The 288,358-nt window shown below is 34.3% G+C and overlaps 1 protein-coding gene across 3 annotated transcripts; it reads left to right on the forward strand.

Annotated features, from left to right (window-relative positions):
• The first annotated feature begins 14,453 nt into the window (after positions 1–14,453).
• LOC149531532 (serine/threonine-protein kinase ATG1c-like) lies at positions 14,454–138,890 on the forward strand. Of its 3 annotated transcripts, XM_089811624.1 has the most exons (14): positions 14,546–15,005; positions 22,764–22,881; positions 23,090–23,148; positions 43,153–43,217; positions 65,550–65,643; positions 65,740–65,820; positions 65,950–66,061; positions 113,055–113,109; positions 113,337–113,740; positions 113,849–114,204; positions 127,709–128,003; positions 128,215–128,285; positions 129,516–129,587; positions 138,298–138,890. In XM_089811624.1, exons 1-13 carry the CDS (start codon positions 14,754–14,756, stop codon positions 129,540–129,542), a joined length of 1,989 nt encoding a protein of 662 aa, XP_089667750.1. In that variant the 5' UTR covers positions 14,546–14,753; the 3' UTR covers positions 129,543–129,587; positions 138,298–138,890. The 3 variants fall into 3 exon arrangements, with proteins under 3 accessions (XP_089667749.1, XP_089667750.1, XP_089667751.1); XM_089811623.1 differs by lacking the exon at positions 129,516–129,587 and having other exon boundaries at positions 14,454–15,005; XM_089811625.1 differs by lacking the exons at positions 129,516–129,587; positions 138,298–138,890 and adding an exon at positions 136,194–136,332.
• The last annotated feature ends 149,468 nt before the right edge of the window (positions 138,891–288,358 follow it).

The following is a 288,358-nucleotide window of genomic DNA, read 5'->3' on the forward strand; positions in this document are numbered from 1 at the left end:
CAAAGAAACCTCCAATCTATCATATCGTAAGCTTTATGTATGTCCAATTTCATAAACATACAAGCTTCTTTATTCTTAATAGCTAAATGAATAGCTTCTTGTATAATTATAATGCCATCCAAAATGGATCTTCTTGGTATGAAGCTTGTTTGTTCTTCTGATATAATTTTAGGCAGGACATGCTTAAGTCTATTTGCTAGGATCTTAGAATATATTTTATAGATCATATTGCATAGTGCGATCAATCTGAAATCACTGGGATTTTTAGGCTCTGATTTTTTAGATATTAAAGTGATAAATGAGTGATTAATTTTTGACAAAAGGGAACCACCCTTCCTCGAAGCTTCTATTGCCTCCCATAGATCTTTTCCAAGAATTTCCCAACATTTTTGGTAGAAGAAAACCTGAAAACCATCTAGTCCTGGCGACTTTTCTGGATTCAGGCTAAAATCCACTCTTCTAACTCTTCAAGTGTTATAGGTTGGTTTAAATCTTTGTTATCTTCTAGGGTTATTAGTTTGGGAATTACTTTTAGCATATTATCTTGCTCTATTTTATTAGATCCCTCCAAATTATTTAGGAGTTGCTGAAAATGATTTACAAGAGTATCAGCTATTTTGGGAGGTTTATTGGTTAATCGACCTCTCTTCCCTCTAATCCTAGTTATTGTATTCTTTGTTCTGTTATATATAGTTGAGTTATGAAAATGCTTAGTGTTTCGATCTCCTTCTTCCAACCACCTTTCTCTACATTTTTGTTTCCAGCAGACTTCTTCCTTAGACAGTATGTGTTCTTGTTTTGGTAGTAGTTCCTTTTCTAATTCATAACTTTCGTTATTCATTCCATGTTTGATTACTTCTATATTTAATTCTTTTAATTTCTCTTCTATTTCTATTTTTTCTTTAAAGATGTTCTTAAAGTGGTCTTTATTCCATCTTAGTATGTTTTCTTTAAGCATCTTCATTTTGGACACAAAAACAAACATTTTTGAACCCTCAAAGTCACCTTGAGCCCACCATACTTTAATGTTTTCTAGAAAACAAGCATCCATAAACCACATTTTTTCACATTTAAACGCACTCCTAATGGGTTTTTGAGGTTTGATCAATTCCAATCTAACCAGAAAATGATCAAAACTTGCAAAAGGTAGTATCCCAGTTTGTATGTTCAGATTGTTGATATCAAGATCTCCTTTAATAAAAAACCTATCTAGTTTCTCCACTATGTATGAAAAATCCTTCCTCCTATTGTTCCATGTGAAAATTCCATTACAACAAGGGATATCAATTAGATTATTGTTTAAGCACCATTCTTGAAAGTCCTTCATAGGCTGAGAGATTCGTGCAGTACCACCCATTTTTTCATTTAGATTTAGAATAGTGTTAAAATCTCCTCCTATGATTATTGGAATATTTTGAAAATTTTCCATATAGGAACTAATCTCTGTCCAAACTATTTTTTTTCGCTGTATTAAATGGACCATGAATGTTAAACAAAATAAACTTAATGTGAAATTTAACACTACTTATCATTCCACAAATCCAATTATTATTAGACATCAAGATTTCTACAGAATTTTTCTTGTGATTCCAAATAAACCCTAAACCCCCTGAAGCTCCTGAAGATTCATGCAAGCTACTGCTCCAGAAGCCTAATTTTTTACCTAAGTTAATACCTTCTATTTTATTTAGTTTAGTTTCTTGTAATAGAATAATGTCAGATTCAAATTTTTTAAGGTTTTGTTTTAATATTCTTTTTTTGTTAGGGGCATCTAATCCCCTGATGTTCCATGTTGTGATATTCATGGCTCCATGGGAAGGCTCTTCCCCTTCCCTATATTAAATAGTTGACTAATTTTTTGCTGTTCTCGAGCTTTACCATTTGCTTCTCTAAGCTCTTTGAGCAATTTCCTGCCTCTTTTTGCTGCTATCTTTCCACAGTTAGGGAATTTATTCCCATCTAGGTTCTTTGAGATACCTAGCTGTTCCATATTTTCTTGTGCACATTTGACTATGTCCTTTTTTGTACTTTCTTTCTTTTCTATGATAGCCTCTAAATCCAATTCTTATAACCATTGTTCAATTAGTTATTTTGGCATGCGATATCTATATCCTCAATTTCTTCCAGTATATTTTCCATTTCTGCCTGATTGGCCCTTTTATCCTCCTGATCAAACACCTGCAAATCCCTTTTAAGATTTGTAAATGTATAATTTTCTCCTCCTAGCTGTAATACCTTCTTCAAGAGTTCCTCTTTTTGTGTCATATTGTCCTGATCTTCATTATCAGAGTCAAAAAATCTACTTAGTTCTTCTGATAGTTGTTCTATATAATCATACTCCTCCATATTTAGCCAATCTATATCCATTTCTTTCCTCTTGTCCTCTTTTTGATTCAGAAACTTTTGGAAATCTTTATAGGAATGTATTCTGGTGATTCTTCTGCTGCCACTTTCCAACCGTCTGAAAGATCCTTCTTTGGAGATGGGGTTTGCCAAAATTTGGTCAACCTTTTGATAGGAGCCATATTAGTAGAGTCCTTTACTTGGGGAGATACAATCCTTTGGCTTACCAGAGTGTGTTCTCTTAATTCTTTGCCTTGCTCTATTGCAACTGCAAATAATAATTCTTGTTCCTTAGCCTCTAAACTTCTTGGCGATACTGCTAACTCCTTGTATTCCTTTTTGTTACTTTCTTTCTAGAATTCTTCTTTGCTAATAATGCCTTTGTTTACCCTATTCTTTTTTAGCTTCCTTTCATCCACTATCATTCTCTGTAGCCTTGGTCTATTTGAATCTTCAGGATACTTTTTTTTAGGATTTAACAAATCCTGTTGATCTATCTAATCCAAGGAAAGATCCTTGGATTTATGTTCTATTTCCAAATAACTATTGTCCTTCTTTGAAGACCCCTCTTTGTTTGTAGTTGGAGTAGAGCCCTGGCCCTATGAATTTGCCTTATTACAATTTCTTGCCTTCTGGATTTGTTTACCATGCTTATCCTCTCTGTTAGTTATCCTCAATTTTGTAGAGTCATGTATAGTAGTGGATATCCTAGGTTTTCTTGGCTTCTGCTTGTCCTATTCCCAATTATGTAGCCTTTCTCCAACCTTAACCAGATAATCTTCTAGGTTGGTAGTTCTTGGAAGAAATTTGAATGATGAGCTTCTATCATCATCCAATCTAATGATTTTTGAAATTCTACCTTCATACCTCTGAAATTTTAGATTATATATCGATATGTTTGTGATTAACTTTACTTGTTTGGGGTTTGCAATATTAATTTTCTAATTTAATAAGAAGTTTTAAATAGTTGCAACTTTCCAAAGTAGCATCCAATCCGATTAGTTCTCCCACTATTCTACCTATTCTTCTAATTATTTCTATGACATTTAGTTCTAGAGGAAAAGACTTAATCTCTAATCATGTAGGAATAATTAGATCTAGGTCATCTTCTCTACAATTAGGAATCCAATCAAAGAAACTCAATGCATGTCCCTTGAACAAACAATAAAAAATCTTCAAAAATTCTTCTTTAACTTCTACATTTTTGCAAAGCAGAAACAATAATCTATCTGAATATAGAGAAATACTTACCTTGGAGCCACATAGGTCCTCCAACCAGTTCATCAATTGTCGAAGATCTGCTTTGAGGCCATTCCAGTAGGCGAAGAGACTAAAATCTTGACAATAATGCCAACATTCCTCACTTTCCTAATTACTGATGATCAAAATATTTCTTCACAATCTTCATATTGGAATCGATGATTCTTAGGGGGGTTTGTATTTCTTGAGCTATAGAATGCTCTCTGTGGTGTGGCGGGATATAAAAAGGAGATGAATTCTTTTTGGTTGTAGCTTGTTGATGCGGAGGGGTTACTATAGGTATATGAAAATTGAAATCCTTTTAGCTTAGATAAAAGGGGTTTAAGTTTAGCTTTGCATATTTGGTAGCATTGAAAACAAAAATTTTCCTATCTAAGCTTTCTATGGTATGGATGCTTGAATTTGACTTTATTTGAAGCTCCACTAGTTGACTAGGAAGAAGCTTCTTAGGTTTGTGATTAGCAAACCTATTGGGAGCCCCGTCTTTTAAGCTTGCCAGTGGTGCAAAGGAATTTTCCAATTCATCCCTAAGATGCCCTCCATTAATTGTACCTATTTTGCGATTTTGTCTTAGAGGACTGCTCACATTATACCAGGGATTCAATCTAGCAAACCCTAGCTTCTGCCTTTCAATAACCTTTTGGTTAATTACCTACCTGTATAATTCGAATTTGCACATTTTGCAAGTTTTGAATTTTTTGATCTGCCTACCATTTTATTATTGTTAATGCTTCTAACAACAACTATATTAAAAAAAAAATTATTCTTCTCATTAAAAATAAATATAATAATCTATGTCATCCCAAAATTTTATTAATAAAATATATTTTTAAGCCAATAAGCTTATATATGGGAGCTTTAGTTCCGATTTTTGTAAATTATCGCCAAAAATTTGTCAGCCCTTCTTGTTTTTAATATTTTTCTGATATGTTTGCTCATAATAAAACTTACTATTTTGTTTCCACTTTTTAAATTTCACACTATACTCTATATTTCTAATTTTATTTCCAGTTTCTTTTTTTCTCCTAGTTTCATGGATTTTAATTAGCTTTTATTTATAAAAAAATAAATTGTTTCCTTCAAAAAATTGTGCTTTCCCCAAGAGTTAGGTTTGACATTTGTTGTAAGTATTTTACAAATTTTTCTCAATTTAACTTCTTCTTCTTTTAAATTGGTAAACGATCGTAGCCTTCTATTATATTATATTAATAAAATTAAAGGAATACAAGAGTTTCTCTGTTTTGACAGGCACTGGTAGGAAAGAATGAAGTAAGAATAGGGTCCTCAATAATTCCTCTCCATCTTAGTAGGAAGTGAATGCTTGCTTCCATCCTCGCCCACTCTCTGAAGAATTGAATGTTGTCTCTGACTACTAGACACGGGCACCTTGGGCTTCTAGCTAGCTCTGGACTATCCAATTCATATTCCATATACACTTTAGGAAGGGGATACATAGCCTATCATCAATATTTGCTACCACTATCTCAAGCCCTAGCAACCAACAAGGGTCGAAAAAGGTTGTAGCTTAGCCTAAAAATGTCCCATTTCTCAACCCCTGCCCTAGCAAAGCAAGCTACCCATTGCCCTATAATATCACTATTTGTCCTCCATGAATACTCGTAGTTGGATGCCCCTTCTCCCAATGCTCTACTTACTGCAATTCAACTCATGTCATCTATCGACTAGAAGATCCTATTCCATCTTTCTTTCTTAATAGGACCACAAAAGGCCATTGTGCGATTTTTGAAAGCATGATACAAGTAGATATTTGTATCCATGGAGAAACGAAATCACAAATTAAAAGGCTACAGTGAGAATTAACACTTCTAAGCCTGATCTGCTAGTTATAGATTTTAGGAGGAAAAATCTAGAACCCGAAATGATGGCAAGGACACCCTAAAGGGTTCGAAAATGTCACTCAAAATCATAATTAGGCAAATTTTCATACACGAATGATAGATATGCATCATAATCTGGCACGAGCCTGATTTAATTATAATTAAAACTAGATACGTAAGAAGATGGGAGGGAAATAAATCTCCCTAAATTGAAGATTATCCTATTACACTTTGGTTAAATATTAATAAGCTTTCTCCATCAGTGCCCTTATTAGCTAAGCTGTCAACTTCCATGTTACCTTCTCTGTAGGTATGCGAGAATCTAACTTCTTCAAATTTTTCTAATAATTTGAGGGTTGTTTCTACTCTGGAATTTAAGATCCAGTTAAGTGTTCCCCCTTTCCTAAGAGCATTTAATATGATATGAGAATCCCCTTCAATAATAATCTTTTTAATGCTAAGGCTATTACAAATTTTTATGCCTTCTTCTACCGCTTCTAGTTTTGCTACATTATTGGTTGTTGTTTCCAGTGGTTTAGATCTCTCTGCTAACTAGTTTCCTGATTCATCCCTAACAATACATCCTATACCTGCCTTACTTGGATTGCCTCTAGAGGCCCCATTGAAATTCAGTTTCTTCCATCTTGACGATGGTGGTTCCTATTTACACGCTTTTCTTGATAGATTGTTTTTCTTTTTATAATAGAAAGAAGAATTAATTATGAGAGGCCATAATTTTTTAATCTTTGCATCTGAATCTGTGAATGATCCTTCTTCTCTTGGTCTCTTCCTGAGGTCACTATTCATAACTTTCGTAATAGCTATTTCAATTTTTGTGAGAAGAGCTTGTAAGTTAAGATCTTGATTTTGAAAAATATGCCTATTTCTTTCTTTCTAGATCTCCCAAGATAGGATTGTTGGGGCTATGTTCCACAACTTCCCATATACTTTATTAAAAGAGTCTTTAGGCTAACCCATTAGGTGATCTAGCCATTTACCTACAAGAGGAGCTGTCCAATTAAGTTTGTATTGGAACCACCTCCATCACTCCTGAGTATATTTACATAGATATAGGAGGTGTTCTACAGTTTCTTCACTTTCTTTGCATAGTATGCATTTTGATGGTTCCTTGAGACCCATTTTTCAAATTCCATCTGTTGTTAGTATTCTCATTTGCATGGTTGCCCAAAGAAATATACCTACTTCAGGGAGCCCTACTAGATCCCAACATAGGTTTATTGGGAGGGTACTAGCCTCCCAGCTTTGGGAATTTGTGATCAATCTATACCCTTCTTTGACTTTATAAGTTCCATCCTTAGAGGCTGCCCATATAAGTTTGTTCTCCCTATTTTTGATTGAAATTGGTTGATTTTTAAGGATGATTTCGAGTCTCTCTTGATCTACCTAGTTGAGTCCACTGTTAGAGAGGGATTTCCATTTCCACGTCTTTCCTAATTTAGAGTAATGTTCTTATATATAATCTTTCACTTTTGACCCCCATATAGTCTTGAGGTGGGTAATAGCTTTTGGGGTAATGCCTAATAAATTTAAGGGTGGATGTCCATTCCATGAGTCCTCCCAGAACAAAGCTTCATCTCCTTTGCCTATATCCCAAGTGAGGTATTTGGATATCAAATGTCAATAATTCATAATGAAGTTCCATCTCGTAGAACCTTTAGGGGGTTCTCTAATTCCAAATAAAGAAGTGCTATCTTATGGGTTAAGATATTTGTTAAAGAGGATTCTGGCCCATTTCTTATCTTATTCTTGGTATAGTCTCCATACTTGTTTAGCTCCTAATGATTCATTTTGCCATTCAATATTTTTGATTCCTAGACCCCCAACTTCTTTGGGCTTGCAAATATTACCCCAATTGATAAGAGTTGCCTTCTTTTTATCCTCTAATCCATTCCAAAAGAAGTCTTGTAGTTTCTTTTCAATTTTTAGGTTTATGTTTTTAGGTAGTTGCATATAAGAGAGCCGATAGGTGGGAATTGCTGATAATACTGCTTTAATTTTAGTCATTCTCCTAGCTTTGGTCAACCATCTACCTTTCCAGGATTCTATTTGGTTATCTATTTTCCCTAGTATATGCTCCCATCTTGGGTTGGATTTGCCACCTCTGTCTAGGAATATTCCTAGATATTTAAAAGGTTAAGAGCTCTTTTTGAATCTTAATTTGTTGCATATCTGGTCTTCTCTTTCCTCGAGTGTATTTAGGAAGAAGATTTATGATTTCTCAACATTAATTCTTTGGCCTAAGGCTTTAATGTACATCTCTAAAATATGTTGCATGTGTTTTTCCTCATTTAGAGTGTTAATTCCAACTAGAATTGTGTCATCGACAAACTGGTGATGGGTCATATTTTCTATGTCATTTGTTACTTTAACTCCTTTAATTTTGTTTTCTGCTTGCACAAATTTGAATGCTCTCCCAAATGATTCTACCATGATGATAAGCAGAAATGGGGATATTAGGTTTCCTCGTCGGATTCCCCCTAGAGGTGTTAAAGAATCCTTCTAGAGTGTCGTTAATAAGAGGGGATATTTTTGGGGTAGATATACATTGATAGATGGTGTTTATCCACTATTTAGAGAAGCCAAAAGCTTCAAGAGTTTTACAAAGGAATCTCTAGTCTACTTTATCATAAGCTTTTTAAATGTTTAATTTTAATAGCATACATGCTTCATTGTTTTTAATTGCAGAGTGGATAGTTTCTTGTATGATAGAAATCCCATCTAAGATGGATCTACTAGGGACAAAACTAGTCTGTTCTTTCGAAATAAGTTTAGGGAGGAAGTTTTTGAGATGATTGGCTAAAACTTTTGAGAATACTTTATAAATGGTGTTACAAAGAGCAATTGGTCTAAAGTTCAGTGGTTTTTCACATACATTTTTTTTGGGAACAAGGGTGAGGAAAGTATGATTGGTTTTTGTTAAGAGGGATCCTCCATTCCTAGATGCTTCCAGAGATTTCCATAGATCTTCTCCTAGTATATCCCAACATTGTTGGAAGAAGAATGCTTGAAAACCATCTGCACTTGGGGATTTATCTGGATTGATATTGAAGAGTGCGATTTTGACTTCCTCTAAAGGGTTTATTGAGGAATCTATTATCTTCATCTTTGATAAAATTGGGAATAGATTTTAACATTTCCTCTTGATCTATTCTATTAGAAGAGTCATAATTATTAAGGGTATCTTTAAAGTAGTCGATAAAGATTTTTGCTATTTCTTCTGGATTTTCAGTTTGCTCACCTTGTGGATTCTAAGAATTTTGTGTTACAATCTCCTTCTAAGAACCACTTTTCTCTGGATTTTTGCTTCCAAAATATCTCTTCTTTTGCTAATATTTCTTCTTGTTTTAAAATGTACTCTTTCTCTAGTTGATATGATTCATTATTCATCCCCTTAGATATTATTTCTTTGTTTAATTTACTTATTTTTTTTCTTTTATGTCTAGTTTTTCTTCAAAGATGTTTTTAAGTTGCGTTTTATTCCATGTTAAGATTTTCTCTTTAATTCTTTTTAATTTTGAGACTAAGCAAAACATTTTTGAACCCTGAAATTATTCTTACTGCCACCATCCTTTTATCTGATCCATGAAAGATTTGTCCATAAACCACATCTTTTCACATTTGAAGGGGTTTTTACTAGGTTTAATTTGCTCTTTGATTTCCAATTTTACTGGGAAGTGATCCAAACCTGCCATTGGTAGTATTTGAGCATTGATTACTTTATCCAATATGCTAGACTCGCTTTTCAGAAGAAATCTATCCAGACATTCTGCAATATAACAAAAGCCTTTCCTTTTGTTGTTCCACGTATATAAACCATTTGTGGTGGTTATATCAATGAGAGAGTCCTTCTGTATCCAGTTTCTGAAGTCTTCCATGGCTCTGGTAATTGTGTTGTTTCCTCCATACTTTTCCTTTTTTTTCAAAATAGCATTGAAGTCTCCTTCTATGATAATGGCCTAAATTGGTTTTGTATTGATAAATGTATTGATTTCCTTCTAGATAGCTAATTTCTCTGATGATTGAATGGGCCCATAAACATTTATTACAATCAATTTTATCTTTGATTTTGTGCTGATGGCTCTACTTCCCATCCAATTAGTGTGGGAAGTTATTTCTTCTATATTAACTTGTCGAGAATTCCATATAATTCCTAGTCCACCTAAGGCTCCCTGTGACTGTTTAAATTCCGATTTCCACTTTCCTAGTTTCTGACTTAACTTTGTTCCTTCTTCCTTGTTTAATTTTGTCTCTTGAATTAGTGTAATGTTTGAATAAACTAAGGTCAGGTTATGCTTTAATAAGCGTTTCTTGCTAGGGACATTTAGACCCCTAGCGTTCCAGGTGGTGATTCTCATTGATCCTTGGGAATGCTCTTCCCCTTCCCACCTTGTAGAATATCGAAAATCTTAGTTTGATCCTTTACATGTCTTGCTACTTCCCTAAGTTATTTTAGTGATTTTCTTCCTCTGTTTCTGCTTTTTTTTCCCACAATTTGGTGTCTTCATTCCTTCCTGATTTACTGAGATGCCTATCTTTTCCAAATTCTATTCTTTTTGCACTTTTTTCGCTATCTCCTAGACTTCTTCTTCTTGGAAGTCTTTAGTAAGAATTTCTTTGATAATCATCTTATTAATTTGATAATCTTTATATTCTGAGATTTGGTCTTTCCCTGTTAATTTTAACTCATTGCTTCTTGTGTCTTTGCTAGGGTTGTCCCCTAAGTCATTCCATATGGTTTGCTCTGGAGTTGTTATCCTTATTCCTGATGTTGATTCTGTCACTTCTCTGACTGGGGCAAATATGTCGTTGCCATTGCTAGGTGTTTGGCAAGAATTTATAACTCTTCTTTTTTGCTTTCTTTCTAATTGCGATGTTGCTCCATTGGGCCGAATCTGTTGGAGGGATGGTTACTCCTTGTTTTGAGGTCCTTAATTGATTTGCTTTATCTTGAGTACCATCTTTTGCAGGATCTTCTCCTTTATTGCTCTGTTGTTCTAACTGATCAATTTCTAGTTTTTCAACTAAGACTTTTGATAGTTCTTTTCCTCTAACTTTAGTCTGGTTGCTTCTAGTTTTTGATGTTTCCTCTGTTTCTAATATTTGTATCCTTTTGTCTTTGTGTTCTTTGTGAATAGCTTCTGCCAGTATGCTTTGATCAGTCAAATCATTTTGTAGTAGAAGGATCTCATGAAATATCATGTTTACTTTTTAAATATTTAATTCCATTTCTTCTATTGCCTCTCTTTCCATTTGATAGTCCTTGCATCTTTTAAATTTATCTAGTGAGTGCTGGTAGTTTATATTTGTCATCCATTCTTTTTCTTCCATTCCTTCTATTTCTTGATTCTCTTGTAAGTATTCTTCTTTTTTCTCTCGATTTCTTTTATTTGGGCTTTTAACCTTTTTTTGCTGCTCTTTGATTTCCTTTGTTATCCTTTTCTATTGCCACTTCTTTTGTATTCCTTTCTTTTCCCATGCCTGCACTTTCCCCCTTTTTTTTATGATGTCTTTAAGGTTGTTCTTGATATGCATTTTAGTTAGGTTTGGATCCTTAATCTTAGCTATTTCTCCTAAATATTCTCTGAATGATAAATAATAAATGGATATGTTGGTTATGATTTTCCTACTTACTCTATTGCTTAGATTTGATTTTACTAGAACCCTATTTTTATTGGTTTTAATTTTGCTATCTTCAAATCTTATGAAGGATCCCAAGGATTCACCTATTCTCTTAATGATATTATCTTCCATTAGTTCCAATGGTATATCTAAGCATTCCATCCATTTGACTACTTTTATATTTTTAATGTAATTTTTGTTGAAATTAGGTTTCCTTGTTGTAAAATTAATTTGATGTCCCTTATAGAAGTAATAATTAGAACTTAAGATTTCATCTTTAATCTTTGAATTCTAACACAAAATAAACCAATGTTTGTCTGCAAAGGAGATTATGTTACTTACCTTGTTGCCCCATTTCTTGGATATTATATGTACCAACTTGTTTCTATATTTTGGTGGTCCATTCTAGTACATATAGATGCCCTTTGCTACACATTCCATCCATCTTCCTTCACTATGTGAATTGCTCATGATAATTTCGTCGTTGCTTTTGTTCCTATTTGCTGACCTTAGATTAGGGTTTTTCGCCTCTTTTTGATTAATTGCTACTTGAAATTTCTTCCTGTGCAGTGGAATATAAGCCTCCTTTACTAAGGGGAATGTTTCCTTCTGTGGGTTGTTTTTGCAGTTGCTTATTTATGAGTTATGTGTTTCAGATGGCTTCTGAAATCTTATCGAAGTAGGGCCTAGAGGTATTTTATTGGCCTCCAAGATTTCTTTAGGCTGATTTGCATGCCTGGTCTGGAATTGCTTCCTAGGCCTAGGGTTTTGATTTGTCGGGGTAGCATATTTTGTTTTGCTAAAAAAATCTTTTTGGCTTTGCATTCATGATGCTATGCCATCTTTTCTCTGCTGTAACCCTCTTTGATTCCATTTTTTTCCTATTCTGCGCTATTTGCCATCCTTCCTTGCCTCTATTGTTTTGGCTCTCGATAATTGCTGCATTTCATTTTTCATGCTAATGGATTAGGTTTTCAAAACTGTCCGTGCTTGTTGTGGCTTTGACCTATCAGTTGCCATTTTTGATTAGATAGAGCTTCGAATTTGTTACTAGTGGTTATTGGTTTGAATTCCTTCTTTTGATTCTGATACGCGTAGTAGGATAGAGTGAAAGATTTGGGGTTTTTTCTGCAAATTTGTCTTTTTCGCCATTTTTTTTCTCAATTTAACTTTTACCATGGAAATTAAAGAGATAAATAAATATTGCAAACACATAAATCATTTTCACGGGAATTATTTTAGGATAATTGAAAAATATAAATAATATTTTGATATGGGAACATATATATTTATTCTCATTATTATTTTGATTAGTTTCTATATTGAACAATCTAATGAATTAATTAAGGAGATAAGAAATATTGTTTTTCATAAATTAAAATTTATTATAAATAAAATTTCTATCTAAATTAAAATATATTAATATGCTTATTTTTCTTCTATTATACAAAATTTTAACAAAAAATTACATCTATATTTATTTCTTAGAAAGTAATAGAATTTATTACCAAAACTTGAGTAGAACATAAAATAGAACAAAATTTGAATATATAAAAAATACTTACAATTATACTCTTTTTTCTAATCTTAATTTTCATTTCTAATATATTTACTAAACCTCTAATTCATAAAAATAAATTTGAAAAAAAAAAAATAGTAAGCAAATGAACGTTTTCATCTTAGATGGTTGAAAATTCAACTCTTAAATTACAACCAACATATCTATATAAATTATATTGTGTTCTATTTGAAGGGTGTTCTGTTTGAAAACATGTATCACAATGTTATAATAACATAATCATTTGAGATCCAGGTTTAAGAATAGTGCAAAAATAAAATAAAAATATTTTGTTAGGAAACATATATAGTTATTCATATTATTATTTTAATTATTTTCAAAAGTAAACAATATAAATGAATTAATTGATGAGGCAAGAAAAATTGCATTAACATATTCATAGATTAAAATTTTATATAAATTAAATTTCTATCTAAATTAAATTATACAATATATGCATTCATTATTTTTCTTCTATTATAAGAAAAATTTAACAACATATTTTATACATATTTATTTCCTAAAAAAATAATAGAACTTATTACCAAAACTTTAGTAGAACTTTAATAGAACATAAGGTTGGATAAAGAATCGATTATAAACAAAATATTTAAATAAATAAAAACCACTTTTTTTTATCTCTAATATATTTATTAAACCTCTAATTCTAATAAAAACATATTTTTAAAAAATGTATATAATAAGTAATATACAACAAATGAATTTTTTTTTCTTAGATGATCCAATTTCAATTCTTAAATTACAACCAACCAACATATTTATATAAGCTATATTGAAGTCTACCTAATTTTTTAAAATGTTAATAATTTTATTACTATTTTAGTTAAACATTTATGCGAAAAAAATAAAATAAAATATTATTCTTAATAGAAAATAGTTATTAATAACAAATCATAGAATTTTATGTTTAACTTATTAATAGTCTATTTATTATTTAATAATTTTTAAGGTGTGACATGTATATATTTCGATCGACTTATTGTTGCATGTACACAAACATGCAACTGCTAGTTAAATTTATTCATTATTGAGTTGAATTGCATGGAGTTAAAAAACACTATTTCAGTCAAGTTTACAAGCTTATCCTTTGTCAAGTTTATATTACATCTTGATACTATTGTAATAAATAGATTGATTTTGATTTTATTTTTTGGTATCTACCTTTAAAGATTTATATAGTCATTATGTTTTGTTGCATTTGTCATAAGAAATAAATAGTAAATGTTATGAAGGATATTTAAATTTCTTTATTATTAGGTTGAATTTCAATACTCAAAACTTCAATCAAATTCACAAGCTTATCATTTGTCAAGTTTATATTACATCTTGTGCTGTTGTGATAAATACATAGATTTTGATTTAATTATTTGGTATAATTTTTCAAAGATTTATATAGTTCTTATGTTTTATTCCATTAATCATAAGAATGAATATTTTTTGTGTTAGAAAAATTATAAGAAATCTAATAAGGTTTGATTAGACATATTATCTTGACATATATGAAGTTGGATCTACTATTTTTCAAAATCAAAACTCTTATCGACTTATTTTCGCATGTACAAAAACATGCAAGTGCTAGTTTAAATGTTAGATACATAAACCCTTGGAAATTTCCTTAGAAGAAAAGCAATCCCATCTCCCACGGAAAAAATGCTTACCTTGTCCACATCTATTTAAAATATTTTTATTATTTATAGAATTTTATTTTATAATATTTAAAATTTTGCTTTCCAAGCGTGTGTTTCAAGTCAGCGAGCTAAAGTGATTAAAGTGATTAAATGAAATTGCTTTGGGACGATCGAATGGCTGAAATTTTCTGCCCCATCGGATGAACGACGAATTCTCCTAAAATTTACTTCCAAATATCTGACCACCTTAAATTCCTATATCGATTTTTACCCTGCACCCTGCAAAATTTCCACGTAATCTCTAAATAGATTCATCCATTCAATTGCTTCTTCCTGGAGAACAGTTACGCAAGTAGCTTTGTATTTAACATATATCCGGTTGCAGTGTGCTGGAAGAGCTGCTTGTTTGACTGGGCTTTTCTGAGGGGAAGAATTGATTGAATTAGAGCGGAGAAAATTTAAAAAATGGCAGAGAGAGAAGGGAATCGGGGCAGGGTAATAGGGGACTACGTGCTTGAGAAGCAGATTGGATCAGGCTCCTTTGCTGTTGTGTGGCGCTCGAGGCACATACACGATGGTTATGAAGTTGCCATCAAAGAAATCGCCACTGAAAAGCTCAGTAGAAAGCTGAAGGATAATCTATTTTCGGAGATTTATATTCTCAAGCAAATAAACCATCCTAATATCATCCGTCTACATGACATTGTCAATGACAAGGTCAGTGGTCTGTTTTTAATTTTCTTCATAGAATATTTGTTTTCACAATTTAGTAAATTTCTCGTTTCAGGAGAACTTTTGCTTTAGCTGGCTTAACCTGGGGATTACTTGTTGGGTCAAAAAAGCTTAGCCCAATCTTCGTCAAATAGTTCTAACCCAATAAGTGGGATGCAAAATTTTATCTAATTTAATTTGTTATCCCGTCTTCTAGAATCTGAACCAGGGGCTCGATTACAAACGCTTCAGTATTGTTATGAAATTTAATGGGTTATCGTGTCTAATAGAATTTTAAGGTGACGCTTCACTTAAAACTTCATTTCTTGTTTCACTCCTGCTTACCAGGCGGGGTACCAAAACCCCATTATATCGTCACTTATATATATTTTTATTTTGTTATTTGGCAGTGTAACCTTCACCTTGATTCCAATGAGGCATTTCTCGGGAAAATATGGCATACTGATAGCTAGATGCAGTCTTTAGCTAATTATAACACTTCAAGGTTTTCAAGGGATTCGAATCTGGAGCTCAGCTAAGCAAGCTCCAAGAATTTACACTTAATCTCATTGTATTTGACAATTCACGTATGTGTTAGTCTTTAATTGGGGATAATTGGGAATATTAAGAAACTAAAAGAACTGAGAGCCTTCTTCTTTCTTAAACACTAGTTGCCACAGTTTCCCTTCATTTGCATGCTCCACTACTTTGCAGGTCCTTTTTTCCTTTCAAAGTTTTAATTGGTAGTTAGTTACTCCAATTACATGTCGACTTTTTGTAGCTTGGACTGGTAGTTTTGTATAGATGTGGTGTCTGCGCATTTGGAAGTTGTCCAATTACTTTTCCATGCACTCAATTCATGTAAAAATGAAGAATTTGTAATGTTTAGGGAAAAAACACATTAATTATATTTTCAGTTAATGTTGGCTTATTTTATCTCTGAGGTCCAATTTTAGTAGAGATAAATTCAATGGAAGCAAAAACAAAAGGAACCAGCACCAGCAAGAGATAGATAATAAAATTCTTCTAATTGATTTATCAAATGAACAGTATATACACTTGCTCCCCTACAGATTTCTTCTCCCCGTGACTTCGTATCCAAAAACTTGACCTAAACCTAAACCTAAAAATTCTATTTATACTTGCTAGGATGGTCTACAGAACATTCTAGATTATTACAAAAAAGGAAAACCAACCCAAAGAGACTTCCCACCAATACGGCTTACAGAAAATTCTACATCAATATAGAATAGGGAAGACTGACCCCAGAATGGTCTGAACAAATCCCAAGAAAAGATCTTATCCTAATGACGAGATTGGGATAAATTCCTCAAGTCGGCTCGTGCAGAAATCACATCCAAAATAATTTTATGTGGGTGCTCCTGCACCAGTTTAGGGAAAAAGCACATTAATTATAATTTTAGTTAATGTTGGCTTATTTTATCTCTGAGGTCCAATTTTAGCTTGGAGCTAGTTTTAGTGTGAAACTAGTTTCAGTGTTGAGCTAATTTTAGTGTGATGCTGATTTAAGCTTGGAGCTAATTTTAGAGTGGAGCTAAATTTAGGTTGGAGATCTTGGGTCACTGGATGTTATAAATTGGAGTGTGGAGAAAACATTAGATACAAGTGTAAGGAAGAGATTTCTTGGAGACAGTGTATTAGATGCAAATGGATTTACAAAGTAGAAGGCTTGTGTCATTGGCAAAGACTTCTCTTAGTGTGAAGGGATCGATTATGAGGCGACCTTTGCTTTGACAAAAAGATGAGCACTATTAGATTATTCTTAGCCATGATAGCTCAGTATAACTGGGAGGTCCATCAAATGGACGTCAAAAGTGCTTTTCTAAACAATAATTTATAGCAAGAGGTTTACATGACACTACCTCCTGGATTCAAGGTTGCCGGTAAAGAACACCAAGTACTCAAACTGTGGAAACACTCTATGGTCTCAAACAGGTTCCTTGGGCATAGTATATGAAAATTGATCAGTACCTCGCAGATCATGGTTTCTAGAGGAGTCCTTCTGATTCAAATCTGTATGTCAAGACTATTGGCAGTGACATCATCCTTCTAGTTATTTATGTTGATGATCTGATCATTGTTGGCAGTTGGACATCTTTGGTTCGAGAAATCGAACAAAATTTATGCTAGTCTTTTGACATGACTGACCTTGGACTTCTGCACTACTTCCTAGGTGTTGTGGTTTGGTACCAATCACATGGAATCTTTATCTTACAGGCTCTGCTTGACAAATTCAGAACACAGGACGACAAACCTGCATCTACACTTAGGGACTTTGGTCTGAAGTTGTTGGGCAAATCTGGCTTTTCTAGTTGAGAATGAATCTGCATTTAGGCAACTGGTGGGCAGTTTGATCTATCTCACCACCGCTAGACCCGATCTTAGCTTTGCCTGAATTACATATCCCACTTCATGATAACGTCACCTTTAGATCATTGGGCTGCAGCGAAGTGCATCCTGTACTATGTCGAGGGCGCTTCAGACTTTGGTATCCTTTATGGATGAACCAAAGATCTCAGACTCATCAGTCACACAGATTTGGATTGGGGAGGCTCTGTTGATGACAAAAAGTCCATTTCTGGTTATGCCTTCAGTTTGGATAGGTTGTATCACTTGGACCAGTAAGAAGCAACAAGCTGTTTCTCTTTCTTCAATAGAAACTGAATATTGGGGAACAGTCAAAGCAGGTTGTGAGGTAGTATGGCTTCGAAAGATGCTTTCCGACATCCATATGTCTCAAGCAGGTCTGTCACCCCTCTTTTTCGACACTCAAGGGGTGCTTAAACTTGCCAAAAATCCAGTCTTTTATGAGTGAACCAAGCATATTGACATCCATTGTCAGTTCATCTGACAATTGGGTTGAAGATGGATTTGTCGTTCCTTACAGCAGACGAGACTGCTGATATTCACTTCAAGTCCCTCCTTCTAGATAAATTTGTTCAGTTTAGGGGGTTCCTTGGTGTAGTTGATAGATTGACCATTTAGTGTGGGTATAAGAATAATATTTCTGAATATCTTATTTATTATTCTTTTAATGGTCAATATCGTGTACCTTATAAATATTCGTGTACCTTATAAATATTAGAATGTTCCTAATATTCTTTATTCTTTTGTTATTAAAATGTTTTTTTAATTATAACGGTTGTTTTGTAATAGATATATTGTCTTTGTAAAGTATACATAATCATCTTGCTCATTCATTAATCTATCCAATAATTTACCGAATTAGCTGTGTAATACTTATGCTTGTTCTCTTTTTGGCAGACCTAATTAAGTCCTTTGATGAAGAAGTTGATATAAATTGAGGATCATTTCAGTGTATTGAAGTGCGTTGAAGCTATTTGCGAAGATTAGTTTGGATTGTGTGCTTTCACGATCATATCAATTTGTATATTAGTATTGAGACAACAAATGTATGTGTGGTGTTTGTCATTCAAGGATGACTATTTGCTTGAAGAATTGGTGGAGGTGATATGTTGAAGGTTTGTTCATTTCGTTTCATAATATTCATGTATCCTGCTAGAAGATAGTGAGTCCTTCTTGGTAGTTTTGTATCGTGCCTTGAAGCAATGCATTTTAGTTTGCATGTCCTTTGTAACTCGCCCTAAGGCAATTCTCCTTAGCCTGCAAGTCCAGAGCAGTGAGTTTCCTTTGCAGTGAGCTTTAAACATTCATTGTAAACTGTTTTTCATATAGTGTGAGTGTGATCTCACCGTGGTTTTCCCCTTCCTGGGTTTTCCACGTAAGTTTGGTGTTCTCATATGTATGATGTTTGTTGCTTTATCTTTACCTATTGCGAATTTGGTTAATTAATTGATGTGGAAATTTGACTGAAAAAGTTTAGAGTATGTGATCAAGACTGAATCAACTCCTCTCTTCCCCTACTCATAGTCTTGGGGCTGTTCAATAACTCAGACAGGAAAAGTGTATTAGCAGATGGCTTTGCTGAAATTGTTGTCGAATTTCACTAGGAAGTTAGGATAAATTGGAAGAATAATATAAAATATAAGGAGCATGCTGATCAAAGAAAAAGGGCCCATCTCAAGCAGGATCTCGTGTTAGCCCATGTAAGGAGAGAGAGGTTTCCCCATGGAACCTATAATAAACTAAAGTGGAAAAAGACTGGACCACACTAGTCCTTAAGGAAGATTACAAATTTCCAACAAATGCCTATGAGGTAGAGTTACCTGATGGTATTGGTATTTCATCAATTTTTTACATTACTGAATTACATCATGATTATTGAGATTAAAATTTTGAAGAACAAGGTATAGCTCTAGAATAATATAAGGTTGGGTACAAAAATTACCTTAGAAGATAAAGGATGAGGTAGAAGCTGTCATAGATCTTTGAAGAGTCAAGAAGAAAAGAGAAAAGGAATGATCAAGTATTTAGTTAAATGGAAAAATAAGCCAGTTGAAAAGGTAACTTGATGCTCTCATCCAAAGTGGCTGAACAAGGGATAACAGTTCCAGAATCTTTATAAATTTTTCCCGAGTTTCAGAGACACAGAACACTTTTCATCTACTCATTTTTCTTTTATTATGACGCAGGAGCATTTCCTTTTATTTTGAAATTGGAGTTAACCTTGCATTATTTTGTTGATTATCTTGGTGAGTTGTGGCTGGTTGTTTTTATTCTTATACTGGATTGATTCCTATTTCTGGCTGTGAACCATTTCCTGGCAATTGTAGAGCTGGCAGTGGTTATGTTCTATTTTTAGTTCTTTTTTATTATGGCAGCTAGGAATCCTGACAACTGCGGGTCTAGCAGCAGTTTTGAACTGTTTGTCCATTTAAAAAAAATGTGATTTTCCTGGACACCTGGCTACTCGATTGACAACAGCAGCCCTCTCTGATGCTGGTCCTATTTAATGGCATTTTGGGGAGGAGGTTTTGGAGAGATTTTGGGGTGACCTGTGAAGGTGAGTTAGTTTTTGGGTAGGTTAATTTTGCTGTGTGTATTTCATGGTGGATGGAGGAGCTTGTGAAGCCTTTAGGAAGGCATATCTTGTAGGTCACAATTGTGGACAAGTTGGTAAATAATGAGAAGTTGTTTAAATGGTTTTGTGATTGCAGTCATCTTAATGTTCAGGTTTTGGAAACATTATTTGTGGCGGTTAAGCCAATTGTTTGTAATATCATCTGAATTATAATTAACTGTTCATTGGCTTTTTTTATTTTGAACATCTGTCTGCCTGAATCATTCACATGAAAAGGTTTTCAGTTCAGGACTGCATCACTAAATACACTAAATAGGAGAGGAAAGGGAAAAGAAGCTGATGAGGGGTTACAAGGTTAGTTGGCAAGTTGTATAGAATGAGGGTGGAGGTGGTGAGTTAGCTTTGGAGCAAGATAGTGAAGTTTGAGAAACAAGAATACTGATACCTCGGTTTTTATAGAAGGGGGGGGGGGAGGGGGAGGGGTGGTGTTCTCCCAGCATGGGGCCACACTGAAACTAGAATTCCCTCTGCACCAGCCCGGTTTGTTTACAATTAATGGCGCTTGCTAGAATAGGAGCCTAAAATTTTATGGATCAGCGCAGGCCCCCCCCAATAATAATTGTAGATTAGTTGGAAGCTACTTTAGCCCTACCATTCTATAGGCGAGTGGGAGGAATAGCTCGCCCGGGTGGGCCAGGCAGATTATTGCCTATTATTCTATTATTGCAAGGACCGGAACCTCTACCCTGATGATTCTATACGTAACATGCCCACAGGGCAGCAGGGTGGCCCTACTATCTATTCGCGGGCTAAAGGGGCGGGCAGGCTATAGTTGAGTAGGGCCGGGGGCAACCAACCAGCCCCTATGATAACTTATAATCTTTTTTCTTCCATGATATACTGCTGTTTAATAATAAATGTTGAGCAGTTGAATTGTTTTGATCATTCCACTCATAAAGGGCATAATTTTAGTACTGTTTTTAGTATGACTATTAGTGTAATCTGATTCTAAGTTGGATGTTTCTTTATTGGTTCAGTGGCTACATTAGCCAAAGCACTAAGCCAGACTTTGGTTCGCAGTTTGATCTGAAATACGTGTACAATCAAATGCAATGTTGTGAACAATTTTAATAATTTCCTATGTTTCCAGTTGTTTATTTTACCATTTTCTCTCAGAAGTATTGGTCAATTTCCCAAAGTTGAAAACAATAAACTGTACCATTATCTAATCTACGGTCAAAAATAAACTAGAGACAGGTAAGCTAGTAACGTACCCTTTCTCTTATTTGTGGAAGTGAACTGCTTCTTGCAGATGCTTATGATTTCCATTCATTATTGCATATGCGTGCTTAAAATTTCAATATTGCATTTCCTTTTAGTCTTCATTGTCAATGCAATCCCTTTTTCATAATCCGTGCTAGTCAAAGCTTTCACATTTGTTAGATCATTAATCTTGTGTTATTGGGTCCTTCAAAAGGAACCAATATATCCATGTGGTTCTGGTTTGGGTTCAGATCCTTTATGGGCTTGCCCATTGGTACACCCACAGTATCACCTAGATGCCTCATGCCCTCTGTTGGCTTTTGTAGTGATTGGAGATAGAAAATTGGCCCTTTGAGAGAGAAATCTTCATTGTTGTAAGGCTTTTCTGCCATGGCTGATGAAATCTTCACCGATGATGGGCTTTAGCAGATCCCAGTTGGACTACATTGACGGACTTTAGCTGGTTCTAGGTTGACTCCGCTAATGCGCTTTCCCCCTGATGAATTGCAATGTCTGTTGAAGTGTTTATGCTGTAACAAAATTTGTACACAACCTGCCACTCCCACACTTACACTTGGAAAGGGTTATACACCATGCTTGAAATGTCATTGTGGACAACATGCAAAGTGTTTCACTATCAAACACAAGTTAGGCTTTTTTTGCAATCCTTTAATTTTAGAGACTTGTTTGGCCTCTAGAGTTTAAATATATTTGGTACTGAAAGTGGGTACACAAGTGACATGACCGTAGAGCCCGCATTTTGTGAGAACTTCACTTTTCCATTTGTGTGAAACGTACAGGGCATACAAGATATTGACAATTCAGGTGCACAAAGAAAGGACTGGGCACTCAGTACACTTCTGATGTTCTCCCAATTTTGAAAACAGTATGCTTGCAATTGAGCAGAATTTGTATATTTTGGTACGTGTACCCACACCCTCCGGATACTCAGTGGAGAGCTTCATAGCTAAGGACCTTGATTAGGATTTCTGATTTGCTTTTGGTTTTTTGTTTGCGTATCAATACGTAATCAGTTTGAAACTTTGATACAATACTGATTAACCATAAACTTTATCAATGTTCAAATCAAAAGTTGATGATTTGTAATATGTCAATGTTATATGATTAATCATTTGTAATATGTCACTGTTATGCATCTGATCATTTATCATGCATTATTATTACGAACATATAGAAAATCTGAAACTGAAAACAACACATAACATTTTTGAACTTTATCATTGTTCTTGTTTTGGAAAACAATTGACATCACTCATAATTTCAGATTTTCTGTAAATATTAAACTATAATAATAAAGAAGTTTGACATACCCAAGTACGTCCCCTATTTTGAAAAATAGCTGTACCCGTACCCTAAGTACCCAAGTGCCCAAGTACCCCCATCCCCATGTAACCTTGCCACAAACAGATACAAAACAGGTCAAGTCTGGATTCTGTGGGATATGTATTTTATTCTGGTTGTGTAATGGTTTGAAACTGAAAGTTGTAATTTGCTTTTACATTTTACCAATGTAACAGGCCACAGGCAGGATTTATATTGTGTTGGAGTATTGCACTGGTGGTGATTTGGCTGCATACATCCAATATCACAGAAGGTCTTCAGAAGTTGTTGCAAGACATTTAATGAGGCAACTTGGTAAACTCCATACCTATACCTGGATTTGACAAGTTTTTAGCCTTGTACAATGAAATTATTTTAAAGAAAGAATGGTCATCTTTAAAGGCTAATTAATTAATTTTGTTTTCTACTGCATTTTTTTGGGTGATTTTACAAGTATATTTGTTTCTTCAATTGATATTTTTGCGTTCTCAAAACACTCACATTTACTTCGTTTTCTTCTCAGCTGATGGCTTACAGGTTCTCCATGAAAACAACCTTATACACAGGGATTTGAAACCACAGGTGAAAATATTGATATTTTGGGGATATTGGGAGTGAGAGGTGCATTGGCATGCAGAAAATTAATTATTGACGTTTCTTTAAAATGGCTATACTTGCTTCATTATTTTTCCTCCATTCCAACTCTCTCTCTCTGATCCAGAGAAGCAAATTTATTTCTAGAAAATTTACTGCATCATTCAAAGATTTTAAATTGATTTTGATGACATGCAGCTAATTAAAATTTACAAAATATGTTTTTACAGCAGAATTGAGAATTATATGGGAGATGCTAATTAGGGGTTTAATCAATCGTTTATTGGTTTCTTGCTTTAGAATGTCTTTAATCATCCAGAAAATAAGAATGTGCTTTGCTCAGAATGTCTTTTTGCTGCAGGATAAGACTTATCCCAAGTTAGCCTCCTTTCAAGTACCCAAATCTATTTTTGCGCATAGAAACAAATGCTCAATCAAATTCATGTTGGTCTCACAGTTCAAAATAGTACAGAAAAAAAATTCAATCAAAACAACCAAATATTATCATAATCCTGCCCCTGTAGGTGAAATATTCTTTGCCAAACAGAAATAAACAAAATCTCTATTCTTGGCACAATAATAATAATTTTTACCGATTTTCAGGTTTGGTCTGAAATTAAATTAAAATCAGAATAGTCTTAAAATGAAATATATGTTCCAAAAAAAACTATTTTACTTCAATTCAAACTCAGACTGATTTTCCTCTACAATATTTGAGCATAATAGAATACCTGGATACTGGTGATAGACGTAAGAAATCTCCTTGAATGTCTGAGAAATGGTGGCCTCTTTGAATCCAGAGATGAAATTGTTCAACCTGCAGATTGGCACCCAAAGATTAAATATTAAGAAGTTACTGTTGCCGAACTTCAACAAGAACCAGTGCTGTTCTATGCCTTCGACCATTCATGTAGCTTTGGAGGATCATCCAAGCCGAGATTCCATGGGGTTATCATCCTAGAGAGAGAGAGAGAGAGAGAGAGAGAGAGAGAGAGAGAGAATGCCACCTTGCTGAGCGACTTGTTAAAGTCAAAGAACCCTAAAATTCACTTTACTATCAATCCCTACATATCAGGTGATTTCCTTAAATAAATAGACGATGACATTACTTACTGAGCCATTAAACTAAATCATCGATGTAATCTTCAGCGCCCCACTTCATTAAGTCTTAGGATAAGATAAGATAAAATTATTAATGTCCAACAAAAGACCACAAAAGGTCTATGGGACTGGGAGTTTACAAACAGACAGCTGACAACAACAGGAGCACCAAATGGTGTCTGAAGCAAACAACAAGAAGCAAGAAGAGACAAATAGGAACCACTTAAGTGACAAAGGGCCCACATAATCATCTCCTTTTATTTCATAAAATTGGCTATGTTTGGAAGATGCACAACAAGCATCGAACTTAGCAAAGTATTTATCAAAAGCTTATTTAAGATGGGACATTGCAGTAGGGTTCAGTAGTGATACTTTTGGTTTATATTAATATAATATTAATAATCAAAATCAAATTCACATCGGTTTGTGCTGTTTGAAGTATTTAAGAAAAAGAAATGAAATATGTCAACCTCTATTTACCTAACCCTTTTTCTGTGAGATTCACTAGTGCTACTTCTGGTTTGTATTAGTTGCAAAGGTGAACATGATGACTTAGTTTGGTCAAAATCTCTCGTGACCATGTCTTGTCACATCGTCAAGAAAATATATTGAAATATATTGCTATATGGAAAGAAACTTCTTATGGTATTTTTTAGATTCACTAATATTAATCCAGTTACATTTTCGTAAAATAGTTTCTTATCTCCACTGAATCTATTGGCTTGAGTTTATATTGTTTCTATTTTTGCTGGTGCCATGTACCCCATCTGAAACCCTAATGCAGTGTCCCCATCAAAGTCAGCAAACATAATGCTCAAGAGATGTCAGTAGGTGATTGATTAATAATTCAAGGAATGGTTTAAGAAGAGTCACGATTAAGATGGTAGTGAATCAGTGATGATATAAAGCAGCTGCAAGTACCATGTGGAAACTAAGATTGTGATATCCGACCCATAAATTGTAGCCAACATTTATATAATATGGAGTTATCTTAGTTAAAAACAATGACACAAAAGGGACCTAACCCTCAATATGTAGAGCGTTTGAGCTTCCTTCGGACGTTACCTATTCCTGTGAATGTTGGCAAGTGAATATCAGGAGCTTAACATATCCTATTACGGCAACTATGGCTTGGCTGGAACCTTAATGGAAGAGCATGTATATTTTAGTTGTTATTGATTAATATTATATGGACAATAACAATTGCTGATTTTAATCAGGAAATTGTTTGCATTGCTGAGAAAGTCGGTAAGCATGTATATGTATTATTATCTAAGTTGCCAATTTGGGTTTGGGGACGGATTCGGGTTCGGGGTTCGGGTTTGTGGATTCAGGCAAATTTTTTTTCCTCATTTGGGTTCATGAGTATAGATATATATGTATATATATGCACAAAAAAAAAGAAACTTGCATAGCTGTAAAACTAACTTACTAAGTCATTTCATAGTATGAATATATCAATGTTACTTGATTATTGATCAATGCCAAATGCCAAAGATAAACATTAAATACTCATTAATCTATGTTAATGTTGTAAATAAAATCATACATTGAATTACGAAAATGCAAAATGGAATTTCAAAACATAGACTACTTCATCAGATTGATAGACAATAAATTATAATTTAATAAAGTTTGAAACATGGTGATAGATCATAAATGAGTCAATGACAAATGTTTAAACATAGTTTATCGATGATCATAGACTCATAGTATCAAAGATGCAAATGCCCTTCAAGGGTAAAATGGGTCATCAACATATGAGGGATCAATGGCTTCATCCTCATCTATATCATTTTCCTCATCATTGGAACCCAAACCGGTTCCACTAGCTTCAGATGCAACTACATCCTCCTCCTCGTCCTCCTCAACATTTAGCAAGGTAATTCTAGATATATCCTGGATAGTCATATCCAAGTCAGAAGTCTCAAGTAGTACATCCCATAACTTCTCTGGTTCCTTCTTATATCCTGGATCCTTGTGTGATAGGAGGTGTCAGTTGTTGTGAATAAATACCAGGTCCTCTGCTTTCTTTGAACTCAACCGCTTACATTTCACTGAGTGGATAAAGGAGTATGTACTCCAATTCCGCTCAGCAGTAAAAGAGCTCGCAACTGAGAGAGACAACCAACATACAATTAAAAAAAATTAGAAATTGTAATTTTACAATATAATGGGAATTTAAGAGTGCTAATTCACAAGCTAAGTGGGCATAAGAAAAGGAAAAAAAAACTTAAATACATACTTGTGACAAGAGCTTAATGGCAAGAGGTTGAAGGTATATGTAACTTTGCCCATGTAAGTACCACCATCCAAACACATCCATTCTACTTTGGTCATTGATTGCATCAGGGTCTGCATTTTTGCCTGAGACAAAATCTACAAACTCCCTCCTAATATTCAATGCCACATCGGATCACTAAAGAGCCTGCTAACTGCCCTCTTATACCCAGTAGCAACTTTAGGATCTTTGTATGGTGCCACTCTACCAGGAATAGAAAGTATCTCACCGCTATAATATCTGGGAGAAAGTGCATATTCCAGGAGGTGTAAAGGTGGAGTCATCTTGTTCTAGCAATGTAGAACAATTTTCTTCACCTTATTGTACAAGGTATTCTCAGGATCCTGCTCTCTCCTCTGAATGACCTGGGATGTCAGATGATGTACATATAAGTTATCTTGATGTAGTGTTAATAACTTAATTAAAATAAAAAATCAAAATCTCTCAATAAACAAGGATAAAGTATTGTATAAAAATTTAAACTTACTGATTTCATTCTTTCTAGCATGGAGTCCATTGCATCATATATGTCCCCCAAACAAGGCTCATCAGTGTCGGCATACCGAAGCATAGACATGATTGGCTTGGTGAGTCCTAATGCATATTCCACCCTATACTAAAAATCATCACTCAAGATCATATCCTCTACAGTTTTAGCCCTTTCTGTATCGGTTTCCTTCCATCCACCCCATTTGCTGCTAATAACCATTTGACACAATGCTTCTTTCACCCTCACAAGTCATCTAAGGACGATTGTGTTTGAAGCAAACCTTGTTTCAGCAACCTATTACTATGTTAATTCAAATTGTAAGTTAATATAATAACACATTTCAAATATCAAATATGTAAACAACACAAAAATTAAAAATATGTATTCAATTATGTAAAGTATGACACAAAAATTAAAATGAGAAATGAAGTTAAATAAAGTTTAAAATTTACCTTCAATAATTCCAAGCAGGAGAAAGTTCTGAAAATTGCTTGTGACATATGGTGGTTTGTCACAAACATTTGAATCTGCTCACCCTTCTCATACATTTTTTTCACCCATTCAATTTGGGTGTCAATTGCTTTCATCACCAAGTTCAAGGAGTGGACTGTGCATGGTGTCCAAGAGATATGCTCATATTGTGCTTCTACCAAAGCACTTGTAGCCTTACTAACTTTAGAATTGTCCATTATTACTTGGACAACATTGTCAATTCCCACGGACTCTATGGATTCAATGAGAAGTTCGGCAATAAAATTTGCATCCTTTACCTGCCCTTTACAATCAACCACCCTCAAAAACATTGCCCCCTTGGGGCAGACATTAATCACATTTATTAATGGATGGTTTTTGCAATCTTTCCATCCATCAGAGACAATGCTCAACCCCATTTGGATCCAATAATCTCTTATTGGTTTGAGGAGGTTTTCTACATTCTTTCTCTCATTATGCAATACCGTTCTCAACTTTTCATATTTAGGGGCTCGGTAACCACAAGGTGCTTCATTTATTGCTTGCACCATCGCTCTCCAATAAGGTGATCTCACTAGATTGAATGAAACACCATTCGTAATGAGGCAACACCCAATCTTTATGTCAACAATTTCTCTCTTTTCATTTTCAAATGCCTTATCTAATGGGCCTCTCTTGTGGGATGGGGGTGTTTATATTTCATCTTCATCCGTAGATGGGGTAGGCAGGAAGGGATGTGGTCTAGTGGTTGTTTGAGAGGGTGGTGTTGGTGGTTTTTGCTTTGATTTAACTTTTTTCGCCTTTGATACTAACCTATCAGCCTCTTGTTGTTCTTTTAACAAGCCTATTATTTGAGAAGCCGACAACCTCTTTTTACCTCCCTCTAGGGGCCCCTCACACATGCTAATCCCTTGACCTGGTGGGCCTATCAAATGATGTTTAACCCGGTAATATGAGCTTCTATATTGTTTTTGACAAAAATGGCATTTCCATATATACCCTCCCCCACCAACACATTGCTCAATTCTTGTTGTATAATTCCACAAAGGAGATCTTTTATCAATTTTAAATCTTTGAGATCCCACCCCACCCACTGAACTTTGATTCCTCATTCTATGATTCTTGCAATCTATAAAAAAAATAAAATAAAAAAAATTTCAGAACTTATACAAAACTTGATAAAAAATTAGAACAATAAAAAAACTAAAAAAAAATTATGAAAGAAGCAAAAGGAAGGATCAAATGCCTACCTAGAACACTCAACACTGATTATTTGAAGGATTTGAGACTCCACAAACAATCTCTACAACCTTCTCTTCAAACTTGCAAAATGGCCACACCAAAATGAGAGAGCAAAATGTGAAAGCAAATGAGAGATTAGATGAATGAAAAGTATCTAATATGCCTTCCTTTAGGGTTTGAAAAAAAAACAATAAAAAAATTGTTTTTATGACCACTTTATGGCCCCACATGTTGCTGGTCCTCTTGGATTCGCTTGAGTTCGCTGCGGGTCAGGGCAGGGTCCGTGTTTGGGCTTGTGGGTCAAGTGCGGGTCCGTGCTTGACCCACAGGCCCAAACACGGACCCTGCCCGGACTTTCCTGGGGACTCGGGCTCGAATCCGAACCCGGACCCAAGCTACAGGGTCCGAACCCAACAACCTAGATTATTATTGCTGGTAAGCATCGCATAATAGAAAAATGGTTTTCTGTGACTTATGTATTATCATTAATTTATCAAATATTATACATGAATGCTAAATGGACCAATGTATGGTCTAGTGCGTATGCTGTACATAAAGTATACATACATACATACATATTCCTAATTATTCATAATTCATTTGGAGTTAGTTTATTCACAGCCTATTCCTTAATCACTTGCAATTTTAGTTTATTAGCAGCCTATTTCTTAATCATTTGCAATAGGCCCTTAAGAGGATAGGTTAGCGTTGTGCATGGAGAGGCAGATTAAAACCTCACAAGGTAGGTGATTCCCAAGGTAAGGATGTGGTTCTGAAGCCTTGACGGAGCATACTTGAAGTTTGGTGTCAAGAGGCCTACAAGAAGTAAATCCCCAACCTCCTTAGGCTTGGGTTCAAAGGAGAAGTAAGGAAGTCGGTTTAAATATGTTAACTACCAAATGTATTATGAATTATTCATTGTTTTTTTAATTGAATTGATTTGGATGCTCAGTAATGTATGCGGACTATTGATAGCCTCCTAGTTGGGGACATTACAATTGGTATCAGAGTATTAATTCTACATGGAAGTTAAGTTAATCCAATATAGCTAAATGACACAAATATCATTAGAAAAGTAAAGAAGGAAACTGGTAACAAATTTGAACTCCATTTTGAACAATAATATAGGGGAATCCAGGGAAAATGATTTAGAACATTCATGAGATGACAACCAAAGCATTAATGGACCAAAACAAATGAACAACCTAAGTAATCCAAGCCTTACAAAATATCCCTAAAAAATATGAGCACTTTTATTAGTAATTCTAAGACTAATTCTCCAAATAGAAGAAACATAAGATTTAATCATTTAGAAAATAATAATGAAACCTCTACATTTGTGATACCAAAAATCACTTCCTACCTAGAGATGATATACTGAGGGAGGAAGAAGAAATAGATCCACTCACCAATAGTACCGAGGATATGGCCACAACGTAATGAGATTTATATCCCAAGGTGAGAAGGACTATATCATGAAGGGAATATTGAGGGAATTTTGTGAAGCGAAAAGACATGAAACAACTAGAAGAGGAAGGCGTCATCCAAATAAGGACTTAAAACACAAAGTGAATAAGATAATTCTTCCAAACATCAATGGGTCTTGTAAAATAGCAGCCCATGCATGGTTACAAAAGGTAAATAATTATTTCACCTCATCCTGATGGCAAAAAGAGGATGCCATGCAATTTTTTATCTTACATTAGAGGGATTCGTCCATGAATGGGGGGCATCATGAAATCCATAGGCAAGGGCACCAAAGTGTAATTTTTAATGAGGAATTCTCAAAAAAATTAATCAAAAGATTTAATTGAAAGCACCCTTAGAAAGATTTTAAAGACGAATGCAGTTAAAGTAAAAAAGAACATTGGAAGGTTACATAATAGATTTCCAAAAAATTGCAATTAGAGTTTCAGGGGTTGATGACGTTTTTGTGGTGCTCATTTAACCACGAGCATTGATTTTCCCTCTCAACTATAGACAATATCCGATTGTCTCCCTTGAGCACTGTTGCTTCTGGATATATCAGATTGTGTGCATACATTGATTTCATTTCCAAGAGGAATATTTTATCTTCCTTTATATATGTTGGTGGTGCCCCTTCACCAATAGTCACCACTCTATGCTCAAATTAATTAATTTAAATATTAATATAGTGTTATTATATTGTAATAATAATAATTTTTTAAAATAAATTATATTATATAAATAATAATGTCACAGTACGATTATAATATAATTATATTATCTCAATGATAATATAATAATTATATTATCAATATAAATATTATATCATAGTAATTATATTATCACAACCTTTATGTAATCTATGTCGGCCTAAGGAATACGATCATAACTACATTAGCATCAACAATTCCTCTTAACTAGGGGGGAATCCTTCTTGACAACTTTTGGCTTTTCCCTCACCCTAACATCAACACTTCTCTTAGCTAGGGAGGATCTTCTTGATAACTTCTGGTTTGTCATCTTGATGCTAACATCAACACTTTCTCTTAGCTAGGGAGGATCTTCTCAAATATTTGAGTTATAGAATTATGTCCAGTATGGCTACTCCTAGAGGGTGGCTCCAACATGGCTGCTCTCATGAATGAAAAATGCAAACACACACAAGTGTTACTCACGTAATGTTGTCATCTCACGATGATGGTTACCATAGCTGCTCCTAGAGAGTGACTCAACACAGGTGCTGGGTAATGAAATCACTCACATGATCTCCACCATGACTTCTCTTAGATGGTGGGTCCATCATGGCGACTCCCATGAATGGAAATGCAAGCAAACACAAGTGTTCATCATGGAATCACTCACATGATGTTGTCATCTCATAATGATGATCACCATAGCTACTCCCAAAGGGTGACTCAAGTGTCTAATCGTGGAATCACTCACATGACCTCCACCATGGCTACTCCCAAAGAGTGGGTCCATTGTGGCTACTCCCACAAATGGAAATGCAAGAAAACACAAGTGTCCATCATGGAATCACTTACATGATGTCATCATCTCACGATGATAGTCACCATAGCTATTCCCAGAGGGTGACTCAACGCAAGTGTTTAGTCGTGGAATCACTCACAAGAGCTCCACCATGGCTACTCCTAGAGGGTAAAAGAAAGGCTTTCACCTTGAACTTCTCTTAACAAAGAATAATGCATTGACAATGACTTGCACCTCAAACTTCTCCCTCATAGAGAATAATCCATTTGACAAAGGTTGGCACCTCAAAATTTTCCCTTACAAAGAAGGATGCATTAACCTAAAGGTAGAATTATGGCATTTTTATTTCTCTATTGAATTATGAACTATATATATATATTCATTCGAAGTTAGTTTATTCATAGCCTATTCCTTAATCATTCTCGATAACCCCTTAAGAGGATAGATTGGTGTTGTGTATAGAGAGGCATAGTAAAATCTCACTAAGGTGAGTCCTACGATGGGATAAGGACGACTCTTGAAGCCTTTAGGGGGTCTAATTGTAGATTGGTATCAAGTGCCCTATGAAAAGTAAAAGACCATCCTCCTTAGGGTTGAGTTTAGGAGAGAAGTAAGGAAGTGGGTTTAAATATTTTAACAACCAAATGTACTATAAATTATTTGTTGTTTTCTTAAATTGAATTGATTTGGATGCATAGTAGTGTATGTAAAACATTGGAAATTGACAGCCTCTTAGTTGGGGACATTAGAGGTGGTGAATTAGCATTGAAGTTTTTGTTGACGTGTCGCCAAGATATAGTCTTACCCCTTTAAATCTTGAAATCATTCGTATGAAAGTGAGTGTGTCCAAGTGTGATGTCTAAGTGTCCTTTAGATCACTTAATTCTCATCTTTCCCGAAGTACTCTACTTTTTTTGTTTTTCGGGTTTCCCTTGCATTACCTTTACCCATATCTAAGCGGGTATCCTGTTTTCCCAATGCGTGCGGGATCTAGGTGATCTAGGCATGGTTGGGATGGGTTCTGGTGTCATCCCGATGAGAAGTAAGCTTTTCTGCATTTCATTCTCTGCTATCTTGCCCTAACATTCCATATTGCGCAGATTCTGAGCTTTCGAGCTGTTTATCCTTTTGAGCAAACTCTATCAAGTGCATATCCGAAGGATGAAGCCGAAACAGTGATTAACAAGCTGAGAGTATGATTATGTCGTGTTGGGAGGGCTTACTAAGTTGTGGATTGAAAGCCAGAATGAATCTCATTCGAATTTGTTGAGATAAGATCAAGTGCTACATGTCATGCCCAAAATACAAGGGCAAAACACACGTAATTTTTTAATTTTATTTTTAAAAGTGATAATAGGATTGAATGTAATACATAAGTATCCAAATAGAATTACTTAACTTCTTCATACTAATGTATAATTACGAAATTTAAGTACAAATCAAATGCGAATTTTCTTAACATATTTTAAACTTAAATTGCATAACTTAATATATATCACAATGTTATCTAATTAACCTCAGTTAAATGAATATGATTTCGAAACATAAGAATGTCGCAGGAAGGTGAAACATCATTTTATCCATTTCACATAAATCTTGTAAACATATGCAAAAATTGACATACAAAAATATCATATGCAAGAATATTTCTCAATTTTTTTTCTTTTTCTATTGAACCACCTGATTCAAAGGCTCTGTTGGGAGAGAACCAAGAAGAAAACCCGACATTGTTGCCATTTCAACAATGAGTTTAAATATAACATTTTTACATAGGAATATTATCCCGAGGAGAAATCTCCCAACATATTTGGAGTTCAACAAGGAAACCATTATGAAGTTTGCAACACATCAAGACGATCATGGAGAGAACAAAAATTGACTGGGAGACAACCGATCATGACATGAAGACAAAATCAAACATTCACTTCTATCCCGGTTTGCACAACAGGTTCGACATTGAACTAGACTAGGGAGAAGGTGGATTTTTCTAACAGGAGATGTCGGCCACAATACCAAAATAGGTTGCCTTTCGGGGCTATAAACTCAAGAACTTCTGTTTTTCCATATCTTAATTTCCAAAACTCAAACACATGGTTTGTGCTGACGAGTAGGGGCCCATAACACCCTACTCTCTTTCCTTTTTCTCGTCCTGAGAAGAGACTCTACACTATTAGAGTCCAACTAAAGCCCTCCTCCCATACATGGCCACTTCTGCCCTATCCGAGGGTGAGTAATGCCAATACAATCCATACAATCCCTTCAAAAATAAAAGCAAAAATGCGAAGAAAAACATTAAAAAAAAATCCATTTCAATCCCTCCCAAACATATTCAACAACCACACGAACATACATATGCAAACAAAACTACTTAAAAATGAACCCAACATGAACAACATGAGCTGAGGGATTCCTATCTTCAAAATTGGGTTATGGCAATTGAACAATTTGAGATGAGCACTCCCATCCTTCTCCTTCTCCTTCAATCTTGAATTGCACTCTAAAACTAGAGGTTGGGTGAGCACACAAACCCTCTCAAATTTTCCTCTAAATAAGATCCTAAACTCAACCAACTTCAAAATGTAATAACCCCCCCACTTGCCTAAAAGTTCTAGAGTCTTCTAACTCATCTAGTCATAAGGCTAACCTCAAGGTGGAGTTAAAGCAAGGTTGCATGGGTACGGGAACGGGTACGGGTACGCATATTTTTCAAAATAGGGGACGGGGGTATGTGTGAATGCCTAATTTTTTCTATATAATTAATATTTTATAGAAAATATAAAAATCAAAATATCTGTCATGAGTCATGACATTGAGCATTCAAAACAAGAAATTTGAAAATATAAGCCATAAGTCAAATTATAATATATATATGTGTGTGTGTGTGTGTGTGTGCTATTGTCGAATGTTTAAACTTAAAGACTGAAGTTAAATTGTGGAAGTTAGATGCTTAACAGAGAAGAAAAACTTTAAATATGAACAATAAGATCATAAATCATATAATGACATATTGATATTGCAAATGATAAGCTTCTGGTTCTAACTTGAACAGTGAAAATCTGAAAAAGTATATACTATAATAATATACTATATAGTTTTTTGTTAATCAGTATTGTACCAAAGTTTTAAACTGATTACATGTCGAATTAAGCTTGATAAACAGCAAGCTGATATGCAAATGAAAAACAGAAACAAAAATCAGGCATCTCAATCTGTTGTCTAGTCTTCTATCTCTATGCCTTGATCATCCATATCAAGGTCATTAGATATGATGCTGTCCAAATAGTCATCACTCTCGAGCTCAGATTCCTTTGTTGGTAGAATAATAGCAGGCAAGTCAATAAGGCCATCTACTTCAATCTCTCCATCCACGAGGGCAGCAAGTTCTCCATTAGGTGGGATTTGATCCCATTTTGATGAAGGACCCTCATTGTATCCAAGATCTAGGCGAGAGAGGAGACGGAGTGAGCTATGAATGTACACCAATTTCTCTGCTTTCTTAGACCCTAAACGGTTCCTCAGTAGTGAATGAATGAACCCGTAAGTGCTCCAATTTCTCTCACAAGATGAAGAGCTTGCTACTTGTGAGAGCAATCTAATTGCAAATGATTGCAATTCAGGAGCTTCACCTCCATGGTTCCACCACCACTCTATAGGGTCTATCTTTAACTTCATATCATATAAAGCTTCCACAGAACCAAACTTGCCTTGCCCACGTGAAAACTTATTCCATTGACTTCTCACAATTGCAGCATCCTCACCTCGGCCATAAATCTTTTTTATTGCAGCCCAAAATCCTTTCATTACCTCTATATCCTGATGTGGAGCCCTCTTCTTAGTCACCTGTATATCATGCCATTTAGGATTAAGAGCATATGCAGCACAATGAAGAGGTGTGTTAAGCTTATTCCATCTTCCATGTAACTTCTCCTCTATCGAAGGATATAGAGAAGGATCTTTTGAATCAATTATTATCTTGACTTTTTCACACATGGAATCTATTGCTTCATAGATTTCTCCCAAACATGCCTTATCTGAATCTGCAAATCTGATCAGCTCACATATGGGCTTAATAAACTCCACAACAAATTTTACATCAGCCCAAAAATGCTCATCAAGAATCATACCTCTCACCTCAATTGCAGTATCTGATGTAGATTGTCTCCAAGTTGCCCATGCATCACTAACAACTGTAGAACACAAAGCTCCTTTGACTTCACAAAGGCGGTCAAGAAGAATGAAGTAAGAAGCAAAACGTGTATCAGCGGGTTTGAGTAGCTCCACCTTGGCAAATTTACGATAGATGGCTTGTGTGTGGTGGTGATTGCATATAAACATTTGTATTTTCCTCCCCTTCTCAATGAGATCTGTAATCCATTGAAACTTGCCAATGTCTTTGAGTGCATTATTCAAGGAATGCACACAACAGGGCGTCCAAAATATATGCTTGTACTTGTTTTGCACCAACATACCTGCAGCTTTACAAACAGGGGCAGCATCAGTAACAACTTGGACCACATGTGTAGCCCCCACTTCCTCAATGCCCTGACATAGCTGTGTATGTAGAAATTCAGCATTCTTTTCTTGCCCCGAACAATCTATTGCCTTCAAAAAATAAGGCCCTTTGCTGCATGTTACCATGATATTAAGTAGTGGACGATTTCTAGCATCTGTCCACCCATCCATCACAATACTACAACCCTCTGTAGCCCACACTCTTTTCATTGGTGTAGTTTGTTCATCTAATCGAGTTTTTTCTTTATCAAGTAAAGTAGTGCGAAGCTTTTCATATCCAGGTGGTTTATACCCTGCTGGTGCATTATGGATAGCTTGGACCATCTCAGTGTAGAAAGGGGAGCGAGCAACATTAAATGCTATTCCATTTGCATAAAAGAATTGTGCAATTGCTGCATCAACATCATCTCGACCGTGTACATCAAACAATCTTCCAATGGGGTTTGAGCTGCCAATGTGTGGTCTCTTGTGAACATGTTTTGCTGTTACATCTATCGATGAGATATCCACATCTGAATCTCTATGATGACTTTGTGTAGGCTCTGTTGATGAAGCGTGAGAGCTCTTATTAGCAACTTTCCTCTCAGCGCTTTCTTGCTCCCTTATAATATCGTACCTTTCCACCTCATTTGTACAAGGATCAACACCTACCCCAGCTATGTGAAGGAAGTGAGCCTTCACTCTTGTGTAAGAACCCTTCCATTTCAAAGGACAAAGCTTGCATTGGACGTTAGCTGATCCACCTGAACCCTTCGGCCCTGCAACACGATCAACATACTTCCACAAAGGATACAACGCTTGCTTTCCTCCTGACATTCTACACAGAAATAAAAAAATAAAAAATATTAGTTTGTTAGTATCAAATTAATAAACATTTTCATCGTCTTAAGTTTAAAAATTAAATAAAAATACATTTATTAGCTTCAGATTCTCTGTCAAATTTTAATTATTAAAAAAATAAAATTGAATTTATTTAACTATTTATCTTTTAATAATTTTAAGTTTTTAATATTTATTAATTTATATTTCAGTTTCTATTGTTTAATGTTTAGTTTAGATTTTACTGTTTTAGTTTCTTTAACTTTATAAATTAATTTAAATATAAACTTTTATTATTAAATAATAAAATAATATAAATTAATAATAGTCATTTATATTTTAAACTTTAACTGGTAACAGTAAACATACTAAACAATAATTTATAGATCAGATAATGAAAATTAATTAAAAATTCAAATGTTAATGAGTTCATTTAAATGATAAATCTTTAAAGTTTTAAACTTTTAATATATAAATAATAAATATTAAGGTTTTACAGGCATCGGCAAGTCTATTTTAAAATTTATTAAACTCTAAAGTTTGAACTATACAACTATGCTGTTAAAATAAATATAACGCTTACCTCTGCTCGTGGATGTAGGATGCCGGAAATGTTGTTGTTGATGCCGTTCGTCTTGCAAAAACAATGCCGTTTGAAGACATCTGAATCGATGCAGTTAGAAATGAGTGCCGTCTAAAACAATCTGGGTCGATGCTGCTTAAAACGGTCTGGAATGATGTCGTCGATAGCTGAATATTAGAGGAAACATATCGTTTTTGGTTTAGCTGTTGATCAAATGAATACGCAAGTATTAGGTCTTGCGTTTTTCGACTTTAAAGCAACCGCATTAGGTTTACCGTTTCTCATTAGATAAATATCGGCTTTTAAAGTTTTAGTATTGCGTTTTCCCTTGTAAAGTCGTCGCGTCCGGTAATATATTTTTATCTTGCGTCCGGTTTCAGTATTTTCCCTTGTCCACATTGTTGACTTTTCCAGCTGTTACTGCGTCAAACCTTTTTGCTACATTTTCTACCAATGTGGCAGTCGCTGTCAACTTTTAGCAAAGAAAAATTTGACGGGAGTTTGAGATGGTGTTTCTAACCGTAGGAAACGTACCTAGACAAGTATCGGGTACGAGAGACGTGTACCAGTACCCGGTACGTGTACCAGGGGTCTGGGTACGAGTACCCGTGCAACCTTGAGTTAAAGTTATCCAACTCATGATGAAAACATTCAATTTTCGCAATAAAGAAAAAATGAGATTTTTGGGTGACCATAAAAGTCAACAAAAGGGGCTAGGGGGTGGAAAACGCTCCCAACCCATACCCATACCCCTTAGGTACTTAGTTTTCATGATTTTTGACCTTTAAGACTAATAAGGGACCTATCAAAACGCTAGAAAATTTTAGGACTTCCTAACAACCCTTAAAATTGCAAATTAATCACTAATCCTGATTAGGGTAATTAATCTCGATTACTAACTGATTAGCAAAATGTCACTAACCTAGTCTAACTTAGATCTTTAGGTTACTCGGTTAACCCTAACTATCATGCTAGAATGCATATACAATTCACGAGTGTCAAGCGACATTGAAAAATCACCGTTACAAAACATTAACACTTAATGATTACAAGATGATACATTCATTCAATCCATGATACAAATAAAATACGAATAATGGGGTTTGCATCTTTTGTTAGACTGAACCTTGGTTTCCACAACGATACATAGGGTTCAGTTTCGTTTCTTCGTTAGATGTTCCGGCTAAAATATCTTGCACACTCATTGCACACATCAGTAGCTCAAGAAAATCACATGCATATATATAAAACTTATTTGGATAGTCGCGTAAATCAAAACATAAATCTTTCATTTAAATAACCCTTTCTAATTTCGGCACACATTTAGTCATTAGTACTTACAAAATCAATATAACATAACTTTATTCATTAATTCAAATTAAAATACTAGAATAATCATCATTAGGCATGCATATAATTAAACATCATAAACATCATCAATAGGGCAGACTGAACTATCTGAAAGCATAAAACCCAATCATCAAGGTGCCAAAATCAACACCCTCATCATTAGGTGAAAATGTCTTGTATCATTGTTAGTGAAATTTTAATGTTTAAACAGTCGAGATAATGTAGTAGTTCTCAAATCACTGAGTATTAGGACATGGATGTATCAACTAATCTTTATTTCGTTAGGACATTCACATCATAAAACATTACTTCATATCTGTTCTAATCTTCTACAACAGATTTAATAGAGAAATTCATATTTAATAAGTACATGCGAGGAGGGACCTTACACTACGAAGGAACACAGGTGTATGGGTTTTCTGCTGCATACTCATGGAAGCAAAGTTGTTTTGTTCTGCTTCCAATGCTGTATAAACGTGAGCCAGATCTCAGTCCCAATGATCAAATAGTGTGAACACGAGGTTAAATGAAGCATTTATGGGCTCATAATCAATAAGGCATGCTCGAGATCTAGCTTCAAGACCATCAGATTAAAGTAAAGGAATAAAGTGCTGTTTGCTGTGCTTCAGTCTGGGAAATGTTGATGAGAAAGGAGTTTTCCGCCCCAAGGCAATGAAAATAACTACTTCTCCGGGGGCTTTGAAAATAGAAAGTCAAGTTACTCTATAGTGCGAATATTCCTTGAAGATGCTCAAAAGATACTTCTTGAAAGGTTAGTGATGGAAATGCGACCCCGATATAAAGGAGATGAAGTGTCAAAAGCTTGAGGCGAAAAGTGAAAGAATGAAGTGCGCAAGCTAGCAAAAGGATTACTCCCCGTGCTGCGATCCTAGATAAAAGGAAAATGGGATTGTGGAAAAGCTAAGTGTCTCTTTCTCTCCCGCATGTGTTAATATTATCAAGTATATCTGCATTTTGGATTCTAAAGCAAAGTAAGACACTTCCCGAAAAGCTAAAGCATTTGTGTTGTTAAGTGATTCTTAGTCATATCACTTTAAGTAAAGTAATAGAGATTTTGAGAATTTAAGATTTTACATGCAAATGAATGGAAAGTTTAAATAGCCGTTACTCATGGAATCAAATGCAACCCCTGCCATTATAATCGTTGGCTGAACTTAATTTCGTTTGTGTGGCACCAACATTCTAATTCCTAAAGCTATTGCATCAGAATTGCATGCAATTGATTTCTTCAAGTATATTTAAAGGACTATTTATTGAGAACTGCATCTTGTGCAATCATAGCGAATGACAATCAAAGCTGCTGGTTACAATAAGATAATTGGCCTAGAGAGTGAGTTAAAAGAGCTTACAGACACATCTTTCAAATTCTATGATTTGGGTGATCTTTATAGGAGACATAATTCTCAACCCATTCATCCAATCACTTAGAAACTTAAAGAGAGCAGACTGGTTGAAGTAGGCGGTTTTCCAATGGCAGTTCATGCACTTGAGTTAGTAGAGGAATGCATAGAGAGATACAACCTGAAAACAAAGCAGATTTTTTTTCTTGACTAGTCTATTCTCATATCAATCAACAAGGCATTGATGCAGTCTGCATTTGGCATCCCCGTGAAGGAGTAGTATTGTGATGTCAATTTTAGGTCTTCGGCATCCATGTTCAAGGAGAAGAAGACCCTCAGATGGGAAGACATGTAGAGGACATGGTTCCAGTCTGCTCGCTCAAAGAAGAGCAAAATGCCAAAGACCCTTTTTGGCACAAATCTGAAATGAGAGATTGTGGATATCCTCACGCTCCTCCTAAGACTCAAAGGAGAAGAGGAGATTTTGGAGTTCATCGAGCACCATTTCTTCCTAGTGCAAGCAATTTGTGCTAAAGATATGCAGATTGACTGGGCACAAATCATCTGTGATGAGCTCGCCTCGTGGTTGAATTCGGCTAGAGGATTCAAGCAATTCTACATGTGCTCTTATTTGATCTATGCTTTGGCAACTCACCACTTGTGGCCCAGCCTCCCTAGCATCCCAAATTATGATGAGTGCACCAAAGTTTATGAATTTTACCCACATCTGCAGCTGCAAAGAAGCTATGAGGAGTACGTAGCTGTCAATGAGGGTTTCAAATGAGACTATGCTGAGAATTGCAAAGATGCCTTGAAAGGAGATTCTCACCAGAGGCAATTTCGGCCATAAGCTAGTTCGGATGCTCATTCATCTAGTTTTCGAGTTTCTCCTATTTGCAAATAGGAGCCTATGATGGATTTCCTAAGAGGTTTCCAAAATATCCGGAGGACAAGGTGTTTCTAGTCGAATTGTGTCGACAAATCCTTGAAGTGAATACCCTGTGCTCTAATGTGAAGAAGATAGCTGGGATTCCCTTCCCCATAGTGGTTGGCCCATATTCATGTGCCTCCAGATCAGATGTTCGGAATTTGATAAAGAGCTTTGAGAGCAAATTAAGTTGTTAGATTATGAGGTACTCAGGCCTCAATATGATCCTGTTAACTTTGTAAGGGATCATTTGAAGTTGGGATATGCCTACAGGCATGTCCTAGATATTGAAGACTTTTGGTTCGGGTGTCTCAACGAGTACCAAACTCGGGAGAGATTTTGGTCACGGCTAACCATTGATGAGATAAGATTATATAACGATTCTGTTGATGTTTCTGACCTTGCAGATGATGGAATTTCCAGCCACTTCTTCACACATTGACTGATTTTCCTCAGGCTCAATCACTGTACTGGACAGCAGAACTGTCCAGATTATATACACTTCCACACATTCATATTTACTATTAGTTAGTTTTCAACCATTATTTTGGACAGACATTGGGCTATTGAAACAAGGATCATACCCGAATAGTAAACACTTGTCACAGTACGTTGATTATTTCCTCCTAACAGTTGAATCCTCAAAGATGAAACTTAAATGTTTTTCAAGGAAAAACATTTCATACTTTGTGGATGTAATTGGTTTTTTAATTCTAAGAAGAGAATCACCGCATAAAGGGATTGTTCTCAGTGCTGCAAAAGTTCTTTTGATGCTTCAATATTTGATTATGATGTCTGTCAAGTGATCATTAAACTAATTACTCTGGATGCCAATTTATGTTTTATTCAAGTATTTGACGAGTAATTTAAATTTAGAATATGAACTTTTGATAACTTTGAACATCATTCTGTGAATTTTTGATATCTGTTTATTGGCACAGTTGTATATTTTCTTTTGGTTTGTTATCTAATCACAAAAGTTTTGAGTTATATCTTTTTGGTTTTTTCAACTGCCATATATCTGGTATATCTCTTACCTTTTTAGTTATGAAAAGTCACAGTTGCAGGTTTTGTTCTAGTTTCATGCACACTTTTAGGAGAGCATCACGTGTCTTTGCTTGTTTTGGTGGCCCTCTTTATCATACCAACAAGGCAATTGAGAAACAATATAACCATTTGAGTGGTTGTACATTTGCACCAGGAATTGTTTCAAATTACAACTAATCTGTGCTTGGTCAGCGAGTGGAGTTTTAATGTAAAACCAGTTAAAATGATTTATTAAAAGAAAATTGTGATTTTTTGGTCAAAAAATATAGATTTTTGGTTTCTTTTCTTGATAGTGTAGAAATTTTTCTATTGCTTCCTTAATCTATCCAAACCAATCTGATCTTTGCCTGAGGTTGTCTTACATGTGTAGTGTGCTGGCAAATTTTTGCCAAATTGGTCTGTTGAAGTGCAAATGAGAGAGGGATTGAGGAGTAAATGATGCAAAATGTGTTTTAGGATACAATTAAAATGAAGCAAAAGTGCCAAACGAAGAAGATAAAGATAGAAAACACTTTTTGATGTAAAATTTAGAGGAAAAGAATTGGTTTGAAAATCGTCAGTTATGCTCATCTACTTTATGTCATTTAAGTTTGTATGGTAACTATCTACAATTTAGAGAACTGAATATCTGACTTTGGTTTTGAACTGAAGGATATCTAGCTGCACCTCCTGTTACTTGCTAGTATCTCTGCAGGTGTAAATCAGTCTAATGAAATCTTGTTTAGAATTCATGGCTACATATATGAGTTTCTGCTTCAATATCACCCTACTACATTTCTTAGAGATGTAATTAAGTATTTGAGGTTTTAAATGTTTGTGATTTGACATCATTTTTTTGAAGTGATGCAGAACCTTCTACTCTCAACAAGTGACAGGAATGCAGTGCTGAAAATTGCAGACTTTGGTTTTGCCAGGTGGGATCACTATTGGTTATTAACACTCAAGAGTTATCAGTCTCAATTTTTTTTTTGAAAACTTACAGACAGTAACATTTATCAATTCAATGACAATGCATAAAATTGTATGTGGAGCAGTACTTTCCAGTTCTTCTTTTGGAGTATTTTGCAAGTCTATGGCTGAGTGCATTGTAATATCAACTGTCCTAAAAATTTGGATGATATCCATAGAGATAAGAGGACTCCTGTCTATGAAGCATGCCTTTTAGCAACACTAGAACAAAAAAGGTGGCTTAGGTCACTGTGATGTACCCTACTAGGTTTAGGCCCGTTTTAACCCAAATTTAATATATATGTTCAATGCTGAGTTGACAAAGATACAATGATTCAGTTTAAGACATTTCAAGTAAAGAGCATTGTTCATTCATCTTGTTAGATTAAGTTATTTGTATATATTATTAACATCCATATCAACCTTATTACCATTTCAACTCAGTGAAGGATTAGGCATGTAACCAAGGTGCCTATTGTTGTCCTGCATTTTGTCACCACAAAATGTAGGTAACAGTACGAAACTTTTTCAAGTTTAGTTTTGCATTTCTCTGAGTTTAGTTCGTTATTTAATTGGTTAGTATTGATCAACCAATCAGTATGAATTGATATAATGAATCATTTTATTGAAGGCCTTCGTCAAGTCTTTTTCATTTTGCTTTCTGTCGAGCCTTTGCTTGATTTTTGAAGCCTTCACAGTCCGTTCTTTGCTTTTGAGTTTGCGTTTGCTTGTTTTTAGTCTTTTGGTTTTGCTCATGTCATGCCTTTCAATTTTCCCTTCGATTCAGTCTAACCTAGAGGTCAATTGGAGTTGTCAATCAAGAGTTATGCCTGTTTTAGTGCCTAAAAAGTGAACATTTTAGGTGCAACAGCACGAATTAAAAAAATGATGTTATATTTTCATTTTGACATTAACTTTTTAAAAAATATAACATTTTACTTACTTTTTGTTATGTTTTAAAGTTACTTTTACTTTTAAATTATAACTTAAAATGACTATAGTGCACTTTATGTTATAATTTTAAGTTGAGTTACTTTTTAACTTTTCACTTAAGGTGACTATAAAACTATATAGTTATATTTTAAATTTTTGATTTTAAAATCAAATACTTATCTAAATGTCACTTTAAAATAATGTTTATGTGTTATATTAAATAATATGATGCATAAATAGTATTTTTGACTCATAGTGATGACATTTTTATAAATTTAAGTGAAATACATGACTTAAAGGCCCGAAAGTGGACTTTTTATATGCAAATGCATGTAAAAAACTATGAAAAGTGAAAATTTTTCATGTTATTACATATAAAAACTCACCTTTGAGGATACTTTTCATGCCATTACATCAAAAGCTTATGAAAGTGGACTTTTTTGATGCAATGACACGAAAAGTAGAGTTTTTGTGCTTAAGCATCAAAAAGGTGAGACATGTTTTAAAACATGTAAGTGGCCTCAAAAGGTCTGATTTTGTCTATCAACACATTTTAAAACATGCAATGCACTCCAAAAAGTGCGATTTTGCATAAAGACATTTTAAAACATGTAGTTGACCTCAAAAGGTCCAATTTTACATGAAGACATGTTTTAAAATATGCAATGGCCATTAAAATGTCTGATTTTGAGAAGGAAATGTGCTCTTGCTCCCCAAGAATCCGATTTTGGCCATAACTCAAGATTTTCTTCATAGATTTGAACGAAATCTTTTGCATTTAAGACGTTTTTGCTTGGTGATCATTTTGCTTCCATCAAAGATGAGTTTAATGTGCTGAAAACCATTTTTGGGAGTTCATATCTAGGGCATGTTTTTGTAAAAAACTCCAAATTCCTTCATTTTTGCTCATAACTTGAGTTTTGCTCAATGGATTTGCATGGGATTTGTTCCATTTGAAACGTTTTTGCATGGCAATGAGTTTCCTTGCTTTTAAAATGGATTCATTTGCCTCAAAAACGTTTTTGAAACTTTCATGATGAATCACATTTTTGCTTAAAATGCCTGGAAAATTGGGGTTTAAATCCACTTTTATGCTTTTTGAAGCCACTTTTTTGCATTTTGATCCATGTATATGCATTTGGGGAAGTCTTTTTTGCATTCACAAGTCAAAAATGACTCAAAAACATGCATTTTTTTGTCACGTTTTTGCAAAAACGGCCCAGATTTTTGCATAAAAAAGTCATGTTTTTGTTCAAAAAACTCAAAAAGATGCATTTCCAGCCCACACCTTTGATCAAGAGGGATTGTTTTTGAGTTTTAAATGCATGATATTGTCTTTAGAGACTAGATTTTTGGCCTTTTCATGTCAAATTCAACCATTGAATGCTTATTACATGCAAGTGCAGAAAAAGTCAAAAGGTTGTTTGAAAATCCGGATTTAAGGGAGAATTGGTCTTAAGTCTATAAAACTTGCTATTTTGGCTCTTTCTCCTTCATTTTTGGCATTTAATCTTCATGTAAGTGAAATCTTTTTAACTTGCTCATCAATTCATGCTTATCTTGCTATTTCCATGCATATTATTGCTTGATGATTGCCATTTGTCCATATATATGCCATGAAAAGTGCATTTTGCCTTTAAAAATGATGAAAACTCTCATTTTCACACTTTTGGAATTTCTCCAAACTCCAAATTCGAAATTACATGTTGAAGTGCATTGCATCTTGACATGTTTGATTCTTTTGCCAAAGGCATGTGCTTGTTTTTGTGTCTTGCTTGTTTGCATTTCGGTTTTCTCTCCATTTTGGAAGAAATTGCAAGTTCTTTCCCAAGAACTTGAGTACGTTTCACTTCACTTTCCATTTCATGCAAAAGCATCATCACATTCCACTTTCATTTTCCATGCGATAACATTTCATCTCTCACTCAATGAAATGTGATTACATGTTTTTCATCCCATTCGCCATTCGCATATGTATGTAATCCCATTTTCCACTTCCGTTTTCACCCATCTCACTTTCCTCTTCCATTCGCACGACATGATTACACGAAATGTCTTACATGTAATTGCATCTAAAAGATCCGATTTTGATTAAAAGTCACTTTTTGAAAAGTCAAAAAGATGTCATCTGCAGGTTTTCCCATGTAATTTGACCTTACTTTTCCTCAAAGGCGTCTATAAAGTTAATTTTCGCCTCTCCATATGCATTTGCGCCCCCATGAGCAAATACATGCTTTCCCATGTTTTCGCATCTTTCCATGCTTTCCATCTCATCCTTTATCCCTTGTTACATGTTGCATTTACATGTAATCCATTTTCCATGCAATGACATCTTGAAAGCGCAAGTCACATTTTAGAAATCAGCAATCTCCATTTGTACGCATTCCCATGCGTCAAACACTTTAAGGCAAAAAAAGAAAGAAAGGTTAAAGATGTTGATGGAAAGTTATTTTGAGTTTACATCTGGACATCGTCAAAAAGTTTTCAAAGTGTCAGAGAATCCAGAATGTGCCAATCTACAAAAGAGAATTCATGACAAGTTGAACGAGAAACGCTAGAGCATATCAAGTTTCTACATGACAATGGACAATTCATCACAGTCAGAGGTTATCAAAAGATGTAGCACCATGGTTATCAATGTGAATGCAACAGTACAAGGTACAGGAACTCCCAATCCTGTTATCATCTGGGATTGCATCGTCAAGTACAAGGCCCTTTAGAATTGTTCCCTTCTCTTCTGTCTTCTTTCTCCTTTCATGTTTGGAGAAGATGCATTACATGAAAAAGTGTAATTACATGTAATGCGAGTTACATGTATGTAAAAAGATGTAATGTGAGTTGCATGTAACCCTTTATTTTCTGTAGTTAGACTAGGTCAAAGTTGGTTGAGTTGCTCCCACTTTTTCCTTCACTTTTTTCTCAACTTCTTTGCCTATATAAAGGAGTGCCCCCTCATTGTAAAATTATCATTATCTTTATGCAAGAGAGCTCTGGAGAAATTGTGCTAGTAGAACTTTGTTTGTGTGAGCATTATTTTGAAAGTGAATACAAAGGAGCATTTGAGACTTAACTTTAATTAAGTGAAATTGTCATTTGTATGAATTGTAAGCTTTGTCTATAATTCATTCAAGTTATCTTTGATTCATACTATCTTTTGTTATTGATATTGTATCTTGTGAATTGATAGAAAAGAGTTAAGAAACAATTGAAGCCCGAGCTTTGACCAAGAACAATTGTGAAAATCCATAGCTATAAGCTTTGTCTGTAGCTTGTATATTCGTCTTAATTCGCAAAATAGTTAGATTGTTCTTACTTTTAGGAGTCTTTGTGCCCTAATTGTAAAGCTTTTATCATATAGAAGTACGATCGGACTTAGAGCCAAACTGGTATGTTTTGGCTAGCTTTCGAGTTAGTTAAAATTTATCGGTATCACTGTTTCTAGCTCTCAATTGAAGTGTAATTAGAGATTCACCTTGTCCGTTATTCGCTTTATGAATAAGTGGATCCTTTCTTGAAAGTTAAGAAGAAAGGATAATAGTAACACCCTGTTTATAAATCTCTCAATTTCTTGCTTACCTTGAGTTGATCCAAGGAACGGTGAGAAGGGGGAGCCTTCCCTTTAAGGTAGGAGAGACTCTGTCTCACACGCTGTGGCTGGTCATCCTATTTTGCGACTGAATTTTTACCCAAAACTGTTGGTTGCAAAATATCCACCCAACACCTAGAGATGAATAACAATAGGTTCCCTTGAAGTTTACAGGTCTAAGCCCACATTCTATCTTGGGACTTGCTCTTAAGGCTTTTGGAATGCTGGCCCTTACCCTGTCTTGGGACTGAAACTATTGATTGGATCTAGACAAGCTCCTCCTTGGAAACACTTTAGTTCCTTTCTTCTCAGGCTGAAATAGTAATAAGTTCTGACATATATATTCTTCTTAATCTATCTGTGGCTATTCTTCCTCGAGTGATTATGGATTAAGTTACAATTATATTACTAACTTATATATATATAAGTTAGTAATGTATATATAAAATCATATTTCAAATAATTCTGATTTCATCCATTTTAATGTATATTATATAGATGTATATTCACATCTGAAATATAACATAAATATATGTAATAATTCTTATTCCAATATTATTATCAAATATACATACATACATATCTCTATATATATCTATATTTATATGATCTTATAATAGTTCTTTATTCTTAAGAAGATTCAAATATAATAGCCTGTGAATCAGTATCTAACTCAGAGATACATTACAGCATAATTCGCTGCCACACAATGCTTACCAACAAATTAATGATTCACTTCCTTTCTCGTCTCTTCCTTGAAGAGTAATAACTATATTTTATATTTTCTGATTCTTATCCTTTTCTATATAATGTCTCTTTCCTATATAATCCTTTTTGATAAGCACAAATATTATGTATAATGTATTCCTTAATGAATACCAGAATTTAAATAATTTTTTTTCCTTCTCCTTTTCTTGTCTCCCTTACTTACACTTCCATCACTGCTTTGTATCATTCCTCATGTCCTTTCACGAGGAGTCATAACTCTTCGTAATGAAAAGACCGCCATTAACTCTTTAATTGCACCCTTTCTTATTTCTATTGCTATGTCTTATCAGTAACAAGGTTAATATGTCTTTTGATTTAGTAATGCTTAGATATTATTGCCAGCTTGTATTCAACAATGTTAATTGAAACAATGTTAGCTGCTGATGAATATATCAAACCATTTTAAATCTCAATGGACCGGGGAATAAATATATTTTATTAATTGATATTATATAATAATAATTTTTTAAATTATTATTTGTTTATTTAATTATTATTAATTCATCAAATCTTATTGAAAAGAGGGACATGATAGAAACATGATTGAGGAATCATGGCTTGTGTTCACTAGAGGAAACTTTAAGACTCAATAGTGATAGGTGTTGATGTTCCAACTATGTGTATACGGTTCATTCTTCTTCATTACCAAGAGGAAGATTTAATCTTACTTTATATATATTGCTGGTGTCCCTTCACCAAGGGTCACCATTCTTGGATCAATTAATTTAATATTTATATTATATTATTATAGTAATTATATCATAAGAATATTACAATATGATTATATTATCTTAATAATATAATAATTACATTATCAATATAAATATATTATAATAATTATAGTATTGCAACCTTTACGTTATCTATGTCAGCCTAAGGAATCCGACCATAGCTACGATAACATCAACACTCTCTCTTAACTAGGGAGGAATCCTACTCAATAACTTTTGGTTCATCCTCTTGATGCTAACATCAACACTCCCTCTTAGCTAGGGAGGATCTTCTTAGATATTTGAGTTATAGAGTAATGCTCACCATGGCAAATCCTAAAGGGTGGCTTCATCATGGCTGCTCCCATGAATAAAAATGCAAACAAACACAAGTGTTCATCACGGAATCACTCACATGATGTCATCATCTCATGATAACGGTCACCATAGATACTCCCAAAGGGTGACACAACACAGTTGTTGGGTCATGGAATCACTCACATGACCTCCATCATGGCTATACTCTTAGAGGGTGGGTCCATCATGGATACTCCCATCAATGGAAATGCAAGAAAACACGTGTTTATCATGGAATCACTCACGTGATGTGATCTCATAATAACGATCACCATAACTACTCCTAGAGGTTGACTTAACACAAGTGTTTTAGGCATGGAGTCACTCGACCTCTACTATAGCTACTCCTAGAGGGTGGAAAGAACAAGTGCACAAGTGCCCATCACAGAATCACTCTGTGATGTCACCATCTTATCATGATGTTCACCATAGCTACCTCCAAATGGTCACCTCAAACTTCTCTCTCATTGAGAAGAATGCATTAGAAGGGCTGATAGCTCAAATAAAAATACTACAAGGTATTGCATCTTAAATTTCTCTCTCACAGAGAAGAATTCATTAAAAAACATCTCAAGAAATCACTGAATCCAAGACTCCCTCTCAGCAAGGGCTTCATTCTCCACAACTCCAAGTTTGTCTAAAAAATGTACAAGCTTCACTTTGGCAGGAAGGTTAGTGAGAATATCAGCCGTCTATTCTCAAGTGCTAATTTATCTCAATAAATAGCATTTCTTTGCAGCATATTATAGTGATATTTGATCTTTACATGCTTTGACCTGTCATGAAATACGAGGTTGGAGTTTGCATCATTCTTGGTGAATCCTAAGTTCACCAAGTATTCATTTGTCTGGAATGTCATGATCTAGGTGTTAGCATAAAGGCCTTCCAGCCTACATACATGGGACCCTGCCCCATGAATCATAGTCCTCTGCTACAATCTTCAGATCACTAGAGAAGCCATCTTGACATGGTCTACTCCCTCTGAACCAATATGAACAAGATCCTCAGAAATCAAATGAAGTTAATCCTCTAGTTGCTCCCTCTGAAACTCAAGTTCCTACATCAACCTCCAGACCTCTTTGTCCAAGATAACCTCTATTGGATTGTTAGACTCCCTCTAAATGATTCCTTCTCCTCGAAAAAAATGATCACAATCTGTATAGACTCTTCCTCTTTGAGAGATGTCTCAACTAGGTTCTTAGGGACAATGTGGGCAGGCCCCTTACTATCCAATTTGAAGACAATCATCCTACTGTCTCTTCCCTCAGTGTGACTTGCACCTTCGCCAACACCGCCTCTTTCCTCAGCCACAACTTGTGCCACCACTGCTCACACATCCCTCCCACACATTCCTATAGTGTACTGTTCTGTTTTGTCAGGGTTTAGCTTTCTCCTGCAAGTATTCTAACACTGACAAAGAAGTTCTGAAGACATCCAGCTGCATATTATCCATATGGCTATTTCACAACAGTTACATGCCGAGAGACAAAAACAGTCTTCTTGATTAGTTCAAAACTCCCATTAATTCAAGAATATTTTGTTTGTTCCTCAAAGCACCAAGAATTAAAAGGCCACAGCTGTGTGAAGAGCTCACACTGGAAGAATGAATATGCCAGATTGGAAGCGGCCAATATTGTCAATGTTGGCACCTATCCCTCTCTCACAACCTCTGATTTGTTTCTACAAGTAAAAACTATCTGCTCGAACTTAATCTGCAGAGGATATATGCATTCCCCTTTTTATTTGCAACTAAGAGATGTCTCTTGTCTGCTTTTCTCATCAACTGTAATATTCTTCTCTATTTTTATCCTTGTCTCTACTTCCATAATTCTGCCCTTACTTGTAAAAGGTGATTCCCTTTCGTAACTCCTAGTCTGATATATTTTTCACAGAGTAGAGTATACTCAAATGTAACATCACAATTTTGTGACTAGAATAAGCACACTTTAGTCTCCTGCCTGTATTTAACATCATACAATTTTTATTAAATAACTCATGGACTTTGTCAATGTCTCAACATCTTGTATGTGTCCTTTACAGTTGATGTGAACTCAAAGATTAAGGGCTTCACTGCTAAATCACTCATCATGCATCATGCACATCCTGCATGCAATTTTCCTCCAACAAGTTGTTTTACTGAAGGATTCTGTCAAACAGTTTTGATGCATTTCTCGTGACTCCATATTTTGCAGGAAGGAATGTCCAGACTATGTGTCATGGCTTCCAGCATTATACAGGCACATTGAACTTTGATAAATGTTGGAACGGATTTATACAAGATGATTACACTGTTTGAGTGTTTCTATAACATTTTCAGTGAAGTTATTTTGTTCAATCCTACCTAACTTTGCACCCATGCATCTGTACTTCCATTTTGTAGACATACCTAACAGAGCATTTTCCACAAAATTATTTGTGCAGCATCTGTAATCATTAGAATCCATGAGACCACATTTCTTTGAGGCATGATGCCTAAACGGTTTGGTGCCATGTCATACTTTCACAACTATATTTCATATCTAGCAGGGCAATTTCGATCATTATATCTGATAAAAATCTCCACATAAAGCCGTGACGTAAACTCATGCTTTGTTCTTCACTCCTGAATCATTGTATGGACAGAACAAATGCTGGTGATGGATGTGCGAAAGGGCTTTCACTGCCATTTTTTGTTCAATCAACAAATTCTGAGCATAAGATATTTAATGATTTTTTGTTTCAAAATCTGGATTTATTGGAATCATTGCATTCTATGAGATGACATATCTTTTATGCATTTGCACAGTTTACATGCTTTCCCTAGGTTCCATTGCTCCCTGCATATATGTCTGGGTATTTTTTAAAGCTTTGGCATCTGATAAAATTTGTTTTACATTTTGCATACTTTAACATGTGCATGTATTGTCTGGTTTACTCAATTGCTCATGTAGAATATCATCAATGATAGTCTCTTGGTAAATGTGTTCTTTCTTGGCCAAGATTTTCTTCACGAACAATAACATCTAGGCCTAAAAGTGCTTTACATCTGTAGTCCAGCAATCATGCTCAAATGACTTACATGGTCTTTGGCATCTTCATAAAGCATGCTTCCATGGATCACCCTAACCAACTGGGTTATCACCTTCTCAAGCTTATCTAACACATTGTGACTAATGTACTCAACAACATTAGGGTACTTGGTGTACTATTGATTTCCCCTACTAAAATCATGTTTGCATATTCATTGTAGATGGGTATTTAGATTACCCTTTCTGCCATGTTAGGTGTGTTATCGAGCACCACTTCCGGTGATGTCCAAATAGATTCATTTGATCCTAGTCATCATGATTGGCTCTAGGAAATGCCAAGTTTGAAGATTGTAGAGCTACTAGAATTAGCTAATATTGTAGTCTATGGAATTCTATTATTGTCATCCTTCATTCTTTTTAGGAACTCCATATCTTTGTGCACTAATTTTGTATCAGTTATCTCAATGTTAGATGTGTTGGGTGGATATTTTGCAACCTACAGTTTGTGTAAAATTCAATTGCAAAATAGGAAGACCAGACACAGCGTATGAGACAAAGTCTCTCCTACCTTTAAGGGAAGTCTCCCCCTTCTCACCTTTCCTTGGATCAACTCAAGGTAAGCAAGAAGTTGAGAGATTTTGAAAGGTTGTTACTAATATTTTTTCCTCTCAACTTTCAAGAAAGAATCCACTTACTTGCAGAATGAGTAATGGGCAAGATGAAATCTCTAACTAAACTGATATCTTTAGCTGGAAACGGTGATACCAAAAGCCAACACCAACTCAAAGGCTGATTGAAAGCGTATTGGTTTGGCTCTAAAGTTTGTTTTAATCTATTCTATAAGAATAACCTCTACCATTAGGGCACAAAGATTGCCAGAATCAGGGAATTCTAACTTTTTTTGTGAATTGAGAGGGTGATAAAGCTACAGTTAAAGTTTTTAATCTATGTATCGCCGCAATTGCTCTTAGTCAAAGCTTAGGCTCTGATTGCTTCTTAAATCTTTATTCTCAATTATTTAAATACACAACGATAACATGAATCAAAGATAACAAATGCAAAATATAGTCAAAGCTTCCAATTTGCACAATCACAATTACACTCAATCAAAGTTTTAGCTCCAATTGCTTCTTTGTATTCGCTTTTCATCAAAATAGTACTACACAATCAAAGTTATGCTTGCACAATTCTTAAGAGCTTTCTTGCATATAATAAAAGATGGTTTTTACAATGAGGGGGGCACTTCTTATATAGAAGAAGAAGTGAGAAAAAGGAGGAAAAAGTGGTAGCAACTCAACCACTTTGACCTAGTAAAACTAGATGAGAAGAATTATGGATTACATGTCACGAGGACATGCAATCAAATTACATTTAATTGCATCGCATGCAATTCATCTTCTCCATCTACAAACATGAAAAATTAAAAACTAAAAGAAGAAGATGAAAAAGGTTGAATCAATCCTAAGATTGTTCTAAAAAGGCTTATATTTGGCAATACAATCATGAACCATAGGAAGATTTGGAATCTCCACTGTCTTTGAAATAGCTTCAATTTTGATTGCATTCTCATGTGCTGATTTTACAACTTTGTAGTTTTTTGTAAGAGAATCCCACAAGTGTTTTGCTATAGATTTGTACATAGCGAAATTGTTCATGTGTGTTCCGAATTCCTCATAATCAAGATCAGTATTGACTTTTTCAATATATTCTGAGGTCAATTCTTATTCTATGAATAGATTGTCATGTTCAATAAGGACATTGCATCCCATTTTGCTCCAGATCGCACATGATCTCTGTTTCCGCTATTTGACAACCTTCTAATGCTCCCTATAACTTTGTCAGAAGTTTTCCAAGTACCTCCTCCTTATGAACCACGAGTCCCTAATATCTGTAGAACATATCAGAAGATGGGATGATGTCACATGCAATCAAGGTATCTAGGTCAATGGTTGCCCTTTGATTCTAAACACCCAAAATCTCTTCCAAGGTATTAGTTTCTTGATTTAAAGAGGCAATCATGTCATGTAGTATCTCCTCAACACCTTTGACATGTTCAAGATCTTTGACCGCATCCTTGATGGTTTGAGTGCTTTTAGAGATCACTTCTTCGAACCAAGCCTTTATTGCTTCGACTCTTCGATTCTCCTGAGCTGTCTGAGGTGTGATGGTTGCAGGCTGTGAAGACTGTTGATAGATGACCTCATTAAGACAGGCAACCTCTTTCTTCAATTGATTCTTCTTCTCCCAAAACTCGTGATTGCTCTTTGACAAATTGTTTAGTGCATCTTGGGCCTTGTAAACACCACAGCCATGATTATTTACCGAGTTCAATTTTGTTGAACCTGTAATTTGAGTGGTTGAGCTCCTTAGCTGGTTTGTCTACCAAAGGCTCTCCAACCTCGGCATATTTGGCCTTTTCAGAATCAACAACAATCCTTGAGATGACCTTGCCTTTCGAAGATTTAGACTTAGTCACTTCGATAGGAAAATTGTCTAGAGGTACTACAACCTTCATTCTCTTCATAGTGATTTTTCTCAACTACACGGGCAAGTTGAAACCTTCATTTGCTGGAATAGGGTCAAGGGCAACAACAAACATTGATCCTTATTGTATTTCTGTTGTGACTATGCATGCTTCAATTTGCGTGGCCGGAACCATGGGTGTCCTATGAGATGACTCTGTCATGAACATCTCGAACCTTGTAACAGAGGTATCAAGCTGGGAAACTTGATCTTCTGTGAGAGTTGGAAAATATTGAAACACATTTCCCAAGTTCTTACAATGCTCTGCTGTGAGGATAGGAGCTGTTGAAGCAATGGGAAGTGCAGACATGTTCACTTCCAAGATGAAATTGATAGGTAAAAAAACGTGAAGAATGAGTCCACATCGTTGTCTTTAGTATCCAAGAAGGGCCTTTCTTGAATGGATGGATCCTGACTTCTTGTTGGCCATGGGGGAGATATAATCGTTATCTCTCCCTCTTCTCCTTCATCTTCTTCATAAGAATCTTCCTTTGATCCTTGGGCCTGTATGGGTGCTTGAGAAGATTCTAGAGATGGTTTTGATCCTTTTCCGCCTTTAAGCTTGAATTTGAGATTTTTGGCCGTCAACGAAGAGGATGAACCAAAGTAACGAGACTCGGACCTGGCTTATTCTCGGCAAGGGTAACTCGATTCATGACTGGGCTCGGACTTGATAGTGACTCGACAAAGTGATAAAACCGTTGAAATTTAGATATTTTTTGGATTTAAATTAATTCCATGCACCCATTATTGAATAAAGATTAAAGGCACAATAACGTCATAAAATGGAAGGTAATTTGATGACATATATAACATACATCGATTATGTAACTACAAAGGCAAAAAAATTAAAAATCAGCCGAGTCAGATGAGTCAGGCGAGTCAGCCTAGTTGACCTACCGAGGTAGGGTCATTGGTCATTTTGACCCAATTGAGGTTACTTGACTCACTGACTTGGACGACTCGCCTAACTCGTGACGAGTCTCGTTACTATGGGATGAACCATCGTTGATTGTTATTTCCACTCGAGACATTCATCCAATAAGTCCAAATAATTGCAATCTAACCTGAGTTTTGGATGTATTATTTTGAGGCCTTGGATTTTCAGCCACTTATTGGTATTTACTAAGATAGATTAGAATCTATCAAAATATGGAATTGGCTTTGTTCTGTTGCCACTGAATAGGAAATGGACAATGTTTGTTAAAGCTAGCCTTGTGATATTCTGGATCTAGGATGACACCATCATCTTCACCACCGGTTAGATCGTCGGTACTATCATAATATGGACTTCACTACTAAAACATGCTACCATCATAAGCATAAGGAAATCTAACATGCTAGTGGAAAGCATAAGATAATCCTACAAAGTAGATAACATCACCTATCACATGCTAATCATCAATGTAAGGAAATACGTCAGTAAATAACATCATCAAAACATAATAAACAAGCATCCCAATGAAAGCATAAATCACAAAAAGGCATACTCTAGAACTAGAAGTACCAAGTGAAGACATCCAACCACAGTCGCACTAGAACAATAGATTGTCTCTGTACACCGGTCCCTAGCAGTGGTGAAGGTAGCTATGCCTCCCAACCACATGGCACCCGTAGGTCCATGCCCGCCGCGCTGATGGAGATAATGATCCAACCACAAACACATGCAAAACGACATCCATGGCTAACACACACGCCAAGCAGTATGATGACTAAATCCAAGACATAAACAATGCATAAACTACAGGTGCTGGTCAGACATCTCAATGGGCTACTACATAGGGGCTGACATCATGAAAAGTCGCTTGGCATCAACAAGCCCAAGCTAGTATTGGTAGCATCAACTTCCCAACAGACGATGCACAATTCCAGGCAACATCAACTTCCCAACGAAAGGCGCACAATTCCCATTTTTAATTATCTTATATTTTATTTCCACCCAAATGTTTTAATTTAGTTATCATTGATATAAAACTTTTTCTGCCAACCAATGGAAAATAGTCACTAGGTTGCAGGATAAAAGCCCCTCCATATGCTACCCTACCCTACCCATGCCCATCCAACGATGAGTGCCCGTAGGCATGCAAACTCCCAACCCTAATGATCATGACTTCCGGAAATACCACGGAAGATCGGGCCCCGCAGGTCACCTAACACATGTACACGTACGTACTCGTGTGTGTCGCACCACTATCATGAAGATCAACACAAGGACTGGATGAGAACACAAACATAAAGTCACTCAATCGAAACAGACTCGGGGGGACGGATGCAACATGCATCCCAATGCAACATAAAGTATAATAGTTGTATGACGGATATCCAAACGGATCATCCAGGTCCATGACCCACATTGTGCCAAAAAAACCCAAGAAAATAGGGCGACACGCAAAACGAGGCAAAAACCCCAAATTTTGAAAAAATTCCATAATTAAAACCCATTTGGACTTTGGGTGCAAAGATCCCAAAAATTCAAAAATAAATGAAATCGGACACCGTATGCAAAAATGGCCAGCATAACGGCTCAAAATCCCAAACCCCCATTTCAAAATCAGGGAAAACGTTCATGCTCAACCAACCGGGTAGTACTAGCATATAGAAATGGAGGGGAACACTAGTTTTCAACCTCCTAACATACTGCTACAAGAAACGGAAGCTGAAACGGAGTAAAAACATTAAAATGAGAAAGCCGTACTTGATAGCAAAAAGGGCAGAAACTGAAACTCGCACAATAAAATAAATAGCCCTCCGAATCTGCTGAAAATCACGGCAAAACATAGTTTACTTGAGCCGAATCCAACGAGAACAACCTCGCGAAGATCCCACGCTCACAGCTCCCAGAACGAACAAAAGTCCAATTCTTCAGAAGAGAATTTTTAAAAAGCTCTCCAATTTCTAAAATCCAAATTAAAAAAAGTGAGGAATTAAATTCCTTTTTCAACACATTCACTTTTTGAGTGAATAGTTGATTAGGGCAAATAGCCAACTATAGCAGCTAGGCTCCGAATTGACCCAAACGAAAACACGTTGTTCTTTGTAATAGAAATTCACCTAAGGCAAAGCTACTAGAAATTAAATCCGAAAGATTTAAAGCTCGGAAAACCCAAAAATCACGGAAAAACACTTAACACTTTTGCGACAAAGCGAACTTCTAAATGCACAGACATGCTCATTGGTCTAATCACATAATGCAGATGAGTTCGGATTTACTAATCACCAAAAGGTTTTAATTAAAACAATTAAAATAAGGATACGTCGACCATACAAGGACGACATTGGTAAAATATGAACAGCTGAATCACTAACTCCATGTGCCACTGTCAGGGATATTATTCTTGCACACTAAAATACACGATCAAGTGCAATTGCATATAATATCATAGCCGAAGCAACATGTATTAAAATACCTATTGAATCCATTTACATCACTCACATGTGCAAAAAAGCGTAAAGATACAAGAATGAAGTAAATAACCATGGCATAAAATTCATCTCATAACATAATCAACAAATATGTCCAATAAACCATAAAACCATATATCATCATAGATCTATTGTCATCTCAAAATAGCATCAACATGCAAATATGATAAACTGAACAATATAACAGTAAAGCATCTATGGTACTAAATCCAAGTATAACATCTGACCCTCGGGTCATCACAAAATGCATATAATAAGAGTATCAAGTATCTCTCGAATCAAAATAGACAAGGTACAGATTGCAAACACGAGAGGCACTACACTTTTCCATGGTTGCAACAGTGTATACCAAGTACGAATTCATGTAGAAAGCTACTGATGTTCCCACATTAAACAACTGCTCACATAGCGCTTTGTTTATAAGTTCTCCCTAGTAGATTGGTTCCTTGTTATGAAAGATCTAAAGAATAAAATTATACATACATGGGTCAAAATCACAAGATTCGTTGAGGCCACCAAATTTTTTGAGAAGAGTTATCAAATTCTTAACTTCTAGTTTGAAGCCAGATCTATGTATTGTTTTGGGCCACCTAGAGAAATTAGTTCTCTTATTATCCAACCAATATGTATTTATGTGGCTTTGATAATCCAATTTGGTTTGATTCCATAGTTGTAAAGACATCACTTAACTCAAATCTACACATTCTAAATCTTGAGGAACTTTGAAGATTTTCTCAATGACGCCTGGATCTAGGCTAATGATGACCTTGTCATTTGCATTCTTGATTTTTTTTGTCTTAAGGCTGAAATGTCGAGCACATCCCAAGACAATCTCAGGTTTTAGGGCAGCCATGAGAAAAGTAGACACTAGATGAATATTGCTTCTTTTGACATGTTTCATCTCTCTATTAGCAGGGGCTTCAATCCTTTGTAAGAAATCAATTATGTCTACATGCCCAATCTTTGTATTTAATACTTGATGCAGAGGAGATGAGACAAGTGATGTGGTTGCATGAGCTAGCTCCTTATCAAACTGGTATTTCAGTTCCCTTTGGATTTTGTTGGCACAAACATATCTTGTGCTGCAACATGGAAATTCCACAGAGTAAATACATCATTTGAAGGGATTGGCTCCATGAAGATGTTAGTCTTTGATTGGAAAAGGCAGATCTATGAAGAACAAGTTGTTCAAAGTATTGATTAGATACTCATGGAACACATGTGATGGCTGGAAATGATCCGGATAGAATATGTATTTGGACAAAATGGGACTTAGAAGGATGGATTGCATGTGGGTAGGGGTGAGTTTTCATTTGTATGGCCAAGAATGCAAGCTAGGTGGATAGGGATGTGTGCAAATAACGACTGTGATATTTAAAAGAGTGACCTTTCTACCAAAATCGGGTTCTCTAGAGGTAATTACATGTAGTAATTATTTGAGGTACATATGTAATTGGTTTTGGAGGATGTATTTGCACATGTAGGAAAATGGATGAAATATGCATTGACATGAAAATATGGAAGGTGAAAGGATGTAGATGCATTTGCATTCTTGGGTAGGAATTCACAACTTTCTTCCAAAAAAGGAAACCAAAACAAGCAAACAAACAAACAAGAAAACTAAGCACAAAACAAAAGCATACCTCTTGTTATTGACTTGGACACGACAAACTTCAAGATGTCCTACATGCAATTTCGTTTTTGGAGTTTGGAGGATTTTCAAGCATTTGAAATGAGAAGATTTCATCTTATTTGAAGAAAAATGCAAAAGATATGACATGCCTTTGAACAAATGGACAAAGATGAGCCAAGCAATGCAACATAATAGCAAAGTAAGCAAGATTTGAAAGCAAAGTTGAGATCCTCTACTAACTTGGAGCTTAACGAACCAAATGTAGAGGGAAGAGAAGTTGAAATGAAAGAGTCTTCCCCAAATTGGAACTGTCCAAGTGTATTTGCATGCAAAAACTCAATAGCTTTTGACCATTTCAAAGTTGAAAATGCAAATCTCCATGCTCAAATACTTGGACATTTTTGCATGTAATGATGAAATGCAAGTTACGAAACCTTTGAAATGCAAACTGTTTTTGCATAGAACATGTGTTGAGGTGTTTATGATAAATATGCCCTCCAAATGCCAAAACATGGGTTGTTTTTGAAGAGAAAGGGCAAAAATGTGATTTTTAAATGCCAAAACAAGTTAACAAATGCAAAAATGTGCCCTTGTTGATAGATTGTTTGAGCTGGAAATGCAGATTTCTTGGCTTTTTTAACAAAAATGTGCCCATTTAGTGCCAATACATGAGGCATTTTTGCCTTAGGAGTGCAAAAACGTGTTTACCAATACATTTGCATGTGTTGTAATGCAAAATTGGACCCCATGGATGCATTTACATGAGTCATTTTGCCTTTGAAGACCCACGTTTTTACTTGGAAAGCAAAATTGGGTTCTAGAAATAATTAACATGTTTAAAATACATTCATATGTTGGTTGGAAGTGCAAATCCCACTCTCATGGAGACATTACATGTATCATTGTGTTTCAAAAATGCATGTAATGGTGCAACTCACACTCTATATGGGTCATTGCATATTTAAAATATGGAATGCATGTAATAACTTAGGTGTTTTTAACCTTGGAAAGCCTAAAATGTGTTCTTGGGCCTTATTTATGTGCATTTTAGTGCACAATTGCACTCTATTGGGTTCATTACATATTACATGTTGGCCGGGAAAGCCATTTACATGCAAATTGTGGTCTTGGAGGTCCATTGCATGTTTAAAAATATACCTTTTAATTGCCTAAGTCCACAAATTGCTCTCCTAGTGCAAATCGAACTTGTAAAGTACTATTACATGTAAAGTTGTCTGCATGTAGAAGGAAGTCTTCATGGAAATGGACTCTTAGAAGTCCATTACATATTTAACATATGCATTTTCAGGCCGAAATTGGAATCTCCATATGCATTTGCATGTAAACATATTAAAAGGCATGTTATTGAGTTTGCATAACTTAAGTGACCTAAGCAGATGTCTTTTAAATTTTTGAGTTAATATCATAGTGTTTATATTTTTCTGTAAATTTTATTCAAAAAGTAATATTTAACTTAGATGTCTTAAAATAAAACTTAAAGTAAAACTCAAAAATAAAAAATAGAACTATATAGCGATAAAGTCACTTAAGTGAAAAATTAAAAAGCATCTCAACATGAAAATATAACATAAAGTCCACTATACTCACATAACATAAGTCATAAATTGAAGTGATAAAGTAACCAAAAAAAAAGCATAAAGTGAATTTATGTTATAGTTTTTAAAAAGTGAAACTCAACTATGAAATATAACATGCATATTTTAAATATGAGATTGCGCCTGAAGAGTCCACTTTTTGGGCACATGATCATATCTTTTGATTGCCAAGTTCGATTAAGCCCTAACATATACTGGTAACTGAATCAAAGAGAAAACCAAATGCAAGAGATTGGATGAAACAAAAAGATAAAAATAAACTAAACACACAAAAACGCAAGAAAGGACATTGAAGGCTTCAAAAATCAAGTATAGGCTTAATAAAAAGAAAAATGAAAAGGACTTGACGAAAGCCTTCAGTAAAAGGATTTATTATGCGAATTGGGGTTGATTGGTTGATCAATGTTGGCCATTTAAATAATAAATTATCTCAGAGAAAAGAAAAACCAAGTTGAAAAAGTTTTGTACTGTAACCTACATTTTGTGGTGACAAAATGCACAACAAGAGGATGACACCAACTTTGATGGTAGAATGTAGCCCTTGAATCGACATCTCTTTCTCTCTCCATTATCTCTTCTACAGAGTCAATGAGCTATATCACATACGCAAAGCAGTTTGTTCTATCATTACCAGTTAACAAAGATCATTAGTTCAAATAATTAGCCATTGTTAGATAATCTAAAAATAAGCAAAAATGCAATTATAACAAGTGAACCTTTCATCTTTGTATTCTTTTGACAAACAATGAACATAGCTTTTGTTGGGGTTGGGAATCAAGAATGCTGAGTTCAATCTTACTTTATGTTATAGGTAATGAGGTAGTCTACGTCTGAAACACAAAGTTTGATATATGCTATCTACAAAATGTTTGAAGGACATGTTGAGGTTGGACTTCGAGCTTACACTTGTCATTCTATTTTGCAATATTAATGTTGAGCTTCCGAAACCTGAAATATGAAGTCTAGTAGGAAAATAGTAATCTTGTTGGATGTCAGGAACAAGAATTGTGAATTTTCATTGCGAGTTACCAAATTTTAGTTTTAAACAGAAATAGTAAAGTAGACATTCAATGTCCGATATGTGTCTTTTTGATATGTATCTTTTGGTCAAAACTTCTTTATTGGGAATCGAGGATCCGGTCTTGGGGTTGGCGACAGTCATGCTAGTTTTCTTGAAGGTTTGGTAAAGATGGAAGTGCTATCCTGAGTGCTCGATATGTGATAACTTTTTCTTTATTAATCACTCTCACTAGGTATTGGGGATTGAGAATTCTCAATTAAAATTTCCAAAACTCAACGATGAAAGATGAAGTATAGCCCCGTTGCCTAATGTTTATTAATGTGTTTATGTTGACTTCCTCTTCAGGATTGGGGATCAAGGTAGTGAGTTCAATTATCATCAAATTTATTGGTTAAGGGAAATGATTGCCCCTTAAGCTTGGACACATTGATTTTGTTTTTAAACTCTTATCTTGTTTACTAGGATCCGATCAGGTTTTAAAGGGTCATTTTGTAAACTATAGCTAGATTTTAGAAACCCTAATCCTCACTTCTAAGGTATTTTAGGAGTCTAGCTTTTTCTTCTTATTTTCTAGGTTTGAAACCCTAATATATCATGAAAGGGACATTTAAATTTTATTTTACTTATAAGGGTTTTAAACAAAACTGTAAGGGGTGTCTCGTGATGTGACATGGGACATGCTTGGGGTCAAAATAGTAGTTGGAAGGAATAATAATCAACATCTAGTCTCCAGGAAGATGAGGTTTGAGTTCAGGGTATGCACCATAATTAAGGGAAACAAGCCCAAAGGGGCAAAACACAACCATGATACTAAAACCGCAAAACACAACCATGATACTAAAAACCATGAGACCAAATCCAAAACAAACAACAAACCACCAAAATGAGTAAGGAAACAAAATAAGAGACGAAAACCAACTTGCCAATTGTGAAAGATTATCTTTGAGTACTAGAGGTGAAGTTTTTCAACAACTATCATGTTGGCTTTGCGACCTAAGTGTAATTGCAGCTAGGCCAAAAAGTGGTGGTAATAGTTGATTGCATAGTGCTTAGATGATCTCCTATCGCACTTAGATTAGTGAAAAAGGTGGCATTTTGTAGTTAGGGCTATATGTTACAACATGCCACCCATCGTCAATAATGCAATGTACTTGGGTTGAAGTTGAGGATTGCAGGTGGGTTGGACAGAGAACACATTAGAGTTTGAGAGTCGGGCTCCCACTGTAGGACTTTAATTAATTGAACAAGGAATCATTGACATATGGTCCCCAAAGGAGGAAAATGAAAGACAATGGTTTGGGCATTAAGGTTTAGGTGATCCATTTTTTGAAAGTGAAATAGGTAATCCCCTATGCTTGATCGAGAACATAAGATAAGACAAGGGAGAAAAAAAGTGGGGATTGGGCATCCACTATTCCTAAAGCAAAAGAAGAAGAATGAAAGTTTGAGGTGTGACCTTTGATAGTCACAAAAAAACAAAAGATAAAACAAACAAAGGGAAAATACAAAGGACACTAGGAGGGACAGAATCCCTTGGTGAACTAAATAAAATGTGGGGGGGGGGGAGGGGGGGTTCCCTGTCCATGTGGCAAAAGGGGGTGTGAGTGCAAGGCGTAACAGTGATATAATATCAAAATAACAAGCTTACAATATTCAAGGAGTTCCACTCGTACTCAAACAATTTCTTCACCTTGTCAAAGCTGACTACATGCCCCTTTAAAGATGTTGTCTTCAATGGAACTTGCACTCTCAAATAATTGCTTCTCAAGGGACTATGAGTGGCTCTCCTTGTGATCAATCCAACAAACATTCAGAAATCTACTGGAGCACCATGTAATCATGCATCTATTGTCATGTTTTCTGAGGATTTTGTCTCAATAATATGTAACCTATAATCTCAATATTTGTTTTTAAAATGCCACAACCTTGCATTTATAGGCACAAAGCTAATAAGAAACCAACAAGTGGTTTAAGAATACAATGGGCACACAACCGTTGACTATGGTCTCGTCATATTTCATACATAACCATGTGCTACATGTGACCATGGGCTTCCCACATTTAAATTTAAATGCTTATGTGTGACACTTTTTATACCCATGATTCTCTTAACATTCCAGGGCACATGTAGTTTTCCTTTTCACGTGACCTCATCTTCCCATGCTTTGTCAAACTGTGTAATTGCTTGTCTATGTTTGCAATTCTAGTGTCTCATAATCCAATAAATTTGGAGAGATAAACCTAACAAGCAAGTGTGGTGATCCATATCATGAGGACCACAATTTGCCAATGCACAAGGTGTACAACACACCTTTCTGATAACATTATGCAAGGTGTATGATACACTTTTTCCAACATGTCATGCAGGCAGTGGTGATGGAGTAGATAACGGTTAATATATGTAATACAGAAAGACTTTGTCAAATTCTGAAGGCCTTTGGTTGCCCTTAGTTTAGTAGAACATAAGTCTTGTTTATTTGGTTTGAAAGGAGAAACATGAGTGCTATTTATCCTGCATTCAGCCCTTTTGAAGAAGGAAGCAATATATGATATATTCAAAAAAAAAATCAAATGACAAATTTTTTCTTCAGGCTTAGTGATTTTGACATTTTTTTTTTCAGACCTAATGACACGGATAATTTTTTTAATCCTTTTATGTGGCTAAGCTATCAAGTCCAAAATTACAACTGATCCTTTTGGTGTCCATGCTGTTTGTGCAGATCCTTACAACCACACGGGTTAGCAGAAACTCTTTGTGGTTCCCCTTTGTACATGGCTCCAGAGATCATGCAATTTCAAAAGTATAATGCAAAGGTGGTTTATTCTGAAACTGGTTAATTTTTAAAAAGTTTTTCAGGCATCCACCATAGCCAAGATGCATTATGTTCATCTTTGTGTTTGCACATGCAGGCGGATTTATGGAGTGTGGGTGCTATTCTCTTTCAACTTGTGACAGGGGTTCCACCATATTCTGGCAATAGTCAACTTCAGGTTTGAATACACATGTAACCTAATTGTGTGCTTTCCATCTAGATTTTATTGTTTGATATTTAAATTATGTCCATTCCAAGGTGAAATCTATATTGGTTAATGATGATACATTTTCCATACTTTTTCCAGCTACTACAAAATATTTTAAAATCAAATGATCTATACTTTCCACCTGATGTTGTTGGAGGTCTCCATCCAGATTGCATTGACTTATGTCGCAGATTGTTGCGTAAAAATCCAGGTTTGTTTTCTTCGTCAGGTCATATTCAGTTCAATAAATCATCTTTGTTTGTTTTATCAAAAACCATTAGAATTATGTTTTGGGGAATTTCGTCCATTCTTCAAATTTGTAATACATATTTACTATTTAGTTTTTTGAGCCTTGTTTGTAAATGGCAGTTTCTATTGGGCCTTTCATTCATAGATTTAATAAGCAAATATAGAGTAACTAAAACAAAAGGAGGTGAATACACAAGTCAAAAATATAAAAGATTCTACTCCAGAAGTATGAGAGTGACACGCTAGCATGTTATGAGCTTATTGAACTGAAGTTACTGAATTACAGAAAAGAACAAAGCCAAAGGAGCCCACAAACACAACCCAAACATAGAATAATATAGAAGTGTTGTAAAATTATAGAAGGTTGTGAGGCACCACAAATTTAGTTTGGGTCTTTTCTAAACCCATTTATCTGTTATATTCCACTTGAATAGCTATACAACACCTCTAATATAACTAAATAAGCTATAATAGTTGTAAAATATCATAAAGGAAATGATAAATTTGTGAGAATAAGATAATTAAGTGTTATAATAAAAAGAAATGATGGAAAGACATTTTGAAAAGAATAGTAGCAAAAAATGTTTGGAGATAAAATTTGAAACCAATATTTTTTTTGAAAAAAGAAGGAAACAATCGGATTAATAAACATAAACAATTGTAGAAAAAGATGCCAAAACTATGTTTTTGAAACTCAAGGTTATTTCCATAATATAGAGATATTGAGTGCAAATAAAATAAAGCACCCAAGAATTGTAGAAAATAGACTTTTGTTTATGTTCATCTCGCTCATTACACTACATTGCACAAGCATACTTCACAGTGCATAAATAATAACTAGATGGTGACTGCTGTCCTCAATTTTGACATCACAAAATTGAGACAACCCTATGCAATTTTCTCATGAATTCATAGGTTTAGCCTCTTTGTTTTAATGTATTGATAAGGTGTCATTAAGGCAATTCGTTATCCCCGAATTATACTCTACGTAGCTTTGTTAATGCGTTTGTGTTTGGAAGTTACCATCAAGTTTAATCCCCAATGTTTGCAAAAAGGAGTTTTTCTTCTCTGATTAAAGGTGCTTGATTTTTGCTATACTTTCACGTCCTTTGTTTCTTTTTCTCCTTGTTGTAAATAGTTTTGTTCTTGCTTTTGCCTTATGTTAATAGCCCTAGCAAAACCACTCATTTCGAGCTAACTTGGGCCTCAAATGAAATTGTCTAGCTCAAGTTATGAAGGAAAAGGTGGGATTTTAAGGTGAAAAGCATGTCATGATTAAAAAGCCTCCAAAAGTGGATTTTTTATTGGCAAAAGCATAAAATAAAATTTTAGTTAATATTTAAAGTGGATTTTGGCATCCATTTTCAAATTTCAACTCATTTTGAGTTGATTTAACCATAGTTTTAATGTTTTATGAAAATTAGCATTTTTTACTCTAGTTTCATATTACTTTATTAAAAACTATAGCCATTTGATTAAATTTAACTACATGAGATTTTAAAAATGCATAAAGGTGGGGTTTCTATCACTCAAAGCATATATCAACATGCTAAACACTTATTGAAACCCCACTGCCAATAATTTAAGTCTTAAATGCATATAAGTGGACTTTTTAAACACAATAACATGTTATTTAGTTATTTAAATCACTAAAGGTGGGGAATTTGAATCCAAAAGCATGTGTTATTGTGTTTTTAAAGTTTATTAATGTGTTTATCAACTTGATTTAGTAGTAAAAAGCACATAGATGAGGTATTTCAACCCAAAAACACATGTAATTGCCAAAATATGTGTTTTCCTTCCTCAAAAGCACATCTTTACTTCTTTATGAGGGGTTTTGAAATGTGTTTTTGCATATGGTGGGCTTTTAAAACTCCAAAACATGTGCTTTTCAATTCAAAAAATGCGTCATTACTCATGCTAGTGTTAAAATGCACAAGAGTGGAGATTTTTATGCCAAAAGTACATGGTTTTGCCATTCTGAAGCACATGCTTTTGGCTTTGAAAAGTGTGTCTTTAATGAAAAATACAAGGCTTTAGGTAAATTGGCGATTTTTGGTCCAAAAACACATGCTTTTGGAACCAAAAAGTGTGTCTTTACTTCATAATATGAGCCTTTTGGATCAAATACCTTGAAGTGGCAACTTTTAGAGCAAAAACACATGTTTTTGGCTCTCAAAATTCCATTTTCTTGGGCATTTTTTATCAAGACGGGTTTTCCAGCCTTCAAATGATCATATCTTGAGCATTACTTGGTCATTTTTGATGATCTGTAGGTCATTTTAGCCTAATATCTTTTAGCATGAATGCTAATGGTATTCCTACGAGGTAGTATCCTAGCAGTGGCAGAGACATGATTTAGAGGTTGTGTGTTGCATTCATGACAGAGTTTGTCATTGATGTCAAGTTGTCAACATGTTGGTTATTCTTTGAAGATTGTAAGGCAACAAATAGAGTTTGGCTTTGCGTAGTTCGAGGATTGAAGATCAGCTTATGTGCACTTGGGATAATGTTCTAGAGTATGTCTAGATGCTAAAATTAAGAGCGTGTATGGAAATTTGAAGATTGGACAGAGTTATGATGGATTTGGTGAAGGCAACGTTTAGCCAAAGTTTTTGGATAGTGGGTACTGTTGTTTGGATTGTATCTCCTAACAAAGATGAAATCTGGTCACGCGAACTTGGATAGAGGTAGATGACATGTTGAAGATGCCATGGTCAATCACGCACATTTATATGATCAACAAGGAAAGAGTTATGAAGATTGTGAGCCAAAAGATTGCCTATAATTTTGAAAGTGATGTAATATTGTAATGTAACGTGTAAATGTAACATCTTAAGATGGTCCTATAATATTATTGTAATTTAGGCCTCAAGGCCGACTCAATTACCTATTCTAGGACTTGGTATAAAGGAAGGATGATTTCCTTTGTTGTAATCATCCAATGTAGATATTGTATTGTGCGAACTTACATGCAAATATCTTTTGGATCAGAGAAGTGGTTGGTGCAATTGAGGCACGGTGAACTTACAAGGAACTGTATTTGGCAAAGAAGTTGTTGTTGGACAGTTGTTGATGTATATTTGTATTATTCCGAGAGGATAGTATTGAAGCTGTTTGGATAGTGGGTCTATTTGTCTTTCTATCAACTCCTAATAGGGTTGGAATCGCCTAATATGTATTGAATGTATTTCATTGAGTCCTAACAGGGTCCATCCTTTCATAAGGAACTTTTACATTAGTACATCATTTGTGGGTACCATTCCCATTGGGGTTTTCCCTCTGATCAAGGGTTCCCTAGTTAACAGATCTGAGATTATTGTGTATGGTTATTTTTCTATGGTTGCTGCATCTATTGTTTACATGTTTCAGGATAAATAAGGATATTGAGAGTTGTTTTAATTGGATAATTGATTCACCCCCCTCAGTTATCTTGGTGGACTTTACTTTCTAACAATTGTTATCAGAGCATCAGGTCCTTGAAGGAAAATCTTAATAGCTTAAGGAGATCTATGGCACATTTAAGGAAAGAAAGTCCAAAATTTGATGAAGTTAACTATGACAATTGGAAAGAAAAGATGAAGTTATATGGAAGATATTGAAAACTTTGACACCTGCATATAGACAGACAACACAAATGATAGAACAAGTTATTTCCTTATAATCAATTTTAAAGAGAGACTCTTCTTGGGAGACTACAGTCAATAGAAATGTGGATGAGATAGAGTGGAGAATTGCCTAGAGTTGAAATTGTTTTCAGTGCATTAAGTGTTCAGCCCATATTGGCAAGGAGTGCAAGTACAAATGGAGATTACTAGTAGCAACTGAACAAAAGCTGAAGAAGACAAGAAGATTGAGGAAGGTCTTGCCCTGCTCATGAAAAGAGAACCTAAAGGTAACGAAATCTGTAAGTGTTGGACTTGTAATGAACTTGGTCATTATTCTTCTAAATGTCCTAAGAGAGTAAATAAGTATAAGAAGTCCTATAAATCAAGAATGCCTAAGGACTGTCTTTTTGCAAATGATGAGGAATGTCATGCTAGACTAGAAGAATTCTTGAGTGAAAATGATGATGAGAATGATGAGATAGGATTTGTTGCTATTAAGGAAGAAAGCCCTAAAAAAGAAATTAAAGAAGAAAAAGAATTAGTATCATAAGTTCAAAAAAAGAAATCTGATTGGATTATTGATAGTGGTTGTTCCCATCACTTGACTAGAGATATGAATAAGTTTGTTGAATTCAATAGCAATGATGGAGGAATTGTTAGAGTTGGAAATAATGCACCCTGTCATATAAAGGGAAAATGATCTATTACACTTGATGATAACACTGATGATGCTTATTTTGTGGATGGTCTGAAACATAATCTTTTGAGTGTTGGACAACTAGTAGACAAGGTATATCAATCGTAGTTTACAAAGAAGACTTGCATTATCAAAGACAAAGATGGTTCATTGATTGGTACTTGTACAAGAACAAGAGGTGATGTATTTAAGTTGAATCCTACTGAGATGACATGTTTAGTTGCTAAGGTTGATGATGGTTGTGGCATAAGAGGTTCTACCATATCAATTTTGATAACATTGTGAAGGTTAGTATTACATTTGCAATAAGAGATTTTCCTAAGATTGTAAAACCTACTAATGTGATGTGTAAGGAATTTGTAATGGAAAAATAGAAGAGAAGTTTATTTCCAAGCAAGAAGTTCATTACATTATCGAAGTTGGAGATTGTGCACATAGATTTGAGTGGTCCTACAGAGACGAGCATTTTATGGTGAAAGGTATTTTATGATTCTTGTTGATGATTTCACTAGAGTGACATGGGTAGCATTTCTTAGAGAAAAATCTAAAGTTTTTGAGAAATTCAAGATATTTAAGAGTAGAGCATGAATCTGGTTTGAAGATAAGATGTTTGAGATCTGATAGAGGAGAGTTTACTTTAAACGATTTTAACAATTTTTGTGAAGATAATGGTATAAAGAAACAACTTTCAACCCCTAAATTACCTGAACAAAACAGGATAGCAAAAAGAAGAAACAAAACAATGACAAAGGCTTAAGAGCAATGATGTTTGACAACAATGTATCTAAGATCTTTTGGGGAGAAGCGGTGAATACAACAGTATACACTATGAACATAGTACAAATCATACAAGACATTGGTAAGACACCTTATGAACTTTGGTTTGGACATACCCCTTCTGTTAAATAATTCAAAATCTTTGGAAGTAAGTGTTACGTTAAGAGAGATGATGATATTGGAAAGTTTGATTCAAGAAGTGATGAAGGTATGTTTCTTGGGTATTCATTGAAAAGTAAGGCATATAAATGTTTTAATTAGAGAACTAAGACTATTGTTGGGAGTGCAAATGTGAGTTAATGAAAAGTTTAGAATTCAAGAAAGAACACTTGATTATAATTTTGATGAAGAGACTAATCCAAGGCCTAACATAGAAAATGTTGAACAAGAATTATTTTATGAGAGTGACACTGATTTGCAGAATGAAATTCAAAGAGAAGTACAAAGAGAAGAACAAAGAGAAGGGCCTAGATTTGAATCTAGAATTGAAGTTAGAGTTGCAGCAGTGACACCTAATAGAAACTTGATAAATAATCACCCTGTTGAATAGATCAGTGGAAGCAAAGACAAAGGAGTTATGACAAGAAACAAGGTACAAGAAGAACTATGTTTAATTTCTCAAGTTGAACCCAAAAATGTTGATGAATCTAGTAAAGATGACTATATGATTAAAGCTATCAAAGAAGAACTAGATCAGATTGAGAAAAACAATACACAGGAGTTGGTTCCTAGACCTAAGGATAAGACTGTTATTGGAACTAAATGGGTATTCAGAAACAAGATTAATGAACAATGTGAAGTTGTAAGAAACAAAGCAAGATTAGTTTCTTGGCTAAGCAAGATAAGATAAGATAATGATATTAATGTCCAACAAAAGACCAAGAAGAGGCCTATGGGACTGAAAGATTACAACAGTGGGGCTGAAACCAGTAGGAGCACACAAAGGTGTCCGAAGAAAAGCAACAACCAACAAAGAAATAGTAACAAACAGCAGGAACTGGGAAAGCACTAGGAGGCTTTCCTGGGCGAAAAGAAATCAGTCACAAAATGATACACATGCCGATGCGTAGAGGTACTGCACTGTCTCCGTCCAGTCATAGAGGAGTGACGCTGGTGTAAATAAGCAGAACGGGATTTGACGCATCTGAAAAGCACACTAGGCCGAATAGAGCTAGAGGGCCTTTTCACACCATGCAAGGGTGATAATGGTGTAAAAAAGGCAGTAATGAGCTGAGTAGACGAGTGCCGGTGTGGGAGCAATGTCTGGATCGTGCTATCACGGAGCATAATGGTCTCACGAAGATACAGTGCAAGGCATCTTTGATCATAATAGTTGAAGAAATCATAGAGAGAGAAGCACTCCTTGAACAAACAAAAGAACCTCCCTCTTATCTCATAATAAATAGGGCATCGAAAAAGAAAGTGAGTCTCATTCTCCACCTCCCCTAAAGTATAGAGCATATAGGTCTGCTCCTCCCTGTCAATATGATGATCAGATTGAGCCCGAAGATGGTGAGAACCAACTCTGAAAGAACCTAAAGAGATTCGTAGGGCATGAGACCAACGCTGTGAGAGATAGCTAGGCTGGGCAATAATCCCATCAGAGATCTCCAAAAAGCGTGTCGTATAAAAAGACATCCGTGGGCGTAACCCACTAGGAGGGTTAACCCAGGTGGCAATAATGTAACGTCTATAAATATCAAGACGAACATGCTCATTTAACTCCTGTCGAGAAGGGAGAAGATGAGCAAGGGCATTTTCAAAGAAAACTAAAAAGGGGGGAGACGATCAATATCAATCCCAATTGAACTCAGCAAAGAAGAAACTTGTGCATACCAACATCGAGCCCGAGCACCAAATTCAGTAGCCGCAGTGGAAATAGAAGAGCAATAAGCTAAATAGGAGAAGCGATCACGGTCCCCAGCCATATCCGCAAACCCACGAAGGTGATGAAGGAACCAAACCAAGTCAAAAATGGCCGTGAGTCTGAAGGGATGAGCATCGAACTCAACAAGAATGATACTTTGAGGAGTAGACCTATGACATTTGATAATGCACTACAAGAACAAAGTCTGAACCCGCCCAATTGAGGCCCAATCAGAGCTAAGAAGAGAAGGGCCCCAAACCACAGAACCATAAAGAACAGTTGGTCGAACAAGAGCATCTAAGAGAGATAGGTTAGATGAGGTATCCTGAAAGTGATGTCTGAAGCACTGTTTCTCAAGCAAAGCAAGAGAACCCATACCCTTATTAACTCTGGGCTGAATAGCAGGTGTCATACTAAACCGTGGACCAAAAAACATGACCCCCAGATACATGTAGGATAGGATGAAGTAATCTCAATCTCCTGGCCCTGAAATATGAAGTGAAGATGAGAGGTCTTTAAACAATTAAAGACCATGACCCGAGTCTTACCCAAGTTAACCACTAGCTATCTCTAATCACAAAATAAAGCCAAGCTATCAAGAAGTCTCTGTAACTTGTCAGGAGAGGAAGCAAGGAGAACAACAAAAGCAGAGTTTATTTCATAGAGTACGACAAAAGCAGAGTATGTAGCTGCAACAAACAATTGTATTTAGAGTATTTGGATGAAACAAATGTTGAAAGACATTGGGATTGAGTTTATAGATCTTGTTGCATACATTATGATAACACAAGTATGTCAAAGAATCTAGTTCTACATTCAAAGACAACACATATATCTATTGAATATCACTTTTTGAGAGAGAAAGTTGAAGAGAAAGAGATAAGATTGGAGTATATTAGCACAAAGGAGTAGATAGTTGACATATTTACCAAGAGGTATGCTTGGGGTTATGCCCCAATGAACTTTTGAGTAGTTGATGCAGATATTGCATCAGTCCAATGGTAACAAAGCACTATTTCTTTTATCTGGACTGGATACTTGATGCTTCGTCTATAGGGGAGTATCTGTATTTGAGTTGAGTCATTAAGGACTCTTGGTAAGTGGTATTTAACAGTGTCTTTGGACACTTGGGCTTATAGCGGATCTTATGTAAAGAATTAACATAATAATACCTTTGTCATTGATGTAAATGGGGGAGAGATTGTACATGAAAAACATCCTTTGATATGAATGTTTGGAGAGTAACACATGAAACATCCTTGTATATTGTTTTATTGATTAATGTCAATGGGGGAAGAAGATTCAAAGGAGCCTATCCTTTGGGTGAGAGATATTCTTGAAGGAGAGATTTGATTGATGAATAGGATTTGAAGATTTTATTGATGAAGGGGATTTGAAAAGATGCTAATGCATGGGGGAGATAGCACCTTCCTTGTGCATGATGGTTACAGTACAATTGACATTTATGATTAGCATGAATGGGGGAGCAGTTGCAACAGAGACATTTGGTATTCATGGAACTTAGATGTTTTTCATCTATGTTGCCATCATTGTCAAAGGGGGAGATTGTTAGCATGAATGCTGATGGTAATCCTATGGGGTAGTATCCTATCAGTGCTGGAGACATGATTCAGAGCTTGTGTGTTGCATTCATGAGGGTTTGTCATTGATGTCAACATATTGGTTATTCTGTGAAGACTGATAAAGCAACATACAGGGTTTGGCTTTCCTCAGTTCAAGGATTGAAGATCAACTTATGCACAATTGGGATAATGTTCTAGAGTATGTCTAGACGCTACAGTGAAGAGCATGAACGAAAATATGAAGACTGGACAGAGTTTTGATGGATTTGGTGAAGGCAGTGTTCAGTCAGAGTTTTTGAAAAGCCGATACTGTTCTTTGGATTGTATCTCCTAACAGAGATGGAATCTGGTCAAGTGGACTTGGACAGAGGTAGAAGACATGTTGAAGATGCTGTGATTAATCACGCACGTTCAGATGATCACTGATGAAAGAGTTATGAAGACTGTGAGCCGACAGATTGCTTGTAATTGTGATAATTATGTAATATTGTAATGTAACGTGTAAATGTAATATCTTCAGTTGGTCCTATATTATTATCGTAAATTGGGAAAGCCTCAACGCCGACTCAATAACTTATTCTAGGACTTGGTATAAAGGAGGGATGATTTCCTTGGTTGTAAAAATCTCGTGTATATTGTGTAACCAGTGAGATATTGTATTATGCAAACTTACATAAGAATATCTTGTGGATCAGAGAAGTGGTTGGTGCAGTTGAGGCACAATGAGCTTACAAGGAATTGTATTTGGCAAAGAAGTTGCTGTTGGACAATTGTTGATGTATATTTGTATTATATAGTGAGGATGGTATTGAAGCCGTTTGGACACTAGGTCCATTTGTCTTCTTATCAACTCCTAACAAGGATTCAAATTCTCTTAATAGGGATTGATATGTACTAAATGTATTTCATCCATTCTTAACAAGATCCATCCTTTCAAAAGGAACTTTTATATTAGTACATCATTCTGTGGGTACCATCCCCATTGGGGTTTTCCCTTTGATCAAGGGTTTCCCTAGTTAACAGATCTAGTGTTATTGTGTATGGTTATCTTTCTGTGGTTGTTGCATCTATTATTTACATATTTTAGAATTAATAAGGATATTGAGAGTTGTATTAACTTTTAATTGTGTAACTGATTCACCCCCCTTATCAGTTATCTTGGTGGACTTTACTTTCTAACAAAATCACCTAAAGAACATATTGGGTTACTCAAAAAAGAGGTTCATTGAGTGTTTTTTTCATTTCTCAACCCATCTAGGGTACGTTTTTATTTAAGAATACCTTACTTTCGAGTAATTTGCACTATCAAAACAACAAATGTTTCAATCAAGGTATGTTTCAAAGTGTTTCCTATCCTTCCTAGCTTACATTCAAGTCTTTTAAATCATTTAATGTGCATTTGACGCCTTTTTTTCAGTTTCTTTGCATGTTGCACATTGCTTGGTCAAAACAGTTCCTAAAATGATGCAATATTTTCCTCTAACTTCCTACACTTGGCAAGCTAAGAATTTTGAGTAATTTCTTGTGAAGATTGAGTCAAGATTCGAAGTCTATTTAACACTCCATCTTGCAATTTTTCTAAATCCAAGAAATCTCTTTGATTGTATTTTCAGATTGTTTTTGCAAGTGTTTAAAAATAGTACTACTCTCGTCTCTTGAGGAAAAGTATGGTTCTTTGTTATTTTTCATAGGGAAAAGTTGTAGATATGTGTTCTTTCGTTTTTGTTTGCAAATCTCTTTATTTCATTTTCAGATTTGCATGTATACATAATGTGCTTCTTCTATCTTCTGTGTACATTCTTTGAGTTACATGTGCAAGCATTTCATTTTGATTGTATGTGCAATCGGAATTGAAAACCCTGTTCTTAAAAATAACTCTCACAAAGAAAGCACATTCATTAGATGCTTTGCTTACAAACAAGCCCCATTTTCATGCTTGCATATGCTCCTTTCATATTTTACATCCCACTATCATATATTTAAAAAATGCATAGCAGCGAATCCTTGCATGCGCATACATGTTTGTTTATGACAAAAATACAAAGTCTCATCATAAGCGAACATCTTTCCATTCATTTTCAAGACTTTTTCCACGCATAAAGCTTGCTGTCCACAACTCCCTTTTTAGTTTTTCATCACATAAGCACATATTTTGAGCTTACATGCATATATCCATTAGTTGTTCTAAAAGTTTACAACCATAGACCATATGTCAAAATCTCAAAATCCATACTGGTACATCAAAAGCGTACTATAGACCCTACTATGCTTGAAAGACTATATTATGGCTTTTTTGGGGAACTCAATAACGACAACATGCATAACCCAAGATATGCAAAGAGGAACACGAGGCAAGAATAATCACATAATGGATCCTACGATGAGATGAGAGAATGATTGCACACATCTAGATGAAGATGGAAAGAATCAAATGTGCTTTTCAAGAGACAACCACCATTATACTGTAGAGCGATCAAGGATGCATATTAATATTCCAGTTCGAGATTCTTGCACCACACCTGAACACAATAATTGTAAAACATTAGGTGTCTTGTAGTAGCATGAACACCAACAAAACTTGATGTAATAGAATTTGTGTATTGTAATGCACTTAAAATATTTTCATCATGTATATGTAATTTGTAATTGACATATTACATGTGATGGAAAAACAAGATGTAATTGCATGAGATAGTATCATGTGCAAAGTTGTAAAATCTAATCAAGTTGCAATCACATCAGGCATGCAACTTTGAATAAGTCAAATTAGTTAGAAGTTTGTTAGAGAATAAGTCAAGATGGATGAGGATTTCCCCTTTTCCTCCATGTTTCTCTCTCCTATTTTCCTATATAAAGCAATTTCTCTTGTGGATGAAAAAATCCTTGATGTCTCCAAAATCATGATCCCCATAATATCCGAAGGAATTTTTGACCATCTCAAGGAAGGTATGCCGTAGATGAAAAGTTTGCGAGTCTATTTAAATCTTGCTCACCACAAAATGCGAAGCGCACTTTCAATGACATCATGGAATCTTTCCAAGGGATTGGATTCCATGACCCACTCCAAACTATACCCTATTTTTGTGGAACACACATTTTTCTTTATCTCGTGGATTTTGTCCACCATACCCTAAGAATGTCGATTCGTTAAGTAACTGTGATAACATAATTTTTTGATTTTTCAGATCGAATAGATTTGGTAATGCATGAAATTTCCTTAAGTAAATTGGCCTTTAGAATACATTAATTTAATATGCAGATCAGCAATCCCTTTGGGAACATTTACTAATGTCTTGATTGTGGATTTATAGTTAGTTTAACTACTAACTAATAGACAAACAAAGAGGGGCACCGATCTTGGTAAATTCAATTTGTTTTATGGAGGGCCAACCTAGAAAGGGTCATGTTCTTTCTAAGGACATGCCCCTTGGGTTCACCATAAAGGAGGGGCAAGGATGTGGATAGAAGACATACATTACACCCAAGTCCGCTCTTCTAGCATTACTACCTTGAGCGAATTTATAACAGGAATAAAAACGATTTCTAGATTATACACCATTCTCCACGAATGATTAATATTCTGTCCAGAATATTCAAAGACCATTTCCAACAAGGTTGAAGGTAATATATCAGTATTATTTCATTAGAATTTGCAGAAAATCTACATGGTAATAGAGCTCTGGTAGTCGAACCTTGGCTCTACAAATTGATAATCAGATTTAAAACATATCTAGCAACATCCTTCTACCTACAATGGCCAATGCAATCAAACCCAAAGACAGGTTTGATGGAAAAGACCACTTCATTGCATGGAAATTTAGGATTACGATGGCTCTTGAAGAAACTGATGTAACACAATTTGTTGATAAGGAATCCAAGCAACTTGATGCCAATCCTTATAAAACTAGCTGGATTAAAGGACATAGGAAAGCTATGCAAATCATATTAGATGGAGTTAAAAATGAAGTAGTACCTTTGCTAATGAAACATTAAATATCATTCAATATGATGAGTGCATTAATAAATGCATATGAGGTTAATAATGCAACTACCTTTCACTCAAAAGACAACTAAATCTTATAAAATAAGGAAGGGAGAATCTATGAATTCATACTTCCTAAGGGTGGCTACTCTAAGAGATGAACTTACAAGCATTGGGTACATAATTGATGATGAACTAACATTAATGACAACAGATGGATTGGATTACCAGCTTCATGAGAAATATTCTCACAAGGAGTAAGTGCTAGAGACAAACTTTCAGACTTAAGTAGACTTAAAGGAAAGTGCCTTCAAGAAGAATCTAGGCAACTCAAGAAAGGAAGGAAATTGAAAATTGAAGATGAAGAACTTCATATTTTCAACTCAAATTCCTGCAAAGGTAAGAAGGAGCACTTCAAGAAGAAGGCTCATCAAAGAAATGACAAACCTAAGAGAGATTTATTCAAAGTAAAATGCTTTAAATGTGAGCAATTTGGACACTACAAAGAAAATTTCTCAGAGAATACAAAGCAGCAAGTAAATTGTACAAACGTTACCAAGAAAGAGGAAAATTATGATCTTGAGAAACGTGTATTGTATTCAGTGCTATCAAATGAAGTATCAAACAAAGCATGGGTAATTGATAGTGGATCATCTCGACACATTACAAGATACAGAGAAGTACTAGACTCAATATGATAAGAAGTTAATGACAAAGTTACCATAGGTGATAATTCCACCCATCTTGTCAAAGGAATTGGGAACTACACCTTGAAACTGAAGTCGGGTATTTCTCTTCATCTCAAAAGAGTACTCTATGTACTAGAAATCAAGAGGAATCTAATCTCTGTTACAACACATGAAGAGGATGGACATAAGGTTGCATTCATGGACGATAAAGTAATGACTTGGTCTAAGAACTCTTCATTTATGAAATCTAAGTTGATTGTTGAAAGAAAGAGATACTTGTATGAATTAAATATAGAACCTATTCAAGCCTTAATCCATGAAACTGCTGATATAAACGAAGTGTGGCATAGAAGGTTAGAGCATCTAAACTTCAAAACCTTATCGACTATGGAAAAGATGCTTATTGGTTTACTTACCTAAGTTAAATATAGACCATTATAGCATATGCAAAGGATTTGCACTAGGTAAGAACACCAAAAGTCCATTTCAAATTAGCACTAGAAAATCTAACAATGTTTTAGAATTAGTCCACTTAGATTTATGTGGAGCTATGTCTGTTCCTTCTCTTGGAGGATTTTTGTACTATATACTTTTTGTAGATGATTTATTTAAGAAAACATTGATTTACTTCTTAAAATGTAAAGAATCAGAATAAATCTTTAAGAGATTTAAAGAATCCAAAACCTTAATTGAAAACCTATCAAGACATAAAATTAAAACTCCTAGGTTTGATAATGGAGGGGAATATACTTCAGATTTCTTTAAAGATTTTTGTAAAGAAGTAGGAATTAAGAGGGAGTATTCCGTTCCTTATAATCCACAGCAAAATGGGGTAGCAGAAAGGAAGAATAGGACAATTATAGAAGTGGCAAGAGCTACTTGATCAAAACTTAGAATTTTATCTTTGGGCAGAGGCCTCATGTACTGCTGTCTATATTCAAAACATAAGTCCTCACTCCCACTTTAGAGATAAAACTCTTGAAGAAGTCTTTTTTAAGGTTAAACCAAATATAAGTCATCTTAGGATATTTGGTGCCCTGTATACATACATGTTCCAAAAGAAAAGAGAACTAAGCTAGAACCCTCTAGAAGGAAAGGCATTGTTGTTGGGTATAGTAAAACCTCTAAAGCATATATAATTTACATACTTCGTCAGAAGAACATTGAACTTAGTAGAGATGTTATTTTTGAAGAAGAGCTTGCATTCAATAGAGCCCTAAGTTCTGAAGACCCCTCTCATATACTTAGTTCTGAAGAAAATCATGATTTTGAGTTTCAAAGGGAGAACATTGAAGAAATCAAAGGTGAGAATCAAAACCTTAATCTTGAGGAAACTCAAAATCCTAAGAAAAGACCACTTTGTTGGGTGGATATTTTGCAATTGATAGTTTTGGGTAAAAATCTAGTCGTAAAATAGGATGACTAGCCACAGCGTGTGAGACAGAGTCTCTCCTACCTTAAAGGGAAGGCTCCCCCTTTTCAACGTTCCTTGGATCAACTCAAAGTAAGCAAGAAGTCGAGAGATTTTATAAAATGGGTGTTACCAATATCCTTTCTTCTTATTTTTTCAAGAAAGAATCCACTTACTCGTGGAGCGAGTAATGGGCAGGGTGAATCTCTATCTACACTTTTATTAAGAGCTGGAAACAATTATACTAATAAACCTTCACTAACTCAAAGGCTAGCTAAAAATGTACCGGTTTGGCTCTAAGTCTGGTCGTACTTCTATGTAAAAGCTTTACAATTAGGACACAAAGACTCTTAAAAGTAAAAGCGACTTAACTATTTTGCGAATTAAGAAGAAGTATAAGTTACCGACAATGCTTCTAGCTATACACTTCCACAATTGCTCCTGGTCAAAGCTTTGGCTCCATTTGCTTCTTAACTCTTTTCTATTCAATTCATGAGATACAATTACCAATAACACAAGATAATATGAATCAAAGATAACTTGGATGAATTATAGACAAAGCTTACAACTCACACAAATAACAATCTCACTTAATCAAATTCAAGTCTCAAATGCTCCTTTGTATTCACTTTCTCTCAAAATAGTGCTACACAGACAAAGTTCTGCTAGCACAATTTCTCTAGAGCTCTCTTGCATAAAGATAATGATGATTTTACAATGAGGGGGCACTCCTTTATATAGGCATAGGAGTTGAGAAAAAGGTGAAGGAAAAAGTGGGAGCAATTCAACCAACTTTGATCTAGTCTAACTATAGAAAAAAATAAAGGGTTGCATGCAATTGCACATGCAACTCGCACTACATTTTTTTACATACATGTAACTCGCATTACATGTAATTACACCTTTTCATGTAATGTGTCTTTTACAACTATTAACATGAAATAAAAACAAAAACAACAATCTTAAAGATTGTTTCTCAATGCCTTGAATTTGTCAATGATGTCACGCACTATGGGAAGATCAACAATTTCCATAGTCTTTGATATGGTTTCTACTCTCACTGCATTTTCATATGTCAATTGCACAACTTTGGAATTTGCTGCTATAGTAGTTAACAAGTGTTTTGTCAAGGATTTATACAAGACAAATTTGTTCATCATGTGCTAACCAAAATCTTCAGAATCTACATCAGCATTGATCTTGATTGTATATTCTGAATTTACTCTCTTTGCTGCAATAAGATTACCAGATTCATCAATAACACGACATCCCATCTATTCCAAATCACAAGTAACACTTGTTTAAACTACTTGACAATCTCGAAAGGCCACCTGCAACTTTGTGATCAGCTTCCTCAATGTCTCCTTGTAACCAATGAGTCCTTGAAATTTGAAGAGCATTTCACATGATGGAAGAATGTCACAAGACACCAAGGCATCCAGATCAAATTTTATCATTTCATCCCAATCATCAAGGATTTCGTTCAAGTTATCTGCTTCTTGTGGCAAAGAAGAGATTAAGTTTTGCTCCACTTCATTCATCTCTTTGACACGCTTAAGAACTACAAATGTCTCCGTGATGGCTTGAACTTCTTCATAAATGATATCCTGTATCCAAGACTTGGCGGCTTCAATCAACTTTCTCTCCCTAGGTGTTTGGGACATAACAACAACACTCTGAGAAGATTGTTTGTGGATAACCATATTTAGACAAGAGATCTCCTGTTTCAGTTGATTTTTCTTTTCCCGAAGCTCGTGATTGCTCTTTGATACATTAACCAATACATCTTAGGCATCTTGCAAACAACTTGAACGTGATTGCTTTCCAATTTCAACCTTTGTAAACTTGAAATCTGAACGAGTAAGTTCCTCAACAGGTTTATCCACCAGGGGCTCAACAACCTCAACAAATTTGGTTTTTTCAGAATCAACTAAAATCCTGGAAATAATCTTATCTTTCAAAGATTTAGATTTGGTCTTCTTAACAGGAAGATTGTTCGGAGGAACAACCGCTCTTCGTTGTTATTTTGCTCAACCATGCAGGTAGGCTGAAACCTTCATCCGCAGAAGCAGTTACAGTGGAGACCGTTGGCATTGATCTTGATTGTATTTCCAAGACTCTGTCATGGAAAACTCAAATCCTGTCAAAGATGTATTAAATTGGGAAACTTGACCAGTGGTAAGAGCTGGAAAATCTTCAAATACATTTGCTAAATGATCGTATTGTTCATCTGCAAGAATGCGAGGAGCAGCAGAGGAAATAGTAAGAGCCATGGTATTAACTTCCAAGACTGGAATGGAAGGAGTGAAAATAGTAGAGAATGAATCAACATCATCATCAACCTCATGCAAAAAAGGCTCTTCATGTATAGAAGATGCACAAGCTCGTGCAGGCTTTGGAGGAGATATGGTCATGATTTCGCTTTCTTCATCCGAATCTTCTTTATCAAATTCTGTTTTGAATTCTTCTTCTGACTCTTCCACTGATTTTTGAATTGGTTCAGGAACTTGAGATGAATTAGCTCCTTTTTCGCCCTTCAATTTGAATTTGAGGGAACCTTTAGCATCAAAGGATGAGGCACCATCTTTCCTAGTGATTTCCAATTGTGACTTCTTGCTAGGAGGACCAAAACTTCCACAATCCAAGCCCATCTTAGGATTTATTCCTTTAAGGATTGTACTTTTCAATCATTTGTTGGTGTTTACCAAGATGGATTGAAATCTATCTATGATAGACGTACCTTCTTTTTGTTGCCATTGAATAGGAAAAGGGTACTTATCAAAGCCGGCTTGATGGAACTCCGGATCAAGGATGTTGCCATCATCATCAACTTGGAAATTTGAAGGAATTTTCAACATGTTAAAATCAATTATCTGTTGCAGGGTTAGTCTACAATAGTCCATCTTCATAATGTCAAGTTTTGTCCTCATGTCTATCCAGATGTCTTCGATGCGATGAACATGAGTGTAGGCTCTTTTCATTTAAGAGTTCATCTCTCGGTAGTCAATCGAATTTGGCCTTGAACTTCTTCAAGATGAGCAACTTTAACTTTGCTTCCACGTTCTTTGCTATAGGCACATAAATGATTGAATAATTGCCAATAGTTAAAGGTTTAGCTAAGTTAATGCCAAAACCAAGCCTATGCAAAGCATGCTGATCACTCTGCATGTCCATGTGCTGTCTAGCTAGCTCCATCAGAATAATTCAATCTATAGCATACCTAGGTAAGGTATATGACCCACCTTTGAAATATCCAACTCTTAAGTATGTGAAAGTGGGAAACTAAATAAAAATACAGCCGTATTGGTTCACCTTCTCCCATGCTGCATTAGATACTCTTTTGACAGATAACTATTTATTGAACAAGCATCAGAAATGCCCGAAGAAAACATCTTGAACTTTTCTATAATGGAATTTACTATTTGCCATAGTGATCTGGTCATAGTAATCCCAAATAGGAACTTGAATACAATCTCCCTTGGTTGAAAGACCAGAGAAAGATCCCATGGCAGAAACAATGTAAATGAGATAAGAATTCATACAGAAGGGCATTGATGTTCCCACACTGCATATCTATTGGCAAAGTGCAATATTGATGAGTTCTTCCTAAAAGACATGTTCTTTATTCTCCATGATTTGAAACATGAACTTGTACATCCATGGCTCCAAATCAATAGAATCTTTAAGGCCACAAATCCTGTTGAGAAGGATGATGAGATCCTTATATTCTTGTTTGAAAATTAGATCAATGAATAGTCTTTGGCCATCTAGAGAAGTTGCTTCTCTTATTGTCTAACCAATAAAGGTTGACATACTCTTGATAATCACCCTTTTGCCCATTCCAACATGCCAATGATGATTTTTTGGTCAAATTAGCACATTCTACTTTATGTGGAACCTTGAAGATTTGTTCAATGACCTCAAGATCAAGGCTAATGATAACTTTGCTGTTAGCATCTTTGATAGTCTTCATCTTTGTAGTAAACCGTCGTGCACATCCGAGAATGAAATTAGGTTCTATAGCCACCATGGGAAATGTAGACACTAGGTGAATGTTGCTTTTTCTTAATATGCTTCATTTCATGACTACCTGAAGCTTCAACTCTTTGTAGAAAATCAGCCACATCCACATGACCAATCTTTGTGTCCATCACGTTATCTAGAATAGATATGACTGACGAAGGAGCTGCATGAGCCAATTCTTTATCATATTGATATTTCATTTTGCCTTTGGATTTTGATGGCGAGGACATGTCTTGTGTTTGCGCTACAACACAAAAATCCCAAAAAACACAAATACATCATCAGAAAGAATCTCCATACAAGCGGATTTTGGATTAGTAGTGAAGATTCAAAAATGGATTTGAGACTTCGCAAATCCGACAAAGTGACTTTAAGGAGAAAACATATACATATGTAGTGGAGTGCAAAATAAGATGAACGGAATGCATAATGAAATGGTATGAAAGTGAAAATATGGAGGGACGGAAATGAAAAATGGAAGTGAGAGAGTCACTTTTGGTGAAAAGGGGAAGTCAAAATACATGGGAGATGCAAATGACATCTTTTTGACTTTTCAAAATGTGACTTCTAATCAAAATCAGACCTTTTAGATGCAATTACACATAAGACATTTCATATAATCATGTCATGCGAATGGATGCAAAAAGTGAGATGAGTGAAAATGAAAACAAAAAATGAGATTACATGCATGTGCGGATGGCAAATGAGATGGAAAACATGTAATTGCATTTGTTGAGTGAGAGATGAGGTGTTGTGACACAGAAACAAAATGTGGAATGTGATGATGCTTTTGCATGTAATGAAGCAAGAACAATTTTTTGGGAAAGAACTTGCAATTTATCCAAGTGGAGGAAACTGACAAGCAAGCACAAAGCACAAAACACAAAAGAAACAACGTACCTTTGGAAAGTGACTCAAACATAGGAAGATGCATGCACTTCAACACTAAAATTCGAAATTGGGACTTGGGAAAGAACCAAAAACATGAAAATGAACAAAAAATTCATTTTTAAAGGAAAAATGCACTTTCCATATCAAAGATTGTAACAAGTGGCAACCATTAAGTAATTACATGCATAAAATCAGCAAAATAAGCATGAATTTAAAGCAAGAAAGAAAGAGTCCACTTACATGTGCCAAAAATGAAGGGAAAAGATGCTCTAATGTTTGAAAAATTCTTCAAAAATGTTTGAAACTTTCAACCTCTCACAAATTTGAATGAGAGAAGGCAGCAATTAAGGAGAAGTTGGTAGAAGATACCAAATGTGCCTTATCATTGCTTTAAATCCCAACGTTTTTGGATTGCATGCTTATGGGGACGGTTTTAATAAAAACATTTTTCTCCAAGGCACATGATCAAAACATTTTGATCATTAAACACCAAAACATGTACCAAAATGCAATGCAATCTAAAAAATAAACCAAATTGATTCCTTCTTGAGCAAAAACGTGGGTCAAAAACAGTTCTATTTGGAGTTATTTCCAAAAAACGTGCCCTAGATGAGAGCTTCCAAATACGTTTTTCAGCTTGTTGAATCCATTTTAAATGCAAGATAAATCATTACCAACCAAAAACGCCTCCAATACAAGAAATCTCATGCAAATCCATTGAGAAAATCTCAACTTATAATCAAAATCGGGTTCTTGGAGGGCAAAGACATGTTCTTCAAAAACAGACCTTTCGGATGTCATGGCATATATTTAAACATGTTTTTTGATCAAAATCGGACCTTTTTGGATCACTTACATATTTTAAAATGTGCATCTCATCAAAGTCACACTTTTTGGGTGTCATTACATGTTCTAAAATATGCTCATAAGCAAAATCGAACCTTTTGGAGGAAGAAACACGTTTTAAAATGCATTTCACCTTTTAGATGTTAAAGCATGAAAACTTCACTTTTGATGCAATAGCATCAAAAAGGTCCACTTATGATAGACTTTTGATGTAATGACATTAAAAAGGTCCACCAAAGTGAACTTTATATGTAGTGACAAGTAAAATGTCCACTTTTGATGGATTTTACATGTAATTGCATGTAAAATGTACACTTTTGAAGACTTTTTGTCATTTAATTCACTTAAAATTATAAAAATGTTACAAAATGGGCCATAAACAATATTTGTTTATTATATTTATAAATATAACATATAAACATCATTTAAAAAGTAACATTTAAATAAATATTTGATTTTTAAAACCAAAAATTAAATTGAAACTATATAGTTATATAGTTACTTTAAGTGAAAAATAAAAAAGTAACTCAACTTAAAATTATAACATAAAGTGCACTATAGTCACTTTAAGTTAAAAATATAAAGTTAAAGTAACTTCAAAAAATAACAAAAAGTGAATATAAGTCATATATATCAAAAAGTGAAAGTCAAATTGAAAATATAAATCATATTTTTAATTCGTGTTGTTGCATCCGAAAGGTCCACTTTTGAAGCACTAAAATGGGCATTACTCTTGACTGACAACTTTGATTGACCTCTAGGTTAGACCAAATCAAAGGGGAAACCAAAAGGCAAGACATGAGCAAAACCAAAGGACTAAAAACAAACAAATACAAACTCAAAAACAAAGAATGGACGATGAAGGCTTCAAAAATAAAACAAAGGCTTGACAAAAAGAAAAACGAACAAGACTTGACGAAGGCCTTCAGTAAAATGATTTGATATACGAATTGAAATTGATCAATCGATCAGCATTAAGCAATTGAATATCAAATTCAAGCTTAGAGAAACACGAAACTAGCTTGAAATTTTTTCTCGTTGTTACCAACATTTTGTGGTGACAAAATGTAGGACAACACGCTTTTTGCTATTAAGACTATAGAGGAAGCACAAGACTTCGCTGCACCGTCCGAAACATTCAGAGAGAGCAAAAGACCCAAAATTCTCTAGCTATGCAAGGAACATGAGTGACTTACCCAAATCAGAACCAACAAATGTTTCAGATGGTATCAAACATATAGCTTGGAAGGATGCCATGATAGAAGAATACCAATTCATTATTAAGAATGATGTTTGGGAAATTGTTCCAAGGCTTGAGGGAAAATCTGTTGTTTCTTCTGTGTGGATATTTAAGATCAAGCATGCTGCTGATGAAAACATTGAAAAATATAAGGTCAGATTCGTAGCTAGAGGATTCTCTCAAAAGGAGGGAATTGATTATGAAGAAACCTTTGCTCTAGTTGCTAGATACACCTCTGTAAGAGTAGTCCAAGCTATTGTAGTATCGAAGGGATGGAAAGTACATCAAATAGATGTGAAGATGACATTTCTGAATGGAAAGATTACAAAAGAGGTATATTTGGAACAACCTTAAGGATTTGAAACTCGTAATTCTAAAATCTTTGTTTGCAGACTCAAGAAAGCTCTCTATGGGCTTAAACAGGCTCCAAGGGCATGGTATGAAAGAATCCGTAATTATCTCACTAGTTTAGGATTCTCTAAGAATATAGTTAATCCAAATCTCTATTATAAAAGGGATAAAGATGGGATGATAATTTTGATACTATATGTTGACGATTTAGTAATAATAGGTGATGATCATCTTATAGATCAATGGAAGAAAGATCTAATCAAAGAATTTGAAATGAAAGATTTAGGACTTCTTCATTACTTCCTAGGACTGGAAGTATGGCAAAACTTTGACAACATCATACTTAATCCAGGAAAGTACACATTATACATCTTAAAGAGATTTGGAATGTGGAACTAGAGACCTATGTCTTCACCAATGGAGATTAGTCTACACAAACTTAAGGAAGCAGTTGCAGAATCACCCTCCATAGATTCTACTCTTTGCAGACAGATGATTGGGTCTCTCATGTACTTGATAAATACAAGACCTGATATTTGCTATGCTGTTAATGCCTTAAGTCAGTTTATGTATGAGCCAAAGGAGATTCACCTAGTTGTAGTCAACACATTATGAGATACTTACAAGGCACTCTCAACCTTGGGCTTAAGTATAAGAAAGTTGACTTGGACTTACATGGATTCACAGACTCAAATTGGGTGGGAAGTGTTACTGATAGGAAAAACACTTCAGAATGTTGTTTCAGTTTAGGCTTAGCAATGATATCATGGATATGCAAAAAGCAGTTATCAATAGCACAGAGTTTCGCAGAAGCTGAATACATTGCAGCTGCAATGGCTTCTAGGGAAGCAGTTTTTCTTAGAAAGTTACTTGTGGGATTATTTGATAAAACCATGAATCCCACTATCATTCATTGTGATAATCAGAGTTGTATCAAGCTCTTTGTGAATCCAGTTTTTCATGACAGATCCAAGCGTATCGAAATTCCTTACCATTATGTAAGAGATATGGTAGACAAGAAAACTGTCAAGTTAGAATATATTTGCACTGTAGATTAGACAATAGATATTTTTACCAAACCTCTCTCTCTAGTAAAGATAGATCACTTCAGAAAAAAGACTTGGTATGGTTGAATTATAATTAATTGGTATTCTTTAATTATTAATGAAATAATTTTGTGTTAAAATTATTATTGTCAGGCTATTGACTGATATGGGCTTCACCATTTGTATTCATTATCTAAGAGGTGACAATCTTTGAGATAATGAACACTTGTACAAAAGACATTATGAGAAATGATGATCTCAGGGATAATGTACTAAGCAGAGAACTGCTGGCAAATCTAGATGAATTCAAGATCATGATGTGATATAGACATTTTTATGTCTACGAGTCACAACTTGGATAAAGGAAGAATTTAATCATTCTCCGAATTTTATCCTGTGTACTGGCAGATCTTAACTCACGATCATATTGTGATGTAGGTTTGTCAATGCCTATGAGTCACAACTTGGATAAAGGAAGAATTTAATCATTCTCTGAATTTTATCCTATGTATTGCATTCCATGTAATATTGTTATCACAAGAATAAGTGATAAGTCATATTATAGGTGTAAGAATTTGCCTAAGGGCAAAATTCACCCAGGAACTAAGAACTCAAACACAGGCACACAGTAGACCAAAAATGGATATGATCAATTAATCAGAGTATGTTTGAATACATTGCTCTGTTCAGAATGTGATGATCAACACACTAGGAGTGCCTGTATATAAAGGCCTCGTAGGAAGCACCTAGAATGTCTCTAGAAACAACCAGGAGATAAGACAATTAAGCACCTTATCCAACATTCTAGATGATGGATAAGAATGACAAAGTGTCATATGTGTATAGATGATTCATGTGTTGTAGACAACATGTGCTTAAAAGAGGTGTGGACCCCTGTGATGTCATCAAGACAACTCACATGAGTGCACAAACTCCTAAGTGTCTCACAAATAAAATAATGAAAAATAATTAAATAATGCATTAACCTAAGTAAACTTAAGTAAGTGTAATAAATAAATACTTATTTACACCAACAATAGGTATAGTAATATGACAAAGTATCATGTGTACAAATGATACAACATGCTTAGAAGATTCAGATAGATATAGAGTACAAATCTATGCGTAGTCATCGTAATCGATGTTTCTAGATATGTTATCTCTCATTATTATTATCAAGTTAAGAGGGAGTGTTAATTCTCTAAGTAACTATGATAAAATAATGTTATGATTTTCCAGATCGAACAGATCTGGTAATGCATGAAATTTCATTCAGTGAATTGGCCTTTAGAATACATTAATTTATAATGCAGATCAGCAATCCCTTTGGGAACATTTACTAATGTCTTCATTGCCTATTTGCAGTTAGTTTAACTACTAACTAATAGGCAAACAAAGAGGGGTGCCGATCTTGGTAAATTCAATTTGTTTTATGGAGGGCCGACCTAGAAAGGGTCATGTCCTTTCTAAGGACATGCCCCTTGGGTTCACTATAAAGGAGGGGCAAGGATGTAGATAGAAGACATACATTACACCCAAGTTTGCTCTTCTAGCATTACTACCTTGTGTGAATTTATAACATGAATAAAAATGATTTCCAGAATTTTACACTATTCTCCAAGAACGATTAATATTCTGTCCAGAATATTTAAGGACCATTTCCAGCAAGGTTGAAGGTAATATATCAGTATTATTTCATCAGAATTTGTAAAAAATCTACAAAGAAAGCCAACTACTCTTTAGGGTGGACGTTATTGCCAATCTTGAAATTTTAGAAACCAGAAAATTAAATCACGACCAATGGAGATGGGGGTCATCAAATAAAGTTTTATTGGAGTTGAAGAGCAGAGCAAATCACCATCAAGTTGAAATTTTGAACATGTGATGCCTATTTCTACGGCGGCAAAGGAAAAGACCAATTATTTTCTTAAAAATCTTGACATTTAAATTTGAGTGCGATCAAGAAAGTTGTAATCTTGACAATTTGGAGTGGAATAGAGGTAGAAAAGAGAAACATAGTGCAAAGAGGATAGGGATGTATGTGGGAATTTGTAAACCAAACTATTTTGAAAAATCTCAAATGAAGGAATCATGAAAATCCAAATGTGTGAGAATTGTCAAATGCAAATGGGAAAAGTTGATCCTAGATAGTGAAAAAATTGGAAAAGTGAAAATTCTTAAAATTTCAAAATTTTGGAAAAATCCACGACAATGAGGAAATCTTGAATGCTGTGAAAATTCGGAAACTTATAGAATTTCGATGTCTAAATTGTTAAACACAGTTGAAATTTGAGAAATTCTGGAATTTGCAAAAATCTTGGATAATAGAAAAAACCTCGAAATCCAAAATAGTGTGAAAATTTTGAAGAAAATAAAAAATTGAAATTCCAAATGGGCAAAGAATTGAAGACTTGGAAAATTTGAGAAATTTTCAAAAAAAGTGAAAATCATTCAAGAAAATTTGATCAATCTTGTAAAAGTTCGAAAGTCTTGAAAATTCTGAAAAAGGCAAAATGGTGGAAACCAATTGAAAAATCGGAGAAAGTAGAATATTGTCACAAAGATTGGTGGAAGATGAAATGACAAGTGATAATTTGAAAGTCAATTTGGATAAATTCTTTCAACTAAATGTTTTTGAAAGAGATGATTTTGAGAACTTCTCCATATTCTCAAATACCATGCATACCACTCAGGACTTGCTACCAAATTGAGATGAAAGTTTGGTAAAGGCAGAAAGAGTAGTTGTAGATCTAGAATTTAAGCAAGAATCGGCATCAAGCATCAATACAAAAGAGTTGGGGATGGTGTTGGATCGATTCCTTGCCTTCAAGTGGTGGAATCAAGGATAGATGCATCTAATGCATAGTGGGTGTTCTTAGTGGTCATTTATTGCACCCCACTCTCTTCCTGAACGAGCATGCATAGTGGGCATTTATTACCCACTATAGCAGTGGATTCCTTATTGCATTAATGTAGATTCCTTTTCTATTCCCTACCCCTAATTAGGGCTGATGTGGCACGATTTGGGCCATCACTTATTGTGATCATCCGGGCCATCTGTTGTAATCGAGGACCTATATAAAGGCCTCACTCCTCATTTGTGAAAGAGGATTTTCTGAGATTGTTGCTATCAACTACTAAGATAATAGAGTTTTCACTGAAGCCTGGTGAATACTTGATGTGTCTTGGTGCTTGCTTGTTCTCTTAAATTCCTTCATTTAGATTAAGTTTAATTTAGTTAAAGTATTGTGATTGCAGCGGAGAGATGATGGTGTATTGATGAATTTCTTTGGTTCTTACTTTTGACGTTTTGGTGATTCTAAATCGTTGTGTAAAGTTAGCCTGGACCCCTTTCATGCATATGTTTAACTTCTATCATTCATATACATTGTTCTTTATGATGGTGTATGTGGTGGCATAATCCTTGAAGATTGCACCTGTTCACATGTAGTTGTAGTATAACTTGGCAAAGCAGAGCTTGGTAAATTAAAAAATTTATCCACCAGAGTACCATCTATTGTCATCACTTTCCTTCGGAGTGGAATAGAACCTCTATACCCTATCCTATTTCATTTCTGCATCTTTTATGAAAATCCAAAAAGCACTTTATTGCAAACCTTTAGATAGCTCCCACGTCCAGTATGGCTTGAAGTGAATATGAGTAAATACACGTAAGGCCCTTTGTTATCATCAACAAATCACATGAACCACCGAGCTTATCCACAGTCAAGACCTAACGTTGAGGAACCTTGGAGTCATCGTATGATCTTGCAATCTTAGCATACACAAGACTTTATTCAAGAGAGGATAAGATATTTTGATATTTTGTTCTACTATTTGGTGGGTCATAAAACACGCATCTATACACACAATCTCAAATTTAAGTCATTACAAGCTTGCATTTCACTTCTTGACTCTGTAGGTGCGCAAAGTCGTGCCTCTTCCCCACATCTGATTCTGCCTTTTTCTCACATTTGGTAAATGCATTTGCTGAAAAAAAGTTAAGCGACCTCATAAATAACATTTTTGCAGCCATTTTAGGTTCACAATGTTTATGATTTATAGCTTCAATTGGATAAGTCCAATCAATAAAATCAAATCCTTAAGTGGCCTATTGCCCTTGTACACTTGATATATTATCTTTTCTCTGTATTATTTCTTAGTTTGTTACACACATAGACACACATATTATATATGTGTTACTAATCATGTAATAAACATGAATCATATAATAATATTCATTGATTATGATATTAACCGAATTATATCTATGGAGAATATCGATCTAAAAAGTCTCTAATTACGAGTGATTAACTGTTTGGAGAAGTTGATACAATATAATCAAACATGTGTATTAAACCTGTGATTCCTTGCACGCTGCCAGTGTATTGCAACTGATTCATTAAACATGCCAATGGTTATTAACAGGTTGCTAATGGTTATTATGAAATGGCAGTTTTAAGTGTAAAATAAATTGGGGCATGTCTCACATAGAGACATGTCTCTACATTAGACATAACTGATTCATTAAACATGCCAATGATTCTTAACAGGTTGCTTATGGTTGTTATGAAATGAAAGTATTGAAGTGTAAAATAAATCGGGGCATGTCTAATGCAGAGACATGTCTACATTAGACATCTCTCTCTCTCTCTCTCTCTCTATATATATATATAAAATGCTTCTTGGAAAACACAGAAAATCCGTTAGTGCCATTATATATTACAGCAAGAGATCAATATATACATCATTCCTACAAACAGTTAATATACTTACAGATCTGCAGCCTTGTTCTCTTGTATAGTTCTGCAAAGGAGAATTCACATTAGATTGAAAAGAGACCATAGTCAAGAGTCACTTCAGATACATCATATTGAAAGAAGAGATCAGTTAAAATTCCTCTATCTCTAATCTGATCATTATTATTTAACACGGAAGTGATTTTTATGATAATTTTCCCATGCAAAAATTGGCAATGTGCATGAATCGTGATCAATCATGATATTTTCCATAGCGTTGGTTCTGTGATGAAAAGACATTAAGAGGCCATATGAAGAAGGGAAACATGAGGGTTAAGAGAAGGAATCATAGAAATAGAAATAAAAGTATATTAATATATAAAGTTATGTACATATTGGTGTATATATAGAAATTGATGTGACATTATTATTATTTGGTTTATTCTTATCTATTAATTGCATCACACTGAGGTGTACTACATATAATAGAATATTACATCTTGGGCTTTGGTCAAAGTTTCTTATCAACATTTGGTTCTGTTTTGGGACTTTGATTGTTGTTGTATAAGGGGGAAAATCATACCAAAGAAACAAGTTAGTGTTAAATTTTTTTGTTAAGTGTAAGTTTTGGTTTTCTTTTGTAACCAAAAAAGATTTTACACGGTGAAAACATTTGTTATGAAAAGGTTTGGTAATACACACAAACCCCAAGGGGAAAAGGTACTAAAGTGTTGGCATAGATAAGAGCGGAGATCCAAAAAGGTAGAACTACTTGGACAAATTAGGGACAATGCTTGGGGAGTAAAATGATTAATGGATCAGGATGAATAAAGTAGGAGAAATAGTGAGATATTGACAATAAATTAGAGGGAAAGAAAGAGGGAAAATGAATGAGATAGCTAGCAAAAATGTTGGGAGATCATCAGTTGGTAAATTCTATGAAACGATATGACAAGGACCCATAGAAGATGAAGCATTTGAAAATTGAATTACCGTGCACCAAGAGGGTAGCTGTTGAGGAGGAAGGAAAAAGTGCGCAATGAGAGCTTCTGCTGAGGAAGAATTATGGTGCATCAGAAGGGTGGGTGTTGAGGAAGAATGGTAGTTCATTAGGAGGGCTGTTGTTGAGGATGAATTAGAGTGTTCCAAGAGGGCTGCTATAAAAGAATTAAGAGTATGTCAAGAGGGTTGCTGTGGAGGAAAAATAATGGCAAGAATGGCAACTGTGATTAACTCTTTCAGGTTACAGTTGGTTTCACCGGCTTGTCTTGAGGACAAGACAATGCTTTAGGCTTGAAGAGAATGTTGGCAAGATAATAAAAGTGTGTGAGGCACCATATATGTAATAGAATACTGTACCTTGGACTTCAGCCAGATTGTTTATTCAACAATAAGCATTGGGGCCTTGTCTTCCTTGCAATGCTTCAAGAAAGCCACAACATCCCTAGCTGCACCCTGATAGTGATGTCCATTGCTCCAAACAAACTGTTTCTTTTGTCAGCCAGCCTCATGATAGTGGAATTATAACTTGGAACATACTGATGGAACTATAAATTTCGGCAAACTTTAGATTCCCATATATCATGCTACAAGGGAGAACTTGTGGATCTTATTCAATATTTATATTTAAAGTCTAAACAATATGCTTCAAAACACCAAGCATTGTGACAAGAAGAATGTGAAGAGGACTGGTTTTGAATGTTAAAAGCAAGATATCCCAATTCTTTGTCATTTGCAGGTTCCTATTTTGATTTTCAGAATTGCAAATAAAGAGGCCAAGCCTCAGAAACATGTTATATAGATACTATCAGTGCAGATTAAAAGGCCCAGAGCATATGGCTGCAGTATGCTATGGAGTTTCATTAAGAAACATCTCAAATTCAAAGATACTGACATTCCATTCAATTGCAAACAGGTTGCAAGAAATAATACATGAGCAAAAGCCGATATAATGCTAGCATCTTTTAACATGGTTGGGTAAGGTTTAGTAAAATGGTCAAGAATAAAGTATCTGTGCAGAAGCTTACAATGTATGAGAAAAGATGCCATATCAATCAACAACATTGAATTGCATTTTCAGCCCATCAATACATCCATGATACAGCCTGATCCAGTTCAGATATTATCATCACTGAAACTATCAAAGGAAATCCATATTCTGAATCTTACCTGAATAGTCAACATAAAAAAAATTGCTGAAGATGGACAAGTGGAAACTGATATCGATTTTGGTGCATTCTTCCAAAAGTTTGATCCATACCTTCACATAAAATTAAGTGCTTTGACAACAGCAGAATCTGAGGTATAGAATACCACAATCTAAACATTAGAGAGAGGCATACGGAAGTGTGCACGTGACAGTATTTATGGCAGACCATATAAGAATGCATGGACAGTTATGGATATGAAACTTGGAAACTGCGAATCCTCGGAAATATTAATTAATATGTATGATGGCAATAAACTCTGCTGATACCGATTCTCCAACACGGCTAGGCAAGTATCGTTACAAGCAGCATCATTTTTATATAAAATTGATATTTGATGGTAAAACAAGATGTGGTTATGATATAAATGCTATCGGGGTAAGGTCAAAAGGTCTTTGAAAAACAAGATATTGTATTCTAAGCCTTACTCATGCCATCTGTTGCATCTTAATGATGCCAATGCGCTTGGAGGATGCGGAGTGTACAAGGGATATCAAGTTCGTAATTGGTCAAAATCAAAGAAGCGTAAAACAATGCAAATGCTTCAATCATAGATGGAAATGAAATATGCAAGTTGGAAAATTTATTTATTAAGACCCCAAGGATGAAGTGAAATTTGGATATTCGAATTCGTGTCATGACGGCAAGGATGCAGTTAATATGGACGATATCATTATTTTGAGAAATGATTGAACAATTATCGATTGATAAAGGTTTCAATTCAGGAGGAAAAGCAAGAGAAATGAATGCCGTAAATATGCATGATAGCGGAGGTTTCAATGCCCAGTTCTCACAGGACTGCTTGAGAAGAGGATTTTATTATTTGTTTAGGAGGTTTCAATGCCCAGTTCTCACAGGACTGCTTGAGAAGAGGATTTTATTATTTGTTTCTAATCACAACCTAGTACATTCGACTTAAACGATTTCTTGTTTTTGTTTGCAGGTTCAAGAATCCCTATGGAAAGCGATAAGAGGACAGAATTCTAGTGGAAGAGAAGAAAAGATATATAGCAAAGGCCTGGGCATATATGCGTAAGGGAAAGAAATTACAAATATGCCGCTAGTTATATTATGATACAACCAAACTTTGTTTAAACCATTTTAAATTTTTAGTATTGGTTAGTTTTATTTATGAAGGGTTGTGATGTTTGGTTAGGCAACCGACATGCTTTCATGCTTTATAAATATATGATGTAAAAAATCAAATGGGGGGTACCATTCATTCTTTTTTCTAAAAGAGGTCATGCAATTTTAAAGAGCACAGATATTGTTGAGTCCTTTTGAGGAAGAGTTTGAGATTTGAACCAAGCAAGTGGACATTGAGAAATTTTTGAGCATAAACCTTGATATTGTCTGAGATCAAGTTGTGTTGAATAGAGCATCAGCCATCTGAGTGTCTTCAATACAAACTTTCCAACAATAAAATCAGTAAGAGTTTTATTTGTTTTAGAGTTAAAATTTATATAATTTGTCCTTTGTGATCATCTTATTATTTATTTGTTTATGATTCATTATTACGATAAGTGGATCAAATTGTTCGCTTCTATTTAAATCTGATAAATACAAATATTGCAAATATTATTGTTTCTTTATTTGTATCTATTTTGTCCATTAAATTGTTAAAACATAATAGACTGATTTAAATAAGTGAAAAAGCGAAATAATTTGAGGCATTGTAATAACTGAATCATTCACAAATATTATATAACCAGTATCATAAAGTTGTACGTGAAAAATGTATATTTGACTCTATTACCCAATTAAAATTTGGCATTAATCATTATTTTGCTCATGATTTTCAATCCATATGCTAGCAACACTTTAACCTCTTTCCTTTAAGAGTTTGATCTTATTTGTCTTAATAATTCATTTTTTAAATTTTCCTTTCAGCAATGCACAATTCTAATAAAGTAATCGAAGTTCGAAGACTAATAGTTATTAATCACAATCCATAAGGTTTCCTTGAATACTTTCCATTTGAGGAATTTATTTTTATGTTATAATCCACTGTAAATCATCTTGGATCTGAGTTTTTGCTATCCAGGATTTGGGTGAATAGGCCTTGGTCTAGTGGAGCCTAAAGCGCAGGGGATTTGGATTGCATCATTCAATCCTGTTAAGCTGGCCAAAATCAATTAGATACCCAACATTGAGCTGGCAAGGCTCGTAGGTTTCTAATCAATGATTTTGATAACCAACACATACCTCCAACCAATGGGGGCTGCCATTGAAGAATTAAGAGTATGTCAAGAGGGTTGCTGCTGAGGAAGAATTATGGCAAGAAACACAACCGTGATTAACTATTTCAGGTTACAGGTGGTTTCACCAGCTTGCCTTGAGGACAAGACAATGTTTTAGGCTTGGAGAGAACGTTGGCAAGATATAAAAGTGTGAGGCACCATATATGTAATAGAATACTGAACCTTGGACTTCAGCCAGATTTATTTATTCAACAATAAGCATTGGGGTCTTCTCTTCCTTTAAATTCTTTGAGAAAGCCACAACATTCCTAGCTGCATCCTGATAGTCATGTTCATTGCTCCAAATAAGCTGTTTCTTTTGTCAACTATTCTCATGATAGTGGAATTATAACTTGGAACATACCTCCAACCATTTTGGTACCCTCCATAGAATGCCTTTCAATGGAGCCAACAAAGAAAATTGTATGGAAATTTCAAGTATTTTCATTGGTAACCTTGAGACTGTTAACATCCATGGCCAAATCCTGATAGTAGAGCACCAGCACTACCCTCTGGAGGAAAACTATTTGGATTTACTTCCTCAAGATCAGAAAATCTTCTTGCCAGTCTGAAACTTCTTGATCAGCTTCCTTTATATTTTGCTCCTTAACCCTGACAAATGAACCATCATTTGATTATGGAAGAACCAAATAGAAAATCCAACCACAAATGGTTTTGGAAGCTGCCAGTTTTTTGAACTCACTTCTAGAGTCCATTGCAATTGAAGTCTTTGAGCAGAAAATTTTAGTGTTGCTGTGTAGACGCTAAACTGTTTAGATCAAGAATAGGGTTGACAAATCTTAAATACTGAACATCAAGATAAGAAAAAACAATGCACCACTGTTGAAGGGGTCCCTAACTCCTACCAAACATTGTCTAGCCATTGCTTTAGAGCATCCAATACAAAACAAAAAATGGAGTAAAGGATAATTTCGAATGCCAACAAAGAGTGCCTCGCACATGATGAATAATGAGGAGAGTTATTAGAAGGCATATAAATTATAATACAGATGTTCCCGATCAGACATGTTGCTCCTATAAAGCATCAACCTTGAGGGACAAATGGAAAGTCTCTGCTGCCCTCACTAAATATGCAGTAAAATTGTCCACGTAGGAGTATTTTGTTAGTGAGGGGAAATAAATCTTTTAAGAAGGGCAGGTTGCAAGAAAAGAGAGGCCAATCCCCTCAAGTGTCCAATCTGTCATTAACTCCAGTTGAAAAGGGAAGAGAGAAGGCTCCACAGCAGGCCTTTGAAGAGGAGAAGAAACAGCTGGTCAACTTTGCTAATATACATGATAATATACATGATATATATAGTAGGAGCTTGAAGCTGTTGAGGCTTTAAAGGATCTGTAATTTTCTTTTTTCTATTTCTATTATGTTTTTCCGTTGTTTTTCTGTTGACCCGTTGAGGGTTTGATGTCTGCTGTTGCTTTTGAAGTTTATTTTTATGTACAACTTTCTTTAAAGGGATTTTGGGTTCCTTCAAAACTTGTTTTACTAGTGACAAAAATCAATGCATGAAAAATATATCTATGAAGTGCTTGAAAAGATTGAAAGCTTCCTTTAGGAAGTTGCAAACATTCTACCTCTGAGAGGCCATTTTGATCAAGCCTTTATCACTACATAAAAGTCAACAAGGCAACTAGGTTCAAACCTTCCACCCTTGCCAACTACGCTGCATTATTAATGGTTTTAAAGCCCTATAAGGATCAAATTTTTACAAAATTACCGTAAAATCGCTGCTAACATTTAGTTAACTCTATTAAGCCTTGGAATCCCTTTAGAAGCTACTTTAAAACTAAGCTTGAGAAAGACCTTGGGAGTAAACATTTTTTATTTCCTGGAACCATACTTTTGTTTATTTTCCCATCAAAATGTGATATAGACATGGATATTGGTTATCCATGCATTTGCTAAATAGATAATGTTGCATGTGGACATGTCCCTTGTCTTTCGAGGCTGTTCCACTGATACTAAATGTTTCAGGGATGTTAGAATGACATTTTTTCAAAGTCTCCCACATGCATTGGGAATGTTTTGGGATTTTTTGTCATCTTTGGGCACTTTTTGTTTCAAGGAGGTGCCTTGGAACATTGGGGACATCCAAATATCTTCAAGCAATTAAGAGGCACCACCAATTTTCTATGGCTTGCAAGGGATGTCCTAGCATTCTCCTTTTGTTGTTTAGAAAATTACATTTTACTATGTTACGTAGTGATGGATTCCCACCCCTCAAATGCTTGTCCTTGTTCATTAAGGTGTTTCGAGATGGGGGGATGTTAGGAGATGACCTCCAGTGGACCCTCCATCCCCCAATTGAGAAAATATGGAGACATTTGGAACACGCCTCTCAAATTAAGGGCAAAGGGAAACATGTAGGGAATGCCTGTTTGTCTTGGAGGTGGTTGGGGATATTTATATGCCCTTTGATTGTCTTGGGGATGGCCATTCATTCTATGAGGAAAATCAAATTATTATGTTTTTGAAAAAATCTGTTTATAACCTAGGTTGCATGGGTACACATACCCACACCCTTGGGACGTGTACCTACATACCCCATGTTGATCCCTATATTTGTTGTTTATTAGTGTCAAACACTTCGTCATGTATTTGGCAGCATTGGTTGGTCATCACTGGGACCGAGCCATCCTACTAAGGCCGAGCAATGTATATAGAATTGTTCATATTTTAGTTAAGGCCGAGCAATTTTACAGTCGCCAAATATTCCTATAAATGTCGAGTACGACAAAAATCAGTTTGTAGTTTGTGTTGAACAACACAGAGTTAGTTCATGCCAAGTTATACAGTGAATGCCAAGCTTTCAGAAGTTGAGGGACAACATGAAGAACTAGTCATGACCGAGCATCAGAGTGCTCAAGTGCCGAGTGAACAAGTTTTGATATATGAGTTTGGAATTGCACAAACAATGAGGTAAACAGTTTTTGGTTGATTTATTGCATGATTTAATGATCGAGGGTAACTAAAAGAGTTGATTACGCGCTATGAGTTGGATCATTAATCCTATACAAGGTGCTTAACCAATCATAAGAATGGAAGGATTAAGCGGTAAAAGGGATAAATTTGGATCGTTGATCTTGATATAGAAATTTCTCCAATTGGTTATATAAGGAGGATCTGAACCCTAATTTTGATGTGTGTGGATGTAGAGTGTATGTGCAAGAAGAAAATTTTGGATGCCTAAGCAGAGTTTCAAGGTGAAGCAAGGCAGAGTGACCAAGCAAAGCAGTGAAGTGCAAAACAAAGTTATGTCAGATTAGAGAAGGATCAAACAGTGGAAATAAGAGATCCTTAATCAAGCATTATAGTGCTAACCAAAGGATCAGGTATTGATACATTTTAGCAGATTGAATTAGGGTAAATCTCTTAACAGAGTGGCTCTAACAGGCCTATATAAATCTTCCAATAGAGTGCTTACTTTGTTGTAAATTTTAAGTCCTTTAATCAAGGTAGACTGAATAAGTCTTGTGAGCTCTTAGCAGGGTAGACCCCTCATAGAGTAAATCATCGGAAGTTATCAAAATTGTAGCCCTAATAGGAAAACTTTGTTTTTGTAGTAGTGAAGATTTGTGGGTCTCATCCCCACCCCAGCTTTACCTTCACCTTGGAGGGTTTTTGGGTAACCAAATATTTGCGTTATGTGTTGATCATTTACTTTTATGTTTATGTTTGTGATCAGTAGATTAGGTCTGCTACATCATTGCAATACATGTTTATGTGATTTGTGATATTGATGAGATAAGGGTTAGTGGTGAAAATTATCAGTTTGATAATTGTTTAAGAAGGTTGAAATTTTTATAGATCCTTATTCACCCCCCTCTCAGTATCTCACTTTCCCAATAGACTTCCAACACCCCAATACTGGGTACACGTACCACAAGTACTGGGTAGGCAGTGGAGAGCATCATAGCTAAGGACCTTGATTAAGATTTCTAATTTTTGTTTCGGTTTTGTGTTTGCATATCACCTTGTTGTTTATCAAGCTTAATTCTATATGTAATCAATTCCAAACTTTGATATAGAACTGATTAAGAGTAAACTTAATCACTGTTCAAGTTAGAATTTTATCATTTGCAATATGTCATTGTCATATGGTTTGTGATCTTCTTATTCATGTTTAAAGTCTTCCTTCTCTGTTATGCATCTAAACATTTATCATACTTTATTATTACAAACATATTGAAAACTTGAAATTGAAAACAATAAATTAGATCTGCAAACTTCACCACTGTTCTTGTTTTGAAAAACTATTGTCATGACAAATATTTTCAGATTTTCTATAAATACTAAATTATATTAAAATTAAAAAAATTGACGTATGCAAGTACCCCTGACTCTAAGTACCAGCACCAGTACCCTAAGTACCCAAGTACCCCCGTCCCCGTGCAACCTTGTTTATAACATAAAATTAAATATTTAATGACAACAATATAACAAAAATGATATCAATCCTGATAGCAGTGACAACAACAGCTGTACTAGAACAATTATAAATATATCATGGTTGTTACATTATAGTGACTGATCAGGAAAGTATTGTACATACTTCATTATTAGTGGGAAATTTTTTTTTGGGCCGTGGCCGACGTTGTAGCCGACATGTTGTAACCCTAAAATGGCATAAAATACTTGTATAAAAGGGTTTAGGGTTAGGTATTTTCATTATGTTGTGATGCAAAATTGCTTCTTACGGCGGTATTGAGCTGTAAGGGATTACGGATTGTAATCAGGTTGTAATCATTGGGTTGTAATAATATTGGACTTGCAGTTTGGTGGACGTAGCCCAGGGATTGGGTGAACCACGTTAAATCTTGGTGCCTTGTGTTCATTTCTGTGTGATCTATTATTTTCTGTTATTGGTTATATTTGCATGTAGTTTTTATTTCTGTCCGTGGTTTATCCTAACAATGGTTTCATAACTAATGATATATTACGTGCAAATTATGTCATGGTCTGGTGTAGTGTGGTATCATATGATAACTAGGGACAATTATTTTTGAAACGTTGTTGGCATCTAGGATTTTGGAACATCATCGAATATCATTTTAAAATTGTTATGTTATATTGCATATTCTATTGTTGTGGATTTCCCTCCCTCCCTCCCTCCCTCCCTCCATGATATGATTGTCGTGTTATATGTGATCATGTAATCAAATGTTTGAAAACACTCTGTTCCTCTTAATTTTATACATCATTTATGCTCCATGACATTTTTGGAATGAGAATAGGGGGATGACAAGAGTCACCTTTTGGGGATAGCAATTTGAATGCTATTTTCTCTACCCAAATTGTGCCCCTTGTCATCCCCGTCTCCTCATTCCAGAAATGTTATGGAACATAACATATCTTATAAAATTAAAAGGAATAAAAGAGGGGTGTTTTCAAACATTGGATTACATGATCATGTATGATATGACAATCAAACATTCACATATACATTTTCATTTTAATTTTGTTTTATCTGCTTAGTGAAGGTCGTGGGTTTGGGTCTACTCTAGCCTGAATTTAGATTTGGACTTGATCTTCTTGTGGGGCTGTTCGAGGTTTAAATAATCATTATAGTGCTATCCCAGGTGAATCCAAGGAAAATTTGACAGGTTCTTGTGTAGCTAGTGGATTTCATCACTTTTATTTATTTTTACTTTTTTTTCCACTAGAAGATCATGTAGTGCATTGTAAGTCACATCATCCTTTGTTAAAGAAAGGATCTTGAGGGATGAAGCCCCCTCCATTGCCATCAAATCTTCAACTTGTGGAAAACTACCCATTTTACACCACTCTTGAATAATGATCTATGGATTATACACATAGGATACCAAAGGGACTATTGGACATGGCATTTCAAAACAAGCCTTGAGAGATTGGCAACTAACAGATAGAAGATGTCTCTATGCAAATGGTTTGGCAATCAATGTCGTTCACTCACCATATTGGCAACAAATGGGGAAAGCAATTAATGAGGCTACAAAAGGGTCTAGTTATGAGGTGTACTGCACCTTATTGGAAAAGAGAGGTGATGTTTGTAGTCATTGAAGCCCATAATGGATTTGTAGGTTAAAATAATTGTGTCAATTGTATTTGATGGATGGAGAGATGCAAAAAATCAGCCATAGATCTATGTAATTGTAGTTTGATGGAGGAGCATTGCATTAATCTGTTTGTTTTAAGTGTCATGTTAGCTTTGTGTTGCTAGGATTCAATTAGGCAAGGCAAAATTCCTGTCGTCATATGGACAGGAAGTTGGACAAAATGATTAAGTTGCCTCCGGCAGAAGAAGAGGAATGATGAAGAAAAGTTGAACAAAGAAGAGAAAGCCCATTGTTGAGATTAGTTCTTTAGAGGAAGAACAAAAAGATGAAGGGGGTACCCCAAACCACCATAGACATCGTAGGGAAGCCTTAAGAAATTATTCATGCTGTTATAAAAACTACATAGGAAGGAAGAAATAAATAAGATGAAGAGAACAGAAGAAGAAAGAAAGAGTGTTGAAGACTGCAAAGGATATACTTGTAGACCTTATACATGAAGCAGTTTACAGACCTAAAGAAAATAATATTTACCAGGTGAATAATGTGATCAAGGAAATAGAAGGTCAAGTACGTGAATAAAGACTATGGCTATGAAGTTAGATAAAAACATCCATGAGAAGAAAAGAGCTACAAAGTTAATGGAGAAATTATCGGTGACAGGGGATCACATTAAGAGTCAGTTGAACATACTAAGACCAGATTAAAGGAAATTGGAAAGTTATGGACCAATGTGTCAAAAGTCTCAAATCTCATAGAAGACTTGGACAACAAAGAAGAGGAAGTACAAAAGGAGTTGGATACACTAGTGGAGCAGTTCAATCCCATAAAGAGAACTACAATGGAATATTTTGCCAAAGTGAAAATGATAGCACACAGGGTGAGACAATTTCAAGATAAAAAAGAAAAGAGGGTAATCACTCTGTTTGAGCTACAATCATATAGCTAGCCTCCACTGTAGAAGTTATGCAATAGAATGTCAAGATTGTAGAAGTCCTAATTGGGCTACTTGACATGAGCACATTAGATTCTATGGAAGAGAAAATTTCCATGGAAAAATAATTTCCATTAATCATTTGAAGAGGTCATGGAGATGTTTTTATAGTCTGAAAAGACAAACTAAAAGGAATCATTTGTTAGGATTCCAGAGAAAATAAAAGAGGAGAAAAGCCTATTATATTTTTCATTTCGACAAAAGAGGGAGAAGAATATGTGAAAATATACAAGGAGAAGAAGTATGTATAGGAGACATCATCAGGAGAGGATTTTTTAAGAAGGCTAAGGAAAACTTAGATTTGGGGGAATCGAACCTACATAACAAGGGTTTGGATGAATGGTGCTAGTATGGCATTGATGAATATCAAACTTGGGAATCTCTATCTCATAATAATGAGACTTAAATTGATGGAGGTTGCAAGTTAGAAAGAGTGTTAACAGTCATGGAGAAGAGGGAATGCTGCACAGGGTCTAAAGGTCAGTGATTGAATGTTGAATCAGGAATGGATGGTCCATCAATGGAGAAAAGAAATGAAATGGTTAAATGAATGTCTGATAGGAGAAGATGTGTAGAAGGGGAGTTTGGGTCTGGGAAAAAAAAATGAGAGGCTGTGGAAAAACAGATTGGCTCCAATGAGAAAATATACAGCTTGTAACTGGTAGATTAGTAAGAGCAGAGTGGAGGGGGATGTTGGTTCTGTATTGACCAATGATGCTATAGATGTTGAGCAAACAGGATAGGGAATTCCATGTTTATGTAATCATTGTGAGGGAGATCAAATTAATAAATAAATGTTTATTGTTCATTGCCTGTCATCCAAGTTGGATTGATTGTCGATTTCCACTCTATTGTCTGTTCTTCTGTTTCTCTGTAAATTTCTGTTTAGGTACACCTGATTATATGTTAGTTATCAATAGATTGTCATTTTGGGAAGGTTCTTTTCCCTGCTTGACTGGGAATCTGTAGTGATCTGTTACATTTGAAGTCATAGCATGTATATGAGGACATGCATTCCATGTGGTAGTAGAGTGTAGAAGGTTGAGAAGTTGTCCTCATTATAGTGTCTCTGAAAGGGGCAATGTTTTTGAGAGTAGAGGACTGTGAAGGAGAGGTGAATGATGGTGCGTTTTTTGATAACATTCTTTGCATAATGTCTTGAACTCCGAGATTCAGTAACTCTTGATGCCTCGAGTTTATTCCTGAACATCTTCTCTAGATTGAAATTTGATAGGCAATCAGCTTTCCCATCTAATTGGGTGAAAGGTCATACAAAGTTGAAAAGTTAATCTGACGTATATCAGTAAGCACATTTTTTGTAATCATTGTAGAAATCTATTTCAAATCTCATTCAATCTTTGGAAAGTGGATATGTTATTCTTGTTTGTCAAATTCAAATATGTGGGTTGTTTCTGTGTGGCATATATCCTACACCATTTGATCTTTATGTCATTTTCCCAATTTTAATTTAATAAATTAATCAATTAATTGGTCCCAGAAATAAAATAAAATAATAAAGGGCATATAATTAATTATTTTAATTAATAAATATGGGGCCCAAATTAATAAACTAATATTTAATATTGTTGGCCTGTTGTAAATCTCTAGATGCTTCTTCGAGGCCTTTAGAAGATGGCTGGGCATTGTAATTCATCATGGAATAGATTTCACTTTTCTTTGTATTTCTGGAGGCTAAAGGCTGAGGGATTGTTGTGCGCAGTTTTGGAGGTGCAAGATCCTCCCTACTCTGCCTGTTCTGGTTTTGGTGCTCCAGCACCACCCTATTTTAGTGTTGGAGGTATTGCTCGGATATCTCACCATGTGAATATAATGCCCCCTCTAATTATGAAAGTCAATAATACATGATAATAGTTGATATCCCTAAATAATTGATTAAAGACTATTTAAAAAAAAATTGTACGTCAATTATGATAATCCTCATCTATAATAAATTATTTAAATATATCAGTATGAAATAGATTAACAATTTAATAACTAATCAAATTAATTATTAATTAATAATTTCAAATTAATAAATAATCAATTTAACAAAATATTTCCCAAACCCATGTTTAATGACGTGTCAAAGAGGCACAACCCATTGGGTGTATGAACGGTATATATAGTGCATCATAGAATAAGTAGTTACCACCAATCTAAGAATATTAAAAAAGAGAATGCGAAAGGGACACAAAAAATACATATGGAAAACCATTTTTAAAACAATAAAGGACAAATCCCATATATTTGGAAGCTCCATATATCATGAGAACATATATTATAAAGGTGAATCCAATAAATATTCCAAACCATTTAATATCCTACTAAATTACATTTTCCCCTTGAAACAAAAGAAAGGAAGCAAATCCATGTAAGAAAGGCAGGCTAAATGATTTATTAGTAAAGCTTTTTATTAGTTAAACATTCTCCCTTATTAAGCAAAGTAGAATATATTGTAAATGAATGTTAAAATGTTTATAATTAAAAGATTTAATATAATAGAGGGATATTATCTATTTAATAAGTTATGTGAAAATAAATGAATAAAATAAGAATAATTGAATTGGTAATAATATTAAATTATCAATATTATTGTGAAGTGTAATTTTTCATTTTATTAGGATTCAAGATAGAATAATTCTATATTATTAAAAATAGTCTTGAAATTCTAATATTATTATTACAAATAATTATTAAATGAAATTTATGTCTAATATTATATTTTATTTGATGTATGATTGAAAGGATACATTGTTACCAAGGAGGGGCTTCTATAAATCCAATCTAATGGATCTTATCCCAATAGAGGGTAGGGGTCAATGTTTTGTAAATTTTCGTGAAATAGACTTAGATCTGTAAACTTTGAGGGAGTCCATAGATGATGTCTAGGCAACTTAAATAACATATGTATACTCCAATTATAAATCCAACCAATAATATCATTTGATAATTAAAAAAACTATTATACAAATAAAAATTGATTAATGAATTATCAATGATGACCAACCCAAAAAGGGGGACATTACAGTGTGCTAGAGTTGTCAATCGTTGACATTTAGTGACTGCTTTGTATCTTTTCAAATATTGTCCAATGCCTATGTAACCTTAAAATGTTTTGATTAAGTAAAAATAGGTTTTAAAGGATCCGAAACCTTTACAATAACAAAAGTCTAGAGATAAGCAAGAGAAAAGAACATCAGAGAAAAAAAGCACGGAACAACATGAAACAGACCTCCAACAAAAACAGTCATGAGGTCACACAAGACAGAGGTGGAAAAAAACAGCAAAAGTACAGCAAAAGAACAGTAACCGACCAGCTAAGAAGCCTTTATCAGGTCAATAGCCCGGTCCACCAGAGTTTGCATATTTTCAGCAGCAGCCTTCACCTCGTCCTTCTTATTGATTTCCTCATTCTTCTTAGAGTGAGCACAGGTACATTTGCTTGGTCCTTGAATCTCTGCCCCCGGAGGGGAGTCCTGGCCCTTGTCAATCTCATTCCTCTTCAAGAGGTTACTCACATTGTCCGCCAGCTGTTTGAACAATTTATCCAAATTGCCCAGCTTTGTTTCTAGTTTTGACACCTTCCCCTAAATACTGCTTATCTCTTTATCCATCACCCTTTGTTTAGCTTCAAGCAGTGGTATCTTATGCATGAGATTTTTCACTTCTGCATTCCCAATAATGTTCGAAAGTTTATCAATATGTCGGCCCAATGTTCGCTCCCCTCTGGAAGTTTTGCTGAGTTACTCCATTTCCTTGCCCAATAGCTGCATTTATTGCTTGAGGATACCAGTCTCCTTCAGAATTGAACCTGGGTTGCCAAAAAAGCCCTTGGAAGACCCAAGCCCACCTTCGGCTTTATCACCCAAATTTGACATATGCCCCTGTTCCCCATCATCCTCATTTTCGGTTTTATACCTATCCTCCTGCTGCCTTAAGGAATTTCTTTTCCTTTCCAACCGGTGAGCCAGAGGCTCGTCATCAGAAGGAGGAGAGACCCGATCCTCTTGACAGCCTTTACTCTTTCCTTTGCCTCCACTCCTCTTATTATAATGGTCTCTCACAATTTCCTCCACGAGTTAGTTTCCCGGTCAGAGTCATCATCCTCAACAATCTTTTTCTTCTTTTTTGAACTACTACTCGAGCCCTTTTTCAAGCTTCCCAAACCCCCTTCACCTTCATCTTGGGTATCAAAATCATAGCCCTTATCCGGGATACTCCCTTCCGTTTCTTGATTAGCCCTTTTCAAACTCCTGGGTTTCAAATTTTTTTTGGACTTCAACAAATTCATAATCAAAACCATGAGACCCTCATGGCAAACATGCTCTCCATTTGGGTCTTTCTGAATGGCCTGAGTGGAAATACTAAGAGACTGCAAAAGTAAAAAGGAAAATTGATCCTAACATCATGTCGGAAATGATTTGCCAACATGAAATGATACCCATACAGCTTAGTGAATCTCCCGTCTAAAGTCAGATATTCCATTATCACAAAGAGCACAAAACGCCATGGTCGAGAAACAGAGGTTGGGTTATAATATGAGTTACCTATTTTGACCAGACGATTTCTTTCTTGTTCTGTCTCCACAAAATCATCAATAGCCTTGTCCGAAAGCTTCCTTTCCCGATAAAAATTAATCCCATCCATGTCCAGCCCCGTAGCCTCCGCGATAACTTCTTCGGTGACATCCATATGCTGGTTCCCAACCATCAGAGATCCATCCTTCCATGATTTGATGAACTGGTGCATAATTGTTGGATTATTACCCTTAAGCCTTTCCATGTACCCTGTGAAATTGCCACGCCGTAGAATGTCCCACACTTCCGACTTGTTCTTCCACTCCGAGCAGCTAGGCAGCTCCACCCTTTTCCTCTTTCCCCCCATTATCTCTGCACTAAATTCGTTGGTTTTCGTTCTCTAAAAACCCCAAAACGCTTTGCAACTAAACACCACACCACTACTGAAAAGAGGAATGGAAAAAACTACTCAGAATCCGTGTGAAAAGCCCACCTTTCTAAAAATCATAACCCACCTCACTCCAAAGGAGTTAAACTCATAATTGCAATTCACCGACACCATCATAATTAAATTGTTTTTGCTGAGATCTCCAGTTGTCATACGTGATACGATGGCGGCCATTTGCAGGTAAGATCTCATAACACTCCCAAATGATTTTATGATCATTTAAACAAGCCACATTCAAAGCCCAATCAGCTAAATAGTTGGCTTCTCTAAAGTTATGAGATATAATGCAAAATTGGAAAGAATTTATAATGTTTATAGCCTTAGAAATAATATTACTGATAGTCCACGATGGTTGAGTAATTTTATTTAAACAATTAATGATGTTAAAGGAGTCACCCTCAACCCATATGTTTTTCAAATTCATACTTTTGGCATAGATAAGACCATGAAGAGCAGCAGGAGCTTCAACAACATGATTAATTTGATTCCTTAATGGTATAGCCATGCCTCCCACAAAGTCTCCATTAGAATTTCTAATAAAAACTCTGCAACTTGCTTTACCCGGGTTCCCTTTCGAGGCCCCATCAAAGTTTATCTTAAACCAATTCACTGGAGGACAATCCGATCTAGCATTATCCCTTGGGTTAGGACCCTTAATATTCATACCCATACTCCTTATATTCCAACTATTAAGCACCCCTTCTTCCCACTCATTACAAGGTTGCTGTCTTGAACCGCAAATTTTAATATTTTCAATCATAAGGACCTTAATTTTATAGAATACTTGAGCAGGACTGGAATCCACCCCTCTAAAGATCCTATCATTATGCTCCTTCCAAATGCCCCAACACAGATAAGGAAGGATAAAGTCCCACAATTTAATAATCAAAGCATTCTCGGAAGGAGCCTTCCAACTAGAAAAGAATAGCTGGATGGTAGCATGGAAAACTCACTCCACATTCATTAAGCTCCAAATTTTATCCCAAACCATCTTGGTAAAGGGACAATGTAACATAATATGATCCATTGATTCCCCATCATTCTTACAAAGAACACATCGGTTAACAATGATGAAACCTCTCTTCTTAAGATTGTCAAGAGTCAGAATTTTATTTTGTAGAAGAATCCAAAAGAAGATATTAACTTTGGGAGTCGAACCTTTCACCCAAGCCGTAGCCCAACAAGGTTCATCATGATCATTGAAAGAGTTAGCAAAGGCTGAAGCAATAGAGTACACACCATTGGGATCAATTTTCCAAATCAAAACATCCTCTCCATGGTTTAAAAAGAACGCATTCAAACACTTACCAAGCTCAACCAAGTTATGGTCCACCCTATGAAGATTCACCGACAAATCATCCTTCAAATAATCACTCACAAAAGTTCCATACTTTAAAGTGTTTTCATTATTGAATCTAAGAATATTATTTGTGTTGTCAAACTTGGTGGCAATCCACCATTTATCCAATTTGGAATTCCATTGTCTGTAGGTGTGCAAATTTATTAATTGATATTAGGCATTTCACATATATATGGTATATGCCAAATATTATTGTTCGCTTTCCGTACTCCTGGCAACACACCGCACACCCTCATCTCTCTCTGTACGCTTCCCTTTCTTCATTGTACGAACATCTCATTCCTATCGACACACTCCCACCATATGTCAAACCCACATAGCCATCCTTCTAACGCTATCCTTTCTTGTTCATACAACATTCCACAACCCACTACCGTACAACCACTCCATCGACATACGACTGCATACATTGTACGGCTTGTCCCCTATAGTTTGTAGTTGTCGTGCACCATAGAACCTTGCATCTCCTGTACAATCTACCTTTGCCTTCACCGTATGACCTACAACTTCCACTATACGACCCACTGTACCTTGTACAAATATTGTTCAACAATATGTCGGGCTTATTCACTTTTTGGCCTTCATTGTATGGGCACAGAATCCCCACATCATCTCCTCCAACCATAATCCAATTGCAGATCCAATCTCTGTCTTAGTCAGGAGCATTACAGTGGTATCAAAGCCAATGATGATCTTGCCAGCTTGTCGGGTGTTGAGATTGAATCATGGCTACTGAGAGAGCTAAGAAGTCAAGAGAAGCTTCACCTACGGATGGAGGAAACACTCAACCTATTGGTTGCAAGAAGTACGAAAGGAGTTTCACTGTGCTTCAAGGAAGGGTTGTCAATGATGACAGTGCTAATATAAGTTTCTTATTGTTTGTTTGCTGTGAACAGTTCAACACCTAGAAGAGAAATTGATTTAGTTGAAAAGCGGAGAAACATCAAAGAGGAATCTCATGTGACATTGTATAGTTCATGATATTGATCAGTTCATCTAATGTTTTTGTTATGTTATTTGTGGTCATACATCTTGTTTTATTCTACGCTTTCAGTCCCTTAGACCCTTTTCGTGGTCTCTTGTTATACATTAATAAATTTATCTTATCTTATATTATCTTATCTAGAATACAATACCATTTGCATTTTCAGTTTTTTGATGACACCTCTTGTTTAAGTTACCTTGGTTACTTTTTAGCTGCATTAAACCTTGCTTTTTGATTGCATGAAGTACAACATGGTTTTGTTTGTTTTGCATTGTTTCATGACTACTTCTGTATGCAAGCTCTAGAGGAGCATCCCTCTTTTTTAGAGTGGTTGAAATATTGAACAATATGCTATAAAATAGTGTATTTTAACAATTATGGAAAATTAACACAAACTGTGTTTCAGTTGAGCGATTGTCATTTGAGGAGTTCTTCAATCACAACTTTATGGTACATGCAAGGTTAGTTTCCTGTTCAAATGAATATTTTCATGCTATTTAATCTGATCGAGCTAATTAGTACATTGTTTCATGTTAAAGTATACTTATTATGTGATTTGTTTCATTGGCATTGGCCAAATGAATTAAGGGTGCACTATTCCTCCTTTTACTGTTGTTATGTGTAACTGATTGTGGATGTAAGATTCTTTCCCAGTTGCAGCCTAATTGATAGCTACATTCTCTTTCAGGCCCATTGGTGGTCTTGAGAATACCTTACCAAGACCAAGAGAGAGTTCAGTTATAGAAAGTACAGAGGGTCCACAAGATGATTGTGTACCTTTTAATTTGGATGAGGACACACATCATGATGGTTCATTTTTTGCGTCCACGAAAAGCATATCCATGAGCTCTACCTTGACTAGTTACACAGATAGTAATGAACCTGGCAGAAAAACTATTTCTGGTAAGAATTCTTCAAAAAGCAAAGAAGTGTACCCTGACAATGCACCCACTGGTACTAATCTGGGAGCATCTACTAGTAGTTATAATTTTCGAAGGTCTTTTGAAAGTGAGCACAGCCAAAAGTCAACACTTGAGGTCTTTCAAGCAGCCAACATAGGACAAGAACATCATGTAACTTCTTCAAAAGGAGGTTAGCATTAGCTAACCACAAAGTCTTCAATATAGAGCAAATTTTTTATACATGTCCACGGTGTTCTACATTTCTCTACTAATTAGCTTCTCTTCTATTTTCTTGCAGTATTTGATTCCCTGGAATGCATTGAGCAGGAGTATGTTCTAGTTAATGTTCATTCTGCTTCGACAGAGACACTGTCTTCCTCACTCTCTGCTTCTGGGCTAGATCATTCACAAAGCAAAATTGGTATTCCTGTCTCAAATATTCAAAAGGGTGTAAGTTCACCAGTGCAAATTGTTGGGGCAGCTTCTGTATCTGGTGTTGAAAGTCTTGGAAGCCAAATGTCAATACCCTCAAGAATTTATCAAGCCTCAATTGACACAAATGATATGTTGGACAGACCATCCAGTCATCCTTCAAGAAGGCTTCAATCATTGCAAAGGTGTGCTCATTTGGTCACTGAGCTGGTTAATGAGAAGGTATGTTTCTTTCTCGCCCAGCCTCCTGCACTAAGCACTTTGCACCTAATTTATTGGCCAGATGGGAAGTTAATAAATGATTGTAAGATGTAAATTATAATGGATAGTAAATGTTGCCATATGTCCATCAGAATTTGTAAAACTATGCATTGATGTTGTCAGGATTGTTGTGTGCACAAAGGGCCTAACCAAAAAAGAAGACTGCTGTCCCATGTTGTACATTTGAAAATGTTTGTTGAACAACACTTTTCTCTTCCTCTATCTGACAACTACCGACCTTATCCTACATCTTGATACAAATGTTGGTGCCTTAATGAGCTTTCTTATTAGCACTTTCAGCAATATTGCGTAATCTTTTGTTAAAACATCTATAAGCTTTACTTTTGGAAGAGCATTCTAAGAAATTCCCTTCAGCAGCGCTGGGATGGAACTTCCCAAGGTTGTTTTCATTCCTCTTAATATAACAAGGACTAGCGAAAATTCTGAAACATTTAACTAAAACAATCTCACCTTTCCAAAGTTCATATGAAGCTTTTTTGTGCTTTTCTCTAATCAGCCCCCTATTCTGAATGTAAACAGTATTACGGAGTCTGGACAGCCTCACTCCAAAAGAAATCATTCACTTTAGACTCTTTCAACATACTACAAGCCATTTCTTGTATTGTTCTTCCCACACCTTTTCCTAGAAGAAAAATGTGTGCATTAACTCTAGTAATGCTCCCATACCATTCTACACCAAAAAAATTGCATTTCCACTTCCTTGTGCCACCACTTGACCTCAACTCGCCTGGTAGTAATACTTTTGTGAACTGTTTGAGAGGATACTTACAATCAAATGGGCCCTTCACATACTCTGGCCACAATGTGGAGGGGCACTCTATACGATGATTTCCTGTTGCACTTTCCATGGAACTAGTTTGGGCTACATGATTAACCCCACGGTCAACCTCTCAGCCTTAGTTTCATATTCAAATCATTTTCACTATGAGATTGAACCTCTATGTCATCCTCACTCATATCATGAGAGCTCATTGTGACATTGCAAGAAACAATATAAACTCTATGAGTTACTAGTTTCAACCTAGTTTAATGAAAATAAAAAAATGAATCATCTGATATTGAATGTTGACGATGAAATGAAAAGTGAAGACTAAACAATGAAATAAATCCATGAATATGCATTTGCAGCCATTCCAATGGTTGCAAATGCGTATTCATGGATTCATTTCATTGCTTTCTTGATTTTTCATTGTGTCATCAACATTCAACATCAAATGATTCAATTCAGATTTTCAAAATGTAAATTAAAGAACAAAAGAAAAAGGAAAAAACAGTCGTAGGAGTCTAGCTTGTGCTTATTAAAGCCCTCCGAGCTGGTTTAGAAACCACTTTCTATTTTTTTCAATGGCTGAACATGTGTATTCATAGATTTATGTCATTGTTTATTCCTCATTTTACATTTTGTCATCAACATTTAACATTAAATGAATCAAATCAGATTTTGAAAATAAAGCTTGCATAAAGGAACAATAAAACCAAAAAAATTAGAAAATTCAAAATTGTCGTAGAATTTTGCCTCGTAGTTGATAAATCCCTCTAAGTTGGTCTAGAGACCACTTTCTTTTGTTTTTATTGCTCCCTGTCACCTCTCTTGCACTTGCCAAAAACTCAGTCTCTCTCTTTCACTCCACTCATTCTTTTCTCTCTTCTTTACCCAGCTGTGAAAACCAAGAGCAACAAAGTGAGAGGATTTTTGAGTGTTTTGTAGTGCCTTTAGAGTTCAGCCTTAGGCACTCAAACCTTTTTTGTTTTAAATTGCATTCTGCTATCCCTAGTGCAGGAGACTCCGTAGCTTCCTCAAGATTCTCAATGGACATTCCAATGTCCCTGGTGATGTCTCAAAGGTGTATCGGTGTTCCAAGCATCTTGGGGACATTTTGCTTGATTGAGCAGTTGTGGAGGAATGGCGGGGGTATTTTGTCCCTATCCAAATGTCTTGGAGACATCTTTGTCCCGAAGACACGAGGATTTCTAGGGGTGATGCATTCATGTGGAACAATGATTTAGATGCTAAAGTGATATTTTTGTCTCTCACCATTGGGTTATGGAATTTGCTTCACCTTGCATTCCTGATACTTTTGACCAACCACAATTATTACACGAGTCCACCAACCAATTGATTAGTTCGAGCTAGTCACAACTCATAACATTTAACACATACATGATAATGATAATGTTAATTGTAACATTCATTCGTATTTGCATTGAAGTTTTTAATCATCACTTAACATAATATGGTAGTCATGTCATAGGTTCACATAATATGGTCATAAATCTCACCCCTAGTCCAAATTACCATAGGGCTAGGGGTTGTGGATAAAATGTAACGAGCTTCCTAGGGGGGATATGACAGATGGGATGCACATCTATTGAGACTTTGGACATTTGCATGGATTTGTTTCTAGCACCCCATCTTAAGTCATATATGTATGCTTGGGGATGTGAACTTGCTTTGGTAGCATGTTAACTTACATGAATTAGCTAGGACTCCAACCTAGGATCTCCCACATGGTGCTTGGTTATTTTACTTAAATAATTTCAAGCTATTATTTCTCTTTTGGTTAGAATATGCATTGCATCTAATAAAACCCTTCAAGTTATATTTCTATTTTTGGGTACCCTAATTTGACTAAGATGTCATATTAAGTTTGCATTGGTTGGATAGGTATCAAGCACAGGAGATCCTATAAATGGCTTGACCTGACTACTACTAAGCTACTGGTTCTCAATATGGGTTTATAGCGTGGTTTGTGTCAACATTCCATTTAATATAATGGCTTAACTATCACCAAGCTCGTGGCCCTCCATATGGGTTTATAATATAGTTTGTTTCCAACACCATTTAATATTATGGTTTTGACATAGCTAGATATAATAAGGAAGTAACCAATGTGATGGCAGGTTCAAATGCTTTGTGTATCTAGACCCTAAATCAAATTTCATTTTAAGGATTAAATGTGAGTTTGCTTGAGAAGATATAATTTTTTGGTAGGTTCCCCTTTCTGCTTGATGCCTTCTTTTTGTTTCTTTTTATTAACAACATTTTATTTTGTAGATGTGTACTTCGTGAGAGGCAACTAGTGCCACTCCAAAACTTGTATTGAATTTTTTAGTTTTGTGATTCACAATTCATATGAATGATGAATAAAATTTATTTTTAGCAATTTTGCATAATCATCTTCCATATTTTTTTTTTTTTTGATTGTTTGTGATGGGCAATGGGTCCAAGACGAGATTAATTATTATTATTATTCTATAGGTAATGGGATGAAGACTAAATTACTTATTATTTGTTGAGACGAATCATTGTTATGCTTAGTTGCTGATTCGGGATACGAACCCGATTCGGGCACATGAATCGGATCTGTGGATTCGTGATTTTTTCCCCCAGTTATGAGTTGTAAGGGATTTGTGTGTGTGTATATATACATGCATTATATATACTAAAAAATAAGAGAAATATATTTAACTCTAAAACTAAATCATTTCATGGTATGAATCTATGAGTCTAGTATGGATCTATGAATCTAGTATACTTGATCATTGATCTATTTTCACAATTATAAAGAAAATCAACACATCCACATTGAATTACTGAATTACAAAATGAAATTATGAAAATTCAAAATATAGATCATTAAACTTAAAATTTGTAACATGATTCACTTATAAAAGAGTCAAGAGTCAAGACCAAAGTTTTTGATTTCAATCATCAAATGGATTCTCAAGAAAATTTGCATTAGAGGGGTACTGATGAGTTGCAAGTGTCATATCTACATCAGCAAAGGAACCTAAATTGGTTCCACTAGTAGTCGAGGGGATTGTGAACTCAAAATCCTCATCATCCCCATCAGCCAAATTGGCTCTAGGAAGATCCTAGATGGTTATATCTAAATTAGGAGTCTTGGGTTTTACATCCCAAAGCTTCTCGGGCCCCTTCTTGTACTTGGGATCCTTTTGTGCCAACAAGCACAAATTGTTGTGAATGAACACAATGTCGTCTGCATTTTTTGCAACCGACTGATTACGTTTGATTGAGTGGATAAAGGAGTAAGTACTCCAACTCTGCTCAACTGTAGTAGAGCTTGGAACCTAGAGAGAAATTAAAAGAGTATCAATAGAAGAATCAAGATAAATTCAAGGAATCAAGAGTGTTAAGTTTAAGAAATTAATTGTGTTAAATTTTACAAACTTACTTGGGATAGGATCTTTATGGCAAGAGGTTGGAGGTACATGTAGTCTTGCTCATAAAGATACCACTATATAATGGCATCCATCTTGCTTTAGTCCGCTATAGCAACATGGTGGAAATAATATCTTGAGATGAAGGCAACAAATTCATTCCTCACAATCACCCTAATTTCTGGATCTAGGAAGATTTTAGCTATTGCCCTCTTATACTCATCTGTAACCTCCGCATCTCTAAATGGTACCACTCTACCTGCAAGGCAAAGTACTTATGCACTATAGTACCTAGGGGATAACATAATAAAATTGAACATTATCAAATATCAATAGCACAAACATTGGATAACATAAGCACAAACATTTGATAAGCACTATAGTACCTCAGGGATAACGCATATGTAAGGAGGTGCAAAGGTGTAGTCATCTTGTTTCATCGATGATGAACACCTGCTTCCACATTTTTGTAAAAAATGTCCTGAGGATCATTCTTCCTCCTCTGTATGACATGGGATATGAGATATGAGTAATAATTATCATCAGTCATGTTGGCGCTAAAAATTGCATGGTCAATTTTCAGCACTACTAAAGAAATTAAGCCCTATAAATGCCTTTTGATGAGATTGTACCCGGCTGTACCCTTGAGGCCCGTAAGGTGTTTAATGTTTCTAACACCCTGTATTCAACGTGTCTAAGTGTTCCATGGTGATAAACTGATATTCTGAGCCATTTTGTGAAATCTTGTTTTGAGCATTTTACAAATCTGCATTTTACACCAAAGTGTTAAACAGTGACAGGAGGCTGTGTTTGCAACTAAATATCTTGCACCCAGAAATGTTTCAAGACTTGCCGCTTTGGGAGTGTTTAGTGTCCATACTTGAGAATCTATGTTTCAGATTTCGAGTTGTTTTGAGTTCGTTTGACTAGGTTTTGAATCCCTCAAAGTTGGTCAGTTATTGTTTTCACACATTTGCACTTTGCACCTAATTCTGGGAAGCCATGGTTGACCTGTTATAACTTTTGACCAGTTGACCAAAATGTTGAAATTCCTTTTGTGTTATATTATAAACGTCAGAGACTTGTTATGTTTCAATTTTTAAGTCTTGACGAATCCGTTTGATCAGTTTTCAAATGCGATTCCAAATGGAATTTCTAAAGTTCTACTGGTGTCAGTAACTGCAGATTGGTTAGAACCCCTGTTCGTGATGTCATATCTCCTGATCCGTGATAGGTGAGATCGAATGGTTTGTTTCCCTGTGTTTTATACTGAAAACGCTACAAGTGTGCCAGTTTTCAAATCTTGACGAATCCGTTTGCACACTTTTCTAGGGTCATTCCATTTGCAAAAATCGCTTTCTGTCATTGTTCCCAATTTGCAAAGTCCAAGTAGCCAACTTCAAATGCTTTCCAAATTCGACCTGTGATTCGTCATGAGCCGAAATTGTAGAATCATACTGTCCTCATGGCAAAGTACCAGTGTCCCAGTTTCCAGATCCCCAAGTGCCTATATGTCCAGTTTTCCAAGCCATTTCCAAGCGCACTTTCCAGTTTTCTAGCATGTTTATCTGCAGGTGAATTTAAGAGGGCAACTTTGATGGTCAATATCTTTTGACCTCGAATCCGTCATGAGACGAGATTCAACAGGCTGAAAGTATGTGGAACGAAGTATCAATATACTAGTTTTCAGAACCTGATCGGTTGTTCGGGTCAGTTTTGAAAGGTAGTCAATAGACCTCCTGGCACGAGATTCATAGTTGGCAGAAAGTGAAAATTTGAGTTTTAAAATGATCATGAATTTGTGATCAAAATTGATTCCAATTAGTCTGAGAAGGTCAGTAGGTTACTTTGCAAGATTCAGTTGTTCAGAAACAAATTTTTTTTTAGTCGGACCCACTTTGGGGGCCCGACTAACTACATCTGACTGAAAATAAAGCTAGAGGAATTTAGTAAGTGGTAGGCTTGATTAGTATTTAAGTACGTTTGATAGTCGGTTCCAAATTTATCAGTCAAATCCACTATCCACTTATGAGCTGTTGTATGCAATGTAAGCTTGGTTGATCGAGTTTACGGGTGAACGTACAAACTCTTATCACCCGCGGGAAAAATAATACAATTGTCATCAATTCATGGATCTTTCAAGATATTGCCAAGATGGTCTACCATTCCTTATCCCGATAAACTATCAGATTTGAAAAAAGGCAAAGAGAATCATGGTGGATCTCATGAAATACAATGGATTCTTTGACAAAATACACATGTAGATGTTGTCTCATTGAGTAGAATGTTGTAGATGCATGTCAACTACATAATGTGGAAATATTTGCCGAGTATTGGAATTCTTTGTTAAACTGATAGTAGCACAGGTGTCCATGCCATCAAAGGAGCATCCATGGCTACAAAGAACACAGTAGCCCACACATGAAGTGTCATGAGAAAGGAATCATTTTGTTCTAGAACATGAAAGAAATCACAGTTAATCATTAAAAGCCACAACATTTGGAAATTGCCAAGTTAGTGGAAGGCAGTGGAATTTAAGGCACATCTGAGCTCCTATCACCATGATCACAAGGAGTGTTTTAAGGGTTGGAAGATATAAAGAGAGGAATCTGGATTATCACCAATGAAAATGAATTAAAAGAGTTTATTGACTTGGAGCCTTGTTATGACCATTTCATAGTGCAGGCAAATAATGGATGGAGCTTAGTTTTCTAGCAAGGCAGTCAAAGAGGAAGGCGCAGATAATGTGAGAAAGAACAACGAAAATGGATAAGAGGTCCTCTGATGCCCGTACTGTTGGTCTGGTGAAAGCAGGACTGGACTTTGGCCATGGTGTTGGGCGTACCAAGTTGAAAGCATGGAAGCAACCGTTAAAGGGTAGTCAACAACAAGCAGAGACAGCCAATACAAAAAGAAAAGGAGCCTACGCAGGATAAGACCATGCGCATCAAAAAATAGGGAAGCTTATCAATGGAGGGCGACAGAGAATATAGGAGTCCACGTTTTAAAAAGGAGATGCCAAATCAAAACTCACACCTTTGGAGCTTGCGTGAAGGGCATTTGATTGAATAAAAAATGCCATATTTTAAATTGAAGACAGGGCACCCCATTCAAGAGCTAGCAGAGAGTGCCAAGTGCTTGAAGTGGAACGTAGAGAGTAAAGGAATTCTGTCGCAATCTGCACAAACATCATAAATTTATAGAAGCTGATTGATTACACAAGTTTTGAAGAGTCTAGTCATACCAAATTGAATGGTTAAGGGCTGCAAACGTTTTTCCATCATTTGATTGCCAATTGCTACTCAGAATTGCATGTGTGGTACCTAGACATCAGAGTTTGTAGGTCTAATTTTATAACAAAAGTCGTTCTGAGTCAACAACCTTTTGAAAGCAGCTATAAACAATCCACGCCAAAAAGAAGAACGCATGTTTAAAAAATGCAAAACAGGGAGGGCGGCTTGTAGAAGATGAATCCATTGCAGCAATGCATCATAAAAGAACTCCCATCACACGCAAGTCAAAGCTAAAATCACCACATGCTTAGTAAGGCTGCCGATTTCCAAGCCCACACTCAACGCATAAAAAGAGGATGGCGTAATCAAACAAAGCATCAGTAAGAAGCCGCGGCAATGAGGGAGCAATTTGCGAATTTGAAAAAGAAAATGGTTAGCTATTAATCCCATATTCATCCTGTTTTATTCTTTTCAGGTCTTTAAATACTTGCCAACTCAAAGGAGATTGTGTCTTCAAAGATGGGCGCTTTTCATGCACCCAATCCTTGTGGGCGGGGTCCATTGGTGGTCAATAGAAACATGAAGACAGCTGGCGGTTGGTAGGAATAAATTTTATACAAACAAATAAATGTGCTGATGTGGATCCAAACTAAGGAGATGCCGACACATGGCTTGATCCAACGAACGGTGCTTCCCCGCAATATGAAGTTGCGGGGTAGATAAAGAATGTGGGAATGCGCCTGGGCGCCACGTGGCAGTGGGCCTAGGTCGCAGTTGAACAGTGGCAGATCAAGATGGGACCGTCAGATGCTACCACGTGGCCAGATCGACGGATTGCGCAAAACCGCAATATTAAGTTGCTCGCAAGTTAAATAATGTGGGATTGCGAAAACGTGACACGTGGCGAGGCGGGTCCCATGTTCGATGACGAGGCATCTGATGAACAAGAGGTAGCCAATCAATGAGTGCCACATGGCGTCAGTCAATAGAGGTTGACCTCGAATTTGAAGGGGTGAGGAAAAGATAAAAAGTTTTAAATGTCATTTTAATATTTTTCTCAAAAATGGATGCACATTCAGAAATTCTGTTAAATCAAAAAGGGGATTCATTCTAATGTTCAGACATTAGATTTTTAAAAATTTTTGAATTTTAAAATTCAAAGTGCAGACCTGAACATTTATAGCAGAGGGGCATTGTTCAAAATAAGATTGAGGGCATTTCCTGAAGGCCAGATAGGCGATATTATATATTGCTGGAATCGGGAGAAGATGAACTTTCCGATTCCGGAGCCAGTTTTTACACAGAACATAGTCTGTTCCTGCTATAGGGGGTTTTCTATCAAAGGTTGGTTGGCGTGTTTTATCAGGTGTTTTGAATCACCAGTTGCAGGATTCGGTGAAAAGATGCCTAAAATTCATTCAGTAACTTTTGTATCTGATTATTTTGTGTCTTCATGGTGTTTTGGCTAAAATTTGATCAGTTATCATGTGTTCGGATTTAGTTATCAGGTTTCATCATTTAGCTAAGATATTTGGAAGTCTGTTAGAGTGTAATGATGAAACAAGATCAGATCAGATGGGATGAAAGAAGAAAGAGGTTACTCAGTTGCATAGGATTGAATTTCAAATGGACACTTGTCGTCTTCAGAATAGATCCGGGAATTCTTTCTTGTTTATATCTTTCTTTGTTTGATACATTGTAAGTGTTCTAGTTCCTTGGAAGAAATTTGCTCATGACTGTGATACCAGATTTTGGATCCAGTTTTTGATGCATTCCCATGATTGTGACCACATTCTTCAACAATATTCTTCTTGTATGAACAGCAGTAGGAAGATAAATACAGATAGTTCAGATTTGTTAGGTTGTTTCATGTCTTTCATTTCATGCATATGACTGTATAATTTCAAGGAAATAATGCAAAGAGTAGCAGATGATTAAGTTTCAGTTGAATCTTGTCTCCATTCTCATTGAGTTTCAATGTTTTACGATCTCTGAACAAAGAGCTTAGGTCGTAGTTGCAGTCCCCTAGGACTGTATGTTGTTTCATTGTTGCTGATAATTCAAGGAATTGTGTAAATGCTTCATAGAAATCAACAGGGTTGCAGATTTATTGAGGAGGATATCAGGTAAGAATGAGTTTTAAATTGAACATAGATGTTTATTTACAAGTTAAATAGATAGATCTATATCTGAAGATACACATATGTCTCAGATATTCATATGTATGTTTGTGATCCATGAATTTGGCCAATGGACTAGGCACTGATCAGCTACAGGGTCACTTAGTTTTTGCTGCTGCATATTTTAGGGTTTGTTGAAATCAACATTATCAATCAAACAATCTTTACTTTTTATGTTGAAGGACCTAAATGTGTAACCTTCCCTCAGCTTGTGAATGTCATAAATCTGCATTTAGCTATTGTAGGTCCATGTCATGTCATGAGTTATTAGGAGATATAAGGGGTTTTCATCTACTATTCTAAATTCTGATTATGTTCATTGCACTGGTCACATAGTCAGATCTAAAGATGTTCACCCGCCTAGGTTTTGCAGAGCCTGAAGTGCAGAAGGAGTACAGCCTTATAGTTGGCCTAAGTTCTTGGTGAAGTGTGTCCGTTATTGGAGATAGCTACCCATAGACGCATTCTTGCCTTGCATACCTGGTTGTTCAAATTTTGTTAAATCGGGAGCCAACAAGTCATTATGTTAATTTAAATTTTAGAATCTATATATCTCTCACATAAATAATGGTAGAAGAATGTAGAACTTACCATTTTAATCTTTTTCAACATAGTGTCCCCATCACTGTCCGCAAAAGTGAAGCATTGCCATGATTGGATCGGTAAATTCCAACACATAATTCATACAACCCCACCAATCATCATCTTGTATCACTGCTTTCACTTTTTGGGCCCTTCATGTGTTGGAATTCTTCCTTTTGAGAGGTTGGTGCCTTAGTACCCTCTAGCATAGACCGATGGATTTGTGACATATGCTTAACCACCTCCCATAGATCCTTGTCTCTTGCTGTTGTGACGTTCATTGACAGCTTGAGCTTTTGGTGTAACGACAACGGTGATTCAAACAAGTGGTATCAGAGCACTCGGTTACGGGTTCAAATCCCTCGGGTTATATTGAGGGGGGGATTGTTGGGAGGTTGGTACCTCAGTCTCCTCTAGGTGGAGGTATTGTTTAGCATAGACCGATGGATTTGTGACATGTCCTTAACTGCCTCCCATAGATACTTGTCTTTGGCTGTTGCGACGTTCATTGATAGCTTGAGATTTTGGTGTAACAGCAACGGTGATTCCAACACTTCCAAATGCCCCATTGGGGGGGCTAATGACCATCTATGCCAATGCATCCTTTATGCTCACAAGTCCTCTCAAGACAAAGGCGGTTTAAGAAGCCTAAGAATATGTTAAACTCTAGTTAGTAATACATTTAAAATATGTTAATGTAAATGACACAAAAAATAATATGATGTAATCCACTAATACATAAATTAAATTTTAAATTTACAAATTTACCTTCAATAATACCAAGTTCGAGAAACTCCTGAGAATTGCTTGTGACATGTGGTGATTTATCAAAAAGATTTGAATCTCTTCATCCTCATATGTTTGTTTCACCCAATCATATTTGGGTGCCCATTGATCTAATCACTAAATTGAGAGAGTGGACGGTACGCAATGTCCAAAAGATATGGTCATATCTAGACTCTACCAATAACCCGGCTGCCTTGCATACTTTTGTATTGTCCATGATCACTTGGACAACATTATCAACACCCACTGACTCTATGGCATCAATGAGAATGCGAGAAATAAAATTTGCATCTTTGACTGGCCCTTCACAATCAATTGCCTTCAAGAACATTGCCTCCTTGGGGCATTCATCAATAACATTGATCAATGGATGATTTTACAATCTTTCCATCCATCTGAAATAATAGACACCCATTTGAACCCAAAAATCTCTTATTGGTTGAGGTTGGGCCTCTACATTTTTTCTCTCATCATGTAATATGGTAGTGCACAACTTTTCATAACTAGGTGCTTTGTAACTAAAAGATGCTTCATTCATTGCTTGCACCATCTCCCTTCAATAAGGTGATTTCACTAAATTGAATGGAACACCATTTGCAAATAAACAACATCCAACTTTATGATCAGCAATGTCTCTCAATTCATTTTGGAATGCCCTATATAATAGGCCTCTCTTGTGGGTGAGTGAAATTTGGTCTGTATCTTCATCATTTGTAGGTGTCATAGGTGAAAAAGGATGTGTTCTTGTGCTTGTCTGATTGTGTTAATGTTGTAGTTTCAGTCAGATTGAATGGACCTAGAGACAATCCTTCTATGGTCATTGGTTAATCATCAATTAGTCAAACTCTCCCCTATATATATGTTACATATTATTATGTTTATATATATTATTGTTAATATATTGTTTAATGATTATTAACTTATAGAGACATGTCTCCTCTTCTCATATTTATATGGCATTCAAATCTGCGTTTGGAACACAGAAATAAATGGTAGTGTTATTACATTTGCAGAAAATGATCCTATAAAATTTAATAGATTGGATGTAGCATTGGTTTATTTTTTCGTTTGGAAGCACTATGTTTTCCTTTTGCAAGTGCTCTATTTGCATTGTCTTTCTCTTTTGCTAAAGCTGCTATTTGTGCACTTGGTAATCCCTTCTTATCTTCCCCACTACCCTCACACATGTTGATTCTTTGACCCCCAGGACCCAAAAAATGTAGTTTCACTCCAGAATAGGAGCTTCTATATTGTACATTGCAATGATTACATTTCCATATGTATGACCCACCCCAAGGACATCGTGTAATTCTTGTTGTGTGTCCACATAAAGGAGACCCCTCATTGATTTTGAATTTTGGCGATCCCCTTCCACCCATTGAGCCTTGATTGCTCATTGTACGATTCTTGCAATCTACAAACAAAATGAAAGAAAACCATGCTTCCAACACTTAAACAAAAAGTTGAATTTTTTTTATAAGTTTTGAAAAACTTGAAATAAATCAATCATCTATGAAAGAGCAAAAGAAAATGGTTGAAATGCACAACTTAATCACTTCTTGCACGGTATTTGCAGCTCCATAATCGATCTCCTTCGAATCCAAGCACTTAACTTAAAACTTGCAACAATGAGAGAGCAAATGTGAGGTCAAATGGATTAAGGATGTTTAATAGAAGGGTCGTTTGTAGGGTTTGGAGGCAAGGGTTATTAAAAAACTCATATTTGGCAACTTGGGCCCACTCAAAAGCAAGCCTTGTTTGTGGATCTGTGTGGATCAACACTGGATTCTCGGGCTGTAACAAGATTATTGTGTGGATCCATGAGGATTTGGACAGGGTCTGTAATTTTGCCTGTGGATCTGCAGCTTCCATGGGCAAAATTACGGACCCTTTCCGGATCCACGCAAGAATCCGGATCCGGATCAAACCCAGATCCGGATCCAGTCTGTTTCCAATTGAATTTGGTAACTAAGTTATTATGTGTTAAGCTCGAGTCTCAGATCTGGATCCAGCCTGTTCCAGTTGAATTCGGTAACTATTATGTGTTAAGCTTGGGTAGACTCGAACTCAAGACCTCCCAAATAAGAGGCTAAAAAGTTACCATTGTGTTGTAGGCTCTTGCTTGAGATTAATTATTATTATTTGTTGAAATTCATTACTATTATTTGTTGTCTTAGTGGTATTGTATAATATCAGGTGCTCCTAATTTTTCATCTGATTTCCAAAAAATTGAAGAATTTTTAGTATTTTGGAGTTATGCCTTCCTCAATCCTCCTCTATTTATTTAACTTTTAAAACTTGTGCTATGCTTTGCCACAATAAAAGAAGCTTATGCTAGGTATATACATTTCAATCTTTATTTCTTTTGCTATGCTTTTGTGATCATTGTCAATTTCTTCTTGTTGAATATTTTTTTTCTTCTGACAAAGTTTTCCCTATGTCATCTGTCGTCTGTCCTAATGTGTACATTTTTGGTGACAGCTCGATGCAGGAAATCAGATAGAGGCATTTTCAATTCAGTTGTTATGCTTAGCAATATGGAAGAAGGCCCTACATGAAAGCCACAGTTGGGCTTCTTCTTTTTCCGGGAGAAGTTCTTCCCAGGATAGACTTCCCACTGATGGTGGCGCTCACAGAACAACTGGCAATAGTGAGTACATGCCTGAGGAAGAAGACTTTGAGGCTGCCGCTTCTGCTTGTTCACGTATAGAACAGGAGTTTCTTGCAGCTGTTGAGGTTGCTGAGCAACTTGCAAGTCATCTAGGGCTATTGGATGGTATGCTTCTTATCAGTTGTTTCTGAGGAAACAGTAGGACTACAGGATTATTGTCAACTTTGAATCTCAGGAGAATTAGATTGAGGGTAATATCATAGGTGCATTGCTACAGTTGATGTTAGGAAATGATAAATAATGGACACAAAAAGATCTTTGCAGTTTCATATAACTATTCTTACAATGTGAAGGGTATTTTATGTTTGGGGAACAGGAAGTTCAGAGATGCCAGACGCAATGGAGGTTGTATTCCAAGCAGCATTAGCGCTGGGAAGAAAAGGCGCTGTAAGTGTTAATTTTCTTGTTCTGTTTTCTTTTTTAGTTAAACAAATCTGTATAAGAATCATATATATATTTTGATTAAGTTCAAGTTCAAAAGAAGATGATCTGATAGACAGAACATAGAATTGCATGTCAAATAGTGGAGATAAAAGCCAAGAGCTGCTCAAGGAACATGTAGTCAAGGTGCAAATTTGCAGGGCTTGAAATAGTCATCTCTATAAAATACAGCTGAAAAGAGGATTCAGGGTCGCATCAAGAGGCAGATTTCTTGCCAACCTTGCTAGTTGAGACTGTCAAAAATCGCTACAGATATATTCACAACAATCTCAACCTTTTCCTGCTGTGTATTTGTTCCAATAGTAGATAATTTGAGGGTTTTACCTGGGTCTACTGGGAAGAATCCCATGCTGATGGTGATAGGAGCACATGAACTGTATATAGGGAATCCACAGGACATGAATTGAGGAAGTATAGAAGGTGATGCAATTGGTGTGTTCTCTACAAAGGATTCTGGTTCATTTGGAGCAGGATCAGTTATAACATATTTGAGCAGAATTTTGATTGTGTAGTTTCCCAGTTGCATCTGTAAATATTCAAAATAGGTGCACTCTTTAGTCATTTGTACATTCATACAATGGAGTAGAAACTGTGCTTTGAGGGTTCAACAACGAGGTAGACACCCTGCATATGAAAGGTCAGTTTCCACTGCGCTGATTACATTGATGTTATGGGGATTAAAAATCAATTTTTGGCTGAGTGGATGCTCAGGGATGTGTATAATTATGGTTGTCAGGGCCATGAAAATGCTGGGATGGATGTGTGATGCATTGAGTTCCCATTGATAGCATTTTGTGAATACGGCATGTGGTGATGACCTTTTTATTTGTTAAAATTAGAACTCTCTGCATTAGATTAAGCATCTACATGACTAGTTCCATTATTTGACATATTTCTCCAACTTAGATTTGAAAGTTGGGTTCTAGTGTGTAGTACCTTTTTCTTTCCAAGTAGTCAACTCTAGAGCCACTTGCTTGAGGTTGATGAATAATTTGTGTACTAAGTGGGATTCATTTGTAATTGTCTAGTTAATTGGAGTCGTCATTTTCGTTGAACCTGTCAAGAGTGTGCATCATTTAAAGTATTTGATACTCTGGAAAAGAATAAACATTTATTAATTTGAAGAAGTCTCATTCTCCCAACAACTACTAATAAATCTAGATTTTGTGATAGCAGGTTTTTCAAGAATTCCAACCAAGATAGAGGCCTTATTGAAGTGGTCAATGCCGCCATTGTTATGGACATAAGGTATTTTATATGTGCTGCAGTATCGATGGAATTGCATGATCCATTTCTCCAAAATGGCAACATTGCTTTGTGCCTTGCAACCAAGTATTAGGTCATTTGTTTGGGGTTAAGGCTAAAATGTTTCAGAAGAATTGACAAGAAAGATGCACAATGCACCATTGTTTGCAACACTTAATTTGCTGCTTATATTTGATATTTAAACAACGTTATCATGGTCACAGGAGTGATGTTGTTGCATGCAGGAAGATCCTTACAGATCTTGTCAAGAACAGTAGTGAGTTATTAGTAATTACCCTGGTGATAAAATGATGTATTTTCAGATTGTGATGAAATGGGAGTACCATTTATTGTGAAGGAAACTGCATGTAATCATGAAGCAAGTGGCAATAGGCCTGGACTTTAAGTGGATCTGTTTCCTAATGTAGTTATATGTTTTATTATATACAAATAAGGGACAGCATAATGTTTTTCTCATGTTTTCCAAATCACCATTGATGAAGGGCAACAAACAGTGGTGTGCAGTTGGAGCCCTCTACCCATAAGGAGGATACAAGAAAAAAAGTGCAACAAGTTTAGAAATTAATGAGGTGTATCCTACATTGGAATGTTTGGCAGATTAGTTGGTTAAAGAGTAGTCATATACAATGAGAAAACTCCAGACAATGCCTACCAATGACACAAGTGCATGGTGGGGGTTTGTCTCCTTATGGAATCCCACAAGACAATGATAGCCAAACACTCAGTTGTAAAGCACTTGCTCACTTCAAGAGAAATTTATACAGGCTGACGGTGCAGTTGTTATGGCAAGAGGTGTAACTACAATGGCAGCAAGGACGAAATGTAATGATGTGTATGTTAACAAAAACCTATTAATTAATTGACATATATTTATGAAAAAACTATTATATAATTGATATATATTTATGAAAAAACTATTAAATAATTGATATATATTTATGAAAAAACAATAATGTAAACAAAATAAAATAACTCTTTAGTAAATACAAGAAACTTAGTTGCTAAGTAAGTCTGAAGTAGCATAAAGTAACTAAGCAAATAAAATAATTTGTAAACATCTCTAAGTATATATAATATAAAATAAAAATGTCATAAATAAATAATGTAAATGTAAATAATTTTAATGTAAACTAAAACTAAGGAAATTTGTTTTTTCAAAAAATATATGCAAATGTTTGGAGATATACTCGTTTGTAATGTCCCCTTTATAGGTGACCGAAGATGAGCAGAGAGTTGACCTATTACTCAAGTTTTTGTAGGTCAGCAGTGCAGTAAGCAAAGGAGACATTTCGAGGGTCATATAGCTTTGCAGGGGCTCTGTGAGTCATTTTGGGTTTTCAAATGACAGTTCCTACCTTTTAGGGAGGTCTCCTATTTCTAGAGAGAACTAGTAGTTGACTGATTGACCGCCCAAGGGTCTACAGAGAAGAATTCGGTTGAGTCAAGATTTGAGTTATGTGAATAATTCAGAAAGTATTTTAATATTTCCCAAGTTGGTTAGAATAAATCAATATATAAATAAATAATGACAATGTTACTTTAGATTTATTATAATAAAGTGACAATTTGGGCCCCCCTTGTGCCATGATACCTAGGAGACATGGGTTAATTATTTTCAAAAGCCAACCTAATTTTATTAATAATGGAGCCTAAGGGGGTTGAGAGAGACAGAGATAAGATAAGATGAGATAAATTTATTAATGTCCAACGAGAGATCAACAAGGGTCTAAGGGATTGAAAGTAAACAAACAAGGGAAACCACCCACAGTAGGGACACCAAACGGTGCTCAGGAGAGAACAAAGCAACAAGAAAACACCGGAAGACACTAAGGAAAAGGACTAGGGGTCGTACCATGGCCGGAAGATGTCCATCACCAAAGGATAAGGAACAGGGTGACCAAGAGCCCTGGAATGTCTCTGAATATTGTTGGATGAGTGCCACTGTCCGGTGTGTCCAGAATAGGGTCTCACTGATCTGATATGGCTGGGAGCAGGAGTGCAGAACTGCCGCTTCATGTCCCTAGCGGTGGACATGGGCACATAAAAGTCGGTGATACGCTGATCCAAAGCCTCGTGCTGAGGAAAAAGCAGCTGAAAAGTATGGTCCCGAAAGCTGAGTGGCCTCCTGGAGTGCCAGGCAACGCTGGTCAATGTAACTGAAAAGAGCCGATAAAGACTTGCAATATTGGACATAAGGAAAAGGAAAATTTAATTGAAAAAGTGCAAGACAACCCTGAAGATGAATTAGGGTTTGAGGCCAATAAAGCAACATGTTGGAATCCCATTTTCATCATTCAAGTTTTCAATATTTTGTATCACATTTCCGTGGAGCTCTAAAATTGCAGGGTTGTAGGAATATTTTCCTACAAGAACAAAAACTCTTGAAGATAACTTGCTGGACATTTCTCCAGTTTGCCTGTAGAGAGGGATTACATTGTATGACCAACTGTTTAGAGCAATTTGGAGATTGATTTTGAAGTGATAATCATTTTGGTTGACAGAGGAGCTAGAAATTTAATCTCAGAAATACAGATCATCATCAGACTAGTTGCAATTGGATTGGGGTTTCATATGCAATTTATGCTAGCTGTGCTTCACCAGGATGGGTTGGTGTGCTGTTCTGAAGAGGAATATCAGTGTTTCGAGATTGAGGTTTGAACAAATTAGCCATCCTTTAAAAATTTGTAGCTGGGAAGTTGAAAATTGGTGATTGCATGTGTTTCCAGCTAGCCGTACTTGTCGACCAGGCCATCAGACCTCTAGCTGTGAGTGGGCTGAATTTATCTCTGTTTGTGGAGACGTGGTACTGTTGCCATAATATTAATTTGACTGAATATAAATTCTTATTTATCATAGTGCTGTGATTTCATTTTGTAGTTATTTATTTCAGTTTTAGAATAAGTAGTTCATTGCATTTCTTCTATAAAAAAATCCAAAAAACTAGCATATGCTGGTCAAAGAAAAATTAGCAAACAAATTTTGGAATTTTCATCAAAGATACTAGTCAGAATCTTTTAGTGGTATCAGAGCTGTGATTTTACCAGCCTGACGATTTTGGGGTTCAGTTCTATGCATCTGGGAAAATCTGAGATTTATGGATATTACGCTCACAAGAGAGCTCAGGGACAGACGGATCCTAATGCAGAGGATCCACCAGACATGGGTGACTTATGTGATGGCATTAGGCAAAGCCAACAGGATGATCTTGACAGGGAGATGTTTAGGAGTCTCATAAACACTCAATCACAAATAGCACAGGCATTGAACCAGCTACAAGACACACTTGATCAGTTGGAGTTGGGTAGATGCAGAGACAGGCATTGTAGGCATGATAGGAGTAGGTCAGCATCAGTTTTGGTAGTCACAAGAGCAGCAGGTCTCTTTCAAGAGATGATATTGCATTTGATTCAACTCCATGGGATAGACATGCATGCACACAACTAATAAATCTTTACAGCCACACTCCCTTCCCAAAGAGGAACACGCATTGACATACCCTTTGGATGGTGTTGGATTTCAGGATGCAATGATGGCAGCCATAGATGAGTGACGTGCCTTACCACAACATGTTAGAGATACATTTCCACTGCCCCAGGTTTGTGCACATTTTTGGGATAGTTTGAGGCCCAGAGGAGATAGATGGTCCAGCCAACAGAAGAATGGGAACCTTAATTGAGCTGCCAACAAGCTTATGTTATCTCCATTTGATGGTTGTGGGAAGATGAGTGCATGAGCTTGGGGTGCACAAGTTGGATATATACTTGACACTTAAACCTATGTGAGAACAGGAGGCTATATGGTTTTCCATGCTACATATGGAGGGGCTTGCATATGATTGGTGGCACCACAAATTGGTCACAAAACCATGACTGCACACACTTGTACATGGAGTTCACAGAGAAACTTATTGCTCAATTCGATAGGAAGGACGTGGAGTTATATTACAGAGATCTAGTTTTGATGAGGCAGCTGGGTCACATTGAGACATACAGGAATGAGTTTCAATGCATTGCAATCATGGTTATAGAGATGTGATGCTTTTCATAGAGGGACTACATGAGTGGGTTTGGTGAGGACTTTTAAGCCCAAGACCTGGGAGGAGGCCATTGGAACAACAACATTGGAGTTGGACACTGCACCACAATCACCCTCTGTAGGAGTACAAAGTCATCTCAGAGGCTATCTACATAGACCAAGAATGAACTGCCACCTACCTGATTGGATTAGGAGCTGTGAAACAAGTTGAGGAGGAAGTTGTGCTTCTCATGTAAGTAGCCTTGGAAGCTGGGAAACAAATGCCTTGGAGAAAGAAAAAGCACATCTCACTCATTCAAATGTGGAGGAAAAGCACATTCCGAATACAGATTTTGAGGATGATAATGATGAGGTTGGTGAGGCACGTGTAGCAACTTGAGCAGACAGCTAGACAGCCCAAGCACACTACCAAGTAGCTCAAGCACACACCCAAGTAGCTCAACCAGACAACCAAGTAGCTTAAAGGCAACAAAGTAGCTCGTGCATGCATCCAAGTAGCTCTAGTAGGTAACTAGGTAGCTCAACAATGCAACCAAGGAGCTCAAACAATTTTCTATTAATTTGAGTAATCCTCTAAGATTTATACGACCTTGATCATCTCTTAACAATGTGGGCCATTCCTTAGAAGTTCACTCTAAGTCTGCATTGTTTTAATTTTAATAGGTCTGACCTGTGCATACAATATGAATAGAGATTGAAAAACACTGATTGTATTACTTCTGATTGCACAATTCAACCAATGAAACTAGTACATAAACAAAAAGCAAAACAGAATCTGTTACCCATGAAGACTATATATAGAAAAATACTTTTTTTGAAAGAAAATCCTAAACAACAGAAAAGTTTATGCATTTGACTGCATGAAATTTTTTATTACAAAAGCATGCTAAATAAAACTGAAGTGGGAGTAAAGCTAATTGCCAGCACAACTGGTCCACACATTAAGCATTTGCTCCAAGTTTAAGAGAGACTAAAGAAGAGAGCTAAGCCAACCTAAAAAATACAGTATCAAAATGCATTTTATTGTGCAAACCAATACAACTGCTTATCGTGCAAAAAATAAGAAACTAAAGATTAAAATAATCGCCCAAGATCTCTGCAGTATTTATTTTGCATAACAACTGAAAGAAACAATTGAATGTCATTGAAGATGTTGAGCTGAAGTGCCAGATTGTGAGACTGAAGTACTGTTGAATTGTTGATCATGTAGTTTTCAATCTCTCCCTCAATGAGCAACAGGGATGACGCTCATCTGAGTTCTTAATTTCCCAAATTTGTCTATAGGAATGACTTTCATGAATTTGTCAGCAACTTGCTCAGATGTAGGACAGAACTATAACTCTATTTGGCTTTTACATGCTCAGATATAGGACAAAAGTGGAACTGTAAATTTACTTGATAGTGAATTCTGAATTGTGAATGCATATTGAGTATTGAAATGTTGTATGTTAAGGTTCTATAAAGTATAAATGGCATGCATTATCCAGGTTTTTATATGAATATAATGTATATATGCAAATTTTCCTATATATTTTATATTTTTCCTTTATTTTTATATAGCTATCTCCTTTGCTGTCCCCAAATTTGGCAAACATATTTGTCATCCTGGAGGCTTGTCCCCTATGTCCCCTGCTGCACCCAGCCTAGAAACTTGGGGTAACCTTGCTACACATGCTTCAATCTTTTCAAATTGATGTCATCTAATAGTCTTTTTATAGTTGTAAAACTCGGACATGGCAATTGGGAGAAACAATTTTTTTTAAAACTCAGCATTCAACAAACCTTAGCAAAAATTTCAAACAATAAAAATAGTCCGCATTACATGCATTTTATTGAATATATTACTGATTTCCTTCACATATAGATCCAATACATATCATTAGAAAAATTGAGTTCAGCATTGTCTTGGCCTTTATTACATTTTAATTACCATTGAACATGAGCCCATAAACAGAAAAAGTAGTCATTAAAACTACATTGGAAGTATTGTAAAAAGTTTAAGTTAGTAAAATGTTTATCGAAAAATAGTATAGAGAACATATAGAAAAGAGATATTATAGTAATAAAATTATTAACAATGAATGGTACAAACAATCCCATCTGCCACCAGGTTTTGGTTCTAACAGTCCAAATTCCCTTGCAAATGTTCCAAATACGATGGGGAAAGATCAAATGAATGGTACCAGGGATCCAACAATTCTGTTCATCACCAAGACACAGGCACATTTTCCAGTTGCCACTTGGTGAAATTTATGTTTCATTTTCTGTTTGAGCAGGGGCACATGAATACCAATGCGCTAGTATGAAAGGGCACTGGAATAGCTATCAGCGAACTTTTAAAGTAAATTGCAAGTTTCTTTGGTGATACTCTGTTTTTTTTTTCTGTTTTTTGGGAAAATTGTGTCAAATTTTTCTATTAACTGGCCTTTTTATGTAAATTACAAATTTCTTTGATGATGCTCAGTGTTTTTTTTTTGTTTTTTGGGAAAGTTTTGTGTGAAATTTTTCTATTAAATTGGCCCCAAGTAATTGGGTGAGTTGTCTGTGAGCCAGATTGACTCTTGAATACTCAGAAGTCTAGCAAGTAATCTGCGTTTCACAACTATCTCTTTTTATCATCTGTGAACCCTAGCAATCCTATTAAAGCGGCATTGTGAAGGAGATTTACTGCAAGGAAGTTATGAAAGGAAAAGATGAAAATAATATTTGAAGAAGTTGCATGTAGAGTACAAGTCATATGATTCTTCTGTGTAAATTGCTGAGTACAGTAAAATGACCATTTATCTGATTTGTGGAGATGATATCACACCTTGTCTGAAGTTGGAAAGCATTACCTAAGTACCATATTAATACATATGGCAATTATACTTGGAATTGGGAAGATGTTCCCTTCGGGAGGATTTAGCTAGGATGCAATGGTGGCATCCTTTACAAAGAAGTTGATGTGCATCTCAGCAGTGAAGTGCATTGAGCATGTATCAGATACACACAAATTACATTTTATTACCCATTTGTAAAACATGCTTCCCCCCATGCCATTCTAACCAGGATTGCCTGGTCTTATCAATAAACTAGTTAAACCCAATGAATCTGGCAAAGAAGTGGATCTCTTAAAAAAAACACATATAAAATGAGTGTGATTGGAAAAAAATGGACAAGTTTTTCAATCTGGCCATGGTTTCCTTTGGTTTAAATCCCTCATAACTGATTTATAACTATAAATACAAATATCTAATGTTTGTATTGTCATCACATCTTTCATAATTTCTTCATTGGGTTATGAAATTTGCATTTTGTATTTTGATTATCTGCTTCATATTCTTGGTGGATGATAAATGGTTGGTCATTAGCGTTTGTAAGACAACCCTGTGTCAGTTTCTCTATGTCTGGAAAGTTTGATAGTTTGCTTGTAATAAATGGTGAGGATTGAATCGTAACTCACAAATAGGTTTGATATGCCAGCTTGCTTAAATTGAACCATATTCAATGTAGCATTTTGTCAATTCTTAGGCGTAGGGCTAAGATAATATATTTCACACCCATGAGATAAAAGTGGAAGGTCTTGATTTGAAAAACTCTATGAAATGTTCTAAATTGTAAGGTCACTATGTCTGAGTAGGGTTACTCCCAATTTGATAGGGATACATGCTTCTTATACTTGTAGTTGGATGAGTATCCATTAATGTAAAATTGATAAGAATACTTACTTGATACTTATTAAGGGCAGGCCAGTGTAGATGATCTTTTGAATATTCTGTACTAGAGGTAAGTTGTTCTCTTCATCTTGAAACCTCTCTTGTTTATGGTTCTGCAATAATGCCCGATCATGCTGGCTTGAGATTGCCTCTTAGAGATGCCAAGAATTGCTAATATAGCTGAAACTAGATATGCCCCTACAAAAAAATCTTCGACTTTATTGGTACCTGCTGGAATTTGTTCATCTATTAGACTATTATGTAAAAGAGGACAAGATCTTGGATCCTTTAATCTGTATTTTGTCATTCATTTTATCCAGCGGTCATCATGAGTTGATATGTCTTAAGCCCAGCTGGCAGGTATAATACAGTCACTTTTTTCAGGTAGAAGTGTAGTTTTCTCTTCTATAGAGACTGGAGTTGCATCAACATAATGCCTAAACACCATGGTAGTTACACATGACATTGAAACCTTGCTACAGAAAGAAACTGGTAAATGGCACCATCAACAGTTAGCTTTCTTGGATTGTGTTAAATATGTCAAACTGGATGTAAATACTCGCAATGCATTGACAGGATTTATAGTCAGTAGTTGTACGTATTTATTGAATAACTATTTGTTGCTTAGCAGTTTCATAAAACCTCTAGAATTTACCTTCATTTTCTGCTTTTCTTGTACAGGATGTATTTGTCACAGTATTTCCAAATCTTTTCATGATTTGTTTTTAATACAATTATTTGGTTCCTTTCTATCTTTCGTTTTTAATACGCTAGATTGTATCCTTCTGTTGGTTCAACTTTTTACTCTCTTAACAATATGAACTGAACGCTTTGCTCTCAACTTTCTGCTTTATGATAGTGCTTTGACATACCAGATTGTTTCCTTTGTCTATTATTTGGAACTTGCCCTTTGTAATTCATGAATTGAGATGTAATGCTCATGGGTGGTATAAACTGTTCAGATGCATGAATTTTACGAAGAGATGGATAATGCTGCAGCATTGTATTTGAAGTCCACAACTTTGTTATCCTTTATTCTTGTCGAGGCCCCCTCTCTTGAGCTGAATCCAAAATTTACTTTGAGCTTTTCTGATCGTCAGCGACTTCATCGATATATTGATTGCCTGACAACACACCAAAATCTTTCTGGAACACAAAGGATGCCCCTTTTAACCCCTGAAAACCGACGGAGTCTGTAAATAGCTGTAATGCACAGGATGCACTTTGTACACCCTGAAGGCCAACAAAGTCTGTAAATATACTGCCTGATGTAAATATTGAATTGTTTAGAATTTAACTAGTCTGATTCTCAATGCATTTTGAAGTTTGAACAAACTATAAAGTTTAAGCTGAATGATGAGAGAATTTGGTTAAGAGGATATAAATGACTGAGGATGGTAGTTCGATATGTCAGATTAAACAAGACCAGCAATTCTTGTGTTCTGAGGCATGAGAAGCAAATTGTAGCTCTCAAGCTCTTCACAAATTTAAAAAAAAATCCAAAATGTAAGATAATACCTCTTGTAAATTAATTCATTGATTCTTTACTTGTAAATTTTGCAATTATGGAGAACAAGAACTGATTTTTGTAAATTTTGCAATTATAGAGAACTGCTAATGTAAATCCTGTTGATAATCTCAGTAACCAGATGGAAAATATGCAGTGTGAAGTACAGCATACCATATTCTAACTAATCTTGTTTGCTCCTTCAACTAGTTACTTGAGTTCCACTTTAATTTTTAACGGATGCAGTTTATCTTGGTTTGCTGTTGTCAATACCAATGTTTGTGGCCATGGATAACTAATTGTCCTGAATTTTGGCTTTGTGGCTATCCTGTAATTTATTTTGGGTGGCAAGCTTGCACTTCAGTTCTTTTATTAAAAGGGGTTTACCTTGTAAATAGTGTCCTATTAGTATTTTAATGCAACCTTGCACAACATCTCAACCTTACCAAATTTGATGCTTCCTCGTTGGCCCATTTTGTGAGTGAAAAGGTAAATATTGTGGTGTCATTTTGAGCTTTTCAAGAGGACCATGGTTTGACTTACTATGATGCTGTAACTCAGTTAAAGAAGTTGTAATTCCATTGCAAGAGTTGCTCTTTTGCTTATCTGGTGTCTCTTATGGCAATTTGTCATGCTTGTCATATTTGGACCCTTTATTATGCACATTAGAGGAATTTAACTTCTTATTACTATTGTCAAGTGTTATATATAAATATTATTTAGAATTCCATTTTACACCATCTCATGATCAACTATTCTGGTAAGGGTTTTCATCAATTATAACAATCTCACTATTGACATTGATGAGTTTATTTTTGTTACCCTATTGTCCTCAGTCACCCATCCTCATTTTCCCATGAACATCTTATTCGAATCGGTTAAGGTTTTGATGCAGTTGCTTGTATCCTTTTACAGGGTTATTAGTACATTCTAATTCATCTCACATGGCCTTCATACCCCAGAATTTGAGTAATTGCAATTTTTTCCGATTGATTAAAAAACCCTAGGTTTCGAAGGCTAGAGTCAAACTAGTATTTTCATTATTTCTCTTGATATGGTCTCTATTTGGCATCCACAAGGGCCTTGAACTTTTTTGTGTATCTTTGAGTGTTAATGATTCGTAGTGGGTCTTAGAGGTTTACTATTTTGTTGTTTTGGGGAATGTGAGTTGCCCATTTTTAGGCTTGGGTTCCATGCAAGGGACCTTTTAAAAAAATTGACCTAGAGCTGCTTGAAATCTTTTACAAATATTTTATAGTTGTTGGTCCCATTAATTTTTTATTCTAGTTTAGCTCTAAAATTTAAGGATGTTGGTGGTCTCATGAATATGCTATATTTTTCACCTATATTTTGTGTATGATAAAACTAAGTAAAAATTTATATTCCCTCCAAATTTATTCTTAAGTAAAATCATAACTTAGATGTTTGACAAGTGATAGGTAAGATAAGATAAGATAATGATATTAATGTCTGACAAAAGACCAACAAGGGGTCTAAGGGACTAGAAGATACGACATGGCATAAAAGCAACTAGCAGGAGCACCAAATGGTGTCCGAAAAGGAACGGGCAACAAAACAAAACAAAGGAAAGAGAGGAAATGAGAATGAATAGACTAGAGAAGGAATATATATCCTTTCTCGGTACAAAGATGTCCCATCATTGAAGGATAAGACCTAGGGAGACTAGGGGCTTGAGCCCGAATCCAAGTAGCACTGGGAGTAGAATGTCACTACTTGATGAATCCGTGACATGGTCTAATAGATCTGGCATGTCTTGATGCAGGTATATTCGGCAACCACTTCTTGCCCTTGGAGGGTGATAGGGGGGAAGAAGGCAGTGATGAGCTGATCTGAGACTTGACTTTGAGGAAACATGAGTTGTACAGTGTCGTCATGGAGTTGCGAAGTCTCACAGAGGTAGAGGGCTAACCATCGTTGGTCAAGGTAGTTGAAGAAGGCTAACAGAGATTTGTAGTCTCTGAATAGGCAGTGAGACCTACCTTTGATCTCATAGTAGATGGACATCCAAGATGAAGTGGATCTTGGTCTCCATCTTGGATAGAGTACAAAGGCGATAGATCCGATCGTCTTTGACCAAGTGGTGATCTATTTGACTGCACAAACTGTGTGAAACCACTCTGAAGGACCCCATGGAGATACAAAGGGCATGGCTCTAGTGCCAGCTCAAGTAGAAAGGGCACACAATAGTCCCCTCATAGTTAACATCACTAAATTGGTGGGGTGATTTCTAGCTCTAAACTGTTTTCATCACTCCTTGTAACATAGGAGCTTCTATTTTACGAAAGTTTCTAAATAATCCCATAGCATATTTATTTTTATTCATAGACCTCTTCTTTATATAAAAATAGAAGCTTAAGTCCCCTATAACACTCCAACCTTAATCACCACTCATAATTATATGGGTGTTCTAAATTAAAGGTTTGAATTCCTTACTTTCAAAACATTCCCAACTTTGACCTATTTATCTATAGGGCGTAGATATATCGATGATGACATCTAGCTTAGGTGTATCTAGAAAGTTTCCGATGGTAAGGCCATGGACCCTACCATTCTATGGGCAATGAATATGTATGAATGACAATGTCCAGTGAAGATGCAATCTAAAGCGCCCCCTTTAGCTCGTCATCCTTTAGTTTATTCAACTACTGTATTGCTTCCACTTTTACTTGTTTCTAGAGTGAATTATTTGCTAATATAATTCATTGTATGTCCACAAGCATTTGTAAGCTCTTTTAGACCACTATAGCCAATATCCTTTATTTTTTTATTTTTAGTTTATGTGAGTATTTTAACACTTGATGCAAAACTACAATGATTGTTTAATGATTCATGTTAAAAATTTGATGCAAGTTAAAAGTTAATTGGCTTTATCTTGATACCTTAAAAAATTTGTCTTCAATTATTTCCTATTTTAATATGAATATAGATGTGCATTACATATCCAATTATAGGTATGGGTAATCATTAAGTAAATAAGAATTCAACAAATTAGAAGTTTGTAATCGCTAAAGTTGAATAATTAAAAAAAATAAGTTTAGAAGTAACACATTTGCAATTTTTAGTACATTTTTAATCTTCTGATTTAGATTATAAGCATTTCATTTTAAGAACAAGGTGGTGTGTTGTGTTAAATGGTTAATGGGTATATTTATATCACCAAATGGCGAGGATAAAGAATTTGATAAGCTTCTTGAATCAATGTACTAAGTTTGTACTAAGTTTTTCATTGAAACAAAAATGAAATTTGAGGGGACTTGAAACCTTTTTTTAATATTAATATAGTTTATCGACATGATAAAGCAATGTAATCAACATCAAAAGAGGGTTACCTTTCACCATGCTAACTACTGACCATTATCTAGAGGACTACAAAGAAAGTCTATAAGGGCTAATTACAACACCGATAAGAGAAGGTAATCTAGGAATATACGATTACATATTTTGACAAAACAAATTCAGATATGCATGCATCTTAGTCCAACCATCTTCTTTGTAGGTTTTGTTCTTTTCCTTCTTACCTCCATTAGTTTGATTGCCATTAATTCTACCGCTCTCATTCCTTGGTTTCCCCTGTATGGTTCTAGTGCTAACTTGCATTGCTCGGTCTCGAGTGTTCATCTCCTCGCCATCTTCAATCCTTGTGATGTAGCCCTCTAGTACTGCATAGTTCTGGATAACAATTTTGAAAATGATCATGATCTCATCCTTGGGAAGAGAGGTAAATATGTCCCTTGACTTCAATAGTGGTTGTAACCTTTGACATAATATAGAGGTGTATGAGTATGAAATTAAACTCAACAAGGTCTTGCTTTTTATTTTGGAAAATCTCCTCATTCCTCTGCTTCTAAATGATCCATACAATTTCCGAGGTTAAGATAAACTAGAATTCATTCAACTTTAAATCAAGCTCAACCACAAAGCCAACAAGAATTTCATGCCATGAAAAACCATCCTTAATATTTCAAGTGATAGGATGTTCAAAAAATAGTCCAAATCGTCTTGGCAAACTTACAATAAAAAAAAGATGTTCGTAGGTTTCTTGACAATTACACAGAATAAAACATTGATTACTGACCACCATTTGAAATAAAAGAATCACCGAGAAGTTTTTGAAGAAGAAAAATTGATGCAAGAGCATCTTGGGTCATTGAGCAATCTTGCATCAACTAAAAATATTTCCAGTTTGTTATACCAGTTTGTATTTCCCAAAGTAGTTATTGCTGCTTTTTTTTGACACAGTGCAAGGTAGGAGTATCCTTAAAGGAGATGTCCTAACCCCCATCAATATAATCACACAACAAAAACACAATAGCAAGAAGCAACAATGCAAGATTTGATATCAAATTACAATAATTTGTTCATAAAATATAATTGATTACATGAAATATGCTTAGCTGTAAGGCCTTCCGAGTTAGGGCCAAATACAAACAACAATTACAAAATTAGTTTTGCAAGATCCAACAAGATCCAACTTAGAAAACCAATCTTAGCTAGTCTACATACACAGTTGGATAAGAACACCAAGAAGAATCCACACTTGTACCCTTAGGTCCACCAAGAGATCCTCTAGTTTCTAAGCCGCAACTCTACCTCTTCAAATTTGCATCTACCCTTCTTTCCATCCCCATTGAATATGACTAAAAGACTCCACAAGACCCCTATTTATACCAATCTAATCCGCAAGTTGGCCCAGAATGCTAAAAACTAAATAAATTTAATAGTAAATACTTGAAGAGCCACAAGTCAGCCTCCAAGATAAATTAAATGTCTAAAAATTGACATCCGAGCAAAATCACGATATCTCATAGCTCCGATTGAATTAGAACTCATGCTTTGAACCAAAGGTAGAACTTTAGGTCCACTACAACCCCTGAAATGCTTAAAGGTTGATTCATCAAGGATATCTGTGCATCCATCCCGAAAGTCAAGCACAGAAACTTGTCGCACAAATTGCTAGAAATCGATACTTTAGGAGAATTGCCATATCTCCCAACTTATAAAGAATTAGGACTTGCGCCTTTGATAAAAGAAAGTACTCTAGGCCCTCTTCAATCCTTGAAATGCACATTGTCTCATTCATTGCGCAAAATTAGTTACATGGCCTGCAATAGGCACCCAAAAACCAGAAAACGCAGCTTTAGTAACAAGGTAAAAATGGTTCAAGTTTCAACTCAATCCATCCAATCTCTCTGCAATCATGAGGAAAGGTTTCCCAATGTGTCTCCAAAACATCCCTAACCATTAAAAGCATAACTCCACCAAAATCCAAGCTTGATGCTCTTACATGATTTTATGGCTTGCGTAGTTGTCATCATGTCAAGGACCTATCCTTGATCCTTGTTCTAAGTGCACAAATTCTTATGTTCTATATTTCTTAAGTTCTGTGTCATTCTTTGTGCCATAACAATTCTTCTAGGGGTCCCCCACCCCAGTCCTATTTTCCTAATGTTTCTACCTTACATAGTGTGTTGTTTTGATTGACGTGATTTTGGTTGCTTATGTTGCATCTTGCACAGTTAGGAGTTGACTCCTAACACCCACAATCCATTAAGAATTGAGAGCAATGTTTCTAGATTAGATTGTGTGAGTTTTTTTAGCATCAACGTTTTGGATCAAACTACATGATCCATCATCAGGATGAGAGAATGCCAGGATAGGAATAATGCAGACCAAGAGACCTCAAGCAGTCCTAAAAGGAGGGAAAAAGGAGGGGCACAGAAACCAAGAAGACCATAAATATGTGTGTGTGTGTGTGTGTGTTTGTAGATATGTTTATTTATATTTTTTAGCTTTTATTTATTTGGGGGTATTTTGTTTCTTGGCTTTTATTCTTTCTTTTCATGCTTATTTAGTGAGTATTTTGATATCTGGCCCTGCCTTTTTTCTAGTTGTTGTTTTTTGCCTTGGTGTCATTTTCTTGTTTATATATATATATATATATGTTCTTATTTTTTCTTTTTCTTTTATGTTTTTCGCCTCCTTATATATATTCTCGCATTTTCTTGTTTGGCCTTGTTTTCTTATTTTTTGGTTAGAGCATTATTTCTCGTGTTGGCTCTTTCTTTTTCGTTTTTCGTTTTCATTTTTTAGAGCTATGGTGATATATATATTTATAGATATATCTACAGATATAGATATACATATATACTCATTTATATATACATATATATACATATATACATATATATTATATATACATATATATACATATATGTATATACATATATATATATATATATGTATATATGTATACATATATATATGTCTATATATACATATATATGTATATATATATACATATATATACATATATACATATACATATACATATACATATACACACACACACACACACACACACACACACACACACACATCTTGGTCTGCATTATTCCTATTTTGGCATTCTCTCATCCTGATGATGGATCATGTAGTGTGATCCGAAATGTTGATGCTAAAAAAATTCACACAATTTAATTCAGAAAAATTGCTCTCAACATGTACCTATGTTAAGTGTACGTCATTTCATATGATCGTTTGCACAAGTTTTCTTTACTCATCCAAGTATGGTCCTAAATTGTAAATTAATGCTTGACTAGCCGACTTGTGGCTTAGTTGGCTATAAAAGAATTTTGGTTTGATGTAGGAAAGAAGCAAGCAATCAAGAAACATTCAATAGCATTCCTAGAGAGTAGGCGATAGAAGATGTGAGCTAAGGCCTTGAGATTGCATATTTCTTGTTATGTTTAAGGATGCACCACAGAAGACCTCACAACCACGCATGCTGTGGTTTTCTCTATATGTGAAGTGAAATAATTACACCGACAAATATGTTGCATCCGACCTTGTGTTCTTTGTGGTTTCATTTTATAAATGTGTAGCTTCCATGTGTAACTTTGATCAGGGAGTGTTGAAGGTTGCTAGTTGAGTTTATTCTACATGTTATTGAGATCTTCTTTGTCTCCCTACATCAAGTGGTATCAGAGCGAGTTCTTTCTTGAGGCTTGGATCGTAGAGAACCTTGCGAATTTGGTTGCAAGGTGGCAAATTTGATATGACCTTTAACTTACAGAAGGTTACGATCTTGCAGGAACTACTATCAAGATAGTTTGTGATAGAGGTTGATAATGCTATTATGGGCATGTTAAGATAGACTGCATTGAGACTTGAAGCTGTAGAGAAAATGCAGAGAAGAGGTGTACATCTTGAAGATGTTAGTGACAAGGAAGAGGCAACACCAAATCCTAGCCTTGAACCCGAGGTTGAAGAAGATTAGGAAAGGCTTCTAAGAGTTTTTTCTAGGGCGAATGCTAGAACAACTATTGAAGTTTCTTGCTATGATGGAAGACGCAAGACTAATGTTGTGCTAGATTGGATTGTTGAGATGGACAAATACTTTAGTATGAAGGCACTCCTAATAATAATAAGGTAATGATACCAATCACAATGTTGAAGGGTCATGCTTCACTTTGGTGGGATCATTTGCAAAATGAGAGACAAAAAAAGGGAAAAGAAAAGACAAAGACATGAGCAAAGTGATTGGAAAGATAAAAAAGAAGTTTCTTCCTACTGATTATCAAGTTAACTTATTGAGAAGGATACAAAATTTGAGACAAAATGACACGAGCGCGAAGGAATACATTGAGAAATTCTACAGATTGGATACAAATTTGGACATGTAGATGATGAAGTTGAGAAAGTGGAAAGATACCTAAATGGTTTGAGGACATCAATTCGGGATGAAATCGACTATGTTAAGATGGACAGTGTGGAAGAAGCATAACAATACACTTTGAAGGATGAAGAGAGATTAGCAAAGAAACATGATTAGAGACAGAGAGGAAAAGGTGGCATCTTTTAGAGAAGTAAAGGCATAACATATGGAGAACAAAGAAAAACTGGCACCACAATGCAAGACAAAGGAAATCATAATGGAAGGAAGAATATGCTTACAGAAGAGGTAACTACACTAGAGGTAGTTATATTGGTTACACTAGGAATAATAATTGTGGAAAAAGAGAAGAAAGATCTTGGTTTAAAGCTACTTGTTATAAATGCAGAGAAGAAGGACATATAGCCTTTGAATGTACTAACTCTAGGAAGAAGATTGAAGGTAATGAGAAAAGCACTTTGGCTTGTGAAGAAGTTGAAATGCCTAATGAACTTGAAAGAAGAATCTCGTGGAATGAGGAGATTGACAGAGATCTTGCTTTAAGAAGTTTTTTCAAAATTAGATGTAAGGTAGCTGGAAAATGTTGCAAAGAAATCATTGGTAGTGGAAGTTATGATAATTTGGCATCTGAGGAGATGGTTAACAAGTTGTAGTTGCATAGATTAAGACTTCCTAAACCTTATCATGTTTCTTAAAATTGGGAATTATCATGATGAAGTCTTGTGTGATATTATGCCTATGGATTGTTGTCATATTCTTTTGGGAAGACCTTGACAGTACGATAGACAAGCTTTGCATGATGGTAGATAGAATTAGTATACTATTTGGGTAGATGGAGAGAAACAAATATTGTTACCCTTGGTAGAGAAACCTGAGGAGAATCATTGCACCACAATCAAAGTATGTTTAATTGAAGGAGAAACATAATGTTTGTTTTGCTTTGATTCCTAGAAAGACTCAGAAACATGATGAGTTAGAGCATGCACCTGAGATTGAGTCTTTGTTAGTGAAGTTTCAAGACATAATTTCTGATAATGTACTAGATCATTTACCTCCCGTGAGAAGTGCAAGTCATTGTATGGATTTGATGCCTGGAGCTAGTTTTCCTAATAAAGCACCACATAGTTTTTGACACTTGATGAAAATGATGAATTAAATATGCAAGTGCAAGAATTGCTTGAGAAGGGTTTGATTAGAGAAAGTTTGAGTCCTTGTGCAATGCCTACTATGTTAACACCTAAGAAGAATGGGGAATTGAGAATGTGCACTGATTCTATTCTTGGCTGAATATGCCTCTATTTATGCTATATATACAACACTTGCCTTTCTCCTTTGTTAATAAAAAATGTAATGTGAGAATTGCCTATACTCTCTACATTTGTCTTTTGAATTCTCTTTCTCCATGGTTCTCTCTGTGAATTTCATTAAACTTATAATCAAACTTTGAATCTGATATGAATAAATATGAAGAACAAATACTGAATTTTTTGTGATTTTTCTTGGTAGATACTTTTATCAAGTATTGAAGGAATATTGTAATACTCAATATTCCAATCCAAGTGTCTATATTGAAGTCAAGTACTCTACTATTGCTGATATGTAGGGAGAGAACATTTATTTGATTTTGATGTCTTTCCTCATACAATCAACTAATATAAATAAAGTACTCAAGGGGCTTAATCATGAACATACATGATAGTTCAGTGAAGAGTCTTAATGAAGAGACACAATGCCTAAACTTGACTAATTCAAATGACCCAATTATGATTAGGTGTGATTATACATCAAGTAAACTAGTAAGGCCTATGATTATCGAGCATGTTAATGTTGAATAAGATAATCATTTGTGCCTTCAATTTGATGAGTAAATAAGATCATTTTCTCTATCTATATAAATGTATTCATGATCAAAATAATTAGGAATTTGCAACTTGATTCTAAGAGAAAGATAATCAAATATTCATACATGGTTGAATCAGATTAATTTCAAGGAAAAATCAAAGAGTTTTATAACTGCATAGATTATATCAACGTGTATGTCTATGGATGTACATTAGTTCACAGGGTTAATTGATATACATGCACACACATACACATGCATTTTTGTATTGATATTTCTTTGAATTCGATTTGACTCTATAGTTTCTTAACACTCCCTTTTAGCCAGGGAAGATAACAGGGTATGCATAGGTTTAGATATCACGTAACATGTGATATCAAGGAGTATACAAAATATCAAGTCAACGTGATATTAGTATATCCTAGTTATGGTATGTGCACTGACACTATGCCGCATGATGTCTACCACAATATGTCATGGAATGTCTATAGACATTATGTCACATATTGTCCACCACGATTATCTCATTGAGACCATATTGATCTACAAAAAATATCAAGTTAGCATGATATTGATCAATTATTCCAATAGATACAATCTAAAGACATTTCCATGAATATCAAGTTAGTATGATATTCGTCATGATAGTAAACATTGTAAATTCGTCACTTTACAATATTGAATACAAGTATACATTATCAGATTAGATCATCACCTTACATTAATATACACAGGGGGCCACAAATTCATAAAGTTACACATATGACAAGATTTTTACACATTAAACACCTTTAATGTGTGCGCGTGCGCATGTGTAGTACAAATATTTGTGTGTGTGTGTGTGTGTATTAGTACAAACAATTTTCTTTTGAGATTTAGCCTCAATAAATTACATTTCAATAGTACCAAGTTTCTTTCTGAAGTGTTCCACTTTGATTCTATTGAGATGTTTGGTGAGAATGTCTGTTGTTTGATTGCTTCTACTAATATATTCAAATTATATTGCATTCCTTTCAACCATATCCCTCACATAGTGATAAGGAATCTGTATATGCTTGAAGTGATCATGGAGTACATGATTCACATAAAGTTTGATACATCTTTGATAATCATAGTAGATAGTGAAAGCCTTAGGGATTCATCAAATAGTATGACAACCAACTTTCTAAGCCATAATGCTTCTCTAACCACCATAGAGGCTGCAATGTATTTTGCTTCCATAGAACTTTGTGCTACCGAAGATTGTTTCCTACTTATCCAAGAGATCATGGTTGATCCCAAACTGAAAAAAACATCTAGATTTTCCCTTTCAATTAGTCACACTTCTAGCCCACTTTGAATCTGAGTAACCATGTAAGTCTAGATCAACTTTCTTATATTTGAGTCCATATCCAATAGTACCTTGTAGGTATCACAATATATGTTTAGCAAAAACAAGGTGCATCTCATGTGGTTCACATATAGAATGACTTAAGGCACTCACTACATAGAAAATGTTAGATCATGTGTTAACCAAGCACATCAAAGATCTGATAATATGTTTGTAGAGGGTAGGATCTTCAAATATGGACTTTGCTTTTACCTCTTTTAATTTATGCAAGGTTTTTTCCATCGGTGTGGACATAGGCCTACAATTTAGCATTCCAAATATTTTTAGAGTATCAATAACGTGTTTTCCTTGATTCGAAAGAATACCATCTAGTTTCTGCCAAACTTCCAATCCCAAGTAGTGTAAAATACCCAAGTTCTTCATACCAAAATTTAATGCCAAATCTTTCTTACATTGAAATATGAGATGGTTCTCTCATGTAATTAGTAGATCATCAATATATAGGATTAATATTAGCATATCACCTTTACTAATTTTAAAATAGAGATTTGGATCTGCATCATTCTTTGAGAAACCTAGTCTTAGAAGATAGTTGTCAATTCTCTCCTACTAGTCTTGGGGAACCTGTTTGAGTCTGTACAAGGATTTCTTTAATGCATACATGGGATTCTACATTATGAATCATAAAAACTTTAGGTTGTTCAAGGTAAACTTCCTCTTCAATAGTCTCAATTAGGAATGCAAGTTTAACATCCATCTAGTGTATTTTCTAATCCTTAGCCACAATAATGGCTATAACTTCTTTATGAAAGTATATCTAGAAATAGGTGTGAAAGTCTTTTTATAATCAATTCCTTCCTTTTGTGAACATCCTCTTGCAACAAAACGTGTCTTACATTTCTCTATATTGTTGTCTGCAACATGTTTAATTTTGAAGAGCCATTTAGAGGAGATAATAGATTTCCCTTTGTGTCTAGGTACTATATCCCATACATCATTTTTTAGAATGGACTAGTACTCTTCTATCATGGTATCTTTATATAATTGGTGTTTAAGAGATTATGTTACACTAGTAAGTTTTGAGTCTATAATCTCATTCATTAGAGCCACATAGTTTGATAATACATAGACCTCTTACTCTTTGTGGGTGTTGCAATGCTTTCAACTTCCTGAACAACATTTGTAGCCCAAAGTAGTCATTTGTTTTTTTTGATATTTTGATTTTCCTCTAGATGCTCCCTATGAGTATCAAGATTAGTTTTAATTTCTTTAGAGTTTTGTTGTAGTTTCTCCCTTTGAGTGTCAAAATTGGGTTCTTCCTCCATGGTTTTAAGTGAGTCTTGAATTTATAATTTGATTGAGATCTTTGATCTTTTAAAGATAATGTCTTCCAAAAAAATGACATCTCTTCTTAATTCTACTTGGCCTTGATCAGGTAGGTATATCATATAGGCTTTATAAGTTTTACTGAAAACTAAAAAAATATTTTCTTGCAGTGGGTTCTAGTTTTGTCTTTTTTCTTTAGGTATATGTATGCATACATGACACCTAAATATTCTTACATGTCCTATATTAGGTTTTATCTTGGCAAAGGCCTATTATGGTGTTTTATTATCAATATGTGAATGGGGGCATCAATTTTCTATGTAGACGATTGTTCTTAAGGCTTCTTCCCAAAATGAAGTATCAAGGTTATGATCATACATCATTCATTTTGCAATATCTAGAACAATTCAACTTTTTCTTTCTTCCACCCCATTTTGTTGGGGATTATAAGATACAACAAGTTCCCTCTTAATCCCAACATTAACACAAACTCTTTAAAGATTTTTGAAGAGTACTTTTTCCCATTGTCACTCCTTAGAGTTTTAGTTTTATTTCCAAAGAAGTTTTCTATTAGGGTTTTGAATTATTTGAAAATTCTAAGAATCTCTTCTGATGCTTTACACTTCAAAAAGTAGATAAGGTTTTTCTAGAGAAATCACCCACAAAGATTACATAGTAAAGAGAACCTCCCATGGAGGGCGTAGACATGGATCTACATAAGTCTGAGTGGACTAGTTCCAATACGTATTTGGTTCTAATCAAACTATTTTGACATGAATCCTTATTATTTTTCCCTGAAGAACACCCTTTACATGTCTCATTATGGGTAGGGTTCATAAGTTTAGGCAATTCTATTAGTAATTTCTTTATGGAGGTTAGGGCATGAAAGTGTGTATATTGAAGTTGATGAAAGATCAACCCCCAACTCCCAAGAATCACCTACATGCAAACACTTGTCACAAAAAGAGAGAAGCAAAAGCTACGGAGGCTTGAATTCATAGATCTATAGAGGAAACATTCTTGATGAGAAAAAAGAGAAATTGCTATTATCAAAAGTGAATTGAATAAATTACAAAGAGATCAATCCTTATAAAAAGAGATTAAAACCCTAACAGGTTACCAACTTAGGTTGCATGATAATAATTAATAAAATAATTAATTATTATATGCCTAAAGTTTAGCTTAAGTAAACTAGAGATAATAAGTGACTTAATATTTAAACCAATATGCTTTAATTAATAAGAAAGAACTTTATTACTCTAACACCCCCCCTTAATTAGATAAACTTAGGGAGTAGCTAAAAACCTAGAAACTACTGTTGAAAGTAAATCTGGGTCGCAACAATAAGCTCTAATAAGGTACCCAAGCACAACCAAATCTATGAAAAGAGGAGAAACAAAGAAAAACACATAGGAATAACCCTACTCCAAAAAGAGACAGAAATAATGCTAAAAATAATTAGTGAAGGACTGAAGAAGCCTTCAAACTAGGAAATGTCCTATAAGATAAGAACACAAGATGATCATGAAGAAGACCACTGAAACATGAAGCTGCAAACACTGCCAAATTGTTGATCTAAAGAACTTCCACTATATATAACATGACTAGGTAGAGAAGACTAAGTCTAAAGAGATGATCAATCGAATATGGAAGGTATCTTCATGGCCTCCAAAAATAGGAATGAAAGAAGCTCTATATGGTAAATGATCCATCTTACCAAAATGCATAGGTATCCAACCACTGCAATCTCCTAGTACATAGGATCAAATATTAAATTCATAGCTCACTCCATCGAACCAATAAATAAATAGAACCAACATAACCCCCTCTATAATGCTAAGAGGTAAGACATGAACAATGGAACTGAATGCAATATCTCTTGTAGAAAGAAGAACCAAGAACATCAAGAGTGCAAAAGAAGTACAAACACCTATAATGACATGTATCATCGACACATCATAAAGCTAATGTCATGGAAGTAATGCTCACTTGAAAAAGGAAGATGGAAAATATGGCCAACATGAAACCCCCCAAGGCACTTTATAATGTAGTGCAAGTATAACAAAATAAAAGATGTGCAAAATCATGAAATGCAATAAAGTGGCACTTTATCTTAGCGTGTTTGCATAAATGGTACAAAAGATGTCTAAATAGACTATAAGAGATTTTTAAAAAAAAAACATATAGTACAACCCATGATGAATCATCTGAAGCAATGAAATTGATCCTCGAACTTGAAACAACCAAGTGTTGGAAATAATCCAGACTAACAAGGTTACTGAGAAGGGAGGGGTGAATCAATAACCCTAAAACTTTAATTCAATTCTGTATAATAACACATTCACCATTCATCCATCTAATCTACTGTATGCATGAAAACATTTATAACACATGGACACACTGATTTGGTGACCCAGAAACCTTCCAATTAGAAAGTAAAACTGGGGTGGGGATGATGCCCACAAAACTTCAATACTGCAGTATAAAGTTGGCCAGTTAAGGCTTACAATGATCACTTTTGATGATCTGCCCTATTAGGAGCAAGTAGGATTGCTAGATCCACCTTGTTAGAGGATTTACAAACATACAATGAAGTATGCACTCTGTTAGGAGATTTACAAAAGACTGCTAAGTCTACCCTGTTAAAGGATTTATAAACTAGTTCACCTGTTAGGATGAAGTAGTGGATCTGGTTACAACTGATTGCTGATAAGATCCCTTGTGCTCTGATCACCTGATGTGATGGATATAGCTTTTCTGCATCAATTGTTGACCTTACTGTATTCGTTTGTTCTGCTGGTGATTCACTTTTCCTCTTCTCAAAATATTGCAATATAACACCAACGATGATCAATATTTCATTATTTCAAATGATATATATCATTCCAATATTTACACTGACAAGGTCGGCCAATCACAAGTGAACAAACATTACTGAGTTGACCAGATAGTAGAAAACTCGGGTTCCTCAAACTGACTCGGTGACCTTCTGATACTTGACATCCACTACAATACACTGCATTGTCATGCACTCGGTAAGAGTAGAGGCACGGTCCATACTAATCATTCTAAGTAGCTTGGAACTCGGTAACCATTGGTGACTCGGTGAATATTGTGTCACTTGGTAAAAATTGAATCCATTGATAACCTTCTTCACTTGGTAAACACTGATTCCTTCATTTACCTTGTTTACTCGGTAAACACTGATTCCTTCATTTATCTTGTTTACACAGTAAACACTGATTCTTTTGATTGCCTTGATCACTCGGTAAACACTAAGTTCTTTGTTTACCTTGATCACTCGGTAAACACTAAGTTCTACTAATGACTTGGTGAGCACTAACTACTTGGTAAACACTGTGAAGCTTGGTAACCACTAACTGCTTGGAGAACACTGTTCTGCTCGGTAACCATTATGAACTCGATAAATACTGCTGAACTTCCCATATGCTCAATTTCTAAAGGAATGCTCAGTATAAACTGTAGACAGAGTGATGAGCTCGGTAATCATTCAAAATCGAATAAGTGTTGTAACTAATGACAAATATATCATAATTCCAACAATCTCCCCCTTTGGCATTAGTGACAAAAACACTTATGAGCCAAAACTTATATACAATATCTGACATACTGATGACTGATTCTACTGAATATACGTGACTTCCTTACATATAACTCCCTCGTACAATATACACAAGGTATTTACATGAGTTATATGACTTTTATTCACAGTATCTTTTTGTCCCTTTGTACATTTATCTCACCAATATTTCTTTCCGAGTATCTCTTTCTCCCCCTTTTTGACAATAATGCCAAAGAATAAAATAATGTGAGATAAACTCTGAATGTACCTGGAGAATGAGTTGCAAAGTCTTATCCCAGTTCTCTTGCAAGATTTTACATGTGGATAGAGCTATTTGAACTTCTGCAGAGGGTTCAATCACACGGTCTGCAACGGAGAAATTGTTGTCATGGATCAATGTTTTTGAATGGGCAATGTGCTTCTGCATTGTGTCCATGATGGGAAGGATCATATTCTGAATATCTAACAATGTAGATCGGATCCTTGACTCTTCTCTCAGCAATTCTGCTTGCTTCTCTGAAAAAAAATTGATCCCGAGGTGATGAGATGAGGTTGAACTAGGGTCAAGCTTCAGGTGTTGTGCGCTTGCCTTCAGATCCTCATCTATCTTATTCAATTTCTCTCTTATTTCCTTAGTATACTTGGTAACATCACAAAGCTTAGCAAAAAGAGATGTTACATTATTAAAAGAATTTTCAATGTTGGCCAAAACTGTGGTTAATTCAATCTATTTTATTGCTATATGCTGAGCAATGTGCTCAAGCACCTTATTATCAAATTTCTTTTTTTCCTTCTCTATCAACTTTTCTTGACCGGAGGTATCCTCATTGAATTTATTGACTGCCTCTTCTAATTGTAGCAAAATGTGTTGAGAAGTATCAACATCAACACCTATAGCCTCAGTAATTATATTTTTCACTTCATCAATAATTTTAAACTCGCTATCTCTCTCATTCCTTAGTTGTTTCTACTTTGCCTTCAGTTCTATGTGCTGACTGACCAGTCTTAGTTCATCAACTGAAGCAGTATTCGTATCTATCTTGGGAATGACAATTTTAGTATCCGGGTCTACATCCTCATCAATTGTCTTGCTTGTAAGCAGAAGTTTTAATGGAGTCTTTGGTTTTTCTGCTGTACTAACATCTTTGTCTTTGAAAACAGAGACAATGGTTGATGAGGTTGGACTGGCTGTCAAAACTGGAATAGGACCAACTAAAGGAAGACTGAGAGAGGGGCTAAATTGATATACTTCCAGAATTGATGTGCATACTGAAATATTTACAATTGAAGAGCTTACTGGTGCAAAAATTGGTGCTAATGTAGCTAAAGTTGACAAAATTGGAGAGCAAACTAGAAAACTTACTGTACATACTGTAGGAGGAATTGATACTTTTGATGTAGTGACTATTGTAGTGGATGACTCGGTAACTGAAGAAGTTGCCTGCAGCTCGGTACATGAAGTGCTTGGCACTTGCATTGGGAATACCTGGAGCTGGGAGGAGATTAGTGAAGATTGAGCAATTGATGTGGCAGTAGTGCTCACAATCTCACTAGTGGAAGCTGTGTCTATAGTAACAAATTTTGGTGGAGAGTGAGGAAGGGATGCAATAACTGCTGCTGCAATTTTCACCGGATCATCTTCCTCCTTATCTGCCTCTTCAGCTTCTTCCTCCTTGTCTTCTTCCTCTTTATTTTCCATCAGTGCATGTAGTTCTCCTAGTGAGACTGTGATGGATGGAGTGCTATCAAGCTCATCATCATTGTTGCTGTCATCATCTTCAATTTCTACTGGGTCTTCACTGGGCTTATGTAGATGATAGATATTTTTCCACATGTTTGTAGCATCATTTACAACATGTTCAATGTCTTTAATCAAAATCAAACAAGTGTGGAATCTGATCATCATTTTACCTTCATGGCTTTCCATTTTAGATTTTACTTCTGCTCCAGTGAGACTTGGTCGGAGATTCTTTAGGGATTGCTCATAAATATCTTTTACCGTTTGGGTGGCTAACTCCCATCTTGGTTGCAATCTCTCTAGTAGTTCTTTTGATATTTGAGGGGCAATCTGGTCTGGAGAGTATTTCCATTTACCCATCTTACTGAGTACCAGCTCCTCAATCTGCATTTTCTCAACATTAGTTCTAGTTTCAAATTTCAATGCTTTGAAATTTGTGATGCCAGCTCCTTCCTTCAATTGTTTGAGCCTTTGCTCGAATGAGGGTGCAGGCCTAACTAGTATAGGTTCCTGCTTACCTTTCTTGGTTCTTCTGGAAAACACTGCAGTAGGCTTCTTCTTAGGTTTGGTAATGATTACCTTACCTTTCTTCTTTGGCTGTTCTTCTGTAGATTCTTCTTCTCCTTCTTCTTCTCCTCCTTCTTCTTCTTCACCTTCTTCATCTTCACCTTTTCCCTCGGTGAGCATAAGAGGACCGGTAGAAGTGTTTAATTTGGCTATTTTCCTCTTGCCCTTGCTTATGGCCTATGGTAGCTTGATTTCAAACTGAATTTTGGCCTTAGCTTCATCATAGGTTCCAAAAATTTGTTGCCTTGGGTCTACTAGCTCATTTACCAGTGCTTCTATGATATCTCTGGTTTCATCAATATTTACCTCATAAGGAAGAGGTTTCACCCATGCAACTCGGGGTCTGACTGCCTAAATGTATACCTTGTCACAGTCAACCATGAAGCATACATCATCCTTATAATCTTCAACAAGCTTTGGAGGAATTCTGAATATGTTATTCATTCTTTCCTTGAAGTCTTCAAAATAATTATCCATAATACTATCAAAATTTTCACCCATTTCTGCTACAAATTCATTTATTTGATACAAAATCAGAATATCTTTTCTCCATACAACTGTACCTTTTGAAGGGAAAAACTTTTGTACATAGAAAAATAAGCAAACTAACAAAGAACCAAATTTATAAGAGTTGGTTTTTGAGGTCCTTATACTGTCCATGTTCTTATTAAGTTGTTTCAACAACACATCTGCTAGGTCAAACTCCATGTTTTTCTTCACGACCTTATAGGCTAAGTCTACAGCCTCACAGGGCATGCTATTCAATCTGCTGGAACTATACATCTTATATGCAATTAAATAAATTCCAAATCTTAGCTTTGCATCATATACATTGTTAGATTTCAATCCTTTGCCATCCCATTCAGCTAGGGTTAACTTCTGAAGTTCATCTTGACTTAGGGTTTTAGTGGTTTTAGATTTTCTTAACATAGGTAAAACCGTGATCTTATGAATCATCTTCTTTGTTATTAGGATGAGTTTCTCTAACCACATTTGACCATTATGCACATGGCTTACAATGTATCTTATCCATTTCATTTGAAAGTTCCTTGGCAAGTGCGGGATATGGGTCAAACCTTTGGTTTCCAGATGTTTGAACTCGAGTTTGAGGGTTCCATCCATGCATAACTCGGCTAGGGCATTATCCATATCTAGTGTCCCTATTTCTTGAACAATGCATTTGAAATGAGTACGAATGTCATTTATAAGTAGTACCTTTGGTGGAATTTGCGATTGGGCTCCGTGTGGATCGAGCGATTCAGCTATGGCAGGAACGAGCTTGAAGCTAGGTGCTTTCCATTCTACTCCCTTCACAAGCATTTTAGATCCTCTCTTTGCCTTGCTGCTGCTGGTGCTTACGGATGCCATTACTGCTCGATGAGTGAATGATTTCATTAAACAAATTCTCCACTGGAAAATCACTTCGAATCGCTTGAACTCACTTTCGTGCTCTTGGAGATCTCTTCGCTCTGTATATTCTAAATTCGTGGTGAAAAATGAGATCAAATTCTACCTTTTTGATAAAAAATTTGCCATTAATGTTCAGGTATGAAGGTAGCTGAGATGACCTAGGGTTTTTCAGATAGTCACCAACTTACTCGGTAAACCTTGCAACTCGATGAACAAAAAAAACTTTTCATATTCCCGACCTAGCTCGGTTAAATTTAAAACCAACCTTGCTCGGTAGATGCACCACAGTGAACTATGTCTTATATCTGAAATACTGATTTGTCTTTTGTACTCCTTTATTCTGGAACTGCTTAGGATATTGCTTGAAGATGTAGTCCTTGATCCCCTTTTGATGAGTCTAATTAGAAGTGGAGTCACCCTGTAATGCCTCGCCCGAAGATCCTTCGAAAAAAAGATGAAATACAAGCCAAGATTTTTTTTTTTTTTTTTACAAGTATGAATGCACATGACAACATCATACAGGGATCACAATGATCGCAACGGAAGACTTCACCACCATCTTGAAAACCAACGAATCTCCAAATGCCACTACCAAACTGACACACACAAACAAAACCAACAACGACAATGCACATGATGAGGGCACAAGAAACAACCACTCATCAACAAAATACCAAGCTGGGGTAAAATGCAGAAAACTGAAATTTGGCTAAGCCTGAAATCCTGAAGCCCTAAAAATTGGCTAAGTCTGGATTTCTGAAGCCCTGAAATTTCTTAGAATCCATAACTTATCTTTGAGAGGTCTGAAACCTATCTCAAACAATTTGTTGCATATATTAAAATATATCTTAAGCATAAGAAATTAACGTATACTTAAATGATATATTTTAAACCCCAAGAGACTAAAACAAAAACACGAAAACTCGATTTCAAAAGAAATCGACATAATTTAAAATGCAACAGCATAGGGTCGAAGAACGCCCAAAAGGGTATCCAAAACCACTCTAAAAAAGATAGAATCATGAAGAAAAGTGCTCGCTGCAGGCACGCGCAGGTTTTTCACAAAAATCGTGCGACACTTTTTACTAAGGGAGGGAAAAGTGCTCGCTGCCAGCACGCATATGTTTTTCACAAAAATCGTGCGACACTTTTTACGAAGGGTGGGCGACACTTCTCCTTAAGGCGTGCGACACTCTTCCAGTGTCGTATGATATTTCTCAAGAAGGCATGCGACACTTTTCAACATTGTACGACATTTCTCAAGAAGGCATGCAAAACTCTTCCAGTGTCATACGACATTTCTTAAGAAAGCATGCAATACTTTACAGTGTCGTACGACATAGTTTGCATGGGCGTGTGATACTTTTTAAAGTGTCGCACTATGCTGAACAAATGTCACCCATAGAAAACAAAACACTCTCAGAAGCAAAAGGGACCAAAATAGAGAAAAGAACCTCCACACCAGGCAGTATCAGATCCACGTGAATCGAGGAATGAACACTCGAGTGCAAGAACAACACAGAAAGAAGAACATCTATCCATCTAAACCACAGCAGCAAAGAACATACAAAAAGCAACAACTGAACAACCAAACTAAGTGCGCAGTTCCTCCCAACTGTCAATAGCATCATAAGACCATCATGGATCCTAGCCATCCCCCGCACGTAACATCCCAAGCCACCGACCAGATTGTCTGTATTGTCGTAATAGGGACATCACTACTAAAACATGCAACAATATAAGCATAAGGAAATCTAACATGCTAGTGATAACACATAAGATAATCCTATCGTAGATAACATCACCTATCACATGCTAAACAACAGTAAGCAACAGATATACTACTAAATCAAATAACATCATCTAATCATATGCTAAACATCATGATAAGGGAATGCGTCAAGTAAACTAACATCATCTAAACATGATATACAAGCATCCCAATGAAAGCATAAATCATAAGAAAGCATACTCCAAAACCCGAAGTACCAAGTGAAAACATCCAACAACGGTCGCACTAGGACAAAAGAATGTCTCTGTACACCGATCCCTAGCAGTGGTGAAGGTAGCTACGCCTCCCAACCATGTGGCACCCATAGGTCCACACCCGCCGTGCTGATGGAGATAATGATCCAACCAAAAATACACATAAAGCACAACATCCAAGGCTAACACTCACACCAGACAGTATGATGGCTGAACCAAGAATCTAAAACAGTGCAAGGAGTACAGGTCCTGGTCAGACACTCAATAGGCTACTATGTAGGGACTAACATCATGGAGAGTCACTTGGCATCGAAAAGCCCAAGCTAGGACTTGTGCAGATTCAACATCCCTCAACGGAAAGGCTCTTGCACCCCAAACCTTTTTATTATCTTAAGTTTTATTGTCATTCACACATTTATTTAATTATCACTTATATAAAGCTTCCTCTGCCAACCCATGACGGTATGATTGTCGAGTTGTGAGATAGAAGCCTCCTCCATATGCTACCCTACCCTACCCATGCTCATCCTATGATAAGTGCCCGTGGGCATGCATACTCCCATCCCAACCCCAATGATCATAACTTTCGACAAATCCACAGAAGATCGGGCCTCGCAAGTCACCCAACAAATGTACGCGCACGTACTCGTGTGTGGAGCACCACCATCACAAAGATCATAACACAAGGACAGGAATGAGAACACAATGCAAAGAAACACCCAACTGAAAGCAACACAGGAAGGATGGATTCTACATGAATCCCAAAGCCAAAAAAAACCATACATCATAAAATCACTCAACTGGCCTCAATCCGAGAGTATAGATTTTACACGAATCCCAATGATGCAACAAGACCAAAAGTCATGAACGTACTCAACTGGGCTCAATCTAAGAGTATGGATTCTACACGAATCCTAGTGCTCATGAAACAAAAGCAAAGGTCCAACAGAAACCATAACAGGTATAAAATCACTCAACCGAACACAACGTCGGGAGTACGGATGCAACATGCATCCCAATGCAACATAAAAGTGAAAAAGTGGTCTGACTGATATCCAAATGGATCATCAAGGTCCATGATCCACATTGTGCCAAGAAAACTCGAGAAAACAAGGCAGTACACAAAACAAGGTAAAAACCCCAAAATTTTAGAAAAATTTCAAAATTAAAACCCATTTGACCTTTGAGTTCAAAAACTCCAAAAATTCAAAAATAAATAGAATCGGACACCGTATGCAAAAATGGCCACCATAACGACATAAAATCCCAAACCCTCATCCCAAAAAAATAGGAAAATGCTCATACCCACCCAATCGGGTAGAACTAGCTTACAAAAACAGAGGGGAACACTAGTTCTCAGCCTCCAAACAAACAACTACCAAAAATAGAAGCAGAAACAGAGAAGAAACAATAAAATAGGAAAGCCCTACCTCACAGCCAAAAGGGCAAAACGAAAAATTGAACCAGAAAATAAAACGCCCGTAGAAGTGGCTGAAAATCATGGCAATCCAAAGTTTCCCCGAGCTGGATCCAACGAGCCTAACCTTGCGACGATCCCACACCCATAGCTTCCACAAAAAATAAAATAGTAAATCTTCATGAAGAGGATTTTGGGTTTTACTCTCTAACTTTCCAATTTGAAAGTGAGAAGTGAGGAATTAAATTTCTCTTTGGATACTTATTCACTTTTCGGGTGTATAATCGATTAGGGCATTTAACCAGCCAATCTGGTTAAACCCCGAATCGACCCAAAGGAAAATAGGTTATTCTTATAAATAGGAATTCATCTATGGTAAAACTGCCAGAAATAAAAATAAAACAATTAAAAAGCCCGAAAATCCAAAAATACATAAATCTCCTTAACGACTTTCACGACAAAGAGAACCTCTAAATGCACAGACACGCTCACAGGTCTAATCACATAATGCAAATGAGTTCAGATTTAATCAACACCGAAAGGTTTAAATTAAACATTTAATTAAGGATACATTGACCATACAAGGACGACATTGGTAAAATATGAACGACTGAATCACTAACTCCATGTGCCACTGCTAGGGATATAAATCTTGCACACTAAACAACACGATCAAGTGCAATTGCATATAATAACATAACCGAAGCAATAATTGCATTAAATCACCTAATTTAACCATTTATTTAATTATATTAAAATAATCTATTTACATCACTGACGTTTGCATAAACCATAACAACGCAAGAATGAAGTAAATAACCATAGCATTAAATCCATCATATAACAAAATTAGAGGTATGTCCAAATACCAGATAACCAAATAACCAGATATCATCATAAAACACACTGTCATGTCAAAATTGCATCATCTTGCAATATGATTAACTTAACAACATAGTCTAAAATCCATGATACTAGAATCAAAGTGTAACATCTGACCCTCGGGTCCTCTCAAATGTAAACATAACATGAGTAACAAATATCTCTATAATCAAAAATATAACAAGGTAAATGTCCGTAGCACATAACCAAATAATCCCACATGAACAATCCATTTAATTACTTACGCATTTAATAATGATTGATTACTCTGCATTAAAAAGGTACTAAAAACACATAAGCAAACACAGTCATAAACATGACTAACCACTGCTATAGGAACCTAGTCTAGTGTAGCATGGTAAAAAGTACACAGTGCAATCTCTGCACACATCTCAAGGTAATCACGAAACAACCTCATGATACCACATCGATCCTGGTAACTACTGGCACAAACCTTAGTGAACCAAAAATCAAATCATAATCTCAAAGATCAGTCAAAAGCATAATCAAAGCAACTGATACAGAAACATAAATCCAAACACCTTAACGGTGTAGACCACTCAGGGTCACAATCATGATCCATCACAACAAAAGATCAGCAAGGTTGCATCCATCAGGATGACTAACAAAAGTCAAATGGGAGAGGCACTACACACCCACTTCTTGAGTGACATAGCCATTATTTGAATTTTTTGGCTCGGTAGATTTTGGAATCCACTGTTGTCTCATCTATTTTCGAATGTTGTCAGCTCTGGCTTTCTTTTCATCTTCAATTCTTCCTATATTCATGTAATTCTTGGATATATGACCAAGTTCGGTACATGTATAACATCTTATAGTAGTATCTTTTTTTCTTAGGTGATGCCTTGCACAGTTTATTCCAATGTGTCCATATTCTCCACAATAGTGACATCTGCACCAAGTATTGTAGTCCCAACCAAATATTGCTTTGATAACCTGTTCTGCTGGATTGAATGCTTTGGATCTACATTCGAATGCCTTGTGACCTTGTTTCTTGTATTTGTGACATTTTCCCTCAAACTTTGGTTTCTATTTGCATTCATTTGCTTGTGACCATGTTAATTGCAATTGTAGCATTTACCATTGAATTTTCTTTTACCATTGCTCCAACATCTGTTAGATGTATGACCTAACTTACCATAGTGATTGCAAGTAGGTCTTTGATTCTTTTGGGTACCCTGTTTGGAAGATTCACCTTCTTCATTGTATCCAAGGCCTGCTTTACCTTTTTGTCTATGAGAATTTTGCTCATTTTGCAAATTCAATTGATCCATATTTGCTTGAAATTTTATCATCCTTTCATTGACTTATTTTTCAACATTTAAGTCATTTTTCAAACTTTCATTGATTTGTCTTTCAAATCTCAAATCACTTTGTAAGCTTGCATTGATTTGTCTTTTAGTGATTAAATCATTTCTCAAACTTTCATTCTCAGATCTTAGATTCATAATTTCTTCATTTGCATCAGATAGTTGCCCTACAAGATCTTCATGCTGAAGGGATTGATTATTTCTTACCTCTAAGTCTTCATTTGCCTTGTTTCTCTATTCCAAAACTTCACATAGCTTGATGGATTGGATTTCTTGTTCTCTTTTGAGCTTTCTTACTTCTTCTTGCAGAGAACCATTCTTTGCTAGGAGTTCCTTGATTGCTTCATTAGCTTCATTTGAACTACTTGATGGTAAAAGGTCTTCAATCATTTCTTCAATATATTGATAATCATTCATTTGTCTTGCAAGTTCCTTCCTTCTTTTTAGAGATTGAGAAAGATGCTCCTTTGCTTCATTGAGTTGAGTCATGGCCATTTCCAGATCTAGCTTTTCATTCTCAATAGATTTGTCAAGTCTGAATATCTCCATTGTCCTTGATCTTTGCTCAAGCTGTCAAACTTTATCCTAAGAACCATAAGGCTCTGATACTAATTGTTGGAAATAATCCAGACTAACAAGGTTACTGAGAGGGGACGGGTGAATCAGTAACCCTAAAACTTTAATTCAATTCTGTATAATAACACATTCACCATTCATCCATCTAATCTACTGTATGCATGAAAACATTTATAACACATGAACACACTGATTTGGTGACCTAGAAACCTTTTCAATTAGAAAGTAAAACTGGGGTGGGGACGATGCCCACAAAAATTCAATACTGCAGTATAAAGTTGGCCGGTTAAGGCTTACAATGATCACTTCTGATGATCTGCCATGTTAGGAGCAAGTAGGATTGCTAGATCCACCTTGTTAAAGGATTTACAAACATATGATGAAGTATGCACTCTGTTAGGAGATTTACAAAAGACTGCTAAGTCTACCCTGTTAAAGGATTTACAAACTAGTTCACCTATTAGGATGAAGCAGTGGATTTGGTTACAACTGATTGCTGATAAGATCCCTTGTGCTCTGATCACCTGATGTGATAGATATAGCTTTTTTGCATTAATTGTTGACCTTACTGTATTCCTCTGTTCTGCTGGTGATTCGCTTTTCCTCTTCTCATATAACACCAATGATGATCAATAGTTCATTATTTCAAATGATATATATCATTCCAATATTTACAGTAGCAAGGTCGGCTAATCACAAGTGAACAACCATTACTGAGTCGGCCAGATAGTAGAAAACTCAGGTTCCTCAAACTAACTCAGTGACCTTCTAATACTCGACATCCACTACAATACACTGCATTGTCATGCACTTGGTAAGAGTAGAGGCACGGTCCGTACTAATCATTCTAAGTAGCTTGGAACTCGGTAACCATTGGTGACTCGATGAATATTGTGTCACTTGGTAAAAATTGAATCCATTGATAACCTTCTTCACTTGGTAAACATTGATTCTTTCATTTACCTTGTTTACTTAGTAAACACCGATTCTTTCATTTACCTTGTTTACACGGTAAACACTTATTCCTTTGATTGCCTTGATCACTCGGTAAACACTAAGTTCTTTTTTTACCTTAATCACTTGGTAAACACTAAGTTCTTTTTTTACCTTGATCACTCGATAAACACTAAGTTTTACTAATGACTCGGTGAGCACTAACTGCTTGGTAAACACTGTGAAGCTCGGTAACCACTAACTGCTTGGAGAACACTGTTCTGCTCGGTTAAATACTGCTGAACTGCCCATATGCTCGGTATAAACTATAGACTGAGTGATGAGCTCGGTAATCATTCAAAATCGAATAAGTGTTGTAACTAATGACAAATATATCATAATTCCAACACCAAGATATCCACTAGAATGCAAAAATGCAAAAGAGTGAATAGAATGTGCCTAGAAAAGAATTTAGAAAAACAACCATCATCAATGGAAAGAGATCTGAAAGAAATTTTCAATGCTATAAAGAAATCCCAAATTAGAGATTAGATGCTTAAGATATGTCTCCCAGAGTGGAGAACTGTACCCTTCACTTTGATAGCAAAAACAACCCAAAATTTAGCTTAAGTAAGCTGGAGATAATAAGTGACTTAATAATTAAATCAATATGATTTAATTAATAAGAAAATACTTTATTACTCTAACACCCCCCCTTAAGATAAAATTCCAGAGTAGCTAAAAAGTTAGAACCTACTATTGAAATTAAATTTGGGTCCTAACAATAAAGGCCTGATGAGGTACCCAAGGACAACCAAATATCTAAAAAGAGGAGAAATAGAGAAAACCACATGGAAAAAACCCTACTTCAAAAAGAGATGGAAATAATGCTAAAAAGAACTAGTGAAGGATTGAAGAAGCCTCAAAACTAGGGAATGTCCTAGAAAAGTTGATGAAAGATCAACCCCACGGCTCCCAAGAATCACCTGAATGCAAACAACTATCATAGAAAGAGAGAAGAAAAAGCTATGGAGGTTGGAATTCCCAGATCCAATAAAAAAAAAAAAAAAACTCTAAAAAATGAAACTCTCTAAAAGAAAAGAAAAAAACACAGATATGAAAGCCAAGCCAAACTTCTCATAAACATAATAGGGGTATGAAGATCTGGAGCTCTAATATCATGTTGAAGTTGATAAAAGATCAACCCCACATGCCACAACTCCCAAGAATCACCTGCATACAAACACCTATCACGAAAAGAGAGAAACAAATGCCATCGAGGCTTGAATTCACAGATCTACAAAGGAAACATTCTTTATGAGAAAAAAGAGAAATCACTATTGTCAAAAGTGAATTGAATAAATTACAAAGAGATCAATCCTTATAAAAGGAGACCAAAACCCTAATAGGTAACTAACCTAGGTTGCATGTTAATAATTAATCAAAGAATTAATTATTATATGCCTAAAGTTTAGTTTAAGTAAACTAGAGATAATAAGCGACTTAATAATCAAACCTTTATTTTAATTAATAAGAAGAACTTTATTATGCTAATAGTATATGCCCTAATATTGTGTGCTAGATTTTGTTGTAGTCATGAGTTTTATGAATGAGCTCTTGCTTACTATTAGTGTATAGTTTTTATATGTATCCTTGTCTTTCATGTAAATTTTTGGATATCTTAAATGTAGCATTCTTTGGCCATGCCAGATCATTTCCATTCATGATTGATACTTCTACCCATTATCTTCTAGGCAAGAAAATGATATTAGATTTATTTTGATTCCTTGTACAAATAGTACTTAATAAATTTGGATAGTGATTCTTTATTCTAATTTGATGTTAGAGGTTACCACTCCTCTTATAGGATGTGCATGATAATCTCCGATAGCTACCTCTTCCCCAAACTCTTCAACCATAGTATCTAAATGTTCTCAAAATCTAGTGATATGTGTAGATAATCCACTATCAATCACCCAATTATTGAATTTATTTGATAAATGATTTGATAATACAGTATAAAATAAAAACTTTTCAAAATTCACTTTTGTATTTATTTTTCTAACTTCAGCATAGGTTGCTTGTTTCTTAATTCTGTCAGGACACTTGGTGGCATAGTGACCATATTGATCACATATGAAACATTAAACTTGAGAAACATGTTTTCTTTCTCTAAATGAAAATTTTCCATTATGATTCTTCTTCCTTTTGAAGTTATTCTTCTTTCCTTTCTTATGATGGTTGGTATTCAAAATATTAATTTCTTCATTTAAGGATTTTTGTTTGATTCCTTTTGGTAACTGTCTAGATTCTTCCTGTAGACAGACAAATCTCAGATGGTCTAACTTTGGGAGTTTTAACATTACATTCATACCTTTTTTGTATAATTACCATGTGGCCACCTAAGGCTATTATGGACTATTCCTTTCTATTTATTTCATCCCCAACATTTGACAATTAATCCCATAATTCTATTATTCTCATGAAGAAGGTATTTATAGATTCACCTTTGTTCATACTTATGTGCTTCAATTGAATTTATAGTGCAAGAGTTTTTTCGGTATTGTTTTATCTCAAATTTGTTCTCTAGATATTTGAGCATGAGGTATGCAATTGTTTGTTTGGCTAGAATAGGTACTATATATGTGGTCCCTTACAAAATCCACTATTAATTTCATAGCTTTCTTATTATTTTCAATCCATTGGGATTTTTCTATTTCATCCTCATGTTCTTTCCTTTTAACTTTTACATATAAGTCTAACTTGCACTCTTCTAATATCATCATGATCCTTGGCTTCCACACTATGAAGCTGTTGGCCCCTTAAAAGCGATCCTCAAATCTCACTATGTTTTTCATTTTGATCGATGGAAGAGTGATTGTACTTATGAAAGTAGTTGGCCTAATTTATCATGTTTAAGTTTGGTCCTATTGACCAAGCTCTGATACCATGCAAAATTTATTAAACTTATAATTAGATTGTGAAACTGATAAAAAATAAAAATGAAGAGCATAATACTAATTTTGCAGTGATTTTTTTGGTAGATACTTTTATCAAGTATTGAATGAATATTGTAATACTCAAGATTCTAATATGAGTGCTTATATTGAATTTGAATGCTTTTCTATTTCTCATCTATAGGGATAGAACATTTTTCTTATTTTGATGTCTTTCCTCTTACAATCATTCAATATAAATATAGTACCCAAGGGGATTAATCACAAATAAACATGAAAGCTTGGTGAATAGTCTCATTGAATAGACATGATTTCTAAACTTAACCAATTCAAATCACCTAATCATGATCAGATGTGATCATGCATCAAGTGAGCTAGTATGCCTTATGATTATCAGGCATGTTAATGTGTAATATGATAATCATTTATCTCCCTGATCTAATGAGTAAATAGGATCATTTTCTCAATCCATATAAATGCATTCAAGATTGAAATAATTAGGAATTTGCAACTTGATTGTAAGAGAAAAATAATCAAATATTCATACTTGGTTCAATTAGATTAATTCCAATAAAAAATCTCAAAGAGTTTTATAAAAAAGTAGATCATATCAATGTGTATGTGTGTGAATGCATATCAATTCTTATGGTGAACTGGTATACATGCACACATATTTTTCTAATTGATATTTCTTTTAATTCTAATTGACACTATAGTTTCTCAATGCTCTCTCTAATCTATTATTTTATCATTGAATAATTTTTTCAATTAGAGTAAATGTGATCTATGACCCAAAATAGATCCTATCTTAGATTCTCATTTCTTATGGAATATAGAAAAATAACCATTGCAACACACCACTTTCTTATATACAAAAGAAAATATTCCAAAGACGGTTGTATCAAGTAGATTTGAATTTTGAGCTCTCTATGATCACATTTGTGGCAACTTCATCATTTATATGCTAAATGTAAACTAATTTGATTTTCTTGGCCTCATGTTTTATTTACACTAATTTCCTTATAATTTTGTTTTCTTGTCTTTTATGTTCAATGGGTACATTGTTTTCCACATGGGAATGAGAGTTTTTGGGATGATGAATAGATATAGTTTGTTTATTTAGTTTTATTTTGGAAAAGGTTGATGTTATTAACTATAGTGTTTAACCTTGAGTTAGGAATATGAAAAATTAATTATGTTTTGGAATGGGCTCTTGACCTAGTCTCAATTAATTTAACAATATTTATGTAGTTTGTTTTAATCCAAGCTCCCTTTTGTAATTAATATTATTTAGCTAGATTGGTTGTTTTTTTTTGGGTAGAATTGAACCATATGATACCCATGATTTCTTTGGATTTTATGGATCATATGAAATATCTTTGTTTAGTTTCTTATATGTGGGTTGACTTGGAGGTATAGTAGGATTTTGAGGATATAGGATATGCATATGCATTTAATTGATGATATATTTTCATAATATTACTTGAGATTGAGTAAGATGGTTATTAGAGCATTTTTGAACAACTTTATCATATTTTCAATTGATAACCCCATTGTGAACAACACATTTTTTATTGTTAAAGAATGAGAATATTAATTTGGAGCTATCACATAGTTTGTGAAATTCATGTTTTCGATGCATCCACTTGTCCTTAAAGAACAATCTTTTTGGTAATTTTGTTAGGATTTGATTAGGTTTTTGTTTAAATGATTGATGATTTTTTTGATTGGATTGGTAGTTTTGTGAAGATTTGATAGTGAAGGAATTGCATAGGAGATGGATGCTACTAGGTTCTTGCTTGAAATTGAAGGTTTAGTGATTCATTTCTCACACAAGCATTATCATATAATCATGTTTCACTTTCCAATTTCAATATAAAATTTTGGATTAGGGGATAACTAGTGGTGGGGTGTTCATGGTTTAAGGGATCATGGTTTTGGTGGTTGAACATTTATAATCTATAGTGAGATTTCTCCTAATAATGTTATCTAAAGTTTTGCCACATTCAAATAAATCAATGATATATTTAAAATCTACATAATGATCAAGGATATTGTCATCATCATCATTTGTAAAGTGAGGAATATTAGTTGTGGCTCGAGGACTCATAAAAAATGAATTGGATATTCTATGGTAGCCATAATGTTTTCAGGAAGATGCTTGTCTTGATCTACAATACTATCATCATCATTTACATACAGGTTCTTGTCTTGGTTAATGAATTGTTCAAACCAAGGGTCCATAATGACTATTGATTATTTACTTGAGATTTTTCTTTAAATTATAAATTTTTAAGTATTTTTATTTCTTAAATTTTTTTAGATTACTTTTCGCTTGATCTTAAACATAATTGTTCATAGAAGAAGAATATAAAATATAAACAGAAATTATATTATTTGATGGTTATATATACACTTGAAATTTCACCTATAATGTATTGTTGAAGCATTGGAAAGTAGGGTAATTGAGGATATTAACAATTTCCATCCTCAATATCACACTAAAATGCAAGGGGAGAGGCAAACTTGGCCAATAATTTCATCTCTAGGGGCATTTAATAAGTGATTTCTTAGTGATAACCATTTACAAGTGCATTACAGGTAGTACATATGCCTAATGTCCTCTAAGAAATTTTGCACAAGATTTAACTAATGGGAGTAAATCAATTGAAGGAATGCAAGACTAGGTGCATGAAATAAGGATTATATTAAACACCTTGGTACAACAATGGTAACCCTTTCAATATCACACAATAAGAGTCTTTCAATTCTCTCCCAAAATTTTAACCCTGTCAAAATATAAGGGTCTAGGTCATTACTTAATGACAAAGTCAAATTTAAACACACTTACAAAATAAAAAGAAACATTGTTTTATCTTTGCAATTCCTCTAAGGCATGAGGAGGAAACATATACAAGTTCCACTTACATAATTGGAAATTTTTTCTTTTTATCCTCAAGGTTGCCATGTATTGTAAAATCTTAACAATTTTTTTTTTTTGAATGGTAGAAACAATAATAAATTATGACATTTAGAAATAAAAGAGATATACCTAAAAATTGAAGGATATTATATACTTTTTCCTGTTAAAAGGAAGTAAAGTCAAAAAATATGATTGAAAAAAGATTTAAATGATAGAAGAAATAGTAAATAGAAATATTAAATCTTTATTGTGTTGTTATTTGAGTGGACCTTTAACACCAAGATACAAATTATGGGTGTCCATTGTTGCATATGTAATGCAAACTAGGTGACTGAGGCGAGGGGGGGGGGGGGTGGTGGTTGGGGGTGAATCGGGAACCACTTAAAATTTCTCTCGCTTAATCCACTTTATTATGTTATCTAATCTACTTGCATGCATCCAACATAAATAAATGAAGTAACATTACCATAACACTTCAACACAAGATTGGTAACCTAGAAATGCTCCAAATAGAAGGTAAAACTGGGGTGGGGATGACACCCACAATGCTTCATTGCTACAGTAATAAAGTGTTGGAATTCTTTAGAATAATTGAGAGGCGGGGGACAGGAAAGTTGAATCTGTTATCCAAGGTCAAGATGTAAAAATATAACTTTTCACAGCTTAGTGAACCCATATCCATAAAACATATTCATCATGCATGTATCAATTAGATCATATAATCTTAAAATTATAGGTTACTATCAAATCAACTTTGTAGAAATGTAAGCATGAAACATAATAGATTCAATAACACATTTGACACAATGATTTTACATGGAAACCCAATTTGAGAAAAACCACCAGTAACATGCTACTAATTCTCACTCTTTTGAAGTGATGCCTTGTGAAATGCCAACCCTATTAAAGGTTACAATGCACAGTATTAAATATGATTTAGTTAGAGGATTTCAATGATCCTATTAGGAGTGGTTATTATTAGAGGACTTTAGATCACTCACTTGGAATGTCACCTGGTTAAAGGATTTACAAATGACTGTTAGGTCAACTTTAATCCAAAGGATTTACCTTAGACTAGTATAATGATTGGAATGTAACAATAAGGCTTGATTTGATAACAAATAACAACTCCATTTTGCAGATTACAGATCTTTGTTTTAGTCCTCTATTCTTCTTGGCTTTCTACTTTAGCTTTCACCATATTTTTTTTGTTAGCATGAACAAATCCTTCTGGTTGTTCTATATAAACCTCCTCTTCCAATATACCATTAAAAAATGTAGACTTAACACTCATTCAATAAACTTTGAAACCTTTGTATGTAGAGTAAGCAAGCATAGTTCTTACTCCTTCTAATCTTGTAATAGGGGCGAATGTTTGTCCATATTATATCCCTTCTTCTTGTGCATATCCTTTACAAACTAATCTTGCCTTTTTCCTTTTTACTTTACCATTTTCATTTAACTTTTTTCTATACACCCACTTGGTGCTGAGCACATTTTTATCTTCTAGTCTAGGAACTAGAGTCCATGTCTTATTTTTCTCAATTTTCTCAATCTCTTCTTTCATGGCTTTTCTCCAATCCACATGTTCTAAGGCATCTTTCACTATTTTAGGTTTGTGAATGCTAAGAAAACATGTATCATTTCTCATTTTTCTTCTTGCCATTGGTCTTGCATCTTTATCTCCAATGATTTGTATTGCAAGGTGATGTCTCTTGACATACTTTGACAATCTTGGTTCTGCTCTATTTTCCTCATCTGGTCTCTCAACTTTTGAATCACTATGTACATCTCTATCACATAGTTCAACATTTCTTTTATGTACACTAATATCAAAACCAAAATGTGCCTCAACTTCATTCTATAACTTGGCACTTGAATGTAGCTCGGTTCTTAAATGCAACTTGACATTCATAGTATGTGACTCGAGTGTCAATAAAACTTGCTGTTGATTTGCAACTTGATTTATAGTATCTTCTTCAACAGGCATACCTTCATAAAAATGTAAAAATGATTTGTATTACTCTGGTTCCTTCATAGGTTCAACCTTATGTACTTCTGTATATTCATCAAATTTTACATTTGCACTTTCCACATTTTTGTGTGTTAGTATTTAAACAATTATAAGATTTACTTTTTGTGGAATAGCCAAGGAATATACATTTTTCACTTTTTGCATCTAGTTTACCATTTCTAAAATCCTTGAGAATCTAACATTTTCTTCCAAATACCTTAAAATATTTTATATTGGGTGAGTATCTATACCATAGTTCAAAAGGTGTTGAATGGATACTGTTCTTGACTTGCACATGGTTTAAGGTATAGACAGCTGTACTTACAACTTCTCTCCAGCATTTTAAAGTGACATGCTTCACCATGATGACTGTCCTATTAGAGTTCATTATAGATCCATTCCTCCTTTCAACAATTCTATTTTGTGGAGGGGTCCTAGGGGTAGATGTTTTTCCTTTGATTCCTCTATCATTTAAAAACATCTCAAACCCATTTGATGTAAATTCTCCTCCTTTGTCCAATCTCAAACATTTCAAACTTTTACAGTTTCCTTCTCAACTCTTGCTAAGTACCACCTAAACATTTGGAAAGCATTAGATTTCTATTTCAGAAACATAACTATCACCATTCTAGAATAATCATCAACAAATAACATAATGTAATTATCTCCTTTGTAGCTTTTCACTTCAGTTGGTCCACATAAGTCAGTCTAAACAATCTCTAATATTCCTTTAGAGGTATGAGTCTTACTCTTAAAACTTGACTTTGTCATTTTGGCAAATTGACATTGTTCGTAAATTATATTGTCAGGTTTCTTGAACTTAGGAAAACCTTTGACTCTTCTCATGTTACTGGTAATAACTAAGTTATCAAAATTAACATGACATAATCTCTTGCGCCATAATGCCACATCATCAAATTCTATAACTAAACAAGTAGCATCCTCCATATCAAGGTAGAATAGATTACCTCTAGTTTGATATTTTCCAATTAGTTTTCCATCAATATCATATATCTTATCAATCTTGTTTTCAAAATCAACTTTACAACCTAAACTATTTAGTTGTGACACACTCAACAAATTATAGTTAAGTCCTTCAACATAATAAGAATGATCAAAAAATATTTTTTGTGAGTTTGATAGAACCTTTTCCTTTTATTGGACAGGGTGCATCATTGCCAAACCTTACACTATTTCCATCATCGTAATTCAAGGTAATGAGCTTACTTTTATTTCCAGTAATGTGATGTGAACACCCACTGTCAAATATCCATTTGTCATTCTTGTTCACACAAGACACCAATGTAGTTGCCTCATCCTCATCAGAATCATCCTTCATTGCAACATACACCACTTCATCATCATGATCATCATATTCATCTTGAGTTTCTTCTCCAACAATGTACCAAGACTTCTTGCTTTTTTCTTTGTAATCTTTGATGTCTTCATCTCTTCTACTTTTGTACATGTCTCCACCTTTGTAATTTTTTTCTCTAGACATCTAGTAGCAATATGACCAACCTCATTACAATTGAAACATATGATAGATAACTTACCTTTGAATTTTCCTTTTCCTCTATAATATCTCCTTACTAGTAGTGCTTTAAGTTGTTCTACATCTTCATCATCTGTATCACTATCACTAGAAACATATTTTACCTTTTTTTTTTCTTCTTTTCATTAGGTTCCTTCAATGATAACTTGGCTTTGAAAGTAGATTCAACATTGTCAGGTTTGAAATGATCAAAATTAGATGGCTCAAAAGTTGGGTAGCAAATACCTACAAAACCTTCAAGAGTCAGATTATAACATGGTACACATCTCAATTCTTGTATTTTAGAAACTCTAATATCATAAATGGGTAGCAATGTTCTCAAAAAATTTGTTAGTACAGTCTCATCATCTATTTTTTCATTAGCTCCTCTTATTGCATTGATAACGTCTTTTATCCTAGAGCAATATTGAGAAATATTCTCACCTTCTTGCATTCTCATATAATCAAACTTACCTTTAAGACTTTTAGATTTGACCCTTAGAACTTTTTTGTCTTCTCCATAAATAATGTGAAGAGCATCCCACATTTTCTTTGCATCATCACAACCCTTGATATCATTGAACTCAACATAACTTAGGGTAGGGGCAATCTCCAACATTTCTTAGTTGTGTTCTTTCTTGTTTTTTAGATCTTCAGTAGTTAGAACTCCAACATGATCAAAATACTCTATTGTGCTGATAGATTGTGCATGATCTCCAAAACCTCCAAGGTGTAGCTTCATCAAACTTTTCATGCATGTAAGTTATCTCTATTAAGCTTGGGTACCTATCTATTTGACATCTTAATCTTTTTCTTCTAGTACCTTCAAACTAGTCCTCTTAAGAAAATGACTTTGATACCAATTGTTAAAAATCTTTAGAATAACTAAAAGTGGGGAGAGGGGGTGAATCAATTATCCAAGGTCCAGATGTACAAATAAAAATTTACACAACTTAGTGAACCCATATCAATAGAATGTATTCATCATGCATGCATCCATTATATCATATAATCACTTAAACTTGTAGGTTACTATCAAATCAACTTTGAATAAATGTAAGCATTAAACATAACAGATTCAATAACACAGTTGACACAATAGTTTTACATGGAAACCCAACTTGGACAAAACCACAATAACATGCTACTAATTCTTAGTCTTCTAAAGTGATGTCCTATGAAAGGCCAACCCTATTAAAGGTTACAATGCACACTGTTAAATGTCACATGGTTAGATGATTTCAATCACCTTTTTAGGAGTGAGCCTTGTTAGAGAACTTTAGATCATTCAGTTGGAATTTCACCTAGTTAAAGGATTTACAAATGATTGTTAGGTCAACCTTAATCTAAAGGGTTTACCCTAGACTGGTATAATGATTAGAAAGTAATAGTAAGCTTTGATTTGATAATAGCTTACAACTCCATTTTGTACATTACAGATCTTTGTTTTAGTCCTCTATTTTACTTGGCTTTTACACACTTGAGCTCTAATAGCTTGTCCACCCTTCAAGCATCCATACCATTAAGCATTCTTGTTTTTCTTGCTAATAGCAATATCTTTTATTAGGTCACTAAATGAAGCAATACCTTAGACTCCTTGTCTCCCTTAGGTTCTTGCACATGACAACCTTTGATTTTGACCAACCATCTCTATTAAATAGAAAATTTAGATCTTTTGTTATTCATCCTTTATTGTCCATTTTAGGGTTAGGTAGGATTAGGTAGGATTTAATGAATCTACCCATCTTTTCATTTTGTTCTCTTCTAAAAAATTCTCATTCAATCCTCCATGAATTTGCCTCAAAACAATTCATCTTGAATTCTGTGCCACCACCTGGTTTAAATAATCCAAGAAATCAAATTTGTCAACTCAGATTCATCAAAATCATGATCTTGTTCATAATGCTGACACTGAACATTAACTGGCTTCTAATGCTTAACACATTCTGTGTTGCTTGACATCCACTATAAATCACTTGTCATGAACAAAAGTTTACTTGTGCTCAACATCAACTAAATTTTACTTGGCTTACACTTTATCACTCGACATACACTAGATTTTGACTTTGCTTAGGTCCAACTGATTTTCTACTTGGATTTCACTAACTTTGCTTGAAATCTATTGTGCAAATTGTTAAGCTTGGAAAATATAATTCATTTTACTTGTTCTTTGGAACTTAATAAGTGTATCCATCCTTTGCAACCTTAAGTAGATAATCAATGCACTATAATATCACTATCTTAACTGATCTTTGTACTCGTTTTCCATATCATAACTCAACCTTTCCTCTAGGTGCTATTGGTACGTTATTTGATCATATCCTCTTCATCAATCAAAAAAATGATAGTACTAAAATCATCTAAGAAATTGTCTTACCAACAAGTAGCAGGTTTGATATCAGTGAAAAATAATGATTGAAACACATTCTCATACTTGTATCAATTTGTTTTCAACATAAAGTTGGTCTGTTAAGAGTTACAATTGGTCATTTTTGGTGATCTAGTCGGTTAAGAGTAAGAAGGACTACTAGATCAACCTTGTGAAAGGATTTATACAATAAAATTAAGTATGTACTTTGTTAGGAGTTTCTACAAATGACTATTAGCTCCACCTTGTTAAAGGATTTAGGACTGATGCATCTGCTAAGATGAATCAATGGATTGATCTTTGATATGCAATTGTGTCTGTTGATGAAGATCCCTTTAAGTAAACTAACCACCTAACTATGATAGATGAGTCTCTACCTTTCATTTATGCTGCTTGTAGCATTCTAAATATTTTTCTCTTTCATATTCACTTGTAGGCAATGTTCTTCAAATCATAGTACATAATTTGGACAATCTATATGCAAATTTATGTGTCAATTCTTGAATATCAAATCTAAGCTAATAAACACACACACACACACAGTGAAGGATTGTAAATCAAAATGAAATCTTTACCTTTCCTTACCATATGCAATGTGCCTTCGTTGCCTGCCTAGTCTTGAGTCTTCTTGATTTGTGAGCCCTCAAAATTTGGTGGGCTCCCTTCTACAAGATTGCTTCAAGATATTGGAGATTTATGAACTTTAATACTAGCTCAAATGGAATAATCCTAAAATTACTAAATGATGAAGATGGATGATAATGCAAATGGGTTATAAAAATGGATAATTGATTTCTTGAGAATGCTTCTAATGCTAATTCAAAATACTACAATTGAATGTGAATCTAGATGTCGAAATGAGGAGACAAAGGTTCCTTTTACAGACTTTGGACATACCCTAGCCTAAGTGGCAACATCTAATAGTGGAGAGATAATTAAGGACACATGGGTGGATGAGATTTAATTGATTGAAGAGATGGAGGAAAACAAGGAATTAGTTGAGTTATGAGAGGAAAATTAGGAAAAAGCAAGACACTTGGTAGTCATCTTGTCAAGACCATTTTAGAAGACCCTAGGTCTAGAGAAAACTCCAAGGACAAATGTCTCATGAACCCTTGTTGACTGCATGAGGCAGATTGATTGAATCCAAGTTAGTAGAGGAAGAGGAAGAGAATTTAGTCTTCAAGAGACATGTGTCTTAGAGGTTGAGTTAATCAAGACCACATCTCCTCTTTTAATCCCAACAAATAGGACACATGGGTGAGGATAATATATAGGATTTTTAATAATTAATTAAAATTAATTATTGGTGCAACTATGAGGTGACACATGACTTGGACTAATTAAGTGGACTGAAAGACAATCATTTGGGTGAGTAGATAATTAAGCAATTTAAATAACTTAATAAATTCATTTGAGAGACTTAGGATAATGTGATTGACTTAGGTGAATTAGTTTAATAAATTAAATAATTTATTGATAGTAATAGATGAATAATATTAATTAAATATAGAAATATTTAATTAATTATTATCAAGTGAATTAACTTAATAAATTGAATAATTTATTAACATTAATAGAGAAAAAATATTAACTAAATATATAATATTTAATTAATTAAAGAAAAAGTGAATTAACTTAATAAATTAAATAATTTATTAAAGTTAATAGAAGAGCTTTTATTAATTAAATATTAAAATATTTAATTAATTGACTTGACAATTTTTAAGTGTATACATTTTGCCTCTCTTTGTAATAATGTGTGAACAAGACATTGTTTCAAAGATAGCTAGTAGTTGACTTTGTTGCCCCTGCCCCCTCAAAAGATTGATTAGGGTATGAATATGACCAATGTTTGGATTAGGGATCATGAATTTTTGTTTGAAATGCAAATTTTTGATAGATTTATCATACAGGTCCAGGATTGCTACATAAATATGTTAATTGTGCAAGTGTTGGATTATATTGCGCATCTGTGGAATAGAGCTGCACATCTATTTTATTGGTTGAGATGGCTAGGTAGAGGATAGCATATGATAAAAAATATTGAATAAATAGGAAAGGGCTTGACTCTATTGAAATAATTAGGTAGGATAATTGATTTGATCCACATAGGCATCATTGTAGTAACTCTAGCTAGAAACCCACATAGGTATAGACAAATGATAAATTTGTAGATAGTCATGTGATAAACATGTGATATGATTAGTTGTTTGATATAACATGTACAATAAAGAATTTCCAAAATAGATGATGTTGTGTTTTGTTGATTTGTATAGGAGGATCTTTTAGATATTCTAATATCAAGAGAGAGAGAGATTTCTTGACACACGATTTTGAGGCCATTATTGACTAAGAGTGATCAGGTAATAATTATCACTATTGAGGACAAATAGAGATTAGTGGGGTTGGATCATCTATTTTGAGGTGGTAGGATAGATAGGCAAAGTCAGGTGACAATGCTTCCTCGACATTATGTGTACACCATGGACAAACCTATTAGACTCTGATGGATTTTGTATTTCCAAACATGTTATTATCATGATATATCATCATCTAGTAGACATTGTATATTTATTTTGATCATGCATGGACATTGGGCACTTATGATTTTATATGGATTTATGAAATTTACATGTGATGAATACTAACACCGTATTATGCTAGATGTTATATGATAGGGGTATGACATGATTTTTATTTACAACTATATGCATGGTTATTGATTTTATCATGATGTGATGCAATTGGATTTTCAAATGTGTATGATGTTTTATTTTTATGATATGGAATCTGGGTGATAACAAATGATAATGATGACTTAACCTAAAATTGACAAATGGATGCACACTAAATGAGTTTTGTAATGATGGAATCTATAAGAAATGCAAGTGTTTTGATTAATGTACTAATAACTTCAATTTTGGATAATAACAAGATCTCACCCTAAAAGACCTAAGAAAAGAAAAGAAGATACTAGGATGAAAAATACTTAAAATTTATAAAAGGAATCTCACATACTCACAATGACATGCATGTGGATGAATAAAGAAAAAAAATGTGGCTATGAAAATGCAAATTACAAAATGCAATTCTAAAGTTCACAATCTCCATTTTCTTGTAATATCTTGCTTCCAAAGGTAACAAAGTTTTTTGTCATCATTGGGCTCTTTATTGGTGTAAGAGAACACAAGCATCATGGTATAATTAAACCAAGATGACCAAAGAATTCCTTACATGGATTTTAATGTTGCAAACTTGACAAGCATCTAGGTATAATTAAACCAAGATGACCTGAGTTTTGTTTGTATGATCAATAGATAAGGAATGCTTTCCCATTTCATCATATGCACAAGTATTTGAGATAAAGATATATGTGACTCTTCATAATTGATGCAATTTGATCCATGAAGAGCCTTAGTCACAAATATCCCAAAATAAATATTTCAATGAATACAATAGGAAAACACAACACAAACAACAAACAAATAAAAATATCATGTTCCATCCCAACTATTCTAGTCACAATGGTAAATAGGAGTGATTAACTCATACCAGTGAGACATCCTGTAATAACATAAGAGCATGGTAACAATGAATCAAATTGATGAATGAATTTACTCTAATAATCTATCAAAATTGCCACTAGATGTACAAATATTTCCAAAGATCATGTTATCACTTGATGTGATTCATCTATATGTTTATAGATAAGTTAAAATATTTTGATGTAGAAAGCAATTTGATTGAGCATTATAAGTGTTTGGGTCAACAATTTGAATCCATTGATAAGAACCACTTGATTATTGTTGTTTGTTTGTTTGAAGATTGTTAAAACACAATCCTTTTTTTTAATCCTCCTTGTATACATGGATTGTCAAAGATTACTTCCACAATTAGGACAAGGACATGCCCCTAATTAGGTATTGGATTGACTTATTGATGAAGAAAGACATGAAAGAGGGGAATGGGTGAAAATCCAATCCAATCCAAGCTATGATGGAAGTTTATTATGGAATGTAAATGGCAAAAATTTATTATTGTTATGTACATGAAAGATGATTAGGGATTGACAAAAGGGATTAGAGAGATACACTAGGTGATGGAGAATTTAGAGGAATCCTAATAGATAGAGGAGCTAGTTTTGTCACAAATGATGTTTGTTTCTAGGTTTTTCACCATTTTCTTTTTAAAAAAATATTTTTGATGTTTTTTGATTTTTTGTATTTTTTGTCCCTTGCACTAGGATTTTAGAGATAGAGTTTCTTAAGGTGTATGCTGTTGATAGGTTCATCCAACAACTCCCTATCAAAAGTTGATACTTGATATGCTCCAGATCTGAACACTGTTCTGATCACAAAAGGATCTAGCCAATTTGCTTCAAATTTGCCTTTCTTTTCTCTATCAGCATGATTTTTTGGATTTTCTCTTAGGACTAGGTCACCCACTTGAAATCTCTAGGTTTCAGTTTTTTGTTGTATTGACGAGACATCCTTTGTTGATACACTTTCAAATGGTCAAACACTTTTTGTCTCTTTCCATCTAGCAATTCCAATTCTTGTAAGTGTGATATTATGTAATCCTTATCTGGAATGAGATCCCTTAATAACACTCTAAGAGATGGTAATTCAACCTCAAGGGAAGTATAGCTTTGTTAGAAAAGACTAGGGAATATGGAGTGGCTCTAGTAGGTGTACGAATGGATGTGTGATAAGCCCATAGTGTTGGACTGAGTTGAACATGCCAATCATGACCAATGTCATTGAGAGTATTTTTAAGGATTTTAACAATGGTTTTATTTGACACCTCATCTTGAATATTTCCTTGTAGGAAATATATGGATGAAGAATGGTGGGTGATGTGAAATTTCTCGCCTAGTTCCTTGATATCCTTGTTTTGAAATTGTTTACCATGATCTATGATTATATACCATAGCGATATATGAAATAGTTGAGGATAAATATGAAGACATGTTTTCCTATGGTATTTAAAAGTGGAATGACCTCAATGCATTTGGTAAAATATTTGGTTGCTATAATGATAAATCTGTGGCCATTGGAAGAAGATGGATGAATTTCCCCAATGAAGTCAAATCCCCATTGACTAAATGGACATATTTTTGTAAAAAGATGAAGCTACTGAGATGGTGAATGAATTATATTCCCATATATCTGGTACTTTTTATATTTCTTGGAATATTGAAAAGAGTTTGACTCCATTGTAGGCCAATAATAATCCATACACATAAGTTTCTTAGTCAAAGAAAGACCACTAGAGTGTGACCCACATATACCCTCATGTACTTCTCATAAAGTATTTTTAGATTCATCACATTGAAGACAATGTAAGAGAGTACCATCAAGACCTTGTCGATACAAGGTATTGACAATTAGGGTGTAACATGATGTTTGGTGGATGAAGTTTCTCTTTTTATTTTAGGATAAATTAGGTGGTAGGATATTGTCTTTTAGATAGGCATATATTTTTCCATAAATAAGGGAATCTTGACTCACCAGATGATATATGATTGACGAGTCAGGACCATTATAAGAAAGATAAGATAAGGGTTCCACTAAGAACTCAAAATGAGCTTGTGCATTTTCCATATTGAGCAATGAAGCAATTATTTCCATAGCATCTACAACTTTTTTTGTCTTGTTGAGGAATATGTTCAAATGTGATTATTGAAAAATATTGTTTGAAGTCATCTATCATCCACTTGTATGGTAACAATTTATCATCCTTGGTTTGATATTCATCATTAACTTGATTAATGATCAATAGGGAGTCTTCAAAGACCTACAACTCTGTCACTTTTCATTGTACTACCAATTTGAGTCCCATAAGTAATGCTTCATATTCTACCATGTTATTAGTACAAGGGAATAATAACTTGTAAGACTTTGGTATTATGCATCCTTGTAGTGTAACAAAGAATACCCCTGCCCCCAAGTGATTTTGAGTAAATGACCTATCAAAATATAATTTCCAAGACTGTGTTGATACTTGCATGATTTTGGCATGTAGAAGTTCAACAAGTATTGGTTGTTTTTCTGATAGTGGAGCATCTTCTAATTGATTTGAAATCACTTTTCCCTTTATGGCTACATCAAATTCACTTAGAACCATAACCCACTTTGCTAGTCTATTTGTTAATGCTGATTTACTAATAAAATACTTCAATAAATCTATTTTTGTGATTAGTGTGACTTTGTGGGACAACATGTAATGTCTCAACTTTTAGGATGAAAAGACCATTTCCAAACATGCTCTTTCAAATGATGAATAGTTAAGCTCATATCCCACCAGAGTGTGATTGATATAATAGATAGCCTTTTCTTTTCCTTCATGGTCTTGTTGTGCCAATATGGCTCCCAAAGAATTTCTAGTCATTGATATTTACAGCAAGAGTGATTTTCCATGGATAGGTGATATCAAAGTTGGTAGATTTGTCAAATACTCTTTGATCTTTTCAAAATCTTCTTCATACATGGCATCCTAGTGAAATGACACATTCTTATGCAAGAGGTGCATAAAAGGATGACTTCCATTAGCCAATTATGAGAAAAACCTCTTGATGGATTGCAATCTTCCTTATAATGATCTTAATTGACTTATGTTCCTCAGGGATGGCATTTCCATAATTACCTTGACTTTATTAGGACCCACTTCTATTCCTTTTTCATAAACTATATATCTAAACATTTTTCGAAATGTCATGTCGAATGTACATTTCTTTGGATTTAATCTAACATTGTAATTTTCCAATCTCGTGAATATCTTGTCTAATATTTGTAAATGATCTTTCCTTGTTTTTTATTTTCCTAGGATATCATTGACATATTCTTCCATTATGGTATGCATCATGTCATGACAAATTGTAGTCATTGCCCTCTGATATGTAGCACCTACATTTTTGAGACTAAAAGGCATGACATTCTAGTAATATGTACCCCATGGGTATGTGAAAGAAATTTTATCTTGATCTTATGGTGCAATTTCAATTTGGTTATACCTACAAAAAAATTCCATTAAAGATTAAATTTCATGCCCGACAATAAGATCTACAATAGTATCAATGTTTGGTAAAGGAAATTCATCTTTTAGACAAGCTTTTTTAAGATCCCTGAAGTCAATGCATACAATGGTAGACTTATTTGGTTTCAAAATAGGAACAATGTTTCATATCCATTATGTGGAATCAATTTCTCTTATAAAACCAACATCTAGTAATTTTCATTATTTCAGCTTTTACTACAAGTGCCACATGTGGATGCATCTTTTTGAGTTTTTGTTTCACTTATTTGATTCCTAGAGATACATTTGAATGATACATTATGAGATGTGGATCTAAACCTGACATATCGACATATGACCATGTAAAATTGATTTGTTTGGATTTGAAAATCTGTATAAACTCTTCTCTTTTTTATTTTGATAAACATGCTGCTATTTTTAGGATGTGTTGAGATTCTTCTATCCTGATATTGATAGGCAATATTGGTTCAATGAGTATTTCTAATTGCTTGTGATATAAATAATCAAGAAGAGTGTCAATTTTTTCATCTTTAGATGCCTCAGAGGGTTTCACCCTTAGATTCATCTTTTATTTTTACTATTTTTAGATTTAATACTACTAGAATGTGGTTTTCACCATTATATCTATTGATTATTTTCACATTTTTATGACTAAAAGGGTTGACACTCTTTCTAAAGTAAGCCATGTCATTGAGTTCAATAAGAAACCCTTTCTTATGATCTTCTTGTGGTATATGATATCTGATCTCAAGATAATCTATGACCACATCATCATTATGGAAAACATCTAGTTTGGGAATAGGAGGTGAAGCCCAATCAATAAGCTCAGGATGTATTAGTGGTAAAGGATCATTTGGGTCATTTTCAAAGGTGGTAATGGTATTAAGAGAAAAGTTATCAATATTTAGGAATGTATCAACAAGCTCTACTTCCGTATTCTAATTTAAAATGTAATACTTTTGATAAATCTCTCTTTCTTCGTAATCATCACGATTACCATAATATGGGATTAACTCTAATAAATCTAACTGTGAACTTTCTCCCTCATGGTATGAGTCACTATAAGTCCCAATGATATCAATTTATTTTTCTTTAGTGAGAGTATTGGAATCATCTTCATTAGAATCAATGTCTTCTTGCTTATCTTAGATTTGATTAAGAAATTCTAGGGTGACCTTTCGTTTCTGTTTTATTTTGGATGTTTGATCTGATATATATCCCAATCCTGTAGTATCTTTACGATACTATGGATTTTTCAAGATGGGTTCTAAGACACCTTCTTCTAGTAAGCCAAGAAGTCCACTTCCTTTGTACCCCATTTTTACTAAAATATCATATCCTTTTCCATAATACTTAAGAGATATATGTTCATATTTGATGATCTCTTGTTTCTTTTCTTTGTACATGAATTGCTCAACATTTTTGTCATTTGCTTCATCATTTAAGGTTCCCCCATTCATAAAAGTTCCAACAATAGTAGTAGGAGGTGGTTCTAACTATTTTTCTATTATCAATGATCTACCATATGATCTAGGAGACAAGGATAATTCTATGATACAAAAAGTTTTCCCCAAGGTATATTCTCCCATACTCTGTTCTTTGACATCAAATTTTATATCCGAGGACTTGGAAGTAGATGCTATATTGTTAGGGTCTTGATAGAGGGAAGTGGATATAACCCAATTGTATGGTATGCGATAATTTGTTGATGGTTTCAAGGCATTGAAATACTGAAAAGGATTGTGATCTCCTTTAATTGTTATCTCTTGTCCATAATGAGGGAATTTTAAACATCGATAAAATGTTGAGGGTACAACTTGCATGGAGTGAATCCAAGGACATCCTTGTTGATCTTAGACTGGTTTTGACATATGAGTGTCTATAAAATTAAGTCATTTACAAGTTAGAACTTTGTTCATGGCAAACAAGTAATGCATGTTGAACATAACATGTCAGATAGTGCATTTAGAGTAAATAGTAAGTGTCAAGTAAATAGTTAGTGTTGAGTCACTCAAGTGCTGAGAATAAGTATGTTTTGAGTGACTTAGATGTCAAGTGAATAAATTTAAGTTTTAGTTGATGCTGAGCATCAAGGGCTTCAAATGCTAAGTAAAATAGTTTTGACATAGTTGTTTGTAATGACACAATCTACTATGTAAATCTTTTTGGAGCTGACTTAAGGATTTTTTTGCAATCCTAGATGATAAGAATGAATCTTAATTGAGAATCCCTATGTAGTACATGCAACTATTAAATTAAAGGGATGAATTGAGTGGCTAGATGGATGAATTAGAATTATTGATTATACCTAACCCTAAGTCACCTAGGTCTTCTTTTGGAGGAAAAACCCTAAAACATAGTATGAGCAAAGAGAAAAGTTTGCATGTGCAAATAGAGTATTCATGGTGGCTAAGGAGTTGTGAATTGATATACATTGCAAAATTAGTTAAAGGAGAATATAGGAAAGGATTTAGATGATAGAAGTGATACATATGATCAAAGATGATCAATTACACATTAGGAAACATGTGATATATTATCTAGTAGTACAGTACTAACCATAGGATTATTGCTGAGGCATTCTAACAGGTGAATCAGTTAAATCTCTTAATACCATAGTCTTAGCAGGATATTGTAAATCCTTTAACATGGTGCTTACTTCATTGTTAGTTGAAGTCCTTTAACTATGAACACTTCTAACAAGGTGTTGAAATGCTTTAACAGGTTAAGATCTAACAATCTTGTAAGCCTTTAATAGGGTAGACCTTTCATAGAGTAGATCATGTTTCATGATCAAACATTATAACCTTCATTAGATACACTTTACAACTATAGCAGTGAAGACTTTTGGGTGTCATCCCCGCCCTAATTTTACCTTCTCATTGGAGGGTTTTTGAGTATCACATCTTGTGTCATATGTGTGAGTGTTTATTTATTTTCATGCTATGAATATATATCTTAATTTGTTATTTTAGTTTATATGCAAATTATGAGATGGATATGTGGTAAATGAATTTATGGTTAAAGTTTTGAAGGACTGATTCACCTCCCCTCTCTCAGAGTTTACTTTCCCTATTGTATTTCCAAAAATTGGTATTGGAGCCTAGTTCTCTGGAAGGGAACATTTTCTAGCTTTGAGGAAAGACCTTGAAGATGCAAAAAGACTATTTAATAACTAGAAGATTGAAATACAACTTGCCTTACATTAGTTTAATGAAGCAAGAGATGAGTTGAAGTTATCATTAAAGAGAAGGAAATAGATAACTATTGAAGAGAATGACACATAATACCAAGAGATTAACACTATTGAATTGTTTATAGATGTAAACACAAGTGAAGTTGATGCAAAAGTTGCATATCTGATGGAAAAGAATAGAGCCCTAACTGAAGAGATTAGAAATCTTAAGATAGAACAAGAAGTCCAATCAGTATTGCTATGTGAGGTAACTAAGTAGAAAAAGAAAGATAAAGAGGACAAAGTCATGATTGAAAATGACAAAAGGATACTTACCAATAGACCGAAAGAGAAGACATTAGAGGTAAATAGGATTTCTCACATACAACTAGAAACATTGAATCAAATGATGATTGCCAATCATGAATTGAATGGTAACGATTTTGAAATCAAAACATTGAAGTTGCAGAATGAACAACTAAGAAATGATTTGAAAACAAAAAAAGAGTTTTTTAAAAGATTCAACAAACCAAGTGAAGCCATCAAATATTTAGAGCAATTGATGAGATCTCCTATATCTAACATTGATACTACTAGATTGGCTTACACCAGGACTGAAGAAGGAGAATCATCCAAAAATGGTGAATAAAGGAGAAACAATTGTGAAAACTCCAAACTACTTGTCATAATTGTGAAAAATTAGGACATATTGCTAATGTTTGCAGGAATAAGATTGCAAATCAGAATCCTAAGCATAAGTTCATGGGTGGCTACCACAAGTGCAACAAGCAAGGACATCAGACACATGAATGTAGAACCAAGACCATGAGCATACACACATTTGAAGGATACTACTATAACTGTTAGAAGTACAAACATAGAGGATATGAGTACAGATCCAAGCCCAAGTGGTTATCAAACAAGCAAAAAAAGGTAAAGCACAATGAAAAATCTTATAATTGGGATTATAATACTAGGTATAGTAATAGCATGGAAATGTTATTGAGAATTGCATAAGAACACATTTCAAAAGTGATTATAGTAGATGGTTATGTTAGATTACATGTTTTATTTGCTTAAAGACTAGTCACATATGCAAACATTGTCCAACAAAGTCAAAGGTACTAAGCAGTGACTTCAACAATGGTAAAGAAAAGGCACATGTTGAAGAAGTCAAAGTGTAGATGTACAAAACATGGAATAAGAGAGAAAATTATAGTACATCAAGTTCAGATGGGATCACTTCACTCAATGGGTTAGGTGATCACACCATCCCCAATTAAGCAATCAAGAGGTATGTATGGGAATGAAATTTAAATGATATACCATACATTAGTTCCAAGGATTTAGTTCTGAAAAGATTATATATGCATGAAGAAAGATACAAAGTGTTATTTAGAACCTGGAAGAAATCTCTAAATTTTGTTAGTTTTCATGTTGCTGTCAAGCATGAAAAGTTTCACTTAAGTTATTGAGTGAAATCTAGTTGATGCCAAACTATCATAGGTGATAGTGTTGGCTGAGCTCATAGTGGTTGCCAAGTGTGAAGGAAATTAAATGGAAGTTGAGTGAGTTGGAATTACTATTGAAGCTGAGCTTATAGCTATGTAAGCACTAAGCATTGATTATGAAGTTTTAAGGGCTAGATAGTTAATTTTTGATTCATTTGACATCATTTGAATATGGAGAGATCATGAAGAGCTTAAAGAGATTTAACCACTATTTGACACCATTTAACCACTACTTGACACCATTCAATAGATTTATAAAGGTATTTATCATGTGTTGAGCTACACTGTTTGAATTTTTGCAAATCCTAGGGAATTTATATGGTGTCTAGTTCTTCTGCTACTAAGGTTAAATTGGAAAGGAAGTCTTAAATTTTTAGTTAATCAATAATGAGATTAGACAACCAAACTTTAGTGTAATTCCTAATATTGCATACAAGAAAGACCCGTTTGGTGCATTATCGATGATACCACCACAAGTACTAATGATTCAAGATGTAAGATATTGTTACACATGTAAGGCAGCTAGCATATGTGACATGGAGATTAGAGACCTATATGGAAAATTATGTGAAAATGGAATCTTGAAGGATAAATATAAGGTTCACTCATGCCCTAGATTTCCCCAACATTTTGAAGATAGAGTGGATAAAGATTTTTTTGAGCAAGATTCATGACAACTATGTGTGTTTAGAGGATGGACCTATCAAGATTACCAAGAGGATTTTGTAGAGGGTAATAGGGTATCCAACCATAGATAGAAATGTTGGTGTTTTGAAAACATCACAGTTTCAAATTACCTTGATGAGAACAAGATACATCTAGGGGTAGCTACTTCCCATCTTCAGCATACCCTTTCAAACATCAGGTCAATTATAGGGCTAGAACCTTCTTCTACTTCAAGCTCTGTAAAATCTAGGTGGGTGGACCTATTACATTCTTCACATGATACCAACTATCAAAAGGATAGACTGAATCTAAATAAAGAAAATAAAAACCCTTAATCTTCTAACACTTATGCAAAAATCTTAGACATGGAATAGCTAATAACATGGCCAATGAAATTGATAAGCTAAGTGAGGGCATCCTTTTTAGGTCTTCAACATTAAAGGGAAAGATATTTGATTAATGATGTTGATTTTAGCAAAACCCCAAATATGCAATTGTAAGAACAAGTTGATCCTATAGCTGATTAGTGCCTTATCTATTGGGCAATTCCACAAATTAAACACATACATCTATGATAAAATGACATATTCCATACATCAAGATATCAGATCTATCCTATCACCTTGTGAATTAGACATCAATGTTCATAAAGACCTCATTCTCATGAAATATCCTTCTCAAAATAATTGGCAACCTTATCAAATACATCAAACATTTATTTGGCCCTTTCTTCCAACAACAAAATATATCAGACATACGACCTTAAGGGGATGTAAATGGATCTTAGTTCTTTGTCCCTAAACTACATAATATTGTAGATAATAGAGATAGGAGATGAGAATAAGAATGAAACTAATGAGATTATTGCTCACTTGTATTCATTTCTTTGAAACTATACATTCAAATGCATGTAAAATAATTCATAAAACCATTAAGTAGATCAAAACTAGCTATATTATTTTAACTACTACTGTTCATACAAGATAATTATGCTGAAGAATGTGGTAGAATCATAGCTCTAGAACCAACAATGTGGTCTCACACTAAAAACTTCCAACATGGTATCACAACAGTGAGAATTTTCTCCAAAACTGGAACCCTTACAATGAATCAGAAAGAGAGAGATATAGGAGAAGAATGAAATCCTAGATTTGATATGGAATTGACATGTGTCCACTTGAATCTTTATTCTTTTTAGTTGTAAAACCTCTCTCATCTTTCTACCCATAAAATCTGATATGGTTTTCATCATTATTCTATAACAAACTTGGAAATATCTCTTATGAATGATGAAAACTCTTGTGTTTCCCAAATATCTAAAATGCTGATAATATCTTGATTCAACTAAATTGGAGGTGACTAAACTTGACTTGAACTACATTTTTACTACTTTTTACACACATTCATGTGATCACCCTACTAGAAAACAAATCTAAACTTCAATACTTGAATGTGGTTGCAAATTAACAATCTGGGACAAAGCCTCATATAATTTGAGCAGATGGCTTCCTGTGCAAAAAAACTCTAGAAATATAAAGTTCATTCTTTCCTAGTTTTGACGATATATAATATCACTATGTTTGCTTACTAGAAACACCTAGAATACTATTTTGAAAATCATGCCCCTGTTATAGCTCTATGGTCTGCAATTTAATTTTTAAAATTATAAATGCTCTAAAGTTGAAACTTTAGATTATATCTTTTTTGAATTTAAATGCTTTGCATGGGATTTTGAGAAAAATATTTTGTAAAATCACTTTTTCAATCATTTTTTAACTTTTTCCCTCACCCATGTATCTGGGTCAAACCTATGTTTGACCACTTGTACCACATGGAAACACACCATTGGTCAATGTCTACCACATCACCTGCTATATGAGTTCCATGTGGAACCCTTCGATTAGTCCACTATCATGCTGCCATGTGTCAGTATCTCACTAGCTTTTGGACTACCCATCATTGTTGTGTCACCATCTTATTGTTGTCTGCCACTTCACCATTGACTAGGGCCCACTGCCATGTGTTAGCTAAGCACATTCCTGCATCACAATCAATAGCTACTAACTGTACATGTGTGGATGTGCCTTTGCAACACATATCCCCCTCACCACATCAGCATCCTTGTCAGCACATGTTGTTCAAAATTTCTTGTGTCATTGTCTAGTTGACCATGGACCCCATTGCAAGGTTAAGGCTTCAAAAGCCTATGTCAATTTGAGACACTTAACATCTGAAAATTTGAGCTTATAAATAGCTTGGAAACCATTTACAAAAGCCATATGGGACTAAAAATTTAAATAATTTGTTCTCCTCTTTGTGTTGCATTGGCGCAATGCCATCAAATTGTAGATTTGGATCCTACCATTGTAGAATGTAATATCTCCCTCACGAGAAAACATGAAGAAGCCTCACAATTTCAATTTCATGTTTCAATGCACTTCAAGTTTAGTCTTTAACATTTTCCATAGCTTGAGATGGGTTAAAACACATCCTTCTTGGTGCTTTTAGTCCCCTTGCCACTTTTGCTATGGGCTATTCCTAGCCTTGTTCTGCCTTCACCACATTTTTTTAGAGATCAAAAACTTCATGCTCTTAATAGTGACACCTTTCATTATTTTATATCCCCTTTAAACTACCACTTCTACATTTGTGGATTAGCAAGATCTGTATCCAATCCTCACTCTCTTCATGTGCATGACTCTATCGAATCCTCATTTTAGTGCATTTGAAAATGAAAACCACTAACACCCTTGCCCATCACAATAGAAAAGAATTGGATCAAAAGAAATTCTCCCATCTTTGGGTTGTGGCTCCAATCAATAGTGGCAAGGTCTCCTTTGCACCTTTTTACATTCACTTTGATGCCATTCCACCTTTGGTGTCAACAATTTCTAATTTCTAATTGCTTGTTTGGCCCCGTGGAGTCCCACCTTTGCACCCTTTCTCTAACAACCTCCACGACCAACAAATTAAAAAGGTAAGGGGTTATTCTGGGGATCGAGAAAGCTACTACTTGCATACTACTTGGATCTAGCTAGGATGTGGATAGGCCTTTGCAATGTCAATATACTAATTTTCATGCTTAATTGGTACTAAGCTTTGAAATAGAAGGAGTCGTCTATGCTGCTTCCTCATTGCTTCAATATGGGAATCACACTCCCCCCCACAAGCAGCTGGTGCACACTCCATATACAATTTTCTCAAAGCTTTATTTGTAGAAATAAAAGAATCCTCCTTTGCAAAAACAAAACAATAGCGATAATTTTAATCTATTTAAGCATACACATCATCATATTCCAGATGCCTCAATCTTCCTGCCATTGTATATTCATAATCAACCATTTAGGTAATGATGATGTGATAGAGCTCATGGAAGTGATAGTTACAATTCCCACTCTTGAACCAAGGGTGAGTAGTTGGGAATGTCATGAAATTTTGTTGCATTTTAATCAAACATGCACTTCTTCTGCCCTCCATAACAATTTATACTTCAATAAAGAGTCTCTTTATATCATCAGGTTGGTTATGTTGTCTATAACAAGAAGATCATGTTGATGGTGAGGAAGATACACCACTACATATGTATCATTCCAATCCATATAAATGGGCAATATTTTATACTACCAATCACAAGATGTCGTCAATTGAGAAAAATCCCAAACTCCTTCAGGCACCTCAACAATCCTGCCAATATGCTAAAGATAGTCAAGCCCCAAAGTGGGTTCAGCTAAAAAAATTTCATTTTCAAACACCTGAAAAATGTCAAATTGATCCATTCATCATCTAACACTAATTCGAAACAAATTCAATCACTGGAAATAATTTTAAAACTTAATTCATCTCTTTCTACAACTTGTCAACTTTGAACCAAGAGGTGCTTTGACTGGCTTTAAAAATGACAAAAACACTTGATTGAGCTCTAAAAGAAAACATACTGATTCTCTGTTCCTCATTCTTGGACTATGTCAAATCTCATCTCATGAAAAATTGTAACGCCCCACCAAAGGATCCAAAGAATTAACCTAAAGTTTCACTAAGTTTGGTAGCATTTTTTTTTTTTGAACATGCAAGTTAAAACCATTCATAACATAGTAGTGAAACCAATAACATCATTTAATTGAAAGTAAACATAAACATACATACATAACAGGTTACATTCCTTAAGGATCCCTTAACATTGAATCGCATCTAACATAACTAATTATGTTTCCATCTAATACTACATCCACATGAAATAATAATGAAAAATCCAATGTTCATAAATTACATTTCTGAATGCTCAATCATCCACTGCACATGTCACAGGGTATGAAAGGCTTAAAGGAATATACATCTATGTAAATAAACTACATCATCATACTAACTCTAATCCATTATGTAATAACATAAATGAAACCACAAACCATACATGATACATCATCATAAAAGATATAACAAACATCATAAAAGATAACGATAAAACATAACACATAATTAACTAAGGGCACGGTTCATCTCAACTATAAATAGCATCATTAGACTATTGTGGATCCTAGCCATCCCTCTGTGCGTAACATCCCAAATCACTAAAGAGATCATTGGTATTAACATAGTAGGAATGTCACTCCTAAATCATACTACATCTAAAATGCAAAGTAAAGCATAAGATAACATCATCTAACATATGCAAATCATTAATATAAGGATACATGTCCACCATCATAATCCATGAAGATAGATGCCAACAAAGAATGCATCAACCACAGTGTCTTAGATAGATCTCAAATGGTAAGAGTGAAAAAGTACTACCACCTGACCATGTGTAACCTAAATGGTTCACTCCCACTACAATGAGGAGATAATCTCAAGTCCCAAACAATTTATCAAATCACATAGCACAAAAACTCTCTAAGTCCAGGAATCCTAAAAGTATACTAACTCAAAGGTTCCAATCACAAAATGAAATCTAATCCCAGAGGCACAACAAAGACATGTAGGAAACTTATTATGCAAGCGGGAAAGTGTCATCATACGGATCATGCTAGAGTTACCCTGGTAGTCTCCCAATAGACCCCAGCCCCCTAGTGATCCCTGTGTAGCCACTAGTATCCTCTCATACTGGCAAGGCATACTATGGAATGCAAGGTCGCAACCAAGCATTCTCTCTACTCCCATCCTATTCTATACTAGCACTCGAGGCATGGGTGAGAACATACAATTATCTTATTAGGTTCATTTAATCCCCATTTAGTGTAAATATTTTCACTTGTTAATGAAACTTACAATGAGTTACCTTGGTAGCCACTTAGGGCCTCGACCCCCATTGCAAGCCACTTCCCGACACTACAAGTAGATAACCTACCCTAAGCTTATGGAATCATAAATCTCAAAATCACAAAATCACCACAGTCCTATACAAGCGAATGGAAAAATACCAAAAGAATAGTCCATAATAATAGCATTAAATCTCCGTGAGCACATGAAAAGCATCCATAGATAATCATGATCACAACAGTTCTCTATTGGCAACAGAAGGTATCACTGATAATCAAAAGTATCCATTGGTTCTCAATAACCAAAATATATCTCAAAATTATACTGATCGAAGACTCCAAAATGGTTGAGTCAAAACATGTCACAACATGACATCATCAAGAAATAAATCAACATTTCAGTCCCATCATGGCGACTGGAAAGTAATCCAAGGATAATTGATTGATGACTCAAAAATGGTTAAGTCAAGTGTCTTAGATACATATAACTCAGCTTCACTCAAGAAGACTGATGAGCAATAACAATCAGTAAATACAAATATCTAATAGAGCATACCATCACATTACCATGGTTGGGTTTATAAAGATCAAATTCAAGACATCATCATGACATCACAATCATAACCCTTAAGCCTTTGGTAGACGTCCTATACTAGTCAACAGTAGTCAACCCAAAACCCAAAATAGATAGCATAAAGAAAACACAATGCAAGCACATGTTTTGGTTTGCTAAAATGACATAGTTGAATTAAGTGTGGAGGTTTCTATTTCTGTTGCAAGTATACTTTAAGTATATAAGATTAATCATTTGACCTACAAGTCAACCCATTTGTACCCTCGATCACATTATCCTTCCATTATTTAAAATTACATTCTAAGAATAACTGAAGGATAAATATTTACTTAATAAAATCATTCATTTTATTTTTCTAAGATCAATGTTACTAATTAAATAACTCTTCCTTATCATTAATTCAACTTCTCCAAACAAAACCAAAGGATCATTATTCTTCTAAATTATAAGAAAGCTAGTTATCAATCTTCAAATTAATCTTAATTAAATCATATAATTAAATTAATTAATAACTTACACAATCCATGACTCTATATCATTCTAATAGTACTTAATTAAAACTCAATTAAATATCACTAAAACTTAAGTCTCTTGATTAAATCATCACTAACAACCTTTAAAATACCTAAGGTCATTATTCAAGTCATCAGAGTAAGACTTATCGACTTTGATGTAAATACTTCACAATTCCGCTAGAAGAATTGATATTAGCATATCAATTAAAACTTTATTTCATAACTTAATTATTAATTAAATTTAATTAACTCTAATTAATTAATTTAATTAATAATTACATAACCATACCAACAACCCAATGCATATTAGTTGATTAATAACTAACTATAATTTGTAAGTTAAAAGTCAACTATAATCCAATTCTCCAATATTAATAGTTCAATAATGACTTGTTATTATTTAACAACAAGTTATATTGGAAATCTTATTAATAAATCTATAATGACCACATTCGTCACTCTTTCCAATGAATACTAATATTATCGATACCAATAATTGCATAATTCAAAACTTTGATTTATATTATATTCTAATGATTAACCTTAATTAAACTAGATTTAATTAAGTTAATTATTAAAATTCCAAATATATAAAACTGTATTAATATCTCTTCTCTGACAAATTATTATTAATAATTTTAAATCATCTATCATTTTCAATAAGTCAATTTTCAATTTCAAGAACCCTAAAATAATCTCAATAATCTTTATTTGAACTCATTCTAATTACATAAATTTATTAAATCTAAATATAAAACAATATAGTTTAATTAACCTAAATATTAAAATTACATTAATATAATATTATAAATAAATAAATAAATTAAAGAAAAAAAAAAAAAATAGTTATATTCATATATATATCATATAATAATCAATTTATAAAAATTATTAATGTAAAATCGAATTATAAAATCAATTCATAACACTGCACTTTGAATAAAGAAAACCAATTTGTAAAGATTTTTTTTTAAGTGATTTGTTTCACTATGGCGATTTATATGAAAAAGGGTGCCGTGTGACCCCCGTACCTTGTTGCAGGGCCTGCGATGGTAGTCGCAGTACCTGCAACAACAATACAAGCGACCGCCGACCGCAGCCAATGAAGGTGATAGGGGTACGGGGTGGGTAAACCTGCCCCTCCCCAATGAAATTATAATTTTTTAAAACATTTTTAAAAAAACATTCTTTCAAATGCGAATCTCAATTCGGCTTTGTATAATGTTCTTCCACTGCGATAACAAACAACACTTTACTAAATGCATATATATATATATATATATATATATATATATATATACATATAGAAATTGTTAATCAGTATTACAACATTTTCAAAAAAAAAAAAATAGTATATATATATATATGTATGTATGTATGTATGCGGATTGAACATATGTGTATTTTTAAAAAAGAGAACATAGTTTTTAAATAAAAAGGGCTATCTTAATCTATAAGTTAAGAATTTCCATAAAATAATTGTTCTCTAATTTATCCATTAATAAAAAGGGTTTGTTCATACGCATCTAAAAACTCTAACCCCATAGTTTCTTCAAATCTATGCATATAAAATTTTTCTTATATAGAATTTAACTACCCAGAACAAAAGCATGCAAAATCTTCAGAAAGCATTCAGAAGACATGAAGTGCAAGATGCGGAAATAACATAAGCAATGTCACAAGTGTCTACCTAGAAACTGATGCTAAATCACTTCTCCTCAGAATTCGTAGAGCAAGCTTCTTCCTCCTCCCACATTCCTGGTCCTCCAACCATGCTCCAAACGCTCTCCAAATGCTCTCCTTAAGCTTCTAGGAGTGCCTCAATATAAAGAACTCTCAGGAAGCACCTTGAATGTCTCTAGAAACAACCAGAAGGTGTTGACAACTAAGCATGGGTCTTTTCCAACCTTCTAGATGAGTGATAAGGTTGTAGACACCATGTGCTTAATTTGTCTCATGCACTCACTTTAATAAGTCCACTTGTTTTGTCTTAATATATTTATATTTTAATCACATGCACACATCATGCAATTTAGAATCTTTTAATAATTTTAATATCTTTTCCACTTTTAAATTCATTTTTGAAACTTAATTGATAAAATATTTATTAACTTAAATAAATATTATCACATTCCAACTTAAAAATTATAACTTTTATCTTCAAATTTAATTATTTTATTTAATTAATTTGCCAATTAATAAATAAAATAAATATTAAAATATCATATTAATTTTCTATTTAATTACATCATTAATTAAATCTTTAATTAGACTTAATTAATAAAAAATACACTAAAGACTCATAAAATAAAATACAAAAAACTCACTATAGCAAAACACATACAAAATCAAACCAAAAGGGTTAATATCATGAATTACGTCATCTGATGCATTCAGAGGGTACTCAATTCAGATACTTCTCCTAATTTTCAATTAGGACAAATGGCTTAAAGGGTTGAAATTTGGACTTGAGAATTTATCTCTCCTCTCTTACCATTGAGATAATGCGATAGGGTACGCTCATCTTGACAATTCAAAGAAGTCGATACCCGATACCTGCAACTTGCATAAAAATCATGCATGTCCATACAATATATATATATATATATACATACATACATACATATATACATGTATATGTATATATACATATACATGTATATGTAAATATACATATATATATATATATATATACATATACATGTATATGTATATATACATATATATATATATATACATATACATATATATATATGTGTATATATATATGTATATATATGTATATACATACATATGTATATATATACATATGTATAGATATATATACATATGTATGTATATACATATATATACATATACATATATATACATATGTATGTATATACATATATATACATATACATATATATACATATGTATGTATATACATATATATACATATATATATATATACACATATATATGTATATGTATATAGATACATATATATATGTATCTACATATATATATACATATGTATATATATACATGTATATATATGTGTATATATATATATATACATATGTACATATATATATATACATATGTGTATATATATATATATGCTAAGCTAAACAGGCAACGGTAGGAAGTGGTGCATCATGTAGATCCTAACTAGCAGGTGATTACGACTCCCTTCCTTCATCATATCAAAAATGTCATACAAGAAAAAAAATACACCATACACATGCAAGTATGGGGTAAGTATCCATAAAAAATAATGTGATAATAAACCATCTAACTAATCATCATCAATAAATAAAAATAATGTAATAATCATCATGCATATATGAAATGTAAACTCTAAGTAATCTCATCACATATCAACTGAATCCATAGCACAATATTTGATAGTCTCAAAACAATGCTGCTAACCATCAACATAAAACTAGCCCTAAAAGAGTTCGACAATGATAAAAAAAATGTGACCTAGGGGCAAATGCCCCGCCAAGAGATCCAAAGAATTAATCTAGAGTTTCACTAAGTTTGGTAGCTTTTTTTTAATAAAAATTTTAAAATCATGAAAGTAACACCATTCATAACATAGTAGCGAAAGCAATAACATTAATCAACTAAAAGTAATCATAAACAGACATAATAGGTTATATTCTTCATGGATCCCTTAACGTTGAGTTACATCTAAATTAACTATTATAAATGAATTCATCTAATCCACATAAAATAATAATGAAAAGTCCAATGTTCATTAATTACATTCCTAATTGCTCAATCATCTACTGTACATGCCACAGGGTATGAAAGGCTTAAAAGAATATACATATGTGAAATAAAGTACATCATCATACTAACTCTAATCCATGATGCAATAACATAAATGAAACCACAAATCATACATGATACATCATCATCATAAAGATATAACATCTATCTTAAAAGATAACCATTAATCATCAAACATAATTAACTAAGTGCATCGTTCCTCCCAACCGTAAATAGCATCATTAGACCATCATAGATCCTAGCCATCCCTCTGTGCGTAATATTTCAAATCATCAAAGAGATCATCGATATTAACATAGTAGGAATGTCACTCCTAAATCATACTACATCATATGCAGAAAGTAATCTAACATGCAAAGTAAAGCATAAGATAACATCATCTAACATATGCAAGTCATCAATGTAAAGATAGATGTCCACCATCATAATCCATGAAGATAGATGCCAATAAAGAATGCATCAACCACGGTGTCTCAGACGGATCTCAAATGATAAGAGTGATAAAGCACTACCACCCGACCATGTGGAACCTAAATAATCCACTCCCACCGCGATGAGGAGATAATCTCAAGTCCCAAATAGGTTATCAAAATCACATAGCATAAATACTCTCTAAGTCCAGGAATCCTAAAAGTATACTAACTCAAAGGTTCCAACACAAACTGACATCTAATCCCAGAGGCACACAAAGACATGCAGGAAACCTACTATGCAAGCGAGAAAGTGTCATCACATGGATCATGCTAGAGTTACCCTAGCAGTCTCTCAATAGACCCCGACCCCCTAGTGATCTCTGTGCGGCCACTAGTATCCTCTCATACTGACGAGGCATACTACGGAATGCAAGGTCATAACCAAGCATTCTCTCTACTCCCATACTAGTCTGTACTAGCACTTGAGGCATGGGCGAGAACATACAATTATCTTATTAGGTTCATTTAATCCCCATTTAGTGTAAATGTTTTCACTTATTAAAACAACTTACAATGAGTTACCTTGGCAGCAACTTAGGGCCCCGACCCCCATTGCAAGCCACTTCCCGACACTACAAGTAGATAACCTACCCTAAGCTCATGGAATCATAAATCTCAAAATCAAAAAATCACCACAGTCCTATACAAGTGACTTGAAAGAAACACCAAAAGATAATCCATAAAAAGAGCATAAAATCTCCATGAGCAAATGAAAAACATCCATAGATAATCATGACCACAATAGTTCTCTATTGGCAATTGAAGGTATCACTGATAATAAAAAATATCCATTGGTTCTCAATAACCAAAATATATCTCAAAATCATACTGATCGAAGACTCCAAAATGGTTGAGTCAAAACATGTCACAACATGACATCATCAAGAATTAAATCAACATTTCAGTCCCATCATGGCGACTGGAAAGTAATCCAAGGATGATAGATCAATGACTCAAAAATGATTAGGTCAAATGTCTCATACACATACATCTCAGCTTCACACATGAAGACTGATGAGCATCAACGAACAATGAATACAAACATCTCATAGAGCATACCATCACATTACCATGGTTGGGTTTAGAAAGATCGAGATCAAAAGACATCATCATAACATCACAATCATAACCCCCGAGCCTCTGGTAGACGTCTTATAACTAGTCAACACTAGTCAACCCAAAAATTGAAAACAAGAAGCATAGAGAAAACACAATGCAAGCACATATTTTTGGTTTGCTAAAATTACATAGTTGAATTGAGTGTAAAGGTTTCAATTTTAGTTTGCAAGTATACTTCAAGTATATAAGATTAATCATTTGACCTACAAGTCAACCCGTTTGTTCCCTCGATAACATTATCCTTCCATTATTTAAAATTACATTCTAAGAATAATTGAAGGATAAATATTTACTCATTACACTATTCTTCATTGTTCCTTAATTAATATTATTCGTTTTATTAATTAATCTTAATTAAATCAATTAATAATGAACATAGGTATGACTCTTTATCATTCTAACAATACTTAATAAAAACTCAGCAAAATGTTACTAAAATTTAGGTCTCTTAATTTAATCATTATAATAATTAAATCATGACTAATAACCATTAAAATATCTAAAGTCATTATTCAAGTCATTAGAATAATACTTATCAACTTCGATGTAAATACTTTACAATTTCATTAAAAGAATCGATATTAGCATATCAATTAAAACTTTATCCCATCACTTTAATTACCAATTAAATTTAATCAATTAATTAAATTAATTGATAATTACATATCTATATTAACAGCTCAATGAATATCATTTAATTAATAATTAACAACAATTTCAAGAATTAAAAATCATCTATATTTCATTAATAAAATTTTATTTATAGTAATATATTAGTTAATATTATATAACATTAAATATAAGTAATATATTTAATAGTATACATACTAATCAATAATTAAAAATTATTAATACTTTATAACATTAATAATAAACGAAATTCTTAAAAAATAATAATATTAAAATCAAAATTTGAAAAAATGCATATTACACTGACGACGCCCCTTTAAAAAAGTGGAGTTGTGTGGCCCTGTACCCTATTGTAGGGCTTGCGATGGTAGTCAAAAGATATTGACTATCAAAGTTTCCCTCTTAGAATTGCCTATAAGAGAACATGTCAAAAAACCACAAAACACATTTAGATTTAGCTTTGAAAACAGGGAAGACTGACTCTTGGGAGCATGGAAACTGGGACATTGGTTCACTATCATGAGGAAAATATAAATTTGTGATTAGGGCTCATGACGAATAACATGGCAAAAATGGTGAGCGGTCAAAGTGGGCTACTCAAATTTGCAGAGTGGAAACACTAGCAAAAAAGTAAATTTTGTGAACGAAATGGACCTGGGAAAGTGTGCAGATGGATTCATCAAGACTTGCAAACTGACACACTTAAATAATATTTAGAGTAGAACATAGTGGTTCAATCAATTTGATCTCAACTATCATGGATTCATAGATATGACATCACAAATAGGGGTAACAACTAATTTGCATTTATAGACACCAGTAAAACATCATAAATTGCATTTGAAAATTGATCAAATGGTTTTGTCATAATCTCAAAATTGAAACATAGAAAGTGTTTGACCTCTAGAATGCAATTTAAAAGGAAATTTTTTATTTTGGTCAACTCGGTCAAACTAATAATAAGTCAAACAAGACCTCCTAGAATTTTGAACAATTAGCATCAGCATGACAAGAATAAATGACCAACTTTGAGGGATTTAAAATCTAGTCAAAACATATAAAAATGACTCAAAATATGAAACATAGGTTCTTTGATATGGATACTAAAGTAACGAGTCATGAAACATTATTGGGTGTGAGATATTCAATTGCAAATGAGGCCCCTAGTCACTATTTGACACTTAGGCAAAAATGTAGATTTGGACATTGCTCAAAATGAAACTTCATAGAATGAATTAGAATGGAAATTTATCTTCATGGGACACATAGACATGCTGAATGCAAGGTGTTAGAAACATTGAACACCTCTTAGGCCTCAAAAGGACATCTGGGTACACATGCATTAAAAAGCGCTTGTAGGGCTTGATTTTTTGAATGATACTCAAAATCAGGGCTTCAATTTTGAGTCCCAACAACACCTAAGACCATGAGAAGTGATGAAAAAGAGGTTATCGAGGAAATCATAGGGGTAACATGTTATAAGAGAGGAATGACAATTGACACCATCATAGATCACCTAATTGCTTTTGCAGTAAGGGTAATTGTGAACAAATTCTTTCAATCCAGCATGTTGAACATTGTACCCTACATTATTATTGATGTAGGCTACAAGAAAGTCAACAATGATTATTATTATAACCTTGTTGAGTTAGAGTTACAATAGTTATCAAAAAAATTGGGAGCCATAAGGAAAACCAAGAGTAAACAGTGCAAGTTTGGTTCAATGTTTGTTCGTATATTTTTCTATGTGCTGAACACATTTCTTTCTTTTGGTAAAGTTGCATGGAAGACAAATAGATCTATTGTAGTCTAGATAGGTGAATACGTTGACCAACCTAGAGAGAATTTTGAGCCTATAATGACTAGCTATTTTGAAGACTTTAAGAAGTCAATGGAAAAAAGAATGAGGATACTACTATTACTACTTGAGAGGTATTTCAATGATGTTTTCTTTCTAGTTGATACTAACTTCACATATGTTTAGGCTATAGTTCCAAGGGTTGAGATGGCTAAAACCTCTAGGTTATGAGATAAATGTGGACAAGGCATCTGCAACAATTACTACTTTGTTGGTAGAAGAAGTAGATAAGAAGGCTAGAACCTTTGGTAATTATGATGTAGCCAAGTCTAAGATAACTATGGACTTCAAGACAACCTCTATAATAAGGAAGAAGAAAAAAATTATTAAGAAACTCAAAGAAAAATTTGGTGAAGGGGCATAAGAAGATGAAAAAGAAGATGAAAAAGAAGATGATAATGATGAAAAAGGTGAAGATGTACCTTCCCAAGCACCACTACTCAATACTCAAGGTTAAGGAGAAGACCAAGGTAGAGAGGAAGAAAAAATTAAAGAAGGTGTTATGGGAGAAGAAGCCAATGAAGAACCTATAACCAAAGAGAAGAAGAAGAGAAAAGCTAAAGCTCTAGTAGTTAGCAAACTAAAGAAGGTTGTAAAAACTACACAACCTAATCCACCAATTCCTACTACCAGGGCCAACATGATAACTATTTTAAAGAAGGTTCAAGAAGTGGAAAATCCAAAAGGAAAGAGACCAGGATAGCTACACAAGAAGATGAGTATGAGGAGCGACAAAGGAGAAAATACATTGCTCCAATTGAATCAGATGGGGAGAGGACATATTCTAATGACAACAACCAATTCAAAGTGGTAGGTCATAGTTCTTCTTCTAATTTGGACAACTTGTGTGAGAATATATAGAATAATTTTGATTTATCTAGATTCACACATGTTGAGTTTGATAAAATTAGAAAGATTGAGATGAACCAAGTGGAAGAGTCAATATATGCCATGATGGAAACATTCAAGAAGACTCTAATTAAGCTTGTGAACTATATACCCAAGAGTCTATATGACAGAGTTGAGAAAAAATAGCAGTTTAGTCTTAATACAAAAATGAAAATAAGAGAGACTACACTAGCAAGTGTGATGCCAAAATCAGATAAGGCCACAATGTCAAAGGCCATTAAGAATTACACATGGAGATTTTCTCCCAAATGTAGGGCATTCAGTATTTTGCAAAATGACATTGAGGATGTTTTTCAAAAGTCCACTTAGATATGGAAAGTAATATATGGACTGACAACACCTAAGGAAATTGAGTAGACCTGTTGAGGTAGGTGAAGACAAAGGTCAAAAACAAGTAATTGAGGTTACTAGATGTGAAAGCACTAAGAAGAATGTAGATACAAAGGCAACAACTAAAGTTGAGCAACAAAAAAAAATAGTGTACTGGATATATAGATGCTAAGTGTTAGTCCATAACATGTGACAGATACAAACATAAATAAAGTAAAGATCAATGATGTTTTTAATACTGTTTCTTAGAACATAAATCCCCTAATAGAGGAGGACATGAAAAAGATATTGCTAGACACCACCACCAAGGCACAACTATGTATTCATCTTGTATTGGTGGGTGAAGATGAAATTGAGAAGGCAAAAAATGTTGGAATTACAAGTAGGAAATGAGCAAAATTTTGGTGGGGGGAGGTGAATCAAGAGCTTAACCTTGGACCCATAAAAATTTCACCATTCATACATCACATCATTAACATATTGAAATAACATGTAAAGTAAATGCATCTAAAACATATAAGTAATCAAACACACATAACACCATATATGGTTACCTAGAAACCCTCCAAATGAGAAGGTAAAACTAGGGTGGGGATGAAACCCACAAATCTTCACTACTGCAATTGTAAAGTGTAGCCAATTAAGGTTGCAATGGTTTGACCATGAATCGTGATTTTTCCCTGTGAAAGGCTTGCCCTATTAAATGCTTACAAAGGTTTTTAAGTCCCACCCTGTTAGAGGATTTCAACACCTTGTTAGAAGTATTCTTGGTTAAAGGATATTTGATCACTCACTTGGAATGCCATCCTATTAAAGGATTTGGTAAAGCTTGTTAGGACTACTCCACCTAGGAGATTTAACTGAAATCACCTATCAAAATGTCTTAGCATAGATCTTAGAATTGGCACTTTCTTGCTTGATAAGAGATCACCTCCATCCGATCTTTGATTAATCCTTCATGATTTGATGTATCAATCTTGTGTCCTGTATCCTCTGTTCTTCACTCAACTGATTTTGCAATTTGTTCTTACTGCTAAGTCACTTTGAATGCTCTGTAAGCTGTCTTTCTCGCTTCTTCAATTCTTTCATTCACCCCTTGTCACCTTTCTATAACTTATATAAAAATTAAGGTCTTCATCTTCCTTATAAAGACTTAGGTGGCTTAGGGTTAGGTATGAATCTACGACTAAGATTCATCCATTTTGTCACTCAGTCCTTCCCATTTTCTAATTTTTTGCACATAATTGCATAGGGATTATGTATATAGATTCGTCCTTATCTCCAAAAGATTGAAAACTATCCTTAGTGATGGGGACACAACTCAAGAATAGAATGGACACAATAGAAAATGGAAATTATATTAACTAAAAAATAAGGTAGTACATTTAGTACAGAGAAAATAAACTTCAAAACATGCCCTAAGGGCTTACAATAGCATAAATGTGGAGATAATTTCTCCTATCAGTACCTCCTCTCAAACTCCACTCCGAACAACCTTTTGCAATGCCAGAAATTTCCTTAAATAGACCCTAGAGGGTTAAGGACTAGGAGTACATTCTAGAAAGTGCTAGTAGGCATCCACCGACCAAATAGAAGGTTCCAAAAGTTGCGTTAGAAGTCGACGCAAATCTAGAAGAATCCAGGAACGGTAATCAAACTTTTGGGAGGCATAACTTTTGAACCATAGCTCCGATTGATGAACCGTTTACATTTTTAGAACACTCTCAAAGCGCTCTATAGCCCTATGGAAAAGCTTCACTCATTCCCCATTTTTTGGCCCTTTTTGAGGTCATTTAATGCCCCTAACCTAACTTTGAAGCATTCTTGGGAGGTCTCCACAACCCAAAAAACTACAATAACTTTCAAACCGTGGGGCCTTTTGACTAATTCTTTTTCTGGAATGCTCTAAATTACAATTACATTCATCTAGCCAATTTACACCTCCTAGTTCACCAAAATGATGTCTCAATTACATACTCCTATTTTTTCAGGATTTACACAAACACTGATAGTGGAACTGTGAGAGTTGGAACCTTTATTTGACCCAAATGAGTATCCAAAAATGAAAACACATGAAACAAAAACTAAGTCTAATTATATTTTTTTTGGTGACACAGGATTGCCTTTATACCTCTGGATGCTCCTGCATCACTTAGGTTGGCTAAAAAATGGTTTACATAGTTATTTGTGCCATAAAAAACAAATATGTCCAATCTTTGTTGCTTGATATATGTAGTCTTTGATGCTTGGCATATACTATAATTCTTCTTTTGACTCGACACTTGAACTGCTTGGCATCTACTGTTCACTCAACACTTGAATCACTTGGCATGGTCTATCTGCTTAGCACTTGAGTGACTCGACACTCATTGTAACTCGACATGGTCTAATACTTACATGTTGTACTCGACATATATTAGTAGTTCATCATGAACTAAGTAAATGACTTAAGTGTGTTGACACTCAATTGTCAAAACCAATCTAAGATCAACAATCTCCCCCTTCGACATGAGTGTCAAAAACACTTGAATATACATAATGAATCTAATCTTCTCGAGTATAACATATCCATGACTCAACTTATATATAAAACTTCAAAATTTCCAAAATTATAACCTATATACCTCAAAATATATAACTCCCTTTGATATGTCTTTTTAGTATCCAAAATCTATTTTCCATTCTGAGTAGATTTGTCTTTGCTGAATGATACTCTAACTTCAATGCAATTGTAACTAATACTCTTTCATCTAATATGCTTTATTATAGATGATATCTATATCTATTTTTTGCCTTCCTAAAAAATTTATATCGCTGGGGTCAAATTGATAACTCCCCTTTTGTTCATGCTTCCTCTTTTTCTTTATTCTCTTTCTTTATTCCCCATATTTTCATTTGTATCTCTCCCTTATTCATTATTCTCGCCCTTGCTTACTTACTCCCCCTTTTTGAAACTTATGTCAAATGGGCAATACACTTATAGTGTATTTGTCTAAAAAGGATTTATGGACTTCCATTATCATTTTAAGAGCTATATCCCAATTGTCACATGCAACATCTAATGACTTGACTTGGATAGAGAGCTCTATTGCAAGGTGTACTAGGCCATCTAGAGTAGAAAGATTGGGGTCTTTCTTTAGTAGAGTTTCTACATAACCTAGTTCTTTATGGAGGATTTCCATGTGTGGGGTGAGGGAGGCTTGAATATTTGTCAATTTGGCTCTTATGTTAGCCTTTCTACTATTAACATAGCTAATTGACTCTGTGATTGAAGCAATATATGGAAATGCTTCTCACTCTAAAATGGGTTCTTAGGTAGTTGTGTGCCTGATATGTTTAGATTCCTCTCCAAGCTCAAAATTCTATGTTTGGTGTCTTAGGTGTAGAGTGTGGAATCACACAATTTGGTGTACAATGAGAAGATATTCTCAAGCACCTTCTTCACATCCTCAACCTTGGTTGCCAATGCAACTTGAGTTTGTGCTATGTCACCAAATATCTTTTCATTTACTTTTCCTCGAAACTTTCTTTTAAAACATTCTAAAAGTTTGGCATTTGTATCCAGGTCTGCATTATTAACCTTTTCCACAATCTTTGATAGTTGTTCTAGTAGTGGCTTGGTTTCTTTAGGAGGTGGCAAGCTAAATGCATCTAAAAAGATGTCTTTAATTTCTTAGAGAGCTTACTTCTACCTATATTCCCTCCCAAGCATTTCTTAATGCTTCTTTTTCTCTAAGGCTTGTTGCAAAATGCTTATTTTCTCTAATGCCATTGATGCATAGTCAAATTTAGGAATCACTATCTCTTCATTTAGAGTTACATCTCTATAGTGAATTACCTTTTCAACCTTAGAAGAGCATAAACTTGGCACTAATATTTTTAGTTGTATAGCTTCCATGCTCAACTTCTAAAGAGATTTTGTACGTGAAGAACCATATGTTGGTAAGTTAACAAATGCTTGGATGACCAACCAGATGTTGGTAAGATTACAAATACTTGGATGACCTCTTGTTCTTTTACCTTTGGTGATTGCTCCTACTCTTCTAGCTTACCTTGATCTATGACAATGACTTGTCTTGCACCTTGTGTTTATGCTTTAGGCATAGATGAATCTATCTATCCTATTTGTTCTGTTGTTGTCTCTTTTTCTTCTTTGGTAGTTTGACTCTACTCAATTGTGTCTACTTTAACACTCGTATAAACCTTAATACATGTGTCTATAGTTGTTTGAGTCAAAGGTTGATCACTAGTAACTAAAGGGATGACAAAAGGTGGTTCTTATATATTCACCTTATCCCTTGTAACTTTAGTTACTACATTTTGAAGTTCTTCTACACTAATCAAAATAGGATTTACACATAATTGTGTTTGTAGTGTAGATTGATCTAGAATCTTTTTCGAATCTTCTACTGTTAATGGATTGATGTTTTGAGCTGATGCATTAGAGATATCCTTGACAATGATAGTTTTTGCAGTTGTACTAATGTTATGAGGAGGACTGGCACTCAACATTTGTGTGTCTTGCACACTATTTTCCTCTTTCTATTATTTAGTTGTTTCCATGTCAGTATCCATCTTCTCAGTCTCCTCCTCAACTATATTTCTTTCTTCGTTGCTATCTTCTTTTTCATCTTCTTCTTTATCATCATTTTCACCCTTAAAGGGGTCCCCTTCTCCTTGTTTTATAGTAGTTAAACCATAGATTAATTTCAATATTTGAGTGGATTTATCGACAACATCTTCAATGTTACTTTGGAGAATGCTAAAGGCTCTATACTTTGGTGTGAACCTTCCTCCATATTTCTTGTTTTCCTTAACAATCTACCCTTTTGTCAATTCTAGCATTACTTGGGCCAAAGTAGTTTCCCTTATTTTTTTTTTCCAAATTTAAGCACTAGTGCCATTTTTTCTCAACTGAATCATATAATTTCTTGGGTATTGAGTTAGCGAATTCTAATGGTGTAGTCTTAAATTTAGACATCATTGCATATAGGGCTTCTTCTACTAACTTTTTTTCCTCTTTTCCCAAATCATCAAAAATTACATATTCAAGGCCAGATAGATCTACATTGTTTTTGATATTTTGACACAAATTTTCAAGATCAAAAAGTGGTGTATGACATACCACTTTGAATTGGCCTAAGATCATTTGATTTAGTTCTCTCTTCATCTGAGTCAAGTTGTGCAATATATTTAATTCTCTATTTCTTTTGAATTTGGTCTCCTTGTTCTGTTTGCTTGGTTTTCTCCTTGGTCTTTTGTGTGGTAGCTTGTGTGCTTGCTCTGGTGGTAGGTGCTATTAACTTTTTTGGTCTTGGTTTAGCAACTTTCTTTGCTTTAGCCACAAGTTATGTCTTGACCTTTATGTTAGATTATGGTGACTGATCAAGAAAGTACTGTACCTACTTCATAAGTAGTGGAGTTTGGGCCGTGGCCGACGTTGTAGCTGAGATATTATGGCCGACATGTTGTAACCCTGAAATAGATAAAATACTTGTATAAAAGGGTTTAGGGTTAGGTATTTTCATTATGTTGTGATGCAATATTTCTTCTTGCGGTGCTATTGAGCTGTAAGGGATTACAGACTGTAATCAGGTTGTAATCACTATATTGTAATAAGATCAAACTTGCTATTTGGTGGACGTAGCCTAGGAATTTGGTGAACCACGTTAAATCTTGGTGCCTTGTGTTTATTTCTGTGTGATGTATTTTTTTTTCTATTATTGGTTATATTTGCATGTAATTTTTATTTCTGTCTGTGGTTTATCCTAACAAGCGGTATCAAAGCCTAGTTGTTTTTTAGTTATCCTCTATAGGAAAGTTTCACGGTTGAGTGGGAGTCTCACAGCTAAGTGAGAGAAATGGAAGATGAGGGTAAGCTGAGGGTTGATAGGTTTAATGGGCAGAACTTCTAGTTATGGAAGATGCAAATGGAAGACTATATGTATCAAAAGGATTTATGGAAGCCGTTGGAAGGCAAAGCCAAGAATCATGGAACTATGTCAGATGCTGAATGGGATCTTTTGGATAGAAAGACACTCAAAAGAATTCAATTATGCTTGGCACCATCAGTGGAATTTAATATTACATAAGAAAAGACAATAGAAGAGTTGATGAAAACCCTAGTGACACTGCATGAAAAGCCCTCTGCTTCAAACAAGGTATTTCTCATGAAGTGATTATTTAATATGAAAATGGAAAAAGGTGGATATGTTGCAAATCATTTAAATGACTTTAATACAATTACTAGTCAGATATCTTCTGTGGGTATCAATTTTGATGAAGAAATTAGGGCTCTCTTGATTTTGTGTTCTTTGCCTAAAAGCTGGAATGGCTTGGTAATGGCTGTGAGTAATTCTGTTCCTAGATCTAGTACCCTAAAATATAATGATGTGATTGGTGTTCTTTTGAGTGAGGAAACTCGTAGGAAATTCTCAAGTGGATATACATTAGGAAGTGATTTGAATGCACAAAGTAGGGGCAGAAGGACCGAGAGAGGAAGTAACTTTAGAAATCATGGGAAATCAAGAGGAAAGTCAGAAGGGAAGAGGTCTTAATCAAAAGGATCGAATGACTACTGGTACTATGGGAAACTAGGGCACAAAAAGAAAGATTGTTGGAATCAAAAGAAAAATGAATGAGATAAATCAGATGGAGACAAGGAGGCAAATGTGGTAAGTAACAAATCCAAAGAGGATTCTTTGCTTCTATCTTTAGAAAGTGTTGATGATTCATGGGTTTTAGATTCTGGTGCTTCATTTCATGTTACACCTCATACAGGTTATTTAATTGATTATGTCCAAGGGGATTTTGGGCTTTTTTATTTGGGGGATAATGAACCCTGTTAGATTATTGGAAAGGGAAAAAATTAAGATTAAGTTGTAGAATGGGAATCATTGGCTACTACATGAGGTAAGACATGTTCCAAGGCTGAGTAGGAATTTAATTTCAGCGGGGCAACTCATTGATGAGGGTTGTGTAGTTACTTTTAATGATAAAAATTGGAAGGTTTCAAAAGTTTCCCTTGTAGTAGCCAAAGGTGTGAAAGTAGGCATCTTATATCTTTGTATGGGTCGTATTGTTCCTTCTACTTTGATTATTTCAGAGAAAAATGAATGTTCAGGAACAATTGCTACAGTTGAGAAGGGAGAACAAATAGCTACTGTAGATTTTGATACAGTGTTGTGGCACAATAGACTTGGGCACATGAGTGAGAAAGGTATGAAAATACCTAACCCTAAACCCTTTTATACAAGTATTTTATCCATTTTAGGGTTACAACATGTTAGCCATATGTCAGCCATAATATGTCAGCTACAACATTGGTGCTGCCTTGAACCCCACTACTTATGAAGTATGTACAATACTTTCCTGATCAGTCTGAAATGTATTAATATGGATTTTTGTGAAAGTTGTGTGTATGGAAAATAAAAGAGAGTGAGTTTTGTAAAGACTGGGAAGGAAAATAAAAAGGAGAAATTAGAGCTTGTGCATATAGATGTATGGGGACCAGCTCAGGTATCTTTGCTTGGTGGCTCTCATTATTATGTTACATTTATTGATGATGCAACTTAAAAAGTATGGGTTTATTTCCTTAGATAGAAATCTGATGTATTTCAAACTTTTAAGAAATGAAAATGCTTGGTTGAAAATGAGACTAGTAAGAAATTAAAATGTCTCAGATTTGATAATGGTGGTGTGTATTGCAGTCATGAATTTGAAGATTATTGCTCCACTAATGGTATTCATAGACAGAAAATTGTTCCAAGGACTCTGCAGGAAAATGGAGTGGCTGAACGCATGAACAAGACTATAATGGAGTGCGCAAGGAGCATGAGGTTGCATTCTAGGTTGCCCTTAAATATGTGGGTGGAGGCTATCAATACTATAGTATATTTGATTAATAGAGGTGCCTCTACTCCTTTGGGCTGTGGTATTCCAGAGGAAGCATGGACTGGTAAGAAGGTGAGTTATTCTTCAAGACCTTTGGTTGTGAAGCTTTTTCTCATATAGACTTTGAAAATAGAACCAAGTTAGAAGCTAAATCAAAGAAATGTGTCTTTTTTGGATATGACATTAATGAATTTGGTTATAGGCTTTGGGATTTTAAAAATCATAAAATTGTAAGAAGCCGAGATGTCATATTCAATGAGAAAGTGTTGTATAAAGATCTATTGCAGCAACATGAGAAGAAAGAAGATGATTATGTAGTGTTGGATGATACTCCAAAAGCTGATGTTCTAGCCATTCTTCATGATGTGCAAAAACTGCAACAACAAATACCACACACAAGTGAATGTTAGATGGTCAACGAGGAAAATTAGACCTCCACAAAGATTTTCTCCCTCTTTGTATTCTATTTTACTTACTGATGTTGGTGAACCTAAAAGTTATGATGAAGTTGTGCAAGTGGATACTAAGATTCAGTGGGAGTCTGCAATGAAAGATTAAATTGACTCTTTGCTAAAGAATAAGACATGGGATCTATGCAAGTTGCCTGCAGGTGAAAAGGCTTTACAGAATAAGTGGGTTTATAGGTTGACAAAAGAGGAAGGAGGTCAAAAAAGATTTAAGGCCAAGTTAGTTGTAAAAGGATTTGCATAGAAAAAGGGAATTGATTTTGATGAGATATTTTCTCCTATTGTTAAAATGACGTCTATTCGTACTATTTTAAGTCTTGTGGCTACTAAAGATTTTCATTTAGAGCAGTTGGATGTTAAAACAATGTTTCTTCATGGTGATTTGGATGAAGAAATATATATAGCTCAACCATAGGGTTTTGAGGTCAAAGGTAAGGAGAACTTAGTATGCAAATTGAAGAAAAGTTTATATGGCTTGAAGCAAGCACCTCGGCAATGGTATCTAAAATTTGATAGTTTTATGCATGAGCACAGATATAATAGGTGTCATCTAGATTACAATGTTTATTTTAAGAGGTTGGATGATGATAGCTACATTATTTTATGTTTATATGTTGATGATATGCTTGTAGCTGGGTCTAACATGGATCATATTAAGGGGCTAAAATGCCAATTAGCACATGCATTTTCTATGAAGGATTTGGGGGCAACAAAACAAATCCTTGGTATGAAGATTTGTAGAGATAGGAAGAACAGAACATTGATGCTATCTCAGGCTGATTATGTTGAGAAGGTGTTGCAACGTTTCTCTATGGAGAATGCTAAAGTTTTCAACACACCTTTACCCGGTCATTTGAAGTTGACTAAGGAAATGTGTCCTAAGACACAAGAAGAGGAGGGTAAGATGTCTAAGGTACCTTATGCTTCAACTATAGGAAGCTTAATGTATGCTATGGTCGACATGTTGTAACCCTAAAATGGACAAAATACTTGTATAAAAGGGTTTAGGGTTAGGTATTTTCATTATGTTGTGATGCAAAATTGCTTTTTGCGGTGGTATTGAGCTGTAAGAGATTACAGACTGTAATTAGGTTGTAATCACTGGATTGTAATAAGATCAGATTACTATTTGGTGGACATAGCCCAAGGATTGGGTGAACCACGTTAAATATTGGTGCCTTGTGTTCATTTTTGTGTGATCTATTTTTATTTTTATTTTTTATTTTTTTCTGTTATTGGTTATATTTGCATGTAGTTTTTATTTTTGTCTGTGGTTTATCCTAACACTTTCTCTTCTTCCTCTACTTCTTCTTCCTCAACACCCTCTATTTCCTCTTCTTCTTTATCCTCACCCATGCCTTGGGTTAATGCAAGAGGTTCTTAGGTTTGTGATGTAGGGAAGGGATACATAATTAGGGCTAGGGGATCACCCAACTATCCAAACAACCCTACAAGAGTGAACACAATGGAAGCAAACATAAAGAATAGCAACCAAAGGAGAAAGAAGAGTGACATACTTTTATTGATTTATCAAGTGTCTTCATACATGTCTAGCTATAAGGCCTTCTGGGTTACGACCAAATACAAATACATTCACATTCAAAGATCCAACAACAAATTTACACTTTCCAGTTCTGCTCTGCAACCCTCTTCCCAAAAAATCCTTAACTCTAAGCCTAAACACTCTATATATGCTTGCCAAAATGGTTAACAAATCATTGTAGAACATTCAAAAAGAGGAATCTCAACCCAAAAATGTTCTGGACACATTCCAAGAAAAGATAATATCGTGATCAAAATAAATCTCACAAGTCGGCTCATAGAAATCACATCCAAATTTTGAGCACATGAAGAGTCACTTGACATACACTAGGTAACTTGACACATGAAGAGTCACTTGGCATACACTGGGTAACTCAACACATGAAGGAACACTCAGTCAACAATAGATTGCTATAGTAACTTGGAACCAACTAAGTGCTACAGTAGCTCGACACCAACTAAGTGCTACAATAACTTGACACCAAGTGCTATAGTAACTTGGCACCAAATAAGTGCTATAGTAACTCAGCACTAACTAAGTGCCATAGTAACTTGGCACCAACTAAGTGCTATAGTAACTCGACATCAAGTGCTACAATAACTCGGCACCAACTTGTAGAATGAACAAAAATGAGCAAGATAACAAGGCAAACTAGGATGCTCCTACATCAAAGAACTGGAGTTGAAAGAAATGATTCTCCTAAATCATTGAGATGTAATAATATGAGTTGAATCCAAATCAGATTGAGAAATCCCTAAAGAATCTTCAATAGGACTATTTTTCCACTTCATCAAATATTCATCCTAATCTTTTCCTCTTGTGCTCTTGCCAACTCTCTGATCTAATATCTGTTCAATTTCTTCAATCTGCTTCATAGGATGATCTTCTGATACAAAAACTTCATCATCTGACTCATAATACTTATACAAATTTGCAATATTAAATATAAGAGATATATCCATGTCATCAAGTAACTCAATTTCATAAGCATTACCACTATCAAACTTCTTCAAGATCTTACAAGGTCCAAATTTCTTCATCTTCAACTTACTGTATGTTCCAACTGGGAATCTTCTTTTCTTTAGATGAACCATCACCTCATCACCAACTTGAAAATCATGGTGTGTTCTACACTAATCAACATTCTCCTTATACTTTTGATTAATTTATTCCAACCTCAACTTCACTTCCTTATGTAAAGACTCCATAAAATCAAAAAAATGTCCTCTTGCAGTGCTTCTCTTTTCTTCACCAACAGCATCTCTCAAATTTGATATACCTCTAGGATGCATTCTAGTAACAATCTCAAAAGGTTTATTCCCTGTACTCCTATTCATAGAATTGTTATATACAAATTCAACTTGTGCTAATACTATCTCCCAATTACTTGGCTTATTCCCAAGTAAACATCTCAGCAAATTACCTAAGCTTCTATTCACAACCTTTTTCTGTCCATCTGCTTGTGGATGAGATGTAGAACTAAAATTTAATTTAGTACCCATCTTCTTCCACAAAGTCTTCCAAAAATGACCAACAAACTTATTGCCTCTGTTAGAAATAATGCTTCTTGGTAATCTATACAATCCCACAATCTCTTTAAAAAAAAGTTCAGCAACATGCTTAGCATTTGATGTCTTCTTACATGGTATAAAATGAGCCATTTTATAAATTTTTTCCACTGCAACAAATATGGAATCATACACCTTTACTGTCTTAGGTAATCCAAGAATAAAATCCATACTGATGTCACTCCAAGGTTTCTAAGGAACAATAATAGGTGTATACAAACTAGTATTTTGAGTCACTCCTTTTGCAATTTGACAAACTCCAGAACTCTTTACAAATTTTTGAAAATATTTATACATTTGTGGCCAATAATACTTCTCTTTAAAAAAACTCCATGTCTTATCAATTCCAAAATGTCTAGCCAATCCACCATTAAGCTTTTCCTTAATCAAATTCAACCTCATAGAACTTCTAGGAATACACAACTGAATGCCTTTGAATGACATACCTTCTTGAATGAATACTCATCATACTTACTTATGTGATTTGTCAAATTTGGTGCTTTGCACTCTCTCCATGCCTCAGAAAAATTAGGATTAACATCATACAACTCTTCCATTTCATCAAAACCAAGAACTTCAACCTTCATTTCAGTCAAAAAAGAATGTCTTCTACTCAATGCATTAACAACTCTATTAGTAACTCCACTCTTATGCTTAATAAAAAAATGTGAAACTCTGTAAGTACTCAACCCACTTCATATGTCTCTAATTCAATTTATGTTGACTTCCCAAGTATTGTAAAGCTTTATGATTAGTATACAACACAAACTAATTAGGAATCAAATAATGTCTCCACTTCTTCAATGCTTGAATAATAGCATAAACTTCTTGATCATACATAAAATAATTCCTTTTAGCATCATTCAACTTCTCACTAAAGAAGGCAATAGGTTTACCTTCTTGACTTAACACAACTCCTATTGCATTACCACTTGCATCACATTCAACTTGAAATACTTTGTTGAAATTAGGAAAAGCCAATATAGGTAATTCAATAACCTTTTTTTTTAAAGTCTCAAAACTCTTATTAGCTCCATGTGTCCACTTGAATTCCTTTTTATCTGTGCTCATTGTTCCAGTCATAGCATTATAAACAACACTAAAATTCTTTATAAACTTTCTATAAAAACTAGTCAAATCATGAAATGGTCTTACCTCACCCACATTCTTAGGTGTAGGCCATTTCAAAATTGCTTTAACCTTCTTAGGATCCATCTTCAATCCATCAGCTAAAATCACAAATCCCAAATACACAATTTCCTCTTGCATAAAAGAACACTTTTTCAAATTAATTAGCAACTTTTCCTCTTTCATCCTCTACAATACTTGTCTAATATGCCTAAGATGTTCTTCTTTAGTCTTACTGAATATCAAAATATCATCCAAATAAACACTCACAAACTTATCCAAGAATCTTTCAGAACTTCATTCATCAACCTCATGAAAGTACTAGGTGCATTAGTGAAAATCAAAAGGCATAATCAACCATTCATACAAACCATCTTTTGTCTTGAAAGCAATCTTCCATTTATCACCTTCTCTAATTCTGATCCGATGATAGCCACCCTTCAAATCAATCTTGGTAAAATACTTTGCTCCACTCAAACAATATATTATGTCATACATCCTTGGCATAGGAAACCTATATTTCACTGCTATCTTGTTAATAGCTCTGGAATAAGTACACATTCTCCATTCTCCATTCTTTTTAGGTGCTAATACAGTAGGTACAGTACATGGACTCAAACTTTCTCTGATCAAACCTTTTTGCAACAACTCATGCACTTGTTTATTAAGTTCTTCACTCTCTGTAGGTGTCAATCTATATGGTGCTTTGTTTGGAAAACTAGCTCCAAGAATTAGATCCATACAATGACTTATGCTTCTCATTGGTGGTAAACCATTAGGAATATCCTTAGCAACAATATTCTTATACTAATTCAACAATTCTGTAATTTATACTCGTACTTGGCTATCACTATTTGTTGTCACTCGATCATTACTGGCTTTTGCTGCTCGATCATTACTACCAACACTTGGTCCTCTAGGAACTATGGCAAAACAAATTTGATTCTTCTTCACTTCCTTTTCAAATTGCTTTCCATTAACCATGCAAATTTTTATTATAGTACAATTGACCTCATCTGGACTTTCAATCAAAGACAAAAATGTTTGTTTCTTCCTATTTACCCAAAGAGTATATTGATTTAATCTTCCATCATGTATAACATATCTATCATATTGCCAAGGTCTACTCAAAAAAAATGAGAATGATCCATGGGCATGATGTCATAGAGAGCTTCATCAAAGTAATGTCCAATTTTGAACTTCACAAGGCATTGCTCACTTACCAATAACTTATGCTCATCTTTGATCCATGAAACATGATAAGGTTTAGGATACTTCAGCCTCTACAATTGCAACTTTGTAACCAACTCTTCTGATGCCAAATTTGTAGAACTTCCACTATCAATGATCACTTTGCAGCATTTTCTAGCTATCTTACATCTTGTCTTGAAAAGAATTCTCCTTAAAATAGGTTCCTCATCACTTCCCTTATTATATAATGTTCTTCTCAACATCAAATTTTCTCTAGCCTTAGGTCCACATGGTGAACCCTCATCATCTTCTTGAATCAAAAAATTTCTATTGCCTTGCTTACTTTCAAAAGATCTACATTCAAAAGATCCATGTCTCTCTTTACCACATCTAAAACAATTACCATGAAATCCACCTCTAGAATAAGAATTACCTCTTCCTTGGTAAGAATTAGTACCTCCTTGATAAGAATTACCACTTTTTCATTTGGTTTTGCCTTTGTCATCATTCTTCCACTTAGATTTGCCTTTATCCTATACAAAATTGTTAGATCTACCACCTTCGCCATAAGATCGACCTCCACCTCTGGAATCTACCACCTCTACCTCTTTGTCTTTATTCATGCTTCTTTGCTAAGATCTCAGCTTTCAAAGCATATTGATATGCTTCTTCAACACTTTCCAACTTCACAAAACTTATTTCATCTTGAATTTCAAATTTCAATCCATTTATGTACCTTGCAATTTTCTCAACATCATCATCCACATGTCCAGATTTGATGTCTAGTCTATAGAATTCCTCAGTATACTCTTTCATAGTCATGTCCTTTTGTTTCAAATTTTGCATTTTTCTCAATAAAATAACTAGATAATCAACAGGAATGAATTTTTTCTTTGCCTTGTTCACCATCTTTGGCCAAGTTTTGATCTTCTTCTTTCCTCTCATTTGTCTATTAGTTTGCAAATGTTCCCACCATAGTGATGTATGACCTTTCAACCTAGTTACTGCAATCTTCATCTTTCTATTATCAGGAGTGTTTTCATACTCAAAGAACTTCTCCATATCAGAGATCCAATCTAACACAACATTGGTATCCAAATTTCCATCATAAGGAACAACTTCTATAGTAGGCTTTGAATTTTCCCTAGACAACACTCACAACAATATTTCCTCATCTTGATCTTGGCCAAGCTCTGGATTATGGTTTGGTGCTACTACTTCATCATCACTTACATCATCAAGATGCACTCCTCTCCTCTAGGTTGTCTCTACAACATCTAATCTGGCTGCAATTTGTCTCAATTGATCCAATATAGCATTATCAACATTATTTCCTCTACCCCAAACCATCTTTACAAATTAGGTTCTTGCAAGATCGTAACCCTCTACAAGATATAGGTCAAATTTGTAGATCTACAACCCTACAACCAAATCTAAATTAGGGTTCTACATGATCCAATCTCCACAAGGATGAACCTTAGGCTTTGATACCACTTGACGTAGGGAAGGAATAAATAACTAGGGCCAAGGGCTCAACCAACTATCCAAACCCCTGTACAAGAGTTAACACAATAGAAGCAAACACAAAGAACAATAACCAAAGGAGGAAGAAGAGTGAAATACTTTTATTGATTCATCAAAATGTCTTCATATATGCCCAACTATAAGGTCTTCTAGGTTATGGCCAAATACAAATACATTCACATCCAAAGATCCAATAGCAAATTCATACTTTCTAGTTCTTCTCTGCAATCCTCTTCCCAAAACTTCCTTAACTTTAAGCCTAAACACTCTATATATACTTGCCAAAATGGCTTATAGATCACTCTAGAACATTACATAAGAGGAAGGTTGAATCAACGATGGTCTAGACACATCCGAAGAAAAGATAATATCATGATCAAAATAAATCTTGCAAGTCAACTCATAGAAATTACGTCCAAATGCTAACACTCAACGTAAGTAGGAAAACTTGGCACATGAAGAGTCACTCAGCATACACTAGGTAACTCGACAAATGAAGAGTCACTTGGCATACAATGGGTAACTTGGCACATGAAAGAACACTTGGCCAACACTAGATTGCTATAGTAACTCAACACCAACTAAGTGCTACAGTAACTTGGCACCAACTAAGTGCCACAATAACTTAGCACCAACTTGTAAAATGAACAAAAATGAGTAGGATAACAAGGAAACCAAAGATGCTCTTGCATCAATTTGTTCTTGTTCTTCCTCTTCATCCTCTTCATATCCTTCCTCTTCTTCCTCTTCAACACCTTCACCAAATTTAGCTTTAAGTTTCCTCACTAGTTTGTCCTTCTTCTTCAGTGTAAAGGTTGTCTTCAATTCCATTTCTACCTTTGACTTCATTACATCATAGTTTCCAAAGATTTTTTCTATTTTGTCTACTTCCTCTATTAAAAGTGCAGTGATGAATGTTGAGGCTTCATCAAAATTGATCTCGTAACCTAAGGTGTTAGTTATCTTACCCTAGGCATGGTTGCCTATACATATGTGTAATTAATGTCTACAAGAAAATATATATCATTGTAATATTGTTCAACCAAAGAAACATGTATCCTCATCCTTTTATTCATAGACTTCTTAAAGTCTTCAAAGTAGCTAGTCATGATAGTTTCAAAATTTTCTCCCATCTTCTCAATGTACTCATTTATTTGAACAACAATTGACCTATTTGTCTTCCATCCTACAGTGCCAAAAGATGGGGATATATTTTGTACATAGAAAAATATGCAAAACTAGAATTGATCCAAAATTTCACTATGCACTCTTAGTCTTTCTTATTGCTCCAAGGTTTTCCATTAATTGTTGCAATTGAAGTTCAACTAGATCATAAGTATGATCCTTCTTCACAATTTTGTAGCTAACATCTACTATAATATAGGTACACTATTCAATCTACTAGATTGATAAAACTTTTGAGAGATAACTCTTACTACAAGGTTTATCAGTGGATCTATTATAGTGTCTATTGTCATTCCTCATTTGTTCCACTTTGCTCCTGTATTCTTTTCTATTACCTCTTTGGAATCACTTTCTAGAGTCTTTGGCCAATCTAGGGTTGGGAAACTAGTAACCCTATGAATTATTCATTTGGTGATCATTATTGGTCCACCTTCCAACCATAAGGTTCCATCATATATTTGGCTCAATACTATTCCTATCCATTCTATCTTGAATATGCTAGGAAATTCTAGGGCATTCATCAAACCCATCCTTTCAACAATTTTGAATTCTTCTTTCAAGATGCTATTTTCACATAATCTATCATAGGCTTCCTTTATTTCCATGTCACCTATTCCTCCTCTCTTACAATTGAAATATTTTTTGATATCTTGATCCATAATGACATTTGGGGGAATCATGGACAATGCACCTGAAGGATCTTGTTTGTAGGCTACATCTAGAATTACTTTGAAATTTGGATATTTCAGCTTGTTAATAACTAATTGGACATTCAAGACCTCTTTCCCTTCTAAATTTCTTGAGCTAGATGCCATTGTGAAAAACTAGGGTTTTTGTAAATACAAACTACATAGCTCAGCTTATGATAAATACCTTTAAAATCTTGTAGAACTGGTGTGAAATCATTGCTGAAATCTTTGTGGTCACTTCAAACAAATTTTTGAATTTTCTTCTACTCTATTTACTCTTGCTTGAATTTGAAATGATGAAAAATGAGTGAAAATGACCATATACCCTTCAAAAACCTTTGCAATTAATGCTTAGTGCTTGTACAAACGTAAACTCAACACAAACTTGATTTCAAAATCATTTGGCATCCATTGATATTATCATCACTTGGAAACTACTACAGACTTGGCATCAACTAGATAATTTGGTAGCTAGGCATCAACTAGCATACCACTTGACATCCATTGAAAACTTTTCATGCTCGGCAATAACATGAAATCTAAAAAATTTAACCTTAAATTTTCAACATCTTGCATCTTCATTCATGCTAATGTTGTCCTTTTAGTACTAAGTTCTTTTGAAACTAATGATGATATAATACTTTGAATATTAGTCCCACATACCTCTTGATTGTTAAATTTGATGAGGTGTGATCACTTGATCCATTGGGTGAAGTGATCCCTTCTCCATTTGATGTATTGCAACCACCTTTCTTATTCCATGTCTTATTCATCTCATTCCTAATGTGTTCAACATCTGCCTTGCCTTTACTTTTATCAAATTCATAACTTGGTACCTTTGACCTAGTTGGACAATGCTTACCAATATGACCAGTCTTCAAACAACTAAAGCATGTGGTTTGACTCAACCACCTTTTGTAGTTACCACTAAAGTGAGTCCTAATACAATTCTTAGGAATATGTCCATATTCTTAAAAATAATGGCAGCTATATCTTGCATTGTAATCTCAATTATAAGAGTTTCCATAGCTTCTTATCTTTTTTAGCTTATGTGATGACCACCTGGACTTGGATCTACATTCAAAGGCTCTATGTCCATACTTTTGATAGTTGTAGCAATATCCTTCAAATCTTGGTGCATGTGTGGTTTTGGTTATACATTCATGTGGCTGATGACCTTGTTAGTTGTACTTATGACAATGAGTCATGTTCTTAGGCTTGACATTTTGATTTTTATTCTTACTCTTGCACACGTTAGTAGTATGTCCTTTCTTTCCACAAAAGTGACAAGTAGGTTTGGAGTTCTTACTTTTGATGTTCCTATCTTTAGCAACTTTTGATGATTATCCTTCCTCAATGCTTGTGTATCCTAATCCTGATGCATCATTGTTGGATCTAGGGGATTTTAGTAATTGCTCCAAGTGTTTGATAGCTTCATTTGGCTTGTTAAAACTTTCAGCAATTTCTTTTTCTCTTTTCAGGTCATTTTGCAGTTGTTCATTCTGCAACTTCAATGTAGTTGTCTCAATGTCCTTGACATTCAACTCATGATGAGCATTCATCATTTGGATCAAGGTATCCAATTATATGTTTGAGATCCTGGTTAGCTCTGTTGACTTCTCTTCTAGTCTGCTATTCAAAATTCTTTTGTCTTCTTCAATCATGGTCTTGTCTTCTATGGCTTTCTTCTTTTGTTCAGTCAGCTCACATAGCAATATAGCTTGTGATTCTTGCTCCAGCTTGAGATTTCTAATTTATTTTTCTTTTGCTCTATTCTTCTACATTAGATCTACAACTGTTGCATGAAATTCACTAGAGTTACCATCTATAAATAGATTTGTGGTGTTGATCTCTTTGTATAGTGTGTCATTCTCTGCAATGGCAATTTCTTTGGTTCTCTTCAAGGAACTCTTTAAAACATGTCTAACTTCATTAGTTGATATAGTATAAGTCATATTTCAATCTCCTAGTTCTCAATAGTCTTTCCCAACTTGTAGACTTCTATTTCAAGATCTTTCCTCTAAGCTACAAAGCTTATTTTTCTAAGAACTTGGCTCTGATACCAATTATTAGAATTATAAGTAGGAAAGGAGTAAACTCCCAAGTTGCCAGGGTGGGGGGGGGGGGGGGGGGGGGGCGTGAATCAAGAGTTTTAAAACTTTCACCATTCATACATCACATGCATTAACATACTGAAATAACATTTAAAGTAAATGCATCTAAAACATATAAGTAATCAAACACACATAGCACTAGATATGGTTACCCAGAAACCCTCCAAATGAGAAGGTAAAATTGGGGTGGGGATGACACTCACAAATCTTTACTACTATAATTATAAAGTGTAGTGAATTAAGGTTACAATGGTTTGACCATGAATCATCATCTACCCTATGAAAGGCTTATCTTGTTAAAGGCTTGTAACAACTGTGAAGTCCCACCTTGTTAGAGAATTTCAACACTCTATTAGAAGTGTGCCTAGTTAAAGAAATTTTGATCACTCACTTTGAATGCCACCTTGTTAAAGGATTTGGTAAAGCCTATTAGGATTACTTTGCCTAGGAGATTTAATTGAAATCACCTGTCAAAATGTCTCAACATAGATCTTGTGATTGACACTTGCTTGCTTGATAATAGATCACCTCTATCCAATCTATGATTAATCCTTCATTATTTGATGTATTAATCCAATATCCTCTATCCTCTATTCTTCACTTAACTGATTCTGCAATTCGCTCTTACTGCTAAGTCACCTTGAATGCTCTACAAATTGTCTTGCTCACTTCTTCAATTTTTTCATTCACCCCTTGTTACCTTTCTATAATTAATATAAAAATTTAGGGCTTCATATTCCTTATAAAGTCTTAGGTGGCTTAGGGTTAGGTATGAATCTATGACTAAGATTCATCCATTTTTCTACTCAATCCTTCCCATTTTCTGATTTTCTACATGTAATTGCATAGAGATTCCACATATAGATTCGTCCTTGTCTCCAAAGGATTGAAAACTATCCTTAGGTTGGCTAAAAAATAGTTTACTTAGTTGTTTGTATCATAACAAATAAATTTGTCCAATCTATGTTGCTCAACATATGTAGTTTCTAATGCTTGGCATATATTGTAATTTTGCTTTTGACTTAGCACTTGAACTACTCGACATATATTATTAACTCAACACTTGAATCACTCAGCATGATCTATCTTCTCATCACTTGAGTGACTCGGCACATGGGTGACTTGACTTTATTTACAACTAGACATGATCTAATATTTACATGTTGTACTTGGCATATATTACTAGTCCATCATGAACTAAGTAAATGACTTAAGTGTGTTGACACTCAATTATCAAAACTAATCTTAGATCAATAGAAAAGACATCTGCAGAGGAGGAAACACAAGACATATCTAAGACCCCTCAATTTACTATGGTACAACATACAAAGCCCATTCTAGTGTACCAAAGGAAAGAGACAACAATGAAAAATATCAGCACAATGGTGCAAAATGTGTCAATACAAGAAGTTGCTACAAAAGATAAAGATGAGACACTAGTTCAACTAGTCAAGAAGATATTTCTATACCTACAACAAAAACTCAAGGTACCACTGAGATTGACAATCAAGAAAATGATAGGATTGAAGAGGGTTAGTGCAAGAAGTTGGGTTTCACTTTTGGCCAAAAATGGAAGTGTTTTTCCTATTTTTGAATATATTGTCAATTGATGCCAAAATTTGAGTCATTTAGATGTTAAATATAAAAAAAATTTAAAAATGAAAATTGTAGTTCATGGGATCTTCTTTTTGAATATTTAATTTATTTGTATACTGATGTGATAGATTATTTTTTTGGTATCGATCTGTAAAAACCACTTTTTTAAAATGCTTGTTTCAGGACCATGCTATGCTCATATACAAGCACCATAATTTGACACAACTAAATGAATTTTTGTGAAGCCTTTTAAACAAAGTTACCTAACACACCAAAGATTGATGAGCATATTTTTATTGAATTTTTTAATGAATATTTTTCAATTAATTTTTAATTGACGATTAAGCTAATTCTAAAACATCTCATTTATGAATGCCATAATTTAATCATTTTTTTGATTTTTTAAAACTTTAAAATAATTGTGTGAGGATTGATGATATGTAAATTAATTTACAAAATATGAAAAATTTAAAAGGTTATTAAATTTTTAGTGAATGTCATTATTTAATGTTTAAGAGATACTTCTAATTAATAAATAATGGAAAAATAGTAAATGAACTTGTAACACTAAAAAAATTACATTTTTGAAATCAGAATAGTAAGACCTATAATAAGATTTTGTTTTGTCAAAAAATTCAATGGGGATGACCATATAAAAATTACAACAATCCCTAAAATTGTTGATTAAATGCCTTAGAAAAAAATGGTTCATGAAGGCATAGGCTTGGTGGTACCAAGCCTATGCCATGCCTTTCTCCAAGGAAAAACCCAATGCAAATTTGCGGCCATTCCAAATTTCCACCTATGTTACTAGAATTGGGCACCTGATTTGTAATTCAAAAATTGGGTGCTTGAGTTGGTTTTAGCCATTAATAGAAATGGGTACCTGATTATTTAAAATTTGGGTGCCCAAGTTTTAAATAATAAGAAATCGGGCACTCAATTTTTAAAAAATTGGGTGCTCAATTCTAATCTACCTATTGGGCCACAAAAGATGCCCCATAGACCAATTTTAATGATTGCAATGATTGAATAGCAGTTTCAATCTGCAACATCAAATTCTATCATAGTTATTCTATTTTCTTGTCTTCTACAATTTTCAAGTTGTTGATTCAAATTCAAAATTGGTGCAAACATGAGATCAAAACAATGAAGAAAGAAGAAAATAAAAGTTCTAACAAATGAGGAAATTGCAACAAATAAAGAGAATAAAGCACAATGTCAACAAGAGAGAAGACAAAGAATTAGAGAATTGAGCAATGTTTCAAACAAGAAAGACATTGGGATACCATGATGGATGAAGAGGCCGAAGAAGAGAACTCAATATAAGGAGATTCAAGTGCACATTCTAATCAAACATTCAATACAGATGTGTCTCCAAACCCTCAATTTTTTTCTCATGATAAAATTAGTGATTTTTTAGAAGTAGGTTACAATTTAGATGTTTTAGATTTTCTTCATGAAAATAGATTGTCAAATGATCATGCACAAAAAACTCTAATAGAAATGCATGCCCCGAATGAAATACCAAGAACAAATTAAAATGAGATTCAAATCCCAAATAATAGTGAAAATAAAATGCCAATTGAAAATAACAATAGTATGAATATAGATATAGAAACACCAATTACTAAACAAACATGTCAGAATGATACTAAAGTGGCTGAACATAATTTTTATTTTCCTAATGACGTGCTAGATAATCTCGAGGGATTGGTTTCATGGAGACAAATTAGGACACATTCTAATAGATTGTATAGATTTTTTTTATAATAGGAAATTTGGGATTCAATGTCAGTTAACATTGCAACTAATTAAAATGTCTAAAATGCAAAAAGTAATGAAATGGTTAGGAATATATGTAAAACTCAATAATAAAAATGAGTCTTTAAAACAAGTTGTATCCACTATTGCTACTACCTTTAATGTTATCGGAAAGAGAAGTCACTCTAAAGATAAGAATGCAACACAACGAGCAATAAAAATAACTTTAGTTAACAAATCAACAACCGAAAAAAGATTGATTAGCAACATAAGTGGATTTATTAATGTGAATCATAAGACTTTAGAAAGAGTTGTAAAGAGAAGGGTTAACATTGAATGTGATCTAGCAAATATTTTGTGGACTTCTAGTGGTAGACTCCTGAGATGTGATATGAAATTTACTAGTGAAGTCAAAAGTTTGGTTTAAATTCTTTGGCATGATAATAAAAGAGTATCACCTAATTCAAGATGTGTTCTTAAATTGAGAGTTGGGTCCAAAATATGTGATCCACATCCTAAACACCTTTTGGACATGACTCAAACTAAATTTTTTAGAAAATTTGTAGATGGTAAGGTGTTAACTATTACCATTAGTCAAAGATCTCTTGAAAAGTGTAAACCATGGTATGTAAGGATTAACAAGGAAAGGATCACATGTTGTTGTAAAACTCATGTTCAATTTTGTTACCATTATGATGTATTCCAATCTATACATGGTACCATGCATAGTAAATAAATGTTGCAAGAATGTGGTATAAAAATACCACCTCAAACTATAAAGGATTTCATACTAGGTTTGTCTTGTAAGCCACCTAATGATCAATACTTTCTTTTCAATGCATGTCTTTCTGGTACATGTGATATGTGTGGCAATCTTTCTTTGCTAGATGAATGTTTGCATGAAAATGCTTTGACTACTTTTGGACAAAAATTAGTTAATATAAAAATATCCAAAAGTATTGAATATCCATTGAAGGATGGGAAGATTGGAAGAAGGTGTGATCTAGTTACATATAAAGTTATTTTTCATGCATTTATGGATGAGTTTAAGAGTGCGATCATACCAAAATATGTTAAACACTCTCAATATGCTAGATGGCTTGATGGACAATTTTGCATATGTAAGAATACATTTCCAATTGGTACTATACTTTCAGTTGTTGACTTTGTAGAGAACAACACACTTTCACCACAAGATGAGGTACAACCATAATATTACAATTCAATGCAAGTAACAATTTATGTTCATATAGTTTATAGGCATGCACCTAATAGTACATAGGAGGATCAAAAAATATTGAGAGAGCACCATTTCTATATGAGTGATAATAAACTTCATTCATCTGAGTTTGTCCAATATTATTTCAAGGTTTTTAATGATAATTTAAAAGAGAGACAAATTCAAATGACACAAGATTGGATATGGTTAGATAATTGTATAGGACAATTCAAGAATGCTAGAATGTTCTATTGGTTGAGAAGGACACATAGACAAACTAATATCCAACATGTGTTGAGTTTTTTTTGAGGCTAGACATGGTAAAGGAGAACATGATGGTGCTGGTGCATGCATAAAGAGAGCCCTTAGTAGAGAACAATTAAAATTTGAGGAAAAATCCAAATTCAAAAATATGCATGAGATTGTTGAATGGTGTAACTAATATTTATACACAAGGTCAAGTCAGAACTCTACAATCAAACGTTTCTTCTACCTAGTTGAAGAGAAGAATATCCTTTCAAGATATGACTATGATACAATTAGAGGGTCAACTAAATGTCAACTAAATGACATTCATTTAGGAGTTTAGATTCTAACATTTGGACTATATGGACTAGGGAGCTTGCTTGTTTTTTTTCAGTTTTATCTTGTAGGTGAATGGGAAGAATGTGAGAATACAAAAATGGGTTGAAGATTGGCAAAAAAAATATTAGGACCTACTAACACACATTTTCAATATGATATAGTAAATGAAGGCCAGAATGTTACTTTTGCATCAGAACACTATGGTTGTATTTCAGACCTCATACAACTTGGTACGCACATTTAAATTAGATTTTTTTGTGATCATGCTTCAATTTATATTATTTATTTATGTACATGTGATTAATATAGTTCAAGTAAATGTATTTAATATATTATTTATATATGTACACATGTGATTAAAGTATTCATGTACTTTATCTTATCTTGTAGGACATGTTTATGCCATTATTGCCCCTACAGATAATGATGAACAGATTGAGTATTGGCTAGCTAGATGTGTGGAGCCTAAGAAAAAATTGATATGATGATGGTTTTGATCCAATTGGGTTTTTCATTGTCGCTGGCAATTGGCTACATACATACCTAACAAGAAGAAATGGTTTACCAACATTTGAAGACTACCATTCCAAAAAGAATATTTTACACTATTCTCATTTGGTTGTGGCAAAACATATCAAATTAGAAAGATACAAAGGGAGACCTGCCGATAAGGTATTATGGACAATTTCAATGGACGAGTACAAGATAATCATAGATGCATAGAAAAAGAGAGAGGATGCAGATGGTACAATGGGATGACTACATTTAAATCAAACACATGTATGTTTTTCCTTTATTTTGCTATTTTTATATATGTACTTATATAATTTAATTATGTGTATGTATGCGTTGTCAATAACAAATTAGAGAATTTATATATACCTCTTATTTAGGTCTCAATTACAATTTATGCAAATTTAAATGTTAAGGTGGATCGAACATCAACATCTTGTGCAATTACACATAGTGAGTACATACAAATTGCACATTTACATAGTTCAAATAGCTCATATTAATTTATGCTTTTATTAACATGTGTTTTTGTTTTATAATGTTATTTTATAGGACCTCACTTGAAGAAATGTGTTGAACCAATTTTATGTTTTGAGTTCACTTCTATAAATATGTCATTGATATTGTCTTACATATATTATGAAACATGTTGTAAACATTTAAAAACATGAGTTTACTTCTATTTGAAAGTTAAAGGTGTGCACTTGATATTATAAATTAATTGTCAATTCAAGTAATGACGTCCTATTTTTTTCCATTACTTTTACATTCAAACATGTTTAAATTAATGTTTGTATATAAATAGTTAAAATTATTGTTCATGTACCATATACTTACAAAATTTGTCATAACATGAATGAAATATGTTACAATAAAGAAAATAGTTCATACTTACAACATGACAGCATAATAATATATACTACATACACTTGCATGATAAGAAGTCATAAAAAAATAGTCCATGGTCTAACATGTCATAACATGATCTATGAAGTTAAAAAATACATATAATATAGTTAACTGTCCTAATACAAAGTGTATCAAAATAAACAATATGTGTCATAAAAATACAATCTAAAGGTGCCAAAAGATGTAATCTATTTGATTTTTAGTCCTCTTTAGTCCACACAAAGAGGACTCAGATGGATCATCTTGTGTAACATAAGCTGTCTCATCATGCGGGACACCTTGTGAGGTAGATGGATCATCTTGTGTAACATGAGGTGTCTCATCATGTACATACTTAATTGAAATGGGTTTCAAAATCTAGCTTGCAAATAAATTAAATATTCACTACATAATAAAAATAATACCACATGAGATGGGTGTCCCTCTATAATAGGAGGAGGTGCACTATGAAAGCTACCAAATGAGGTAGTGGTGAGCTCCTATTAAAGATTTGATAAAGAGCATAATGAACAATGTATGTACATAAATCACAATACTAACCTCAAAGGATGATGTAGGTACTTCCATCTGGCTTAGTCCCATACTCTTAGCAACACTCATGGCGACAGTCCTAAAATTATGGATACATAAATGTTGAGTCAAAATTATATGTACATGAATTACAATTTACGTAAACTAAAAAGTACATATTTTGTACACTACATTTTTTATAAGCTATAAAAAAAATGTATACATATCATACTTGAGTAGTAGCCAATGTCACAAATGTGTCTAAAGATATGCTACCATGATGATCATCGACATGTCTCACATGGTCAAAAGATGGAGTCAAAAAAAAATATATTGAGGCCTATATGGATAAGTATGATCCATCTCCTATTCATAAAACCAAAACACATAAAATTATACACATGAATAAAAGTTGAAGATTATAAGTTAATAAAAATGTAAATACATAAAAATAGTACAAATTATTTATCTAGAGTCAAAAGTTCATACCATAGGTATTTGAGGTTGTGCCTCATTGGTCAATGGATAAGGGCTTTTACTAACATCATACTATGTAGTAGCTAAGAATCCTTACAAAATTAGATAAAAAGAATATATGAGCACATGTTATTAGAATTGAGTTTGAATGTACATTTTTATAGTGTAATTCAAAGTGCATACCGTATGAGGGATGCCAATGTCTGGAGGTCTCAAAAAAAGACTATACTACCTTCTAGGAGGAACAATATCATCCATCCTTTGTTATTTCAAAATCAACATACATTAATATGGTTACTACAATCACACATGTATGTATAAAGTAAATAATTATGTACATTATATTTAAATTTTAATTAAAATTTTACTTGCTACTCCTGACTATCTTTGGGCTCTCCCTGCATGAGGTCAACAAATGATGGCACATCAATATCATTACTACCATCACCATGGGAAACTTATGCATCATCATCAAAATTATAATGGTCATCATGTGCCACATCAAAATCACTCTGGGGACCTCTACATATATCTCCACAACTAGTACAAATGTGTCCAAGTGGATGAATATTTCTTGCCTACATCCACTACTCTGCTAAATTTCTCAAAAGGGCACTCAATAAGGTAAGAGCAGATGACATTGCTTGATGATGGTATGGTGTTGGCACAACTAGTGTAGGAAGAGGTACAAGAGGTTGAGGTTGTATGCAATTTCTCATTCTATCGCTCAGCTTTTCCCTAGGTCTATCATGAGGCATTCCTCCACCAACCCCCTAAAATGATTTAATATCAAAATAATTGGGTTTCAAATCCAATTCAAATTTAGCTCATAGCTTCCTAAGGAATTACATGGGTACCTTTGATTTGCATGTTGTGGATGGTCAAATACCATCCACCATTGCTCAGAAAAGTGTGTTGATATATGTGGATGCATGCACCATATAATAGAAATGCAAGGCTTCTTCTCACCAATCTCCTCACCCATCTTAGGGTTTACAAAATATCTTGTAAAATTTCATTTAACTATTTTGAGCTTATGCATCTCTCTATAGGATAGTCCATCAAAATAAAAGGCATGCATGTTTTACCTCCATAATCTAAAGCTATTAATATAAAAAACCAAATTTTGTATAGAGTGAATGACACCTTGCATGCTATCCACAAGGCATAGTAGGTGATGAGTGGTGGGCCTCACACTTGATAGTTTCAATATCTCACATGAGATTGCTAAGATTATGCCTCATGCTCTTTCGTAGATCCTCTATAATAGGTAATGGAGATGGACTAGGCGATTGTGGAGGTGAGGTTGGAGGTGGAGATGGAGATGGAGGGGTTGGAGGTAGAGGCAGGGGTGGGGGAGGGGGAGGAGGTGGGGGTCAGTCCATCAAATATAATCTGCATATATGTTTAAACAACATAAAAAATCACAAAATTACTATTTAATAAAAAAATCTAAAATATAAATTATATAAATGCACAAATCTTTAAAACCATATCAATTAAATAAATAAAGTTAAACACTTAAGTAAACTTTAATGTTAAGGCTAATTGAAAATTATACCAAATTTAAGCCTAATCATAAAATAATACTCCAAAAAACTATATTAATAAATCAACTTAAATGTGAATTCTATAAATATCTTATATAAATATGTTTATGATTATGCCTTAGCAAATTTCTACGATTAAGGATCAATATTAAAACAATTAGGATTGAATATATAAATAAGATTGTGGTTTGGGTTAGGGTTGAACATATTATATTATCACACATAATTAGCCTTTTAGATGGTGATGTCTACAAGGAAATGTGTTGGTTGCCAAGAATTGAATAAATAACTCTTTAAGTAGACTTAAATAACTCTTTAAATAGTTATGTTTCAAGTAGATGTAGATGGTACATCTTTATCTGTGTGTCTCTTTTATAAGGAGGAACTAGAAATCTGATTTTAATGTTAGATATGAACTTGTTTTGTCTATGCAAGTTCAAGGAAACATGTTTTTAATATTAAGGAACAGGATGTGAAAGTGCCCAATAGTTTAACCATTGTATTGTTATGCACCAAGCCCCTTTATTTTAACTACTTTAATAAAAAAAAAAAATTATTTAGATATCAATTTATTGAATAATTGTATAATATATTATTTACATTAAATTAAATTTATATTAATTAGTTAATATTAATTATTAATAAAGATATAATATAACTTATAGATTAATATTTCCCCGTACACTAATTATTATAAAACATGTTTCATATTAATATATAATTTAAATATATTAATTAATAAATTTATTAATTATATATTCCACCTATAATTGAAAAAGTTACCTTTAAAAAGCTATTAAATTTAATTTATGTTGATCAATTAATATTAATTATTAACAAAGATATAATATAACTTATAGATTAGTATTTCCACATACACTAATTATTATAAAAGATGTTTCATATTAAGATATAATTTAAATATATTAATTAATAATTTAATAAATTATATATTCCACCTATAATTGAAAATGTTACCTTTAAAAAGCAACGAATAATCTTGTTTAGAATAAAAGTATTATTTATTAAACCCATAAGGGTTATTTATGATGAGATGTCCACCAAAATGCTTGGATTTTCTAGTAGTTTCTTCTACTTAAGCATTCAAAAGATGGTGTTATGTTTACATAACATGCAAACCGAGAAGAGAAGTAGGCATTCTTGAAGTGGGTAAGGAAAATGAGTACCCTGTCTTCCTATCTTCCTTTGGAAAATGAGTACATTAAAAAGATTGATTTTTGGACATGACCTAGTAATTTACATACAATGCATGTGAACACTATCATTGCCACATTTTTTGTAGTCCTATTGTATCTTAACAAACCAAAGGAAATGACATGTGTTCTGCGAGTTAAACTATTCAAAAGGGTTTCTCAAGAGGTTTCTAAAGAACTATCAAGTGATATGTAGAAAATAAAAGGAGGCAAATTTTTTTTTCCCTTCTCAAATAGGTGATGTTTCAAGTAGTAAATAAAGGTGTCCATGGTGGTAAGATTTAGTGCCCTTTTCTTTAATAAATTATTGGACCTATTAATGGATGATAGAAGAAGGCAGTCCCAAAAGTAATGGTTTCAAAAGGTCTCTTTAGTGAACATGAGGTGGATGTAGTCAAAAGTAACTAAAATATTGTTTCTCCCTCTAGTATAAATTTTAGTAAAGAGGCTAAGTTGGAGACTCATGTAGATCGTGACCTTCGATGCTCAATGAAGATTTGTGTAACCAAGAATGTGTATCAAAAAGTGGTGTTTACTTATAGGCAACTTCATGTATGAGTATTAGATCACAATTATAGTTTGTGTAAATGTCATAGTAATAGTTAGAGTGATAACAATGTCTTAGTTGGAAGATATTATTGGATGTCCATGTGTTTTTCTTTCTCGTGGAAGATTGGACTCTTTGTCAAATTTATGACACTCTATCTATGTCCAATGTGAACAAACCTCATGCTAAAAGAATCAAACAAACATCTAAAGATAAAATCCATATCAATTGAAATGTATTATCTACATAAATTATGATGAAAAGTTAAGTCCTACATATCGTATGGAGAAATTAAAAGAATATAAATCATATTTAAATATCATTATCAAGAAAAATATTAAAAATTAATATAATTAGATTATAAATGTACAAAATAAGTTATTCTTGAAGTACTATTTTATAGTTTATCATTTAAGATTTCAATATTTCTTCAACCCAATTTAAAATCATTAAATAAAGTTTTCAAACCAGATTAAGATTTCTTTCCATTATGGACCTACTATTATGGTTACCTAGCTAGGGATCAAGTGTTAAGTTTAAGATTTGAAGTTACAATTAAAATTAGGGTTTAACATTATGGATTAAGTTTATTAATGATTAGGGTTAGGCTTATAGTTAAGTTTAACAATTTTAATTATATAATTTGGTTAAAATTTTAATCAGTGTTAGAGTTAGGCTTAGAATTATGTTGAGAGTGAGATTTTACATCAAGGTTAATACTATGTTTATGGTTAGTGTGTAGTTTTATTTAAAAAGATATGGTTTTAAGGTAAGGGAAAACATTATGTAACGCCTTGCCAAGGTATCCCAAGAATAAAGCTTTACTAAGCAATAACACACAATACTACATAAGAAAATATAAGAGATTACATTCCTTAAGGATCCCTAGACATTGAGTCACATTTGATTTTTAAATAATACTAGAAGTAAAATAAATAACACATCCACATGAAAGAATAACTACAAGTTCAATCCATTTAAATAATATATATTTGTTCCAAATGCCACTTGGCATTAATTCAAAATGCACAATCATCCACTGTACATGTCACAGGGTATGAAAGGATGAAAGAATATACATTTATAAAATATATTACATCATCCCTTTCCAATCCATGAAACAAAGTACAATACAATAAGTAAAATCATTAAATACTTAGTTTTGTGTTTGGATCCCTTGGTAGGACATTACACATTAAATACTTAGTTTTATGTTTAGGGTTTATATTAAATTATTGTATGATTTTAGTCAGGTTGAGGTTAGACTTAGGAATATACTTAGTTTTACTTTCTTGGTCATATGGTTTACAAACTAATTTATAATTAATTACTATTTAGTTGAAATAAATATAAGATATAGAATGTAATTTCATGTTTAAACAATCTAATTTACATCTATCTAATCATTCAACATTGTAATTTTTATTAAATACATTGAAACATCTAAAATAATAATTTTTAAATGATCATCTACAAATTTTAAAAATTAAAATATACGAAACTATTTAAATGAATAGATACAATAATCTAAAGATAATACTATTAACAATGGAAATTTACAATTTTGCATATTAAAAGTGAAAAAAATAATAAATTGATAGAATTATAAAGCATAAAACTGAAAACAATGAAATATAATAGTAGAAAACAAAGTAAAATACCTAGTACATCAAAAAAGAGCAACAAGGGGTCAGTGAAAATATAAAAATGGGCTCCTGTATCTATGCTAAAATCGAGCTCACATTTTGTAAATAGTAAAAATGAACAAAAAACCCCAAAAACATGGTTCGTGCACCTAATCCATATTAAAAAATTGGGTACCCAATTTTTTGAATATAGATTAGGTGCCCAAGCTATGTTTTTAAAATCAAGTACCTGATTCTAAAGAAATTAGGTACCCATTTCCGAAAGGTCTCATTTCACACAAATCACTTTCACAAAATTTTGACCCAACTTTGTGCTCTTATCCAAGAGTTAGTATTGACTACCAAGCTTGAGGAGTAATTAGAAATACAAGCATTGGTCACTTTTCCAAAAATTTCTACTCCTCCAAGTCAAGCTCTTCATAGGCCAAGTGTAGAAGCTACACAACTATAGTCATCAAGGCCTAGTCCTAGAAAATCCAAGGTAGATGAAGTCACATCATTTGGTGATGTCAACTTGGATGAGGTGATTGTGTTGTCAAAGTTTGATCTTGCAACAATCACTATTGAATAGATGAGCATACTTCAGGATGCTCTTGCAAGGAAAAAGTACCAAGAACTTCTTAGAAAGGGAGCATATGAAGAAGCAAGCATTGTAAGATATCAAGGATATATTTCTTGATGCATTTAGCCGACTTGCACCTAAAAAAGAAAAGCCAATTATGGAGAAGTTGACTAATATAGTGGAGAAGATAAATGATATAGACCTAGATTCAAATGTTAAACTACTTGAATGATCTAAATGGAAATTTTAAAGCAAATTCAATGAAAAGATATCAAGTGCCATTGCACTTATTTAGGTTGAATTACAAATGAATATTGATAGTGTAAGGAAAGTATTAGAGAATATTTTCTCTCTTTACACCAAGTTGTGTGATACCAATCTATTCACAAAAGAATTGCAGTGACATATTGACTTTCTAGAAGGAGATATGAAGGTAATAGGTACTTCTCTACCCAATTCTCTAGCTCAGAGTCAAAAGCACTTCTGGAATTTGATGAAATCCCAAGGTTAGTTGGCAGCCCTATATGCTCAAGATGCCAAAATTCAAGTTACACTAGTAAATATCCAATCCATGTTGACCCCACACATGGATATACTTCACAAAGAACTAGCCTTTGTAGAAATAGTGATGAAGAAAGATTCCCATATTTCTACAGATGAAGGCTTAGTTCATCTTGTTGCTAAGTTATCTATCCAAATCAAATCATTGGAAGTAGCATGTGATAACTGGGATGCATCTCTAAAGATAATACTTGAGGTCCATAAAAATATCTTGGACAAACACACTATATGTGTATAACCCTTTGACATAAGTGTCAAAAAGGGGGAGACATAAGTTTTGAGGAGACATAAGTTTTTGGGAGAAATAAGAAGAAGAAAAACGGGTGAAAGACAAAAATAAAGTATAGCACAATTCAGCATATGCATATTTACTCAATACGAGTATAGGGTTAAATTTAGAACAACACAATCAAATTTGGGGGAGTTATAATATTTTGAGGTATGATTGTTAAGTCAAGTTTTGCAAAATTTTGAAAATTTGAAATTTTGTATATATGCCAAACAAAGATAGTGAGTATCTAAGTTATGCTCATAAGTTAAGATTATTCATGCATGAACAAGTGTTTTTTCCACTCATGTCAAAGGGGGAGATTGCTGATCTCATATTGGTTTTGACATATGAGTATCTATACACTTAAGTCATTTACAAGTTAGAACTTAGTTCATGCCAAAAAAGTAATGCATGCTAAGCATAACATGTCAGATAGTGCATGTCGAGTAAAATGTTAGTTTCAAGTCACTCAATTGTTGAGTAGTTAGTATGTGCTAAGTAATTCAGATGCCAAGTGACAATATTGAAGTTGTAGTTGATGCCAAGCATCAAGAACTTTAGATGCCACATAAAATAGTTTTGACATAGTTGTTTGTAATGATAAAAACTACCATGTAAACTATTTTTGAGTTGACTTAAAGGATTGTTTTGTAATTCTAGATGATAAGAACAAATCTTAATTAAGAATCCTTATGTAGTACATGAAACCAATTAGTTAAAGGGATGAACTAAGCATCCAGATGGATGAATTACAATCATTGATTCATACCTAACCCTAAGTCACCTAGGTCTTCTTAAGGAGGACAAATCCTAAAACATAGTATGAATGAAGAGAGAAGTTTACATGTGCAAATAGAGCATTCATGGTAGTTAAGGAATTATGAATTGAGATACATTATAGAATAAGTTAGAGGAGAATAGAGGAGAGAAGTTAGAGGATAGAAGTGATACATCTAATCAAAGAGGATCAAGTACACATTAGGAAAGAGGTGATCTTGAAAAATGGCCTCCACATGGTTCATCATGACAAGCATGCAGTATATCATATATCTCATCTTCCCTAACAAACCTTCTCATGACTTGATCTAGCCCTACATATAAGAGATTGCTACCTATCCAAGATAATTGAAAACTTTTCTCTACTAAATTTCTCTTTTCTTTATAAGAGAAGTGTGGGGGTAGTCTATTTGCAGCAAGATAATTTGAAATGTCTAGATACCATGGTGTATGAGTTGTTATATGGAACAAGTGCTCATCTGGAAAATTGTCTTCAATTAGAGTTGGATCTTCATCAACAATGGTCGATTTGGACAAATAATCCCCAACTATGTTGGATTTTCCTAGCTTATCAATAATGGTAATATCAAATTCTTGTAACAACAAGAGCCATCTTGCTAATCTACCAATGACAACTAGTTTGCTCATTAAATACCCTATAACTGAGTGATTAGTATGAACAAAAATAGGATATTCAATCACATAGTGTCTAAATTTTTTCAATGCATAGACTATGGCTAAAAGTTCTTTTTTTGTTACTATGTAATTCAACTTGGGTCCATGAAGGCTTTTACTAATATAGTAGATGGTATTCTCAAGATTAATAGGTTTTTGTCCTAATACAACTCCTACAACATAGTCTAATGCATTAGTATGAATATGAAATGAAATTGACCAATCTAGTCCTTGTAGAACTAGTGCCATGGTGAGAAGTTTCTTAAGCTATATGAAGGTTTTATTGCATTCGAGGGTCCAAATAAATTAAACTTCCTTAGTCAATAATGTATACAAGGGGCTAGCTATTTTACTGAAATCTTTTATGAAATTTCTATAATATCTAGCATGACCTAAAAAATATTTTACATCTTTTGGTTTTGTAGGTACGGGTAGTGTTAGAATTATCTCTATCTTAGTTGGGTCCACTTGTATTCTTGTAGCTGATATGAAATGACCAAGTACCACTCCTTCCTACATGAGCATGAAACATTTTTCACTATTAACTGTCAAATTATGCTCTTTACATTGGATAAGAACCTTTTCAAGATTCATCATGGATTCTTCAAAGGTGACTCCAAATGTTGTGAAATCATCCATATATATTTCCATAAAATCATGTGATATATCAGCAAAATTCTAATGATAGCTCGCTGGAATGTTGCAAGAGCATTACATAGGCTAAATGGAAAAATAGAATATGCAAAAGTACCCTATAGGCATGTAAATGTGGTTTTGTCTTAGTCTTTAGGAGCAATACTTATTTTATTATAACCACTATATCCATCTAGAAAAGATAAATACTTATTTCCAGCCAAAGCATCCAGAACTTGATCTATGAATGGTAAAGAAAAATGATCATTTTTTTGTTGCTTTATTCAATTCTCTATAATATACAAAAATTCACCATTTTCCTCCCTTTTTAGTCACTATGACTAGGGGTGACACCCATCTACTATCAGATATAGGATAAATAAAACCAACATCAAGTAATTTTTGCAATTCATCTTTAACTATTTCTCTAAGGGCTTGATTAGTCCTCCTTTAGGGTTGATGGAGTGGAAAACAACCTTCATTGATGTATATTTGATGGGTACATAATGTAGGACTCAAACCTTTCATATCCCCATAGACCCATGCAAAAGCCTTTTCATGTTTTCAAAACAGCTCTGTTAATTGATTCATCCATGTGAAAGACAATTTAGGATTGACATGAAGATTATGACCTTTTGATAGCTCAATAGTAGTGGTAGACTCAATTGTTGTAGCTTCAAAGATTGGACTTGTATCTAATTCACATGGTAAGAGTTGATGAATAATGTGTGGTTCTTTGACATGAATACAATTCATATTATATTCCTCATAGGTGGTTAACTCTAACACAAAACTATCAGATACATCTTTTTCTACCACCCAAGTGTTAGTAAGGATACTCTAAATTATTGAATCCTCTTCCTATAGGTTTAGGAAATATTGTCTATGTAACATCATAAGCCATGCTATAGAGTTTAACTCTTCTTCATCCCCTAAATCTAGCTAGATAGATGTGCTTAAATATGGTTTTAGTTGGGCTAGAGGATATAAATCAAATTTCTTTATTGCTTGATCATTAGATATGGTCATATTTTCTAACCTACAACTTATATTTGCATCAGATATAGCTAACCATGGTTGTCCTAGAATGATAGGGTAACAAGATAAATTGACTTTGGGAGATAGAATCATAAAATATGTAGGGTACCCTAGAGAGTCTAGGGTTACAACTATGTTTTCTATCATCCCATCAAGAGTGACAATAGAACTATCTATTACTTTTAGAATTGTTGGAGTAGCCTTAATCCTTCCATTTTCAAGTTCTTCATGGTATCCTTGGTCATGATGTTTATAGTGGCACCAAGATCAATTAAAGAATTTTTAACAGACTGACCATTTATAATCACATTCCCAACTAGACCTAGATCAAAATATTTAGGAGTGATCAATTTTCTTAACATAATGTCAGCTAATTGTCCTACAAAATGGACTATAGTTGGGTCCTTTTTCTTCCTCCCAAGCTTCTTCAAGCAGGCTTCTCTAATGGCTTTACCATAGATGGAAATACCTTTAATAGCTTGGAATAGGGGTATTCGGACATGCATGTTCTTTAGTTGATCAACAATATCAAAAGACTATTCTTCTGTTTGGATAGGTTTACTTTGTACGAGTTTCTCTAGAAAAGGAGGTTTGACCACTAGCTGGGCTTGAGTTGAAATAGTAACATTAGTTGGGTCAACCTCTTTAGAAATTGGGGGTTCTGATGCTATAGGAGTATCTAATATTTCTATTATAAGAGGTAGTTTAGGCATTGGTATGGTTGTACAAGATCTCAAATGTTTATTTGCAACATTTAGAGCATAAGCAAGATATTGCTAAGCATCAACAGATTACATGGGTTGTTGTGACTACTAGTTATTTGGATCTGGCTGAGGTTGTGCAAATAATTGGGTCTTCTTTTGAGGTTTAGGAATTAGAGGTGGTGGCATTAGTGTAAGTTGTTGGACTGGGGGTAGTAATTGTAGACTACTAGTATTTTGGTTAGGCCACTATTGAGGTCCTCACCATTGATTTGTAGACTGCCAATTCCCATGGGGTGGTTGCCATTGGTTCTACTAGTTCTGCCATTGATTATTCTATTTTTTTGGCCAAGAAGGTTGGGAATTCTGAGGCCATTGGAGCTGTTGTGGATTTTGTTGCCAAGCATTATTCCAATTAGGTTGACTATATTGTGGAGGACCTTGGGTATTATAGTTTTTCCATTGATTACCATATAGATTTAAATTTTGTAAAGGGTCCTAAGGCATACCTTGATGTTGGGCCCATGGCCGGTGTTGAGCAACAAAGAATACTTGCTCATTATCTCCATCAATTTTGATATAGTCAGTTGGAAGATGTTGGTTTTCCACACTAGCAACCAGTTTACATTGGCAATCTTTCTTCTACTTTTGACAATGGGTGTAGTACTTAGCTAGTTGTACTTCAGCTTTTGCATGTTTCTTCTTTGTAGTCATTGTGTTGAAATGTGTGGCGACATCATTTATAATATGTTGCTTGAAATTTGAGAGTAGATTAGATATCTTGAGCTTTGAAATACCTTGACTAATTCCTTTAATAGCTGTAGTCCAGTGTCCTTTTCCTTTCTTCATGGTTGATCTTGAGTAATTAAGACAAATTTTCTTGAGGTCATCCCAAGAAGATTGATACACATTTCCTCCAACCATCAAGTCTAATGCTTCTAGACAACTATTATTCACACCTGTCAAAAAGGCTAGCTTTTGTGAATCCTTAGACAACACATGCTGAGGGTTCTTCTACAATGTATTCAAGAAACATGAAACATAGTCTTCCAATGTTTCTTCCTCTTTTTGTGATATTCTAAAAATATCATCTCCTCTTGAATCATTTTCTTTGCAATACTTTTTGTACTTGTCTAGAAACAGAGTTTGCATTTCATCCCAAGTGCCCAATACATTGGCTCCTAAACCCATGAACCATCATAAAGTTGACTCTCTTAGTGTTGTTGGAAATAATTTAACCTTTTGGGCATTAGTGTTGTAGTCAAAACTATGACAAAGTATGTCAAACTCAAACACAAAAGTATTTGAATCTTTAGGTATGAGGCTATACAACTTTGGAAGAGCATTTGGAGGTATATTTTTGAGATTAGCATTGGTTACAAGGCTTGGGAGAGGAAATGGAAAAGGAGGTTGTGCCATTACTAGAGGTATTTGATTATGAGGTTTTTGTTGAAAAAGGATATTGGTCACTGGATTGTTAACAACTAGTGGATTTGAAGTAGTACTATCAAGAATACTAGACAAAATTTTAGCAAAAGGTTGAAGGCCACTTGTATCCAAAGGTTTTGCTCTTGAGGATGATTCTATAGAAAAAATAGGGATTGCGTTTGAAAAAGGAAACTCAGATTCTTCTTTAATGTCATTGTTCAAATTAATAGGCTCCTATGGAAGAAATCTTCCATATTCATCTTGTGGTCTTTCTCTTTGATGCATGCAATTGAATTGGTTACTTGTGTTTCAAGCACTCAATCTTATGGTTTCTCATTAACATAACAATCTAGAAACATAAGACTCATGAAGGTTCCTAGTTTGACACCATCCCTGGCAATGGTGCCAAAAATGTAGGTTTCCATAATAGATCAAGATAATCACACCACTATTCCTCTAACAAGGGGTACTCTATCCATCTTGAGAACTATCTATTCTACTATGAAAATACATTTGAAGTGTCAACCTAGGGATGTAGAACTTGAAATGAGTTAGTACAGTATGTGCACTGAGATCCTTAAAGAGTCTTAACACCTATGCTATAGGAAAGTAAAATGCATGAAAGGAACCTATACTACTGATACAAGATAGTAAGCATACTTGGATTATCAACAAAGAACTATACAAACTACAAAAGAGGGAATTTTAAACTAGTTAACAGTTCAAATATTCACTATGACAGTTATCCACAACTACTGTAGGAACTTTCTATGCTGTAGGACTAATACAATAAATCTATCTTAAATAGGAAATTACAAGAAAAAAATCTACTCTACCTAAATCTATTCCACCTCCCAAGTGGGCCCCCTTGGTTGGCTTCAACTAACTAAGAACACAAAAAGTAATCCAAAATCAATTTCTCATTAGAATTCTACTTTTGTTACATGACTAAATAATTTTTAAGGAATAGAGAAAACAATTTCATAATCTTTTAATCCCCTCACTACTTCTAACTTTCCATATATATAGAGGATTGGAACTTATTACAAAAACATAACATAAAACTTGTAAGCAAAACATCATCAGTAGAAAAAAAGTAGGATGTCAACCATGACTTTAGAACATTGATTGAGTAATAGAATAATGGCCCATAGATAAATAATCAAGTTAGTTCCCTGAAATAACTCCTTTTATAGATGTGACTTATCACCCATAGTTGATCCATGCTTCTTATGCCATGGTCGGTCTTCATTACTCCTTCTTTAATGCAATGTTTTCCACTCTTCATGCCACTTCCTCATTTCTTGCAAATTAGAAATATTCAAACATATAAAACATTTCTAATTTGATTTAAATATTAAAAAATAGCTTAAAATATTTATATGAAATATTTCACTTTATATATAATATTAAGAAAAGTACATCATATCCACTATCCATAGGTTTAATAGGTTCTGGCTGCATTCAACATAAGACATTTAAAATAGGTATTTTGAAATATTTTTCTCATGGCTCAAAGAGTAAGTTCAGACTATATAAAAACTCTATCAAATTTGAGACAGTAATTTGTCTCATCAATCACCAAAAATATTAAATGAATGATTTAAGGAACTTTCCACAAACTCCTAAGATGCCACCTACACACTTTGATAAATGGAATGAAAACTATTTTTCTATTTATGCCACCTATCGACCTTGAAAATAGAAATTCCTCTTTTCTCCTTTTTTTCTATTTAAAAAAAAAAATTCCTCTAATTTGTGTCACTTTCTCTCTCCTCCATTTAAAAAAAAAAATTTTTTTTGATCACACTCCCTTTTTATGATGCAAGATGCTCCTGCATTAGACACCCATGGTAGGAAAAATTTTCTGGATATGAATTCACAAAATGAAGTTGCTGACAATGAAATTTTTTTCTCCTCTTCCAACACCTAGCTACTGACGATATATTTCTTTTTTTCTTCTTTTCCAACAACTAGCTGGAACAAGAGTCTGCTTTGGAAAATAGTCCTCTGCAATTAGCTTTATCCAAGTATAACTCTTATCCTCCTCCAATCTTGTTGAATTAATCGCACTTGTAATAAACTTAAAAATACCATACCAATCTTCCTTTGCATGCCAAACATCACTAACAAGATCCTCATGTAAACCATCATCAATATCTTTGAAATTCCTCTCAAATTCAGCATCCCATAATTCATAGAAATTTACCTCTTTAACATCTTCATCTTTGATTTCTTCTTCTACCTCTTTAATAAGACAAGCAACCACTTCAATTATTTGACCTCCAACTAAGGCATTGTACTCTTCCTCTACTATTGTAATCTTCAAATCATCTTCATCTGCTTCGAGCTCACAAATCTTTTCATCTTCATGATACTCCTCTCTTGCATCTTCTTTAACTTCAAGTTCACAAATATCTTCATCTTCATCCTCTTGCTCTTCTTTTGTACCACATTTGTGATACTCCATTGGATCTTCTTTCCTTTCTACATCCAAGGAATTTTCAACATCTCTTTCCTGGTGACATGTTCTTCTCTTCCACAATTCTTCTTCTAATTCATTCACTTGCTTCTACAAATCTAAGAATGCAACTCGTAGTGCCTCTTGATGTCTTGCTCTAATTTTCTCAAGTCTAAGAATCCTCAGAATCCATCCAATCACAAAAGTCATCTTCTTCTTTCTCTTCTCCATACTCAAGTCTATATAAGAAAAACTTCTTGCAATGCAAGAGTCTCATGCAAACTACCTCACAATCGGTAATATATCTACATATTTAGCTGAAATCACAATACTTGTGCAAACTACCTTATAGTCAGCAATCTCTCTATACACTCAAGAAATTCTTCTTGAAAAAATTCACCCAACCCAAGGTCCTGATGTAAACTACCTCACATTTGATGATCTATCCACACACTTAGGAACTCATGCTCTGATACCGTTGATGAAGGATGTTATGCTTAATACCATAAAATGAAATATAAAACAAAGGAAAAACAACAAATTCAAGAACAAAATATGAAGTTTCAAATAAGAGCTTTCAAAAGAAGAGTCTTCACACCAAGAGCTTCACCAAGAGCTTCCACCAAGAGAACTTTAACCTCCAAGCTTTCTTACAAGAGATTACATCATGATAGCTTCACTATAAGAGCTTACACTTGAAGAGCTTCTACTTGAAGAGCTTGATTACAAATGCTCATATGCCTTTCTTAAATAGGTACTTCCAACCCAAGACATCACAAACACAACCAATGTGGGATAAAAGGTAAATATGGCTATCTTAAAACAAATATTAAATTCCCACCCAAATACAACTAAGCACCACCATGTGCACCAATTAGAAAATTACATTTCATTTGTGGATCACAACAAATATTAAATGTATGATTTAAGGAACTTTCCACAAACTTCTATGATGCCCCCTACACACTTCGATAAATAGAATGACAATTATTTTTCTATATATGCCACCTATGCACCTTGAAAATAGGAATTCCTCTTTTCTCCTTTTTTTCTATTTTCTATTTTCTATTTTTTATTTTTCCTCTAATTTTTGTTACTTTCTCTCTCCTCCAATTTTTCTTTTTTAAATAACTTTGATCACACCCCCTTTTTATGATGCAAGATGCTCTTGCATCACATCCCTAGCCCAATTTTACCTTCTCACTGGAGAGTTTCTAGGTAATCATATCTTTTGTCATATGTATGAATGTTTAGTTTTTTTCATGCTATGGATGTATATTCTTAATTTGGTATTTCAGTTTATATACAAAATGTGAGATGGATGTGTGGTGAATGAGTTTATTGTTAAAGTTTTGAAGGATTGATTCATCCCCCCACCCCCCACCCACTCAAAGTTTACTTTTCCTATTGTATTTTCAATAATCCTAAGAGAATATTGTAGGCTAGTTCAATATCCACAACCTGACAAGGTATGTATTTGACTAGGGGACCAACTCTTATAGGTAATACAACTAATCCCTTGGATGCTCTTTCTTGTTCATCATAAGATTTTATTTTTAATTTCTTTTTAGGATTTACTACATTTTCAAAAAATCCAAGTACAAGGACAAATTTTAAAGTACATATATTCAATCCAACTCCTCCATCTATTAGGACTCTTTTGATCTTGTGACTTTGTAGAAGGACTTCAATATGGAGTAGTGCATTATAAGGTTGCTGTATGAAAAGGTCATCATTTTCTATAAAGGATATGAAATGTGGACTAGTAAAATGTCCCACCATAGCTTGGAATTGATTTTGATCTAGATTGGCAGTTACTATGGTCTTTGTTAGAGCTTTTTCAATAATTTCTCTATGGGATGTGGATTACTCTAGAAGCTCTAATATGGATATTTGAGCTAGTGTTTTTTTTCAATTAGTCCAAGATTTTTTTTTTTTTTGATGTTCAGACATAGACTTTAGTACATACACAACTTTGGTTTGAGATGTAGATAGTTTTGATGAAACACCTTGCATTGTAACCTTTTCTTGATTTCTAGTGGTAGCATTAGCTTTCAAGGATTCATCCTTCTAATGAAAGGTAATGAAATTGGCATAGTATTGAGAATGATAACATTTAGATAGGTTGTTAATGTATATATAGGATGTGGTATTGTAACTAGCTTGTTTGTTTGTCTTATTATTGAGACATTTTCTTTATCATGATCTAGAAGTGGATCTTTGAATGTGATAAGTGTCTCATTTTAGGTATAATAATCAACATTAACTTCACCACTCTCCACTAGGTCTTGTATAACATTCTTTAATCTTTGACAATCATAGGTTGGCTAGGATAGTATCTATTGAATTTCCACTTGGACTAGGCGTAGTTGTGCTAACTTAGTGTAGATAGAATGGTAGCTTGGAGGTGTAGGCTCCCCCTACAATGTACTCACTTCTTAGGCACACCAAGCTATGAATTCCAAGGGTGATGAAATCCCAAGGAGCCACTACCCCACAAAAAAGCCATGAGAGGTGTGGGATATCTTTAGGAACCCTTAGTGCTAGCAGATAGAAGTTTTTTGAGAATCTATACCACATTATTTAGTAAGTGCATTTATTTGGAAGTTTATGCATTCGATACTTTATACCCATTAAGGGGATCACTAAGTATATAGAGGTTACACTTAGTAGATTTTAAGACACTACACAAGTACTAAAAGAGCATCACATCTTGACATAAAAATATTACAACCACTCCATGAAACTTTTGTTCTAATGGGTTTTTATGTATAGTGGATTAGAAGAGCTTGGCATTAGCCCATTATGACTTGGGCCGTTCCCTCTCATTGGCTATGCTAAAGCCATTCTTGGGAGGTAGGCCCTCTAAATATTATTACACATTTTCTCTTACACCTAGGATCGATGAAGGGCAAGGGGAGAGGATACTTCTTCATACAAAAAATGGGTAAACATAGAATATGGCTAGCCCACAAGAAATAATTGACATGATGATCTAATTTAAAGAAGACACACAAAAAATGAAAATCATGTCATACTTTAAGCCTAAATGAAGGTTATGATTTTCATTTAACAACCCCTTATAGCAACTTGCAAACAAAGGGTTAGTCAAATATGTTTTTGAGGGTTCTTTGACACAACTTCCTAAAAAAAGAAATCTATTAAATTACAAGAACAAACAATAACTATTTAAAATGTTAGAAATCTAAACAAAAAAGAAACTTTGGAAAAACTTTCTTGAAATGGAGACCTTCTAAAAATGGAAACTTAATAAAAATGGAAACTTGCTAAAAATGGAAACTTTTTTGAAATAAATACCTACTACAAATGAAAACTTTTCCAAAACAAAAACCTACTAGAAATGGAAACTTACTAAAAATAGAAACTTGCTGAAAATGGAAGCTTTCCTAAAATAGAAACCTTCTAAAATTGGAAACTTTTTGAAAATGGAAACCTACTACAAATAGAAACTTTCCAAAATGGAAACCTACTATAAATGGAAGCTTTCTCAAAACATAAACATGTTAAAAATAGAAACTTTCCAAAAATGGAAACATGCTAAAATGGAAATATGCTAAAATAGAAACTTTCCAAAATGGAAACATGCTGAAAATGGAAACTTTCCAAAAAATGGAAACCTTCTAAAATGTAAACTTTCCAAAAATGAGAACCTGCTAAAAAGAGAAAAACAAATATTGGTCAAAATGGGGCAGGGCCCCACAGTGGGTGTCAAAGATGTATGCAAATTTATATGTCAATGCCTAGATATCAAATTTAAGCTAATAAATACACACACAATGAAGGATTGCAAATAAAAATGAAATCTTTACCTTTCTTTACCATATGCAACATGCCTCCATTGTCCTCCTAGTCTTGAGTCTTCTTGATTTTTGAGCCCTCAAATTTTGATCAACTCCCTTCTACAAGATTGCTTCAAGATGTTGATGATTTATGAACTTCAATACTAGATAAAATGGAATAATCCTAAAATAACTAAATGATGAAGATGGATGATAATGCAAATGGGTTATGAAAATGGATAATTGATTGCTTGAGAATGCTTCTAATGCTAATTTGAAATACTGCACTTGAGTATGAATCTAGATGTCAAAATAAGTAGACATATGTTCCTTTTATAGACTTTGGACATACCCTAGCCTAGGTGGCAACATCTGATGGTAGAGAGAAAATTAAGGACACATAGGTGGATGAGATTAACTTGATTGAAGAGATGGAGGAAATCAAGGATTTAGTTGAGTTATGAGAGGACAATTAGGAAAAAGAAAGACACTTAGCAATCATCTCATCAAGAAATTTTTAGAAGACTCCAACTCTAGAGAAAAATCCAAGGACAAGTGTCTCATGAACCCTTGTTGATTGCATGAGGTGGCTTGATTGACTCTAAGTTAGTAAAGGGGTCTCCCAGAGATATGTGTCTCAGAGGTTGAATTAATCAAGGCAACATCTCCTCTTTTAATCCTATAAAATAGGACACATGGGTGAGGATAAATAGGATTTTTAGTAATTAATTAAAATTAATTACTGGTGCAACTATGAGGTGACACATGACTTGGACTGCTTAAGTGGGCTGAAAGACTTAGTCATTTGGGTGAGTATATAATTAGGTAATTTAAATAAATTACTTAATAAAATCATTTTAGAGACTTAAGATAATGTGATTGACTTAGGTGAATTAGTTCAATAAATTAAATAATTTATTAGTAATAGATGAATAATATTAATTAACTATAATTTTTTAAAATTAATTATTAGCAAGTGAATTAATTTAATAAATTGAATAATTTATTAATGTTATTAGAGGAACATTTATTAATAAACATAAAATATTTAATTAATAAAGGAAAAACTGAATTAACTTAATAAATTAAATAATTTATTAAATTTAATGGGTGATGTTTTATTAATTAAATATTAAAATATTTAATTAATTGACTTGACAAATTTTAAGTGTATACACAATCAAAATTTGTTATATCCATCCAAATAATTACATTTTAGGTTGGCTATAACATAAATAGTTCCAAAACAGTCACCAAGTTAATTTAGTCTTGTAATTTGGGTCCAATGGCTTACTTGGGTGATATTGCACACACTAGGACAACATTGTTTCCTTGGCTAATTTTGGCACTCAATTGATATTGGATGCTCAATTCATACTAATTACTCGACAAATACTACTAGCTTAGTTCACACTGCTATGCTCGCTTGGTTATCATTATAAAACAAGAATGCTTTACTAATTCAGTTTACACTAGAGCTCAGTAGATACTGTCAACTAGGTTGACACTACACCTTAGTGGGTACTGTCAACTCGGTTGACATTGCTTCTTATATGCTTGGTTAACACAACTAACTTGGTTCATTCATGAGCTCGGTTAACACTTTTGTCTAATAGCTTGGTCACTACTAGCTTCCCATAGTGACTAAGTGTTTTGGCACTAATTGACAATATGTCTTTCCATAAGGTTAACAATCTATATTCCTAAATTAATGTGAAAGAAAATGATGAATGCAATAGCCTATACTAAATTAGTATTGACCTATGAAAATATTATTGGAATATTTTATAGTTCTAGATACTCAATTTAGATGAAATAATTTTGAATTTTGGGGGGTTGAGCACTATAATGTAAAAGTAGTAAGATAGTACAATATAGAGATGTGTATACTAAGAGACTAAAGAAAAATATGAGCAATTCACAACCAAGACCACAACATAGAACACAAATAAATTATGATAGATGATAAGCTAAAAAAAAAGGAGAAGAGGTCAACCATAACCATAAAAAATATGAGAAAACCATACAATTATCCCAACTAAGCCAACATATATTAAAAGTTTGAAATACCTATTGCCCACTAAGAGAATCTTGAAAATTAACCAGGCTTACTAGAGACACCCATAAAAATAACATACATCAAGATACTAGAGACAAAAAAACATAACAAAGTAGGAGATGAGACATCACTAGAAGGATAGAATAATACATCTTTTTTGCAATCAGTGAAACCAAATAAGCATTTTTCTCCTTTATACATCTAAACAAAATGATTTTCATTATTGGTGCATAACATGTTCATTGTAGTGTAGTTATCATAGATTATACAAGACTTGAAGATTTTCTAGTCCTCTTTCATCTTGTCTTTATATTATGCAAGACTTGAATATGGTACAAGCCTCTTTCATCTTGGCTTCACAATGATTTGTAGACATGTAAAAAATATTCCCCAAGGAGCTTCAAATGGACTCATTATCAATGCTTCCTAGTGCTTGAGATACCTTCAACCATTATTAGGGCACCACAAGTTTTCTCCCAGAAAAACTAACCCAATAAAGAAAGATAATTATTTGAACCATGGCCATAAAAAAGGCCTTATAACTTGCTCTAGATTTACCATGAGATTTACCAAACTTCTCCATCTTTGACATGAAGATTTTGTGACAATAATCCTTTGGTGATTCGTTTAAGAAATCACATGAAATACTAAATTGGTTGGAAAATATAGAAATAAAGTTGATTAGATATAATTCATTGAAACAAAATCCAATCAATCAGAACTACTATGACAAAGATCACACCCATGTAAAGAGATCAAACTAAAAGAAACTTCCTTGTAGCAATACCTTGATCAAGGAGCATCTTGGCTTATTTGAAATATTGCATCAACAAAAAATAAATTATTCCTTGTTTTTTTCATCTAAGTGATTCTTCTATTATTATCTCTTTGGATTGCATAGTTGGGGATTTGTTTTATGAATGCTTTTCATGTTGTGCCTAGGTTTGTACCTTGATCCATTCTTGTGTGATGGAAATTTCTTGTGTTTGGGTTTAGTCCTAATTTTTCTTCATGTTCTAGTAGTTAGATTGAGTATTTTGATGTTACAAACTTGTTCCATGTTAGAGCATTTCATCCTTATTTGAGGAAGTTCTTATGGATTTAGGTCCTTAACTATTTGATATAATACATTTTCTTCTATCTTGGAGGATGTGATTAGTTAGGCCAACTTATGGCTTGTGAAAATGTATTTATGTTATGTTATTGTTCTTGTTGGGAAATTGGGGAATGATAGGAAAAAAATTAATAGTTTGGGTCCAATAATTCCATAATTAATTAGGTATGTTTTTGATATATAAGACTGATGTTGCAAGCCCATTGTAATCCAATTGTCTAATAAATAGAATGTTGATCCTACATAGCTCTTGATTGTTTTATTTATTTATGTTGTATTAGTTCTAAATGGATGACTTGACCAATCTCTTTGAGTCACCATGACTATGACTAAATTAGGTGGTATCAAAGAAAAGTTTATGATGTTTGTAAAGTTAAATCATTTCATGTGAGTCATGAAGAAAAAGTTTATTTTTTGTGGGGTGGCAGAGTTAACCCATAATTATAGAGAACTTTTATAAAGATGGTTCATGGAAGTAGACGAATATCAAATCATGATGGATATTTTGAGAGATATTGGAGCCAAAGTTGAAGCCATGGAAGCTTCCTAGAAAAGGGTTAGACATATTGAAGACCTGAGTGAGGATGGAGAGGAAATTAAAGAGGAAGAAATAGTAGAATTTGATCATGGAGATGAAAGACTGATTAGATAGAGAAATAACTATAGTAAATGGAAAATCTCATTTCATCCCACTTGATTATGATGGAAGAGTTATTCATATAAATTCCTTGATTAAATCAAAAAGATGGAAAATTATGTTGAATTTGAAGGCACAAATGAGGACAAGAGAGTGAAGTATGGACACACAAAGTTGAAAGTTCATGCATCTTTATGGTCATAACTTTTGTAAATTGATAGGAAACAAAGTATTAAAGATAAATCAAGTCATGGGATATAATTCTAAGTACATGAAGGCCAAGTTTTTGCAAGTGATTACTAATTATGTTTGTTTCAAAAATTGCAAAACCTAAAGAAAAAATATTTTAGTGTAAAATAATTGTATTAGGATTTTTATATATTAGATATTAGGTCTATTCATATAGATTGATACAATAGTATCCTTGGTGTAAAAACCAAAAATAATCTTGGTTTGTCTTTTTCAAGAAGGCTATCTTAGTGTAGAGTGTAAGTTGGTTGTTTGCACTCATGATGTTTATAATTCTTCCTTTAGTGTTTACTCTAAATATATTATCATTCCAATAAAGTTTTATTATACCATTAAGTCTATTTTTGAAGATATTGAATTTTTTGGTATTAGTAGTAGGGTATAAAATCTTTGAACTTAGTTTTGAAGGCTTTAGAGACTCCAAAAAGGGGGTCAAACATCAATTGACTAGAGTTTACACTAGTTATCTATTGCATATAAGTTTGTAATCTTTTTAAAATGGGGTCATAATAGCCAATCAAAGCAACTAGAAGTGAGTTATGGTCTCAAGAAGTTGTGCAACTGGAAATAGATGAAAATGAAATTCCTTCAAAATTTCTTTTGAGTTTTGAAATTTTTTGAGGCCTACTCTAATGTAATAAAATATGAATAATATATCTTAGGGTTGGTTGGTCTCAAATTTTAGCGTTAAATTTTCTAGAACCTTCTTGGGTAGTTAAAGTTTCCTATATAAAGATGGTTCATATGATCATCTAGGATAGTTCTAGAGATGTATATGTTGGCTCTTGCTTATAAAAACTTGTAACAAAAAATTCCCATGTAGCTTTGCATGCCATATTTTTAAATATTGTAATTTTATTTTTGAGAAGCTAATATTGTAATCTTGTTCTTGAAATTTGTTGTTATTTCTCTATTCTATTGTATTTAGTTTTGTTACTAAGGGAAGTACCATTCATCACAATCAATGAGGTAGACAGGGTTGCAAGATATTTTAATGGTTTAAGTATTTCCATTCAGGATGAGATTAGTTTAATAGAATTATAGAATGTAGAAGGGGCTAATTAGTATTCCCTAAAGGAAGAAGAGAAATTGAACAAAAGACAATAGTAAAGGAAATGAGGAAGAGGTGGAAGATTGCAAAGAGGAAGAACATTTACAAGAGGTGAAAGATCTTATAGATACCAAAACAAAAGAAAGAAAAATTACAATGAAAATGACTCATGCCAATGGAATGAAGTAAGGTAACATCGATGCAATAGGTCAAACAATTGTAGGAGAGACAATTCATTATTATCTTGAGGATCTTGTTTCAAATGTGGGTAAAAAGGTCACCATGCTTTTGAATATAGCTAAGGCTAGAAGGCTTGTAGTAGTAGCATAAATTATTTGGTGGAAGAAGAGACAACTAAATCTAAAAATCAATAGGAAGAAGGAGAATCCCTAGTGATTAGGAGCTCTGTCATGGAGAACCAAATTATGAACCTACTACAAGGAAGAGTTTGTTCAAGACAAGATGAAAATTTGAAGGAGATTTTTGAAAAGTGATTATTGACCATGGTAATTTTGATAATCTAGCATCGTACAAATTATTGAGAAAGTTATAGTTGTAGAGGTTAAAGCATCCCAAGCCCTATTATATTTCATGTATAAAAGTGATTGTAAGATATTAATCAATGAAAAATGCTTAGTAAAGTTGAAAATGAGATCTTGTCATAATGAATTTCTTTGAGATTTTATGCCTATAGATGCATGTCATATATTATTGGATAGACTATGAGAGTATGATAGATACTATTTGCATGATGGAAGACAAAATATGTATACTAGCTTTGCAAATGGGATGAGGTAAGTACTTTTTCTTTTGATAGAGAACCCTATAGGAAAAAATTGCACATGTAAGAATTTGTTAGTTAAAGAATGAAGATCCTTGGATGGTTTGAAGAATGATAATATATATTATCCATTGATTTCTAAGAAGTCTAATTTAGGATCAGTTGATTAGAAAACTAAAGGGATAAATAAAATTTTGGTAGAATATAAGGATATAATCTCATATTATGTAAATGGTGGATAACCGCCTTCCAGAAGAAAAATCTATTATATGGATCTAATCCTAGGAGAAAGTATACCAAGAAAGACAAAATATTAGATGCCACTAGTAGAGAAAGATGAACTAAATAAATAAGTGCAAGAATTAAATAGGAAAGGTTTAATTAGAGAAATCTTGGCCCTTGTATCTAGTACCTACAATATTAGGACTTACAAAGAATGTAGTATGAATAATTTGTACTAATTCAAGATCAATAAATAGGATTATAATTACCTAGAATGAATGGCATAATGAATTTCTTGAGCAGAGCTAAATACTTTACAATAATTTATTTGAAGAGTAGTTATTGTCATATCGAAATTAGATAAGGCAGTGAGTGGGAAATTGCACTCAAGACACATTAATGATTGTATGAATGGTTGTGCTAAATAATATTTCCTATTATTATCAAAATGCACATAACAAATGAGTCATTATGTTTCTTGGGTAATTGAGGAGGAAATGGTAGAATATTAAAGTTATACATGAGATCTAGTGCAACTCAAGTGATATTTTATCTACAAAGTCTAAGTCATGCTACAAGCCACAATGAGTAATTCTATTCACACCAAGCATAGAAGAATATAGTGAACCCTAACCACAAATTTTATTTAGTTAAATAGAAGATGGAATGTGAATGTTTACTAAGTTTCAAAAAGAAAGAATAGTGTATTTACCAAGTGTTATAGGAGTGACATCAAAATTTGAATTGGCACTGATTCAAATGCTACCGGATTCTACTAAGAAAATAAAAATGGCTTACATAAATTGAGGTAAAGATTTGTAAAGATTTTGTTGAAGAATGTGCATTGATTATTTATTATTTCAAGATAGATCAAACCAATGAAAATAAAGTTGGAAAGGAAGGAAAGGAAAGATGATTCTAGAACCATTAATCATGATCAAAGATCAAATTGAGAAGGTTCTAAAAACCTAATTAGGTTAATCTGTGAAATGACCAAAGAATACTATAAAAGAGTAGTTGTCAATAAATTTAAAGTTTTTGTTGGTCATAAATTTGTTGAAGAAGTATTGTTGAAGGAAGTACTATAGTAAGGAAGGAATCAAGGTCACAATCAAAGGCCAAAGAGGACAAAGACAACGTTGTATTGAGTTGTAGATATATCATAGGAAGGTGATAACTACAAAGAATAAGAGGATATAATCAAGAAAAGTTGCTAATATAGGTCACTACTATTGTTATTGTTTAACCAATGTGGTAGTTTCTTAAATCCTTGAAAAAGGTGGGCTTAACAATGTTGTATGTAAATTTATTAATTGAGTACACACTTGATGAGTGTTGTTAAATCCTTTTAAAAGGTAGATCCTTATAGATATCATGTATACTCCTAATCGAGTAAGTCATGAGAAGTGACAAATATTGTAGCCCTAACAAGGAAACCTCTTACTATAGTAGTGATGGATTTGTGGTTATCATCCCAACTACAACTTTTCCTCTAACCAAGGGTTTTTATGATACCAAAATTCATTGTGTTATGTATTACATTTTCATAAGTTAAGTGTTGAATTTAATTTAGTTGATTTACTCTTAATTTCAAGAAAATGTGTATATGCTTAATGTTAACCAAGTAAAAATAAGAAAAAATAAAGGGTTTATTGAGTAACATGAAAAAATTTAGAGGATATTGATTAACCCCCCCCACTCCCACCTCGCAAGCATCCCATCTATCTTGTATTTTCAACAACTGGTAAAGAAAAAATGGGTCAAGATGAAATGCATGAACAAATGGACAAGAAAGAGATAAGGAAGAAAGAAGAAAGTGAGACATCAAGTGCCATAAACAAGGACACTTCATCCAATGGATTAGGTGAAATCTCCACCTCCAATTAAAATATATAAGGAGGTTTTGACCTATATTATCATTGAAAAACCCAACACTAGTTCCTAGAATGAAATGGAAGGAAGTCCATATCTACATTACATTTGATGGACTAGGATAATTTATGAAGTGTGGAATATTGAAATTAGTTGAGCTTAATAGAGGTGGTTGGTAACCATGTGCCAACAGTGGTAACCAAGTTAGCTATACCTAAGATGTGATGGAAGCATGTGGTGACTAAGCTACTAAAGGTGATTAAGCTGATTTAATACTTTAGATAGTGGTGTATGATAAATCTAATGTTCCTAATGGTCAATAAAGGTGATTGAATCATATATAATAAAGATTTTAATTTTTATTATTTACCCTACATTAAAAGTGATAAGAGAAAGTTTGAGAAATTAGAGAAAAGAATATGTTCTAGAAAATTTGAGGTGAGATTCCATTAGTGAATTCGAGAGCATAGCGAGTTAGAAGCAACATAGTGAGGATTAAGTACTTGTTAAAACCCTACTACATAAAAATGGCTTCAATCTTGAAAAGTGTTAAGAGAAAGACCAAGGTGAAGGAAAACACAATATAATTGATAAGGAATGATGTGTATGAATAGCTAAAATTAAAATTATACGTCAAAGTTTTTGAGCACATTGATAAGATAGGTGCCCTATTTGTTATACCACCTGGGGTTTTACTAATGAGTGATGTGAAATACTTTTATCATTACAAAATCAAATATTTTGGAGACCTTGACCTATATGAAGCTTATGATCAAATGTGTTTGGATGGAAAATGGAAAGAATAGTTTAAACACTTGAATTTGAAAGGACTCATTCATACCCTATTAGTATGAATGTCGATGGTATTCCTTTAGGGGAGTATCCTAAGCATTGGTGAGCATGTGGCATGATTGACATGTTGCATTCTTGACTATGTTTGTCATTGATGAAAACATAGTATGGTTTTTATGAAGACTGACATACTAGAAGACAAATATCAAGGTTGTACAGATAGATGTTTGATGTTTAGATGAAGAGTGGTTAAGGACATGTTCTACTTTGTGTCCTAATATTGAGACTAAGTGCACATGAAGTAAGTTGAAGACATAGAAAATATGTGTTTAATTTACAAGAGATAAGTATAGAGACAAAGTACCTAATAATTTTTTTTTGATGATTGGATTGTATCTCCTAACAAATATAGAATTGTGATGTGTGAAGTTATATAGTGTTATAGGATAGTCTAATGATGATGTCAACAAGTATGCAAGTTCTAGAGTCATACATGTGAGAAGTTGTAAAGAATATGAGATGACAATATTGTGTGATTGTAAATTAATTAATTATCTTAATGTCATACATTTATAGTTAAGTAGGAAAGCCTCAAGGACCTAAAGATTTTTTTTGAGGACAAGGTATAAAGGAAGGATATTTTCCTTTTGGTAAAGTGTGTGTTGGATATGAATTGTGATTAAAGATTGTGAAAAAAAGATGAGTTTTTGGTAGGTGCAAGTAAGCAATCCAAGGGATTATTGAATGCGAAGTTGGTGATCTAGTATCAAGATCATAAGAAGCACTAGAGAAGTCCATTTGATAGGATAGTTGAAGAGGAAAGAAAAGTATAGTTCATTTTAATTATTCTATAATGAATACTACAAAGATCATTTGGATAGTGGATTCATTGACCTTGCCCCTGAAGCTATTTAGACAATGGGTCCATCTACCTTCTACAACTCCTAATAGGGTTGGAATCTCCTAACTAGGATTCAAAGTCTCCTAACAAGGACTAATATGTAGTGAATGTTTTTATTGAATCCTAATAGGATCTATCCTTTACCAAGGAATGTTTATATTAGTACATCATCTTGTAGGTACCATCCCCATCAGGGTTTTTCATCTTATAAAGGGTTTCCTTAGTTAACATATCTAGTGTTATTGTGTATGGGTATCTTGTTATGCTTTCTAATTATATTTCTTATATGGTTAAGGATTAATAAGGTTGATAATTGTTGTAATAGTTGGATAACTAATTCACCCCCACCCCCTCTTAGTTATATTGGTGGACTTTATATTCTAAAAATTGGTATCAGAGCATCAGGTCTTTGAAGAGAATCCTTAATAGCTTTGGGATTTCAATGGTGAGTAACTTCATAAATAATAGTCCTAAGTTTGATGGGGTTAACTATGATAGCTAGAAAGAAAAGATGAAGACATGTCTTCTATGTATGGGTCTAGGATATCAAATTTTGGCAAAGGAAAACACAAATATTATGGAAGAAGGAAAGCTTGAAGAATGCAATGAAGTAGAGAGATATTTATTTATTTAAATATGTGATCTAGAGAAGCTCTAGTGATAGATTTTCCTGAGAATGAATATAGTCAAGTAAAATTATTAGAAACATCTCACAAGATTTTGAAAGCCTTAGAATCCACTTTTGAAGGAGATAAACATACAAAAGAGTAAGATTACATAATTGGATATGGTTTCTTCAAGATGCTAAAATGTTGGAAGATGAATCTATGAGAAGCTATGTTGGTAGGATATCTAAGATTTTGTAGAAATAAAATCCTTTTGTGGATCCAAGGAAAGCGATGAGATTGTATGGAAGATTTTGAAAATATTGACACCACCGTTCAAGTAAGTAGCATAGAACTATTAATACCTTGTATTGAGAAGTTTACCAAGGAAAATTTTCTTGGAAGAATAGAAGCAAAAAAAGAAAGTTTAAGACAATATGGAGAATTGACAAGAGTGGACACAACTTTTAGTGCCTTAATTGTTCATCCATGCCTATCTAGAAGTGTAAGTACCCATGGAGATTTTTCTAGCAGTAGTAGAACCAAATCTAAAAAAGGATAGAAAGATTGAAGAAGGTATAACACTTCTTGTAAGAAGAGAACTAGATGGTAAGAAAATATTTAAATGTTGGATTTGTAATAAATTTGGTCATTATGCATCTAAGTGTCCTAAAAGAGAGAAAAAGTATAAAAGAAATTTTAAGCCTAGGAGACCTAGAGATTGTTTGTATGCTAATGAAGATGAAAGATGTTGGAATTATAATAGGAAAGGTAAACTTTTAAGGGGGAGGTGATAATAGTTTAAACTTGTAGCCATAAAACTCTTGCCACACATCCATCTCATGCATTCAATGAGTAAACTAAAATTAAAAAGTAAAGCATATACATCTAAATCATGTAAAAATGTAAACATTCACACACATAACACTAGATATGATTACCTAGAAACCTTCCAAGTGAGAAGGTAAAACTAGGGTGGGGATGACACCCAAAAATCTTCACTATTGCAGCAATAAAGTGTATCCAACAAAGGTTACAATGTTTTGATCATGAGACATGATCTACGCTATGAAACATCTGCCCTATTAAAGGCTTACAAAGGTTGCTAGGGCTCACCTTGTTAGAGGATCTCAACACCCTGTTAAAAGTATGCCTAGTTAAAGGACTTTAAATTACAACTAAGTAAGCACCCTATTAAAGGATTTCATACAACCTTTTAGAAATACTCTATTAAGAGACTTGATTGAAATCACCTATTAGAATGTCTTAGCATAGATCCTATAGTTGGCACTTTCTTGCCTGATAATAGATCAAATCTAAACAATGTCTTCTTGATCCTTCTTGATTAGATGTCTCTTTGTTGTATCCTTTTCTCTATTCTTTGTTCTACTCTAACTGATTCTATAATGTGGTTCCACTTCATAACTTTTAAGTCATCTTGAATGCTTTATTTACACATGCAAACTATCCTCCTTTCTCCTTCAATTAATTACATACTTATATGAAGAAATTAGGGTTTCATCCTCCTTAAGAAGACTTAGTCACTTAGGGTTAGGTATGAATCTACAGCTGAGATTCATCCATTTTGTCATTTAAACCTTCCTATTTTTTGATTGGCTATATGTTATTGCATAGAGAATCTAACTAGAGATCCATCCTTATCTCCAAAATATCAAAATTTAATCTTAAGTTGGCTAAAAAATGGTTTACATAGTTGTTTGTGCCATTACAAACAAATATGTCAAAACTATTTTACTCGACATCTGAAGTCTTTGATGCTCTACATGTACTAATCTTCCTACTGTGACTTGGCACCTATATTGCTTGACATCCACTATTTACTTGGCTCCTTAATAACCCAATGTGGTCTATATGCTTGACACTTGAGTGAATTAGCACATGAGTGGCTTGACACTCACTATGAATTAGCTTGGTCTAATATTTACATGTTGTGCTTGACATGTACTACTAGTTCAACATGAGCTAAGTAAATAACTTAAGTGTGTTGACACTCATTTGTCAAAATCAATCTAAGATCAATGGATGAATCTAAAGAAAGAGCTCAAAGTTGAAGTGATGATGAGTTAGGATTTTTAGCCATAAAGGAAGATGAAATTGATAAATAAATTAGAGAAGAAAATGCTCTAGTTTCCCAAGTTGAAAAGAAATCTAACTAGATTATAGATAGTGGGTGTTCACATCATATGACTAGTGATATGAACAAGTTTGTTAAATTCATTAATCATAATGGAGGTATTGTTAGAGTTGTTAACAATGCAGCCTATCAAATCATAGGGATAGGATCTATTACTCTTGATGGAAAGAATAACATTGATGATATTTACTTTGTTGATGATTTAAATCATAACTTGTTGAGTGTTGGAAAATTGGTGGATAAAGGATATCAAGTGTAATTCATGGAGAAGACTTACATCATGAAAGATAAGGATGCAAAGCTAATTGGAATAGGTACAAGATCTAGAGGTAATTGTTTCAATTAAATCCTACTAAGATGACATGTTTGGTTACAAAAGTGGATAAAAATTGGTTATGACATAGAAGGTTTTGTCATATAAACTATGTTAGCATAGTGAAGGTTAGTAGTACATTCATAGTTAGAGATTTTTATAAGATCATGAAGCCTACTAATGTTGTTTGCAAAGAGTGTATCATGACCAAGAAAAAGAAGTTATCATTTCCCAACAATAAGGTTACTACTATAGAGAAGTTGAAGATTGTTCCTATAGATTTGAATGCCCCTACCAGAACAAGAGGATTCTACCAAAAAAGGTACTTTATGATTTTTGTTGATGATTTCACTAGAATGATGTGGGTAGCATTTCTTAGAGTAAAATCTAAAGAATTTGAGAAGTTCAAGATACTTAAGAGTAAAGTTGAGAATAAATTTGGTGTAAGATTAAATGTTTGAGAGAAGACATATGTGGAGAGTTTACTTATAAAGAGTTTAACATGTTTTTTGAAGAAAATGCAATTAAGAGTTAGTTATCATCACCTAAGACTCCCGAGTAGAATGGGATAGTAGAAAAGAAAAATGATATATCAAAGACATTTTGGAGAGAGGCAATCAATACAGTAGTATATGCCATAAATAGAGTACAAATCAAAAAATGTATGAATATGACTCATGAATTATGGTTTGGTCATACACCTTTAGTAAAGTATTTCAAAATTTTTGGATGTAAGTGTTACATAAAGAGAGATGATGATGTTGGTAAGTTTTATCCAAGAAGTGATGAAGTTGTGTTTCTTGGTTATTTATTGCAAACAAAATCTTATAGATGTTTTAATCATAGAACCAAGACAATTGTTGAATGTGAAAATGTGAAAGTTAATAAAAATTTGTAGTTGAAGAGAGGATGTTGGACTATAACTCTAATGAAGAAGAAGAAAATCCTAGAATTGTTAGATAGAATGTAGAATTTTTCTTTGAGACTAACAATGTCTTGTAGAATGATGTATAAATTGTTGAGAAAAGAGGTGAAAAAAGTTCTAAACTGAGAGAAGAGATAGAAACTCCCACACCTAATAAGGACTTGATAAAGAATCACCCTACATAGCAGATAATTGAAAGAAAAGACAAAGGAGTAATGAAAAGAAACATAGAGTGAATGAAGAATTATGTTTAATTTATCAAGTTGAACCTAAGAGCACAAATGAGGCATATAAAGATGATCATTGGGTTCAAGCAATGAAGGAAGAACTAGACTAGATTGTGAAGAATGACACATGGGAATTGGTTCCTAGACCAAATGACAAAAATGTTAAAGGAACTAAATGGGTATTGTGAAACAATATGAATGAACAAGGTGAGGTAGTGAGAAACAATGATAGACTAGTATGCAAAGGTTATTTACAAAAAGAAGGAATTGATTATGAAGAGACATATGCCTCTTTAGCTAGAATGGAAGCAATAAGAGTGTTTTTGGCTTATGTAACAAATAAGAAGTTCAAAGTGTATCAGATGGATGTCAAATTAGCCTTTCTAAATGGAGAATTTGAAGAAGAAATTTATATTGAGAAACCTAAAGGATTTAATTTGATAGATGACAAGGATATGGTATGTAGATTGATGAAAACATTGTATAGTCTAAAGAAAGAGTGTAGAACATAGTATGCAAGGTTGGACAAGCATTTGGAAAAGCTTGGATTTTCTAAAGGTACAATAGATAGTAAATTTTATTTGAAATAAAATGAGAATATCTTTCTAATAATAGTGAAATTTTCTAATGACATAATCTTTGGAGGAAATGATGAAGAAAGTTATAATTTTTCTGAAGAAATGAAGAATGAGTTTTAGATGAGAATGATTGGTGAGATGAAGCTCTTTCTAGGTTTTCAGAGTGTGCAAAATAATGATACAATTTTCATATCACAAGCTAAGTATCTAAAAGACTTGTTCAAAATATTTGGCTTGAATAGTTGTAATCCTATTGGTACACCAATGATAACTAGTCACAAATTATCTAGCAAAGATGAGACACCTACAATTGACTAGAAGAAGTACAGATCAATGATTGGAGGTTTGCAATACCTAACTCACATGAGACTAGATATAGAAAATGTAATTGGGATTGTATCTAGATTTCAAGCTGATCCAAAGGAGTATCATTATATAAAAGTAAAGAGGATATTTAGATATTTGAAAGAAACATCCAATTATGGGATTTGGTATGAAAGATTAGGTGACTTCATTTTATGTGATCATACTAATGTAGATTGGGTAGGAAGTATGGATGATAGAAAAAGAACTAGTGGTAGAGTATTTTTCTTAGCAGGAAGATTGGTTTCTTGGCTAAGAAGGAAATAAGATTGTATTTAATAGAGTACAACTAATGTAGAGTATGTAGCAACAATAAATAATTGTAATTAGGTCATGTGGATGAAGTAGATGCTAAAGGATATTGGGATAGAAGTTTTCGAACCTATTATCATATATTGTGATAACATAAGTACAATGAGTATGTCTAATAATCTAGTATTGCATTCTAAGACTAAGCAGATATCTATTAACTATCATGTTTTGAGAGAGAAGGTTATAGAGAAAGATATTAGATTAGAGTATGTAAATACTAAAGATTAGATTGTAGATATCTTTACAAAGCCCTTACCTAAAGATACATTTGAGTACTTGAGAGGTATGCTTGGGGTTATGCCCCTACCTACTTCATAGTGGAAAATGCAGAGATTGCATCAATTTAGTGGTAAATAGCACTATTGTTTGAGTTAACTAAATTCTAATGCTTCTTGTAAGGGAGGGTATCTGAGATGAGTAGAATCATCTAGGACAATTGGTAATTGGTCTTGAATAGTGTCTTTGGACACTTGAGCTAGTTGAAGACTTGGAACAAATGATTGACATAATGAATCCTTTTTCATTGATGTCAATAGGGGAGATAAGAATGCATGAAAAAAATCTCCTTAGTACTATGGGGAGATATTGCATAGAGAAGCACCATGTATGGGGAAGAAGATCCTCTAATGGAGGAGATGTTGATGTATGGGGGAGAGATTGAGATCTACTATGTAAGTAAAACTAGTATTGATGTTAATAGAAATTTAGATTAAGTGGTGGAGAAGTTGAGAGTTGTTTAGTGTGTGAATAATTGATGTTGATCCATGAAATAATGAGGAAACTCACTGGATATAGATTTCAAATTTTATTGATGAAGAGGATTTGAAAAATTAGAACATCAGTAACCATTACAACATAGTGTTCTTTGGTATTCTTGGAACTTAGATATTTTTCATCTATGTTGAAATCAATGCTAGAGGAGAAGATTGTTAGTATGAATGTTGATGGTATTCCTTTGAGGGAGTATCTTAAGCATTAGTGAGAATGTGACATGATTGACATGTTGCATTCATGATTGTATTTGTCATTGATGACAACATTGTATAGTTTCTATAAAAATTGGCATAGTAGTAGGCATAGATTGAGGTCGTACTAATGGAGGTTTAATGTTTAGATGAAGCATAGTTAAGGATATCTTCTACACTATGTCCTAATGTTGAGGCTAAGTGTAGATGAAGTAAGTCAAAGATGTATAGAAGATATGTTTAATTTACAAGAGAGAAGTATAGAGAAAGAGTACCTAATAAGATGTTTAAGATGATTGGATTGTATCTCCTAATAGAGATAGAATCATGATGTGAAAATGTATACAATAATAGAGGATAGTCTGATTATGATGTTAGAAAAAATGCAAGTTCTAGAGTTGCACGTGTGAGAAGTTGTAAAGATTCTGAGCTGACAGTATTGTGTGATTTCAAAATAATTGATTATCTCAATGTGTTCATATTATGACTAATTGGAAAAGCCTCAAGAATGACTTAAGGAATTATTTTGAGGACAAGGTAGAAAGGAAGGATATTTTATTTTTGGTAAAGTGTATGTTGTATTTTAATTATTATCAAGGAGTGTGAACAAGAGAAGAGTATTTGGTAAATGTGAGTAAGCAATCCAAGGGATTATTGGAGGTGAAGTTGGTGATCTGGTATCAAGATCAAAAGAAGTAGAGTAGTCTGGTTGACAAGATAGTGGAAGAGGAAAGAAAAGTATAGTTCATTTCTATTATTTTACAAGGAATAATATATAGATCATTTGGATAGTGGGTTCATTGATCTTACCCCTGAAGCTATTTGGATAGTGGGTCCATCTACCTTCTATAACTCCTAATAGGGTTGGAATCTCCTAACAAGGATTTAAAGTCTCCTAATAGGGCCTGCTATGTACTAAATGTTTTTATTGACTCGTAATAGCATCCACCCTCCAACAAGGAATATTTATATGAGTATATAATCTTTTGGGTACCATCCTCATTTGAGTTTCCCTTTGATCAAGGGTTTCCCTTGTTAACATATCTAGTATTGTTGTGTATGAGTATCTTGTCATAGTTTTTGATTGTATTTCTCATATGGTTAAAGGATTAATAAGGTTGATGATTGTTGTAATAGTTGGATAACTAATTCACACCCTCTCAATTATATTGGTGGACTTTATATTCTAACATACCCTACATTTTCCCAAGGATGTCAAATCAAATTGAATTAGGTTTGTGTTCAATTGAGTTCATGACATGCACATGTTGTTGGATGCACTAGTATAAACAAAGATGAAATCCATATGGTCACTAGATACACTATTAGTGACAAGGTGAAATCTATTTGAATGGTGCCCAATGGAAAACAAAGAAAACACAAAAGTACAATGGGACAATAGAGGAATGGAGGTTGACATAATCATAGATTTAAAGACAAAATTTAATGTCTATGAAATTGCATCTAAAATATTCCAATCTAGTGGTTACAATAGTGATCCATGCATGCCAGTTGACTTAGGTTACAAAATTGTGAAGAAGGGACACAAATATGACATTGCCAATTTAAAACTTATGCAGTTGGAAGATAATCCAAGTTATTGTTGAGCTATCATTTTGTATGATGCTTAATGACAGGAATCATTTCAAACTCCTCCCTTAAAAAGCTAATTTGGGATCAACTCTAAGGTTCCAAGTGATCTTATAACCTACTAGAATTTTCTCAGTAGAATATAAATGTGAGTGCTCATGAGGAGGCCTTTGCTGGTTTTGACCAATTTTGAATAAGATGTTGAATCTACTTGCTATCTCAAAGAAAATAACCACACAAAAAGAAATATATTTTTGTATTTTTCTGTTTATAATTAATGTACTTTTCACTATGCAACTATATAAATTTCTAAATTAACCAAGTTTTTGTAAAAGAAAATAACAAAGATAGGGTAATAAGGAGTTTAAGTAAATGACTTAAAAAGTAAATCCCTAATAGACATAAGCCATAGAAACAATATGCTTATGAGTTAAGCATTTGAAAAGATTAGTAGGTAACTAATAAAAATAGGAGCAATGCTTCCTTAATTCTACTAATGAAATCATTGATGGGAATTTAGTAACCATAAGATGTTTCACTTTTCATCAGGTCACAAGGCCACAAAAACTGTTCTCATGTGAGATAAAAGCTATGAAAGAACAATAGGGCGATCTTTTTTCCAATTAAGTATGTTAATGGAATTTTCTAAACACATGGAAAATACCAAAATTAAAAGATCACTCAATAAAAATTACATAATAAAACTATTGGATCCATTACACTTCATGAACATACATTCACAAAATATAATACAATTAGGCAAGAATAACTACACTCCGAATGAAAGCACCAATAGCATATATTATTGCATCAAAATAATGGCCTAGAATACATATTACATTCCTCAATTTATAGGAAATCTTCTCAATTTGTGTTGAGAGTGAGAGATTCTTTCATGCAAATATATGCTTCTATACTAATAAAAGAAATCTATTTATGTACAAACTAAATTTCTAACTAGTGCTAAGTAGGACTCTGCCCTTGTTTATATCATTTAATGGGTGCATGAGCCTTTACATGTATTAAACCAAAGAAAGAATGAGAAAATAAGAAGAAGAAATCCATTAGATGATGTAATTGTCTCCAGAGATGCCAAAAATATAAGCTCCACCTTCTCTAGATGTTTGTAGGAGTTAAATTGTAGTTAGAATGCATTTTTGATGCATGCAAAGCTCTAAATTTGGAATTGAAAGTTAATTATCAACACACCTCTAACCTTTTCAAAAACTTCCAACAGACATTTGGAGAAGTAAAAATTTGGATAAGTGCACCTTGTGTACCTTGCAGACCTTGGGAGATAGGTTCAAAAAATGCAAAATTGTACCAAAGTGTCAAAACTAAAATTCTAGCTTCTAGGTTTTGTTCCCCTTCATAACAAAGCTATGTTTGGGTATTTTCTCTAGGCCATTAGATGATGTAAGTGTCTCCAAAGATTCCAAAAATATAAGCTCCACCTTCTCTAGATGTTTGTAGGAGTTAAACTGTAGTCAAAATGCATTTTTGATGCATGTAAAGCTCTAAATTTGGAACTAGTAGTTAACTGTCAGTGCACCTCTAACCTCTTCAAAAAATTTCAACACCCATTTGGAGAAGTGCACCTTGGGAGAATTTTACCTTGTTTATGGAGAATTTTACCTTGTTTACCTTGCACACCTTAGGATAAGTGCACCTTGGGAGACAGGTTCAGAAAATGCAAAATTTTACCGAAGTGTCAAAACTAAAATTCTACCTTCTGGGTTTTGTTCCCCTTCATACCAAAGCTATGTCTGGGTATTTTCTCTTGAATTTCCCTATAATATTTTTCACTTGGGTTGCATCTAGAAAATATAAAGCATCATATTTATCCTTAACTTTTTATTCATAGTTTCCCACCTCTATGCAAGTCTCTACAAAATCTCCTAATTTCACATCTAATTCTAGCAATGCCTCTTCGGTCTTAAATGCCTATCTGATATCCTCATCAGTGGAAGCTTCCTCAAAAGTCTTCCAATTTTTTTGAAAAATTGCTTACACAACCATCAGTTTATCCCTTGAATCATCTTCAAAAATGTCTAGGCAAGTATTATTGTAATGTCTCTCTACTTCCAAAATCTACTCTTGGGCTTGATCCTTCAGCTTATGAATATCCATGTGTAATGTTTCCATTAATTTATTACCATATGAAATGTTTTATATCTAATCATCTACTTATCTAACTCATCTATAGTATATACATCCATCAACATCCAATACCTATAACCCTTTATTGATTGTAATGCTTATAGGTCTTTACTACAGGTATGCATCTCATCCATCAACCCAAAATATTGGTTCAATATAGAAACCAACTTGTTTAAATTATCCTATATGTGGTGTAATAACTTAATATTTCCTTGTATAATTTGCACACCTTTCTCTTCGAAACTTTCCCACCATTGCTAACAAGTCTTCAAAAATGGATCTAATTGTACAACCTCCTTATCCCTCTTATCAAGTGTCACATTTAGAGTCTTAGGATTTTTAGGTTCCAATGGACCAACTACTTCATTCAAATACCCTCTTAGGATTTCATTCTACTTTTGGAGGGTTAGCAATTTAGATTTTTCCTGTTCTAAGTTCTTAGACACTTCTTTGATTCTCATAGTAACCATCAATTTGGGAGTATCCATATTAGGTTTTCCAAGAAATAATTCCTTGATTTGATAATCTTTTTGGGTCAAATAATCAATATCTATATGTGGAGGAGTGATAGCAACATGGGTGAACAAGTCCTAATTTTGATCACTCATAATGAAGGCCAATGGTCATGCATCACCCATGGCTAGCTCAGGCTTCTTAAGTGCTTCAATTAATTCTGTCATTTCCTCTTCTTTAGTACAATATAGTTGCTTTTTGTGTCTAACCATCACCTCTTTTCTCAACCATCTCCAAGTATCTTCCATCAAAGACTTACCTTTAGATGAAGAAGGAGGTTGTACTGCTAGGCTTTTTCTCTTATCGCTTCTCTCCAGAGTCTTATTCTTTTGTGAGAGATCTACATTAGGCATCTCTATGTTTTTTGAGTCTACTATCTTCACCCTTGTATCTTGAGAAGTCTATTAAGGTTCCTCATATATTTACCCCTCTTCTGATACTTCATCAACATGTATTTTTTGTGGCTCTTCTACCTATTCATCTTACTCCTATTTTTCATTACTTGGAGGAAGAGGAGTAAATGAACCTTTATCCAAGAAAGATAGACCCTGACTTGGTGATGGTGGGGCACTTAAAGGTCCTTGTGGCTAAGGTGGCAATTGACTCCAATCCTCTTGAGGAGGTTGATTTTTTGGTGTATCCCTTATCTTATCACCTACCAACTCAGTGTCTACAAGCATGAAATCAAAATATGACATCTTAAAAAATCAACCCCTTGGCCCTTTTTCTCATCAATCCATTGTTTTAACTTATCCTTCAAAGTCATAACTTGAGTAGGTTTTGTAGGAATGAATGGTGGGGTTATAGTGGAGCTTCTTCTCCATTCTACCTCTGTAGCCCTAGTAAGATGAGTTCTTTGACTCAAGGAAAGGTTATCTTCTTCATCTTCATCATCCTCTTCTTCCTCTTCTAGAATAACTTCTGGGATTGATAGAAAAGGAATAACTTTTCTTATCACCTTTTGTCTCCTTGTCATTTTAACTAGAGTTTTCATCTTTCTTTTCTTGGGAGCCAATGGAGAGGCTTCTTCCTCTTTTGTAGGTGGAGACAATTCCTATGCTTCTACTTCAACTCCTTTTCCTTGCTCTAGAAGTGACACTAGTGGATTATCCTAAGTCTAGATGACTTCTACATTTTTTCCCCTTGGTGTTTTGGTTCTTGAGTTGCCTCTTTTTTGGCTCAACTTGTTGAGAGGAAGTTCTTTTCTTTTTGTTTTTATCCTTCTATGCCTTGAAGTATCCAACCTCTCTATGAAGATGATGCACTATTTTTAAATTTACTGGAGACTGAACTATGAGTGTTGGCACTATCACCTTGGCTCCTCTACCTTTCATTGGGTGAGCTATAGCTTGGAAAAATATAGTTTTGGAATCAGATCTAGCTTGAATGGTCTCTGGATCCATTCCTTAGTTAATTAGATGACACGCCTCACCCTATGATTGATATCTACATTTTCTTCTCTATCAATCTTTGCATTCGTGATAGGCTGATTAGATATCTTATCTCTCTTATATAAGGGATCTAAAATGTCTTCAATGTCTTACTATGCAATCTTTAATGGGACCTTCATTTTCAAGGAACTTCCTACCAAATAGAGAGTCATCCTATAATGATCCCCTATTTAGATTTTGTAGTCATCCACTGCAGTCATCCAATGATCCTCTATGGCATCTTCATGTTGGAATTGTTTTCTTACCAAGTATTGAACTCTACTAATGTTATTAAAATTTGCATGAGGAGAGTTATAATCCTCCAAGGGATACTAATCCCACTTAGACTCAAAAGTTGTGATATCATACTTTTTCTTAACACTAAATAGACCTATAGTGATGGACCATACCTATGTCTTCTTGTGTTGCTTTCTTACTCTCTCATATGGGAAAAAGAGTTGTCGTGCAATCTCCAGCAATATAAGTCTATCATAGGGATACCTAGGGAGCTTTATTGGATTCAAAGTCACGCTCACTACCCTCAAATAGGTGAATGTCTTGAATTAGATGTAATAGGCACCTAATTCTATAATCTTTCTCATTGCCTCTTCTGACATCGTTTTCATATAATCTCCCTCAATGAATTGGATGATTGCAAAAAAGAAGGCATCATTCACTATTCTATATTCCTTGCTGTGATCTGAAAGATTTTCCTCACCAACTGGGGGTATACCACATAAGATCATGCATTAGCATATTGCATGTTTCCCTTTTTGAACAACCCCAGATAATCTATTGCTCTTGAAGCTAACAAGTACACCAAATAAGATGTCATATAGAACCTTTGGTTATTTTTTAGTGCCACCAATTTTTCATCTAAATTCTCACTAAGAATTGAATCCCAATCAATTGGAATGTTCATCATTCTAATAGTTTCAATAAAATGTACCATCCATATATTCAAGTGTCTTTCTGCTAGTAATCCCATGACTCTACTTAGGAGCACTATAGAATGTTTGATATCATCTTTCATATAACCTCTCATCATATCTACTTTGCCTGATTTTCACCCAAGAGAAGTCTTATCAATGAGATGAGGATTGAATAATTTTTGATATTTCCTCTTAATGCTCTCTATACCACCTTTCTACTTGATGATATGTTAGTCTTATATTCTGATCTATGTTGGAATGTTCAAAATGGGAAGATTACTTCTGAGAGGGGGGTGAATTAGAAGTATCACACTTTTAACCTTTTCTAATCCTTTAAAAATATAACTAAAAAGTAAACTACATGCATGTATACATATGAACATAAAGTAAACACATGCACATAGCACACATAACACCAAATTTTGGTAACCTAGAAATCCTCCAGGAATAAGAAGGTAAAACTGGGGTGGGGATGATACCCACAAAAATCACTACAACAACAAATGTTTGACCACTTTTGATGGTCTACCCTATGAAAGGCCTCCCTTGTTAAAGGCTTTACACTATGTCAATAGTGACTTGGTTAGAGGAATTACAAACATTTTACATGAAGTGTCAACCTATTAAAGGATTTACAATAGGCTATTAAACCCACCTAATATAATAGAATTTTCAATCACCTTCTCCAAAGGTTGTCCCACCTAGTTGTTAAGCTAACCTATCAATATAGGATTTATAACATCTAATACAATAGCAAGAAAGTATTAGAAACCTTTGACCTGATTGTTCACAATCTCCAATTGCTGATTTGTAGGCACTTGATCTACTCCTTCTGATCTTGATCCTCTGAGATCTAATATTTGATCATGTCCCTTGTTCCTTGTGCTATTCTAATCAACTAGATATGTAATTGCTACTTTGTTCCTCTAAGTCTTTCTCACTTCACTCTAAATTTTGCTATATTCTCCCCATAAACTATTCTATCCACACATGCAATGGGGTTTTCAACCTCCTATTAAATATTGTGAAGACTTAGGGTTAGGTATGGATCTATGATCCATATTAAGTCTTTAAGTTCTCACTCATTCTTTGTATTTTTTTCATTGGTTGCATGCCTTCTCCATTTTTCTAATTGGCTACATGTTGATTGCATAAGAAATGTAAAAGATTTGATTGTATCCTTGTTTTCCTTCAAAATCCTTCTATGTCGGCTCCAAAAATGGTTTACATTTGAGTTTGTGAGGGCACAAACTCATATGCTAATTTTGTGTTACTCAACACATATTGGACTACTGGAGCTTGACACATGTTTGATTCTAGATTGCTCGACACCTATTACATTCCATCTTACTTGGCATATGAAGCACTCTAACTTGCTTGGCATCAACTATGACTTAGCACCTATATATCACTCGACAATTATATAAGACTCGATACCTAAAGTGACTTGGCACCTGTTGGAATTTTGACTCAGCACATGTTGTGGCTTGGCTTCAATGTAGAAAGTGGTTAAGTGTATTGACACTCAAATGTCAAAACTATTCTAAGACCAACAATCTCCCCCTTTGACATGAGTGTAAAAAACACTTAACTATGCATTACTAATCTGTCCTTATGAATACCTTATCCACAAAATTTCAAAATTTGTTCAAAACTTGTTCAAAGTACCTTGTTATTCCCCCTCAGCTAATTGTATCTTAACATTCCAATTTTTTTTAATGCCTGATACTCTTTGTCTTTTTCCTTGTTCCTATATTTTGTACTTGTGTTTTGTATCTTCCATATGATTGCCGAAATAAAATTTTGTATCTCCCCCTTTTTACTATCAAAAATTTATAGTATTCTCCCCCTTAGTTATATCTTCATCAAAATATTATATCTCCCTTATATCTCCCCTAAAACATATATCTCCCCCTTTTTGACACTAATGTCAAAGGGTTCTAAGGAGTAATACTATACTTAGCCAAAAAATTACTATTTATCTCCATTATTATTTTCAGAGCTACATCCCAATTATCCAAAGCAATGTCAAGTGACTTGTGTTGGATGGTAGTCTCTGTAGTAAGGTGTAAAAGTCCATCAAGTGTAGAAAGATTTGGATATTTCTTTAGAACTATTTTTGCATAAGCTTGTTCCTTATGGAGGACTTCTAAGTGTGTGATGATAGAGGATTGAATCTACATTAATTTAGCCTTTATATTGGCTTCCTCTACTATGAGTATAGCTAACTCTCTTTGAGTGTGAAGCAATTGCGCAAAATGCTTCTCACTTTGAGCTGGGTCCTTTGGTAATTGCATGCTAAAAATTTTCAAATTTCTTCCAAGTTCATTATTCTCTGATTTGTTTCTTGTGTGAAATTAGAAAAATCACATAGTTTTCTATACAATGAGAAAATGTTCTCAATTACAACTTTGACCTTGTATATTTCCTTGGCCAATTCAACTTTTTAAAGTGCTATACCACTTGATATCTTCTCATTTACTTTGTCCTAAAATTTTCTCTCTAACCATTCCATGAGTTTAGCATTAGTATCCTAGTCTTCATTGGTCACCTGGTCAACTATATTTGATAGTTGCTCTATTATTGGCTTTGCTTCATCTGATGACTTCAAGCTGAAGGCATCCATAAAGATGTCCTTAATCTCATGTAGTTCTTGTTTGTGTTTGAACTCTTTCTTGAGTATTTCCTACCTCATCCTTCTATCTAATGATTTTTTCATTTCATTGATTTGTGCCATTGTGATGGTCTTGGAATCATAGGAGGGTATTACAATATCTTCATCTAATTCAGGGTCTCCATAGTGAAGTACCCTAGCCACTCTGGTTGAGCTTGAGCCTAGAGTTGAGATTTGTAAAGGTGTGACTTTAGTATTCAGCTTGTGAAGTGTCTTTGTAGGAGTGCCAATTTTTGGTAGTTCTACCAATGTTTGAATGGCAGCCTACTCCTTTTCTTTTGAGGTATCCTTCTTCTCATCCGACTTTCCTTCCACTACACTTAGCTTCTAAAATGTATCTCCTTCTGTTAGAGGTGGTGGAAGCATCAAAACTTTAGTCCTAGTAGTTGTGTAGGTAAAAGGTGGTTCTTGTGGTTTCACATTTTCTCTTTGTGGTGTTGCTATTACCTTTTTTAGTTCATCAACACTCACCAATATAGGGCTTGTACATAACTATAGATTGGTAAAGGATCTTGGAGAGATCCTCAATAGTTAGGGGGTTGATGTTCTGAGTTGAGTTGTCAAGAACATCCTTTATAATTATTACCTCTATAGGTGTGATGGTTCCATGAGGTGGACTAGGAGGTGGCATTAGTGTGTCTTGCACACTCTGTTCCTCTTCTTGCTACTATTCAACTATTGCCATAGTTTTTTCCTTTTGTGTTTCTTTCTCCTCACCTTTTTCTTTATCCTCCTCATCTTTCTTATCTTCATCTTCTTTCTTCTTTTCTTCTTTAGCTCTTGTTGTTCCTTCCTTCTCCTCCTCTTGCTTCTCTTCCTCTATTTTCTTTTCCACTATCTTTTCCTTGGCACTGGTTTCTACCTTATTTGCTTCCTCTACCTTGTCATCAATTATCTTATAAATTGTTTTCCACAATTGTGTGGATTTATTTACTACATCCTCAAATTTTTTTGAAGTATGCGAAAGGCTCTATACTTAGGTGCAAATTTGCCACCATGTTTCTTGTTTACCTTTGTTATTTGACCCTTTGTTATGTTAGGATTAACATGAGCCAAGGTAGATTCTTTGATCTCCTTTTCCATTTTTAGAAAATAGTGCCATTTATTCTCAAATATCTCATACAGTTCCTTGGGCATAGTATTGTCAAGCTCTAGAGGTATGTTTTTGAATTCTGCCATCATGGCATACACAGATTCCTCTTCTTTATTTTTATCTTCCTTATTGAGCTTATTGAAATCAAGAGTCTTTAAATTATTTAAATTTGCACTCCTAATCTTTTCACAAAGTTTGTCAATTGTAGACTTAGGAGGATGACTTACCACTCTAAATTGGCATATACCCTCTGACTCTGTTCTCTCTTCATCATCTATATCTAGTTGAGCCACATACTTTTTTCTCTTCTTTGGCTATTCAACAAGCTATTCAGTGGCCTTCTTCTTCTCTTTTGTTTGTTCCTTTTCCCTTTGTGTGGATGCCCTTGTAGTAGCCTTTGTTGCTAGAGCTGGCTTGGCTTGAGTGAGCTTTGCTTCTTTTTTGACCTTTGGTTGAGCTATAGGCTGAGTTTTAGCCTTTCTTTTCTTTTTCTTGGCTAGTGTAGATGCTTCCTTGGCTTCTTCTTCCTCAGTACCTTCGTCCTTTTCTTCTCTTAAACCTTGGGTCAACTCTATTGGGCATTGCCCTTGCTCTTCTTCTTCTTCTTCACTTTCTCCTTCTACTTCTTCTTCTTCTTCACCACCTGCTTCTCCTTCAATGCTTACTCCAATTTTTTTATTTTTATTTTTTTTTATTTTATCTTTCTTCTTGATAATAGAAATTGTCTTTGATTTTGTCTCAAACTTTGATTTGACAACATCATATGTGCAAAAATGGGGAGCCTTCTTGTCTATCTCTTCTACAAGAAATGCTGTGATTACTGCTGAGGCCTCATCAATATCAAGCTCATATCCAAATGGCCTTAGCCATATTACTCTTGGTATGGCTGCCTAGATATAGGTGTTGTCAACCAAGAAGCATATTTCATTGACATGTTGCTCTACTAATGAAGTTGGTATTCTCATTCTCTACTTCATGGACTTCTTAAAATCTTCAAAGTAACTTGTCATTTGTGCCTCAAAATTGTTACCCATCTGATCAATGAACCCACTGAGTTGTGTAATTATAGTTTTTTTGGGGTTCCAATTCACCTTTCCTATAGAAGGAAACTCTTCCATAACATAAAAAAAATACACATGAGAATTGAACCAAATTTACACTAAGCACCTTTTGATCTCCTTATTGCTCCTAGGTTTTCATTAATTTGCTACAACATAAGTTCTACCAGATCATATGTGTGATCTTTCTTCACTAGTTTGTATGCCATATCAACAACTATACAAGGTATGCTATTCAGTCTACTAGATTGGTAGAATATTTGTGATATTATTCTCATAGAAAAATATAGAAGAGAATCAGTGATAGTATCAATAGTCATACCCCTCTTATTCCATTTGGCTCTAGTATTTCTTTCAATGATCTCTTTGGAACCATTGCATAGGGTCTTGGGCTGATCTAGGATTGGGAAACTTGTAACCCTATGCACTATCCTTTTTGTGATCTTTATTGGTCTTGTTTCTAGACATAAACATCCATTGTGAATTCTACTCAAAACAATCCATATCCATTTAGTTTTGAATCTTGTAGGATAAACTAGGGCATTGGTCAAACACTTCTTCTCACCTATTTGAAATTCTCCTTTAGAATCTTGTTCTCACATAATTTATCATAGGCTTGGAAGATTTCAAGATCACCTACTACACCTATCTTGTAGTTCTAACATTTTCTTACATCTTGAACCATGACAACTTTAGGTGGAATGATAGACAATGTACTAGCTGGGCTATTTTTGTAGGTGACTTTAGGTATTGGCCTAAATTTAGGTTGTTTGACCTCATTGCTAACTAAATAAACCTCATGAACTTCCTTTCCTTTGGGGTTTCTTGAACTAGAGGCCATTTTACCAAACTAGGGTTTAAATGTATTAAAATTTTAACTTCTGCGTAGCTCGACACTTGATAAATACCTTTGAATCGATGAATTTATGCTGAATTGCTATTGAAATCTATGTGAATGGATGTTAGGTTGTTGTATGATCACTCCTTCACTCTTCTTGTCTTTTCTCTGTGTTTAAATGGCATGAAAATGAACAAAAGATGACTTTATACCTGTCAAAGAGCTAGCATTAAATGCTTCATGCATATAGCTATAAACTTGACACTTGAAGGTTTCACCATGACTCAACTCCCATTGTATTTCATTTACTCAGATTCCACTAGTTCTTCACTTCACTTGGCTCTAACTATCAACTCAGTCACTATTAGAAATTTGACATCCATTGGAGCTTTACTCAGCATCCAAGGGTAACTAGGTGGGTTCTTCAAAATTTTAGTTGGAATCTTTTCTCATGTTGATTTCTTCTTTGCAATATTCCTTTGTTCTTTGGAACTAATGTATGATATGGCTTTGTATATTAATCCCATACACTCTACTTTTTCTTAGTTAGATGAAGTGTGATCACTTGACGTTTTGGGTGAAGCAATCCCTCCATTTGATGTGCTTCACTCATCTTTCATTTTCCAAGTCTTGTTCATTTGCCCTGTTATTTGTTCAACATCAACCTTCTCTTTTCCTTTGTTGACTTTTGTCTTGGGTGCTTTTGACTTTGTTGGGAAGTTCCTGCTGATGTGTTTAGTCTTCAAGCAACTAAAACATGTAGTTTGACTTAACCATTTGCTATAATTCCCTCTAAAATGTGTCCTTATTCAATTTTTAGGAATGTGTCCATACTCCTAAAAATAGTGACAGCTATACCTAGTATTATAATTCTAGTTGTAGTGATGACCATGGTTGTTTCCTCTTGCTGATTGATTAGGTGTCCACATAAGCTTTGATCTACATTCAAATGCTCCATGTCCATATTTTTTGCAATTGTAGCAATGACCTTCAAATCTTGGTGTCTTCATGGTCTTGATTCTACATTCATGTACTTGATGTCCTTGTTTCTTGCACTTATGAAAAAATATTGCATTGGTAAGCTTATCATGCTGATGACTATTCTTGCTCCCACATACATTAGAGGTATGTCCCTTTTTTTCACATAAATGAAAATTAGGTTTAGTATTCTTACCTTTGTTGCTCCTTTCTTCTACAGTCTTGGATGATTCTCCTTGCTTAGTACTAGTGTAACCAAGTCCTAAATTATCATTACTAGTTCTTGGTGATTTCAATAGTTGCTCAAAGTACTTGATAGCCTCATTGGGTTTGTTGAAGCTTTCTTCTATCTCCTTCTCTCTTTTCAATTCATTTTTTAGTTGATCATTTTGTATTTTCAATGTACTAATCTCAATGTATTTCATGTTTAGCTCATGATGAGCATTCATCATCTAGCTTAAGGTGTCTAGCTGCATGTTTGAGATTGTTTCAAACTCAATTGTCTTCACCTTTGGTCTATTGGTAAGATTTCTCTTGTCATCTTCTATCACTGCCTTGTCTTCAATGGCTCTCTTCTTTTGTTTAGTCACTTCACAAAGCATTATGGCTTGTGATTCTTGTTCAAGCTTGAGTATTATAATTTCTTCAGTTTGTGCTCTATTTTTCTCCATTAGTTCTACTATTGCTTCATTAAACTCCTTGGAATCTCCATTGGAAAATACTTGTGTGGTATCAATCTCCTTGTAGTGTATGTCATTTTCAACTATGGCTATCTCCTTTCTTCTTTTTAAGGACTTTCTCAATTCTTCTCTGGCTTCTTCCACTTTGTGTAGAGTGAGGTGCACATTAATCACCTGATTGTCTACGATCTTCCCAAGTTTGAAGACTTCCATATATAGATATTTTCTCTAAGTTGTTATGCTTCTCCTTGTGAGAACCAGTACTCTAATACCAATTGTTGGAATGTTCAAAATGGGAAGAGTACTTCTGAGAGGGGGGGTGAATAAGAAGTATCACACTTTTAACCTTTTCTAATCCTTTAAACATATAATTGAAAAGTAAACTACATGCATGTATACATATGAACATAAAGTAAACACATGCACATAACACACATAAAACCAAATTTTGGTAACCTAAAAACCCTCCAAGAATAAGAAGATAAAACTGGGGTGGGGATGATACCCACAAAAATCACTATAGTAATAAATTTTTGACCACTTTTGATGGTCTACCCTGTGAAAGGCCTACCTTGTTAAAGGCTTTACACTATGTCAAGAGTGACCTGGTTAGAGGATTTACAAACACTTTACATGAAGTGTCACCCTGTTAAAGGATTTACAATAGGCTGTTAAACCCACCTAATACAATAGTATTTTCAATCACCTTCTCCAAAGGTTCTCCCACCTATCTATTAAGCTAACCTATCAATATAAGATTTCCAACATCTAATATAATAGCAAGAAGGTTTTAGAAACCTTTGACTTGATTGTTCACAATCTCTAATTATTGATTTTTAGGAACTTGATCTACTCCTTATGATCTTGATCTTGTAAGATCTGATATCTGATTGTGTTCTTTGTTCCTTGTACTATTTTGGTCAACTAGATATATAATTGTTGCTTTGTTCCTCTAAGTCTTTCTTATGTCACTCTAAATTTCACTATATTCTCCCCATACACTATTCTATCCACACATGCAATGGGGTTTTTGACCTTGTATTAAAGATTGTGAAGACTTAGGGTTAGGTATGGATCTATGATCCATATTAAGTCTTTATGTTCCTACTCATTCTTTGTATTTTTTCATTGGTTGCATGCCTTCTCCATTTTTCTAATTGGTTGCATGCTGATTGTATAGGAAATGTAAAAGATTCAATCTTATCCTTGTTTTCCTTCGAAATCCTTCTATGTCAGCTCCAAAAATGGTTTACATTTGAGTTTGTGAGGATAGAAACTCATATGTTGATTTTGTATTACTCGACACATATTGGACTACTGGTGCTCGATACATGTTTGATTCTAGATTGCTTGGCACCTATTACATTTTGTGTTACTTGGCATATGAAGAACTCTAACTTGCTCGGCATCAACTGTGACTCGACACCTATGTATCACTCAACACTTATATAAGGATCAGCACCTAAAGTCACTCAACACCTATTGGAATTCTGACTCAACACATGCTGTGGCTCGACTTCAACATAGAAAGTGGTTAAGTGTATTGACACTCAAATGTCAAAACTATTCTAAGATCAACAATCTACTATTGGAAGATGGAAAAAATTCTCAATGTTCTTAGGCCTCAAATCCAGGATGATCTCTCTAGATATGCTTTTTACAACTCTTTACTCTAAAGCATAGTTTTTTGCTATTGTCATAATCAACTTAGAAGATTGTACTAAAACTGGGTGTGATGCTGCATTTACTAGCCCCAATATGATGAGTGAAGATACCATTGGAGACCTCTCAGTTAGTTTTTTACATAGGACTAAGAATGTGTTCTAGTCAATATGACCTCACTTAGTATCTCAAATCTCTGAATATACATTCTAGAAGTGTGACTTTGTTGGAACACCTTGAAATTTGTAAACCATTAGTTTTAGAGCCATCTTTGTTGTGAGGGAGAACGAGGAGGAAACCATTTAATCTACCAATAGTAGAAATCCATTAGTCTAGAAGGTTAAAAAAATAAATTAAAATAAACCCTAATTATGACAAAAAATAAACCCAAAAACCCCAAATCTTGAAAACTTGAGACAAAACACAAAAAAACCCTTTAAAAAACCTCTCATGGAAAAAAAAATGGCACACCTTATGCACCTTGAAGGTGTGCTAGGTGTTCCTCTCCCAAAAAATACCTTAAAAAAAGAGGGTGCACACATGGAACACCTTATGAGTTGCACTTAGTGCACACCCTTAACTATGTTCAAAGGTGGTCTCCATTACAAAGGGTGCACACATAGTGCACCTTGTGGGGTGTGCTATGTACGCACCCTTTAGTATGTGCAAAAGGAGAATGTTGTCTTTGAAAGTTTTGCATGTGTGCACCTTGGATAAGTGCGTACATGTGCAACTTTCACTTAGGTGAAATTAGATTAGTTTTTTATGTTTTAAACTTTTGGTTAAGTTTATGCAAAAAAAAGGTGTGCACCTTGCGCACCTTGGATAGGTGTGCAAGGTGCACACTTTTTCCTTAGTCATTTTAACATGTTTTTCTTTGTGTGTGTAGGTATGAAGTGAATGAGGTGCACCTCACAATGTGCAAAGGTGTGCTTACCAAAGACTTCAATGTGGAAATGAGTTAGGAGGAGGAAGGGATCCCAAGATTTTATAGGCTTAGGATGGAGTGCACCTTTAGAGGTGTGCATATGTGTAGGTGCACACACTTCCAAAGGGAAGCTCTCCCACACTAGTGCCCTTAGTTTAGTAGTGTACCTTTCAAGTTGTGCTAGGTGCACTAGTGTGCACCTTTGCATTGCAAACTCATTTTTCTCTTTAAATTCTCTAGCTTCTGACAATTGGGTTCTTCGACAAAGAGCTAGACTAAGAAAAAAACACCAGGTAAAACAATGAAAATATTAGATCCTAGACTAGGGATTTGGAAAGCTAAAAAAATATACTAGAGGGTCCCTATTTCTAAGAGAAATGGGGTATGCATTGTGAAACCACAACAGTTATCAAGTCTAACATGTGAAATTTTTGTTCTCTTTTGGTATGTATATTCTTTTACATGCAAACCTACATTCTTGGCATTGGTGAAGTAAATTAGAAAATTGATGCTCCTACCATCTATCAAATTAATGAGTATTATTAAACACTAGGAAATTATTCTAAGAGTGTTATGAGTATTTTGATAACTTCAAGTAGAGGATTAACTAAAAATACATGACACTCCCTGCCATAGTTGAAAAATACCATGATGAGATTTATTTCCTAGTTGATACTAATCATGTTATTGTAACATTTGTTAAGCCTATGGTCTCATGGTTGGAACCCTTAGAATATGAAGTCAATATTGACAAAGCAATGACATCAATTGAGCTATTACTAAATGAATCCATAAATCCTAGATCTCCCAAGTTTGGGACTTATGAAGTTATGAAGAAAAATATAATTATGAATTTGGTCATACCAAAGATGGAGAGAAAGGATAAGAAAATAATTAAGAAAGCTATAATATGCATTTGGTGAAGAAGGAAATGAACTGTTGATGATCACTAATGAGAAAGGTGAAGAGGTAGCTAAAAAAGAGGGGAAATGAATAGTCTAGTCACAGTCATCCAAAGGCAAGAAGAGGACTATTGTTGCTACCTCTACAAGTCCCAAGATCACATAGTCTAGAACCTGAGAAACTCATGAGGCCAAAGAAAAGAAAGGTATTGTAAAAATTACTAAGCTTGATGCACAACAAACAACAATTCCCAAAAAAGAAAGATAGCTTTTGAGTCCTCAGCAAATAGGTTAAGCAACCAACTCATAAGAGAAGAAAGTTGATTTTCAAAGATGATGATGAAGAGGAAGAGAAAGATAGTAATAATATGTTATCTAATAAAAATGAGAATCTAAAGCTCCTATTCCCAAAATACCAAAGACAATAGATGAAATAACTGATACTATAATGCATGGTAAAAGATTTAATGATTTCAAGTACTATACATATAAATCAATGAGTGAAGAGTATAAGAGAAAGGTGGAAGAAGTAGTGATAGTAATGATGACTCAAGTCAAATATGAACCATTGGAAATTGGAAATCAAATACCTAATGAGCTATATTAGAAGATTTTTAGTGTATGGAATTATTCCTTGAATATCGAGAAGGAAATGAGGAGTAGATCCTTGGCAAATATTATGCCTAAATTTTCTCCCAAAGCTCTAAAGAGACATGAGAAAAGGTTTTTTCATAAGTGAAGATCTCTTTATGTTTTATTTGGTCATTTGAATTTAGTGGATGAAGATTTTGATATGATATGGAAGCAAATTTACAACATTAGAGATCCAAATGTAATAACGAACATTGATGATACTCATACAAAGCAAAAATTTGAAATTTTTAATCAAGAGGATGAATTTGACATTATTTTCCTAAAAGGTTTTGCTGATAATGTACATGAAATGGTTGAAGATATTACTAGAAAAAGGATGAAATTATGATTGGATATTTTTTTGTGAGGACCCTACCGAGAAGATAAGGATAGATGAGGATATTATAGTGTCTATATTCTAGCTAGACATATGTTAGAATCTGATAAGATTAATAACCCAAAAAACTAGTGCAAAGAGTAAATATCTAAACTATGAATGCAAATGATACAAAATCAAAATAGCATCATAGAGTTAGTCTCCAAGAGACTAATGCAAATTCTGGAAGCAAAATAGCATTAAGAGGGTGCAAAAACAAGAGATGCAAATACAAGCCACGTAGCATGCTTATATAGGCTAGGAAGAGGGAGGAGGTGGCAACACCAACCAATGAGGAGCAACCATCTATCAGACTAAAGATAGAAAAGTATCTTCCCAAGATAGCTAATGGATGCTCACATGTAGGAAGGTGACACCTCACAACCATTCACCTAATTAGACATGCTTTATTAACCTAAGTGAGATTATTAAAAGTGTAGGAAAAACCTAGCAAAATAGGAAAAATAAAAAACTACACTAACAACATAGAGGGAAAAACATTAGATGAATCTACACATGCAAAAATACATGGATTGATCCATTCATTCAAAGAATAAAAGATTTACCCAAACCCTAGGATCAAAATGAAAATGATACACCTATTGGATCCTTGTACAAGTTAGAAGATACTACTGTGAACACTGAGGGTAAGCAACAAGAAGATGGAACTAAGCAACATGATCAATAGGAACAAGTGGGAAACAAAATAGGTAATACTTGTAATACCCCAAAATTGGCTCATTGCCATCTCAACCAATTCTGGTCTATTTCTAATTGATTCTAAAATCTTACATCACTAGGCAATTCTCATTTTGCTACTCACTACTTGACTTAATTGTCAAATGTAGAAAACCCTAATCTACATTCATCATTTTTCCTATTTAATTCCTGTAGTACTCACTCATATTAGCCACATTAAACATATTTGATTTAAATTTAATTTAATCTAAAGTATTCATACTTTATTAAATTAAATTCTCCTAAGGCTAATGTGTTGGAAATATTCAAGATATGACAAGTTACTGAGAGGGGAGGGGTGAATCAGTAACTTTTAAAATTTCAAACAATAAAACTACATACTGATATATTCACCATTCATCCAAGTAACCTACTGTAAGCATGAAACAAAATCATTTGCAACACTTGAACACACAGATTTGGTGACCCAGAAACCTTCCAAATAGAAAGTAAAACTGGGGTGGGGATGAAACCCACAAAGCTTCGTTACTGCAGTATGAAGTTGGCCGGTTAAGGCTTACAATGACCACTTCTGGTGATCTACCCTATTAGGAGCACAAAGGATTGCTAGATCCACCTTGTTAGAGGATTTACAAACATACAATAAAGTATGCACTCTGTTAGGAGATTTAAAAAAGACTGTTAAGTCTACCTTGTTAAAAGATTTACAAAAACTGATTCACCTGTTAGAATGAAATAGTGGATCTGATTACAACTGATTACTGATAAGATCCACTATGCTCTGATTCACCTTGATGTGATAGATAAAACTTTTCTGCTCCAAAACTTGACCTTGCTGAATACCTTCACAATTCAACACACATACTTTCGCACACATGTATTTCTTTCACACTTTCACATTTTCATTCATTACCATTACATTTGAATGATACAATACATTGCATATATATACCATCCAAATAAACAATACATGCAAGGTCAGCCAAAACAACAAGTGCAAATCTCTATACAAAGTCGGCCCAAGGTAAAAACTCGGGTTCACTAAACTGACTTGGTGTCCTTCTAATACTCGGCATCCACTGCGTTACTCGGCATTGTCATGCACTCGGTAGAAGTGAAGACACGGTCCATACTAAATACTTCGAGTAGTTCTGAACTTGGTAACCACTAAAGACTCGGTAGAAGAGATGTCACTCAGTGAACACTTCTATTTGAACTATAGCTCAGTGATCAAAGGAAACACTCGATAGAACCTTGTGACTTGGTGATAGTTAGTTTCCTTGATAACCGTCTGAGCTCGGTAAAATTAATTTCCTTGATAACCTCAGGAGCTCGGTTATCATGAAGTTCTCGATCAATACTAAGTACATCTTCACTCGGTCAAAAATGATTCCTTTCTTTACCTTGAACACTCGGTAAACACTGGCTGCTTTGTTCACCTCGAACACTCGGTAAACACTGGCTTCTTTGTTCACCTCGATCACTCGGTAAACACTAACTTCTTTGTTCACCTCGATCACTCGGTAAACACTGAGAACTAGGTAAAGTTTGGCTTACAAAGGAATGTCCGGTGAGAGCTCGATAAGCATTCAGAATCCAATAAGTGTTGTAACTAATGACAAAAATGTATCATAATGCCAACAATCTTCCCCTTTGGCATTAGTGACAAAAACACTTGTGAGACAAAATTTATCTGACATGCTGATGACTAATTCTGAATATACATAGCTTCGTTATATACAACTCCCCCATAGAATGTACATACAGTATTTACATGAGCTGTATATCTCTTCCTTTGTACAATTTTTCCGAAAATACTTATTCACCCATAGTATACATATCCAACAATAATCTCCCCCTTTTTGACAATAATGCCAAAGAATAAAAGAATATATATACTTATATAGAAACACCAAAATGAGAGATGAACTCTGAATGTACCTGAAGAATAAGCTAGAGAGTCTTATCCCAATTCTCTTGCAAAATTTTGTAGGTGGAAAGAGCTACTTGAACTTCAACCGAAAGTTCAATCACATGGTCTGCAATGGAGAAGTTATTATCATGGATTAATGTCTTTGAATGTGCAATGTGCTTCTGCATTGAATCCATGATGGGAAGGATCATGTTTGGGATATCTATCAATGTAGATCGGATCCTTGCCTCTTCTCTCAACAGCTCTGCCTGCTTCTCTGACAAAAATTTGATCCTGAGGTGATGAGATGAGCTTGAACTGGGGTCAAGCTTCAAGTTCTGTGTGCTCACCTTCAGATCCTCATCAATTTTATTTAGTTTCTCTCTTATTCCCTTAGTGTACTCGGTAACATCACAAAGCTTAGCAAAAAGAGATGTTACATTATTAAAAGAATTTTCCATATCTACCAAAACTGAGGTTAATGCAACCTGATTTATTGCAATGTTCTGGGCAATGTGCCCCAACACCTTATTATCAAATTTCTTTGCTGCATGCTCAATCAACTTTTCTTGTCCGGAGGCATCTTCATTGAATTTATTAACTGCCTCTTCCAATTGAATCAAAATGTGTTGAGAAGTATCAACATCAACACCTATAGCCTCAGTAATTATGTTCCAAGCATCCTCAATTATCCTGTATTCCTTATCTGTTTCTGATCTTAACTACATCTGAGTAGCCTTTTTCTCAATAAGTTGACTAGCATACCTCATTTCTTCAATGGTAGCATTATCAAAGTCAATCTTTAGAATTACTATCTCTGTGTCCAAGTCAATGTCTTTAGGAATTTCCTTTCCAGTGATCATAAGTCTTAATGGTTGCTTTTGTTTGACTTCTGAGATGACTAGTTTGACCTTTGGAATAGACACAACAGTAGAGACAGAAGGACTAGTAGTAAAAACTGGGATGCTTGAGGGTTGAGTGCCAATAGGAGTATGTACAGGGTCAAAAATTTGAGTACTGGCCAAAAATGGTGATACACTCGGTAATATAGTATCTAAGCTCACTGTGCCTGAAGTAGATGGCGACAAAATTGTAGAACAAATTGGAGTAGTCAAAATTGGAGAACTCATAGCAATACACAACATGCTCTATATCTTTGATCAAAATCAAACAAGTGTGGAATCTGATCATCATTTTACCTTCATAGGTTTTCAATTCAGATTTTACCTCTACTCTCAGTGAGACTGGGCCAAAGATTCTTCAGGGATTGCTCATATATATCTTTTACCGTCTTGGTGGCTAACTCCCATCTTGACTGTACTCTCTCCTGTAGTTCTTTAGAGATATGAGGAGCAATCTG

Source organism: Cupressus sempervirens, chromosome 11 (genome assembly GCF_028749045.1).
Source record: "Cupressus sempervirens isolate cs-2001-9-10 chromosome 11, ASM2874904v1, whole genome shotgun sequence".
Lineage (NCBI taxonomy): Eukaryota > Viridiplantae > Streptophyta > Pinopsida > Cupressales > Cupressaceae > Cupressus > Cupressus sempervirens.

Bases quoted from the DNA above. Each gene is read 5' to 3' on its own strand.
- LOC149531532 (XM_089811623.1), top strand. From the start codon at position 14,754: ATGGCAGAGAGAGAAGGGAATCGGGGCAGGGTAATAGGGGACTACGTG. The intron at 43,218-65,549 runs GTGGGATCACTA...CTGTTTGTGCAG, and splicing joins GCAGACTTTGGTTTTGCCAG to ATCCTTACAACCACACGGGT. The intron at 65,644-65,739 runs GTGGTTTATTCT...TTGCACATGCAG, and splicing joins TTCAAAAGTATAATGCAAAG to GCGGATTTATGGAGTGTGGG.